Source organism: Hemitrygon akajei, chromosome 7 (assembly GCF_048418815.1).
Source record: "Hemitrygon akajei chromosome 7, sHemAka1.3, whole genome shotgun sequence".
Lineage (NCBI taxonomy): Eukaryota > Metazoa > Chordata > Chondrichthyes > Myliobatiformes > Dasyatidae > Hemitrygon > Hemitrygon akajei.
Window position 1 is genome coordinate 72,154,648 of NC_133130.1, and position 278,816 is coordinate 72,433,463.

The 278,816-nt window shown below is 40.2% G+C and overlaps 2 protein-coding genes and 1 long non-coding RNA gene across 6 annotated transcripts; 2 read left to right on the forward strand and 1 right to left on the reverse strand.

The window, feature by feature from the left end:
- Positions 1 to 18,642: 18,642 nt before the first annotated feature.
- wdpcp (WD repeat containing planar cell polarity effector) lies at positions 18,643 to 198,433 on the reverse strand. 4 transcript variants are annotated; one of them, XM_073051199.1, is made up of 19 exons: positions 198,338 to 198,433; positions 139,968 to 140,051; positions 138,505 to 138,549; positions 137,926 to 137,976; positions 136,375 to 136,445; positions 136,058 to 136,117; positions 133,355 to 133,469; positions 131,603 to 131,736; positions 130,432 to 130,455; positions 126,276 to 126,467; positions 111,630 to 112,239; positions 109,430 to 109,618; positions 103,048 to 103,171; positions 98,169 to 98,232; positions 88,165 to 88,267; positions 43,594 to 43,762; positions 22,088 to 22,188; positions 21,584 to 21,621; positions 18,643 to 20,697 (listed from the first exon to the last, which is right to left on the reverse strand). In XM_073051199.1, the coding sequence occupies exons 2-19, from the start codon at positions 140,026 to 140,028 to the stop codon at positions 20,647 to 20,649; spliced, it is 2,202 nt and encodes a 733-aa protein (XP_072907300.1). In that variant the 5' UTR covers positions 140,029 to 140,051; positions 198,338 to 198,433; the 3' UTR covers positions 18,643 to 20,646. The 4 variants fall into 4 exon arrangements, with proteins under 4 accessions (XP_072907300.1, XP_072907301.1, XP_072907302.1 ...); XM_073051200.1 differs by lacking the exon at positions 198,338 to 198,433 and adding an exon at positions 159,231 to 159,285; XM_073051201.1 differs by lacking the exon at positions 130,432 to 130,455.
- A 346-nt stretch (positions 198,434 to 198,779) lies between these two features.
- mdh1ab (malate dehydrogenase 1Ab, NAD (soluble)) lies at positions 198,780 to 235,582 on the forward strand. The gene is made up of 9 exons (XM_073051204.1): positions 198,780 to 198,890; positions 206,071 to 206,169; positions 207,071 to 207,167; positions 211,203 to 211,378; positions 212,733 to 212,855; positions 214,737 to 214,913; positions 224,361 to 224,474; positions 234,816 to 234,905; positions 235,282 to 235,582. The coding sequence occupies exons 1-9, from the start codon at positions 198,888 to 198,890 to the stop codon at positions 235,405 to 235,407; spliced, it is 1,005 nt and encodes a 334-aa protein (XP_072907305.1). The 5' UTR covers positions 198,780 to 198,887; the 3' UTR covers positions 235,408 to 235,582.
- A 27,966-nt stretch (positions 235,583 to 263,548) lies between these two features.
- LOC140730562 (uncharacterized) lies at positions 263,549 to 266,206 on the forward strand. The gene is made up of 2 exons (XR_012099632.1): positions 263,549 to 264,767; positions 265,147 to 266,206. It is a non-coding gene; the product is annotated as an uncharacterized lncRNA (long non-coding RNA).
- The last annotated feature ends 12,610 nt before the right edge of the window (positions 266,207 to 278,816 follow it).

Consider the following 278,816-nt stretch of genomic DNA (forward strand, 5'->3'; position numbering starts at 1 on the left):
CTCCACTCTTTAAGAAGGAAGGAGGGAGGGAAAAGACAGGAAGTTACAGGGCGATTCAATACATGGAGGCAGATGATAAAATGGGCCGAAGTCATCATGATTTCACTGAGGCAAAATCTTGCCTGACAAGTCTGTTGGAATTGGTGGAGCAGACACAATGGGCCAAGGGCCTAATTCTGCTCCTGTGTCTTATGGAAGAAGTATAATGCATTAGGATGGACAAATCCCCAGGATCTGTCTGAGTACATCCTTGTATTTCATGGGAGACTGGAAGGGAAACTGTGGGGGTCCTTGTGGAAATAGTTGCTTCATTGTTAGTCACTGGTCAAGTTCCTAAAGACTGGAAAATGACTAATAGCATTCCATTGTTTAAAAAGCATAGTAAGGACAAGCTGGGGAACTACAGTCCAGTCAGGCTTACATCAGTAGTAAGGAAGTTTTCTGGAGGGAGTTCTGAGGGACAGGACCTACCAGCATTTGAACAGGTAGTCTGGTTAGGAGGAGTCAGCTTGGCATCCTGCATGCGAAGTCATGCTTGACAACTCTCTTAAAGGTTTGTTTTTGAGGATGTAGATGAGGCTAGGCCAGTGGATATTGTCTATTTGGCTTTTTAGTAAGGACTTCAGTAAGTCCTGTACAGTAGACAGGTCTGGAAGGTTGGGTCCCATGGAATTCAGGCAGAGCTGGTTAGATTTGGCTCGGGTAGGAAGCAGAAGCACTGAGAGGAAGGGAGATAAAGCAGCAGTCAATCTAAGTCATGTATATTTGCAAGAAGGAACACAGTGCCTGGGATCACACTGTACAAATAGAACCCCGATGATCCCAGCCAGCCACCCACACTAATCACCACCATCCACAAGCCCTTCACCCCAGGGGAAAAGCAGTGCATTCTATCTGAACTGCCCTCACTTAGTTATGTGTGGCGATGCAGAAATTTGGCATATGTTAGAAGAAATGATCAAAATTCACCAAATGTACCCCAAAGGTATACACCCATTGGTTAAAGCTAAATGTCCAAAAATGCGTAGGACAGTATGACTCCAGAGGTGCAGGATGGAACATGGGAATGCCAGCAATGAGGAAAGAGAACAGAACTTTAGGGAAGAAGTGAGGCAATGACTTGGAGAGGGAGAGATTAACTGGGAAATGATTATCAGTTGTTCAGAAGGCCAATAAACCTGCCACGGACTATGCAGGTGAAAATACTGGGCTGATGAGGAATCCTCAGGGCTGGGCAACCCAGGGAGGGATGATTCAGTCTTCAAGGAAGGGCTGAGCTCAACCCACCAGGAGATTTCAGATTTGGATAATGGTGGGATGGTTTCATGGGCCAGGGAAATAGAGGGGTTGTAAGGTAACTGTAGCTGCTGTGAAGATGCAGCGCTCTTGTTTTGTTCATCACTGACCAGGGCACTTAGCGAGGGCCTGCCATGCTAGACTTGGAAGGGCAGAGGCAATGATATGTGACAGCTGTGGTCTCCCAGGCCACGGTTGGAGACGGTGTTCCAATAGAGGAAGGAGACAGAGTCACCCATCAAGTCTGGTAGAGGCTATAACAGAACCCAAGTGCCCTGTCTGTCCAATTTGACTGCTGACCAGATTATAGAAGTAGTAAGGACAACCTTGAGGTCAGGTGGTAACGGCACTGGTGACCCATGGATGTACACAACAGCATTGTTAGGGGGCCTGCAACGCAATATGTTAGTGGACACAGGGACATCGATATCGATAACTGACCTTCCCTTGCCAATGACTGGAGAGGCTATTTGTATTACAGGCGTAAGGGGAGGAACAGACACTCGAAATCGGTGGAGTGCAGTTTCTTGGTAACGAGGGTACTATCCTCAGTGTAGGCATACTGAGGGCCGTGGAGAAATAACATGGACAGGCCAGGGGCAGTAGACACTTACAACCTAGCCAGCATAGCTGCAGCTGCTCCAATCATCAGGGACTGGAGCCAGAATGGATCTATTGGTTAGCAGTTCCCAGAGGTGTGGGCAAGACACAAGCGAGATTGTGGTTGGGTGAAAATGAACTCAGTTTTAATGTGAGGGGATCTGCATAAACTCCTAAAGCAGTATCTCATAAAAGCAAATGCATAGACAGCTGTCCAGAGTATACAGAAGCAACTAAACCATCAGGCAATACTCGGAGACATTGCCGGGCACTAACTCGTATATATGATCAGTAAAGAAACCAGATGGATTGTATCAGTTAGCAATAAACTACACAGCCCTCAATAAGACCACACTGAGATGGCATCCCACTGTGGCCAGCCCTGCCACATCCTGAATGGCCTGTCTCCAGAACATAAAGTTTTCTCAGTCCTGGACCTTGCTAATGAGTGTCGGGGCTCCTATTAGCACTTGAGTCCCAAAGCCAATTTGCCCTCACTTTGCGTGGGCATCAGTACACGTGGACCAGGCTCCCCCAGGGGTTCCACAATAGCCCAGCTTTTTTTCATAAGGTCATGGCACAGACTGGGATAACTCAATTTAATACCGTACTGCTCAACCATCTTCAAATATGTAGATGATCTACTAATGGCCTCAGAGGATGAAGCAGGTCACGGCGGGGGGCGGGGGGGGGGGGGGTGATAGCCAGTGATTTAGAAATAGTGTGCGACGAGGAATATAAAATCAGCCCATACGAGGCTCAGATAGGGAAACGAATTGTCCAATACCTAAGATACACTATTTTGCAGGGAGGAAGGATATGTCAAATGACAGACATTCTGCAATTAGCTCCATGCCCCGTCCAATCAATGTGAGGAAGGTAATGGGTCTATTCAATTACGTAATTGGTAATTTCATATCCAGCTCCGATACAGGCCTTAACCACAGGAGGGAAGCTCCCTCTGGAGGAAGTAAAATGGAGGCCAGATGAGGAAAAGACTTACGGATATCAAGAAAGCCTTGGTCTCTGCACCTGTGTTAGTTGCCCAGTACAGCTCTCCCCTTTCACTTTTACTGCAGCAGTGAGGGAAGGTGTTACAACAAGTCCATGTGGAGACGAGAAGGCCAGTGGCATGTTACTCAACAAAGCAGGCAGCTGTTGTAGCAGGACTTTCCTGCCTTTGACTGTGCAGCTTGGACAGCAAACCTGACGGGACACTCCTACTTCACCCTCCCTGTGCCATTGGACATGGAGACTGAGAGCGTTGGCCAACAACAGGAGGGCAGCTAGGGAGGCAGATCTCATCCCCTCAAAGTTAAGTAAGGGACACTAGAATGAACCCCACGGGCACCAGCCTGACAGAGGGGGAGGCACATGAATGTCAAATGGATGTAGAGCAGGAGGAAGGTATTGGTATGACAGAAACGTGTCTGGAAGTGGAAGCAGAGGAAGTTTTTATAGATTGGTCTTGGAGGTAGATGGATGGGAAGCCACAGACTGGATGGGCCATGGTGAAGGAAGCTGGTGAGAAGTTAGCTGCAGGAGCTGTACCAGGAGGTTGCTCAGCCCCAGTAGTGGAACTGGTGGCTCTACAGTAAAAGCAGATGAGTAAATATTTATATCCAGTGTAGGTATGCATTTGGGGTAGTGCAGGATTATCTGATGGCATGGGCACAATGTGGATTCGTAACCTCACCGGGGCAGATATTCAGCACAGGCACATAATACAAGAACCTCTGGAAGCAGCGAGACTGCCAGCAGAGGCCGTTGTGATTAAAGTAACGACTCACCAGAAAGGGGAGAACTGGTTGGTGGTGCAGTGGCATCCACACCGGACTTCGAGGCGATTGGTCGCAGGTTCGAATCCGGCTGGCTCCTTGCATGCTTTCCATCTGCACTGGGTTGAGCGTTAAGCTAGCAACTTGGACTTGTAAAAGAAAACAGACAGATGCTAAGGAAACAGCAAGGTTACCACCTGATGTACCATCAGGCATGGAGAGGAACAAGAAAGGGGCAAGTAAGGAGCAGATAGGGAATGAGTGGGCAGACATCAGGGCATAAAAGGCAGCAGAAGAACATGCAGCGACTGAAATTGCAAGAGTGCAGGAAGAAACTACTGGAGCCAGTTCAGTAAAATTGTATGAGGAGGCAGTGGAGAATCAGAGATTGAGAGAGTGCGCAAAGGAAAGACCAGCTGGAAGCTGGACTCGTGGGGAGGCAGGTGTCTCAGTAGCCCTATCACATATTAGGCATACAACTGAAGGTATATCATGGGGAGGAGGCCAGGAATGGGAAAAGATGTTGAGAAATTCTGCCACCGTTGCATTATTTGTGCCCAGCATAACCCTGGTAAGGGCATGAAGGTGCAGTTGGCAAACCAGCCATGGCTGAGGACCTCCTGGGAAAACATCCAGATGAACTTGATGGGGCTCCTGCCAAAAAGCGGGGGGGAAAGCTACTGGCTGGTGACCATGGATCACTTCACCCAGTAGGTAGAGGCCTTCCCAATGTGGGATTGTACTACCAACACAGAAGCTCAGATTTTAGCTCAGGAAATCCACTGCAGCCCAGGTGGACTCGGATCAAAGAGCACATTTCACAGCTAAATTGATGAAGGAAATGTGCAAGCTGTTAGGGATTTGATAATGGTTCCGCCTACCTGATCATCCTCAGAGTTCAGGAATGGAAGAAAAGATGAATCAGACAATCAAAACTGCCTTGGGTGAAGCTATAACAGAGACAGGAAAGACATGGGGTAATGTATTGCCAGGAATCCTGATGAGATTGTAAGCAATTCCAAACTGCTCGCTGGTTTAAGCCCCTATTGTCCAAGCAATGTGACTCCCTTTGGGTTGAGGTGAACCTGGAACTTGCAGGGATAAAATGACCCACTGTGTAAAGGTCCTCTGTAACTAGCAAAGTGTTGAGGGACTGAGCAAAACAACAACAATGTATTGCTGATCAGAGAGCCAGAGGGGGAGAAGATGGTCCTCCCACAGCCGGGAGACCAAGTCCTGGTAAGAGAGCTGCCTGAAAAGGCAGGGTTTGCTCCCAGGTGGACAGAACCATAGATTGTGCTTCTGACAAATGATACTTTTGTTTGTGTACAGTCCCAGCAAGGCAGCCAGTGGAAACACTGGACTCAGGTTAAACTATGTGACACACCACCTTGTTGCTTTCACAGTCAAAGCAAGGGATTAAATCCACCCATGAACAATGTCATTACAGAGAATCTAAGAAACTGACCACACCTGATGGAAGTAGGCCTGCAGATGAAAGAGAATGGAAATGCAAATACAGAAGGCAGACACTCTCTCTCTCTATCAGTGACTATAAAGATACTGGGGAAAACAAACGGGAAGGGATCCAAGTTGAGGCATAGATGTCAAGTTCCACAACCTTAATGGCAAGGCAGACTGAGAGAGAGTGAATAAATTGAACACAGCATCTGTCAGGCAGCAACCCAAAATGAATGGGGAGTGAATACATAAGCTGGGCCCTTTCACTGTCCAAACCGCTGATTGAAAGGATGGTCCGGGAAGGGGTGCCACCAGGGTGAGGTTCTTGCAGCCTGGAAACTCCAAGCCCTCCTGTCGATTGATCAAACAGACTAGTTGTCAAGATCGTTCTGATAATCTTCTGTCATGGCATGGAATGTGAACTGTTCCCTGTGAACCCAAAACAAAGTCAACTTGCTGTGACCCTGCCCACAGAGTAACTACTGACAGCCAGTACTGATAGTTTTAGCTATCAGAGATTGAAGGGGCAAAGAAGATGCGATCAGATTTCTGCAGGTCTGATTGCTGTCTCTTTATAATCTTGTACATAGCCAATTAGGGATGTTAGATGGAGTAGATGTAGGTACATATAGGTAAGTAATTGAGGAAGGGATCTGAAGGGAATGGGAATTGTATCCTCAAATTTGGCCTTCCTGAGATTTCTGTCCAGGGGCCAAGATATGTTAGGCAGTATTCTGGAATTCTATGACTATAACAGATATTAATTCAAACAAGAACCAGGCTTTGTTATTGTAAATGTAATTGAGTTCAGGAAGCTTGCAAATAGTCTTCAGTTGTTTTGCAAATTGCAAGAAATAAATTGGGCACAGGGTAGCGTAGCAGTTAGCGTGTCACCATTGTAGTTCGGGGCGTTACAGACTTGGAGTTCAATTCCAGTGCAGTTTGGTAAGATGACCTCCCCATGGAATGTGTGGGTTTCCTCCCGGTGCTCCGATTTCTTCCCACGGTCCAAAGATATATCCGTAGGTTAATTGGTCATTTAGATGGTCCTGCAATTAGGTTAGGGTTAATCCTGTTTGTTGGAGGTTGCTGGGGCAGTATTGCCTGAAGGGCCAAAGGGTCTACTCCACACTTGATTGCTAAAATAAAAATTAATAAAACAAATTGAAGGTAAAAGCACAGGCTGCTCCACTGACAGAGATTACATATGCAAGAGCCAAACATCAGGTCAGAGTTGAAAGTAAATTTATTATCAAATTACATGTGTGTCATCATATAGAAACCTGTGATTCATTTGCTTAAGGGAATACTCAATGAATCTATAATAGAATAATAACCATAATAGCATCAGTGAAAGACAGCACCTACTTGTGCATTCAACCAATTTGCAGAAGACAACAAACTGCAAGTACAGAAAGAAAGGGGTGGCATTACTTGTCAAGGAAAATGTCACACAATGCTTAGTCAGGAGAGACTGAAGAACTCGTCTAGTGAGGTGTTGTGGGTGGAACTGAGAAATAAGAAAGGTATAACCACATTAATGAAGCTATATTGCAGACTACCCACAGTCCAAGGGGTTTAGAAGAACACATTTGCAGAGAGATCCTAGACTGTTGCAAGAACCATTTTAACTTTCCAAATATTGACCAAGACTCCAATACTGTAAAAGGACGAGCTGGGATAGAATTTGTCATATATGTTCAGGAAAGTTTCCTTAATCAGTATGTAGAAGTCCCAATGAGAGAGTGTACGATACTTGATCTGCAGTTAGGAATTGAGGCAGGGCAGGTGACAGAAGTTTGTGTAGAGGAACACTGTGCATTTAGTAATCACAATGTCATTCATTTCAAAGTAAATATGCAAAAATGTTCAAGAAATGTACATGGCTAAGTGGGAGGTCTTTAATAGTGAAATTTTGAGAGTACAAAGCTTGTATGTGCTGTCAGAAAAAAGGTAAAGATAACAGGTGTAGGGAGCCTTGGTTTTCAAGAGATATTCAAGCCCTGGTTAACAACAAAAGGAGGTGCATAGCAGGTATAGTCAGGTAGGAAAAAGTTAGGTGTTTATGGATACAAGAAATTCAAGAGAACTCTTAAATAAATCAGGAGGGTTAAAAGGCATGTGGCTGCTCGAGCAGACAAGATGAAGGAGAATCCTAAGGGATTGCACAGGTATGTTAAGAGAAAAAGGATTGCAAGGGACAAGCTTGGTTCTGTTGGAAGATCAGAATGGTAATCCACGCATGGAGCCAAAAAAGATAGGAGAGATTTTAACGAATTTTTTTTTTGCATCTATATTAACTCAGGAGATGGACAGAGTCTAAAGAAGTGAGGCAAAGTGGCATCAACTTCATCGACCTTATACAGATTGCAGAGGAGGAGGTGTTTGCTGTCCTGAGGCAAATCAGGCTGGATAAATCCCCAGGGCCTGACAAGGTGTTCCCCTCAGACCCTGCAGGAGGCACGTGCAGAAGTTGCTGGGGCCCAGCAGATATTTAAATCATCCTTAGCAATGGGTGAGGTACCAGAGGATTGGAGGATAGCCGATGTTGTTCCACTGTTCAAGAAAAGTTCTAAACATAAACCAGGAAGCTATAGGCCTGACAGCAGTAGTGGGAAAGTTATTGGCAGATATCCCGAGGGACTGAATATGCAAGTATTTGGACAGACGTAGACTGATTAAGGATAATCAGCATGGCTTTGTGCGTGGTTGGCTATGTCTAACCAATCTTATAGATTTCTTTGAGGAAGCTACCAGGAAAGCTGATGAAGGCAAGGCAATGGATGGTGCCTACATGGACTTTAGCAAGGCATTTGACAAGGTCCCTTCTGGGAGGTTGGTCAAGAAGTTTCAGTTGCTTGGCATTCAAGATGAGGTAGAAAATTGGATTGGGCATTGACTTTGTGGGAGAAGCCAGAGAGTGGTAGGTGGTTGCCTCTCTGACTGGAGGCCTGTGACTAGAGGAGTACTGCAGGGATTGGTGCCGAGTCCTTTGTTGTTTGTCATCTATATCAATGATCTGGATGATAAAGGGGTTAACTGGATCAGCAAATCTGCAGATGATGCCAAGATTGGGGACATTGAGGAAGGAGAATGAGTTGTAGTGGGATCTGGACCAGGTGGAAAAATGACTGATGGAATTTAATGCAGGCAAATGTGAGGTGTTGCCCTTCAGTAGGACCAACTAGGGTAGGCCTTGCACACTGAGAAGTGTGGTAGAACAGAGGGATCTGGGAATACATGCCCATAATTCATTGAAATGTGTGTCACAGGTAGGTAGGGTTGTAAAGAAAACATTTGTCACATTGGGGCCCTTCATAAATTAAAAGTACTGAGTACAGGAAATGGGATGTTATGTTGAAGTTGTGTAAGACATTGGTAAGGCCTAATCTGGAGAATTGTGTGCAGTTTTGGTCACCTACCTACAAGAAAGATGTAAATAAGGTTCAAAGAGTACAGAAAATATTTACAGGAATGTTGCTGGGTCTGGAGGACCAGAGTTATTGAACAGGTTTAGGACTTTATTCCTTGGAACATAGAAGATGGAGAGCAGACTTTATATAGAGGTAAACAATTATGAGAGGTATAGATGAGGTAAATGCAGGTTTTTTGCACTGAAGTTGGGTGGGACTACAACTAGAGGTCATGGGTTAAGGGTGAAAGGCAAAAAGTTTAAGGAGAACATGAGGGGAAGCAACTTCACTCAGAGGATGATGAGAGTGTGGAATGAACTGCCAGTGCGAATGGTACGTGCAAGTTCGATTTCAATGCTTCAGAGAAGTTTGGATAGGTACATTGATGGAAGGGGTATGGATGACTATGGTCCTGGTGAAGGTTGAAAGATGTAGGCAGTTTAAATGGTTTGGCCTGGACTAGATGGGCCGAAGGTCCTGTTTCTGTGTTGTACTTTTCTATGACTCTAAAGAAATAATAATAATAAATAAACATTAAATATCGAGAGTATGAGATGAAGAGACCTTGAAATTGAGTCCCTTGGTTGTGGGAGTGTTTTAGTGATGGGGCAAGTGTGATGGTTGAGGGGTAATAACTGTTACTGAACCTGGTGGAGTAAGTCCTGGAGGTTCCTGTATTACTATCCTGATGGCAGCAGCAAGAAGAGAGCATGACCTGTGTGGTGGGTGTAATGTATGGATCGATTGATTGATTTATTTATTTATTTATTAGAGCAATGACTCCTCTTAGCTATCTCCCATATGCGTGTTTTTATTTTAATTCATGTGTAGTTGTCGAGACCCAACAAATTGATGATAAGTATGAACCTGAATGTCAGAGAATATCACCAACTGTCCTGACAATTACGGGAAGAAAGAGTGAGAGTTAAACAGTACACGGAAGCCAGTCACAGACATAACAAAGTGATATGTGAATACACAGCACAGTAGACAGTGAAGGATGTGCAACTAGCAAAGTTAAAGTGGAAATAATATGGTGATGGCTTCAGTTGGGAAAGTTGATGAACTCAATAGTGCTAATGAAGGCTGGGAGTTGTTTATCGAGAAGGTTGAACTGTATTGTAAAACAAACAATGTGGATGAGCAAAAGAAAGTATGCATGCTTCTTAGCTTAATGGGTGGCAGAACATACAGTCTCTTATGCAACTTAGCAACTACTGAAAAGCCAGCAAGCAAGACATTCAAAATTTTACAAAATCATTTGAGCCATAAACTGCTGGTAATAGCTGAGAGATTTAGAATTTTACAAAAGGAACCAGTCAAAGAATGAAAGCATTACTGAAGACATTGCAGAACTACGCAAACTTTCCCAGTACTATGATTTTAGAGATGGACTTTCTGATGCATCAAGGGACAGACTTGTTTGTGGCACACACAGTCAAAGCACTCAAGAGACTACTGTCAGAAAGAGATCTATCCTTAGCACAGGCATTGACCATTGCAATATTTTTAGAGGATGCAGCAGAACTACAGAAAAAGAAGTTAGGATGTGAAATGCACAAACTGTCCCTGAATGGTGCAAAAAGCCAGAAATGTTATTGACGTAGCAAATCCTCCCATGGTGCAAATGACTATTGGTTCAAAGAAAAAGTTTGCAGACAGTGTCATAGACAAGGTCACAGAGTGAGTGGGTAAAGAAGAAAAAAAGCACAACTGAGTGAAAAGTTTCAAACACAAAACTAAGCAAATGCATAAAGTGACGGAATGTAAAACAGAATCAGACAACACAGAATCAGACAAAAGTGAGCTGTCATGCCCAGAACTACATAGTATTACTGAAGAGATCACAAAATCATATGGATCATAATAGATGTGTCTGGTGTAAAACTGAAAATAGAGTTAGATACAGGGTCAGCTTTGTCTATAATTTCAGAGGCTGACTAGAACAGAATGTTTTCTAAATTATCATTAGATAAGACCTCAGTGATGCTAAAAACAAACAGGCGAAAGTGTCTCTCATAGCAAACTGAAAATAGACACAACAGTTAAAGCTTTGTATTGAAAAGTGGAGGGCCAGCACTTTTTGGATGTGAATGATTGAGAAAAATCCAACTAGACTGGCACTCAATCAAAACTCTCAATGTGGCGTTTACAGGCAATTATAGCCTAAATGATAGCACTAACCAGAGACTGTCACAGCAGCTAAATGCTAATGAGAAGGGCATTGGTAAACTCAAAGGCATGAAGGCCAGAATTGAATGGAATGAAGCAGCTACACCAAGATTCCAGAAAGTGTGCCCAGTGCCTTACACTCTACATCCTAAGGTGGACGCTGAACTATAGAGCTTGGAGGCATCTGGAATTCTCTCCAAGGTTGAGTGGAGCAATTAGGCCACACCCATTGTCCCAGTGATTTTTTTAAAAAAAGGGAAGGTCAGAGCTGTTCACATAAGTGGGGATTTCAAAGTGGGCATCAACCGGGTGCCCAGGGGCACAGGGGATATTTGTGCAGTATCCCCTGCCACAAATACAAGATGTTTTTGTATCTTTGACAGGCAGGGAGAGGTTTTCAAAGATTGACTTGTCACAAGCCAATCTGCAAATGGAGATTGAGGAGTCAAGCAGGAAGTTTCTCACAATCAACACTCACAAGTGACTGTTCCAGTATAATCTTCTCATTTTTGTTGTTGCATCAGCTCCAGCAATTTGGCAAAGAGCAATGGACCAAGTGCTCCAAGATATCCCAGGAACACAATGTTGTTGACATCATCACGACGGGCAAGAATGTTGAAGAGCACCTCCAGAACCTTGGTAAAGTGCTTAACAGGCTGAGTGAGTATGGTCTGCATGCAGAGAGAAATGAGAGATTTTCAAGAATGAAATCTCATTGTGGACACATCATTGACAAACATGGCTTATGCAAATCACAAGAAGTTTGAAGCAGTGCTACAGGCACCCAAACCGGAAAATGTGTCACAACTCAGGTTGTACTTGGACTTTGTAAACTACTATTACTACTGGTTTCTCCCAAACATTGCTACAGTGCTGCATCCATTGAACACACTGTTGCAGACAGGAGCAAAGTGGGAATGGTCAGAAAGATGTGAAAGAGCATTCAAGAAAACAAAGAGTCTAAAATAACATCAGATGAACTACTTGCCTATTATGACCCATCACTACCCATCAGACTGGCACGCAATGTGTTCCCTTATGGCATTGGAGCATTTTGTCACACACTATGGAAGATGGATCTGAACATCTGATTGTGTTTGTTTCAAGATCACTGATGAGCGCAGAACACAATTATGCACATATTGAGAGGCCCTTAGTCCAGTATGGAGAATAAAGAAGTTCCACCACTATCTCTACGGACAAAAGTTTACGTTTGTGACAGATCACAAGCCCCTTGTGTCCATTTTCAATCCCAGGAAGGGAATTCCAGTGATTACTGCTACCCAGTTACAACATTAGGCACTATTTCTAGGAGCCCACTGTTAGGACAAGGGTACCAAACAACACAGCAACGCTGATGGCTTGTCATGTCTTCCACTGTTGGCAACTGAAGAAGAAAAGGCTTCATACTGTGACCCAGTAGAAGTGTTCCACAACACAGTGGTGGACCAGTTGCCAATAACAAATTCAGAAATACAAAGGGAAACAAGGAATGACCTGACATTGTCAAAAATGTATGAAATCACCTTGTAAGGATGACCAGCTCATGGTAATCCTATGTTTCCAGAGTTTGCAGTGAGATGAGGTGAACTGTTGGTATGTCAAAGAACGCTGGTGTGTTGATCTCGTGTTGTGGTTCCCTCTAAACAGCGCACCAGAGTGTTAGAGAATCTGCATGAAGGACACTTGGGTACCGTCAAGATGAAGAGTCTCATCCAGAGCTATGTGCAATGACCGGGAATAGATGAACAGATTGAAGACTTGACCAAAAACAGTTCAGGATACTAAAAAGTTCAAAATGCGCTCCCACAGGCACTGTCACACCCGTGGGAGGGGCTGTCATCACCATGGCAAAGAGTCCATATTGACTTTGCTGGGCCATTCATGGACTCCATGTTTCTGATTACTGTGGATGCTTATTTGAAGTGGCCAGAGGTTATACCAATGAAGTCAACCACCTCAGTCACCCTGTCTCTGCCCAGAGGGCTATTTTTGCCAGAAACAGCTTACCAGAACAAATTGTAAGTGACAATGGACCACAGTACATGTCAGAAGAATTCCCACTGTTTATGAAGAAAAATGGCATCAGACATTTCAAGTCAGCTCCTCACCACCTTGTAAAAAATGGGTTAGCTGAAAGGTTTATCCAAACCTTCAAGAAGTCCATTAAAGTGATGGAAAAGGAAGACAATTTCCTTTTTGTCTATCAGAACTCTGTTCATGCAATGACAAATCAAACACCTGCAAAGCTGTTCATGAACAGGAATCTGAGATCCTGCGTAGATCTCCTGAAACCAGACCTATGAAAGGAAATGCGGAATAAACAGTTCAACTAGTTGCCAATTGAAGCAGCAGGAAGTCCTAGTGCATGATTATTGAGAAGACAAGTGGACACCCAGTAGTTTAGCTACACGATCTGGACCACTGATGTACACAGTGCATGTTGGCGATCAGACATGGAGACGTCATGTGGACCAGATACTGGATGCTCAACTGAAGAACACACCAGAGTCAACTACATCCAACAAGATGGACACATTACAATCACTGGACTCAGTGATAATGTCACTAATGGCAAAGTGACCCCAGTAACTGAGAACATTGTCTTAGGCAGGGCATCTACCTGATGCCACTCTGCAGATCCAGAGGCGCTATCCCAAAAGAAACAGAGCAACACCCAAAAGACTGAATCTTTAGAACAGTAAAGTAAATTATGGACTTTTATTGTGAAAGCATGTTTATTTGAATGTGTGTGAAAGGGAAATTTAATGTTTTGTACACACAGTTTTATATTACATTAATTTAAAGGGGGAAGAAGTGTAATATATGGACCTATTTATTTTAGAGCATAATCTTAGGGTTATGTTTGATCTGCTAACTATGTATGCACATTGTTCTCACTCTCACTCTCTCCTCCTCCTCCCCCCACCCCCATGTGAATGCACTCGTTAAAGCCATCTCCCATATACATCTTTTTATTTTCAAAGAAATATAGACACAACAGTAGGGGTCCCTGATCATGGACACTCGAATAGGAGGTTTTACCTGTGATAGACTGGGCCGTATCCACTACTTTTTGTAGTGTAGTGTAGGTATAGTGGTTACTTGATAACAAATCAAAACCACTGAGACTAAGCCAGGGTAATTGACACTGTATAACACATTTCCAAATAATTAATTTCTAAATTGGAAAAGTTATGTCCAATCCTCTATTACAAAACCAGTAAAAATAATTGGAATCAGGTTTATTATCACCAGCATGTGACGTGAAATTTGTTAACTTAGCAGCAACAGTTCAATGCAATGCATAATCTAGCAGAGGAAAATATTAATAATAATAAACAAGTAAATCAATTACAGTATATGTATATTGAATAGATTTAAAAAAGTGCAAAAACAGAAATACTGTATATTTTTAAACAAAGTGAGGTAGTATCTAAAGATTCAATGTCCATTTAGGAATCAGATGGCAGAGGGGAAGAAGCTGTTCCTGAATCGCTGAGTGTGTGCCTTCAGGTTTCTGTACCTCCCACCTGATAACAGTGAGAACAATCTTGTAGTGTAACTATACTCATTTGCTTCTATATCCCAACCCACATGACATATTGCCATAATAAATACACCAATAAATATAATGCAGGCAGAAAATAGATGCGTGGGTCCTCAAGACCAAAAAAAAGATACATGGCTCTTACAGTAGGATTTTCCATTCAAGGACACTGGTCTTTCCATACCAGGCTGTGATGGAGCCTGTTGGAGCCTGTCAATATACTCTCCAATGCACATCTATAGAAGTTTGTCAAACTCCTACTGAAGCAGAGATGCAGCTGTGCTTTCTTTGTATTTGCACTTATGTTCTGGGTATGTCAGGAGCAACAAAATTATAGCACCAAGGAATTTGAAGTTGCTAACCCTCTCCACCTCTGATTCTCTGACTCATGTACCTCCAGTTTCTTCCTCCTGAAGTCAATAATCAGCTCCTTGGTCTTGCTGACATTGAGTAAGAGATTGTTGTTGTGGCACCATTCAGCCAGATTTTTAGTCTCCCTCAAATATGCTGATTCATCATACCTTTGATTCAGCTAATGACAGTGGCGTTGTCAGCAAACTTGAATATGGCATTGGAGCTGTGCTTAGCCACAGTCATATGTGTAGCGAGTTGAGCTAAGCACACAGCCTTGTGATGCACCTGTGCTAATGGAGATTGTGGAGGAGATGTTGTTGCCAATCTGAACTGACTGGGGTCTGCAAGTGAGGAACTTGAGGATCCAGTTGCACAAGGAGGTATTGAGGCCAAGGTCTTGAAGATTATTGATCAGTTTTGAGGGGATGATGACATTGAATGTTGAGCTATAGTTGATAAAGAGTATCCTGATATATGTATCTTTGTTGTCCAGATATTCCAGGGTTGAGTAAAGAGCCAATCTACTGCAGACCTGTTGTGCTGGTTGGCAAATTAGAGTGGATCTATGTTGCTTCTCAGGCAGGAGTTGTTATGTTTCATCACCAACCCCTCATAACACTTCATCACAGTGGGTTTGTGTTAATTGGTCTGCAGCAAACCAGGCAACATTGCTAAGTTATTTGTACCATTCTGATTTAAGTACAACCTGGTAGACCAGATGGATGCTGTCAATTACCTTGGTCACAGGTATAGGCAATCCATGGTTTTTGAGTACCATACTTGTGTACTCAGAGACAGCCCTGATAACATTAATTTTGGATGTCTGGCACTCTGTTGTTAAAAGGTTTTAGAATATTTGAGTTAATTAGTTTATCCCAAAGGTGTTTGGACTTTCAGAGGTTTCTTATCAATTACAATGTGTTTCCACTATGTATCTCAAAGGAACTATTTGTCAACCCATGTATTGAAGTAAACAATCTCAGTATAACGATTGAAATTGTACTGAATCACAATTTGATCTTAAGGGTATAAAACTGTGATGTACCTTTAGGTTTGTGAGCCTCTATGGAGAGTGTCTCCAGAACGATGCCTGCTTGTTGTACTGAATAAAGAGTTCTATATCACCAGCTTTCTCACCAGCTCCAGTGTCTCTCCGATGACTTCAATCCCAGTCATGCACCTCTGTTATTCATTATTTATATAAAGAATTTGTGTAGGAATGCACAAGGTTTGATCAATAAATTTGTTGATGACTTAAGATTAAGTGATGTTGATGGTGAAGAAATTATCATAGGATCTTGATAAGACAAGAAAGTTGGCTGAGGAGTGGCAAAGGGATTTCAATAAAGAGCAGTGTGTGTGGATGCATTTTAGAAAGGCAAGCCAATGTAGAATTTAACGAAGCAATGGTAGGCACCGGGGATGTAATGGAGCAGATGGATTTGGGAGTACAGGTGCATATTTCATTAAAGGCAGGGTGGTGGAAAAAAATGTTAAGCACACCACTCTTCATCAGTCAGAGCAATGACTACAAGAGATGGGACATTATTTTCCAGTTGTATAAGTTGTTGGTGAGTACTATGGATAGTTTTGGTCACCCTGTTAAAGGAAAGATGTGGTTAAACTGGCAAGAGTGCAGCAAAGATTTATGAGGATATTGCCATCATCAGCGGGCTTGAGTTACAGACAGAGGTTAGCCAGGCAAGGTCTTTATACCTTGGAATACAGGAGAATGAGGGGTGCCTTTATAGAAAAGTTTAATATTAGGAGAGGCACAGATAGGTGAATGGTAAATCTTTCCCTCGGGTAGAGGGAGAGCAAAACCAGGGTGAGAAGGGAAATACTTAAAAATGACTTGAGGAGTAACTGCACACAGAGGGTGGTGAGTATATGGAAAGAGCTTCCAGAGGAAGTGGTTGAGGCAGGTACAATGGGAAAAATTTAAAAAGCACTTGGATAGGTACATGGAGGGGTGGGGTTTAGAGAGTTATGGGTCGACTGCGGGAGATAGAGACTTAACTGGGTGGGCATGGAATCATTGGGCCGAAGGGCCTCTGTTCATGTTGTACTGCTCTGTTACTCTATAAATGGGATAGCCACAGAGTTCAGGGATTAGATGGTGAGAAATCGGTTCAGTGTCCAGAAACATTTTCTGAAGCAACATATAGATGGTGCTCCTGAAAAAAGGGCTGTTAGGAAGTGAGAATGGGCATGTAGTTGATGTTTTGGGAAGAGTAATTTAGGATCAGTGACCATAATTCCATTAGTGTCAATATAATTATAGAGCAAGATAGAACTAATCTTAAAACGAAGATTGTAAATTGGAGTAAGGATAATTTTGATGGCATCGGATAGAACTTGCAAGGGTTGATTGGGAGAGGCTGCTTAAAAGTAAAGCAACATCTGGCAAGTGGGAAGCTATCAAAATTGAGATGGGGAGAGCTCAGGGTCAGCATGTTTCTGTTAGAGTGAAAGGTGAGGACAGCAAGATTAGGGAACAGAAAACAAACTGCTGGGGGGGAGGGTAATTGTCAATGTTTTGAGTCAAGATCTTGCACCAGGACTGAGCAGACTTGGAAACCTTGGTTGATGAGAGATATTAAGGGTTTGATTAAGAAAAAGGAGACATAAAGGGCCATAAGATATCCCAGGCAGATAAGATGAGGGTCAAATCCTAAAAGGTTCCTTAAGTACATTAAGAACAGAGAGGTAATTAGGAGAGATGAGTTCCCCTTGAGGATCATTGTGGTGATCTGTATGTGGAATTATAGGAAATGGGTGAGGTCTAAAATGAATACTTCTCATCTTGTGCATCTTAGAAAAGGACATGGAAGCCAGTGAGTTCCGGAGAGAACAGTGATATTCTGGAGCATCTCAACACTGCAAAGGATGAGATATTGGATGTCTGTAACAATATTGAGAATGACTTGGTACATTTTTGGAAGTTAAACAGGACAGATGTGCATAGTGACTGGCAAGACCCCCCAAGCAGTTTTGATGAACAGAGAGATCTTGGGGTATAAGTACAATATTCCTTAAAAATGACAACAGAAGTAAACAGAATCTATGGAGGGGAATAAACAGTTCACATTTCAGACCAAGACCCTTCATCAGGATTGTTTATTCCTCTCCATAGATGCTGCCTGACCTGCTGAGTTCCTCCAGCATTTTGCATCTATTGCTCTTGATTTCCAGCATCTGTAGAAGCTCTTGTGTTTACAAATAGACAGAGCAGTGAGGAAGGCATATGGAATGATTTATTTCATCATCTGAGGCATGGAGTATGAGTTGGGATGTCGCATTATAGTTGCACTAAATGTTGGTTAAGCCACACACTGTGTGCAGTTCTGGTCATCACACTATAGGAAGTGTGTGGTTAAGATAGAGAGTACACAGAAATTTCTTTAGGATGTTACCTGTATGAGAGGGCATGATTTATCAGGAGATATTAGATGGACTTCGGAGTAAAGGAGGCTGAAAGGTAATGTGGTAGACATATATAAATTTGAGAGGCATAGATTGGATAGCTGGTGTCTGAAACTATAGGGCACAGATTTAAGGTGAAAGGGGGGAAGTTTAAAGGAGATGTGAGGAGTAAAGGTTTCACAGTGAGAAAATGGTATATGAAATAAGCTGCCAGAAGAGGTGGTGGAGGCAAGAACAGTAACACATTTAAGAGGCATCTTGACATGTACTTTAATGAGTAAAGTACAGAGAGTAGGAGAATTAATACAGGTAAGTAGGATTAGTGTAGTTAGGCATGATAGTTGGCATAGGCCTGATGGGCCAAAGCCAAAGGGTTTGTTTCTCAGTTGTATTATTCTATTACTCTAAGTTTCCTGTGAGCTCACATGGCCCCAAGATGAAAGCCACTAAAAAAAGTTGAGACCCTGTTCAGTGTAGGAATCTGATATCAAAACCTGGTCATATTTTAATGGATGGAAAATGAACACACTGTTTTGAGAAGGAACCTGCTGATAATGAGCAGCAGTAAGGAAGAGAAACTGGTTGAAACAGGTTGTTTAATCACATTTATTTTGCAATATTACTTGCAAACTGTTGTAGTGCACTGGGTGCAGTATATTCAGATCTGCCATTAGATTTTACAGAATTATTTTATCACTCCATTGCATTGAGATAAATTAAAAATATCAGTGTAACAGCATCAAACATTTGATAACATCACACACAGATTTATTAATAGACAAGTATTTCCAAAATAGCCAATTTCAAAAGTAAGGATATCTGGATTTTAACAATGAATGATGTATAAATATTTTTAGTTGTGTAGAAATTTTTAATAGGGGCTCGATGAACATAAGAAATGAAGCAATCTTGATCATGTAAATTTTTACCATCAATTTATGCATTCTAAACGCTAATCCTCTTAACGTACAAAGCAAAGAAAAATACCATGCGTGAAGGATTATACACCACTGATTGATGCTAGATTAATCCCTCATGCAGGCCATCATCAGCTTCAACAGAAGCCATGAGTGAAATGGACAAAAGTAGTTCTCGGAGATAAAATCATGCGTTGTATATAAAGTCAATATAATGACCACAAACTTTCTTGACTATCCCAAAAATGTAATGAGAAAAGGGATAATTTTCAAAATGACCTTAGTTTAAATGAAAGATCATAAGACCACTGGTATTTCCATGTCTGTACTCAATTCCAAATAACTGTATAAAATATTTAAAATAATGTCTTTGGGTTGTCAAGCAATTTGAAATTAATCATATTATAAAAATGGGTTGAGTTATACAATTAAACAAGAACAGAATAATATATGTTAAATAAAATACTTTGCCTTTCATTTTATATGGCCACATAGTAAATGCATTGTCATAATAACTTTTAATATTAGTTTAACCTTTGATGTTGGGAGTTGCTACTAGAGTTGCTTCCTCAGAGCTCCAGTTTACTGGTTCAATGCTGACCACTGGTATTGTTGGTGTAGAATTCATAAGTTCTCACTGTCACTGTGTTACTCCAATTTCCTCCTATATCCTATTTAAATTTGCCACTGTAAATTGCCCCTAGTATGTGTCAGTGAGTCTGGAATCTGGGGGGGAGGAGGGGGGGGGGGGTGGAATCTGATGGAAATAAGAGAAGCACAAAATAGGGTTAGTGCAAATGGGTGCTTCGCACAGATCCAGAGGGCCAACACACCTTTGCATCCTGTACAATTCTCTTGCTCTACAAACCTTACCTTATAAATTCTAATCCTCTATGGATTTGCTTCCAGTCTATGAACCCTCATCGAGTTATCTGACATTCCCCCTTCCCTTTTACCCCACCATTGGGGATCGACAATCTTGGTAATATTCCTTGCCAGTTATGCAAGGATAAAGGAACAAGGAAATGTTGTGTAGGATGTGTAAAGTGAGGCATCGGGGAGAGGAAGGAGGGAAATGTTAAGGGGGAATTTTCCCTCCAGGGCCTGACACAGTGGTAGTGGGCTGAAACTGTTAGGAAGGTTTTTATGGGTAAAGTAAGATAGTGGGACAAATCCATTTGTGAGAAATATGGAGTACTGTAATGCAAACTGTAGAGGGAATGTGGGGAGGTGAGAAAGTAATGCAATGTGGGAAAAGGGGTATTATGAGAGATGTGTGAGGGAGTTAGGTAAAAGAAGAGCTGTGTAGCCAAGACGGGTATGGACACAGGATAAAGTCAAGAGGTGGAGCATGATAAATAATTATTTTGTTCTCCTTTGCACTTGTGCACAGGAAATTACATTAGCCAATCTTGAATCTTCAATAATGTAAAGGTGGAAAGAGAGGGTATGGTGAGGGACAAGAGAAATGAAGGGTATTTCTGCTATTTTGGGAGCTGTAATGGAACATTATATTTTGAGAGATTGAAGTTTCTTGTTTCATTCTTTGGGACTATAGAAATATATTCTTCATTTGTCTGTTCCTTGATAAATGTTATAATGCAAATACATTTGTAATTAGACCAACATAATTAAAGCATCCATCTTCATCCAATTATTGGTAATTCTTTCATATCATTTTACACCAAACCGAAGTGTACCACTTTCAGAGTGCTGTTCTTTCCAAGTTCCTGTCGAAAAAGATCAAGTTTTCATCAACATTAGGTATAAATTGGTTTGTGTCGTGCAAAAATAATACCTATATTCCTCTTTTGCATATAATCTAATAAAGACAGTTGTAAGGTTTCAAATGTCTTTAATTATCTTGGAGATTTTTACTGTATAACAGCTATTAGCATTTACATACTGGCCTTGCACTAGTTTCAACGTTCTTGTACTTCGAAGGTTGCCCGTCTAAGTTTAGATGAATGTTGAGAGCACTTTTTCCCATAGACGCTGCCTAGCCTGTTGAGTTCCTCCAGCATTTTGTGTATGTTGTTGAGAGCACCAGCAGTTTTCTATATTTGCTGGGGCCACTTTCAAACAACTTGGGGAATTTTTAACCAACCATTTGAAAACTCTGGTTCTGCACCAGCATGTGGGCTTTTGAGACAGAATCAGATCAAGAATGAACTCCCACTTCGTGTCAATTAGCACCCATAGCAGCTTACCGTCAAAGGGAATGTGGCAGAATTTAAATACGATGATACTTAAACATTAATTTGTGACAGAGTGGCACCATGTGTTGTCCCATTATAGAAATTGCTTTAGGGTCACAAGTTGACTGGTGTCAGAAAATGTCTGGTCAAATTTTGAGAGTGAAGCAAAGTAATGAGCAAAAGGTCATTATGGTGTTTTATTCCACTGAAAAATAAAACTGGTACAAGATTCTGGTGTCCAGATTGTGATTTTCCCCTACCTTCCTAATAACACCACCACCTGCCCACCAATTACCACCTCCACTTGGTTACCCTAGCTGAGACCCACCTCTAACCAAGCAGTGAGCTCTGTTGTGCAACTTTTTGTAGCTTAATGTTAAATTATTTCATTGCATTTGCAGATATTTAAACATCTCACCTGCGCTTCTCCTCCTCCTCCACCTCCAGAAGTGTTACCTTAAAAAATACGTAATATATTATTTTCCTTATCCAATGCCATTTTAGATAGTTGATGCATAATGAATGACATTCATGAAGTTTACAACATGCAAATATTTAAAGTGTGCATTATTTTGAATAAAAGGCAAACTAATATTAACAGTTACATTAGCAATGAAAATGGATGAAAAAGTATATAATGTTGCTGTTACTTTTAATTATGATCAGTAAGATTACATTATAAAATGTCAGAGAGCTAAAAGCTCTGAGGACATTTTTAAAAGATTAAATCCTAACTAAATTTTGAGGTTTTAAATATATTCCTACTACCTGTGTGCATTTATTAGAGTTTATTTACCAAGTAGCAAGTTTTCCAAATACTATTTTGCTTCTTTCAAACATCTACCTTAAAATCTTCAGGCATGTGCCATAATTGTTTACAAATCTTTTATTGCACATTTTTATACCAGTTGATGTCTTTTACCTGCCTGGATCCAGGCTGACGGGTCACCTATCAAGCCTGAACCATAGGTATTGAACTCAAGTTCACTCTCTGTATCGCCCCTCAAGTTATGGCATGAAGGCCTGATCAGGAGAAAACAATAAGTTAGCACTTAAATTGATATTATTTGTTTACATCAGCTCTCTGATGCATCACCATTTCAAATAACTGGAAGTACTATTTCTGCAATATATCCAACCTCGTATTTATTTTTGGACAGGTTCCTCATTGATTAGTGCCACAATTCTGTGTTCTGCCATGTGTAATCCTATGCAGGAGTACATTGGGGAATTGGCAGTGAAGAGTAAGCTAATGAGGTCGAGACTTATGCATTCCCACTCAATGGTTATTAATTGTGGAACTACTATTATCTTCCTAAATCTAGATCAATTTATTTTTTCTATTTCAGCGTATCTGGTAGTGTTGCTGACATTTATTCCCTATCTGAGAGATCATAATAGATTGAGTTCAAGAACCGCGAGATAGTGGTGCAGCTTTATGAAACCCTGATTGGATCACTCTTGGACCATTGTGTTCAGTTCCAGTCACCCCATTATAGGGAGCATGTGGAAGCTTTATAGAGGGCGCAAAGGAGCTTTACCAGGATGTTGCCTGGATTAGAAAGCATGTCTTATGAGGATAGGTTGAGTGAACTAGGACTTTTCTGATTGATATGAAGAAGAATGGGATGTGACTAGTTAGAGGTGTATAAGATGATGAGCATATATCAAGTAGATAGTCAGAGATTTTTTTTCTCAGGTTGGAAATGGCTAAGATGAGGGGGCATAATTTTAAGGTGATTGGAGGAAAGTATAGTGGGGATGTCAGTGGTAAGTTTTTTTTTACACAAGAAAAAATGAAGGGTAATGTAGGAGGGAAGGGTTAGATTAATTTTAGAGTCAGCACAACAGTGTGGGTGGAAGGCCCTGTAGTGTGCTATTATATTCTATGTGCCAGCTTGGGTGGGGAGTTCACCTCAGCAGTGTTAAGGGAATATCATCATCCCCCTCAGACTGATGTATCTATCACCCTTGTCCTTTTGTGTGTTACTATTCAGAAGTCTGCAAAGTACTATCAAAGAGTTGCTGCAGTGCATTTTGTAGCTGGTAAACAATGCAGCAATGATGTCTTCCAGAATACTGGAGAATATGGTAATAATATTGTAACATGAGACTTTCGTGTTCTGGGTTCTCAGTATCTGGCATCTGTGAGGGACAAATAGTACGAGACATTGAGCAGCCTTAGCCCGACTATTGCTCAGGTTGTGTTGTATTTGAATACAAACCTGTGGCACTATGAATGGAACTGAATATTATGCCAGCATGAAGGAAAATCTCCATCTGAGTTAGCATGAATGGGTGTTCATTGATGAAACAGCTCAGAAAAGGAACTGTATATCTGACAGCCTGTGAAGAATTTCATCCCTTCTGGCTTCAGTTTCAGGAGGTTTCCCTATTTCAATGATCTCCATCATTGGTAATATTGGTCTGCCTATTCTAAGTTGAAATATAATAGTATTGGAGCCAGCTCAGATTTGTTTGATTACTGGCATAGGGGAATTGCCTAATGGGGAAAGGTAATGGAAGTTTTAATTGAGAATAATGAGAGGTTGAAACATGGGATTCTAGAGTTGTGGGGGTGGGGTGGAAATGATGCAAAGTTGTTTCCCCTCATGGGATTGAGGGAGGAGGCATAGCTTCAAAAACAGAGTTATCCATTAGAGAGCGATAATAGGCATTTTCTCTTTGATGGCAATGAGTGTTTGGAATTCTTACGCCATCTGTACCGTTAACTATATCCAGACTGAGGCAGAAGGTTTTTGGTCTGTCGAAGAGTCTGGACAGCAGGCTGGCAAGCAGAACTGAGAGCAAGACCACATAAGCTTCAATCGTATGGAATCGCTGATGTTGAACAGCTTGTTGCTGCTCCACTTACTTACCCTGCCTTGAAGTTGAGGGTAGTCCCCCCACCTTACCTCTTAGTACGTCTGTACCAAAACTGTAATAATGTCGGCAGTCACTTATTTTATGGTGAGGTGCAACCGAAGCCACTACCACCCCACCAGTCTCCACATCCTCTTACCCTATCCTCCTGCCACCTTACCAGGGATAGGGTTCCTCTTGTCCTCACCTACCACTCCACCAGCTTCTGCATCCAGCACATAATTCTCCGAAACTTCTACCACCTCCAACGGGATTCCACCACCAAGCACATCTTTCCCTCCGCCGGCCCCCCCCCCCCCCCCACTTTCTACTTCCCTCGGGGATCACTCTCTACGCGACTCCCTTGTCCATTCGTCCCTCCCTGCTGATCTCCCTCCTGGCTGTTATCCTTGCAAGGGCTACACCTGCCCCTACACCTCCTCCCTCACTACCATTCAAGGCCCTAAACAGTCCTTCCAGATGAGGTGACACTTCACCTGTGAGTAGACCCAACATAGATTGAGAGATTGCTTCACTGAGCAGCTACACTCTGTCCACCAGATCTCCCAGTAGCCACCCATTTTAATACCACTTCCCATTCCCATTCCAATATGTCCATCCATGGCCTCCTCCACTGTTGTGATGAGGCCACACTTAGGTTGGAGGAACAACACCTTGTATTCCATTTGGATAGCCTCCGACCTGATGGCATGAACATCGATTTCTCAAACTTCCGGTAATGCCCTCCCAACCCCCTCCTTCAACATTTCCCCATCCCCTTTTCCCTTTTTCACCTTATCTTCTTGCCCACCCATCACCCCCTCTGATGCTCCCCTCCCCTTTTCTTTCTTCCATGGCCTTCTGTCTCTTTCACCAATCAACTTCCCAGCTCTTTACTTCATCCTTCCCCCATTCACCTATTACCTTGTGTTTCTCTCTCCCCTCCTCCCACCTTTTAAATCTACTCCCTAGCTTTTTTCACCAGTCCTGCTGAAGGGTTTCAGCCAGAAACGTCGACTGTACTTTTTTCCATAGATGCTGCCCGGCCTGCTGAGTTCCGCCAGCATTTTGTGTGTGTTGTACTAATGAGTGTGTTATTGCTGAGAGCATTGTGCTTTTTTGTCACTTTCCTTGACTCATTTGGATCAGCCCTGCTTTTTTTGTAGTAGAATATCTGGGCAGTAATATCAATATTGTTGCTGTGCTGGAACAGTTTGATAGAGGCAGGGTAGTTCTGGAACACTACTATTCAGCTCTATGGTCTTGCTTTATTTGGTATCCATTGGCTTTACTATACTTGGCTGATTTGTGACAACATTAGAGTGAATTGTACTATATGAAGACTGGTGGGTTAGGGTGTAGGCCAAGAAGGAATATCCACTTGACCTATGATCCCTCTAAGCCAGTGGTTCCCAACGTGGGACGTATGCCCCACAGGGGAGTAATTTGATTTTTAAGGGGGGCAATTCGAGAATGAGTTATTAACAGTGAATTTTTTCTAGTAAGTCTGTGTGAGTATGAGTGTGTGTGCGAGTTAATACATATGTGTACATACAGTATGCATACATAAAAATACTTGTGTGTATGTACATGTGTAATTGCGTATGTACTGTATATATAGTGTATCACCATCATTACAACCATCAAATGGCTTTCATAATTAAATTAATGAATTGACTGATGTAGGAAGGAACGAATGAACAAGTCCAAACGCGTAAGGAACTCGTACGAGGTCGCGCCAATGCTGCTTTTTGCAGTAGCTTTCGGTTCTTGGTGGTGTGAAGGTGTGTACATTGCGTCATCTCTTTTAAACAGTGTATCTGTCTTTGTATGCTGTAGAAACGAATCGGCATTGTTTTATTTATTTATTATTATTATTTTAATATCACTTAATGTTCTTTTTTTTTTACAATTTCTTAGTAATTTCTTCCTCAGAACTTTAACAGTCCTTTGGTTCTTTTATTTTTCTCTTTCATGAATGCCATGTTCTTTGGAAGCTTGTTTAAACCAAGTTAATGGTCTTTTAGGCTTCCTCCAGGTGAATAGGAGTTCACTTTTTGAATAATAAGAATTATATATCACCACAGGGGGCATCAGGATTTTAGAGGTGAGTAGGTGGGGCATGGCCAAAAAAAGGTTGGGAACCACTGGTCTTAGCTGTGCGCGTATGTGCACACACACGTTTTTCAACCACCGCACAAAGGAAATTAATGTGTGCACAAAAGGTTAGTCACTTAAAATAATGTAGTAATTAATAATTATACTTATTGAAAATAATCTTTTAGCTAAATATTTCTGTTAACTAGTTAGTCAGCTTTTCAAATACCACAATGCACATCACTAATTTATGTCACCTCACCTTTCCTGTTCCTGTTTGTACAGCTGCATCACGGCGGCAGCCATCTTTGGCGGATAGTGTTCATATCGTAAAGTTTGCAAAGATCTGTTTCAGATCCTGTAGATAGCTTACTAAGTTTTTATTGAAAAAAATATTGATTCACTATGTCGAATTCAAAAGAAGCAAAGGGTGTGAAGCACAAAAGAAATGCAAGTTTGTTTAAAGTTGAATGGTTTAACAAAATAGAAACTGCTACACTGAAAGCTCATGAGGTCATGAACGTTCAGCTACGAGAAATATTTATGTATGATTCAGAAACTGGAGTTATCTGTTTGTATTGTTGTGATGTGAAAGTTGCTGGAGAATTTGCTTGTGGAAAGAAATGGGATGATATTTGGAAATTTGACTTCTGGAAGTGTCATTTGGCAAGTAAAACGCATTTGGACCGTGTACAAAAGCTTAGGCAACAGAACTAGTCATTACCTGTTACAGGAGTGCTACGCATATTACAGTTGAGTGAAGATGAGCAAGGGTGAAAACGATCAAACCCAGAGGAGATCAAAGTCTAAAATGTCTAAAATATGATTTTCTAGCTGAAAATACTGTATCAGTTAGACAGTCTCATGATTTCAAATTTTCCATGTAAGAAAAAAATTAAATCAATTGGATGGAAGTTCTATTAGTCCAGATAGAGTTTACAAAGAATGGGTAAATGCCAAAGACAGGAGAGAGAGAAAAAATAACTACAGTAAATGACAAATACGAGGGATGATTGGTAAGTTTGTGGCCTAGGGTAGTAGGAGTCAATTTCAGAAAACCTAGCACATTTATTTTTCAACATAGTCCCCTCCTACATTGACACACGTAGTCCAGCGATCGTGGAGCATACGGATCCCTTCTTTGTAGCAGTCGGCGTCTTGGACCTCCAGAAGTGGTCCACAGCAGGGGTGATTGATAAGTTTGTGGCCTAAGGTAGAAGGAGATGAGTTAACTTCTACCTTTCTGCATAATCACTCAGAGTTGAACTATACGTGCATGTAACGAGAGCTGTATAACTCATTTCCTTTGACCTCAGGCCACAAACTTATCAATCACCCCTGCTGTGGACCACTTCTGGAGGTCCAAGATGCTGACTTCTACAAAGAACTGATCTGTATGCTGCACGACTGCTGGACTAAGTGTGTAAATGTAGGAGGGGACTATGTTGAAAAATAAATGTGTTAGGTTTTTAAAAATTGACTCCTTCTACCTTAGGCCACAAATTTATCAATCACTCCTCGTATGTATGTTATTTTGTTGTTATTCTGTGCAGTTTTATGTTTTATGTATTTTGTAAACCTACATAATCTGTGCCATGTGTGCATTCAGTGCGCATATACTTTTGTCACAGGAAAAAAATTTGCACAATGTAAGATTTTTGCGCACACTGACTACTAAAAATTAGAGGGAACATTGCACTTGACACTTGTGACTGAAAACTGCTTTTGCTTCAGGCTTTTTGTCAGGATAGTTAATATGCAAGCGGATGAAATGTTTTCTGGATGTTGGCAACAGAGTTATTACAATCAGATCAGCCGTGATCTTATTAAATGATAGAGGGTGAGGGGACAGTTGCCTCCCAGTGTGTGTGTTTTCCTATGTCCTTGCCTGGGTGTTGTCACTGAGAACGAGGATGTCATGGAGCCTTTGTCCATTAGTTGTTTCAGCAGTGGGATATGGCTGTACAATCAAGCTTTAAGCTGACCTTTGGGTTTGAGAATTGTTTTAAGATTGCTGCTTCCACTGCTTAGCATGTAGGTTCTCCAATTTGGCAGCTTGTTTTTACATACTTGAGTCTAGATTGGTTCACTAGCTTGGTATTAATGGATCTACAGGTTTTGGGTAGAGTGGTGGAGGAGTTCATTTAGATTTTTCTATATGGTATTTCATGCTTCACACTTCTTGCTATACATTGTCTAGTAGCCACATCCTTCAGTATGTGATCATTTCAGATGGTTATGGTCGAACTGTTCCTGGAGATGTGCACTGATTTGCTAGCTTCCAACCTGTCAACCCTACCCCCATTCCCCCTCAAGAACATTCCATGTCCACAATATTTCTTCCAAGTGGTGTTCAGCTTTGACTAGTAGTGATTCAGCAGTGCTGGAAATCAGGAGGTTACCACATCCATTTTTGTTATGTTACAAATGAAGGACAGGGACTAATGTTGAGGACTCATTGCCAATACACCATCCCATGACATTAACTCTTTGCTGACGACTTCAATAAAAACGAATATAGGACATATCCAAATATTTGAACACCAGCTGAAAATGTGATTTTTGTAATATATTTGTTCTCATGAGGTGCCTCTGAAATTTTCATTTGGGCATTTCAGAGGGCAATCACATAGCATAAGCTCAAGCCATGTTTGGCCAGACAAGGAAAGGACATGAGCAAATCAGTTTGGTGAAATCTGTTGTTCATTTTCAATTTTAAATTTGTTTAATTAACAATTTAAATGCCTCAGCTGCAGTGACGGGATAGGAATTAATGCCTCTACACTATTATGATATCCTGGTCCTATAAGCCTAATGCAAAGATGCAGCAATTTACAAATTAACCCATAAAGCTTCTGTAGATTTGATATACAGTATCAATGACACAATTCAATCTCACTGCAAACACAGCAGTAGCCTTAATAACATTAATTGCATGTTCCTGCCAACAGTTTAACCTGTGGCCCTTTTTCACATTTCCTTGTTAATATTTGTTGATGTCCATAGTATTTGTAACTACAATAGACAACTGGAGTTTGAATGATACCAAGCTTTGTTTGAACTGGCTGCCTGCTGACACATGATAAAGATCTGGTCAAAACCCTGACAATTTTTTTGTTATCTTCAGTCTTCCCATGCATTACAGCTTAGGGCGTGCTGCTGCAATTTCTGCTCTTTGATTGTGAAGTGATTGTCCTCTTCATCAGCTTTCCCTCAGCCAAATAAAGCTTCAATTTTACTGCTATTCCATCACCATAAGCTTTATTGGCTGGATAGAAAAGACAATGACACTTCATCTGAGACTAGATTAGGCTGAGAAACAAAAATGAAAGGATTGTTTTCTTCTCAGTCTGTTTATCTTTGGTGTAGCATCTTGATCAGCTGCATTACTAATTCAGCAGTGGGCAGCATTCTGATTTTTGGCAGCCAAACTGTTCGGACTTTTAAACTGTTCAAACCAGCTTAATCCTGTCCATCCTCTCTTTAAAGTATTCTTTTAAGTTGAATGATTTTGGAAGAAAGAAAGTACAAAGGAGAAGCAGCCAGTTTAAAGGAAGTCTGTCAGGACTTTCAGTGAAATGGAAGATTGTGAAGAAAGTTGGGGACAGTTCCTCATGGGCAAGTTTTTAAAAGAGAATGGGGTCTGTTGGGACATTCTGAGGAGCAGGACATTGCTTTGGTTATTAGTAACTTAGCAAGGGCCAATAAAAGAAGTTAGGTTTAAGCAGAGTGAGCCACCATTAGAGTGGGAGACTTTGGCATAATAGGCAGAGGCTAAGGGTGCTGAGTTGTTTAGAATGATTTATTTGATTGTAGAACTTAGACAGGAGAAGTTAGAGCCAAAGATATAACAAGCTCAGCAAGAAAAGGCTAAGTAAGTGACCAAGGTGAATGCATAAGTCAAAGGTTTCAGAGAAGAGGAACAGGCAAGTACAGGTAGATCCTCAGTCCTTGATTCAGTGTAAGTTAATGTGGTGGAATGATACTCCTGTAAACTGTGGGATTTCAGGGTATCTAATAGCATCCCTGATGACTGCATCAATGGGAAGTACACCCAACTTCAGCTCCTGACTGACCAGGGAAAGGAACTGCAAACGGAGCTGGTTGTACTCAAGATCATCGGGAGGCTGAAACCTCATAGATAAAACTTTTACTGAGATGGTCAGAGTTCAGGCTTCAGAAATCAGATGGATGACTACCAGGGTAAGTAAGGGGAGTAAGCAGTCAGTGCAGAGTACCCCTGTGGCTATTCCCCTCAGCAACAAGCAAATCCCTTTGGATACTGCTGGGGGGATGACCTAGCAGGGCAAAACAGCAGCAGTCAGACCAGTGGCATTGTGGCTGTCTCTGAGGCTCAGCAGTGAAGGGTAAAGTCTGCCAGAGTGTTATTGATAGGAGACATGATAGTAGGGAATGGACAGGAGATTCTGTAGCTGTGAAAGAGACACCGAGATGGTGTGTTGCCTCCCAACTGCTAAGGTTCAGGATGTCTCAGAGTGGCTGCAAATTATTCTCAAGAGGGAGGGTGAGCTGCCAGAGGTTATAGTGCACATTGGCAATAATGACACAAGTAGAAAGGGGAAAGAGGTCCTGCACAATGAGTATAAGGAGTTAGGGAAGAGGCTGAAGTACTCCAAGATCATAACCTCTGGATTACTCCTGGTGCCACATGCTAGTCAGGGTAGGTATTAGATGACAGTACTGATGAACGAGTGGCTAAGGAACTAGGGCAGGGGCCAAAGTTTCAGATCCTTGGATCATTGGAACCTCTTTTGGGGCAGGGGTAACTTCTATAAGAGGGGCGGTTGCTCCTAAACTGGAAGGAAATCAATATTTTGGCTGGAGGTTTACTTAATGCCACTCAAGAAGGTTTGAGCTAATTTGGCAGGGGGATGGGAACCAGAGCAGCAGGCAGACAATGAAGGAATGGAGAGGAAGGTAATTTTTTTTCAGCACTACAGTCAAATAGGCAATAGAGGCCTCATTCAGGTCATGGAGAGAGATTTAAAGAAAAAGCTTTCGTAGGATTTTGGTTTCTTCAGCAGCACAGTTGCGATTACGCAGCCAAGTTTTTGGAGAGGCCATTGTGTGAGTGGACCAGGGTTGAAGTGGGGAGGCTTTGTCTCATCAGGCTTTGATGAGAACAGGCTTGGGCAAGGTAAGTATCTGATGAGTTTCTACTTCTTTCTTCTCCTTCTACGAAATACTAAAGGGGGAGGTTGAGCAGCCAAAAGTCTTGGTGTATATTGGCACCAATTACATAGGTAGGAAAAGTGAGAAGGTCCTGAAGAGAGAATTTAGAGAGCTAGGTAGAAGCTGAAAAGCAGGACCACGTACCAGGTGAGGGTAAGAACGGGATGATTTGGCAGATTAATGTGTGGCTGAGGAACTGGTTCAGGGGGCAGGGTTTCAGATTTCTGGATCATTGAGACCTCTTCTGGGGAAAGTATCTATACAAAAGGGAAGGGTTGCACCCGAACCGGAAGTGGACTGATACCCTTGCGGGTAGGTTTCCTAGAGCTATCGGGGAAGATCTAAACTAATTTGGCAGGAGGATGGGAACCAGAGTGAAAGGGCTGTTGGTTTACAAGCAGAGGCAGTGTGTAGTAAAGCTGTTAGGAAGGCCAGGCAGATGATAGGGCAAAATTACAGTCAATGGAACACAGCAGGCCAGGCAGCGATTGAAAAGGGTGACAAATATAGGATTGAAGACATTATATTTGCATTGATGCAATATACGGAATAAGGTGGATGATCTTGTAGAACAGAGATTGACAGGTGTGATATTGTAGGCGTCATTGAGTTGTGGCTGAAAGAGATTTATAGTGGGAGCTTGACACGCAAGGATACATATTGTAACAAAATAAATGGCAGTTAAGCAGTGGCCCTGTTGATAAAAAATGAAATCAGATCCAAAGAATGAGGTGACATAGGACCAGAAGTTGTAGAATCTTTGTGGGTGGAGTAAGAAACTGCAAGACTTGTATACAAGCCTCCCAACAGTTCCCAGGATGTGAGGTACAAATTACAATGGAAGATAGAAAAGGCATGTGAAAAGGGCAACGTTACGATAGTCATGGGGTATTTCAATATGCTGGTGGAGCAGGAAAATCACCAAGAGAGAGAATTTTGGGAATGCCTACGCTTTTTAGAGCAGCTTGTCATTGAGCCAACAAGGAGATCAGCTTTTCTGAATTGGGGTTGTATAATGAACTTGGATTTGGTAAGGGAGTTTGAGCCCACTAGGAGAAAGGCAACTTTGGACTGAGTGTAGTGTAATGAATCAAAATATTAGGGAGCTCAAGGGAATCCTTAGGAGGCAGTGATCATAATATTATAGAATTCACCCTGCAATTTGAGAGGGAGATGATAAAGTCAGATGCAATCAATATTACAGTGGAGTAAAGGGAATTACAGAGGCATGATGAAACGGCTGTAACGAAACCCAATTTTTCTCAGGATCAGTAAAGTATGTCAGTCTGTATGAGCAAGGAGCTGGCCAAAGTTGATTGGGAAGGAACACTAGCAGGGATGATGGCAATGCAGCAAAGGCTGGAGTTTTTGGGAGCAATTTGGAAGGTGCAGGATAGATACATTTCAAATAAGTATTATTCTAAAGGCAGGATGATGCCACCGTGGCTGACAAAGGAAGTAAAAGCCAACATAAAAGCAAAAGTGAGGGCATATAATAGAGCAAACATTACTGAGAAGTTAAAGGATTGGGAAACTTTAAAAAAAAAACAGCCAGAAGTGGAATAGATGAAATATGAAGGTAAGCTAGCCAATAATATCAAAGAGGATACAAAAAGTTTTGTTCAGATATATAGAGTAAAAATGGCAAGGGTAGATATTGGACCACTGGAAAATGACACTGGAGAGGTAGTAATGGAGGACAAATTGAAAAAGCATTTTGCATCAGTCTTCACTGTGGAAGACAAGCAGTATGCTGGAAGTTTGAGAATGACAAGGGACAGAAGTGAGTGCAGTTGTTATTACTAGGAAGAAGGTGCTTGGGAAACTGAAAAGTCTGAAGGTAGATGTGTCACCTGGAACAGATGGACTACACCCCAGAGTTTTGAAAGAAGTAGCTGAAGAGATTATGGAGGCATCAGTAATGGCATTTTTCAAGAATCAATAGACTGTGGCATGGTTCCAGAGGACTGGAATATTGTAAATGTCACTCCACTCTTCAAGAAGGGAAGAAGGCAGAAAGGAAATTATAAGCCAGTTAGCCTGACCTCAGTGGTTAGAAGGATGTTGGAATTGATTGTTAAGGGATACTTGGAGGAATATGATAAAATAGACCAAAGTCAGCATGAAGTTCTTAAGGGAAAATCTTGCCTGACAAATCTGTTGGAATTCTTTAAGGAAAGAACAAGCAGGATATATGAAAGAGAGTCAGTAGATATTACGTACTTAGATTTTTACAAGGCCTTTGACAAAAGTTCAAAGTAGATTTATTATCAAAGTACAAATGTTGCCATACAACTCTGAGATTGATTTTCTTGTGGGCATACTCAATAAATGTATATTCAGTAGTTCGCTGAGCCTGGAGTTTAGGTCACAAGCATTTTGTCACCAGTTGAGGTGACACCATCAGTGCAGATTTGAGTGTTGTTTCTGCTGAGTATTCGCGTATATATTGGTCCAGCTGATTGGTCTGAGTGTTTGGAGCAGTCTCCACATTAGATTTGATATAATAAATTTGTTCTCTCCATGTGGACTGTCGGATCTTTGAATCCTGAGACAAGCATTCTGGTGGTTGTGTTGGGTTTGTGTGCTACCATTATTCCGTGTGGTTGCAGCAGTCTTGCTGTCATTTTGGAAATATTCCTGATGTATGGTAGGGTTAGCGTCTTTCTTGTCTGTTCAGTAGGAGTTAAAAGGTTGTTTCTCTGAAGTTGCATCTGAATGCTATTCAGCCAAGTGGATACATACTGCAGTTGTGCAGACCTCAAGAAGAAAGAAGAAAATCACCTTTTTTCAAGAATTGAATGCAATGGCTATCCCAAAACTCTTCATCTGAAGGTGCCTCATCCAGATTAACATCCTTTTAACTCTTAAAGAGCATTATGGTGGATGTCCCTAGGGCCTGATGGAATATACGCCAGTTTGCTGAGAGTGGCAACAGATGAGATTGCTGGGGCTTTGACCAATATCATCTTATCCTCTTACCCACAGACGAGGTTCCAGAGGTCTGGCCTGTAGCTAATGCTGTTCCATTATTCAAGTAGAGAACCAGGGATAATTCTGGAAGCTATAGACTAGTGAGTCTCATGTCAGTGGTAGGGAAGTTACTGGAGAGAATTTTTAGGGATAGGATTTATGAGCATTTGGAAGACTATGGCTTAATTATGGAGAGCCAGCATGGCTTTGTGCAGGGCAAGTTGTGTCTTACTAATTTGATGAGGTGACGAATGTGATTGATGAAGATAGATGTTGTCTACATGGACTTTATTAATGTTGACGAGATCCCTTGTGTGGTGTTCATCCAAAAGATTAAGATACATGGGATCCATGATGAATTGACCATTTGGATCTAAAACTGGCTTCCCCATTGTAGATAGAGGGTAGTGGTCAAAGGGACTTACTTCAGCTGGAGGACTGTAATTAAGGTGTTCCACAGGGATCTGTACAGGGACCTCTGCTGTTTGTGTTATATATATATATATGTGTGTGTGTATATATATAGTTCTGGTTGCCCCATTATAAGAAGGATGCTGAGGCTTTGGAGAGGGTTTTGAAGAGGTTTACCAGAATGCTACCTGGATCAGAGGGCATGTGCTGTAACAAGAGCTTGAACAAACCTGGGTTGTTGTCTCTGGAGCTGCAGAGGCTGGGGGGGGGGGGGGGGGGTGGGGAGGAGATCATATAGAGGTTTATAAGATTATGAGAGGCATAGTGTAGATAGCCAGTGTCTTTTTTCCAGGGTTCAAATGTCTAAAGCCATAGGGCATTCATTTATGATGCGAGTGTAATTTCAAAGAAGGTGCGAGGGGCAGGTTTTTTGTGTTTTTTTTCAACACAGAATGGAGGGTGGCTGGAATGTGTTGCCTGGGGTGGTTGGAGAGGCACAGATAGATATATTAAGGGCTTTTAAGAGAGTTTAGATAGCACATGAATGAGAGGGAAATGGAACGATAGGGACATTGTACAGGCAGAAGGGATTAGTTTGTTTGGCTATTTGATTACAAATTTAATTGGTTCAGCACAACATTTTGGGCCGAAGGGCCTATTCTGTGTTCTGGACTCAATACTGAAAATCCACAGTATCTTTTAGTGCATTTACCAGAATCAGTTCTGCTGTCAGATTATCCATTTGTAATATTAATTCAGTGTTACTTTTTCCACAGATGTGCCTGATTTGTTGGGCATTTCTGGCAGAGTTGTGGTATCAAGTTTCAACAACACCTCTAACTTGCACTTCACAACTTGAACATGCACTTTTTTTTTCTGTCTCACATCTGCTCACATTAATCTAGTGTTTCATAAACTAGATAGTTTCATAAATTATCTGATAGGAATATTTCCTTTGTTCACCTTGTACCCATGGTTGAGTCAGAAACAGGTTTAATATCACCAGCATACAGTGGAATGCAAAAGTTTGGGCACCCCTGGATAAAATTTCTGTTAATGTGAATAGCTAAGTGAGTAAAAGGTGACCTGATTTCCAAAAGGCATAAAGTTAAAGATGACACATTTGTTTAATATTTTAATATTTTAAGCAAGATTACTGACGAAGGGTCTTGGCCCGAAACGTCAACAGTGCTTCTCCTTATAGATGCTGCCTGCCCTGCTGCATTCCACCAGCATTTTGTGTGTGTTGTTTTACTTTTCTATATCCATCTTTTACAGTTTCAAAATAACAAAAAAGGAAAAGGGCCTGAAGCAAAAGTTTGGGCACCCTGCATGGTCAGTACTTAGTAATACCCCATTTGTCAAGTCGTCACTTTTATTGTCATTTCGACCATGACTGCTGGTACAGTACATAGTAAAAATGAGACAATGTTTTTCAGGAAGTATTTGGCAAGTATCACAGCTTGTATCACTTTCTGTAGCCAGCTAAGAGTCTTTCAATTCTTGTTTGGGGGATTTTCGCCCTTTCTTCCTTGCAAAAGGCTTCTAGTTCTGTGAGATTCTTGGGCTGTCTTGCATGCACTGCTCTTTTGAAGTCTATCCACAGATTTTTGATGATGTTTAGGTTGGGGGACTGTGAGGACCATGGCAAAACCTTCAGCTTGCGCCTTGTGAGGTAGTCCATTGTGGATTTTGAGGTGTGTTTGAGATCATTATCCTGTTGTAGAAGCCATCTTCTTTTCATCTTCAGCTTTTTTACAGATGGTTTGATGTTTGCTTCCAGAATTTGCTGGTACTTAATTGAATTAATTCTTCCCTCTACCAGTTAAATGTTCGCCATGCCACTGGCAGCAACACAAGCCCAAACCATGATCGATCCACCCCCGTTCTTAACAGCTGGAGAGGTGTTCTTTTCATGAAATTATATAACCATAACAGCACGGAAACAGGCCATCTCGGCCCTTCTAGTCCATGCCAAACACTTACTCTCACCTAGTCCCATCGACCTGCACTCAGCCCATAACCCTCCATTCCTTTCCTGTCCATATACCTATCCAATTTTACTTTAAATGACAATATCGAACCTGCCTCTATCACTTCTACTGGAAGCTCGTTCCACACAGCCAACACTCTCTGAGTAAAGAAGTTCCCCCTCGTGTTACCCCTAAACTTTTGCCCCCTAGCTCTCAACTCATGTCCGCTTGTTTGAATCTCCCCTACTCCCAATGGAAAAAGCCTATCCATGTCAACTCTATCTATCCCCCCCATAATTTTAAATACCTCTATCGAGTCCCCCTTCAACCTTCTATACTCCAAAGAATAAACACCTAACTTGTTCAGTCTTTCTCTGTAACTTAGATGCTGAAACCCAGGTAACATTCTAGTAAATATTCTCTGTACACTCTCTATTTAGTTGATATCTTTCCTATAATTTGGTGACCAGAACTGTACACAATACTCCAAATTCAGCCTTACCAATGCCTTGTACAATTTTAACATTACATCCTAACTCCTATACTCAATGCTCTGATTTATAAAGTCCAGCATACCAAAAGCTTTCTTCACCACCCTATCCACATGAGATTCCACCTTCAGGGAACTATGCACCATTATTCCTAGATCACTCTGTTCTACTGCATTCTTCAATGTCCTACCATTTACCATGTCTGTCCTATTTTGATTAGTCCTACCAAAAAGTAGCACCTCCCACTTATCAGCATTAAACTCCATCTGCCATCTTTCAGCCCACTCTTCTAACTGGCCTAAATCTCTCTGCAAGCTTTGAAAACCTACTTCATTATCCACAACGCCACCTATCTTAGTATCATCTGCATACTTACTAATCCAATTTACCACCCCATCATCCAGATCATTAATGTATTTGACAAACAAAATTGGACCCAGTACAGATCCCCGAGGCACACCACTAGTCACCGGCCTCCCATCTGACAAACAGTTATCAACCACTACTCTCTGGCATCTCCCATCCAGCCACTGTTAAATCCATTTTACTACTTTAATATTAATACCTAATGATTGAACCTTCCTAACTAACCTTCCATGTGGAACCTTGTCAAAGGCTTTACTGAAGGCCATATAGACAACATCCACTGCTTTACCCTCGTCAACTTTCCTAGTAACCTCTTCAAAAAATTCAATAAGATTTGTCAAACATGACCTTCCACACACAAATCCATGTTGACTGTTCCTAATCACACCCTGTCTAACCAGGTAATTATATATACCATCTCTAAGAATACTTTCCATTAATTTACCCACCACTGATGTCAAACTTACAGGCCTATAATTGCTAGGTTTACTCTTAGAACCATTTTTAAACAATGTAACAACATGAGCAATATGCCAATCCTCCGGCACCATCCCCATTTCTAATGACATTTGAAATATTTCTGTCAGAGCCCCTGCTATTTCTAAACTAACTTCCCTCAAGGTCCTAGGGAATATCCTGTCAGGATCCGGAGACTTATCCACTTTTATATTCTTTAAAAGCGCCAGGACTTCCTCTTCTTTAATCATCATAGTTTTTATAACTTCCCTACTTGTCTCCCTTACCTTACACAATTCAATATCCTTCTCCTTAGTGAATACCGAAGAAAAGAAATTGTTCAAAATCTCCCCCATCTCTTTCGGCTCCACACATAGCTGTCCACTCTGATTCTCTAAGGGACCAATTTTATCCCTCACTATCCTTCTGCTATTAATATAACTGTAGAAACCCTTTGGATTTATTTTCACCTTACTTGCCAAAGCAATCTCGTATCTTTTAGCTTTTCTAATTTATTTCTTAAGATTCTTTTTACATTCTTTATATTCCTCGAGCACCTCATTTACTCCATACTGCCTATATTTATTGTAGATATCTCTCTTTTTCTGAACCAAGTTTCCAATATTCCTTGAAAATCATGGCCCTCTCAAACTTTTAACCTTTCCTTTCAACCTAACAGGAACATAAAGATTCTGTACCCTCAAAATTTCACCTTTAAATGACCTCCATTTCTCTATTACATCCTTCCCATAAAACAAGTTGTCCCAATCCACTCTTTCTAAATCCTTTTGCATCTCCTCAAAGTTAGCCTTTCTCCAATCAAAAATCTCAACCCTGGGTCCAGTTCTATCCTTCTCCATAATTATATTGAAACTAATGGCATTGCGATCACTGGACACGAAGTGCTCCCCAACACATACCTCCGTCACCTGACCTGTCTCATTCCCTAACAGGAGATCCAACACTGCCCCTTCTCTAGTTGGTACCTCTATGTATTGCTGCAAAAAACTATCCTGCACACATTTTACAAACTCCAAACCATCCAGCCCTTTTACAGTATGGGCTTCCCAGTCTATGTATGAAAAATGAAAATCTCCCACAATTACAACCCTGTGCTTACTACAAATATCTGCTATCTCCTTACAAATTTGCTCCTCCAATTCTTGCTCCCCATTAGGTGGTTTATAATACACCCCTAAAAGTGTTACGACACCTTTCCCATTCCTCAATTCCATCCAAATAGCCTTCCTAGACAAGCCCTCTAATCTATCCTGCCAGAGCACCGCTGTAATATTTTCTCTAACAAGCAATGCAACACCTCCCCCTCTCACCCCTCTGATTCTATCACACCTGAAGCAACGAAATCCAGGAATATTTAGTTGCCAATCACACCCCTCCTGCAACCATGTTTCACTAATAGCTACATCATCATATTTCCAGGTATCAATCCATGCTCTAAGCTCATCCACCTTTCTTACAATGCTCCTAGCATTAAAATAAATACATTTAAGAAATTCTCCACCTCTTACTCTCTGTTTATCACTAACTGTGCAAACAACTTTACTATTTTCTCTTTCTTCCTTCTCCCACACATCTGTTCCTACACTCTGGTTCCCCTCCCCCCTTGTATCTAGTTTAAATCCATTGAAGCCTCTCTAGCAAACCTACCTGCAAGACTATTTGTCCCCCTCCAGTTCAGATGTAAACCGTTTCACTGGAACAGGTCCCACCTTCCCTGGAAAACTGCCCAATTATCTATAAATCTGAAGCCCTCCCTCCTGCACCATGTCTTCAGCCACGTGTTGATCTGCGCTATCTTACTATTTCTAAACCCGCCTGCACGTGGCACTGGTAGCAATCCTGAGATTGCTATCCTGGAGGTCCTGTCCTTTAACTTGGCACCTAACTCCCTAAACTCACCTTTCAGGACCTCCTCCCTCCTGAGAATACTGAGAACTTGATCCGAGATATCGTGGACCCTGGCACCAGGGAGGCAACAGACCATCTGGGATTCTCGATCTCTTTCACAGAACCTCTTATCTGTCCCCCTAACTATCGAGTCCCCTATCACTACTGCTCTCCTCTTTTCCCTCCTTCCCTTCTGAGCTGAGGGTCCAGTCTCGATGCCAGAGATGCAACCACTGCAACTTGTCCCTGGTAGGTTGTCCCCATCAACAGTATCCAAAATAATATACTTATTATTGGTGGGAACAGCCACAGGGGTGCTCTGTTCATGCTGTCTATTCCCCTTCCCTCTCCTGACAGTCACCCAGCTACCCATCTCCTGACTCTTAGGGGTGACTATCTCCCTGTAATTCCTGTCTATTTCTGCCTCCCGAATGATCCGAAGTTCATCCAGCTCCAGTTCTCTAACATGGTTTGTCAGGAACTGCAGCTGGATGCACCTTTTACAGGTGTAGTCATCAGGGACAATTGTGCTCGCCCTGACTTCCCACATACTGCAAGCAGAGCACTCAACTGCCCTAACTGCTGCCTCCATTATCTATTCCTAAGATAATTAGATTAATTAAAAGAGCTTACCCGGCCTTACCTCACTGGGAGCAAGCTCGTCCTCAGCCTCTGCTTGCCAAAGCCTCTCAAGCCAAAGCCTTCCTACTCTGTCTCCCTCTACTCCGTCGCCGCTCCATTAATCTGCTCGCTTTTAAAATTCTTCCACTGCCTCACAGGCCGATTTTCACATGTTTGCGCAGTCGTACCCCGTTCAAACTGCTGAAGAAATGACCACCCCTTCTCAATCTGCTCGCTTTTTAAATTCTCCCGCTGCCTCATGGGCCGACTTTCACACGCTTGCGCAGTCGTGCCCCATTCAAACTGCCGAAGAAATTCTACACCCTTTTTTCTCCAAACATACCTTTGCTCATTGCAAAGGTATTTTAACTTCATCAGTCCACAGGACTTGTTTGCAAAATGCATCAGGCTTGTTTAGATGTTTCTTTGAACTTTTTGAATAGAAGCAGCCTAAATCTTTAAACTCTACACAACAGCACTGTGGGAGCATATTCTGCAGAATAACGTCAGTAGTTCCAGAACCACAACCACTTCTCAAGATCAATTAAGTTTAAGCAGTGGGATCTTGAATGAATTGGGTATGACATTCACATTGATATAAATGTGATCAGAATATGATTTACTTAGCAGCATGATTTTCTATAATGTATCTCTTGATTATATTTGTTACTCAGCATGGTCACATAACTAAAGTGTTCATGGGTCTAAAGCTTCTACTCGCGTATGAAAAATTTGAAAAGGAGCAAAGGTGTGTTTGTGCATTTAAAGAAGCTATGCAAAAAGGGCCTGGAAAGTAGATCTGTATCTTTCCTGTGTTACTATTGGTAATCTTATCTGTAAGAATCTCTCTTTTCATTCTTTTTGTGTGGTGGAAAGGCTCAATAAAAAATATCAAGCAAAGTTGTTTGTATCAGTTAATTATTTCAGTCGATGATAACTTATCATAGGTGGTTCCTTGGGTCAAACAAGGCTACAATATTGAATAAATCCTCTATTCAACCTTCTCTGTTGTAATACTGCACCTCTGTTCCATTAAACCTCCTCCTAGAGTCGAGTTAAAATAATACTTAGTGAGGAATCTGGTTATCAATCATCAACATAAGAGTATATAGATGATAATTGGTTATGTGGACATCTGGAGGCTGAACTCTGTCATCATTGACTTCACTGAAGATATGGTTAGAAGGATTTACTCTAAATATCTATAGACAAAGGTCCTCTTCCAATTTGTTCCTATTATTCTTCCTACAATCAAGATCTTAAACAAAAGCCTGGAAAAGTGATTCACTTTCCACATTTAAGTGAAGGTAGACATTTATAAATGAAATTCACAACTGTCTTCATTATGCCAGCAATACCTGCAGCGAGCTGATTGGTGTTCAATGACAAAGGCTTCAAACTCACTGCCAAGCTATTGGTGAAATTAGTATCAGTGATGACCGCCTTTATGTTTGGATTGAAGACATGTACAATAAGACCTCAAAATCTGGAGAAAAATCATCAATACAGTCTCTGTGAAATGCTCCAAATCCACTGGTAGAATAAATAAACCAATGTCTGCCCTTCCTGGACCAACTTCCCCAGTTCAGAGGGTTGGTCATGTTCGACCAGTTCATATGGAAAACAGATACTTGACTCCAAACTGCTGTTATCTCAGGATTTTTCCAAGAGACAGAGAAAGCAGTCAAGAATGTTCTCAAAGACCCCTTGTAAAATGCAGTATTCCCACTGACAATAAAATGCATAGCCTATGAGAGCTCAAATCAAAGAGTCACTGAACACTTTGCATCTCTATCACAGACGAGTTAAGAGGTGAAGTGAAAACAGTGTAACTTTCCTAACAACTGAGTCACTGAGCCAATCAATAGACAAAGAAGCAGAATTAGGCCCTATGGCCCATCAAGTCTGCTTTGCCATTTCATCATGGCTAATCCATCATCTTCTCAGCCCCATTCACAAATTTTCTGGCACATGCCACTGATGATAAACATGATTCTGATTCTCCTGCCTTCTCCCTATAGCCTTTCACGCCCTGACCAATCAAGAACCTATCAACCTCTGCCTTAAATACACCCAAGGATCTGGCATCCACAGCCGCCTGTGACAATGAATTCCACAGGTTCACCACACTCTGGCTAAAGAAATTCATCTTCATCTCCATTCTAAATGGACATTCCTTTATTCTGAGGCTGTGCCCTCCGGTCCTAAACACCCCCACCACTGGAAGAATCCTCTCCACATCCACTCTCTCTACATCTTTCAACATTCAATAGGTTTCAATGAGATACCCCTCATTCTCATAAATTCCAGTGAATACAGGCCCAGAACCATCAAACTTTCTTCATATGGCAAGCCATTCAATCCTAGAATTATTTTTGTGAACCTTCTTTAACCCTTTTCAATACTCCAAGTGAGGTTTCACCTGTGCCTTATAGAGCCTCAGCATTACATCCTTGCTTTTATATTCTAGTCTTGAACTGAACACTAACATTGCATTTGCCTTCCTCATCACAGTCTCAATCTGCAAATTAAACTTTAGGGAATCCTGCATGAGAACTCCCAAATCCCTTTGCACCAACTGTATTACTTGTGTGGGAGAGTCTGTGGATCTCCTGTAAATATGTTCAGCCCTTCGGAGCTCACAGAAATTTCACTCTCCATTCTTGGGGTCACTGCTTGGGAGACATGAGAAAGATTTCAGGGAAAACTGGGATAGAAAATAAACAGAATGATTAAAGGAAGCTATAGGGGGTGAATTGCTGAATATACTCAAACCTACAGACAGGTTTTTACTCAACAGTGAAAGAAAGGGATATGGTAAACAAGCATTAAACTGGAAATGATGCCAAGATTAGTTCAACCTTGGTCTTGCTCAGTGGTGGAGTATACACTAAAAGCCACATAGCCTGTGGTTATACTTCTCATTTTTATTTATGTGCTATACTCAACAATAAAAGGGTAAAGGGAGGTTTGTGCAGAACAAAAGCACCGTGTTAGATTACCTGTTTCTGGAATAGAAACAGGCAATAAGAACTGCATTCCATATTTAAGGACTGTAAAACTGTTGTCACTCTCACCTGATATAAGGGCTGCTCTGCGCAGCATGCTGTGGTAAATAGCTGCTGTTACTGGCTGAACCATGAGGTGAATTCCCATTCTTTGGTCTTTCTGCTTCCATTGACACCGAAGGAAATTCAGATCCATCTCTTCTCAAAGAGTCACCACCCTGTGCGCATTCCAGAGTTACTGTAAATAATAGGAGAATTGGAAATTAATTCAAAATGAACCTAACAATCTAATATAAGGAACAAATACAAAAAAAAAATCAACACTGAAAGGACTCAGCAGGCTGGGCAGCATCTTTGGACAGAGAAACAGAAATAATAATCAAGCATAAACACAAGAGAGTCTGCAGATGCTGGAAATCCAGAGCAACACACACAAAATGCTAGAGACATTCCACAGGTCAGGTAGCATCTATGGAGAGGAATAAACAGTTGGTGTATTGGGCCAAGACACTTCATCAGCACACTCAAGCGTGAACCCTTTCACAGGGCTGCAATATTTGCAAATGTAGCAACACCTGAAACCTATACACAGGCTGAGGGAGAGGGAGAATTAAAGAACAAACAGGAGTGTCTGAATTTTGGTGGAGGTCAGGATTATTAATGAAGAAGTTGAATCATTAAGAGATCTGTAAGCCAAAGGGTAAAAATGTTGTGGTAATAATCTAAAGGTTGAACTCTATTTTCAGTTCTAAGGCTGCAATGTACCTAACTGAAAAGTGGGAGATGGTATTTATTAGACCTCTGTTGAAGACTGTAGGAAGGCAAGAAAAGATTAGGAGTAGGTTGAAATTCTGGTAGAGTCATGCATGTTAGCTGAGTGGAGGTGTTGGGCAAAGTAATTGTCCAAATGGTATTTGCTCTCTCTAACTTAGAAGAGTCCGTTCATTGAGCATTTAATGCATTAGAGTGACAGCACAACTTCAGTTGTCAAAAGTTTTTGAAGTTAAAGTATTTTGAAATACTTTGGAAGCTCAAAAATACTTCAGAATAATATTTTAATTTACTTTAATTAGTGACATAATGTCAATTTTAACTTGACTAAATTGATTTACTTCAGAATGAGTAATTCACATTTTAAGGTAAAAGTTGACTCCTTTGATAATGCATTGACTGGCCACATCAGTATATATGGGACAGTTTTAAGCAATTATAATCGTATTAAACCACATTTTTCCTTCAGTGATTATAAGAATTTTTATAAAATATTTAAAAATTATTTTTGAGGGAATTCTAATATACAGAAAAAACAGTTATTACAGATTTATATGAATACACAAGTGAAATATTCTTGATGCTAGAAATTAATGCCATATTTCATTGAACATGAATAGTATTATTTCCTTAAATAAAATATTTTAAATTGTAATTATGTAATGTACAATCATGGCAGTGGCTAAAATGCATTCATATTCTAAAGAAAAGTTATGTTTAAAATGCAAGCAAGCTATTCAACCAGAATCAGAATCAAGTTTTTATCACTGACATGTTACATCAATTGTTGTTTGTTGCAGCAGTATAGCATAAGACATTAAAATTACTATAAGTTACAAAAACTAAATAGTGCAAAAGGCAAATAGGGAATGTTCATGGGTTCGTAGACATTCAAAAATCAGATAATGGAGGGAAAGAAACTGTTCCTAAAATGTTCTGTATTCTCATTTAGACCAAAACAGGCATGACATAATACAAATTCCAGTAAGAGTTGCTTAGCCAAAATATCCACGAGAGGGTCAACTTGCTCTGCCTGAAGCAAGTGGCCACAATATAGCAGTAACAGCACCGACAAATTTGACCTCAGAGCTTGTTAATAGGGCAGGGCTTCTGCTCCTGGTTGCCCTCTGGTGACACTCTCTCCCCTTTTGATGAAAATCAAGGTACCTGGATGATGCCAGCATGTCTGAATGAGCAGTTGACACTCAATATCTACCATAATTATATGAAGAATGGTCATTCAGATCAGGACCAGGAAGCTAACTGATATCTATAAAAAGACGCTGTTGTAATTAGTAAGTGACATAAGGAAGAAAATGATAGGAAATTAGTGGTAAGGGAAAAGAATGGGGAAAAAAAAACTGAACTAGAGCCAAGACCAGCCAAAACATTATCAGGAATTTTTAGCAAATTCTAAGGATACACCAGAAATACAGTTTCATAATAGTTATCCATCAACACAAGGGTTAGGAGACATGGGTGTTTCTTACATTAGCCATGTCATTCAAAGAAGGTAGAATACTTAAGAGTTCAGAATGTATCCTATGAAAATATAACAGGACTGGGAATTATTCAAATCCCCTGCACTGATATTTTTCATCTCAGGAAGCACAATATGCCACAGAATAGAATTATAGGATCATAATAGATAGGATCATTAATTTTACAATTAGGTTTCATGCTTACCCATTTTCCTACATAAAGAAGATATACTATTGATGAAATGCAAAATACTTTGGATACTTCAATTCTAAAATTGAAGTAGAAAATACTAGATGTTTGTCATCTTTATGAACAGTTTCAGTATAAAAACACATTACAACAATGACCTCGGTATTTATTTGGTTGTAGCCTATTTTAGGGTAAATTAAGCAGATGAAAGGCTTTACAGAATAGAATTTTTAAAAATTCTCTTGAACTTTTTTTTGTATTGGTAACTCTTATGTAGTTTTCTCATGAAATTAGAATACAAATTGAAAACATAAGTTAAACATAAGAGTCAGGGTCATAGCACTGAAATTAACTCTTCAGACCAACTCATCCGTGCCTATCTACAGAACCCTTTTGCCCACATTAGACCTGTAAACCTCTATTCCATTCCAAGTACCTGTTCGAACACAATTAAAGCACTGTAATTGTATCCTTCTCTGCCACTTCATCTGGCAGCTCTTTCCATGTGACCACTGCCCTCAATGTGGAAAAACCTGGCCCTCAGATCTCATTGAAATTTCTCCCCTCTCCTGAAACCTATGACCTCTATTTTTAGACATTCCTACTCTAGGGAAAATACTTCAACTATCTTCTCTCAATTTTATAAGGCGTTCTTCATTAAGTTACCCTCCATCTCAGGGTGCTGGCGCCTTTATGTGGACCCTCTGTGTGGGTGGTAACTTGGCTGATGTCTAGCAGCCTACTGGGAATGGTGCAGACCAGGAGAATCCAACTCTTTTATTTCGAAAATGTTAATAATGATGTTTCTAAATTTACATGTAAAATACAAATAAATCTATGTAATAATGTGTACCTTTATCAATATTAATACTTCACCATATTTTGAATAGACTATACTTAAATCCAGCAGCAGCTCTCAGAAGAACACATACAAAGTGCTGCAGGAACTCAGCTGGCCAGGCAGCATCTATGGAGAGGAATAAACAGGCGACATTTCAGCTGGACTAGAATGGAAAGGGGAAGAAGCCAGAATAAGGTGGCGAGGAGAGGGGAAGAAGTACAAACTGGCAGGTAATAAGTGAAAGCAGATGGGTGAGAAGATGGGTAGGTAGGAGAGGGGGAACGAAGCTGGGGGGTAATAGGTGGAAGGGGTAAGGGGATGAAGAAGGAATCTGATAGGAGAGGACTGTGAACCATGGAATAAAGGGAAAGAGGAGGAATTCCAGAGTGAGGTGAGGTGAGGTGAAGAGAATGGTTAAGAAGAGAGCCAGAATGGGGATTGAAAAAAGAAAGAAGGATGAGGACAAGAGAAATTATCAGAAGTTAGAGAGATTGATGTTCATGCCATCAGGTTAGAGGCTACCTAGATGCGATATGAGATATTCCTCCTCCAACCTGAAGATGGCCTCTGTGGCAGTAGAGGAGACCATGGACCAACATGTGGGAATGGGAAATTAAACTGAAAGAAGTGCTTAAGGAAGTAGCCCAAGAAATAGTGGATGCATTAGTGATAATTTTTCAAAACTCCTTAGATTCTGGATTAGTTCCTGAGGATTGGAGGGTGGCTAATGTTACCCCACTTTTTAAACAAGGAGGGAGAGAGAAACCGGGGAATTATAGACCGGTTAGTCTGACATCGGTGGTGGGGAAAATGCTAGAGTCGGTTATCAAAGATGTGATAACAGTACATTTGGAAAGAAGTGAAATCATCGGACAAAGTCAGCATGGATTTGTGAAAGGAAAATCATGTCTGACGAATCTTACAGAATTTTTTGAAGATGTAACTAGTAGAGTGGATAGGGGAGAGCCAGTGGATGTGGTATATTTAGATTTTCAAAAGGCTTTTGACAAGGTCCCACACAGGAGATTAGTGTGCAAACTTAAAGCACACGGTATTGGGGGTATGGTATTGATGTGGATAGAGAATTGGTTGGCAGACAGGAAGCAAAGAGTGGGAGTAAACGGGACCTTTTCAGAATGGCAGGCAGTGACTAGTGGGGTACCGCAAGGCTCAGTGCTGGGACCCCAGTTGTTTATAATATATATTAATGATTTAGACAAGGGAATTAAATGCAGCATCTCCAAGTTTGCGGATGACACGAAGCTGGGCGGTGGTGTTAGCTGTGAGGAGGATGCTAAGAGGATGCAGTGTGACTTGGATGGGTTAGGTGAGTGCGCAAATTCATGGCAGATGCAATTTAATGTGGATAAATGTGAGGTTATCCACTTTGGTTGCAAGAACAGGAAAACAGATTATTATCTGAACGGTGGCCAATTAGGAAAAGGGGATGTGCAACGAGACCTGGGTGTCATTGTACACCAGTCATTGAAAGTGGGAATGCAGGTACAGCAGGTGGTGAAAAAGGCAAATGGTATGTTGGCATTCATAGCAAAAGGATTTGAGTACAGGAGCAGGGAGGTTCTACTGCAGTTGTACAAGGCCTTGGTGAGACCGCACTAGAATATCGTGTGCAGTTTTGGTCCCCTAATCTGAGGAAAGACATTCTTGCCATAGAGGGAGTACAGAGAAGGTTCACCAGATTGATTCCTGAGATGGCAGGACTTTCATATGAAGAAAGACTGGATCGACTAGGTTTATACTCACTGGAATTTAGAAGATTGAGGGGGAATTTTATTGAAACGTATAAAATTCTAAAGGGATTGGACAGGCTAGATGCAGGAAGATTGTTTCCGATGTTGGGGAAGTCCAGAACGAGGGGTCACAGTTTAAGGATAAAGGAGAAGCCTTTTATTTTAGGACCGAGATGAGGAAAAACTTCTTCACACAGAGAGTGGTGAATCTGTGGAATTCTCTGCCACAGGAAACAGTTGAGGCTGGTTCATCGGCTATATTTAAGAGGAAGTTAGATAGGGATCAGGGGGTATGGAGAGAAAGCAGGTACAGGGTTCTGAGTTGGATGATCAGCCATGATCATACTGAATGGTGGTGCAGGCTCAAAGGGCCGAATGGCCTACTCCTGCACCTATTTTCTATGTTTCTATGTTAAGTGGCTACTGGGACATACGGCCTTTTGTGGTGGATGAAGCAAAGATATTTGATGAAGCAGTGCCCCGAACTACATCAGGTCTCATCGAAGTAAAGGGGGGCCACACTGGGAGCACTGGATACAGTAAATGGCCCTGACAGACACAAGGATGAAGTATTCCCTCATCTGGAAGGACTATCTGGGGCCCTGAATGGTAGTGAGGGAGGAGTTAGGGATAGATGTAGCACTTGTCCCACTTGTAGGAATAGATGTAGGAGGGTGATCAGTGGGGAGGTATGAGTGGACAAGGGAATCACATACAGAGCTATCCTTGCAGAAAGCAGAGATTTAGGGGTGGGGTGGGAGGGAAAGATGTGCTTAGTGGAAGTTCAAAAAGTCAATTCAGGATACTTGCTGGAGGCATACATTTTATATAAAGCAAGTCAGAGTTTATTTCACTTTGATCTTTGTTGACTATCAACATAACTATTCAAGTACAGTTATGACAGACAGCACTGATGGTATTCTATCAGCCCCACTGCAAACAAAGAAAGCAACTTGACAAGGTAAGCTTGTTCGTCAAATTTGGAGAAAATCCAAAAAAATTCTGAAATAAGTTTCATTTTCATTTTTTAAATCAACTATTTCATTTCTAGATGTTAATTTAGGGGTAAATTATAAATGGGATGGCAGCTCTTAAAAGAGTCAATTATGCTTCAAAGAGTACAATAGGAGACAACTATGCCTAGTTTTCCGAATGATCATGTGTTCTTCATCATAAAAGCTCTGCACTCTTGAGCTTCACAAGCTCCTATCCCTTGGGAAGAGAATGAAAATTAATACTGGGAATCAATTTATCAACTGGTTGTTTGAAAGAGGTTTCTAAATTATGCCATTATTTACAATAACATTACTGCCCAATTATTTTGAAAAATGTCTCATAACAGGCATGTTTTTGAAAGAACTAGAGCAAAGCACATATTAATAAAAAAGCACAATTGACATTTAATAAGGAATGTACTTTTGTTCTATTTAAAGTATATGCAGAAAAGAGAAAACTTATTAAGCTAAAGGAACACAGGGTTTTCATTGAATAATGTAAGCTTCAATACATAAATTCTCTGGTATTGGACAATCAGGATAAATGACTAACTATTGTATATATGATTCTACACTTTCCTACAAAATTGGGAAAAATTATTAGCCTATATTTCAATGGATAAATGATGGAACTTCACACCCATAGAAAATGAGGGTCTAAGGTTTAAACCACTGTCTCTGCTGAGCTCATTTAGTTTACTATTATGTTAGAAGTGCCTCAAGTGAAAACACTGCAGATCTAATGAAAATTAATAAACCAGCCTATTTGACCATTCCTCATTCTTACTGAAAAATCCCTAAGAGCATATGACGGACTGAGAAGAAGGATGATCACTTGAATGAAAGCCCATGTGCCTAGAAATTAGACTTCAGATTGGTAGCAATAAATAAGCAATATAATTGTGACAATGCCCTGTATGATGCATTTGAAATTAGATTCATTTTAAGTGATTGGAGTGGAATTTCAGATGAGTTCAACAAGCAGATGCTACCTTATTGCAAGTTTAGTGCACTGATCAAAGATGATTTAATCTACACAGGGCTACATCCAGTTTAAAGTACTGACATAGGCTGTAAAAATAATTAAACTAAATTAAAGGCACATAAACTCAATTCTGAACCATATTATGCTATGTCCTGAATTACAAGTGATTTAATTGTTCACTAATTATTTATCAATGACTGTAATCATATTTGTAACCTTCAACTCCATTTCTATTTAAATGAGTATAGGTTGGTTTACAATGCCATTTAGCCTTATTCCTGTGGTTTAATGCTTATTACTATTTAACACATTGAACAAATGTTTGGTAAAGTGGCTATAATCCAATTTAAGATCTAGTCATAGAGAAGGAGGGAGGAAAGAAAGAGGCAAGGCCAAGAGAGTAGTCTTAAAGAAATGCAACATCCTACCAACAACTGGGAACTGCAGACTTACTACCAGTCAAAATGAAGAAAGAACATTCAGGTTGATATTGAAAAGCTTGGGGTCATGCACTGGGAGAACATGGAACCCTGCCTAGGTGCTGAAAGAAGCACACCACCATGCACACTATTCATCCACCTATCCTGGCTGCACTATCTGTAGAGTAGTAGCCACCCTGTACACATACATTCCTTTGCTTGTTGGGTGATATCCTACTTTAAACAATATATCTTTGTGTCTCACCATTTTGAAACTGGACCTGCAATTGTATAACTAAAAAATGAGTTAGCTTGCTGAGGAAACATTCTCTAATATATATCACTGAAAACCCTATGTTGGGAAAAACAAAAGACTCACAGCTCTGCTAGTTATCTCCTAAAAGGCAGAACATATCTTCTTAGCCTTATTAGTGGAGGAGATGGAAGCATATATTTCACACATAAAGCAATCCTATAGCCTTTCCCATTTGCTCTAATAAATGAAAATGTTAAATTCTATCCTTAGGATACCTGATAGATATCAAGTCAAAAATAGTTTATTGGAATATTACCATTCACCAATTAATGGCAATAATTTGCAGTGTTTCTGTGATATTAAGGATAACAGATTCAGAAATTATACCAATTAAATCTGATTTGAATAGACATTTAGGCAAATGCAGGCACTTTCTAAATAGCTCATTAGCTACAACTTTGATAGCCATGGTGTACTGACATAATTTCCATGGTTGAAGATTTCAGTTAGAAAAATTACTAACAGTGTAATTCAAATCAAACACCTGAGAAGTTACAGCCATCATTTATGTAGATGTCCACTCTTTGTCCACTTAATATCATAATGCATACATAGATTTCTATATTCTTGCATAATTTAATACACACTCATATCCATGCAAGTTGACATGCTAGCTAATTTTTCAGTGAATCACCACTGCAGTGGGCTCAGCTATATATTTTTTTAAAATGGGAGAAGGTATATCTTTCTCCAAACCAGCATTTATTGTTGCTTTTGAGAAGAAGCTGGTTATAGACAGATGCATTCTTTTTGGTGAGGGCAATCAGTGTTATTAGGAAGAGAATCACAAGATTAAAATCTCAGGACGATAAATAAACTGTGCTACAGTTTCAAGTAAGGACTCTACGTAAATCTGGAGGTATTGCTGAGGAACCTTAAGTTGTTGCAATGCAAGTTGTTGTTGGTATACCTTTAATTGCTGTGCACTAGTGAGGCGGAAGTAATATTTAGGATGAAAAATGGCGGAACCAATCAAAGAACTTTTCAAAGTACACTTATTATCAAAGCAATACACACAAAATGCTGGAGGAACTCAGAAAGCCAAGCAGCATCATTGGAAAAGAATGAACAGTCGATGTTTTGGCCTAGACCCCTCATTAAGACTTTCTCTTGTTTATTATCAAAGTATGTACACTATATACAACCTTGAGATTTGCTCCTTACAGGAGGCCACAAAACAAAGAAACCCAATAGAACCCATTAAAAAAAACCTTCAAACATCAATGAAAATGAGTCCACACACACAAAGACAGTCACAGCTGATCCAGGAGTCCGTTAGATTCAGGCCACTGCCTTAGTTCAGCACAGAAACAAGTAAACCTTACAAGCAATGAGCTAAACACTAGCCAGTACCCATCCTCTGGCACGACAACCTGACCTTTTCAATCTGGCTCGGCACTTAAATCGGCAAACAACAAGGCATTCCTCACTCTTCGAACTGGGCCTTGCTGCTTCGATACACTCTTAGGCCTGAAGCCCACTGCCTCATTTCGGCCTGTATCTGATCATTCCAATCTGGCCTAGTGCTTAAATTGGTCAAACATTGCCTTGTTCCTTGCTCTCGGGCCTAGGCCCCGATGCCTCGACCCTGCCTTGCCTCCTGGAATCCTTTCCCAAGTCCACTCCAACAATGGCTAAACATTGGCTTGTTCCCCTCTCTTGGGCCTGGTCCCTATCACCTTGATTCGCAACATACACACCAGGCCACAACTTCCTATACCCAGACATCCCACCTCTCCTGGAAGTTCCGGGAGTCTTCCACTTATTGATAGTGGCTCCCTGATGCCCACAAATTACAAACATATATACAACATCTCAGAAATCGATTTTTTTGAGAGGGGGGGAGAGAGAGAGGGGGGGGAGAGAGAGAGGGGGGGGAGAGAGAGAGGGGGGGGGAGAGGGGGGGGGGAGAGAGGGGGGGGGAGAGAGGGGGGGAGAGAGGGGGGGGAGAGAGGGGGGGAGAGAGGGGGGGAGAGAGAGAGAGAGGGGGAGAGAGAGAGAGGGGGAGAGAGAGAGGGGGAGAAGAAGAAAAACACAAAAAAACATCCTGATTGGTCTCTCCTTGGGCGAAGTAGACCTATCAGTTTTCTCTGTGGGTGGGCTTTACAGTCGACCTCTCTGTCTCTATCATTGTCCATTAGTTCAGTTTAGTGTCCTGCAGCGCCATGGCAGAGTGTTCCAAAAAAAGAAAATATAAAATGTACTTCACCCCAGAATACAGTAAAGTGTACCCCTGCCTAATAGGGGTTAGAAATAATGACAGTGTTGCTTGCTGCACTGTTTGCAACAGTGACTTATGTCTCAACTAACCTTGAAGGACTGGTACCAAACTACAAAAGTTTGCCAGTTGATGAGTTCTGGGTGAAGCTGTCCAAAATAAAATCCGTGAGCACAGGGCAGTTGAGATTCAAAGAGCTCAGCAGGTTGATGAAGCTGCTTTTGGTGCTGCCAAATTCTAATTGTGATGAAGAAAGGGCATTCAGCATAGTGCGTCACATTAAGACAGAATTCAGAAGTCAGCTGTCTCACAAAACACTTGACAATCTGATGTCTCGCAAAATAAACAAATTCATTGATACAGACTGCTATGAGGTTAAGACTTCTGGCAAAATGCTCAAGTCTGCCAAGCAAGCCACATCACAGTACAAGGGAAGTTATTTGCATTAGCATTGAGACTGCCATCAAAATATTCAACAATGTGTGTGTGTGTGTGTTTTTTAAAATAGTTTCAATATGTGATCAAATAAATTGTTGTGTTCTTTCATAATCAAATGTCCTGTATATATACCCCCTTGGAGGTTGACCGGGGGTATGAGTTTTTGCAGGGTGGGATGTCTGTATACCACAGCCTTCAGTGCACACCGCAAAAATGCCAGGTTATACTGGCAGTTCCAAAGCTTAACACTGAAAGGGAAGTTGTAGGCTATGATTGCATTGATCACGGAGGAGTAGCCGTATACACAAGAGACAACCGAAACATGAGGCTGCTTATGATAGGAGATGAATCGAGACTTAGGGAAGATATCTGAGTGAGAAATGAAAGCTATAATGATAAAGGAATAACAGTGGGTGTATGTTATGGAGCCTCCAAAGCTGCTAGTGATTTTAATAAACAACTCTATCAGAATAATAGAAAAGCAAGTTCTGAGGGTGATGTTATAGTTATATGACATTTATTTCCCAAATATTGATTGAGAGAACCCAGTGACTAATGGATTACAGTAAAGTGAATTAATTGAGTTATTAAATGATTGGCTTTTGACCCAGTACGTAAATGCACCAACAAGAGGGGAGGTTTGTCTAGATTTGATATTCTGTCACAATCAGGACAGAATTTTGATTATAGAAGTTGTTGAGCCTTTAGGAACAGGCGATCATCACATTGTTAGTCTCGAAGTTTCTTGGGACAGTATATCAGTTAAAACCAAAGCCATTAAATTGAATTTCAGAAAGGCAAAATTTGTGCAGATGTGGCAAAGACTTCAGAAGATAAAATGGAAGGAACTGCTTGACCTTGAGTCAATTGAGGAACAATGGTGTTGATTTAAAGAGGTCATACATGCAGTGCAGGAAATGTTTATACCCAAGGACAGGAGAAGCAATGAAAACAACAGATCAACTACATGGATGAATAAAAATAAATAATGCAGAAAAAAACTAGTAATTATGTTATACAAAAATGTGACAGCTACAGTCAAGAAAAAATTTGGATTGCCAAAAGGCAGGATGAGAAGGATATTGCTAAGACTGACCCCATGAGATTTTCTGAACACTTTTAGTAGTACAAGAAAAGTCAAGAAGAAGTTAAGTGAATTAGAAATAATAGTGGGATGATAGATTATGCAGAGAAGGACATAGTGGAGACTAGTAACTCATATTTTGCATAAGTATTTACCTATGAAGATGTTAGCAATATGCCAGCTAGTGTAGAGACAATTAAGTTTGTTTTAAGTGTCTTAGAGATCTTAGAAAGTGATTCCTGCTTCAGCTGAAAAGGCTTAATGTTAACAAATCTCCAGGGCCAGACAACATATATCCAAGGATACTTAAAGAGGTCTGTGATTATATATACAAAGCCCTAACATGTAGTTTCCAAAAGTCTTAATGTGTATCATAGATACGATAATGGTGTGGCGACCCACTTTCTGCACAGGCGAACCGGCTCACAAATAGCCTGCGCCCGGGGGGAGACTTTGGTAATGCACCTCTGACGTCATTTCTGCCCGGAGAGGGCGGGCACTAGGGATTAAATGCCAGCGCGGCGAAGTTTGAATAAACTAGTCTCGAAACGACTTACCGACTGCATGTCGTTACTTCAGCGCTGTGTGTAGCACATCGCTACAATGGAAACATTAATAATGAAAGAGATGGAAAAGCAGATGATAAGAACAGGCATGTTAGCAGAAAACCAGCATGGGTTCAGAAAGGGGAAATATGTTTTACTAATATGCTGGAGTTCTATGAAAAGACAACTAAAATTTGTGATAACAATATCATTTACTTGGACTGATTGCACAATTGGAAAAGAATCACCACAGAAGGATGAAGGCTAAACAAAATACCTGTGACCTAAAAGCCAGATGGAGAGTGGCAAGAATGCAGATGATTCAATAAGTCAATGACAACCTTGAGATTCCTGACAGTATTGCAAATGTACCAATTCCTATGCAAAGGTTCAAGAAGGTACTTCACTATCACTTTCTCGAGGGTAACAATAGATGGGCAATTAAATGCTGGCTCAATCTCTGAAGCCCACATCACTTGAATTAATACATTCAAAAAATAATTCTTCAGTGCTGTCAAAGCTATCTACAGTCCATGAAACCAAGAACCGACATGACTGAGAGCCATGAATGGGAATGAATATGGAGGTAGCACCTCTGACAAGAACACTTCAAAAATTTCTTCAGTCCCAATTCTTGTTGTGATACCCTAAACATTATCCAGATACAGAAACTATTTTTTCAACAACAGATAATTTTTTAAATGTAGCAGAAAAATTCTGCTGCTATTTCCTGTGACGGAAGATTGTTTAGAAATTCAAGGCAAATATATTCAACCTTGTTAAACTTGCTGATTAAGATCTTCAGTTGTTAGGTTATTATTAGATTGTCATTTGCAACACTTTGCTGAAGCTGACATATGGCCCTCCATTGACACAATTTAGTTGTCTGCATTTAGGTGAAAGGTTTGAGGCCAGATCCTATATGGGAATATCACAACACAAACATCACTTTTCCAATTACTGGATGTAGGGGAAGAGTTCTCCCAAAAAGTAAGGAAGCCATTGTAGACAAGTGCCCATAAGAGGTAGATTCTCCCAGATTGCCAAGGAGTCTTCACAAGTATATACTGTAAATACCTTTGATGAAAGCTTGCACTCTGAAGAGGCCTTGATACAGAAAAAAATCCATGGTCACCAAATTACAATAAGGATATTAATAAGGTTGAAAGAGTGCAGAGAAGGTTTACAAGGATGTTGCTAGGACTTGAGAAACTGAGTTACAGAGAAAGGTTGAATAGGTTAGGACTTTATTCCCTGGAGTGTAGGAGAATGAGGGGTGATTTGATAGAGGTGTATAAAATTATGATGGGTATAGATAGAGAGAATGCAAGCAGGCTTTTTCCACTGAGGCCAGGGGAGAAAAAAACCGGAGGTCATGGGTTAAGGGTGAAGAGGGAAAAGTTTAAAGGGAACATTGGGGGGGGGGGGGCTTCTTCACGCAGAGAGTGGTGGGAGTGTGGAATGAGCTGCCAGATGAAGTGGTGAATGCGGGCTCACTTTTGACATTTAAGAAAAACTTGGACAGGTATATGATTGAGAGGGGTTTGGAGGGATATGGCCCAGGTGCAGGTCAGTGGGACTAGGCAGAAAAATGGTTCGACACAGCCAAGAAGGGCCAAAAGGCATGTTTCTGTGCTGTAATGTTCTATAGTTCTATGGCTACCCTATCTGCTTCTGATGAAAGTCTCCTTTAAAAAACCAGTAATCTGAGAGTAATGGCAGAGATCAACATCAGCAACATAGAATAGTTATGAGGCTAGGAAGCCAAGAGTGATTGCAAACTTAAGCTCCAAGAGCAAAGCAACCTAGACCTAGACATGGTATTTAAAGTTACAGTATTAGAGGAGAAGAAATGCAGTTTCAGTATTAGCCCTTTAAGCAGCATAGTTTCAAGGGCAAGTTAGTAAAAGCTGGTTGTTCTATGAGTAAGAAATATTTGCATATTGTTCAAGCTAACAAGGTTGAAAATCTCAGTGCAGATAAATATAGCATGTTCCCATAATATGGGGGATTTCACACCTTGAATAAAACATGTTTGGCAAAGGAAATCCTGTAAGAAATCAAAAGATGTGTAGATCTTCAAAGGCAAAGGACTCAGTTTTCAAGGAACTTTGAGAAATTTCTCATCCACTCTTTTCAAAAGTTTAAGCATTCTTTCAATCAACTATTGAAAATTCACAGATGCAAACTTTTATTACACTATAGCAGTCTAGAAAAACTGAAACTTGCTAATCTTTAGGAAGTATAATTCTCATCTTCACCAGTTTTGATCAGCAATAATTTTCACTGTACAAAGACAAAATTATAAAAAGAACCTAAATGCGTAATCAACTGGAAATGCAAACCTAACAATCTGATTATGCTCAAGTTATATAATCCTGCACTCTCTACAGTTTATTTTTAGTCTGAGGGATTTGAATAATCTTGTTCAAAATATCTACTTTAAAACATCTATCTAATGAAGTCTTCAATGTGAAATATCTGTTTTTATTCCCAAAGATGCAGTCAGCCCTGATGAGTATTTCTTGTGTTATCCATAATTATTTTAGATTTCCACCATCTGCTGTATTTTTATTTACTCTTGCTTGGAGATTTATTGATTCTGTATATTCACAGGATTAATTCAAAAACATGCTAACCTGTATATTGTCAATGTCTTTCAGCATTGTTACAATCCTCATCATGTCTCTCTCCAGTTTCTAATTTGAAAACAAGTGTAAATGAATTGTCTATGACATTTCTCATAAATTAAGATATCTTTGGATCCAAAAACTGTCAGTCTTTTCAGTTATTCATCTGAGAAAACCCTCATCATCACAACTCTTGTAATACAGTTCTTCTCAAATAGAGAAGTCAGAATGAGTAATCAAGGTTAGGGGCAATTTAATTTCAAGTTAATGATAGGAGGATGCTGAACAGAATAGCCATATCTATCTTTAACTTCCAATATAGGTAGTTACTGGATTACATAAGGGTTCTGTTCTTGAGAACCGTACATTCACTGAATTCTCTGCAAGTGAGGAAAGTCCATTTTTTGTAGTAGCCAATATCATAGTGCTTGACATAGACTTACTTTGCAATCTAAAACTACCCACAAATACTGGAAAATATACTAAATCAAGTTATCAATGAAACTGCAAAGCATTTTATTATCTTGAAAAATCATTTATAACTGTATAGAATTTATATGAAGGCAGATTTCTGTAAGTTAGGTCATTTGTAACCCATGGAGCCACTGTATTCTATACTCTGAGGCCTGGGTCTTACTTCATTGCTGATGTTGAGTTATACAACAATATTGCTTTTGGGCTCCAAGATTTTTTCTAAGGTGTTAAATGAACTGAACTTAAAAGTCAGACGAATTTCAGGTTGTATACTCTATTAAATGTACTTTGAAACATTGAATACACTTAAATTATCAGTAAAAACTGGGACAAGGGAAAAGTCATAAAAAAAGACAATGCTGTAACCGTTTTCAGGTGTTTCACTAAACAGCAGACGAAGTCGTTTGTAGTTTAGATTTTACAGGTTCGAGATGTACAACTTACAGTATTTATTAGACAGCAGGTAAAACACTAACCTCTCAAGGTCTCGAATTTGGTTTAAGAAGTCTTGCCAGCTTGATGGGAAATGGGGTTACAATTACTGTAATGGGTAATGATTTGTAACAGTAGTATTCCTTACTTCAGTTACAATGCAAGAAGCTGTTTCCTTCGTATAAGATGGCTAACATGTTAAGAGATCAGTACTGCAGAGAAAAGACAGATTTGTATTTATGTAATGCCATATTCTAACTCAGGGCTTCTTCCAGCATTATTCTTGTGCATTGTCAGTGTTGTAATGCAGAATGTTTTTCACCCAATTTGCAGACAACTTTTATCTAAAAATCAATAATAATCTTAGCAATAGCACACAGCAAGCCAGTGTTGATGTTGTTCTTAAGTAATGATTAAACTATTCAAATTATGAAAATGTGTCTTCTTGAATCCAACCACTGTGCAGACTTAATTCAGTTACCTGCTGCAAAATTCTGCCCTTTTAACTCCACTGCAAAATGAAGATTCATGTCAAAGAGAGCAGAATATACTGTTCTAGTTAAAAATTGTGAGTTTAAAAATGGCAAGTTTTAAACACCAAATGCATTCTGATTTCGCAGCGATATCTGCAGAACTTCTCAACTGAACTCATAACAATATATCAAATGGATACCATTTGTAAGAGATGCTATCACATCAGATTTATCATAGATGATGCTTACCAGGATGATAGAACACAGATCTGCTAATACAGTGCTCATGTGGCTTTAGAAGCACTGTTAAAAGATAGTATAAATGGTAAGTTTCAAATCTTGCAGCAAGTATGTAAAACTCCATCAAATTCAGAAATGATCACTATAACCCATTACAGTTTTAAAGAACTTTTCAATTTATTGCAAAATCCTTTTCTTGAGAACATGAGACTGAGGGAGAGAGAGGAAGAGAACTTTTTGACTAAGTTCAGCAGACTGAGTCCAACCAAACTGGATAAATAATTTGTATATAGCCTGGATAGTTACAACAGCATTAGTAAGACAGCCCTACTTTCAACTAGAAATGACATTTGAAATTCATTGTACAAATGTAAATCATGTCAGCAAAAGTTGCAGCAAAGACAACACTGAAATGAATAATTGAAAGCTGACAGTTTACCTCGGATTTCTGAACAGAAGTTACCAGATCAACTAGAACTTTTTTTTAAGCAACTTGTTCACAGAAATATTTTCTTGTAATTGTGAAATATTTATTCCCACTTGACTGGTAATTAGATTATAATGCTTGCCAAAAGACTCCACTATGACAGTTATTACTGAGGGAGGGCAGCCTCTGAGGCATTTGCTGGAAACAAAAATCTGTCCCATTATCTTAAAGGTTAAAGTTAGAATACAAACATACTGGGCCACCTGTATCCCTCAAGGCTTCCTTGTAGATTGTACTCTTCAAAGATTTGAAAACTAGAATACTTCAAACAGATTTCAGTCAACACAGCAATAAGACACATGTGCAAAGTACTGTACATGTCTGTGCAATGATGAGAAAAGCAAATTATGGCGTCAAATACAGTTACATATATTGTTGGTCAATTTTTTGATTATTTGTACATTTGATGATTTTAAATGATAATTGTTGATGCCTTATAATTTTGGCTGGAATCAAGTGAAGTTTCAGTTGTGGAGTGTTCATGCAATTTTGAAACTTTAGCCTTCCATAAATATTTTCTCCCTTTCTAGGTCTAAACATTGTCACTGCACAATGGTAAGTAACACTCCTGGGTGAGAAAGGTAGTAAGCAGTCTGAGAGAGGTCAGCAAGGCTGCAGAACCTGTGCCCAGAGAACACAGAAGCAATTTGGGACAGTTTGCAGTACTAAGAACATCCAACACTAAGTACCTGCCCCTGCTCTTAGATTCTCCAGATCACCAGAGACAGACTCAACCTCTTTGAGGATCTCTACAACAGCTTGCTTGAGAATATAATAACCCTTATAGTGGAAACAGACCAGATTTTCCTACACCAAAGTAGAAGTGTACAATGTCATAGGGAAATCCTTTCAATGAAAGAACTACAGAAATCATTCATAAAAAAACTCAAAAGCAATTAAATTCTTAAGATTATTAAAAATAGTGAAGAAATGTATATGGTGAGTTTCTTACATGGGATTTGTCATGCTGAATAAGAAAGTGAACATGTAGGAACTGGAAGCCTAATAGAGAATATGCATTTTGGGTTAAGTGTGGCATAGAAAATTTAGCAGGGCAATAAATAGAAGCTCGAGGCAGGGAAACTTAATGTTTACTTGCTTCAAGTACACTTGTCTCACAGGATACAAGGAAAAATAGTAAAGTATGAACTGGAGTTCAAGTTCTGAAAATTAACAGGAATTACCTGGAGGCAATAAAGATAAAAGAGATGATTCATCACAAACAGGACTTAAAAGCATAGCTTGAAAATATGACTGACAGTTCAGTGCTTCTATTTCAGGGTGTTACTAAGGAGAGAATAACAATGTATTCTCTAGTACAGAATTTAGTAACCATCCTTCAGTTCCTGAAATTCTATTGTTGAAAAATACTCTTGAATAGAACAGTTTTTGTTTTGTTATAGGCATTTAATAAGCCAAACAAACCAAAGATGACCATTTAATTAAACAGCCTTAAAGTGCATTGCCTTTATCAGTTAATGAGAGTTTATTGTTGTGTATAAATGCGTTTAGCTATAAACACCCAAGTGATGCAAGTAACATTTTACATCGCGTATAATCATGTGGCTTTAAAAAAGCAATTTAGTAATTAAATTAGAAAGACAGCAACCATTCTCAATTATTTTAGATGATAAAGAGCTTCGAAGAGGTGCTAAGCAAGATGATGACTTCCTCACATGAAAGAAAAAGCAAATCAAACACATTGTGCAAATGAACGTCAGAGCTTTTTGGGATTGCCTGTCCCAGAGTGGCATTAATGAAACCAAGGAACAGGACAACATCCACACCAAGCCAACTTTTGTAACCACAGATGAAGCATGATAAAAGCAGCTTCAGAACAAGTAGGAAACAAAACGTGTGTCACCTTTACCACAAAAGAAAAGAAAACTTGTTGAATAAGCTGGAATAATTCTCATTCATTCAACTGAGATTCTCCTTAGGTAACATGGGTTTAGTCGGCATCAATCTGAAGCAGCTAAATACAGTAATAGTACTATTAAGAAGTTGTTCTGAATATATTTAGGCTATCCTCAAATGTTACTTTTGTAATCAGTGATGTACCATATTTAGGGTAATTTTAACGACTGCTAAGCTTCAGCATTTTGCTAAACGTTGAAATGAAAATTTAAGTTTGTATTCTCAGTGAGTTTACTTTCTTTACATATTACAGGACTCATTCTGTTAGGCCTCATTTTCAGAAGTGATACATTTTGATTTACCGTAGATTCCGGACTACAGAGCGCACCTGATTAAAAGCCGCAGGCTCTAATTTTAGAAATAAAATCAATTTTTTAATTGTAAAGGCCGCACCGGATTTTAGGCCGCACCGCTACTTTTAAATATACATACGTATCGGTAACACAAATTACGTTGCATATACTTTTTTACTGAACAGCACGAACAACATTCCAATATCTCCTAGCGACTGGTAAAAATATATATACTGCAGCCTACCAGGAAAAGTTATTGATCGACTTTAACTTAAAAGCAGCGTTTTCGCTCGGGTCTAATCGGGTCTGACGCGCTTGCGCAATGCGATCGGGTCTAATCGGGTCTGACGCGCTTGTGCATTGCGATCGGGTCTAATCGGGTCTGACGCGCTTGCGCAATGCGATCGGGTCTAATCGGGTCTGACGCGCTTGCGCAATGCGATCGGGTCTAATCGGGTCTGACGCGCTCGGGTCTTGCTTTTCTTCGAGTATTTTCCATGTTGATGAGGGTGAGTACAAATGACTGATTTACAATAATTTAATTGTGAAAGTGCGCTTGATTTATCGTACAATTTCATTGGACCTCTGTGAACTACTCATCAATTTTATTGGTCTACTGTTACGAGGCAAAATGTTTACGAGGCGGCATGAAAAAAAAACCATATATTAGCCGCTCTGGATTATAGGCCGCAGAGTTCAAAGCTGTTCAAAATGTGGGGAAAAAGTAGCGGCTTATAATCCGGAATCTACGGTAATATAACAATTTTCACCAAGTTAGAAGTGAAGTGATTTTTGTTTTGTGGTAAAACAACTTAATTTCTAAAAAGCCTGTGATTTTGTTAAACAAAGATTGTTAGAATTCAATATATGACCATGTTGAAAGTTCTATTCTATTTACCTGTATTTTCCCTAATAATTAGTTACAAAATAGGCACCTTTTGCTGTCCAAGTTGCATGCCATCTTGGACAATGACTCCCATCCACTCCATAATGTACTGGTTAGGCACAGGAGCACATTCAGCCAGAGACTCATTCCACCGAGATGTAACACTGAGTGTCATAGGAAGTCACTCCTATCTGTGGCCATCAAACTTTACAACTCCTCCCTTGGAGTGTCAGACACCCTGTGCCAATAGGCTGGTCCTGGACTTATTTCCACTCGGCATGACTAACTTATTATTTAATTATTTATGGTTTTAAATTGCTATATTTCTTCATTATTCTTGGTTGGTGCGGCTGTAATGAAACCCAATTTCCCTCGGGATCAATAAAGTACGTCTGTCTGTCTTTTCCAGTTGATCCATCCCTTTAACATTTCAGTTCCACAAGATTTTTGTTGTAACTTTGAAATTCTCATCAAGTTCAAGCCATATCTTTGCCCCTACTCCCTACCACTAGTTTTGTAATCTCTCCACACCTTTCTTTTATGCTAGCCCATGCAGAACACAGATTTCAATGTTTAAGAATCATCAGTTCTCATGAAAGATCATTGGCTTCAAATGTTAATTCTGTTCATTTCTTCAGATATGTTGCCTGATCTGTCAGGTATTTTGAGGAAGATTTTTGTCATCAAAAGATGGATCTTTGGACTTCTCTCCCCTGAGGGCTATGGAGGATCTTGCAATACAAACAGAAATCAATGGTTATCTGAATAATAAAAAGAACCCATGGATATGGGATGCAAAAAGGAAAAGGTGTTTGATGTACAAAATCAGCCATGATCTGATTTAAAGTTGGAACAGGATGAGAAAGAGAGTGGCACAGAACGCAAGACAAAGGAGCAGAATTAGGCTATTCGACCCATCAGGTCTGCTGCATCATTACATCATGGATGATTTATTTTTCACTCTCAACCTCAATCTCCTGCCACCTTCCCACAACCTTTGACACCATTACTAATCAAAAACCTATCAAACTCTGTTTTAAATAAACCCAATAATTTAGCCTTCCACAACTACCTTTGACAATGTATTCCACAGATTCACCACCCTCTGTCTATAGAATTTCCTCCTTATATCTGTTCTAAAAGGACGTTCTCCTATTATGAGGCTGTGCCCTCTGGTCCTCGACTTTCCTACTATTAGAAACATCTTCTCCATGTCCACTCCATCTAGGCCTTTCGATATTTGGTAGGTTTTAATAACATGCCTCCTCATTCTCCTAAACTCCAATGAGTACAGGCCCAGAGCCATCAAATGCCCCTCATACATCAAAAGTTTTAATTCCAGGATCAGTTTTGTAAAACTCCTCTGGACCGTTCCCACTACAATACTCCAAATGTGGTCCGACCACGCCTTTTGAAGCTTCAACATTGCACCCTTGCTTTTATATTCTAGACCTTTCAAAATGAATGCTAACATTGCATTTGCTTTCCTTAATACTGACTCAGGTTTTCGGGATTAAAGGATGTGTATTAGGATTCCCAAGCCCCTTTACACCTCTGTTTTCTGAAATTGTTTCCCATTTAAAAAACAGTCTACACTTTTCTTCCTTCAACCAAAGTGTATGGCTATATAACTCCGGACACTGTATTCCATCTGCCACTTCTTTGCCAATTCTCCGAATCTGTCCAAGTCCTTCTGCAAACTCCTTGCTTCTTCAACAATATATACCTCTCTACCTAACTTTTATCATCTGCAATTTTGTTCTCCAGGTCATTAACATATAATGTGAAATGTAGTGGATCCCTGCAGAAGAGCACTAGTTACTGGCAGCTAACTAAAAAAGCCCCCCTTTATTTTCACTCTGTGTCCTGCCAGTCAGCCAATCTTCTGTCCATGCTAGTACATTTCCAGTAATACCATGGGATATCACTTTGCTTAGAAGCTTCATGTGCAGCACTCTGTCAAAAAGCCTTCAGAAAATCCAAAGAAACAACATCCACTTACTCTCTTTTGTCTATCCTGTCTTTTACCTTCTCAAAGAATTCCAAAAGATTTGTCAGGCAAGATTTTCCTTTTAAGAAACCAAGATGACTTTGGCTTATTTTATCATGGGTCTCCAAGTACCCCAAAACCTATTCTTAACAGTGGACTCAGGTAAAAATCCAAATGTTATTACCTTTTTTGGTTCTGTGTTTTAAGTTAGTCCCTAGCTGCTCAAATTCCTTCAGCATAACCTCTTGTTCTTCCTCTGGATCTCACTCCTCTACTGGTCATTGAGATGTCCCAAACTCAGACACCTGGCAGACAATACAAACTTTGGGACCCTCGAACTCCACCAGAAACCTCACTGATGTTTTCCTCTGCCAGGTTATACCACACCCCCCGCCCCAATTGTATCCAAAGTGGTAAACCCATTGCTGAGGGGAACAGCCACAGGATCCACTACACTGGCTGCCCCCTCTTTCCCTCCTGTTACCAGTGTCCTGCATCTTGGGTGTAACTACCTCCCTGTATGCCCTGTCTATCAACCCCTCAGCCTTCCAAATGATCTGGAGTTCATCCACCGCCAGTTCTTCCCTGACTCTTCATAGTGTTTGATGCTTAGATTTCAGGTCATTAACTTTGAGCGTTATTTCCTCAATCAGCCAGCACTTGCTGCAAAGGTGGTCACCAGGAACCACAAAGAGATCCACCAGCTTCCACATCATGCAGCTATAACACATCCCCTGATCCTGCATCTCTGCTTTATGTAATTAGTTGTAATTTGGCATCATTTTCGTTAACAACTACAGTGGATTATGGTTAATTGGGATTCATCGGGATCATTACATTTTTGCCCAATTAAGTGGCTGCACAATTAGCCGGTTTCATGGAAATAGTTTGAAACACATAAAAAAGACCAACTACTGTATTACTGTGAAGTAAATAAGGTATTTAACTAAAATACAGAACAAATAAAAAACTACTACAGTACTATAAAACTGTGTATTAGTTCCTAATAGTTATTAATGGAGGAATTCATTGGTGTTCTTTTGATTGACTGTAAATGAATAAAATTGGTGCAGACTAGTGCCGATAATAGACTGCCATCAGACACAATGCTTTCAACAATTGCATCCTCCAAATCTTCATTTTCACTCTCAGCTGTTTTTGGCATCTCCAAACCTGAATGCTTGAAACCGCAGTGAGTAAATGTGTTCTGAATTGTTTTTCTGCTTAATTCTCACCAACTATCAGTTACAAGAATCACAGCTCTTTAAACACAAACATACTCAACTGACGCTATTTTTAAACAGCTCACTCTAAGCACAACCACACAAGTACAAGCGACTGACACAGGTGAGAAACACCTTGGCAACAGTCTCTTGTCCCAATTAAGTGGCATAGTGTCCCAAATAAACAAAGGGAATCCTGGCTATTTTCTGATTAGTTTTTGTTCATTAAGAGTTGTTCTAAATAAGTGGCTGCCCCGATTAACCAATGGCCCAATTAACTGTAATCCACTGTATGTAAACCTTACCTGTTTGTACCTGCTACTCACATGTGCCTCTGTGCTGAAGCCTCTTATACCAATGACTCTCAAACAAAGCTTCAGACCTCAGACTTCTATACAGGCCCACTCACAAAATGGCCATTCCAAAATGGCCTTTAGGACCTTGGCCTTCACCTCTTCTCACTGAAGCCTCTTGAGCCTAAGGCTACGTCCACACTACACCGGATAAATCTATAACCGAAGCTTTTTCTCTTAATTTTTACCCTTCGTCCACACTAAAACGGTGTTTTCGTCTCCCGAAACCAGAGCTTTTCAGAAATGCTCTCCAAAGTGTGTATTTTTGAAAACGCCGGATTGTCTGGATCAGTGTGGATGGGGTAACCGGTGAAATCTGAAAACACTGTCAGACGGCAGCGCGCTATTTCATTGTTTTCTTGAACGCAACCTAACAATTTCAAAACAGACGGCAATGAAACTGACGCCAGAAGAGTTAGAAATGTACTCACCAAATACTTTGACCCATAACTTACTGAATAAATAAGTATACTCACTTTATTCCGTTTTCTGTCCTTGCTCGTATGAAGGTGGTTTACCTGTTTATGCAAGTACTTCTCTGACAATAGATGTGTAACAGCCTAATGTAACATTGTATGGAAATACAAGATAACACTGATGCAGACATGTTTTACACATTTAACAAGGTGCTTTATTAATGCAACAGAGTTAGTCAGTTTTTCAATGTTCATCGTCAGCCAGGTCATACTGTCCGTGAACTCCCTGTCGGTTGCCTCCGTACGCTCCAGTATTTGTTTTTTTTTTAACTTTTAAGTTCTCCTGTGCGAAAGCCAACAACTGTCCGTCGTTTTAAGTTTTTCTAGTCTGTAACTACACAAGCGCGCACTTTTACTGCGAGATTCGACACCAAACATGTCGCTTGTTTTCGGTAGATGTGTCCTGCACATGCGCAGTAGGAGGAGATTCGCCGATATCTCTGTTACAATGTGGATAGAGATATTTTTAAAAACGCATAGCATGGATGCCTATCGTTTTTATGCAAAACCGGCGTTTTCAAAATTATCCAGTCTAGTGTGGATGTAGCCTGAGTTTTATCCAGTCTAACTCTGTCCACTCCCACAATGACTGCTCCGTTTAAACTTAACTTCATTTTATTGATCCTTTGCCAATTGCCTCATGACCCAATTAATCTCATTCTCAGCGTAAAGTGTCAACAGGCCCTACTTGCTTCTTAAATGTGGCACTACTCCTGGCAAGTAACGGCTCCTACGATCTCAAACTCAGTAGACTTATTCCTATTTCTGTCTCTTTTGTTTTGTTGAACAGATGCTAATTGTTTTACACTAAAAGAAAATAACTTTACTAATAATTGTACTACTAGTTACATTGTATAGGTTGGGAGTGATAAAATGATGTCCACTTGCCCAGATAAGTGCAGCTCCATTTAGCACAAAAATAGCTTGACATAATTCCAGACGAGCAGCACTGATTCTACCCACTGATCATTCCCTATTGAATGGCATTCCCTGCACCACCCGAAATATTCATTCCCATCATCACCATTACACCATAGCTGCAGTGTTCACTGTCTTATATTATTCTGCAGTTCTTTGCATAGGCCACTTCCGTAGCAAATCTGCAAATTTTACCACCAAGAAGGACAAAGGCAGCAGGCTGCATAGGCACACACCACCTTCGCATCAAACATCATCTTGACTTGGGAGAATATTACTTCTCCATTATTACTGGATCAAAATCCTAGAATTTCCTATCTAGTAGTGAATGTAGCAATCTTTACCAGGACTGCATTAGTTTAAGAAAGGGGCTCACTACCTTCTCAAAAGCAATCATGAAGGGGCAGTAAATGCTGGTTCAAGCCACATTCCAAAATATGTATAAATTGAGGGAAAAAGTCCTTTGGTTCTGACTAGCAACAATCACCATCTAGCAATCTTGGAATTGCTATTCCAAATAGCAATTTAAAGATTTTCACTTGATTTCCTCACTGATCAATCTGATAATTGTAAAATGTATGCCATCCACAAGTGCAGTGGGTATTTTACCATTTAGCTGAAAAACCTGCAGCTACACTTGAAAACAATAAACTCTATTACAGGTTATGATTTTTGCTTTGCATAATGAAAATTTGAGAAATCTTTGATACATCACTTAAAAGTTCCACGCTACATAAACAGAAGCAAGTAATAATAAATAATAGGTACGCTTAGCAATAAAATGTATTTCCAATTATAGTAATGATCCCTATACTGACAATGCCAATTCAAACCAATTTACATAAAAATAAATATGAGTGAACCAGAAACCCTGTGACATATCAAAAAAAGCTTTTTCTGGTGGTACAATTCAACCCTTAACAAGGTCTGCCCAAATATTGTAAAATTATTTTCCTGCAGTTCAGATTTCTCACCACTTGTTCCTTGTTTAAGTCAATAAAAGGTTAACACAAAAATAAATGTGAAATGTTGTTTTCCTACCTGAAAATCCATCTTTTTTGTGCCTGGTCTGAAATCAAAACTAGGTCCCAATCTTGACCTGATTCTATTGCACCACCCATTCTCCAGGGATGAGCCTTCCCACTATCATTATGCCGGGAGAGTTGGAATGCAATACTAAAAGTGATTTTATCTTAACAGAATATCTGTGGTCTGAATAGTTGTAGGAAAGCTCAAAATAAATAGGTTCCCCACAACTCTGTAATTCACTGTACTTATCTTTCAAATTTATGAGGTCGTGGTTTCTCTCACATAGTACACGTAATTTAGAATGAGGCTCCTATGTCAAGACTGAGTATATTGTAACAAATTGAATAAAATAGCATTTAGTTTTTGCCAGATTTTGTTCTTGTACATACTAATTTTTGACAAAATTCCTTAGGCAAAACCTAATTGTTTACAACACATGCTGAAAATCTAAAACATTAATTTAATCACAGTTGTTGATCTAAAGGCAGAGGAAAACTTAGAAAGGAAGGAGTGAGAAATAATGACTATATTTGAACAGCATGGTGAGATAATTAAAAAAAACAGAAAGGACATATTAATGCCACTCTACCAAAAGAAAAAGAACATTAAGCAGCAAGGTTGCCCACAGCTGTAAGTGTGCTAAATTATGAAATGCATACTTTTGCTGGATTAAGCATTGAATACAACTACAAAACAGCCTGATCAAGATTTTAGGAACCAAAGCCCGCATATCAAATTTGCATTACTAGTAGATGCAAGGGTTTAATGTGGTCGTGGATAAGAACTAAATATTGGGTGCTAAACACAAGAGATTTTGTAGATGCTAGAAATCTTGAGGAACACACACAAAAATGCTGGAGGAACTTAGCAAATCAGGTAGGGGAATAAACAGTTGACATTTTGGGCCAAGACACTTCATCAGAATCAGTCCCCTCTACATATACAGTATTTATTTGTGTCCATAGGTGCTGCCTGACTTACTGAGTTCCTCTAGTATTTTGTGTGTGCTGGCTGATAAACAATTTATTGTTATATAGAAAACCTCTTCATTGTGGCCATTATCTTAAAACTTTTAAAAACATTTCCACCGCCCACAACACTTTCCCTCTCTATGTCCTCCAAAATTATGCTGTCACAATTCTTGCAGGCAAAATGCAGTATAAATCACTGTCATCTTAAACATGCAAATGACACTGCATTAGAACAACATAAATACAGTCAGGGGTAATTATTTTAAACATCTAACTAATCGTACAATTCATTTTCATCCTTCCCTTCAATGTAGTATATTATGTAACCCCAACTCAAGTGGAATATATTATACAGGAAGGAATCTCCTGTAGGAAGAAGTCCAAAATAGAGTATCTCTGAAAGATTTCTAAGATGCTGAGCTCTACCTCGTCTTGATTTCTTTCTTTGCCACTGTCTCAATACAAAAATATCCAACAATTTTTTTCAGACTCTTTCTTAAAAAAAATTTTTCTTTATTTTTACAATTAATTTCAATTTCTTTCCTGTAGGAAATCAGAGGTGGTCCTGGAGTCAAAATGAATGGGCTGAAAATGTTTGCTCAAAAAGTAGGTTTTACAGAGAGCTTTAAAGGAGAGAAAGACAGTGAGATAGAGAGGTTTAGGGAGTCTTTAAGGCAAGGATTTTGAAGGCAAGGCTTCCAATGATGGACCAAAACTAAAGGGAGTTGGGGTGGGGGAAAGTGGGGGAGAAACCTCAAATCTGGTAGAATTGGAGAGATTATTAAGATGGTAGTGGAGGCTATGGAGGGGCATACTGTTGTGTGGATAAAATTATTTAAAAATAAGGATGTGATACAGTATTTCTGTATCAGAAATGAATGAATACTAGTGAGCACAGGATGAACAGAACTTGGCAAGAGGTGGAATGGTGAAACTAAAGAAAATGTTTACTAGACAGATCAACTAGAAACTGAAAAAAATCAAAGCAAGTTAAAAAGGAAGGTGGGATTTAAAATTTGTTGTAGTTTGATAAATACCATACTTGTCATTAGATTAAAGAATTAATTGGTGATCAGGAGTTGGGGGATGGGTTTAGAGGGCAGGATTTTGATACTTGGCACAGAAACATCTTAATATTATAAACAACATTCAAAGATCTAGTGCAGGCTTATTACTCCCATTCAAAAAAGACCACAATACAAAATGATGAAAGGCTTGGAGAAATTTGGTTCTTAAACTGCAATTGGAACAATTCCGAACATGGGTTTTTGTCCTAACTGAAAAAATGTAATCCACTGCAGCAACAAGAGCATTTGCAGAATAAGTACACTTCTAATTCATATGCTTAAAACAGATAGCAGCATCAACACACTGTTTGCAAGGCAGAAGTGTTAGTTATTATGGCCATTTTGTCCTGACCTGCAAAGTACAATTTTAGAATAAACTTGTATGCAAAATTTTGTGACAGTAATTTGCATGGAATTTACACTGAACCATGTTCTTTAAAAGTTTACAGGAAGAGATAGTAGGAAATCCTGAGATGAAGTGACAAAATCTCACTCTTTTGTCCTAATTCTGTTATCGGCAACAATGTTGGGAAAAGGCAAAAAAAAATCGTGAATTACTATTTTCTCTCTGAATTCTCTTTCCACAGGCATTAGCAAAATTAATGATGTCAGATTTAACAAAACTCTTCATAGCCAAATAAGTACTTTTAAGTGTCACAGGTGTAGTACAGAAACACAACATTCACTCTGGCCAGAGCAAGCACACACAATGTAAATACGTCCATAAATAATCCCTGATCAACACCAAAAGAATTCACTGCCATTTTTCCAAAGGAGCTGTGAAAACTTATTTACATGAAAAGATTTGGTTTAACTTTATCTAAGAGGCAAAAGAAATGTACCATTTTCCCCACAATTATTTTTTTCCCTTGTAAATGCCTGCAAGGAAACAAATCTAGAAGTAATATTTAGTAACATATAATTTGTTTTATAATAAATGTACTTTGAACATAGAAAATTCTGAATTCCTTTATACTTTTGATATCTGCCTAAATTTCGAACTGTTTCCTAATGCAGAGGTATGAGCACTATCAGGTGAACCACATCTTTAAGTTTTCACCATTACAACTGTGGAGCATATATCTGTGAAGCACCCAATATACATTATATCATAAAAGAACATCAAAATGCTGAATTCATCATGAGCCTGAGGTTAGTACAGAGCATTACATCTGATGTAGCTGAATTACTACTGTGAAGGGAAGAAGAAAGATGGTTCCAAAGAAACCAGAAGAATGGAACAAGAAGCAGGACTGAAGGAGGAATTCTGAAGTCAGATGTGGGAAACTAGGGCAATCGTTGCTTTGCTGCTGCTTACGTGTGGGGGGGAGAGGCTGGGGGGGGTTCTTTGGGGTTCTAACATTTAACTGTTATTCATTCTTTGGGGCACTCTGCTTTCGTGGATGGTTGCGAAGAAAAGGTATTTCAGGATGTATATTGTATACATTTCTCTGGCATTGAATGTAACTTTGAAACCTTTGAAATGGATAACAGTCACAGTTGAGATATAAAAGTGGAAGAAATGGAAAAGTCTGAGTTAGACCATGTAAAAGTGAGAATTTGTGATATTGTCAGGTTCAGTATGAATGCATGAATGAAGGAAGTTACACCAAAGCAATCAAGGTTCCAGAAAAAACAGTTGAGGTGTAAAATCTAAGGGGGGTATGAAATAAGGACAAGGACTCTTTCTACAAGGCTATGTAATGTTTGGCCCCATGATTCTTGTTTGGCTTGCTAAGTACTTTTTTTTAAACTTCAGATTTCCAGCATCTGTTTTTATTTTGCTTTTTAATTCAAAAAGATGTGTCACCTTGTGAAAGAATCCATGTAATGGTTATTTACACTATTCAGGCAATCAACTTTTTAATGATGATTCAGAATTGCTGGCAAATGTTGTGATGCTAGGAACAACTCAGTCCTTCTTTGTTTAGATTTTTGCAAGAAAGAAATTTACAAAAGACTCTTAAAACTGAACTCCATCTTTATCTGAGCTGGTTTATTTCCTGATTATTTCTAATCAGTCACTATAAGTATCTCTAACTGAAGGCAATGTTGGAGGAGGAAGACCCACTAAGGTATGACAGACCTTAGGATATCACTCAGAGCCATCTTTGTGTTTGTGATCAAATGTATCTAGTCATGTCCAAACAAGCTAACTTACTGAGATTCCCTTAGGACACTGCCAGAGAACTATGCACACACCACATTGCCAAATATTCACAACAGGGACTGTTCAAGGAATCTCAGGGCATTCACTGTCTTGACTGATAGAAGACCCATCTAGTAGCTAACCAGTATCCAGTAACAACATTATTAAAAATCTGCAACATGTTCATCACAGCTTTATGAACTCAGACAACATGACTACAAGAATCATCTTTGGTCTTCATTGGCTTTCTCTTAAGGTAGAGAAAGACTTGCTTCCACTCCACTTCTGTCATCCCTGAAGTGATTGATGAACCAGCTGTTAGACCTACAGACTGAATCTCTGAATCCCCCCTCCACAAAATTCCTGGAGGCTACCAGAAATTGAAGGTAAGTAGCTATATATACAAAATATGACTACAGAGCAATTCCGAGGCTAGGTATCATGCAATGAATTACTTTTCTCCTAACTTCCTATAGTCAGTCCACCATTTACAAGATTCTAATCAGGAGTGTAATGGAATACTTTCCACTTATCTGGATGTGTGGATACAGAATTGGCTTGATGGTAGGAAGCAAAAGGAGATGGTGCTAAGTTGTTTCTCAGGTTAGAGGGCATGGCTAGTGGTATGCCACAGGGTCAGTTCTTGTTTTATATCTACAGTATAATAACAATTTGGATAAGAATGTACAAGGCATGGTGAGTAAGTTTGCATGTGAAACTATCATAGAGAGTGAACAAGTAACTCAAGAACTACAGTGATCTTAGGATTGCTACCCATGCCATGTGCTAGTGAAGTGAAAACTAGGAAGATTATACAGCTTAATACGTGGCTAAGGAGTTGGTGAAGGAGGGAGAGCGCAATATTTTTGGATCATTGGGCTCTCTTCCAGGGAAAGTGGGACCTGTACAGAAGGAACACACACAAAATGCTGGAGGAACTCAGCAGGCCAGGCAGCCTCTATGAAAAAGAGTTTTGGGCCAAAATTCTTCGGCAGAATAAAAAAAAGTAAAGTTAAAAGGTGTGGGGGATGGGAGAGAGAAACACAAGGTGATAGGTGAAACCTGAAGGGTGAGGGGTGAAGTATGGAGCTGGGAAGTTAATTGGTGAAAGAGACAGAAGACCATAGAAGAAGAAAAAGGAGGAGGAGCACCAGAGGGAGGTGATGGGCAGGTAAAGAGATACGGTGAGAGAGGAAAAAGGGGATGGGAAATGGGGGGGGGGGGGGCATTACTGGAAGCTTGAGAAATCGATGTTCATGTCAATGGGTTGGAGGCTACCGAAATGTTCCACCAACCCAAGTGTGGTTTCATCATGATAGTGGAGGAGGCCCTGGATGGACATATTGGAATGGGAAGTGGAATTAAAATGGCTAGCCACTGGGAGATCCCTGTACAGAAGGGACGGTTTGTATTGGAACTGGAGGGGGACTGATATCCTATCTGGAAGGTTTGTTAATGCTCTGCAGTAGGGTTTAAACTAGAGTTTCAGGGGAATGGGAACAAGAATGCCAGAACAGTTAGTGGAAAGTTTGTGGAGGCAGATGGTGGTAAGACCTCAAAGTCAGGAATCAAAAGGTTGAGGATGGTGTGACTAGTGTCCTGAGCTGTCTATATTTCAATGCAAGAAGCATAGTCGGAAAGGTGGATAATAACGCTGAAGATGAGGTAGCCGGTTCACAATAAGAGGCAATGTGTAGTGAGGAGAGGCTGTTGATGGGGCAAAATTGCATTCAACAGGACGAGTTGCAACATAAAAGGTGGACAAAATCAAAAAGGGTGAATACGGGACTGAAGGTGTTCCATCTGAATGCACACAGTATACCGAATAAGGTAGATGGACTTGCAGCACAGTTGCAGATTGGTAGGTATGATGTAGGCAGCACTGAATCATGGCTGAAAGAAGATTAAAGCTGGGAACTTAATGGCCAAGGATATAAATGGTATTGAAAGGATAGGCAGGAAGGCAGAGGGGGCGGCGTTACTCTGTTGGTAAAAAAAAAAGAAATCAAATCATTAGGAAGTGACATAGGGTCAGGTGTTGAACCATTATGGATTGAGCTAAGGATTTGCATGTGTAAAAAGACCCTGATAGGAGTTGTATATAGACCCACAAACAGTAGTTAGGATGTGGCCTATCAATTACAACAGGAGATAGAAAATGCATGCCAAAAGGGCAATGTTACAATAGTCATGCAGGACTTCAATATGCAGATAAATTGGGAAAGTTATGTTGGTGCTGGATTACAAGAGGGCGGATTTCAAGAGTGCCTACGAGATGGTGTTTTAGAGTAGCTTGTGATTGAGCCCACTAGAGGATCAGCTACTCTGCATTGGGTGTTGTGCAATGAACCAGAATTGAATAGAGAGCTTAAGGTAAAAGAACCCTAGGGAAAGTGATCATAATATGATCAAATTCACCCTGAAATTTGAGAAGGAAAAGCTAAAGTCAGACGTATCAGTATTAGAGTGGAGTAAAGGGAATTACAGAGGCATGAGAAAGGAGTTGGCTAGAATTGATTGGAAAAGAACACTGGCAGGGATGACTTCAGAGCAGCAATAGCTGGACTTGCTGAAAGCAATTTGGAAGACACGGGATATATACATCCCAAAGAGGAAGAAGTATTCTAAAGGAAAATGACACAACCGAGGCTCACAAGAGAAGTCAAAGCCAACATAAAAACCAAAGAGAGGGCACATAATAGAGGAAAAATTAGTGGGAAGTTAGAGGATTGGTAAGACCATAAGACATAAGAATAGAATTAGGCCATTCAGCCCATTGAGTCTGCTCCACCATTCCATCATGGCTGATCCCAGATTCCACTCAACTCTATACACTTGCCTTCTCACCATATCCTTTGATGCCCTGACCAATCAGGAAATGATTGACTTCCTCCTTAAATATACACATGGACTTGGTCTCCACCGCAGCCTGTGTCAGAACATTCCACAGATTTACTACTCTCTGGCTAAAAAAATTTCTCCTTACCTCTGTTCTTAAGGGTCATCCCTCAATTTTGAGGCTGTGCCCTCTAGTTCTGGATACACCAACCATAGGCAACATCCTCCCCACATCCACGCCATATAATCATTTCAACATTCGGTACATTTCAATGAGATCCCCACACATTCTTCTAAATTCCAAAGCTGCCAAACGCTCATCATATGTTAACCCCTTCATTTCCTCTGGACTCTCTCCAATGACAACACATCCTTTCTGAGATATGGGACCCAAAACTTTTGATTATACACCAAGTGTGGCCTGAATAGTGTCTTATAAAGGCTCAGCATTATCTCCTTGTTTTTATATATTATTCTCCTTGAAATAAATGCCAACACTGCATTTGCCTTCTTTACCACAGACTCAATCTGTAAATTAATCCTCTTGGAGTTTTGCACAAGGACTCCCAGGTCCCTTTGCACCTCTGATATTTGAACCTTCTCCCCATTTAGATAATAGTTTGCTCTATTGTTCCTTTTACCAAAATGTATTATTATATGTTTCCCAACACTGTATTCCATCTGCCACTTTTTTGCCCATTCTTCCAATTTGTCTTAAGTCCTGCTGCAATTGCATTGCTTCCTCAGCACTACTTATCCCTTCACCTGTCTTTGCATCATCCACAAACTTTGCCACAAATCCATCAATTCCACTATCTAAATCATTGACAAACAATGTGAAAAGCAATGGTCCCAATACTGACACCCGAGGAACACCACTAATCACCGGCAGCCAACCAGAAAAGACATCTTTTATTCCCACTCACTGCCTCCTGCCTGTCAGCCATTCTGCTATCCATGCCAGTATCTTTCCTGTAATGCCATTATCTTGTTAAGCAGCCTCATGTGTGGCACACTAACAAATGCTTTCTGAAAATCTAAATAAATGATATCCACTGCCTCTCCTTTGTCCACCCTGGTTGTTACTTCCTCAAAGAACTCTCAACAGATTTGTCAGGAAAGATTTCCCTTTACAGAAACCATGCTGACTTTGACTTATTTTATCATTCATTTTCAAGTACCTCGAAACCTCATCCTTACGAATAGACTCCAACACTTTCCCAGTCACTGAGGTTATACTAACTGGCCTATAATTTTCTTTCTTTTGCCTTCCTCACTTCTTAAAGAGTGGAGTGACATTTGCAATCTTCCAGTCCTCTGAGAACATGCCAGAGTCAAGTGATTCTTGAAAGATCATGACCAATGCATCCGTTATCTCTTCAGCAATCTCTTTCAGAACTCTGGGATGTAATCCATCTAGTCCAGATGACTGATCCACCTTAAGACCTTTGAGTTTGCCTAGCACTTTTTCCTTTGTACTAGCAATGGCACTCACACCTACTCCCTGACACTCACGGACCTCTGGCACATTGCTCGTATCTTCCACAGTGAAGACTGATGCACGAGGACTACAAACCAACAGAAGGCAACTAAAAACGTCATTTGGTAAAGATGGAATATGAAAGTATGCTAGCCAATAATATTAAAGAGAATACCAGAAGTTTCTTTAGACACATAAAGTGTAAAAGAAAGGTGAGAGTGGATAGCAGACCACTGGAAAACAATACTGGAGAGGTAGTAATGGGGCCAATGAATTAGCAGATGAACTGAATTAAGTATTTTGCATCAGTCTTTACTGTGCATGACACTAGTAGTATGGTGGAAGTTCCAGGTGTCATGAAGTGTGTGAAGTTACTATCACCAGGGAGAAGTTTCTTGGGAAACTGAAAGGTCTGAAGGTGGCTATGTCACCCAGACCAGATGGTGTACACCCCAGAGTTCTGAAAGAGGTGGCTGAAGAGACTGTGGAGGCATTAATAATGATCTTTCAAGAATCATTAGGTTCTGAAATGGTTCCAGAAGACTGAAAAATTGCAAATGTCACTCCACTCTTTAAGAAGGGAGAGAGGCAGAAGGAAGAAAACTATAGGGAAGTTAGTCTGACATCAGTGGTTGGGAAGATGTTGGAGTCAATTATTAGGATACTTGGAGGCATATGATAAAATAGACTGTAGTCAGCATGGTTTGCTCAAGGGAAAGTCTTGCCTGATAGAACTGTTGGAATTCTTTGAAGAACTAACAAGCAGGATAGACAAAGGAGAATCAGTGGATATTGTGTACTTGACTTTTCAGAAGGCCTTTGACAAGGTGCCATACATGAGGAAAGATTCTAGCATGGATAATGCAGTGGCCAATTGGCAGGAGGCAAAGAGTGGGAACAAAGGGAGCCTTTTCTGGTTGGCTGCTGGTGACTAATGGTGTTCCACAGAGGTCTGTGTTAGGACCGATCTTTTCAATAGGTTTCAATTGGTACATTTAATGTCAGAGAAATGTATACAATATACATCCTGAAATTCTTTTTCTTTGCAAGCACCCATGAAAACAGAGGAGTGCCCCAAAGAATGTATGACAGTTAGATGTCAGTTTTATGTTATATGTCAATGATTTGGATGATGGAATTGATGGCTTTGTTGCAAAGTTTGCAGATGATATGAAGATAGGTGGAGGGGCAGATCATTTTGAGGAAGTAGAGAGGATACAGAATACAGGATACAGAGGATACACAGATTAGGAAAATGGGCAAAGAAATGGCAGATGGAATACAGTGTTGGAAAGTGTATGGTCATGCATTTTGGTAGAAGAATTGAAAGGATTGACTATTTTCTAAGTGGAGAGAAAATACAAAAATCTGAGGCACAAAGGGACTCAGGAGGTCTTGTGCAGGATTCCCTCAAGGATAATTTGCAGAATGAGTCTGTGGTGAGGAAGGTAAATGCAATGTTAACATTCATTTTAAGAGGACTAGAATATAACAGCAAGGATGTAATGCTGAGACTTTATAAAGCACTGGTGAGGCCTCACTTGGGGTATTGTGAACAGTTTTGGGCCCCTTATCTTAGAAAAGATGTGCTGAAACTGGAGAGAATTCAAAGGAGGTTCACAAAATTATTCAAGTATTGAAGAGTGTTTGATGGCTCTGGGCCTGTGTTCACTGGAATTCAAAAGATGAGAAATGTCCTCATTGAAACCCATCGAATGGTGCTACAACCAGAGGACACAGCCTCAGAATATCCTTTTGGAACATAAATGAAGAGGAATTTCTTTAGTCAGAGAGTGATGGATCTGTGGAATTCTTTGTCACAGGCAGCTGTGGAAGCCAAGTCTTAATGTATATTTAAGGCAGAGGTTGATAGATTCTTGATTAGTCAGGGCATGAAGGGATACGGGGAGAAGGTAGGAGATTGTGGCTGAGAAGAAAGTTGGATCAGCCATAATGAAATGGTGAAGCAGAGTTGGTGGACCAAATGGCCTAATTCTGCTCCTATATATAATGGTCTTAGGATCATCATCAGCCGCATAAGTGAGAAAAAGATTGGCAAAAAGAGTTTAATTCATATAAGGTGTTGCATTTTGGGAAGACTTCTATATTGAATTGTGGTGTCCTAGGGAGTATTACAAAATACAGGAACCAAGGAGTACCAATACATCGTTTCCTGAAAGTGGCATCATAGGTAGGCATCAAGTCAAATCAAGTCAAGTCAAGTCAACTTTTATTGTCATTTCGACCATAACTGCTGGTACAGTGCATAGTAAAAATTAGACAACGTTTTTCAGGACCATGGTGTTACATGACACAGTACAAAAAACTAGACTGAACTAAGTAATAAAAAAAACAGAAAGCTACACTAGACTACAGACCTACACTGGACTGCATAAAGTGCACAAAAACAGTGCAGGCATTACAATAAATAATAAACAGGATAGTAGGGCAAGGTGTCAGTCCAGGCTTCGGGTATTGAGGAGTCTGATAGCTTGGGGGAAGAAACTGTTACGTAGTCTGGTCGTGAGAGACCGAATGCTTCGGAGCCTTTTCCCAGATGGCAGGAGGGAGAAGAGTTTGTATGAGGGGTGCGTGGGGTCCTTCATAATGCTGTTTCCTTTGCGGATGCAGCGTGTAGTGTAAATGTCCGTAATGGCAGGAAGGGAGACCCCGATGATCTTCTCAGCTGACCTCACTATCCGCTGCAGGGTCTTGCGATCCGAGATGGTGCAATTTCTGAATCAGGCAGTGATGCAGTTGCTCAGGATGCTCTCAATACAACCCCTGTAGAATGTGATGAGGATGGGGGGTGGGAGATGGACTTTCCTCAGCCTTCACAAAAAGTAGAGACGCTGCTGGGCTTTCTTTGCTATGGAGCTGGTGTTGAGGGACCAGGTGAGATTCTCCGTCAGGTGAACACCAAGGAATTTGGTGCTGTTTACGATCTCTACCAAGGAGCCGTCGATGTTCAGTGGGGAGTGGTTGCTCCGTGCCCTCCTGAAGTCAACAACCATCTCTTTTGTTTTGTTCACATTAAGAGACAGGTTGTTGGCTCTGCACCAGTCCTTTAGCCGCTGCACCTCCTCTCTGTAAGCTGACTTGTCGTTCTTGCTGATGAGACCCACCACAGTCGTGTCATCGGCGAACTTGATGATATGGTTTAAGCTGTGTGTTGCAGCACAGTCGTGGGTCAGCAGAGTGAACAGCAGTGGACTGAGCACACAGCCCTGGAGAGTCCCCGTGCTCAGTGTGATGGTGTTGGAGATGCTGCTCCCGATCTGGACTGACTGAGTCTCCCAGTCAGGAAGTCTAGGATCCAGTTGCAGAGGGAGGTGTGCAGGCCCAGTAGGCTCAGCTTTCCAATCAGTTTCTGAGGGATGATTGTGTTGAATGCTGAACTTTTTGTCCGGGTGGGTTAGGGCCAGGTGGAGGGTGGTGGCAATGGCGTCATCTGTTGAGCGGTTGGGACGGTACGCAAACTGCAGGGGGTCCAGTGAGGGGGACAGCAGGGTCTTGATACATCTCATGACGAGCCTCTCGAAACACTTCATGATGATGGATGTAAGTACAACGGGACGGTAATCATTTAGGCAGGACACTGAAGACTTCTTTGGCACGGGGACGATGGTGGCGGCCTTGAAGCACGTTGGAATGGTGGCGCTGCTCAGGGAGATGTTGAAGATGTCAGTGAGAACACTTGCCAGCTGGTCTGCACATCCTCTGAGCACTCTACCAGGGATGTTGTCTGGTCCAGCAGCCTTCCATGGGTTGACCCTACACAGGGTTCTTCTCACGTCGGCCACGGAGAGACACAGCACCTGGTCATTTGTAGGAGGGGTGGACTTCCTCACCGCCACGTCATTTTCCACCTCAAACCGGGCGTAGAAGTTATTCAGTGCATTTGGGAGGGAGGCATCACCTGCACAGTCAGGTGATGTCTTGTAATTGGTGATGTCCTGGATGCCCTTCCACATGCGCTGCATGTCGCCGCTGTCCTGGAAGTGACTGTGGATTAGCTGGGCATGTGCACGCTTTGCCCCTCTGATGGCTCGGGACAGTTTGGTCCTTGCTGTTGTTAGAGCTGCCTAGTCGCCTGCTCTGAAGGCGGAGTCGCGGGACCTCAGCAGCGCATGCACCTCTGTGGTCATCCATGGTTTCAGGTTGGCACGTATAGTGATGGTCTTGGACAGAGTAACATCATCAATGCATTTGCTGATGTAGCTGGTCACTGATGCTGTGTACTCTTCTAAGCTGGTAGAGTCGCCGTCGGTTGCAGCCTCCCTGAACATGTGCCAGTCAGTGTACTCAAAGCAGTCTTGAAGAGCAGAGATGGCTCCTGTTGGCCATGTTTTCACCTGCTTCTGAACATGCTGGTGAAGAAAGCCTTTGGCACATTGACTTTCATCAGAGGGAATGGAGTATAGAAGTTGGAATGTTATGCTGCAGTTTTAAAAGATGTTGGTGAGGCTGCCCTTGTGCTCAGTTTTGGTCAACCTGCTATAGGAAAGATGCCATTAAACTGGAAGTTTACGAGGATGTTGCCAGCACTTGAAGGACTGGGTAATAGGGAGAGGCTCTTCAGGCTAGGACTTTTTTCTTTGGAGTATAGGAGACTGAGGGGGCATAGATAGGATAAATGCACAGTCTTTTTTCCCAGGATTGAGGAATCAAGAACTAGATGGTGAGGTTTAAGAAGATTTAACTGGAATCTGAGAGTCAAATTTTTACAATGGAGAGGGTTTCACATATGGAATGATCTGTCAGCAGAAGTACCGTAGATTCCGGATTTTAAGCCGCTACTTTTTTCCCACATTTTGAACAGCTTTGAACTTTGCGGCCAATAATCCGAAGCGGCTAATGCATGATTTTTTTCATGCCGCCTCGTAAACATTTTGCCTCATAACAGTAGACCAATAAAATTGATGAGTAGTTCACAGAGGTCCAATGAAATTCTACGATAAATCAAGCGCACTTTCACAATTAAATTATTGTAAATCAGTCATTTGTACTCACCCTCATCAACATGGAAAACACTCGAAGCATTGTGCTGCCTACTTAGTTTAAACTATATTTGTTTTCTGTACTACATCGCGGGATGCTATGACGTCACACCCGGTTTCGCGGTGTCTTGTGGGAAAATGCCGGTTTGCGATAAACGGAAAGGAGGGGGGGAGCGCATTACGCGAGCGGCTTTGGATCTGAGCGAACTTTGCTTTTAAGTTAAAGGTGATCAATAACTTTTCCTGGTAGGCTGCAATATATATATATTTTTACCAGTCGTTAGGAGATATTGGAATGTTGTTCAGTAAAGAAGTATACGCAACGTATATTTAAAAGTAGCCGCGTACGGGCACGATTCGAAAAAAAGCATTTGCAATAGGTATTTGTTTTTGTTACCATATGGATTTAATTAAAAGTTAAAAAAATCCTCACGTGTAATATCTTTCTGTGTAAATATCTCATATTACAACGTGGGACACCTGCGGCCGAAAATCCGGTGCGGCCTAAAATCCGATGCGGCCTTTACAATTAAAACATTGATTTTATTTCTAAAATTAGAGCCAGCGGCTTTTAATCAGGTGCGCTCTGTAGTCCGGAATCTACGGTAGTTGAGGCAGTCACAGTAACAACATTTAGAAGACATTTGAATAGGAACACAGATAGGAAAGATTAAGGTATATGGGTTGAATGTGGGCAAATGGGACTAGTTTACATGGGCATCTTGTTGATATGTATGAGTTGGGCCAAACGGTCTGCTTCTATGCTGTATGACTCTACAACTCTATGAGTACAGCTTCAATAATACTCAAGAAGCTTGAATCCATGCTTGATGTGCACTCCTTCTGTCACCATTCACTCATCCTTCACACAATGACAGCAGTTTGTTTCATTTACAGGATGCTCTGTAGCAATTCACTGAAATCCAATGGACAGGTCACTCCAAACCCATGAACTCTACCCAAAGGACAAGGGGATCAAAAGCTTAGCAACATTACCAACTGTCAATTACCTTCCATGCCACACACCATCCTGACTTGGAAATATTTTGCCTTTTTTGATGCTGAGTCAAAATCCTGGAACTCCTCCCTCTCTAATAGTACGCAGTACAAGTGTCCCCTGCTTTACGAATGTTCGCTTTACGCCATTTTGCTGTTACAAAAGACGTACATTAGTACCTGTTTTCACATTACAAAGAGGATTTTCGCTTTTACGATAATTTTTCCCATATAAATTAATGGTTCTTCGCTTTACGCCATTTTGGCTTAAGAAAGGTTTCATAGGAACATTCTATCTTTGTAAGGGGGGGGTGGGGCTCCCGTATATCCACACCTCAAAGACTTCAATGAGAAAGGCAACTCACTGCTACCTTCCTGAAGGCAATCCCTGAGAAGCCCACATCCCTTCAATGAATTTTAGAAAAAGACTGTGGAGTATTGGTGGAGTATTTAGTGTGTAATTTTATTATTGTTTAACTAACATTCTCCAGCACCAATTTTTTTCCAAAGTTTTTTTTTAATCTCTTCTTTCTTGGGTAATCTCCTTAAACCTATATGGACCAATCCTTTCACTTACTGTTGAAATGCTACTGCCAGTTAGTTATTAGAGTATTACTGCAGGTACTGCCCAGCACACAAACACCCAACTTATCTACAGTCTGTCCTTACGAACTATCATTTGGAAGATCAATGGGAGGGATTTGCCTGCTGCTTCAGGGCTGCAAACAGCACCTGCTGTGTGAAAACTCGATTCATGGCCATGTTTCAGACTTGGAACCTGTTCGGACATACTCATGAACATTCATTTAACTAAACCTTACGACTTTGCAGGCCAAATGCGCTCCTCAGAATTTATTTTCCTGTCTACTATTGCATTAGAAGCAAATATGGTTACATTACACTCGATCCTTTCCCAAGTTAGCAATATCAACTGTAAATAGCTGAAGACCAAGCACTGAGCAGGACAAATTCTACAAGCTACAATTTGTCATCTTGAAAATGATTGTCTAACCTTTACATGCCCAATAATCAATAATCAATAATCTATCTAAATTGATATATTTCCCTTAACCTTGTGAGTCTTTGCTTGTGAAAATGTTTCTAGTCATGTCATTTACTAATTATCATAAATCTGTATTCTGGCAATCAGTCCTTTAGCTATTGGAAACAATTTTTATATATTCAATCTAAATTGTTCACAAATTTAAATATTTTCAATTCTCCCTGCAACCTTTTCTACTCCAAGAGAAATATTTGTAATGGAGTGCTTTGAGAAGATGGTTATAGAGTGAATCAACTTCTACCTGTAGGGAGTCTCTGTATGTCCTCCTGTGGAATGTGTGGGTTTTCTCTGGGTCCTCTAGTTTCCTCCCACAGTCCGGGTAGGTTAATTGGTCATTGTAAATTGTACCCTGATTGAGTTAGGGTTAAATCAGGGTTGTTGGGGATTGCTGGGCAGTGTGGCTCGAATGGCTGTATCTTTGAATAAAATAATCTGCTCCAATTTGTATAATCCCACAACAAGCCAACAGCAGATGCATTTCTTTGGTTCTAGACCATTTGGACAAAAGGAACGTACCATCCAAACCCATTGTCATACTTCAAGACCTGCAAATGGCACTGAACGGTGGAGCTTAGTTATGATGGCGTGAAACAGTGACTCCTTTGCTTGCCTCTTCAGAAACAGCTCCACTTCCATCTTTAATATCTCTATTTTTCCCTTTTGGGGTTCCTTTGAACACCCTGACCTGGAGTTCCATGTTGACTTCAGTTCTTTGAGGGAATGGGACCTGCTCTTTTTATGACTGGCTGTTACTCAACAAGCCAAGGATGCAGCTTATGAGCTTAGCTTGCTTTCGGAGGTCCAAGATCTCGTGGCTCTGGAGACGAGCAGATCGAAGGTTGGTGTCCTAGCAGAAGATCAGCGTGTAGTGTGAGTCGGAAGATCTCTGGCTATGTGCCCAGAGACCTGAGATCTTTGGGCACAGTGCTCAGAAAAAGCGATGCAACAGACTTAATATCGTAAATCAGTGAGCTGTTTGTTATGTCTCCCCTCTCACTGTGATACCAGAGAGAGAGCCTGTGTTATGTTGAATACTGGGTGAACGAGTAGTCTTTGGGGTACTGCAAGTCTGTGTCTTTGCTGTTGCTTTGCTGTACATTTGAGTGTTCGGTGGGGGGGGGGGTGCTGACTTTTTTTTTGCTGGTGGGGGGATTGTTGCAATGCTGCTGCATATGCGAGGGAGGGAGGGGAGCTGGGGGGTTTTGGGGTGCAAACATTTAACTGTCATTCATTCTTTGGGGGCACTCTGTTTTTGTGGATGGTTGCAAAGAAAAAGCATTTCAAGATGTATATTGTATATATTTCTCTGACATTAAATGTACCCTTGAATTGGATATTCGACTTCCTCTCAGCAGATCTCACTCAGTGAGGATTCTAAAAATATCTCCTCACCAATGACTACCAGCACAAGTGCACCTCCAAAGATCATATGCTTTGCCCCCTGCTCTACTCTTTATACACACAATTGCACATCTAAGCACAGCTCCAATGCTATCTTCAAAATTGCTGATGATTGGATGAATCAGCTTACTGCAGTGAGGTAGATCACCTGGTTAGTGTTAAAATATCGGATGACCTGTCCTGAGCCCAGCACATAGATACAATTGTAAGGAAAGCATGTCTATATCTTTACTTTCTAAGGAGGTTAAGGTATGCACTGTTGAAAGTATCCTGACTGCATCATGGTCCAGTACAGCAATTCAAATGTACAGGAATGCAAGAAGCTGCAGAGAGTAGTGGACTCTACCCAATACAATAAAGACACATACTCCAACCCCCACTGTAGTTATATACTATAACTACAGGAGGCATTACCTCAAGAAAGCAACATTTATTGTCAATCATCCCCACCATATGAGTCATGCCACATTCACTGATACCATTGTATCTGTTAGATTGCATGGGGATTGTGAGTGAACAGCCCTTTTCAAGTCCAGCCACAAATTCTCAATTGGATTGAGATCTGGACTCTGACTTGGCCACTCCAGGACACTAACTTTGTTGTTTTTAAGCCATTCCTGTCTAGTTTTGGCTTTATGCTTGGGGTCATTGTTTTGCTCAATTTCTACAACCAGCCTGCTGAATATTCACAATTACCTTCAACTCTCAATTCATGTTTGCTTGTTTCATGATCAGCATCTGTTAAGCGGCATATGTTCACACCAACACTGATAAATGGATTCTTACAATGCACAATCAAGATCAGTTTTTGCTTTACACAGTGTTTTTCTGTTTTCTATCTGTGATTCACTTGGGAATCTTCCCATGTGCCCTGTAAAATTTTCCATGTGACATCATGTTAGTGGTTGAAAAAATTTGGATTTTGGAGGATTTGCGGAATTTGGAATTTCTGATACAAGAGGTGATGATACATTGTATTATTGGACTTTTGAAGACATTCAGTAGCTTGTAAGTAACATAACTCAAACATATAGCATATAAACAGACCATTCAGCCCACCAATGCCCATGCTGACCAGTGGTCACCCATCTGAATTAATTAACATGGCTTATTGCCTTCAATGTCTTGGCAGACAAATTTCAAATGCTGTCAGTGACTTTGTTCCACTAGTCTCTCAAAGCATTTCATTTAAGGTACTCACTGCTTTCTATATCTCTTATAGGGATCTCCCCCCACCCCTCAGATCCCTATGAAAACTCTTACCTTTGATCTAAAACCTCTGTTCTCTACCTTTATTCACTTCTGATAAGGGAAAAGATTCTAGTAGTCTACCTTAACTATACCCTTCATAATTTTATATCTCTCAATGAAGTCCTCTTTTAATCTTCTCTACTCCAGGAAAAATAGAGCTAGACTCTTTAGTCACTCCAAGCAACATCTGTACCTTCTGCATTATCACATCCTATAGTGCGGTGAATGGAACTATATATGGTACTCCAGCTGGGCTCTGAAGTCTTCCATTGTTAATTTGCTGATATCTATTGCGTAATATTGAATATTAATAATATAATTGTGAAGCTCTGAGGCACATCACCGAACTCAATTTGCTCAATTCAAATGAAGTTCCACAAAGGTGTGTGTAGATTCTTTTAGAGCATAACACATACATATTTTACAATGACTACAAAATGCAATATTAATTCTGATTAATCCTTTGAAAGAATCTTCAAATCAAGCTGCAAATAAGAGATATTTTAAATAAAATTGATATAAAAAAGATCAGATATTTTCCTTTCAAACAGAATTTTAAAAATTCTTACCAACTTCACTTGTCATAGATTCCACATCAATCTCATTAGCTTTCTTCTTAGCCACTTCAGCCAGGGCCATTTCACTCTTATCCAAAGCAACATAGTAAATGTCCTTTAAGATATGAAAACAAAATCGGTTAATCTCAATCACTTAAAATTAAAGCAATAAGCTTCTTAAACAAACAAAACAGATTAAAATCACACTTTTCTAAACTATTACAAATTTAGGAAAGAGTGCTCATCAAACAGAATTATTCTCCCATTGTTAATATAGTTTAGTGGATCCAAAAATACATATGGCATAAATTTAATCTCCAGACAACAGAATTTTAAAACATTTTCTCTATGTCCATTTGATTAGGCCTTTCAATATTCAATAGGTTTCAATGAATCCCCCTTCATCTTTCTAAACTCCAATGAATACAGACAAAGAACAATCAAATGCTCCTCATACCTTCCTTGCCTTCCCAGGATCATTCATATAAACCTCTTCTAGAACCTCTCCAAAACCAGCACATCCTTCCTTGGATATGGAATCCAAAATGGCTAACAATATTCCAAATGTAGTCTGACCAATGTCTTACAAAGCCTCAACATTACATCCTTGCTTTTATATTCTAGTCCTCCTGAAATCAATGCTAACATTACATTAGCTTTCACTACTACAGACTTAGCCTACAAGTTAACCTTTAGGGAATGCTGCAATGGGACTCCCATGTCCCTTTGCATCTCTGATTTCTGAATTTGCACCGTTTCAAAAATTTATGGCCATACATTTCAGTAAAAGGCTTTATTCCTTCTATCAAACTGCAAGACCATGCACCTCCCAAAACTGTTTTAATCTATCACTTCCGTGCCCGCTCTCCTAATCTGTCCAAGTTCTTTTGTAGACTTCCTACTTCTTCAACATGACCTGTCCCTCCAACTTTCTTTGTATCACCACAAACTTAGCCATAAAGCCATCAACTCTGTTATCCAGATTATTAACATATAATGTGAGATGTAGTGGTCCCAACACTGACCCATGTGATGCAGCACTAGTCACTGGCAGCCAACCAGAAACGGCTCCCCTTTTTCTCCCCACTCTTTGCTGTCTGCCAGTCAGCCAAACCCCTATCCATGCTAAGATCTTTTTTGTAATACCATGGGCTCTTACCTTGTTTAACAGCCTCATGTGTACCACCTTCTGAACAATGTGTTCCAAGTAAACAATATGCACTGACTTGCCTTTGTCTATCCTGCCTGTTATTTCAAAGTTCAAAGTAAATTTATTATCAAAGTACATATATGTCACCATATACAACCCTGAAATTCATTTTCCTGTGCACATACTCAATAAATTTTCCAGGGTACCACCAAGGAGGCAACTTGAGTGAACAGCTCCAATGTTCTGATAATAATCGAAACAGAATCAATGAAAGACTGCTCTACTTGGATGTTCAACCAGAGTGCAGAAGATAACAAACTGTGCAAATAAAAATCTAAATAAATAATTATAATGAATAAATAAACAGTAAGTATCGAGAACATGAGATGAGGAGCTCTTGAAAGTGAGTCAATTGATTGTGGGAACATATCAATGATGGAGCAAGTGAAATTGAGTGAAGTTATCCCCTTTGGTTCAAGAACCTGGTGGCTTAAGGGTAGTAACTGTTCCTGAACATGGTGGTGTGAGTCCTGAGGCTCTTGTATCTTCTTCCTGATGGCAGCATGTCCAGGTTGGAGGAAGGCCCTGATGATGGATGCTGCTTTCCTGCAATAGCATTTCATGTAGATGTGCTCAATAGTGAGGAAGACTTCACCCATGATGGACTGGGCCATAAGCCACCAACTTTTTTAAGATTTTCTGTTCAAATGCATTGGTGTTTCCATACCAGGCTGTGATGCAGCCAGGCCAGTCAATATACTCTCCACTACAATCTATAGAAGTTGGTCAACATTTTAGATGTCATGCCAAATCTCCGCAAACTCCCAAGGAAGTAGAGGCACTGCCTGGCTTTCTACATAATTGTACTTACTTGCTGTACTCAGAACAGGTCTTCTGAAACCAAGGAATTTAAAGTTGCTCATCCTCTCCACCTCTGATCCTCCAGTGAGGACTAGCTCAGGGGCCTCTGGCTTCCTTCTCCTGCAGTTAATAATCAGCTCCTTGGTCTTGCTGACATTGAGTAAGAGGTTGTTGTAATGGCAACACTCAGCCAGATTTTCAATCTCCCTCCTATATGAAGATTCATCACCACCTTTGATTCAGGATATGAAAGTTGTGTCATCAGCAAACTTGAATATGGCATTGGAGCTATGCTTAACCACATAATCATAAGAGTAAAGTGAGCAGAGCGGGGACCAAGCACACAGCCTTCAGATGCACCAGTGCTGTTGGACATCATGGAAGAAATGTTGTTACCAATCTGAATTGACTGGGATCTGCAAGTGAGGAAATCCAGGACCCAATTACCCAAAGAGGTATAAAGGGCAAGGTCTTGAAGCATATTGGTTAATTTTGAGGGAATGAGGGTATTGAATGCTGAGCTATAGTCAATAAAGAGCATCCTGATGTAACCACCTTTGCTGTCCAGATGTTCCAGGGTTGTGTGAAAAGCCAATGAGATGGCATCTACTGTGGACCTGTTGCTCAGGTAGGCAAATTGAAGCGTATCTATAGTAATTCGTTTTTCAGACAGGAGTTGATATGCTTCATCATCAACCTCTCAAATCACTTCATCACCGTGGATGTAAGTGGGTGATAATCATTGAGGCAGGTCACCACGCACTTCTTGGGCATCGATATACTTGAAGCAGGTGGGTATCATATGGCTGAAGTGAGAGATTATAGATCTCAGTGAACTCTCCAGCCAGTTAATCAGCACAGATCTTTAGTACTTGGCCAGATACCCAGTCTGAGCCAGATGATTTTCATGGGTTCACCCTCCTGAAGGCTGCTCATACTTAAGCCTCAGAGACTGAAGTCATAGGATCATCAGGGGATGTAGGAGTTTGTGATGGTTCCTCCATGTTTTGATGGTCAAAGTGAACATTTAAGGCATTGAACTCAAGGGACTGGAAGTGAAGCCCTGCCATCACCTATGTTGCTTAATATAACTTTATGAGGTGATAGTATTCAAGCTCTGCCTTAACTATCAAGCATCCTTTGTTGATTCAAGTTTAGTCCGGAATTGCCACTTCGCCTGTGAGATGGCTTTCTGGAGATTGTATCTGGACCTCTCATAATTTTCTTGGTCACCTGACTTGAATGCCTCTGATCTGGCTCTCAGCAGATTGCAGATCTCATGGTTCATCCAAGGCTTCTGATTGGAGAAGACCATGACTGATACTTCCTCAAAGAATTCCAATAGATTTGTCAGGCAAGATTTTCCCATAAGAAAATCATACTGACTTCAGTCTACTTTTATCACATCCCTCCAAGTACTCTGAAATATCATCCTTAATAATGGACTGCAAAATCTTACCAACCACTGAAGTCAGGCTAACTAGTCTAGAATTTCCTGTCCTTTGCCTTCCTCCCTTTTTAAAGAGTGGAGTGACATTTGCAATTATCCAGTTCTTCAAATCCATTCCAAAATCTAGTGATTCTTGGAAGATCACTACTAATTCCTCCACAGTCTCTTTAGCTACCACTTTTGGAATCCTGGGCTATAGTCAACCTGGTCCAGGTGACAGCCACCCTCAGACCTTTAAGTTTCCCAAGCACACTGGCCTCAGTAATAGTGACTACACTCACTGACTCAAATTTCTGGCACGTTGCTGATGTCTTCCACAATACAGACTGATATAATATACTTCTTCAGCTCGTCCACCATTTCTTTACTGTCTCTCCAACATCATTTTCCAACAGTCTAATATCCACTCTTCTCTCTTTTACTTATACTTTGGTGCTAATTTGTGAACCCTGTAGAATTTTCTCTATTTCTGCACAAATATGACCTAAAATGTGATCAAATCTTCACACAAGTCATCAAACTAGATAAAGAGAATCCAAATAAATAACTAACACAAAAACATTATACTTGTTCATTTGTTTATTGAGAAAAATGATCCAATATTACACGTGAAACCCTCTTATGCTGGGTGTCTCTGGAAAACTGGCTCGTTAGCCCCTCGCTAATAGCCACCAGATTCTGCAGTGATAAACAATACCCTTCACTGGCTTCGTTCATCTAGGGTGTATATAACTTTGGTCCTGTTAAATCCATGAGGTTGGGATGTCTTGCCCACCCAAACCCCAGTTTGTATGAATGCTGTGTAATTTACTGCTCTTGTCATGAAATAACAGATTGTTCACTGCATACCATTAAAAAGTATATTTAAGAATGCTAAGTTAAGCAAACAGTTCTTAAATGAAAGAAAGAAAAAAAAGGGCTCATTAATCTTAAACAGTCAAATGTGCACTTAAGTTGGAGCTCATCTTGAACTTGTTTGTCACTCACGCACAGGATGCTCTGTCTGCGTGAAAACACACACCACATTCCCAATGTCGCTCGAAATTCATCTCGAACAAAAGGGTCTCCCACTGGAGTATTGGTTCTTCCTTCTTGAAACCATTCATCTGCGCAAAGCACCCTGTGCAACAGGGATGGCATCCTCAGCCATCTTTTACCTCCTATCCTCTTCCAGCTCCTGTCAAGAGACCTCTCTGCCTGTGTCCTCTAGAAGCTCCTCCCAAGTCTACCATCCTTATTGGTTGACTACACATTCCTAAGTTGAATAACTAAGTTTCTTATCTCAGCTCAAACCCAAACAAGCTGAGAGCAGTACAGACTGGTCTTACAGAAAACTATAATGAAATACCTATAGCACAGCGGTGAAAATCTTAACCAGGGTGTTATACATGTATCTGTTGGAAAAAGTATGGGAACCTTTGCTTTCAGTAACTAATGTGACCCCCTTGTACAGCATATAACTTCAACCAAACATCTCTGGTAACTGTTGATCAGTCCTGCACATCGGCTTGGAGGAATTTTTAAAACCGCTTCAACTCTGGGATGCTGGTGGGCTTCCTTGCATGAACTGCTTTCTTCAGGTCCTTCCAAACACATCTACAGGATTAAGGTCAGGACTTTGACCTGGCCATTTCAAAACACAAATGTTCTTTTTTAACCATTTTGTTGTTAATTTATTCTTATCTTTCAGATAATTGTCTTGCTGCATTATCCAACTTCTATTATGCTTCAGGCAATAGACTGCTACCCTAATATTTTCCAGTAAAATGTCTTGATACAATTTTAAATTCATTGTTCCCTCAATGATTGCAAACTGTCCAGGCCCTAAGGTAGCAAAACAGCCTCAAACCATGATGCTCTTTCCACCATGCTTCACAGTCAGGATGAAGTTTTGGTGTTGGTGTGCAGTGCCCTTTTCCCTCCAAACAAAGCAATGTGCATTTCTGCTAAAAAGTTCAATCTTAGTCTTATTTGTCCACAGAACATTGTCCCAGAAGTGTTGTGGAACATCCAAGGTAGTCTTGTGCAAAATTGAGATGTGCAGCAATGTTGTTTTTGGATAACAGTGGTTTCCTCCATGGTGTCCTTCCATGAACACCATTCTTGTTCAGTGTATTGCCTATAGTGGACACATGAGCAGAGACTTTAGCAAGTTCTAGAGATTTCTGCAAGTCTTTTGCTGTTACCCTTGGTTCTTTTTCACCTCCTTCAGGATTGCATGTTGTGCAATTGGTGTGATCTTTACAGGGTGCCCACTCCTAGAGAGAGTAGCAATAGTACTGAATTTCCTCCATTTGTAGACAATTTCTCTTACTGTGGACTGATGAATACTCAGGTCTTTACAAATACTTTTGTAGCCTTTTTCAGCTTCACGCATCTCTACAATTCTTCTTCTAAAGTCCTCTGAAAATTGTTTTGATCAAGACATGGTGCACAAAAACAGATCTTTCTTGAGAAGAGCAGGCTCTGTCAGTAACCTGACTTTGTGTGTCTTTTTTAAAGAGCAGGGCACCTCTACAACCCACACCTCCAATCTCACCTCATTGATTGGAACACCTGACTCCAAATAGCTTTTGTAGAAGGTATTAACACAGAGGTTCACATACTTATTCCAACAAATACATGTAAAATTTGATCATTTTTCTCAATAAATAAATGAACAAGTATAATTTTTTGTGTTATTTATTTAATTGGACTCACATTATCAAGTTTTAGGACTTATGTAAAGATCTGGTCACATTTTAGGTCATTTATGCACAAATAGTGAAAATTCAATGGGATTCACAAACTTTCGAGCATCACTGTATATCTGAAAAAGATTTTGGTATCCTCTTTTATATTATTGGCTAGCTTAACTTCATATTCCATCTTTTCTCCCCTTATGACTTTTTGTTGCCATCTGTTGCTTTTTAACAACTTTCCAATTATCTATCTTCCCACTAAATTGTATGGCCTCTTGCTTTTATAAACACAAGGGATGCTGCACATGCTGTAAATCCAGAGTGACAAACACAAATCACTGGAAGAACTCAGTAAATCAGGCAACATCCACTGAGAGGAATAAAGAGTCGACTTTTCAGGCCGAGATCCTTCATCAAGACTGGAAATGAAGTGGGAAGAAGCCAGAATAAGGTGGTGGGGCAGAGGGCAAGGAGTACTAGCTGGAAGGTGATAGGTGATGCCAGGTGAGGGGGAATGAAGTGAGAAGCTGGGAGATGATAGATGTAAAAGGTAAAGGGCTGAAGAAGGAGGAATCTGATAGGAGAGGAGAATGTACCAAAGGATAAAGAGGAGGAGGAGAGCACCAGAGGGAGGTTTAGGCAAGTGAGGAGAAGGGGTAAAAAGTGAGCCAGAATAGGGAATGGAAAAGGAGAGAAGGAGGAAGATGGAGAAATTACTGGAAGTTAGAGAAATAGATATTAATGCCGTCATATTAGAGTCTTTCCAATATGGAGTACAAGGAGTTGATCTTCCAGCCTGAGGCCATGTACAGACATGTACAGACATGTCAGAATGGGAATGGGGATTGAAATTAAAATGGTTGGCCACTGGGAAATCCTCCCTGTTGCAGATGTAGCAAAGGTGCTCGACAAAATGGTCCTTTAATCTATGCTGGGTATCATTGACGTACAGGTGGCCACACTGGGAACAATGGATACAGTAGATGCCCCCCGACAATCTTGCAGCTGAAGTGGTGCCTTACCTGGAAGGACTGTTGGGGCCCTGAATGGTGGAGAGAGAGGAGGTGAATGGGCAGGTGTAGTACTTGTTCCACTTGTAGGGGTAAGCACCAGGAGCGAGAATAGTGGGGAGGGAAGGAAGGACAAGGAAATCATGGAGAGAGTGACCCCTGCGGAAAGTGGAGAATGCTGGGGAGTTAATAATATGTTTAGTGGTAGGATCCCACTGAAGATAGTGGATGTTAAAGAGAATGATTTGCTGGATGTGGGTGCTCATGGAATGATAGGCAAATACAAGAGGAACTCTATCGCTGCTAAGACAGGGAAAGATGGGGTGAGGGTGGACGTTCAGGAAATGGAAGAGATGCAGATGAGGGCAGCATCAATGGTAGAGGAAGGGAAACACTGTTCTTTGAAGAAAAAGGACATTTCTGATGTTCTGATGAGAGGCATTGATTTGTGTGGATAGTCAAGAGGCTTTTTCCCAGGGCTGAAATGGCTGCCACAAAAGGGCACAGGTTTAAGGTGCTGGGGAGTAGGTACAGAGGAGATGTCAGGGGTAAGTTTTTTTAAATGCAGAGAGTAGTGAGTGCGTGGAACGGGCTGCCGGCAACAGGGCCTTTTAAGAGACTTTTGGCTAGGTACATGGAGCTTAGAAAAGTAGAGGGTTATGGGTAACTGTAGTAATTTCTAAGGTAGAGACATGTTCGGCACAACTTTGTGGGCCAAAAAGCCTGTATTGTGCTGTAGGTTTTCTATGCTTCTATGTTTCTATGAAATAAAAGCCTCATCCTGGGAACAGAAACAGTGGAGACAGAGAAATTGAGAGAAGGCAATGGCATTTTTACAAGTGACAGGTTGGGAAGAGGCATAGTCAAGATAGCTGTGAAAATCAGTAGGTTTATAAAATATATAACAATATATGTCTGTGCAGAGATGGAGACAGAGATATTGAGAAAGGAGAGAAAGGTGTCAGAAATAGACCAAGTGAATTTGAGGGCAGGGTGAAATTGCAGGCAAAGTTGATGCAATTGATGAGCTCAGCATTGGTACATGAAGCAGTACAAAGGTAGTCATTAATGTAGCACAGAACCAGTTGGGGAGCGTTACCAGTGAATGGTTGGAACATGGACTGTTCCACCTAGCCAACGAAAATGAAGGTGTAGCTGGGGTCCATGGCTTCACCTTGAGTTTGGAGAAAATGGGAGGAGCAAAAGAAAAATTGTCAAATGTGAGGACCAGTTCCATCAGACTGAGGAGAATGGTGGTGGAAGGGATGTGGTTAGGTCCGTTGTTTAGAAAGAAAGAGAGCTTTAAGGCTTTCTTGAAGGGGGATAAAAGTATATAGGGACTGAACATGTGTAGTGAAAATTAGGCAATCAGAGTAGGGAAAATTGTTGAAGAGATCGACAACATGTGAATTGGTTGTAAGCGGGAAGGAGCTTCTTACTTCATACCCCCTCTCCCACACACCTACCTTCCCCCTCAACTAGCTTCACCTATCACCTTCCATGTTTGTATTCCTTCCTCTCTCCCTACCTCCTTACCTCTTCCTTTCCAAGGGCCTCGGAAGAAAAATGCCAACTTTGAAAACTTTTCCATAGATGCTGCCTGACCTGCTGAGTGCCTCCAGCATTCTACGTGAGTTACTTCAGTTTTTATGTCATCTTTTAACTTCTCTTCCTCACCATGGTTGCCTCACCTCCCTTTAGAATGCTTCTTCTTATAGTCACTGCTGCTCTGCTGTTATCCCTGCTCGTGTCCTCTTTCTCTCAACTTTAGCCAACTCCTCTCTCATAGTTCTGTAGCTCCTTCTACTCCATTGTAATACTGATACATATGACTTTAGTTTCTCCCTCTTAAATTGCAGGGTGAAGTCTATCATATTATGATCCCTGTCTCCTTAGGGTTCCTTTACTTTAAGCTCCCTAATCAAATCTGTTTCATTACAAACACCCATTTCAGAATTTCCCCTTCCCTAGTGGACTTAACCATAAGCTGCTTTAAAAACCCATCACATAGGCATTCAACAAATTCCTTCTCTTGGGATTCAGCACCAACCTGATTTTCCCAATCTACCTGCATACTGAAATCCCCTATGACCATCATAACACTGTGCTTTTTACATGCCTGCATCTTCTGAATTACTCACACAAACTCCAACCATCGCTTCTATTTGCATAGTCTCACTCCCCTGACAAACACACTCTTCTTTTTATGCTTTTATTTACCCCCGAAGTTTTGGCTTGGAAGAAGCATGCTGTGAGATCTGTAAGTACCATTAGCTTTGTCTATCCAAACTCACTGTGGCATTCTGGTGCTGGAACTTTGGAAAGAAGGACCAGACTTGCAACATACAGTATGTTAAATTTTACTTTTATCATTCATTAAACATGAGACAAACTAATGGTTAAAAGTCAGTCTTTGAATTTACACTTCAGCTATTTTGTTTGAAAAATAATAGCAGAAACTTTTAATTTGCAAGAGTGACATATTGAAAATTTTAGTTTCGTAAACATGTACCAGCTCTGCATTTCAAGTAAAACAGTTATACCTCTTCAGAGGATGTATAAGAACTATCAAGTACCTTAGACCAAAAGGTGTCAACTAAATCAGTCATAAAACAAGGTAAAAATCCCATTGTTTAAAGTATTATCTGCAAATACAAAATAGGCCTAAGGTTGGGTTTAAGAAAAGGTCAAGAATAGTTCTTTCGCGTCATTTTGGTCAATTTCCTAAGGACAGTGTGTGCCATCAGTACATCTGCCTGTTGCTTGTTTGAAGTTGTGTTTGATACTGTTCTTATTTTGAATGTACAAATACAAACAAAAGTACAGATCCATACCTGACATAGAAAAGTAAGAGAATTACTCACCATGAACAGGTCTCGTGAACCAATATCTACTGCCAATAGAAAAGCCTTCTCAAACCTCTGGTACCTGTCAAAGTACAGTAAACTGTTAAAAAAGATTCCTGTGAAAAATGTAATCAATACTCACCATGATACAATTGACTAGAGAACAGTTTCACATTTCATGAAAAGTATATTGTGTCCATTATGTTATACATATGCAATAATATTGTACTTTAGTATTAATAAAAAGGGAGTGACCCACTAAACATATGCTAAATTTTAAATTTTTGTGCAAAAATCATGGGAATATATATTTAATAGGAGGTCAAGACAGCATCACTTTTACATCTAAAATTCTTAAATTTGGTGGGCACACAGATAGTGGTACAGTTTGAACAGAATAAAGAAATTAATGCATTTTGCTCAGATATTTATAATGAAAATGGGGAATACTTATCAACTCTTTATGAAATGGGACATCAAAATAAATTACTTGAGAATTTCTGTTTTATGTGATAAAATTCAAAATTACCCCAAGAGTCGAAACCAAACATAGCTTTCAGGTAAATCAAAAGAAGAGGACAAAATTTAAGTTCAGTATCTAGACATTAGGGATCAAAAGCTCTAGAAAATACATCCTGGTACAAGTTATATTAATAACACTGCCCAACAAGTTCATTCAGGCACTTTAATTCATTCTGCGTGCTATAGTTCCTGGGGAGATGTTGGATTGGGTAGCTGGAGGGAGACTTCAAAAGAAGCAAGTGACGGCAATCAGAACATTCTGCGTGCCAGAGTTCCCGAGGAGAGGTTGTATTGTTCATAATTAGGCACTTGACAGCTCCATAGCAAAGAAAGCCCAGCAGCATCTCTACTTTTTGCGAAGGCTGAGGAAAGTCCATCTCCCACCCCCCATCCTCATCACATTCTACAGGGGTTGTATTGAGAGCATCCTGAGCAACTGCATCACTGCCTGGTTCGGAAATTGCACCATCTCAGATCGCAAGACCCTGCAGCGGATAGTGAGGTCAGCTGAGAAGATCATCGGGGTCTCCTTTCCTGCCATAATTTACACTACACACTGCATCCGCAAAGGAAACAGCATTATGAAGGACCCATGCACCCCTCATACAATCTCTTCTCCCTCTTGCTGTCTGGGAAAAGGCTCCGAAGCATTTGGGCTGTCACAACCAGACTACGTAACAGTTTCTTCCCCCAAGCTATCAGACTCCTCAATACCCGAAGCCTGGACTGACACCTTGCCCTACTGTCCTGTTTATTATTTATTGTAATGCCTGCACTGTTTTTGTGCACTTTATGCAGTCCAGTGTAGGTCTGTAGTCTAGTGTAGCTTTCTCTGTGTTTTTTATAATTATTATTATGTAGTTCAGTCTAGTTTTTGTACTGTGTCATGTAACACCATGGTCCTGAAAAACGTTGTCTCATTTTTACTATGCACTGTACCAGCAGTTATGGTCGAAATGACAATAAAAGTTGACTTGACTTGACTAAAAAGAAGTTAAGTTTAAACAGAGCGACCATTGTGGGAGTGGGCCAGTGTTAGAGTGGGTAGCTCAGGCTCTAGATCATATAGTCTTCAGTGAGGAGGCTGTAGGTAGATTTTTTCATTAAGGTTTTCTTCTTTTCTTATTACACAGTTAGAGCAGTGGGGAGGCAGGCAGGATAGTGGAATGCTCCTTTTGCTGGATGTGAGAAAGCAGGGAGATTTCCAGTGTCCCTGATGACTATACCTGCACGTAGTGCATCCAGCTTCAGCTTCCTTCAGACTGTGTTAAGGAATTGGAGCTGGAGCAGGATGGGAAAGGGTTGGTCGACAGGACATACAGGGTGGTAGTTCCACCCAAGGTGTAGGACACAGATAACTGGGTGATTGTTAGGAGGGGGAAAGGGGATAGGCAGACACTGCAGAGTACCACCATGGCCACTCCCCTCAACAACAGATTTGGATACTGTGAGATGGATGACGTAGCAGAAGAAAGCCACAGCGGTCAGGCCTCTAGCTCTGGCTCAGAAGAGGAGGGTTGAGAAGACAAGTGTAGTAGCGATAGGGGATTCCGTATTTAGAGGAGCAGACAGGAGATTCTATGGACTTGAAAGAGATACCCAGATTTATGTTGCCTCCCAGGTGCCAGGGTCAGGAATGCCTCAAATCAGCAGCCCTTCTGAAGGCAGCGACACGAACCAACGACCTCTCTGAGGGCAGAGCCATGAACCAGCAGCCTCTACGAGGGCAGCGACACGAACCAGTAGCCCTTCCAAGGGCAGCAACACAAACCAGTGGACCTTCCAACGGCAGCGACACAAACCAGCAGCCCTTCCGAGGGCAGCAACACGACCCAGCAGACCCTCCGAGGGCAGCGACATGAGCCAGCAGCCCTTCCGAGGGCAGTAACACGAACCAGTGGACCATCTGACAGCAGCGACATGAACCAGCAGCCCCTCCGAGGGCAGCAACACAAACTGGTGGCCCCTTTGAGGGCAGCAACACAAACCAGTGGCCCTTCTGAGAGAACAACTTGAACCAGTGGCCTCTCCAAGAACCGCTTGCTCTCCTCCACGTTTGCCTTGATGTTTCAATTTTCGTCAACACTTTAATCAGTAAGAAGCAGAGTCGATCAAAGCCCCTCATCTCATCTCTGAGCTTCTCCTTGTGGTAGCTCATGCTCACATTTTTCCCCTGGAGTTTTTCTTGGGGCAGTGGAGTGATAGCTCACTTAATTGAACTACAGACTGTAAGTCACAGGCTCCAACAATTTCAAAAACAAAATTAAGATAAAAAGAATAAGTAGAAGATATTAAAAAACTGAAATGATTGACTATCTGGAAAATGTCACCTGAAGAATCGTTGGTAGGGTGCCATGTTGACTGGAAGATTAGGTAGAAAGCTGAAAAGCAGGACCTCCAGAGAGTATTCTCTGGATAGCTGCCTGTGCCACACGCCAGTGAGGGTAACAATAGGATGACTTAGCAGATGAATGTGTGGCTGAGGAATTGGTGCAAGGGGCAGGATTTCAGATTTCTGGATCTCTTCCAGAGAAGGCATAACCTGTATAAAAAAGACAGGTTACACCTAAACTCAAGGGGAACCAATAATCTTGTGGGCAGGTTTGCCAAAGCTGTTTGAGAGCATTTAAACTACCTTGGCGGGGGATGGCAACCACAGTGATAGGGCTGAGGATGGGGCAGTTGGTATACAAAAGATGCAGAATTACTTAGAGATATAGCACAGCAACAGGCCCTTATGGCCCAAGGAGCTTGCACCGCCCAATTACACACATGTGACCAATTAACCTACTAACCCTTATACCTTTAGAGTGTGGGAGGATCTGGAGGAAACGCCTATGGTCACGGAATGAACATATAATGTCCTTAAACAGAGCAGTGGGAATCGAACCCAGGTTACTAGCTATGCTTCTGTGCCATTCCAAAGACCTAATGCCAGAAGTGGGATTCGACTCCACGTGGATGTAATGTCCATTGGATCTTACATCCAGTGCCCTAACCACTTGTGTATCCTGGAGGTACATAGGATATCACCCACATAGAGAAACAACAGCAAGAACATGAAACCCCAAATCCCCCAGCCTGCCAATCAGCAACAAGAAAGAATGGGGAAGAACATGAAAAAAAACATGGACTGAAAAAGGCCATATGAACTACAGTTAGTTTGCACTACAGTCCCAACAATAAATCTCAGAATTTCGATAATGTCTCTGAAAGTATCATGATCTGAGGGAATAGAGAAAGTTGTTTTTCTCTGCTTTTTTGTCAAGCTTCTTCAATGCTCCTAGGGTTACTTTTTTTCTAGTCATAGGGCACTACAGCACAGAAGCAGGCCCATCTAGTCATGCCATATGTGAAAGGCTTTAATGATGTAACCACAGAAAACTGAGTGCTTGATTAGTCAGTATTCATGTATCTGTTACAATTAAATTTCTGTGAACAATGACTCATCAGTATGTTAATAGTGGAGGATTCTCTGATGGCAGTGCAACTGAATATCAAGAAAAAGTGACTGGACTCTCTCTGAAAGATGGTCATTGCCTGATACTTAAATGCTGTGAACACTGTCACTTGTTACAAAGAGCAAGCACATAAAGTATTTATTTTTGACAAATTACACAGCATTTTTTAAAGCCATTCTTACTCTTAAGGAATAGACTATCTTTTAGTATTTGCAGTGGGATGTTTTGAGCAGCTAATATGCTGGTTAATCAGCACTTTACAGTAAGCTACTACCACATGCTATTTCACACATTGCTTTATCCTCAAGCTATAAATTATGGTGGTGTGAAAGGATGACTGACACCTGAAAGTGCCAAGTTAAAATCCTGAAATGATATAAAATGATTTGGGGAAAGAATCAATTGGAAAACCCTGAAAAAAAAACTAAACAAATAATGTGATTGAATTTCTCACTATTAATTTTAGATTTACTAAATTCATAAGTATAAAAATTACACCATAGAATGAACAAATAGTAAATACATTGTGTGTGTTGAACTTCTGATATTTAAAAACATCAGTACAAACTGAAACTCACTTTGTAACTGCTAAAGGGAAAGGCAAAGGCCAGGCTGCTATCTAGTTGGGAATCTGTGGACTGAAAGGCCAAGTAAACAATAAAATTCCCACATATGGTTGAAAGTAGTTGAGGTGAATCATATAAAACAATGTACAAGGAAGCAGGAAATAGAAAATTATGCTGAAAGGGTTAAATAATGTAGGGTCTTGTGGAGTACAAAGACCAGCATAGACCAGGTAAAACAATCTATTTCTACACAAACATGAAGGATACATTAAATTTTCTATAAACTGTACAATATTTGTGAAAATAAAAATAAAGCACACTTAGTAAGGATATGCCATCATCACTCACCTGAGTAAATGATGAAAGAAGCGTCTTGCATATTGGCTGATTGGATCCCTGTATTCTAACACAGTTGTGTCAGATAAAGGTCTTGTGGGGGCATAAAATGTTCCAAGAGCTGCCTCAAGTTGTGCTGCAAAATTAACACCTCATCTTAAAAGGAACGTAGCAAGAAGTCAAATTGTTGCATTGATTTTGGGCTTAAAACCCACATACACAAGATAAAAGCTCAATTAAATATTATTAAAGTATATTGATAAATTCAACAAATTCTACAGATGTATGATGTATCATAGCTTGTTATGGAAACACCAATATCCTTGAATAGAAAAGCCTACAAAAGGTAGTGGATTATGGCCCAGTCCATCACGGATAAAGTCTTCCCCACCATTGAGCACACCTGCAGAAAGCACTGTTGCAGGAAAGCAGCATCTATTATCAGGGACCCCCACCACCTAGGTCATGCTCTCTCCTCACTGCTGTCATCTAGAAGAGAGCATAGGAGCCTCAGGACTTATACCACCAAGTTGAGGAACAGCTGTTACCCCTAAACCATCAGGCTCTTGTACCAAAGGGGATAACTTCACTCAAATACACTTGCCCCATCATTGAAATGTTCCCACAACCAATGGACTCACTCTCAAGGACCCTTCATCTCATGTTCTCCATATATTATTACCTAAATATTCATTATTATTTCTTTCTTTTTGTATTTGCTTGCCAATAATATGAAAACTGGCAGAAGGACATGTTCTGATAAGGACATTTTGATTCTGCATTCAGGGTTCCGTGGAATTGGCACAGAAGATTTGAGGCCAGCATAGATCAGCTATGACAGCAGTTCCCAAACATTTTTAGGTTACCATCCCCTTAGTTCTCAGAACACATCTCCTCCCTTTCTGGCCATTACATAAAAACTATGAAAAATTTTGATTTATGATGCATAGTGAAAGAAAATGAAAACTGCAGATTCAAAGCAGTGACAAATAATTGCAAAAATATTCAAATCTATTTAAATATACAAATAAAATAATTTATTTAATTATAGTAGAAACAATTTTCATCAACAATTTTAGATCATACATTTATTGTCCAACTATTCACTGCTTTGTTGTTTTTTCATCTTTCAATGAGATGGATGGGCTTGGTGTTGTGATATTAGCTTCTCAACATCAGGCTGAATGTCTCAGATCCCATGTTCAGTAATTTGCAGCCTATTTCATTGAAAGAAGTTGGGCGACTGCACTGAAACCTTGCTCCACTAAAAATGATGCTGTAAAGGCAATAAAGAACATCTTGATCTTTTTCCATAGTGCAGGATAGTGCTCAGAAATTTGTTTCTGCAACCAAAAGTCCTGATACAATTTTTTGAACCTCTGCACCAGAGGTAATTTTGTAGTGGGATCTATTCTTCCTCTACCTTCCCTGCTAATTTCTCATCACAAGTGTTCAGAAATAGATTTATTAACCAATCTGTAATTTGGATCAAGAGAATATCCTGAAATCTCTGATGTCTTTATGCAGCCCGCCCAGGTGGGCACAGAATAACTGAAGATCATCATCCAGTATTCTTTCTTTCTCTTCCATCTCAAAGAAGCTTGGAAATTGGAAAAGGTTGTGACAACCAATGCTGTACTTAAATAACTTGGACAGAGATATGGTAACAAATGATTTGATTTAGGTAAGATTCACATAATTTCCTTGCAAATGAAGACTGATTTCAGTAAATTTTGTGAATAATTCTGAAAGATCAGCAATGTCATGTCTAATATTCTTGAGCTGATTACTGAATTAAGTCTTCCAAGTCTTCAAAGATTTTTTTTCAGTTTACAAGAATTCATAAATGCATCCCAGGCAGCTTCTTTTGAGAGCCACCTGGTGTCTGTGTGCAACAACAAACTTTCAAACTGTTCATCTTTCTCAATACAAAGCTCTAACCATAGTCGAGAATGGAGAGCATAGGACTTGATTTTATTTACTGCTGTGATAACAGTACTTAATGATTTGTGCAGCCGATCACTTAGGTATTTTGTGACAAGATATTGTCTGTGAATTACACTATGAATAGTAAATAAAGCTTTTTTCAAGAACGTAATATAACCCATGGTGGTGTCCAGTCATTAATGATGCTCCATCTGTTGCACAAGCAACAATGTTGATGAGTGGAGTATCCTTCTCTTTGAAAAATTGCTCAACAATCCAAAATATTGACTTCCTCTTCATATCCGTTTCTAGTCTCTTTGCAAATAACGACTCTTGAACTATGTTTTCACCTTTTATGAAGTGAACATAACAAAGAAGCAAAGATTTGTTGGCTGACAAAATTCACTCTTCCAACTGCAGAGCAAATTCTGTTGCACAATGTGTCTTCCACATTCTCAGACATTGATTCAATTCATCTTTAAACAGAGTTGTCGCTGAGTAGAATGGCTTTAATTATTTGCTCTGGTGACATGCAAAACTGTACTCAGAAACTCCCTTCTGCCTGCTGAATCAGTTCTTCTCCAATTGTCCAGAGTTTTCTAGATTTAGCAATGAGCAATGAAATATTGTATGAAGGACATAAACCATCACTGTTTTGTTGTGAAGTTCTAGCAAACATGTTTTGAAATATTTTCTGCTTCTGAAAATTTTTGCGAAGTGGCTGAAAATAAGCCAAGTTCTTGTTTGCTTAATCAGTGTATTCTCTTCAAATGTTGAAGGAGCTTGGACTGTTCTATCGCCACATTTGAAAAAACTTGCTCACATAACAATGGCCATTCAATGAGAACTTGATTGGTTTTCTACCTCAACAGCATTGTTCTTCCCTATGTGTTAAATTCTCTAATCCATCAACTTCTGCAAACAATGAACAAGCCTCCAAAGTGTTTTGAGGGACAGGACTCCAAATATTCATTACTTTCTGAGTAATAACATATTTCATGATCTCACTCCAAACCCATTATTTAAGTTAATGACCACAGTATAAAATACATTTCTTTATCCAGTGAAATCTTGACATCCTTTCCCCCTTGCATCACCAGCATCTACCCTGTTGAGCACACTTAAGAATTTTGTATGCCTTTAAAAGATCACTTGTCATTCATCTATACCATAGAGAACTGAAGTCTATCCCAGTGTTTTCCAACCTTTTTTAACCCAACACCCCTACTAAATACTTGCCAATGCCCTTCTTAGACACAATATATTTTTTGACACCCCCAACATGTCTACAATATGCTAACAGGAGGAAAATGATTCTGCTTTAAATTTTTATTTGTCTTTAAGCATAGTTTATACAGTATTTATGTATAAATACTGTGTAATACTGTATAAATGTACAACGCTTTAGATATCAATGTGATCCTTGACACAAAGTACACTGCAGATGCTGGGGTCAAAGCAACATGTACAACAAACTGGAAGAACTCAGCAGGTCGGGCAGCATCCATGGAAATGAACAGTCAACGTTTCCGGCCGAGACGTGACTTGGGTCCTGACAAAGGGTCTCGGCCCAAAACGTTGACCGCTCGTTTCCACGGATGCTACCTGACCTGCTGAGTTCCTCCAGCTTGTTGCACGTGTTGATGTGATCCTTGAGCTTGATGGTTTTTAGTAACAGTTGAAATATCTGGTTCAAGTTGTGACAGCAAAAGCCTTAAGTCCCCAAACGTAATAATGTCTAAGCAGTTTCTGTTTTTTGTGAGTATGCAGTTCGCTGCACTGAAGCCTTGTTCAACAAGATAGGAGGATGGAAATGCAATGAAGAACAGTTTGGCTCTCTTCCAACAACCAGGAAACTTTGTAATGACATTGTAGCCACATACCACAAAGGCTGACATTTTTGAAAAACATTTTTGCTTCTTCATTATTCTGAATTTCGGTAATTTCTGCTTGCAAGCTCTCTTCCTGTTTTTCCACCTTGCAAGGAAATGGGTTGATTACTCAATCCGGAATTTCCAGATTGTTCAAATTCTTGAATCAATTCTGAAAATCCTTCTCCAATGACTGCAGTGTAAGCAGTATCTTTGCAAATCACTGTCTGTGAAAAAGAGTGCCAAACTTTCCACGCAGGGAAACTGTGAGAACATTCTTCTCCCAATGTTTCACTTACGTATTTCCAATTTTCCAACATAAGTGGACACTGTACTTTTTTCCTGGATTATATTGAAATTCTCACCTGGCAGTTTTATATTTAGAATGTTCATTTTGTCATACAGATCGGCTAGGTGTGCCACATCTCCAAGTAGAAGTTCAATCTTGTTTCCCAAGCTCTTATCAACTTTGAGCAAAAATTGAACCAGTGCCAAAAAGATCAAAGAAACATTTTAAGCAGCCACCTTTTGACAGCCAACAAACTTCAGTGTGAAGAAGCAAGCATTCAAACTCTTCATCGTTATCTTGGCATAGCTGGCAAAATATTGTGCTATTTAATGGACGAGCTTTAATTTTGTTGATAGCAGATATTACAAGAGTCATGCTTGAAAAAAAGTCTTTGGCTGAGGTTTTTGGCTGTGAGATGTTGATGATGAGTTACACAATGGGTTGCAAACAGACAGAATTCCTTTTTAATAAATGACACTAAACCAGCATGACAACCTGTCATAAACGGTACTCCATTTGTTGCACAACAAATCATGTTCCTTATCAGAATATTTTTATCCCTTATAGACATTTTGAGCTCATCATAGATTGATTCTCCATTGATAATTGTTTTTAACCAAAGGGAATCACTTCATGAACTTTTCCATTTTTGATAAACTGTACATATGCTATTAGCAATGCCTCACTGTCTCACACAGTTGACTCATCCAGTTATATCCCAAATTCTGTTTTTTGTAGCTCTGTGCATATTTGATACTCAATGCCTTCACTCATTTTGTCAATATGACGAGCTACAGAGTCATTACTGAGAGGAATTGATTTTAAAATACTGGTATCAATTTTGAGAACAATGGTGAGCACTTCTAATTCAGCATTAATCTTTCACCAATTGTATGAGATTTTCCACACTTTGGTATCACTTTGGAAATGTTATAAGAAGCAATGAAACCACTGTCAACGTTATTTTTAGCTTTCTTGGCAAATGACTTGAGTGTGCAACACTTTTCAAACGCTTCTTTCATCTTCTGGAATGAAGAAATACCAGAGGGTGTCTTTTACGGAAGTGTTCCTGCAATCATGATGGTTTCATGGCTTTGGTATAGAGCTGGAATGTTAGTCAGGATAGAACTGGTGTTTGGCAAGCTACTTTTATACTATTCTAGTTAGCACGATTGACCAATCACGTAAAGTCTTATAATCCCCACAGATGGTTCTTGACCGCACATATGAAGCCGAGGTCACATTGAACACATCTAGAGGAATCCTCAGAGTTGACAGGATTGGCTCCATTTCTCCATTTGGTTCCTGCCAGCACTGCATTGCTGTGCGTGCGACCTGTTTTCAATAGATCTGTAGAGGAAGTTGAGAAGGTGTACTTGATTTATCAACTGTTAAATTGCATGAACTTGTTCCGTGCTACAAGTCAAGGGGAACTGTTGGCATGCTGGTAGCTAATTTATGCATCCTTAGTAACGTCTGTTCGATTGGTAAGGTTGGATGAGATTGCCGAGTTTCAGATGCATTGTGATAATGAGTGCCCACTGCCTGCAGAGTTATGGTCCTTTCTATGCTCCAGTACCTCATCCTTTTTTTTGGAAGTGCCTGCTCTACTAATGGTCAATCAAGTCTTATGCCTCAGGTTAGGGTGCTGCTTACCATTCTCCCCCCCCCCCCCCAACAATTTCTATTTCCCCAAACACCCACTTAGGACACATAACTGCCCCATTGCTATCTTCCAAAGCAGTACTCAATCAACAAATTCACATTCAAAAGGCAAGTTTTGTAAAAAAAAAATTATCTGAGGAGCCAAAAGCTGAGCTACCTTTCAGTGCAACACCTCTCCTCATTACTAATCCTCTTTCTCTTGTGCTCCCTTCAATCACACATCCCAGTCACTTTCCAGCCTTCCAACAGGGTCTATCTTCAGATCATACACTATAATAAATACACTGCTAATTGCACTGCCACATAATTGAGAATACCTCTGCTGTAGTTGTGCAATATCAAGACTTGAGTCAGCTCTTGATCTGGAAATGTTTCAGTTTTTAAAATATTATTTTTGTGTTCAAATCCCTCCATGGTTTCATTCCTCCCTGTTTTATGATTCTGTGAAAAGTGGTAGGAATATTGCCATTTCTCAGGTCAAGTCACTTAGATTTATAGAATGAAAGTCTCCAGACAGTACTATGAGGACTAGGTAATCTCTATCAAAACAGAGACAAATCTTATTTTATGCAAAGAGAAACCAAACAACAGAATTAATAGCAGCATTTTCCAATGATTAAATTATCATCTCGTGCATTCTTACATTCTCTTTCTGATGTTAGTTTCTGTTTAAGGAGATGATCCACAATAGCAATGAGACAATTGTAGCACTGTAGGCCCGCAGTGTTCCAATTCATGCCAAGCAAAACGTTAATAGCTTCCTCAATTTGTTCATAACGAATATATTGGCAAATAAGTTCAGTGGGACCCAGCTGTGGTTTCGATAAGACACCTGTCACAGGAAGGAAATTCACCACTCAGTAATTTCAATACATAATGTTAAATTGAAGAAAACTGTTAAGTTAAATACTACTGGATCTGGTCAAATGTTAGCCAGTCTCTTAACAATGAGATCACTAACAGTGTAAATTATTTAGAAGTCTAGTGATGCTGAAAATTCATTTGATCTTAGTAACAAAGGGTAACTAATCAGCACATTGGTAACCTTGCAACTGTACAGAAGAACAATATTCACTGGTGCATGATTCTCAGTTAGATATGACATAACAATGCAAAAAGTCTGCAGAAAAGTTCTGTAGTTACGTTATCTAAAACATTTAAAACAATTGCGTACTGGTAACCTCAAGTGTGAGAGTTGCTGATTGTGGATGTCATTCCTGGTGTTCACCTTTTGTGGGTGGTGAGCTTCCAAATGACTGACTGACAAGGGGAGAATGAAGTGACAGACAACTCATTGCCTAATTGATTTAAGAACAGTGCCCAGGGAAGCAGTCCAATTAAAATTACAAGCAGGCAATTAGCAGCTAAACTGTAAATCCTCATGTGAAGCCTGCTGGCAATAAAAGTAAAATGAATCATGCTTGCAAAATGAAGTAAAATCTGCACATTTCTTGGAAACAGGCATGAGCCAAAACACTGGGGAGGGCAGAGAAAACTATGCAGACATCTAGAGGAAGCAGTATGCCTCACAGGTAACCAGGTGATTTATCAGTTTTCTAATGTGCAGCATCTAGAAACATGCAACTATAATTAAGTGTGTGTTTGAACACCATTCAGCTGTAAACTGCAGCCTTCGGCAAAGCAAAGTCAGAGCAACCTGATTAAAAAAGTTAATTTTTTCAAAATGAATTTAAAAGTAATGAAAGATGGCAATACAACTCTTGTACATCCGAATAATTGGATGGAGTAAATTGGACCTGTTCATGTTTTGTTCAGAAGTTCAAACCGTATAGGCATTGCAAAAGTGTAGTTTAAGTTTCTTGGGATTCAATTGTACTGTGATATCCTGTTGTTCGTAAAGATTGTTTTTCGTTTCTGTGTATTATGTATTTAATTAATTGTGAAACTATTAAAATATTTTAAACATTGTACACAGGATGGACACTCAATTGAGATATATTTTCTCCTTTCCACACCTGACGAGTTTTGCCCTTTGGCAATCATTTTGCAGAAATCATATTTACATTGAGATCTGAAATTTGCAGTTAGCCTGCCAAATCACCATATACTGTGAATTTAACTATCAAATTTGTGAAACATTCCTTTTGACATTGACTTGTTTGCATCTTAAATGTCAATGCTCTAGCACAATAGAGTGTTCATTGTCCTCAAATATTCTACTGATTTTTATGTACCAGGAGCATCACATTACCTAAACTGCCTATCCCTTTATCCATCCATCCAACTTCACCTGAAATTTTAATACAATTCTTGACTGAACAACCAAACCCGGAGGTGAATTCCACTTCTTTGCAATTGTTCTCTGGAAGAGGCAGCATGATCATTATGGTTTCCTCAGTTGCAGGATTATGTATATTTTTTCTAAACTTTTGCAGGACATTTGGATAATATAATAATGGGTTTTTTTCAAGTTTGAAAATTTATAACTATGTAAATACCTTTAAATCATCAAGATTTCCATTATTTCTTTTTCACACATTTTCCACATAGCATGGACTGAAAATGAACAGTAACCTTGACATGCATACTGAGTAACTGTTATTTTACACTTTACCTTACTGTACTGCTTAACATTTGTTCATACAGATCCTGATATTAATTCAAATCAATACCAACTTCTTTACACAAATTGTAAATACTAAATATTGTGGTCAATTATACTTTGTATTGTAAATTTAGAAATGCCAACAGAATGGAAGATAAATTATGAATCACAGATGTGATTATTAATCAAATTAGTAAACTAAATAAGTTAAGCCATTTATAATATTGCTTTCCTTTAGGATATATTACAAATGCATTATTAAGTTGCAAGTGCTCACCTAATTTCAAATAAAGGACTCCAACAGGCCCTTTGTCAAATCTTAGAAAGAGGAGATCGTGCACAATCAGGTTATCAATGTTTGGAGGAATAACTTGAGGAACTGTCCACTGAATTTGGACCATTCTGCTTGTTACAGCAAAGTACTGGCTGAATTGAAGTTTGTTCACAGGTTTTATGTCCTCTGCTAATAACTGCATCTTTATTGGTGACAATGCCATGTCATAACACTGAATTTCACCTTGATAGCTCCCCACTATAATTACAGCACCATCAGGATGCCATTCTATCATTGAAGGCACAAAATCAGCATGAGCCAGCAGAGTCACTCTGCGATATGCATCATATAAAATCACTGAAGAATCCTCACAGCCGAGGACAAGCTTGTCTTCTGTAATATTTCTGCTGCAGCAAGTAGCTTTGGATCTCAGTGGGATGCTAATGACTGCCACACGTTGTAATTTATTCCGAGCACATTCATAAATGCAGCTGTCTGCCATTGGCTCTTTGTCTGGATTGACGGAGCATTCTACTGTATGGACCTGATTTGGTTGATTAATACTAAAACCAGCATCCAGTGGATCACCTTCTGTGCGTGTAAAGCTTAAAACCTGAAACGAAAATGAAACAGAGTATAAATTAAATAAAGCAAATAATTAATATCACAGTTGAATAGTTGCTATGCTATTCCCACATTCAAATTCATGGAAAAACTAAATAGTTCAAGTTTATAAAGCAAAGCACAATATTTTAAGATGTTTGAAATATCAATACACAATTTATCCTGATATTGTCAAAATAATGGTGGATCAGCTTCCCATTGGCTACATAATCCTCATAGCAGTTTAGCCACATTATTTATTTTCATTTATTTAGAGACACAGCACAGTAATAGGCCCTTGCAGCCCAATGAGCTCACACTACTCAACTACACTCATGGGCTGGCAACGTAGTAATCTATCCATGTTTGGATTGTGGAAACCCACATGGTCACAGGGAAAATGTACAACCTCCTTACAGACAGCAAAGGAATTGAACCCTGACCACTGAGTCTCTGCTGCTGTAATTGTGTTACACTAACCATATGCTACCGTGCCATCCACAAACATTATTAAAGGTAATCTCATACAATGCAATGTGAATCCTGCTGCTGATAAGGTATCCGTTGCCAGAAGGGAAAGAAACTGATCAGAATTCTACTTATTCAGAAGCTGTAATCGAAAAACATAAGCAGAATGAGTGGTGGGATGTTGGTGGTGGAATAGTCGCCAAAAACCAACACGACAAAGATTCCTTCAAATGAGATAATCTTGGCAAATGATGGAAAAATGAAAATGGCTTTTTGACATCCAGAGTAATTTTCCAGACAGCGTGAAAGCTGGTAGTGCTAAACACAAAGGCCATTCCTTCCATCTATCAAATAGTTATATTTTGTACATTCATTCAAAATACTTATATTTTGTTCATTTATTGAATTAATATTCCTTGGCTGCTGTGTTGGAAATAGAAATGATGCCTCTGAGTCTCCAGCTCAGGAACTTAACCACTATGGTACTACATGTTTAAAATCAGGGCTAGAAATTTCTAAATGCCTCTAAAAGACTCACTCCACTCATCCAGGATTGCACAGAGCAAAAGAAAAACAATGAATGAAGACCTCAACTCACCATAGCTCACAGAGTCTGTCCTTACCTCTGGAAATCAGCTCTTTGGCCCATATTTGGATTAAGTTTATGAGAAGGTCTGAAACCTAGGGTCCTGGAGATAACCAAGCTTTACATAAATGGTGAATGCTACTTTATGGAAATTTCAAAAAAGTCCTTTTAGCACTTTGCTGATGATAGAGAATAAATGTATTAATTGGTTGTTAACTAACTGATAAGTAAGGAAGGTGATAAATGAAACAAGATAAGGGAGGGATATTAGGTAGATGGACCAAGGGGAGGGGGAGAAACTGTATAACAAGGGGAGCAGGGTGAGGAGGTGGGTCAGAAAGAAGAGGATGGAGGAGAAACTGGGTGGATTGGAAGGAGAGAAAAAGGAACACATGGGGCATGGCTGACCTAAAAATGGAAAACGTAATGTTCATACCATCAGGCTATAAATTGCAGGATGTAGATGAACTGGAAAGTTGGATGGACTGGTGGCAAATGGTGCTTAATCCAGACAGGTGTGAGGTAATGCAGTTGGGGAAGTCAAATTCTGGAGAACATATGGCAGGGCATGACTTCCGGTTAAGATGGCACTGAACTGCAGTCTCCATTAAGGTCATAGCTCAGATTTAGTTGTTTTTTTTCTTAAAATATGTAGGCATGGTTTTAGGGATAGAGAGGGGAGTTAGAGGTCAGGTTTGGGTTTAGGAACAGGGATGTGGAGGAGCTAGAGGGCAGGGTAGAATCTAAACTTCTGCACTGCACTCCTGGCTCGAAGGCATGCCATGTGGATGTGTGATAAAGGACGACAACTGTTGTCAGTCTGACAAGCACTGTTGATCAGAGATAGTGTCACGGCTGCAGAAGAGGTGGACGCCATGGAGGGATTGTCTACTGAGTCTCTGTGGGTGGAGGGTATGAACAGGAAGGAGTCAATAACATTACTGGGTGTTTTTAATAGGCTGCCCAATAGTAACAGGGATATTGAGGAGCAGATAGGTAAACAGATCCTGGAAAGGTGTAATAATAAGAGTTGTTGTGATGGGAGATTTTGATTTCCCAAATATCGAATGGCATCTCCCTAGAGCAAAGGGTTTAGATGGGGTGGAGTTTGTTAGGTGTGTGCAGGGAGGTTTCTTGACACAATATGTAGATAAGCCAACAAGAGGAGAGGCTGTACTTGATTTGGTATTGGGAAATGAACCTGGTCAGGTATCAGATCTCTCAGTGGGAGAGCATTTTGGAGATAGTGATCATAATTCTATCTCCTTTACAATAGCATTGGAGAGAGCTAGGAACAGACAAGTTAGAAAAGCGTTTAATTGGAGGAAGGGGAATTATGAGGCTATCAGGCAGGAAATTGGAAGCTTAAACTGGAAACAGATGTTCTCAGGGAAAGGTACGGAAGAAACGTGGCAAATGCTCAGGGGATATTTGTGTGGAGTTCTACGTAGGTATGTTCCACTGAGACAGGGAAGTTATGGTAGGGTACAGGAACCGTGGTGTACAAAGGCTGTAATAAATCTAGTCAAGAAGAAAAGCTTACGAAAGGTTCAGAGAGCTAGGTAATGTTAGAGATCGCAAAGATTATAAGGCTAACAGGAAGCAGCTTAAGAAGGAAATTAGGAGAGCCAGAAGGGGCCATGAGAAGGCCTTGGCGGGCAGGATTAAGGAAAATCCCAAGGCATCTACAAGTATGTGAAGAGCAAGAGGATAAGACATGAAAGAATAGGACCTATCAAGTGTGACAGTGGGAAAGTGTGTATGGAACTGGAGGTAATAGCAGAGGTACAGCAGAGGGAGGAGATTGCTGAGCCTCTGGCAATGATCTTTGTATCATCAATAGGGATGGGAGAGGTTCCAGAGGATTGGAGGGTTGCGGATGTTGTTCCTTTATTCAAGAAAGGGAGTAGAGATAGCCCAGGAAATTATAGACCAGTGAGTCTTACAACAGTGGTTGGTAAGTTGTTGGAGAAGTTCCTGAGAGGCAGGATTTACAAACATTTGGAGAGGTATAATATGATTAGGAATAGTCAGCATGGCTTTGTCAAGGGCAGATCGTGCCTTACGAGTCTGATTGAATTTTTTGAGGATATGACTAAAGACATTGATGAAGAAAGCGCAGTAGATCTAGTGTATATGGATTTCAGCAAGGCATTTGATAATGCAAGGCTTATTGAGAAAGTAAGGAGGCCTGGGAACCAAGGGGACATTGCTTTGTGGATCCAGAACTGGCTTGCCCACAGAAGGCAAAGAGTGGTTGTAAAGTGGTCATATTCTACATGGAGGTTGTTGATCAGTGGGGTGCCTCAGGGATCTGTTCTGGGAGCCTGACTCTTAGTGATTTTTATAAATGACCTGGATGAGGAAGTGGGGGGATGAGTTAGTAAGTTTGCTGATGACACAAAGATTGTGGGTGTCATGGATAGTGTAATGTCAAAGGTTACAGCAGGACATTGATAGGATGCAAAACTGGGCTGAGAAGTGGCAGATGGAGTTCCACCCAAATAAGTGCGAGGTAGTTCATTTTGGTAGGTCAAATATGACGGCAGAATATAGTATTAATGGTAAGACTCTTGGCAGTGTGGAGGATCAGAAGGATCTTGGGGTCCAAGTCCATTGGACGCTCAAAGCAGCTGTGCAGGTTTACTCTGTGGTTAAGAAGGCATATGGTGTATTGGCCCTTCATCAATCGTGGAATTGAATTTAGGAGCCGAGAGGTAACGTTGCAGTTATATAGGACCCTCGTCAGACCCCACTTGGAGTACTGTGCTCAGTTCTGGTCGCCTCACTACAAGAAGGATGTGAAAGCCATAGAAAGGATGCAGAGGAGATTTACAAGGATGTTGCCTGGATTGGGGAGCATGTCTTATGAGGATAAGTTGAGTGAACTTGGCCTTTTCTCCTTGGAGTCACGGAGGATGAGAGGTGACCTGATAGAGGTGTATAAGATGATGAGAGGCATTGATCGTGTGGATAGTCAGAGGCTTTTTCCCAGGGCTGAAATGGTTGCCATAAGAAGACATAGGTTTATGGTGCTGGGGAGTAGGTACAGAGGAGATGTCAGGAGTTAGTTTTTTTAAGAGAGTGGTGAGTGCGTGGAATGGGCTGCCAGCAATGGTAGTGGAAGCAGATATGATAGGGTCTTTTAAGAGACTTTTGGATAGGTACATGGAGCTTAGAAAAATAGATAGCTATAGGTAAGCCTAATAATTTCTAAGGTAGGGATATGTTCGGCACAACTGTGGGCCGAAGGGCCTGTATTGTGCTGTAGGTTTTCTATGTTTCTATGTAAGTGCTGTGAGTGAGAACCAATGAGGATGAGGGCTGATCCAAGTTGGCGAGTTCCCCTATGTCACTGGATTCTGGGATAAGATGTCATTGTGAGCAGTGGAGCACAATAACCCCCCTTTGTTGGGGAGTCAGCAATTCGAGGTTCCATCATGAGCAAGTCCACAGTTCAAGGCCTGGACTTCAGGGTACCATAGTGGCTAGTCCTGGAGTCAATACCAAAGATTGAAGCCTGAAGTTCGATCAGAAGTCTGGAAGTCAAAAGCCAATGGCCAAAGCCCTGGGCTTATGTGTCTGAGGTCCACTGGGGAAGTTGGAAGCCATTACAATGAGTCTGCTAGAGGCACAGAGGCCTGTCCTGGGGTTGCAGGACTCTCTGTGTGGATGTGTGGCAGGGAAGGAGGAAAGGGCTTTGTTTTGCTGTTACTGTTTTGCTGTTTGTGAGTTCTGTATTGTTCTGCCGAGTGTTGTAAGCATGCTATGTTGGCACTGGAATGTGTGGCAATACTTGGCTATCCTTAGATGGTGCTGGTTGTTAATACAAATGACACATTTCACTGTATGCTTTGATGAGCCTGTGATAAATAAATGAATTTGAATCTGATCTTAGGAGCATTAGTGGACAGGGGGGCACTGAGGTGCAAGTCCATGGCTGGCTTAAAGTCATGACACAAGTGTCTGTATTTACTTGGGAGATAGATACAGAGTCTATAGAAGTGAAGCAAGACAACACCAACCTCCCTATAGATCAGTGGTTCCCAACCTTTTTTTGGCCATGCCCCACCTAATCACCTCTAAAATCCTGATGCCCCCTGTGGTGATATATAATTCTTATTATTCAAAAAGTGAACTCCTATTCACCTGGAGGAAGCCTAAAAGACCATTAACTTGGTTTAAACAAGCTTCCAAAGAACATGGCATTCATGAAAGAGAAAAATAAAAGAACCAAAGGACTGTTAAAGTTCTGAGGAAGAAATTACTAAGAAATTGTAAAAAAAAAGAACATTAAGTGATATTAAAATAATAATAATAATAAATAAATAAAACAATGCCGATTCGTTTCTACAGCATACAAAGACAGATACACCGTTTAAAAGAGATGACGCAATGTACACACCTTCACACCACCAAGAACCGAAAGCTACTGCAAAAAGCAGCATTGGCGCGACCTCGTACGAGTATCTTACGCGTTTGGACTTGTTCATTCGTTCCTTCCTACATCAGTCAATTCATTAATTTAATTATGAAAGCCATTTGATGGTTGTAATGATGGTGATACACTATATATACAGTACATACGCAATTACACATGTACATACACACAAGTATTTTTATGTATGCATACTGTATATACACATATGTATTTACTCGCACACACACTCATACTCACTAGAAAAAATTCACTGTTAATAACTCATTCTTGAATTGCCCCCCTTAAAAATCAAATTACCCCCCTGTGGGGCATACGTCCCACGTTGGGAACCACTGCTATAGACCCTATACAGATTACAGAGGAGGAGGAGTTTACTACCCTGAGGCAAATCAGGATGGATAATTCCCCAGGGCCAATGGGAGGCAAGTGCAGAAATTGCCAGGGCCCTAGCAGAGATATTTAAAACATCCTTAGAAACAGGAGAGGTATTCTATTCATAAACAAAAACCAGGAAATTATAGGCCAGTGAGTCTGACATCAGTTGTGATTAAGTTATTGGAAGGTATTCTAAGGGACTAGATATATATGTATTTGGTTAGACATGCACTGACTAAGGATAGTAAGCATGGCTTTGTGCATGGTAAATCATATCTAACCAATTTTAGTGTTTTTCAGGGAAGTTACCGGGAAAGAGGATGAAGGCAAGGGAGTAGATGTATCTACCTGGACTTTAGTAAGGCATTTGACAAGGTCCTGCACAGGAGGCTGGTCAAGGATGTTCAGTCACTTGGTATTCAGGATGAGGTAGTAAACTGGATTAGATATTAGCTTTGTGGGAGAAGCCAGAGAGCAATAATAGAGGGTTGCCTCTCTGAATGAAGCCAGTGATCCATGGCATGCTGCAGCGATTCGTGTTGGGTCCTTTGTTGTTTGGCATGTACATCAATGATCACGATGATAATGTGATTAACTGCATCAGCAAATTTGCAGATGATGCCAAGACTGGAGGTGTAACACATACAAAATGCTGGAGGAACTCACAAGGCCAGGCAACATCTATGGAAAAAAGCACAGTTGACGTTTTGGGTCGAGACCCTTTGGCAGGACTGTACTTTCTTTCCACTGATGTTGCCTGGCTTGCTGAGTTCCTCCAGCATTTTGTGTGTGTTGCTCGAATTTCCAACATCTGTAGATTTTCTCTTGTTTGGGGGTGTAGTGGATAGTCAAGAAAGCTATCATGGCTGCTTCAGCTGGAAAAATGGCAGATGGAACTTAATGCAGACAAGTGCGAGGTTTTGCACTCCAGTAGGATCAACGAGGGTAGGTCTTACACAGTGAATAGCAGAACACTGCAGAATGTGGTAGAACAAAGGGATCTGGAAATTCAGGTACATAATTTGTTAAAAGGAAGAAAACGTTTGGCACATTGGCCTTCATAGATCAATGTATTGAGTACAGAAGATGGGATATTATGTTGAAGTTGTATAAAACATTGGTGAGGCCTAATTTTAATTATTGTGTGCAGTTTTGGTCACCTACCTACAGTAAAGATATAAACAAAGTTGCAAGACTACAGAGAAAATTTACAAGGATGTTGCCGGGTCTGGAGGACCTGAGTTACAAGGCAAGACTGAATAGGTTAGGACTGTATTCTTTAGAATGTAGAAGATTGAGAGGAGATTTGACAAAGCCATACAAAATTATGAAGGGAAAATGAGAGTAAATACAAGCAAGCTTTTTCCACTGAGGCTGGGTGGGAGTACAATCAGATGTCATGGCTTAGGGATGAAAGATGAAAAGTTCACGGGGAACATGAGGGAAAACTTTTCCGCTAAGGGTCATAAGAGTGTGGAATGAGCTGCCAGCATAAGTGGTCCACGCAAGCTCAATTGTAACTCTTAAGAGAAGTTTGGATAGGTACATGGATCGTGGTGATATAGAGGGCTATGGCCCAGGTACAGGCCATTAGGCGTAGGCAATTTAAATGGTTTCAGCATGGACTAGATGGACCGAAGGACCTCTTTCTGTGCTGTACTTCTCTATAACTCTAAGTGAATAGGACAGTGAAGGCAGCATTTTGTACCCTACTGGGACGTTGAATCAAAGATTTGGGACATCATACAGCAGCTGAACAAAACATTGAGTCAGAACAGATTTGGAATATTATATACAGCTCTGGTCACCAAACTAAAATGAGGGTATGATAGCCATAGGGAGAATGGAGAAGAGATTCACCCAGATATTGACTAGAATTAATGATCATAGTAACAAGGGGAGATTGATTAGTCTGTATTTCTATTCTTGGAAGACTGGGAGTGGCCTTACAGAGATTCATAAAAAAATTATGTGAGTTATAGATAGAATAGAGTCATTTGCCCTGGGCAGAGGAGTCTAGAACTAAAGAACACGGGTTTAAGCAGGGGGGGAGAAATTTAAAGAAGATCTGAATAATACATTTTTCACACAGAGGGTGCTGGTTACCTGGCATAAGCTTGTCAGAGGAGGTTAATGTTGGAAAGGCATTTGGACTAGTGTTGCTCATTACAAGTTCAAATTAGTATGTGAATATCTTTCCCAATCTTGTGAGTAATCTTCAGACGACTGTGAGGAGGACAGAGCTTTGTTGATCAGGTAGTTCATGTTGAAAAAGCATTTGGACAAGAGCACAGAGTGATACAGGTCTAACACAGGTAAATAGAATTAGTGCATATTGGCACCTCATTTGGCATGGATGCAGTGGGCCAAAGGACCCTGTTTCTGTGCTGTAAAATTCTATTATTTTATCAACATATGAATCTCTACTAAACTGCTGCCATTACATTAGGCACCTCCATGCTGACCTTTTGACACTGAAGTCCCCAGATTTTGTGACTTTGCTATTTGGAGTGCTTCTGCCAAGTGGGCTTGGACAGATAGTAGCACTGATTCATCAGTTAAGGGTCAACAGTGGTAATCTTTGACCTGATGCCATCAAGCTTCATAGGATTAGCAGGCACTACTGAGGACATGCTGGGTTATTCCCTCCCTCCTGTAAGGCACTGTGCTAATCCATCTAGTGAGCCTGTCCTTCTAGTGAGATGGAAAGTGTTCATAAATTGTAAAGGGGGAGACGGCTGTGTTATCTGCCGGGTATGATTCTGTTTGGATGACTATTTCAAATTGTTGCTTGAGTAGTATGTCAGACAGTTTTTCTCAGATGATTGTGAGGAGGACCTTGCCTTGCTCATCTGGTAGTTAAACCTTTATATAATCATACAGGCTGCATTAGGAACCTAGGTTGATGCAAGTGGAGCCATCCATTTCTATATAATCATTATGATATAACTGGCAAACACGAGGAAATCTGCAGATGCTGGAAATTCAAACAACACACACAAAATGCTGGTAGAACACAGCAGGCCAGGCAGCATCTATAAGGAGAAGCACTATCGATGTTTCGGGCCGAGACCCTTCGTCAGGTCTCCACTGTCAACGTTTCAGGCCGAGACCCTTCGTCAGGTCTCACTGTCGACGTTTCGGGCCGAGACCCTTCGTCAGGTCAGACCTCGGCCCAAAACGTCAACAGTGCTTCTCCTTATAGATGCTGCCTGGTCTGCTGTGTTCTACCAGCATTTTGTGTGTGTTGATATAACTGAGTGGTTTTCTAGGCTATTTCAGAGTGAACACCTTTAATGACTCACATGTATGCTGGACCAGGTAAGGATGATAAATTTATTGTACTAATAAGCATGAATGAACCAGGTGGGTTGAACAACAATCCTATAATTTTGAACAAGACAGTGTTCCTCTGGGGCCAAGGTGCAAATAAACATACACGCACATTCAAAATACTGAGTGAGAAAAAAAGAACAGAAACAAGAAAACACATTTTCAGTCTAAGACCCTGAGCGACAAGTTCTGCAAATTGATGGTTTATGGCAGTCCAGCCTATAAGTCCATTGATCCAACACTGGAGGGCAGCACTAACAGGAGAGGCCAGCCCCAACCGAGCACAGACACCATGCTACACTGCCTCCAGCATCTCCTCACCTGGACTGCAGCAGCAAACAAGCCCACGGCTTGAGACCTAGTCCTCGCTACAACAGAAGCAACACTGCTGCTTCACCTCCTGTCTATCCACCAAACAAGGGAAAAAGGCCTATGACAATCAATGCTCAGCAAGGTGTTGCAATCGTAAAGACAAATTTGTCCAAGACAAATTGACTAGTTGTAAATCTGGACTATTAACTTAATTGAAACTCCACAGCTGCTATGGTGGAATGTAAATCAGATCTCTGGATCATTAAACCAGATTTAGACAACTGATTCTGTCATTTAAGATGCATCATCATATGTACTCCACTATCTATAAGCTCCTTTCTGCTGATGCCATTGCAAAGATAACAGAAGAAATGACACAAAACATCCAAGGATTAGCAAGAACTGAAACAGAGCATTTCAAAGAATGCTACGCAAATACAGATGCTTGAAATCACTTGTGGAAAACTAAATGGCAGAAGTATCCTGTGTTCTTAAGATAATTTTCTTGGTCAGCATGCTAGGAAACCAACAAAGATAATGAACAATTTTAGATCTCGCATTGAACAATGATAAAGGATTAATTAATGATGTTATTGTTAAGGTGCCATTAGGAACACTATTCATAATATAATTTTGTGCGAAGACTAATAGTGATCAAGTTCAATCTGAAAACAGGTTTCAAATTTTAATGTAGCAAACAGTGAAAGCATAAACACATCTTGACTGGTAAATTTTAAGCAGTTTTGACAGTAACTAAGCAATAGCTAATTCTTTTTAAATTAGTACATAGCTTGCAAGTCATCTCTTTCCCTTTAAGACAAAAAAAACTCATCAGAATCAGTCCAGCTATGCAAACAATGGAAAAAGCAGTACAAAGCTTTTCCATTGACCTAATGATGTTGCCAAAAGCATTAAATGGGATTGCTAAAACTTCAGAGTTCGGCAAAGGTGGCCTGAGTATGAAAAGGAAAAAGAAATACATGGAGTTGTCTAGTGAGAAACCTAGAAACAGACCACAAGAGCTTCCTTAGGTTTGTCAAAGGAAAATATTTGGAAAAGTAATGTGGATTTGCTACAGGCTAAGCCAAAAACTCAGAAACACAAGTGATCCTGCAGATGCTGGAAATCCGGAATAATGCATACAAAACGTTGGATGCCTTGAGTTTGGAGAAAGTGGGAGGAGCTCAAAGACAAATTATTGAGTGTGGGGACCAGTTTCACCAGACAACTGTGGAGGGGAACTGTTTAGGTTTGTTGTCGAGAAAGGAATGGAGAGCTTTAAGGCCTTCTTAATGGGGAAGTAGAAGTGCAGAGGGACTGGACATTCATAATGAAAATTCTGTGGTCAGGGCCAAGGAATGGAAAGTTGTTGGAGAGACTGACAGCATGTGAAGGGCTGCGGATGTAGGTGGGAAGGGACTGAACCAGGTGGGATAAAGTGGAGTCACAATTTGCAAACACGGGTTCAGTGGGGCAGGAGCAAGCAGAAGCAATGGCCCTTCCCAGACAGTCAGGTTCAAGGATCTTGGGGTAGGAAGTAGAAACGAGCAGTGTGGGATAAGGGAGTTATGAGGTTGGTGGCAGTGGATGGGAGATCTCTGAGGTTGGTAATGGTGAGGGGGACAATGGCCTCATAGTCCTGAGCGAGGTCCTTTTTAAGGGCTAAGTAAGAGGAGATACAGTATCTGAGAGTTGCTGCCTGGCCTCAGCAAGGTAGAGGTTAGTCTGCCAGACTACAGCAGCGTTCTGTTTGTCTGCAGGCTTGATGGTGATGTTGGGATTGGTGCAGAGAGACAGGAGGTAAGTGCATTAAGAGGGAGTAAGGTTTGAATAGAAGAGAGAAGTGCTGAAGTCAAGATGGTTGATGTTTCATTGGCAATTAGAGATGAAAAGATCCAGATTAACTCAAATTTTGTGTCACTTCAAAGAAGAACAAAGAAAACCTCTCAGAAATAATGAAGGATTACACTTCTGAAACAAAGAGTACGAAGAAATTATCACTAGTTCACAAGATACTATTAAAAATGTAAATGATGAGAACAAGGATAAATATTCAGGAACTGATTATATGAATTCAAATGTTTTTGAAGGGGGTGATTATAAATCTGTAGATTGCATTGCTTTTCAAAATTCCATAGATTTCAAGAATAGTTCCTATAGATAGGAAGGTAGTAAATTTAGCCCCATTATTTAAGAAAGGAGCAAGTGCATAAACAAGGATAGCTGGATATCATGAGAGGGAAAGTGCTATAAATTATTATTAATTATCAAAGGAAACCATGTTTGGCATATCTGTTGGAATTTTTTTGAGGTTGTAAGTGAGTGGAATAGATTAAAAACACACAATTCATGTGGCATATTGGTGTTTTCAGGAGGCCTGTGATAGGGCGCCACAAGTTTATTGAGGTAAAGTATCAGCAATTCAGAAGAGATGAGGATAAATTTGTTCATCCAGAAGGACAAATCTTTGAATTTCCCTGTTGATAGTGCTGTGAAGGATTAACCATTGTACTAAAGACATATATAAACAGAACTCTTAACATTGAGGGAATCAAAGGATGTGGGTTAGTACAGGAAAATTGGTGCGAGTGAAAGATTAGTCACAATCATTTCAGAGCATATGACAGAGCACACATAAAGTGCAAACGGCCCATTCCTGCTTCTGCATATGTTTAAGCTGAACAGATGTTAATTATTTTGCATCCAAAATAAAACTGAAGTTTCTGATACCTTAAATGTCCATCTCAATGGACCATCTTGATACTTCCTCCTCCAATGTTTTGCTTAAGCTATTTTTAAGTGCCTACATACAGCAAAGCTTTCATTTTCAGCTGGGAAATTTAAAGATACATAAACAATCTCCCTGATTTTCCAGCCTATTGAGTTGTACATTAGATAATCATTAGTGCTTGCTATTCCACCCTATCTCAATATAAATGTTATACCCATGGTATCTGCTTCCATCACTAGCTCAAGAAGCACATTCCACAACTCCCTATCTAAAACCTCTTGCACTTGAACTTTGGTTATGCCTCCTCAGTTTAGAAACTCAAAGTACAGAAGTAATCGATTTAACATTAAAAAAAATTCACAGAATAATGGCAACAGGATCCTAGAATGCACAGGAGACCAAATTTCTTTACATTTGTAAGATGCTGATCCTTCTCAACCCAATAATTTGCTTCTCTGGTTGGAATGACAAAAGTGGGAACTTAGTGCAAACTAAACAACAAATGTCTTGAAGTGTGTAAACTTTTGTCAACTTCCCTTGTTCCCATCAGATGGGAGTAATTCTAATATCCTCTCTGTACCTAGTAAATCATGTAGTGGAGTGCTTTGGACTTCTACAGTAATTGAACAGCAATCACAGTGGATTGCCTGTGATATTACATTATTCCCAATCAGGTAAAATATATTAGAAACTAGTGAATAAACCAAGCACATTGACAAGACACACAAGGTCAGACTTGATTGAGGTTTTTATAACGTGCTTAGATAAGCATATGGATATGCAGAGAATAGAGGGATATTGACTTGTGTAAGCAGAGACTAGTTAAGTTAGGTGTTTAGTTACTAGTTTAATTAGTTCTGCACAACATTGTGGGTGAAGGACCTGTTCCTGTGCTGCACAGTTCGATGTATGAATCAAAACAAATGCAGCTGAAGGCATAAAAGTGTGCATACTCTAAAATGCTGGAAAAAAACAATTAAAATTATAGAATTCTAGGAATAAGTGGGTTTGTATCTGAAGTACATTAGTTCAAAAAAAAAGGCAAATATGATTATTTTCCTGTACTGATACAAAACATTAATTTGTTTAAATCAAGAAAAGTATCTCAAAAGCAACAATATTTATCAAATTGTTTAGGCACTTCAATTTTATGCATGCTTTGCATGGCAATTGCAGGAAGATCCATGAAAACTACATACCAGAGCAAGTAATTATTTCAAATGATAGTTTCCAAGTAGAAAATTGGCTTAACTTACAGTTTGAAAAAGCAAGAAAGGAATAAATATGCTTGAAAGATATAAGTCTATGGATTCCCAAACAAAATTAAGAAATGATTTATTTCAGGGTGTATTAATCAAAATAGCTCATTTGATTTTATACAGTAGTACACATTAAATATTGCCTTAATTAGGAATGTACGGAGGAGCTTTTTGGAATTTCAACATAGAATAATCTTGAAATAATAATAATTATACTCTATGCCATATTTAATCTTCAGGGTCCCAAATATAATATCAAAGAATCAAAAATGTACAGGCATGATTTGGGTATGAAAACAGATTTTTACTCCTTTGAGTTCTAATTGGTATCCACTTATTTGATGGTTCCTGCCTTTGCAACAATCCCTCAGTTACAGGGATGTCAGTCTGTCATCAAACTAGGGATTAAAGTTGAAAGAAATACTTAGAAGCTTTTAAAATATTTTCCATATAAAGTTCCATAAAACAACACTTTGCATCAGAGATTTTTTAAAATTGCATGTATGTATTCACTGTAATTACATTAGGTGAAAATCCTTACCTCTAGTTTGCCATTTATGCAGCTTAACAATACCACATTAGCTCGGTCACTTTCATTGGCTATTGGAAACCAGGGCCAACCATCTCCATTAGCCATTTGCCACCAGCAGATCACCATATCTTGCACACAGTTAATGGCCAAATGACGTTCAACCCTGCAACCTTTAGGCCCTGGTAAATCAATGTAAGAAATCTACAAACAGATGAAAATTAACATAAAAATTCAAATTTCCTGTATTTGTGTTAAATATTCCACAAAACAATTTAGTTTTTATTTTATTTCAGTTTGATTAATTTTATTTGAATCATAGAAGTCAGGGCACGGAAATGGCCTTCAGGTCCACAAACACCATACCAATCAGTAGGCACCCACCAGTATTAATTCCTCCTTCCATCTGGTGATTCAAATGCTTATCAATACACCTCTTTTAGCAACTTTGCTTCCATCACTGCTCCCAATAGGACATTCCAGATAATGTTTGCAAAAGGTCCCGCTGAAATCTTATCTAAATCTCTTTGCCCCTTACCCTAAATCTATGCCCAAGTTTTACTAACCTTTGATGAGAAAGATACTCACAATCTGTGTCACCTATTCTAGAAAAATATGACTTTTAATATATAAAATCCATTTGAAATCCACCAAGACAGCATTATTAAGGAGAAAAATAAAAGCAGCTTTACTAATCTTGGGAAATAATATGCGTTAGAATATAGTGACATTATAATTTAAAATTATAATTTTTGCTTCCTCTTTTATTCCCTACCCTTCTCCCTACACTAAAAAAACGTTGAGAACACTATTAAAATACAAACAGTGAATCATCTGTATGTCACATGAAAAACTGTCCTGTAACCTACCTAAGGAATTAATAGAGTTTGATAGCAAGAAAAAAAATACCATTTTGCCATTTCTGGTCAGTAATAATCAAATCATTTTCTGAGGATTAACCATACAGCTAAGCCCACTGGACCAGGCACTCATAAAGGGCAGGGGTTCCCCTTATCAGGGAAATGCTTCTGGAGCTAGTTTCACTATAGGATAGATTGCTTTTATATTCCTGTCTTGGAAGCAACAAAGGATTCCAGTAATGCGATAATGCCAGAGTGCACACGGTGTTCAGAACCTGTGCATTTATGTGTTGTATTTACCAAATAATCGTGCTCATCCAAATTTGATCTCACCACTTGTCTCAGGCCATTATAACAGGGTTAATGCTGAAAATCCTTTGCTGCATTTATGCAGTCAGAGGTCCTCTCTATTCACAGTCAGATTATTGCTTTCTGTCGCCTTGAACACACATCAGAAAAATTGTAGACAAACTTTTGATGCTGTCCACCTACCCAGAATTTTCAAAGCTTTCAACTCATCACACCGTGTTAGTTATCTAAACCAATTCACTGTTCTATTCCTACACAGATTTTATCCCAATTGCTTGAATTTTCTTGGTACAAAAATGTTCATAAGCTTTCCAACTAACGGACAGAAGAAGGATTAGCATGATTACATCTCCACATACCACCAATTATTCAAGACCAATAATACAGTGACATTTGGCATTAAGAAAAATTAATTATTAAAAGTGTAGGGAATTATAATCAAAAAACTTGACAAAATCTCAAAAAACTTGACATTTACTAAAATACTATTTAGTTTTTATTATTTAAATTCACGAAGCAGATTATTAAAACTGATTAATTCAATACACAATTATCGAACAAATACAAGTAATTTCTATAACTTCGAATACAATATAGTATTAATAGCAGACCAATTAACCAATCTAAATTATTTTTGTCTGAACACGGTCCAAATTAAACACATGCTCAAATATATATAACAGATAGTCCTTTATATAACTTTCTTTCTGAACTTTAGTGTGATTTCCCATGAGGTGCACTGTGATTGAAGTTCAAGATACAGAGCAGAGACGGATTATTGGGCTACAGTGCAAACTGAAAATTAGACAACCTCAATTAAAACATACAAGTACCAAAACCCATTAATTCTTAACACAGTACATTAATAAATAAAACACATGTCCATATCCACTTCCTCCAGTGCTCCCACCAGCCATTCCCTTGCCTGAGTGGTGGGAAGACTGAACTAAAACTGGTGTACTGCAAGATGGTCTTGGACTGTGGGTACACCTGGGCCAGCAGCGTAGCAGTTTCCTCAGGCATAAAATTAAAACACATTCTGAAGATTGTGTGACCATGGCTAATTCAGCTTTTTTCTCTCCAAACCTGACCTAGCATGAACAGTCAGAGCCCATTGGGCTTGTGTTGGGTTGGGTAGCAGGGTCAACATGAAGACTGCCAGTTTAACAAATGGAGCTTTTCTTACATAAGATAGTAGCAGCTGCACTATAATGATTTTCTGAGAATTAACCTTTTATCTGTTAAAAGTAAATAGGTGTTTCTTTCCCTACATCAAACTCAGAAATTAACAGGCCTGTATTGCACAGAACTCACTGCTGACACACTTTCCCCACACCTGCAACTCTCAACACAATTACAAACTAAGAATGCATTTAATACCACAACAATCCTTACTACTGGGGAAAGATGGTCAGGGTTCTGCTGCTGATTCCAGCTGGAATAACTTAGGAGCTCTGATCACATCATCCTTCCCATCCAATCCAATTTATTTCCTGTATTATGTCTTAATTTCTTAAAAAACACGGTTAACCATGCCTTCAGTTGGATTTGCCTCCACAGATTTTGCTGCCAGTTTTCTCCTTTCAGATGCTCTTTAAAATCTACCTTTGCTAAAACCTTCAGTAGATTGTTTACAAAATCGTTCAATTGGTGTTCCAGCAGAAGCAGTTTATGGAGGATTTGTTTCTGTATTTTCATTGGAAAGGGCATTCTCTTGTACTCTACAGAAAGATAGTAAAATCCATGTGTAGTGCAGTTAAAATTAATAAAACAACATTGAAGCTCTGCTAGTAATATTATAAGCGCAACATTCAAATTTACATGGTCCAATAAAATTACAACATGAACTTCACTAAACAAGGTATGCAGATACAAGTTGTTTGAGATACAGCTGCCTCTCCTCACTGACCATGTTTCCTGTATGAACACAAAGTGTAAAGATCTGTGATCTTTATAGCAAGAATGAGCAAGTGTTTGGCAACTAACTGTAATTTCCCTCATTTCCTCTCTCAAAAGGGAGAAACTTTTGCACAGTACTGTACCTTTCCTCCCAAAGTTCGAGAATACCAACTTAAGTTTTCAATTCATATTGTTACATGAAGAAATTCTCTAATATTACTAAATTATTCATTGTGAGATGTCTTGAGTAGCTGTTACAACAATATCAATGCTGTTAGAATACTTTTTCTGCAAATAATATTAAGGAATCATCTAGGTTTCCCAGTGATCTGTATGATTGAATTTTCAGTGATCCCAGTGATCTGCATGATTGAATTTTCAGTGATCCCAGTGATCTGTATGATTGAATTTTCAGTGATCCCAGTGATCTGCATGATTGAATTTTCAGTGATCCCAGTGATCTGCATGATTGAGTTTTTGGTTAATGTTAGCTAGCTTTAGGCAGTATGGACAGACCATCCTGACTACCATAAAAGAGGTTCCGGATTCAGTCTTGATTATGTTGTGTTAATGACATCAGACAGCAAGAAGTATAGTACAGTTACCCATTGCTGTAATGGTAGGAAAGAAAATCTATTCAGACTTACAGGTCCCATATGCAGCTTTTCCTGTGTTTTTCAAGCATAATAACACTACCACATGAATATTAGCACAGCTTGTTGATGAGCAATGTCAAGAATCAAACATAATGCGGCAATCTGCCAGTATATCAGGAATTCCACTAGATACAAGGTCAACAACCTTTGAATAAAGTGTAAATATACTGACTGAAGCATAAACATTACTTAGGCCATACAATATGCAATCATTCTCATTTATTATACCTTCCTGTCTGAAGTAGTCACAGAGAAATTTCCATATTTCCAATTTCTTTGCATATTGCAAGAGAATCTGAAGCTAAAGATAAAGGTAGTCAGGATGGTCTGTCCATACTGCCTAAAGCTAGCTAACATTAACCAAAAACTCAATCATACAGATTTTATCACAGTCTCAGAATTAAAGGATTTTTTTTTTAAAAACTAAGAAATCTAAGATCACACCTGCATATTCCAAAAGAAACCTGGCTTAAAAGAGCAGAGAAGCAATGTTAATATTTTAAGGCACAGATTCTCCAATCATGTAAAAGCACAATAGAGTCTATCAATTGTGGAAGATAAGGACACCACTCCAACTGTCCTTAACTGGCTGTATATCTCCCTTTACAAGGAAATGCCATGTCTGAATTAGAGTGCTTCAGCTTGTTTGATGTGGACTGCAGATCATTTTGCAAGATCTGTAAAGTGTTCATTCTTTTAAACTGGGAATTCCCACAATGGGGTATGGAAAACAGGGAATAGTGAAAACTGATTAGTGGTAATAGTCTCAATTTGAGCAATGGTAAGAATATTTAATGAAACTTTACCTTGCTCTGACCAGGTAGCTCATGACAGCACAAACTGAGTAGATATCCTTACATGAGCCCTGTCACTATGATGTCAAAGGCCACACTCAGAGTTTGGACATCTAGGTACACTCCAAGCCCGTTCTTGGATACGATGTCAATCCAGGATGACCCCATTCCCACAGGTTACTCAGCGATACTCTGGTGAACCCAGCCACTTCACCAAACCTAGGGTATTCTACTTACATGGTAAAAATTGGCTCAGAACATTCTATCTACCTTCCCCTCCACTCTGAGACATTCCTCCCATTACCATATCAATTCAGAGCACTCTTATCTAAAATTCTATCCACTCCAGGATATATGTACCACACCGGAACATTAAATCTATTTTATCCACCCTTTGTGACAGCATCAAATGTTGACTGACTGAACACTTAGATTAATGGTTGAAACAGAAGGAATTCCTTACCTGGAACAGTTCCTAATCTTTAAAATTGCCATGATCAAAGCACTAGGATTGGCAGGCCTAATCATCATCAACCATAATTTTCAAATGTCACATCCATCTTCAGTTTGGTGGATATATTTAGAGATGGAGCCGCGCAAATAAACCCATGGTTAGAAAACCAATTCCTTGACTGGTCAATACAAAATTTGTACTGCATACTTCCTCTAGGTTCAGTTGGGGGAAGTAATTCATTTGACATTACAATGCTCTGAGAAGGTTAACAACCCTGTTAGTTTTCTAGTGGTATTTCTATTTCATAAGCAGTAAACAAATGAATTCATTTCATACTGATAAAATTTACTAGAATAGTTGCATGTACCTTAAGATCAGAAGTAGAAAACTTTTCCATTTTTTTGTTGACATCAGGTGAACTTTGTTTCTTTGTGAACTGGACAAAGCAAAGTTTACTGGTTTCCAGAAATGTTATGATCATAAAACTGTCCGCAAGCACAGCTAGACAAAGCCAAAATAGTACAAAGTTAAACATGAGATTCACTCATTTTCGACAATTTTGTTGTTCCAATCTGACCCATGTAACTTTACCAGCCCAAAGAGGGATTAAAAATAAATTATTGGTAATTGTCCTTTCTTTGATGGTATCATTGAATCAGCAGCTTATTTTATACTCCAACCTTCTCTTTTGACTAAGAATATCCATTATTCTCAGAGTGAAGAAAATCTTTCTACGTGTCTACCCCTTATTTTGGGATTGTGATATGTGTTTCTGGACTTGTTACTGAGAGGGTCATCCTCTCTATATCCATCCCACTTAGTCCCCAATACTTGTGTATGTGTCAATGAGATCACATCTCATTCTAATCTCCACAGAGAATAGAAGGCTAACCCTAACCATTTTCATCTCAAAATACATGACAGACTAGAACATAGAGATGACTAGACTAGCCTAGGAATCACTCTGGTGAACCTTCACTGCACTCACTCAATAATAAGTATAGCTGTCCCTGGTTTAGAAACAGCCAATTTATGGAACACCCCCACATACAAAGGAGCTCTCGTAATATTATTAAACTCTAAAGTCTTATGTATGTACGTATGTTTGTTCCTATGTGCAGAACTATTTTGTCTTGCTCTCTACTTTTTTTTCTAATAAATCATGTACATTTGGTGCCATTCGTTAACACTACTGTGGATGTATGGTTACTATATTGAGTGATTTTTGTACATTTTCCCAGTTAAGTACAAAATCAATTTTATGGATGCCTAAATAACTGTAAATCTTTTCTATAGTCTTTGCAGCTTAATGTTATCTTTCCTATAACTGAATATAATATTCAAAATGCAACCTCTCCAACATCTTGTAGAAGTGCAACATGATGTACAAACTTCTATATTCAATTAACTGATGATGGCCAGTATGCAAAATCTCTAGTCATAAATCTGTCTAGTTGTGAATTGACTTCCATGAAACCATGCTCTTGTGCTCCTAGGTGCCCCAGTTCTACAATATTTTCCAGGGCTACACCATCCACTGTGGCAGTCTTATCCTGATTTGTCTTCCCAAAATGCAACACCTTGTACTTAGAAATAAAATTTTCAGTTTAATTCTCAGCCCATTTACTCAGCTGATCAAGATTCCTCTGTAATTTCCGATAAGCATCTTTAGTGTCTACAGCTCAACCTATTTTAGTATCATCTGCGTGCTTATTAACCATGTTTTGTAGATTCTCTTCCAAATCATTTATATGGTTAACAAGTACCAATGGGCCAAACACTCACCTCTGGGAAACACCACTGGTCAAGGCCTCCAGTCTGAAAACAGCAATCCAATAACACCTCTCCTTCCTATCATCAAGCCAACTGTATATCAAGTTAGCTAACTCTTCCTGGATCCCGTGCAAAATAACTTTCCATTGCAGTCCACCATGTGGAAAATAGTACAGTCGACGTTTCGGGCCAAGACCCTTTGGCAGGATTCGGCCCGAAATGTCAACATGCCAATAATAATCGGTTTTGCAGATCTCTGGTGGGAATAATTAGTAAACCTATTATCACCACTTCACTTTTCATCTGTCATATTCAAATATTTGATTTGCATGCTATTTACAATTACCGTCATTGATGGTGTCAGAGATGAGTTTCCCCACTAAGGTTTTGTCGATCAGAATTTTCTCTAGATGTGGGCCGCAAAGACTTAAAGAAACCAGAACACCTGAACCAAAGAAAAGCTGGAAGAATTAAGACATGATGTTAAGGGCAATCTTTGAAACCATTATTCCAAACTGCAATTTTTATACTAAACATTAAATACAAGTTAAAAAAAAATTGGATTAGCTGTTTGAAACTCCAAAAATCCATATTAAATGTTATGTAATAAAACGGAAGAGGTCCCAAAAATTGGACTTTGAATCGCAAAAAGATATCTAATTGAAGGAACCCATTCAAGCCATTCTCCCTCTACCAGCTCTTTCCTCTTCTTGGCAATTTGCTTCCCGTCAAACTAACCAGAGTTTCATCTTCTGGGAGGGTCCATTTCGAGGTTAAAAATTAAATCGATGCTGAATTGAATTGGACTATAGATTTTCAACAGTGCTTCTTTTGTCTTTGTGATGTTATTACACACAATGAGAATTGCCAGCATTTTCATTATTTCCCTACTCTTGAACTCCCATTCATTACAGATACTGACAAATACATTGAATATGCCCACAGTGTTCTGGCTTCTGGATCACTGCCAAGTTGGCCAGACATACTCTGGTAGGGTCAGCATTGAGAAACACAATTCTAGCATTATCCCCAACTCCAATTAGCAAGTTATTTTGAGCATGGTTCCTATTGGATGCAGAGGGTCACCAAAATTATGGTGATATTTGTAATACTGCTCATCTATTATTAAGGAAATTTACTTAAAATGCAAATATCTTTCTCTTTCCAGGATTTAGCTGATTTTTTTTCACTCTTTGACTCGGGACAGTTTTCAGTATTTGATCAAGAAATAGTGGCTATTATTTGTTCTTTCTTTATCTCCAAAATTGATCTTTTTTTACCTTATCAGTTATTGATTTTAACAGACTGATCTCAACAAACAGATTCCAAGAATCGTAGGACTTATATATTAAGAGATAGGATTGGTTAGGCCCATATTCACTGCATTTAATAAGAACATAATAACATCAGACAATATGAGTAATAGGCCACTTGGCCCCTCAGGCCTGCCCTGTCACACAATATGACAATTCTCCCAAATGCCATCTTCTCTAATATTCCAGTCCCCCCCCCCCCACCATTCCCTGATCTTTCAAAAAATATCTTTAAATACACCCAACAACCTAGCCTTTGTAATGCTCTGGGATAAAGAATCCCAGAAATTCAGTTCTGAATTTCTCAGTTTTAAATGTCCACCCCAAATCTTGTAACCATGTCTCCCATTTGAGATTCTCCCACTAGTGGAAATATACCAACATCAACACTGCCATGCTGTGCCTCCATTCCATCCAAAGGATCTTGCATGTTTCAATAAGATCATTCCTTAAAGTTCTAAATTTCAAAGTATATTGATCTTATGGAAGGGATCTCAAAGAAACCTACAAGATTCTAACAGATCTGGACACGGGTCACAGTGTAAGATTACAGGGTAAGACTTTCTAGATTGAGATTCCTTCTGTCCAGAGTGGTGAACCTATGGAATTCTCTACCACAGAAAGCACTAAAAACAAAATGGCACATCTTTGTTAGGAAAACTCAGTGTGATCGTTGACAACTGTTAAATTCCCTTGCATGTATAAATGATCACAATGTCCCAAAACTCCCATTAACAATTCATGGCTGGATTGTAGACTCATGAAATACATCATGGGAGAAGCATTTTGGTTGTCCAACATTTTCACCTTAAACTTTCAATGACAAAATGCATCAGGTGCAAGGAGGTCAAAGGAGTGCTTCCCATTAAAGATGAAAGATTAAAGACTAGCTTGATCTGTCATCTACAAATTGAAACATCGAAAGATACAGTGAAATGAATTGTTTTACATCAACAACCAACACAGTCTGAGGATTGTGCTGGGGGCAGACCGTAAGTGTCACCATGGTTCCGACACCAACATAACATGTCCAGAACTCTCTAATCCTAATTGTACACCTTTGGAATGTGGGAGAAAACCACAGCACCCAAAGAAAATCCACATGGTCACGTAGAACTTATAAACTCCTTACAGACAGTGGCGGGAATTGAACCCTGATTGGTGATCGCTGGTGCTGTAAAGTGAGTGTACTAATCGCTACACTACCATGCTGCCCTATAGTTTTCCATGAAAGGATTATCAGCTTATTTTTTTTTTGAAAGAAATATTTCAGAAAGTCTTTACTTGTTTCGTGCAATCAAGTGTTGTGTTTCTGTTTCAAAAGATATTTTAAATTGCAGAAACATTTAGACTTTCACAGTTCTAGCTCAATTCAAAGATGTAGCTAAGTTGATCATCAACTATTTTTCTTATTTTTGGTGGCACAACACACCAAAAGAGCTTCAATTTGATATCCTGCAACAAGCAAGTCCTCACTATGCAGGATTGGGATGCTGTTCCCTCACCAAAGTCCCTACTCAAGGATTCTGACAGAAGCCTATTTCTTTATTCCTCTCAGTTCACTCCACCCTTCATCCCATTACAAGCTTAATGTAAGCACAGAGCCACCATTTGGATAAAACCTGATAGATCACCTGGTAATTACCTGATTACCAGATTTGAACTGATGTAAAACCAAACCCAGGAAGACTCGGATAAATTAAAACTGAAACGCAAAATCATTGTTGAGCACATACCTGACAAAAGCTCTTGTTCTTCCATTTGCTCAGCACACAACGAGTGCACTGCAGCAGTTCCTGAAGGACAACAAAAATACAGATGGTCATGTCAGAAGCATATGTTATCACCAATGGTCAGAGTGTTTCTAATATCATATCAGAAAAGATAAGCATGCTTTAAACACAAAGATGGAACTGTGTCAGTGCATACTGCTGCATTGGAGGCTGGTTATTATACACTTTGCCAAGGCTAAATCTCTACAAAAAATTAAAGCTGATGAAAGATAAACAAAGGTGTATAATTGTTTACTGTCAATTTTGTGACTAGAAGGTACCTCAAACTCCTTGAGAGTATCTCGTAGCTTATCAGGTCGTTTATTCTTGGGTGTCCATAAGTATTCATGAGCTAACAAACAAAATTTGAATTGTTAAAGTTACAATGATTAGAATTATATCATCATAACAATTACCATTGTCATTCCATTGTTAAAAGCACCAATAATTTATCTGACCCTGTCAACATTATCCAGAATTTAAAAACAGATGTTATAAGATAAAAACAAATCAATAAAATGGTAACCAGAGGACAAATTCAAGATAAATAGCGGAAGTAAAATCAGCATTTATGTGGTGTCTCTCTCTTAGTTCCACATTATGGATTGGACTATCGCGTTTATGGGATGTGGAGTTCTCAGAATTATGGTTTTTATATCCTGTGTTTTTTGTCCATTTCTTTCCATTTTGTTGTGCAAGTGGAGGGGGCTTGGGAGTCAAAGTTCCTGTTTCATTTTGTGCGGGGGGGGGGGGCAAATCGATGTTTTTGTTCTGTTTTGTGCGGTGGAAGGGAGGTTTGTGGGTTGATAATCTGGAGCCGTTCTTTCTTGTGTGGGGAGGGTGGGTTTGATGTTTCTCTCTGAATGACTCTCATGCTGTTTTTTTTGTTTCAGGGCTATCTGGAGAAGACAAATCTCAAGAGTTGTATATGGATACATGCTTTGATAGTAAATGAACCTTCGAACCTATGAAATTAAAAACTGCAAACCTTTGGGGAAAATGCAGGAGAATGGGTTAATTTGAGATCTTTTCAAAAATCCTTCACTATGTTAAAAGGCTTCCTGTGATGCATGATTCTATGAATCAATGTTAAACCAATTTGGAAGCTTCAGATTTAGCAAAACATTATACATATAGAACATTATGTTTAGATATAATATAGCATACAAACACGCAGGATTCAGATGCATGGGCTACCATTTCATCAGCAAGGAGATCAATATAAAATTGGGAAAACATGAGATCAGCTTAGGCATTTTTGCCTGTTCCTAATGTTATCTCTTATAAAATAATAAATAGATCTGTTGGCCTGTTCTAAATATTACTGCTGCATTTCAGATTCCAATTAATGTTCCAGAGTCATATTTCTACCACTCTCTAGACAGAGATGTTTCTCCAGATTATCTCATTATGAATAAGATTTGGTGAGGATGTGCCTTACATTTTGCGTGAATGAAAATACTCGCAGGGAAAAAGTTCCCTTTACAAATGAATTACTAAAATAGAAACAATGTCTAACTGTAGTGTCCTTGTTTTTTAATACACACTTGGATGTGAAGAACATTTAGAAAAGCAACCTTAATAACCACATGGCTTATATATTTATTGTGGTACCCAAGGGACATAATAGTAGGCAATATCCCATTACCAAAGAAGACTGGAGTGCTAGCATTTATTAGCACTTTGATTTATTCCACATAGCTAGCCTTTCCTTTAAAAAAACTGTAATATCCAAATTAAAGAAAGACAATCCCATTTGCGCAAAATGGGGAAATAACATTTGCTTCATTTAATAAGAGCCTATTACATTGTTATGCTAACACATGGCTTACCCTCAGTCATTCGTTGTTTCTCTTCTAGGTAACAGCAGTCTATAGATGGAACTACAAGAATTTTAAATGAAAGAAAAATTAAAAATTTATGCCTATTGTAAAAACTAACAAATATTTTTACTGGAAAGTTACAAGATGATTACGATATTGCTACAAATTTTAAAATGGAAAAACATTAAACATAAATGTAGATTAGGAGCAGAATCCACGAACCATTACTAATGCAATGACAGTATTAAATGTACTGAAAGTGGGGTAAATCCAGCTTTGGAAAAGGCAGCAACATAAAGAGCATTGAACTGATAGTTCAATTGAGAACCACTAACTTTGCACTGTCACCACAGTTAAATTTCTACCTAAAGATGCTCACACAATCCTTATACAATTTGGGCTAAAAGAAATGATTCATCTGAGAATATATATAAAAATTCAATGACAAAAAGGCTCGCTACTTCATATATTATCAGTAGGATTTTGATGCCCCCTGCTGGAAAGTTTGATGCAGCAATATGGGGCTTCAATTCTTAGAGTTACTGTCAGATAGTTATTAATTGGCATTTCAGTAAAAATTAAACTTACCAGATTCTTTTCGATCATGGTATTGAAAGGTGCCAATATCTACATCTGCCATAGGATTTGGAAAAGGAAACAAGTAAATTTAAAAAAAAATCAAATTGACATTCTTAAATATAAAACCATGCTGATATTAAAAAGTTATGCATTCAAGAAAACTTAATTGTAAAAATTGCACATATTTTCCAGCAATGGTTCATTTCACAAGTACAATGTATTCATGGTGACTTTGTCAACACTATAAAATTGGTTTTATATTTTGGTCAATGTAGGCAGCGTCATGTCACTTGACAAGGCCGTCTTTAAACACTTAGTATAAAACCAGAGTTTATATTGACCCCTGGTTACAACATCATCTAGCTGATTGCAATTATTTTACCTACAGTAACCTGAGTAGATAAAGCACTCCTTAACCACACACATGCTTTGTCTTTTTTGTTTTCTCAAAAAGAATTACATAATTTCTTATTTAGTCCCACCTGATACGCAATTTTGTGGTGCAAGTAAATAACAGAATAAAGTTGAACAAAGAGCAAAAGCTGCTTGCAGGTGAGGCAATGAGATTGATTCCCGATTTGTTGATTATTAATAGCCAAAATGTTAAAAGTGCAATGTATTTAACATCAGTGCCCTAAGTACAGGGCTGGCAGGAACTGGAGTCTGCCATTGTTTTTATTCCTGATTTCTATCCTCAACAAAGTTGAGTGGTGGCCAAGTTTGGCTTACTGGTACCACTAATGATTACCCTATGAGCATTCAATGACTGCATCTTAAGAAAAATCACTATGTGAGATCAGTACACCAGAAAGAGAGATATATTACCTATCAGGAGTCAATGCCTCAGTGGAGAGAAAAAAAATGGGAAAATGGGCAAAATAATTTACACTCAATACTTCAAAAGTACTTCACTAACAAAAAAACTGTTGAAGGAACTTAGTGGGTCAAGCAGCATCCGTGGATGCGAACAGTGGGTGACATTTTGGGTTGAGATCCCGTATAAAGATTCACTTTGACTATTGCTTTACTTCCACGGATGCTGCTTGATCTGCTGGGTCCCTCCAGCAGTTTGCTTATCGTTTCAGATTCCAGTATCTACAGTTTATTGTGCTTCCGTTCTTCACTAGCCTTTTGAGATGTCAAGATTGTGCAGGATACTATTTATATGTGTTTTTAAGTTAAAATGTTCTAAATGATACACAACTGCAAAAATTGATATTTTTAATATTAAAAATAACAAAATGCAGATGTAACTTGTATTGTAATATATTTTACATCTGTATTTCATTATATTAATATCTTAAATCTTTATCTAAAAGTAAATTGAATTTCCACAATAGATAACATAAATCAACTAAAAGACTATTAAAATATACAGCACAAAATAAAACATATTGGAAACTAGAGTTATTTCTAAAACAATAACATTGTCGAAATCAAACACTATTAGGATTTGGCAATAGCTCAATTACCCTTGACTTGTAAGGTATTCTTCATAGACCACAGGTGTAGCTCAGTTAGACAGAAAGACATCTGATGGCAGATGGACGGCAGATCTGTTAAAGCAAGAAGCAACCCAATGTGTGAAAATTAATTAGCCTCCATTAAGCAAAAACTGAGAATCTCTGGAAGGGGAATTGTAAATGGTCCCTCATTAACCATATTTTAAGATGAAAATGTCAATAATCTGGGGACCAGTACACATTAGCACATTTGATATTTTTCCATTAACTAACAAAAAGCAGGATGAGAACAGCAGTTTTTTTTTCTCCCAAAGGATTTTCTTATTATGTGGCTGGGTCAACTTTAAGCTCCAGAAGGAAGCACTATTTGAGAAACCCATTAACTAATGTCTCAAATTCCATGCACTTTCTTTTTTGTAATACTGAGTATTTTGGAAGAGAGAGCAAATTTGTAGATTCCACCATTTAGCATTCCGTGTAAGCCAACAACTAATCACATGAAAATGTTCTTTAATTTTGATTCCAACATGCTAAACCTACTGTTTTTTTTTCACTGATGGAGGAGTATAGAGAAAACAGTAGAAAATGGTCCATGGATTGTTCAAACAATCCTGCAGTAATTGGCTATATCACATTTAAACATAAACACCACCATGGACCATTGGGGATGAATAAATTGCTTCAGTGTTGTATATTCCATGTAACTATATGTTCACCATAAACAACAAAGAACTCCATTTCTTCAAGTAGTATTAGTTGATATATTATATCAATATTATAAATTTTACAATATTATATAATTCATATTTCATTCATTAATAGAATAATCACTTCCTAAATAATTGCACTCACAAAATAATTTGTATGAGAAGTCATTTGGTAAAACCAATTCATAGCAAGAACTGTATTTTTATTTACAGAGCGAGTTAAAATATCATAAATAATACATCAATTTTATGAGTCTTCTGTAAATTAGGAAACTGATATAATCTTCAAATGTTCAAAGATAAAAAATTACATATAATTTGCAAGAACAATCATAAATAACATGCATAAAATCACAAAGAAATGAAAACATTTTTTCCTTCTAGAAACTTACTAACCTAGTCATCACCAACTTCTCTTTTTCGCTCTTCTGGTGTCCATTTTATTACTAAATCCAGTGATTCCACTTGAGCAGTAATGGACTTCTATCATTTAAGTAATCATTTCTCAAATGTATGTCGTGGTGTATAAGTGATAAAGTATATGAAAAGCTGAACCATACTGTATATGATAATCCAATCAGAACGCCTTAAAACTAATACAATTACTGGACTATGATCACAAATGGGTGCACTGGCTAATTTTTCTGCTCCCTAGTGGATGGTTACTCAGAAGTACGTCTCCACTTCTGACTTAAGATGACCTAACAGAGCAATCTTATAACTAAACGTGCAACTTTCATGCTGCCTGATCTACTGAGTCCCTCCAGCATTTTGTGTGTGTTGCTCTGACTTTCCAGCATCTACAGAATCCCGTGTTTAAACTTTACATGCATTATTTTTGCTCCTATACATTTTATTCTTAATGAGATAACAAATAAAATACACGTTTAAAAACTTTGTTTTCCTCAAAATGATTCCCATACATGATACAAGTGACTGCTTGAGGTACAGTTTTTGCACAATTGAAAAACATCCATTTGAAAAAGATAGCTAATGAGTTAGCTAATTAACCTAACGTTAGCTAATGAAGTAATAAAATGGATTTGATTATTATCTCACACAGCACCATTAATATAGTATAATATTCTTGAAAATGTCAGTAAATCTTAAAGAAAATTAGAAGCATTTTTAAATAACAATGTAAGAAATAGGATCACCAGTATGCCATACAACTCCATGAGTCTGCTCAACCATTCAATAAGATCAACTAATTTGATCCTGGCCTCGACTCCACTTGCCTGCCTGGTCACATAAACCTCATTTCCCCTCAGGTCTAATAACCTACCTACCTCTGCCTGAAGCGAACTTAATTATACACCTCTCTAGGTAGAGAATACCAAAGACTCTCAATCCTTTGAAAACAGATATACCTCTTTATCTCAGCCTGAAACGGATGTGTCTTTATAGCAAATCTATGGCTCCCATTTTTAGATTCTCCACCAAAGGAACAATTCTCTCAGCACCTATCCTTTTTCTTTCTAAATTCTAGATAATGTAGGTCCAAACTGTTTATCTGTTTCTTCTTAGTTAACTCCTTCTTATCTGGACTCAATCTAGTGAAGCCCTAAACAGTTGTTGACAAGCTGAAAGAATAATTTAAACATTAAAGATTATCTTTATTTCTCACATGTACAGCAAAACATACAGTGAAATGAAATAGAAAAATATTAATTATCACTGGCATATGTCATGAAATTTGTTCACAGCAGCAGCAGTACAACGCATAATAAATATAGAAAAAATAAGTGAATTAAAGTATTTATTTATTTATTCATTTACAGGATATGGGGGCGTCGCCAGCTAAGCCAGCATTTATTGCTCATCCCTAGTTGCCCTTGAGAAGGTGGTGATGAGCTGCCTTCTTGAACTCCTGTAGTCATTGAGGTGTAGGTATACCCACAGTGCTGTTAGGGAGGGAATTCCATGATCTTGACTCAGCAACAATGAAGGAATGGTGATATGTTTCCAAGTCAGGATGGTGAGTGACTTGGAGGGGGATTTCCAAATTGTGATGTTCCCAGGTATCTGCTGCTCTCATTCCTCTATGGTAGTGGTCATGGGTCTGGAAGGTGCTGCCTTAGGAACTTTGGTGTGTTGTTGCAGTATATCTTGTAGATAGTACACACTGCTGCAACTATTCGTCGATGGTGGAGGGATTGGATGCTTGTGGAAGCGTTGCTAATCAAGTGGACTGCCTTGTACTGGATGGCGTCAAGCTTCTTGAGTGTTGATAGAGCTGCACTCATCTAGGTGAGTGGTGAGTATTCCATTACACTCCTGACCTGAGGCTTGTAGATAGTAGAGACCCAATTATACGCTGGGGATATGAGTTCGAATCCCACATGGCAGCTGGTAAATTTGAATTCAATAAAAATATCTGAAGACCATGAAACCATGTCAATTGTCGTAAAAAGCCATCTGGTTCACTAATGCCTTTTTGAGGGAAGAATCCTGCCATCCTTACCTGGTCTGGCCTATATGTGACTACAGACTTAACAGCAATGTGGTTGACTCTAAAATGCCTTCTGAAATGGCCTAGCAAGCCATTCAGTTGTATCCAACTGCCAAAAAAAAAGTATGTGCATGTTAAATAGTTAAATTAAAAATAGTAGAGCAAATGCAGAAATAATAATTTTTTTAAAATGAGGTAATGTTCATGGGTTCCATGTCCATTTAGATAATGGATGGCAGAGGGGAAGAATCTGTTCCTGAATCACTGAATGTGTGCCTTCAGACTTCAGTACCTCCTTCCTGACGTTAACAATGAGAAGAGTGCATGTCATAGGTGATCAGGGTCTATAACCATGAACGCTGCCTTCTTAAGGCACCACTCCTTGCAGATGTCTTGGATACTACGGAGGCTAATACCCATGATGAAGCAGACTAATCCTGTGCAGTAGCCCCCACATAACAGATGGTGATGCAGTCTGTCAGAATGCTCCCCACAGTACATCTAGATGTTTTCGAGTGTTTTAGATGACAAACCAAATCTCCTCAAACTCCTAATGAAATATAACCACTGCCTTGCCATCTTTATAGCTGTGTCGATATGTTGGGACCAGGTTAGATCCTCAGGAACTTGAAATCAGTCACTTGCTCCACTTCTGATCCCTCTATGAGGATTGTTTTGTGTTCCCTCGTCTTACCCTTCCCAAAGTCCACAATCAGGTTTTTGCTGTGATATGAGTGCAAAGTTGTTGTTGCAACATCACTCAACTAACTGATATATCTTGTTCCTATATATCACCTCTATCTCAGATTCTGCTAACAAAAGTTCTATATCAGCAAATTTAAAGATGGTATTTGAGCTATGCTTAGCCACATAGTCATGGGTCTAAAGAGGACAGAGCAGTAGGATAAGCACACATCCCTGAGTGTGCCAGTGTTGATTGTCAGTGAAGAGAAGATGTTATTACCAATCTGCACAGATTGTGGTCTTCCAGTTAGAAGTCAAGGATTTAATTGCAGAGGGAGATACAAGAAGCCCAGGCTCTGTAGCTTTTCCATCAGTATTGTAGGAATGAAGGTGTTAAATGCTGAGCTATAATATAGTCAATGAACAGTATCCTGACATAGGCGTTTGCATTGTCCACATGACCTAAGGCCGCATGGAGAGCCATTAAAATAGTGTAATTTGTATCAAATCAAATCAGAAATGATTGTGTTGGGCAGTCCACAAGTATCACCATGCTTCTGGCACCAATATAGCAATCCTATGACTTACTAGTAGGTCTTTTGGTTGTGGGAAGAAACCAGAGCATATGGAGGAAATCCATTTGTTTACAGGGAGAATGTACAAACTCATTACACACAGCAGCAGGAATTGAACCCCAACGTTACAGATGGCAGCTGTAAAGCATTGTGCTAACCTCTATGCTACTCTGCATGCTCTATAAATTCTGACTAGAATGAGAGATTTTATGGCATTGAAGGAATTCCTTTACATGCCATGCATACAGATTTTAAAAGCAAATTTAAATTGTGAATACAGTGTTGACACTGTCCAGCATACATGCGATAGACTTATGCATAGAAGATTGCTGACAGTGTAGAAAAGATATTAATCACTGATGCAAAAGACATTTGATATTGTTGCTCCATATTAAAGTGTATTTATCAATAAGAAACCACATGAGCCTTACTTGGAATAAAGTGTCCTTTAAAGGTCTGTATGACCTTAGATTAAAAGGATGGGCCTTGCTTGAACCTCCATCTGGGAGTCTACCATTGATGAGACCTGTGGAATCTCTCATGGAGATGTCCCTCAAAATGTAGGTTTGCCCTTTAAGGTTGGGGATGCTCGTAGGAATGGGGTAGGAAGTACTGATGAGGTGAATAATTAAATAATTTTCTTGGTTGTCTATTTTGGAAGGCATGATATCTTACTGCCTATCAGAGAAGTGGAGTGGCGTTTCATTTGTTAAACCCCACATTCTCAACAAGTAATGAAAATCTGAACCACTACTTGAAGGTTGCCATAGAGAACCACCACTTTAAGAACTTTCACTCTGACAGGAAATCACAAACTAATATACTTCTCCCATAATTTTTGAAATTATATAGAGTTAAAAACCAGAGTGAAGGTCTGATATTTGAAATGCTTATGCACATGACTCCATGGGTGCAAGTAAAATTTTTCCCCATGCTCAGGGATAAGAGTGATGAGTTGTCCTTTATGTAGCACTATATTAACTTGAACTTCTAAATTTGAATTAATAGAATGCTACATGGTCACGTTAACTATATTTACAAAAAGTAACTGTTATTTGTACCTCTAAGTTCTTAAAATTGTAGACACCATCCCAAGTGTACCAATTTCTGTTCAAGTAGACTTAAAGAATAATAGTCTCATTACTTAAAAAGATTAGTCAGAATTAAAAATGCTCAAAATAGAGTAAGAAAGGCTCTATGGGAGCAAGTCAGATAATAATACTGACAGAAAATAATGAACTACTCATAAGATGTTTGTTATAAACAGGTTCACAGAAGCCTGACACATGTTTGGCCTCACCATCAGCCTAGACAAAACAGAGGCCTTATTTTAGCGTGCTCATGGATCCACTGCTGTGCTGCCTTCCATCACCAAAGGCACAACACTGAAGGTAGTAAAGGAATTTAAATATATTGCAGCGTCATCTCCAGTGATAGTTCCTGGGATAAAGAAATCAACGCTAGGATTTGCAAGGCTAGTCAGAGTCTGGGCCCCTTGTGATCATGCATGCTTAGCCAGCACAATATCCAGATGTCCACTAAGACCAACTTGTATAACCTGCTGTGTGGTTGTGAAACATGAACCGTACACAAAATTCAACTCAAACTGCTGAAGCCCTTCCATGTGTGCAGCCTGAGATCCATTATGAGTATTCTCCTGAATAACTGTATCACAAACCTGGAAGTCCTCAATAGCACAAAGACTACTATTGAAACCATCATCCTGAAAGCACAACTTCATTGGACCAGAGATGTGAGACACATGGAGGACTCCAGACTCCCTAAGCAGCTGCTCTATGGCCAGTTATCATGGGGATGTAGAAACCATGGTAGATGCTGTAAGAGATATAAAGACTGTGTGAAAGCCAGCGTTGCCTATAGTGGGCTTGCTGCCTGCTATCTGGAACAGAGGGCATGAGACAGAACTGTGTTGGGCACCTTGGTTAAATTTGCTCACAGCAATTTAGAAGATAGGTGTTACATGGTCCTGGAGACTGCCCAACAGAAGAGGAAAGCAACAACAAAAGCCATGCCTACGGAATCAGGACAACTCCCTTATCCCCACTGTGTACGTCTATGCCATTCAAGAACTGGCCTCTACAGTCACCTCCAAATACACATCAGACAAGCTGCACAAACAGACAAACAAACACAATTGTTATTGCCAAAATTGACCTTCAACCAACGCAGGAACCTCAGTCAAGGTTCAGCCAGGTCTGGATTTTCCCTACACTAGTTCCAAATAGGAAGTCGTTCCACTACGGTCCTAGTTTGACATCCTCATTCAGACAGAAATACTTCGATGTCAAGTTATTTTTTAAATCAGCAAACGAAGGTCCAGGATGATACCCCTTTGTAATACTTAATACCAGATCAGTTATCCCTGCATCCTTTACAAATTAACGTTTCGGAGGTTTTAATTCACATTTAAATCCTGCTTTCTTCCTGATACAATTAATTGTTTCATGTTTAATAATGATTGACAGGGATGATGTTATCAGATTTAACTGCAATAACTTTTCCTGGTTTTAATGAGATGGGGAGGTTAGTGAGAAGTTGAAACATATTCGATTGTGTTGCAAAAGTCCATTATTTTGAACACATTTTTACTCCATTTCCACCCCCCCCACCCCATCAACTGTGAAGAAGGTACCATTACTGCCTCTGACAACAATATACGATCAGCTGACAAGACTAATCTGTGAACAGTCAAGTTCTACTAGTTGCTCTAGCATTCAGAGACAGAACTCTTTGTTACAATACCAGATATCCCACCTCTCCCGGAAGTTCCAGGAGTCTCCCACATATTGATAGTGGCTCCCTGACACCTGCAAATTATATACAATATCCCAGAAATCGATTTTTTGAGAGCAAGAGAGAGCTCGCAAGAGTGAGACACACAGAGACTGAGAGAATGAGTGACAGACGTAGTGAGAGAGTGACAGAGAGAGCATCCTAACTGGTCTCTCTTTGTGCTAAGTAGACCTATCAGTTTTCTTTGTGGACGGGCTTTACAGTCGATCTCTCTCTCTCTTTCATTGTCCATCAGTTCAGTTTATTATCCTGCAGTGCCATGGCAGAGTGTTCCAAAAAAAGAAAATATAAAACGTACTTCACTCCAGACTACACTAAAGTGTACCCCTGCCTAATAGGGGTAAAAAGGGTCATGAGGTGAATCCAGAGCAGATTTTGACTTTGGCAGAGAGATTTCCAAATGTGATCAAGGCAGATGCAAGAGAACAGCTCCACTTGGAAGTCCTGGATTATATCTCAACTAACCTTGAAGGACTGGTACCGAACTACAAAAGTTTGCCAGTTGATGAGTTCTGGGGGAAGCTGTTCAAAGTAAAATCTGTGAGCACAGGGCAGTTGAGATTCAGAGCTCTGCCAGTTGATGAAGCTGCTTTTGGTGCTGCCAAATTCTAATTGTGATGAAGAAAGGGCATTCAGCATAGTGCGTCACATTAAGACAGAATTCAGAAGTCAGCTGTCTCACAAAACAATTGTGAATCTGATGTCTTGCAAAATTAACAAATTCATTGACACAGACTGCAATGATGTTGAGACTTTCGGCAAAATGCTCAAATCTGCCAAGCAAGCCACGTCACAGTACAAGGAAAGTTTGCAAAAGAAATTGAAAAGCTACTTGCATTCACATTTTTATATATATATATATATCTCTGTGTGTGTGCGTGTGTGTGTGTGTGTGTGTGTGTGTATATATATATGTATATGTATATGTGTGTGTGTATATATATATATATATAAAAATAAAAAAAATAGTTTCAATATGTGATCAAATAAATTGTTGTGTCCTTTCATAATCAAATGCCCTGTATACATACACCCTTGGAGATTGACCGGGTGGGGGGAGGGGGTATAGGGTTGCGGGAGGCGGGAGTGGTGGGGATACCTCCCTGAAATGAGTTTTTGCAGAGTGGGATGTCTGCAATACAGATTGCACAATGATGTTAAACCAACAGAAGTAATATCTGAGGGAAATATTACTGCTACTTAAAAGTTTTGCTGAATGGAAAACAGGACAATATGTTATAGTTTAAATTTATTTTCTCTAAAATCACTATGATTTTTCTCATACAGTTATGTTCTAAAGTCATCAATTTTTGTCTCATCATAGCACCTTATAATAATTTGCACGTGTGACATTCAGCAAGAAGAAAGGTCACAACACTCATCAGTGTGGTCATCAAATTCTTGACATTCAAATCAATTTCTCCATGTTCATGGTTATATTATAAGAATTTGGTTTGAAAGCTATAGTGTCATTGCAATCATTCTGCACAAACAGAAAGTACAGATAAAACAAGCTTTTCAGGCTTATGTTCTACACAGAAACATAGAAAACCTATAGCACAATACAGATCCTTCAGCCCACAATGCAGTGCCAAATATGTACTTACTTTAGAAATTACCTAGAATTACCCAAAGCCTTCTATTTTTCTAAGCTCCATGTACCTATCCAAGAGTCTCTTAAAAGACCCTAACGTATCCACCTCTACCACCATCGCCGGCAGCCCATTCCACGCACTCACCACTCTGTGTGTAAAAAAGCTTACCCCTGATATGACCTCTGTACCTAATTCCAAGCACCTTAAAACTGTGTCCTCGTGTTAGCCATTTCAGCCCTGGGAAAAAGCCTCTGACTATCCACACGATCAATGCCTCTCATCATCTTATACACCTCTATCAGGTCACCTCTCATCCTCCGTAACTCCAAGGAGAAAAGGCCGAGTTCACTCAACCTAATCTCATAAGATGTGCTCTCCAATCTAGGCAACATCCTTGTAAATCTCCTCTGCATCCTTCTATAGTTTCCACATCCTTCCTGTAGTGAGGTGACCAGAACTGAGCACTGTACTCCAAGTGAGATCTGAGCAGGGTCCTATAAAGCTGTAATATTACCTCTCGGATCTTAAACTCAAACCCACGGTTGATGAAGGCCAATACACCATATGTCTTCTTAACCACAGAGTCAACCTGTGCAGCAGCTTTGAGTGTCCTATGGACTCGGACCCGAAGATCCCTCTGATCCTCCACACTGCCAAGAGTCTTACCATTAATACTATATTCTGCCATCATATTTGACCTACCAAAATGAACCACCTCACACTTATCCGGGTTGAACTCCATCTGCCACTTCTCAGCCCAGTTTTGCATCCTAGCGATGTCCTGCTGTAACCTTTGACAGCCCTTCACACTATCCACAACACCCCCAACCTTGGTGTCACCAGCAAATTTACTAACCCATCCCTCCACTTCCTCATCCAGATCATTTATAAAAATCATCAAGAGAAGGGATTCCAGAACAGATAGATCCCTGAGGCACATCACTGGTCACCAACCTCCATGCAGAATTTGACCCGTCTACAACCACTCTTTGCCTTCTATGGGCAAGCCAATTCTAGATCCACAAAGTAAGGTCCCCTTGGATCCCATGCCTCCTTACTTTCTCAATAAGCCTTGCATAGGGTACCTTATCAAATGCCTTGCTGAAATCCATATACACTACATCTACTGCTCTACCTTCATCAATGTGTTTAGTCACATCCTCAAAAAATTCAATCAGGTTCGTAAGGCACGACCTCCCCTTGACAAAGCCATTCTGACTATTCCTAGTTTTATTATGCCTCTCCAAATGTTCATAAATCCTGCCTCTCAGGATCTTCTCCATCAACTTACCAACCACTGAGGTAAGACTCACTGGTCTATAATTTCCTGGGCTATCTCTACTCCCTTTCTTGAATAAGGGAACAACATTGGCAACAGTCCAATCCTCTGGAACCTCTCCCGTCCCCATTGATGATGCAAAGATCATTGCCAGAGGCTCAGCAATCTCCTCCCTCACCTCCCACAGTAGCCTGGGGTACATCTCGTCTGGTCCCAGAGACTTATCCAACTTGATACTTTCCAAAAGCTCCTGTGCATCCTCTTTCTTAATGTCTATATGCTCAAGCTTTTCAATTCACTGTAAGTCATCCCTACAATCACCAAGATCCTTTTCCATAGTGAATACTGAAGCAAAGTATTTATTAAGTACCTCTGCTATCTCCTTTGGTTCCATACACTTTTCACTGTCACACTTGATTGGTCCTGTTCTTCACGTCTCATCCTCTTGCTCTTCACATGCCTGTAGAATACCTTGGGGTTTTCTTTAATCCTGCTCGTCAAGGCCTTCTCATGACCCCTTGTGATTCTCCTAATTTCATTAAGTTCCTTCATGCCAGCCTTATAATCTTCTAGATCTCTCTCATTACCTGGCTTTTTGAACCTTTTGTAAGCTTTTCTTCTTGACTAGATTTTCAACAGCCTTTTTTGACCATGGTTTCTGTAACTCCACCATCCTTTCCGTCTCACTGGAACGTACCTATGCAGAACACTACACAAATATCCTGTGAACATTTGCCACATTTCTGCTGTACATTTCCCTGAGAACATCTGTTCCCAATTTATGCTTCCAAGTTCCTGCCTGATAGCTTCATATTTCCCCTTACTCCAATTAAATGCTTTCCTAACTTGTCTGTTCCTATTCCTCTCCAATGCTATGGTAAAGGAAATAGAATTGTGATCACTATCTCCAAATTGCTCTCCCACTGAGAGACCTAACATCTGACACCCAGTACAGAACACCTGCCTCACAGACATACTTCCTGTTTCTATTCCTCACAGATAACTTACCTTGCCTCGATCCGTTATTGCTGAAGCCAGAATGAGCCAAAGCCCCACTACTCTGCCTCAGATCACTCCATCGATGAACACTTCTTTGATGACTGCTCTGCTAAGCTGTGTCTCCCTTTTATGCCTGAACCTTCCCTGCTATCTAACTCACGATTGGTGCTCCAGTTATAGCCGCTGATAGGCCACGGACAATGGACAAACGCTCCTGAAGCTCCCTTTTTAAATAATTGCTGCCGACCTGCAAGAAATCCCTCTTGGTAAAGCTCTGTTGTTGGTGCTGATAGGCTACATAAACCAGAGTTGTATCCATTTCATTATTGTGCAGGTAGTAGATTGTTGCGACACTATTGTTAGGTTTAATAATCAGAGTTAGATAAAAGATTTTAATGAGTGTATTGTTCCATTAATTTTCCTGTTAGTAGCATTATTTTCATTTATATTCTCACCTGATGTCCAGGTTCAATATGATTAGTCGAGATAATATAAATATCCAGCAGGAAATACTAATTTCTTCTGCTGCATGGCAGTAATTAACTCTAAAACATACCCGTATTTTTATCATGTCATGACTTCCACCCTATTGCCTAGCCATCTATCAAAAATCTCTACATTAGGCAATATTATGTTATTAGCCAAAATTTCCCAAATGTGTATTTTGAGGTATTACAAATGAATGATAATTATGGAGTTTCAATGAAGACATAAGTAAACAGTTACAAGATTTGTAAAAGGACCAGAACTGTTTTCATTGTACTGAATAATTATGTTAAAATATGCCAAAACAAAGTGTAAGTAAATAACTATGTAACAAGAAAGAGAACATTAACTATTTACAAAGAAAAAGCATAAAAACATAAATTGCAGAAGAATTTGGCTATGATACAAAAATTGAATAAAATCACCTCCAGTCACTTTTATGGAACTATTGTAAAATGTTATCAGACTCCTGAAAATTTAGATAGGAGTCCTGAAGTCTGACAATTATCCATTGAAGGGATATGCAATTAGTTTATTGTACACCTGAAACAACCTCTGTTCTTTTCGGAGAGAATGAATCCCCATCAAACTTTCTGACAAGCTGTCAACCACATGCAAGAAACTCCACACCCAACTTATTACTGCACTCTGCTTATTATCTTTCTCGGCATTCCATTTTGAAGTCATGTGCAAACTTGTGTATAAAATAAACCCTATACTAGTGTTTTTAATGCAGAAAAAATACTGCTGAGATAGTGTATCCCAAGGAGTGGGTTATATGGGCACAGCAGCTGTACTCAAATAACTAAGGCCTTGGGTGCGCATGACTAGTCCCTGCACATTTTTGTAACCAACATATGTGCTGGTTTGTAATCAAGCATATTCCTGTTGGAAGCATGACTGGGGGTTGAATACTCTTGAGATTGTTATTACATTGGGTAAATAGAGGGCTGAGAACTTCAATGGCAAAATTATTAGTGTGGTGGAAGCAGCAGGATGCTGAAGGATGAAGGTTAAGATTATAATTTATCAAGCAGGGTCCTGAGTCCAGCACAGCACTGGGACTCCCCAGAGTACCCAATCTTAGGTGACCCAGGACAGCAGGATCTAAATTTTCCTCTAAAACTCTAAAAGAGAGGCAACAGTCATACACACAAAAAGGTGCCATTCAACAAAGCAAAATGACCTACAACTGGTTGTTAATGCATTTCACTCCAGATAAATACATAATGCTGGGAAAGGAATCCTACAGAAAATGCATATTTCAGCAAATTATACGTCATCCATCAAAATTTGAGACAGCTCTCTCCAGTTAAATCAAATGTCTTTCCCATTCAAAAAGGTGGTAAACTTACGGTACTTATGTTATTTGTATGACATTCAAGCAAAGACACATTATATAATACTAAAAAACAGAAGGATGAAACTTCAGCAAAAGAGCATGAACTACAGGGTATTAAACCTTCCATTGTCATGTCTACTTTCAAAACAGTGAATTTGGAGTGGTGTATAATGAAAAGTACAATGTCTCTATAGTGCTTGTGTTCCAAAATGAATTTCTACACCTCTGTCTTTTAACACTACATTGTTTTTACTTGATTATCTGCTCTGCATGAGTAATCAAAGATAATGTTTAAGTTCGTTGTTGCTCCTATCCGCGCCTTGTGGTACAACGAGCGGCAAAACCATTTCTTTAGCATTTTTCTCTGTTTTTTTTTTACGAGGCCGAGTTGCTAGCTCGATACTCAACCCAGCACTGATAGAAAGCATGCAAAGTTTGGTACAGATGCCACTACACCACCGGCTGGCTATATCTCAATTAAAATACCATTATTATGGATCAAAATTGAGAAAGGAGCCCTGGAATGACCAAAAACCAACAATTATCATCATCTTTTATTTAATTTGGTCAGGTTCCTGCGTAATTTCATATAGATTTACAGTAGTGATCTGGTATCACATGTGAAATCAATGTCTGGAATTACTCCAATATAACAGGATGAAGCCAGTGGACATGAAATGAGAAAGAACATCAACGGTTACAATTCTATTATCATGAGCAGCATTTTTCAGTCTCACCTGAAGTACACTGTGTAGATTTGGAATTCATTGATTTGGTTATAATCAGATCATCAACAATCTTACTGAATGACGGAGTAATACCAAGTTGAATAGCCATGACAGATAAGAAGATTGGTCAGGAGTGAAGGAGGTCTATTGGGTTAAATTGCATTTAAAAAAAATTAAATAGTTTGAAATAGTAAGGCAGATAAATTTTGGGCCTGGATAACTACATGGAACTGGGATATTACAGCCATTATGAAAGTAGATTCAGTAGATCGCAGTAAGGTAGCTGCTCTGCTACTTATGAAACCCTGAGCCTGAATTAGGCCGTCTGCAATTATTTTAGCACCGGGTTCTCCACGAATATTCGGTGTGCTAAACAGGTTTAGAGGCAGCGCCCATCTGTCCGCACTCCAGGCCAGTAGTAATGGCACTTCCCGCCAGCTGTCCAAGGCTATCCGGTGATCCCTGGCGCGAGGGTGTCACTGCGTTTAGGTGGCTGATGACCTTGCGTGGGTTCAGGTTCAACAGTGAGCATGACAGGGAGTGAGGAAAGGTGCAGCTGACTCATATCGTTTCCTCGCGCCCTGGTGGTTGGGGACCACTGAATTACACTGTGTAGTGCGGGGCAGAAAGAAGGGAACTAAAACCCCGCAATCCAGAAACAATCTCTCAATAGTATTTGTGTACTTTTCATTTTTTTCGGGATCTACTGGGAAAGTCTCAAAGATCGACGGGTTGGCGACCACTACTTTAGGGGGTGATGGAGGCAGAGGAGAAGGAAGAGGGGACTTGTACTTTTGATTAAGGTGAATGTCAGAGCAGTGATTAAAGAAGAATTACTGAAGGAGCATCAAGTGAGGCTTTATGGGTAGAGGAGAGAAATAAGAAGGGGATGATCACATTGTGGGATTGTACCTTAGGTCACCATATAGTGAATGGGAATTAAGAGATCAAATATGCAGGGAGATTGTGCAGAGTTGTAATAATAATAGGTTTTTATTTTCATAGAGATTGGGACCACCATATTGTTAAGGGCTTAGATGGGATGGAATTTGCTGTGCATTCAGGAAAGTTTTCTTGAACAATGTACAGTGGGCTTTACTAGGGGAAAGGGCTAAGCCTGGCCTACTCTTGGATTATAGAATAAGTGGAGAGTGTCAGCAACTTTAAATTCCTTGGTGTTATTATTTTGGAGGAGCTGTCCTGTGTCCAGCACATAAGTGCAATTACAAAGAAAGCATGAGAGTGCCTCTGCTTCCTTAGGAATTAGTGGAAGTGCGGCATGACATCTAAAACTTTGACAAACTTCTATAGATATGTAGTGGAGAGTATATTGTCTGGCTACATCACAGCTTGGTATGGAAACACCAATGCCCTTGAATGGAAAATCCTACAAAAAGTAGTGGATACGGCCAAGTCCATTACAGGTAAAACCCCCCCCCCCCCCCACCACTGAGCACATCTACATGAAACGCTGTCGCAGGAAAGTAGTATTTATTATCAAGTACCCCACCACCCACAACATGCTCTCTTCTCACTGCTGCCATTGGGGAAGAAGGTACAGGAGCCTCAGGACTCACACAACCAGGTTCAAGAAGATTTTCTATCATCAACCAACAGGTTCTTGAACCAAACTTTACTCAACTTCACTTGCCCCATCATTGAAATCTTCCCACAACCAATGGACTCAGTTTCAAGAACATTTCATCTCATGTTCTTAATATTTATCGCTTATTTATTCTTTTTTTTTTGTATTTGCACAGTTTGTTGTCTTCTGCATTCTGGTCAAATGCCCAAGTTGTGTGTGTGTTGCTTTGGATTTCCAGCATCTGTAGATTTTCTTGTGCTTGTGTATCATTGATTCTGTTATGGTTATTATTGTATAGATTTATTGAGTATGTCCACAAGAAAATAAACCTCAGTGATATATATGGATATATATGTACTTTGATAATAAACTTACTTTGAATTTTGACCAAGGTAACAGTGGGGAGTACTTTGGGACAAGTAATCATAGTTCTAATCGCTTTAAAATAGTTACGGAAAGGAATAGAACTGATCCACAGGCTCAAGTTCTAAATTGGGGCAAGGTGAATTTTGATAGTACGAGGCAGGAGCTTACAAAGGTTGAATGGAGTAGGTTGCTTGCAGGCAAATGGAGCACAGGCAAAACAGAGATTTTTAAAAGGTGTGATTGTGAGAGCAAATGAGTGTCTGGTGGAGTATAAGGGATGCAGAAGTAGGAAATCGGTGCCAAATCACACTGTGACTCTATGAAGCAGGTCTGAGGGGATGAGTGGACAACTCCTGTCCCTAATTCCTATGTTTGTATGTTAATCCTAAAAAGGATTTAGAAAGTGGGATCCTAAAACATTACTAAGCAATTATCATGGTGGTAAGTAGAGCTGGCAAACAAAACATCTGGGACAGAGTCCAGGAAATGGATGTCTCCTTCATGGAAAGTGGAAGGCATCTTTTTTTTCCCCACCAGATGTCTAGATTAATAATGCTCAGGAAAGTAAAACATCCATCTGGAATATAAGAGAGCCAAACCTGGGGTGACCAGTAGCTTAGAAGCAATTTGGAATGACTTACAAGCAAAAATGCAGAAAAAATTTTTTTGTTACAGGACTGAAGCTTGGATATGATGAAGGCAAAATTAGACAGATACCCCCTGTATTACAAGGAACTAAAATAGTTGTTTTTTAAAAAATCACTTTTGGCTCTGGAATTTCCAGGGCATACAGGGGTGAAGGATTTTTACCCGGAATGAAAAGCACAGACTATCATCATTCCTAATTTTTATCCCTTTTCATTTAGCTCAAACAGTGCTGAAAAGCCTTGGCTCAAATAAATTGTGGCAAAAGAAATAAAATAAAATTACATTGACTTTGAACTGTGGATATTACTACATGGAGACTTCTATAAAGCACTCATTAAAAATGAAACTCAAATTGATTCAAGGGCTAACAAATTGGCTCACACAAGCTTAAAGTGACAATTAGATAAAAATTGATTAAAACCAGGAGCACAGCAATTCTGTGCAACACAAAAGGCAGGATCTCATTTCAATCACCACCCACTTCAATTTGACTTCACATTCTGACATGTCCATGGCCTCCTCAACTGCCACAATGAGACCAAACTCAGGTTGGAGGAACAACACCTCATTCTGTCTGAATAGCCTCCAACCTGAAGACATGAACATTACTCACCCCTCCCCTTCTCTCTTTTTCTATTCTCCATTCTGGCTACCCTTTTATGCCTTTTCATCTCCTCACCTGCCCATCACCTGGTTCCCCTCCTTCCATGGTCCACTGTCCTCCCCTATTATTTATTTTTCTTTAGCCTTTTATCTCTTCTATCTATCACCTGTTAGCTTGTACTCCTTCCCACTCCTTCAACTTCTTATTCTGGCTTCTGCCCCCTTCCTTTCCAGACTTGATGAAGGGTCTTGACCCAAATGCAGACTGACTGTTTACATCATTGATGCTGCCTCACTTGCTAAGTTTCTCTAGCAGTTTGTATGTACTGCTCAAGATTTCCAGCATCTGCAGAATCTTCTGAACAATTTATTGCCCATCAGGAAATTGTTTTTCACTGAGATTATTTTATTTCCCCCAGAATCTTTTTCCTAGCATAAAAGTACCCAAATGATCTTTTTAGTGAGGAAAAGTGTCAAAAACCTGCAGCAGGCTGAAAAATGGCAGAGAGAATTTAATGTAGACTAGCATGAGGTGTTGCAGTTTGGGAGGAACTACTAGGGTAGGTCATACACAGTGAGTGACAGGACACTGAAGAGTGCAGTAGAACAGAGGGACCTGGGAATACAGATGTATAATTCATTGAAAGTGCCGTCACAGGTACACGTTTGTAGATAGGGTCATAAAGAAAGCTTTTGGCACATTACCTTCATAAATCAATGCATTGAGTACAGAAGCTGGAATGTTGAAATTCTCTAAGACATTGTGAGGACTAATTTGGAGTAATATGTTTAGTTTCTGTCACCTACCTACAGGAAAGATGTACACAAGATTGAAAGAGTGCAGATATTAATGGGGCTTGAGGACCTGAGTTATAACGAAAGGTTAAATAGGTTAGGACTTTATTCCATAGAGTGCAAAAGACTGAGGGAGATTTGATAGATTTATACAATGTTATGAGGGGAATAGATAGGGTAAATACAAGCAGGCTTTTTCCACTGGGGTTGGCTGAGACTACAACTAGAGGTCATGGATTAAGGGTGAAAGGTGAAATACTTAAAGGGAACATGAGAGGGAACTTTTTCATTCAGAGGGTGCTGAAAGTGTGGAATGAGCTGCTAGTGCAACTGGTGGATGCAGGGTCAATTTCAACATTTAAGATAAATTTGGATAGATACATGGATGGGAGGGTTGTGGAAGGGTATGTATTGGCAGAAATTAGATAGGCCAAACGGCCTGTTTCTGTGCTGTAGTGTTTTGACTCTGTGATTCTATGACATCAATACACTAAGATAATGCTTATGAAATGAGAGGAATCTGAATAGGCTGGTGAATACATCCTTACAGTGGAAATGTTGCTTTCTGGATAGGTCCACAAAGATTTTCTACAACAATACCTAGCTGTTTGACCCACTGACTTCCTCCATCAGATTGTTTGTTGCTCCAGATTCCAGAATTTGCTATGTTTTACATCTCCGTACAAAATTCATTTGAGTTAAACAAGCAGTTTTCAACCCCACTGATCTGAAAACTGATAATTCTGATTATTCAGTAAACAAATAGGTTTTTCTAGCCATTTCCCTCCCTGAAACTGTGCAATTTAGAAAGCAACACTCAAAATATTTATTTATCCATGCTAAGATCTTACATTTCTACAACTTAAAATATAGCTTTCCTCTTGTTCAAAATGTGACCATATGAGGACCAAAGTCATAGTCACTCTCAATATCCAAGCTTCAGGTTTATTCCAGGACGCTGACCATGTCACACCTCACCATTTGCTGTTCACTGATGGATTAAGGAGGTCACTGAAGCTCCATACACAAGAGAAAATCTATCTGCTTTTCCTTCAGTTCATGACCAGAGCACAGTCATTGCAGGTTTCCTCAAAAAGCATGCAGGTAACGTACCTACATATACCTCTCCAAACCTATAGATATCTCATTTGCAACCTCTGCCAGAAATGCTCATCCACAAAGGAACATCTTTACATCTTTGCAGAATTAGATTAATGCCGCATGTACCACTAAAAGTAAAGCATATCCTTGCCCATAGAGATTTTGCAAAGCATCACTAAGAAGATGCTCTAAATATGTGGAAGACGGTCTTGTGGTTGCATGAGATTAAAGTGGAACCATTTGGCCTCACCACCAAGTGGTACATGTGGTGTAAATCTAATACTGAGTATCAGCCAGGAGATACCATCCCTACTGTAAAGTATGGTGGAGGTAGCATTATGCTCTGGGGATGTTTTTCCACAGCAGGGACTGGAAACCTGCTCAGTACTGATGGTAAGATGAATGCTGCTAAATACAGATGCTGGATATAAACCTGCTGGCCTCTGCCAGAAAGCTTAACCTGGTCAGCAAGACAACAACCCAAAGCATACTGCCAGATCAACCATGGATTACCTTCAAATGAAGAATATTGATGCCCTTCAGTGGCCTAGTAAGAGTCCTAACCTTCACCCAATCGAACATCACTGGCAGGACCTCAAGGCTGTTGTTGACTGCAGCTCCCCAACAAACCAAGTCATAGAAAACTGCAACACAGAAACAGGCTCTTCAGCCCATCAGATCCATACAGAACCATTTAAACAACCTAGTCCTGTTGACATGCACCAAGACCATAGTCCTCCAAGCTTCTCATATCTCAAATTCTCTTAAACGTTGAAATCAAAATCACATCCACTACTTGTACAGGCAGCTCGTTCCACACTATCACCACTCTCTGAGTGAAGAACTTACCCCTCATGTTCCCCTTAAACATTTCACCTTTCACATTTAACCCAAGACCTCTAGTGAAAACTCACCCACCCTCAGTGGAAAAAGCCTGCTTGCATTCACCCTTTCTATTATCCCTTATAATTTTGTATACCTCTATCAAATTTCCCCTCAATCTTCTAACCTATTCATTCTTAATCTTTCTTTGTTACTCAGGTTCACCAGAACAGACAATGTCCTTGTAAATTTTCTCTGTACTCTATCAATCTTATTTACTTCATTCCTATAGGTAGGTGACCAAAACTGCACACAATTGCCAAATTAGGCCTCAACGACATCTTATACAATTTCAACATAACATCCCAACTCTTGTACTTTGATCTATGAAGGCCAATGGGCCAAAAGTTTTCTTTATGACCCTATCCACCTGTGGAACCACTTTCCCAGATATCTTTGTTCTACCGCACTCCTCAATGCCCTACTGCTCACCTGATTGGTTTCTCCCTCCCCCCCCCCCCCCCCCCACGAAAATGAAACACATCACACTTCTCTGCATTAAATTCCATCTGCCATTTTTCCAGCTGGTCTAATTCCCACTGCAAGCTTTGATAGTCTTCCTCGCTGTCCGCTACACCCCCAATCTTGGTGACATCCACAAATTTGCTGCTCCAGTTAACCACGTTATCATCAAGATCATTGGTATAAATGACAAACAATAATGGACCCAGCACTGATCCCTGCGGCATTCCACTCATCAGAGACCTCCAGTTAGAGAGGCAACCATCTACTACCACTCTCTGGCCTCTCCTGCAAAGCCAACATCTAATCCAATTTGCTATCTATCTCATCTTGAATGGTAAGCAACTAAACTTTCTTGAAACCTCCCATATGGGACTTTGTCAAATATCTTGCTGAAATCTATGTAGACATCATCCACTGCCTTGCCTTCAACAACTTTCCTGGTAACTCCCTTGAAAACCTCTATACCTAGACATTGGCTAGACATGACCAACCACACACAAGGCCATGCTGGCTATATCTAATCAATCCCTGTCTATCCAAATATTCATATATACAGTCTCTTAGAATACCTTCCAATATCTTTACCACTACGATGTCAAGCTCACCGGCCTATAATTTCCAGGTGTATTCTTAGAGCCTCTCTTAAACAGTGGATCAACATGAGCCAATCTTCTGGTACCTCACCTGGCTCTCAGGAAGTTTTAAATATCGCTGTTAGGGCCCCTGCAATTTTTGCACTAGTCTCCCACAGGGAGGAATGGGCAAACCTTGCTCCATCACATGATGAAAAGTTAATAGAGACTTATCCAAAAAGACTGCTGGCCTTAAAGCCATGAGAGATGGTTCGACTAAGTACTGAGAAAAGGGGGATGAATACCTTTGAATGGCTAACATTTCAGTTTTTGAATTTTAGTTTTTCATGCTTTACAATTTTCCCTGTTTAGTGTGTTAAAAAAAAGGACCATGTGTTTCACAAATAAAAAATCTCAGTTAAACTGATCGAAATCCCTGATTGTAATACACATTTATGTGAAAGGGTTGGGGGCTGAATACGTTTACAAGACACCATGTGTCTTATGCTACAACACCATTCCATGACTCTTAGAACTAAAGTTCTTGTTCATAATGTAAATTTCACAGCAGGGTTAGGCAAACTGCTGATTAACAGCAGTAAAAGATACAGTAATTCAATTTCCAGCTTCTAGGCTCTTATGCTCATTAGATTTTAACAACACTTTTGACTTGGTTCTCTCTAAAAGAACAGAAAGCTTGACTCCAGAAAACAGGACTTCAGCAATACAAAATATAAAATAATGTAATTTAAGTAAAAGACTATAGATAAATTAACTACTAATTGAGAAGTAGTGGTAATGAACTGCATGTAGAGGGGAATAACAGAGACAGGACCAGGGTTGGGGGCTTCTGCTCTCACGATGAGGCTTTTCATTCCAGGACGAAGGAGATGTCTTCCTTTTTTAAACAAAGGGGCTTCCCTTCTTCCACCATCAATGCTGCTCTCAAACGCATCTCTCCTATTTCCCGCACATCTGCCCTCACCCCATCCGCCCACCACCCTACTCGGGATAGGGTTCCCCTTGTCCTCACCTACCACCCCACCACCCTCCGGATCCAACATATAATTCTCCGTAACTTCCACCACCTCCAATGGGATCTCACTACCAAGCACATCTTTCCCTCCCCCCCTTTCTGCTTTCCGCAGGGATTGCTCCCTATGCAACTCCCTTGTCCACTCGTTCCCCCCCCATCCCTTCCCACCAATCTCCTTCCTGGCACTTATCCTTGTAAGCGGAACAAGTGCTACACCTGCACTTACACTTCCTCCCTCACCACCATTCAGGGCACCATCCAGGTGAGGCGACACTTCATCTGTGAGTCGGCTGGTGTGGTATACTGCGTCCGGTGCTCCCGGTGTGGCCTTTTATATATTGGTGAGACCCAACGCAGACTGGGAGACCGTTTCGCTGAACACCTACGCTCGGTCCGCCAGAGAAAGCAGGATCTGCCAGTGGCCACCCATTTTAATTCCACATCCCATTCCCATTCTGATATGTCTATCCATGGCCTCCTCTACTGTCAAAATGAATCCAAACTCAGGTTGGAGGAACAACACCTTATATACTGGCTGGGTAGCCTCCAACCTGATGGCATGAACATTGACTTCTCTAACTTCCGTTAATGCCCCTCCTCCCCTTCTTACCCCATCCCTGACATATTAAGTTGTTTGCCTGTTCTCCATCTCCCTCTGGTGCTTTCCCCTCTCCTTTCTTTCTCCCGAGGCCTCCCGTCCCATGATCCTTTCCCTTCTCCAGCCCTGTATCACTTTCGCCAATCACCTTTCCAGCTCTTAGCTTCATCCCACCCCCTCCGATCTTCTCCTATCATTTTGCATTTCCCCCTCCCCCCACTACTTTCAAATCTCTTACTATCTTTCAGTTAGTCCTGACGAAGGGTCTTTCAGTTAGTCCTGACGAAGGGTCTCGGCCCGAAACGTCAACAGTGCTTCTCCTTATAGATGCTGCCTGGCCTGCTGTGTTCCACCAGTATTTTGTGTGTGTTGTTTGAATTTCCAGCATCTGCAGATTTCCTCGTGTTTGTTGGGGGCTCAGTACAGGGTTAAAAAGAAAGTGAAATCATCAGGATATTTGGAACGTGTCTGAAAAACTAAGGACTCCAGCATTGTCAATTATCTCCAAAGTTGCCAGCTGCTTTCTATTTTTAAATCTGTGATCTTAAATCATTTATACTGTGACTTATGTTACTCAACAAATTGTTTAGAGTAGTATCACAAGTATGACAGAGTAACCAAGTTTGTATTCAGTAACTTCAATTTTCAAGCAATGTTCATTTGACACCAACCCTGCCAATTTGAGCAGAAATGGATTCATCAATTACTTTGTATTAGCACAAAAGATAAACCTGGTGAACAATAGGAAGAACTACAGGACATTCATCTTCCAGTTTTGCACTCACACATAGTTTGCACAGCCACATACCTTGCACCACCATTCCATAATCCACAAGCAGACACGGATGTATAGCATTCTTTCTTTTCACCGAACCCCAAGCTATCCACACACATGCAAACAGCCAAAATGTACACCTTCTCAGTATTCTCACATCGTTTCCTCAAGGTAAGTGAGCTGATGGACATTGCTGCCAATCTATTCCCAATATATGATACTTTTTTTTATAAAGAAGAAAACACTAATGCATGTGTTGTATCTGTGCAGATAACATGCCTTCCATGGTTTACTGGGAATATGTTTAAACTGGAAGGTATGAGTGAGAGTGATGTCATAAGTACAATATGTGAGGGATTGCTGGGTGATGCAAATAGTGGGTAGGAGTCAAGATTGATTAAGGTTAGTGTTAAGTGGGTATTGCAAATGAATACCAGGTAACAATATATGAGAATATTAACTTTGTTGCTGATAAAAGGTATGTGTTCATATGTTTGTGGATACGAACGCAAAGTCAGTGAATTTTCCACATTATTTTGTATTATCTTAGGACACAGGAGAAAAACAAATGGTCCATTGAGTGTACACCAACTCTTAAAGCAATTACATTAATCCCATTATTTCTATTTCCCACATCATAGCCTCATTAGTGTATTCCTACTTCTCTACACTATATCTGCCAAGGCATCCAGAGCTACATCTGTAAAACTAATTGTCTATACTCTGTTTACGCTAACAAGGCTGGCTACATTGTTCACATAGCTATGAGAGCAGGACAAAGAGATACTCAGGGAAGCTGTTTATTGCCTTCATTTCATCTCCAAATGGTATCACAAGTTGAGCTATGTTCAGTAAAGTTTCCTTAATCAGTACATAGAAGACCCAACGATATGCTATTAGAGAATGAGACAGGGCAGGTGGCAGAAATTAGTGCAGGGGAACATTTTGCTCTAGTGCTCATAATGCCAATAGTTTCAATATAATTATGGAAAAGGATAGGTCTGGTCTTTGAGCTGAGATTCTAAATTGGAGAAAAAGCCTATTTTGATGGTATCAGAAAAGATCTGGCAAGAGTGGATTGGGACAGGTTGTTTTAAATCAAAGAAATACTTGGTAAGTGGGAGGCCTTCAAAAGTGAAATTTTGAGAGTACAACATTTATATGTTCCTGTCAGAATAAAAGGCAAGGATAACAGGTTTATGGAACCTTGGGTTTTGAGAGATATTGAAGCACTGGTTAAGAAAAAGGAGGTGCATAGCAGCTATAGGCAGGCAGGACCAAATGAGGTAATTGAGTATAAGAAATGCAAGAGATCACTTAAGAAGGAAATCAGGAGGGCTAAAAGAAATAGGAGGTTGCTCTAGCAGACAAAGTGAAGGAGAATCCCGAGGACTTCCGCAAATACTGTATATTAAGAGCAAAAGGTTAACAAGGGACAAAATTGGTCCTCTGGAAGATCAGAGTGGTAATCTATGCATAGAGCCGAAAGAGACAAAGGAGATCTTAAATGGATTTTTTTTGCATCTGTATTTACTTGGAAGATGGACAGAGTCTATGGATGTGATGAAATGCAGCAGCAAGGTCACAGACACTATACAGATTACAGAGGAAGAGGTGTTGTTGTACTGATGCAAATTAGGGTGGATAAATCCCCAGGGCCTGACAAGGTGTTTCCTTGGACTCTATGGGACTCTAGTGCAGAAATCGCAAAGATAGCTAAAACATCCTTTGCTACGATTGAGGTGTCGGAGGATTGGAGGATAGCTAATGTTGTTCCATTGTTTAAAAAAGGCTCTAAGAATAAACCAGGAAATTACAGGCTGGTGAGCCTGAGATCAGAAGTGTGGAAGTTATTGGAAGGTATGTTAAAGGACTGGATATATAAGCACTTGGATAGACAGGGACTAATTAGGGACAGTCAATATGGTTTTGTGTATGATAAGCTGTGTCTAACAAATGTTATATAGTTTTTCGAGGAGGTTACCAGGAAAGTTGATGAAGGTAAGGTAGTGGATGTTGCCTGCTTGGACTTCAGCAAGGCCTTTGACAAGTTCCCACATGGGAGGTGTGATCACTTAGCATTCAAGATGAAGTAGTAAACTGGATTAGGTATTGGCTTCACAGAAGAAGCCAGAGAGTTGTTGTAGATGGTAGCTTCTCTGACAAGAGGCCAATGACTAATGGTGCACCACAGAGATCAATCTGTGCTGGGTCCATTGTTGTTGGTCATCTATGTCAATGAACTGTATAATAATGTTTTTAGCTGGACAGTATTTTTGATTTTCAAATATCCCAGCTAATTTGTGCATATATATTTCATTACTAACAAATAAATTAAAAAGCCAGTTAATCTATTTCTGACCGAAGAGATGAAGATCTTGGCAACAGAAAAATCAGTTATTAACTACCCAGTACACGAGAAAGCTTAGCTATATGCTTTCATAAGACATGCCCCCCAATCCAGGCAACATCCTTGTAAATCTCCTCTGCACCCTTCCTATGGCTTCCACATCCTTCCTGTAGTGAGGCGACCAAAACTGAGCACTGTACTCCAAGTGGGGTCTGACCAGGGTTCTATACAGCTGCAACATTACCTCTCGGCTCCTAAATTCAATTCCACGATTGATGAAGGCCAATATACCGTACACCTTCTTAACCACTGAGTCAACCTGCGCAGCTGCTTTGAGTGTCCTATGGACTCGGACCCCAAGATCCTTCTGATCCTCCACACTGCCAAGAGTCTTACCATTAATACTATATTCTGCCATCATATTTGACCTACCAAAATGAACCACTTCACACTTACCTGGGTTGAACACCGTCTGCCACTTCTTAGCCCAGTTTTGCATCCTATCAATGTCCCGCTGTAACCTCTGACAGCCCTCCACACTATCCACAACACCTACAACCTTTGTGTCATCAGCAAACCTACTAACCCATCCCTCCACTTCCTCATCCAGGTCATTTATAAAAATCACGAAGAGAAGGGATCCCAGAACAGATCCCTGAGGCACTCCACTGGTGACTGACTGCCATGCAGAATATGATCCGTCTACAACCACTCTTTGCCTTCTGTGGGCAAGCCAGTTCTCAATCCACAAAGCAATGCCCCCTTGGATCCCAGGCCTCCTTACTTTCTCAATAAGCCTTGCATGGGGTACTTTATCAAATGCCCTGCTGAAATCCAGATACACTACATCTACTACTCTTCCCTCATCAATATGTTTAGTCACATCCTCAAAAAATTCAATCAGGCTTGTAAGGCACGACCTACCCCTGACAAAGCCATGCTGACTATTCCTAATCATATTATGCCTCTCCAAATGTTCATAAATCCTGCCTCTCAGGATCTTCTCCATCAACTTACCAACCACTGAGGTAAGACTAGAATTTCTATAATTATTCTATTCTATTATTAAAAATTTCTATGGTCTATAAATTCCTGGTCTATCTCTACTCCCTTTCTTGAATAAAGGAACAACATTTGCAACCCTCCAATCCTCTGGAACCTCTCTTGTCTCTATTGATGATGCAAAGATCATCAACAGAGGCTCAGCAATCTCCTAACTTGCCTCCCACAGTAGCCTGGGATACATCTCATCCAGGCCTGGCGACTTATCCAATTGATGTTTTCCAAAAGCTCCAGCACATCCTCTTTCTTAATATCTACATGCTCAAGCTTTTCAATCTGCTGCAAGTCTTCACTATTATCACCAAGAGCCTTTTCCATAGTGAATACTGAAGCCAAGTATTCATTAAGTACCTCTGCTATTTCCTCCGGTTCCATACACACTGTCACATTTGATAGGTCCTATTCTTTAATGTCTTATCCTCCTGCTCTTCATATACTTGTAGAATGCCTTGAGGTTTTCCTTAATCCTGCCCTCCAAGGTCTTCTCAAGGCCCCTTCTGGCTCTCCTAATTTCCTTCTTAAGCTCCTTCCTGCTAGCCTTATAATCTTCTAGATCTTTAACATTACCTAGCTCTCTGAACATTTTATAAGCTTTTCTTTCTTCTTGACCAGATTTATTACAGCCTTTGTAAACCATGGTTCCTGCATCCTACCATAACTTCCCTGTCTCATTGGAACATACCTATGCAGAACTTCACACAAATACTCCCTGAACATTTGCCATATTTCTTCCGTACTTTTCCTTGAGAATATCTGTTTCTAATTTAAGCTTCCAATTTCCTGCCTGATAGCCTCATAATTCCCCTTACTGCAATTAAACGCTTTTCTAACTATCTCTCTATTCCTATCTTTCTCCAATGCTATGGTAGAGGAGATAGAATTATGATCACTATTTCCAAAATGCTCTCCCACTGAGAGATCTGACACCTGACCAGGTTCATTTCCCAATACCAAATCAAGTACAGCCTCTTCCTCTTATAGGTTTAACTACATATTGTGTCAAGAAACCTTCCTGAACACACCTAACGAATTCCACCCCATCTAAACCCCTTGCTCTAGGGAGATGCCAATCTATATTTGGGAAATTAAAATCTCCCACCACGACAACTCTATTATTATTACACCTTTCCAGAATCTGTTTCCCTATCTGCTCCTCGATATCCCTGTTACTATTGGGCGGCCTATAAAAACACCCAGTAAAGTTATTGACCCCTTCCTGTTCCTAATCTCCACCCACAGAGACTCAGTAGACAATCCCTCCATGACTTCCACCCTTTCTGCAGCCGTGACACTATCTCTGATCAACAGTGCCACGCCCCCACCTCTTTTGCCTCCCTCCCTGTCCTTCCTGAAACATCTAAAACCCAGCACTTGAAGTAACCATTCCTGTCCCTGAGCCATCCAAATCTCTGTAATGGCCACCACATCATTTACCCAAGTGCTGGTCCACACTCTAAGCTCATCCGCTTTGTTCACAACACTCTTTGCATTAAAATAGATACATCTCAAACCTTCGATCTGAGTGCATCCCTTCTTTATCACCTGCCTATCCTCCCTCACACTCTGTCTCCTATCTTTCTCTATTTGAGAGCCAGATACCTCTTCCCCAGTCTCTTCAGTTTGGCACCTGAGAACATATCTATCACATACAATCTTTGATTTCTGTCCACACAAGCAGTCCTCGCATGACCTTTATCCTCCTCCATCTCACCGTCTGCTCCAACGCTCTGGTTCTCCTCCCCTTGCAAATCTAGTTTAAACCCCCTGGAGCAGCACTAGCTAACCTACCTACAAGGATGTTAGTCCCCTTCCAGTTCAGATGCAAACCATCCCATCAGAACAGATCCCACCTTCCCTGGAACAAAGCCCAATTGTCCAGAAACATGAAGCCCTCCCTCCTGCACCATCTCCTTAGCTATGTATTTAGCTGCATTATCTTCCTATTTCTAGCCTCACTAGCTCATAGCATGGGGAGCAATCCTGAGATTGCAACCCTGGAGGTCCTGTCCTTCAACTTTAAACCTAACTCTCTAAACTCTCTTTGCAGGACCTCCTCCTTTTTCCTATCCACGTCATTGGTCCCTACATGGACCACGACATCTGGCTGCTCATCCCCTGTCCAGAGAATACTGAGAACCTGATCCAAGATATCGCGGACCCTGGCACCAGGGAGGCAACAGACTCTTGACTAGACTATACTTTGTTAGTCTCTCATTATTGCCACTCATTTTTCTGAACTTTGTTGGCTAGAACTGTCTTCACAATTATAGCAATGATTGAAATAAAAATCTGATGCCACAACTAAGACAAACATAGATGGGAGAATAAATAGGGCCTTGTCAGCAATGCTGCATTATCAGAACAAATTTCATAAAAAAATGAAGATCATACCAGCAATTTTGTTTTAGGTGTACAATGCCTTTCTGTATCAAATAACAAATTGTTTCATAAAATATATTTACATTTTCTGTAAGTACAAACTTCCATCCTTGATGAAACAATACCTGAACTATCAGAAATACCCTCATAGGATAAAAAAGGCATGTTAACTAACATATGAAAATGATATACAGACAACCAATAAAATATTAAAAATTACAGCACAAGGTACAAAAATCAACCTCAGGAATTCAGGAGTTGTATTTGTAGTGGAACATCAAAATATTAAAAGTAATCTGTGCAAATCAACGTATAGCTTCTGATAATGCAGCTAAGTACGTAGCTAAGGAGATGGTGCAGGAGGGAGGGCTTCATGTTTCTGGACAATTGGGCTTTGTTCCAGGGAAGGTGGGACCTGTTCCGATGGGACGGTTTGCACCTGAACTGGAAGAGGACTAACATCCTTGTGGGTAGGTTAGCTGGTGCTGCTCCAGGGGGTTATAGCTTCTGACAACAAGAAATGTGTGTAGAAATGTTTTTTTTTTATGTTGCACAATGTCAGAAATGGCAGAAGAAAGGAAACGGTAGGTGGAAGACAATCTCATGTTGATGGACCAAGATCTCGCAGAGTCTTGGCACTACAAAACATCATGAGCAATAATGAGTTCAGTTTCTTTGCAGGATTGGGCCACATTGTCTATGTCCTTCAGAAAGATCTTCAGTTGCAGGCAATTAATCTTGAAGAGGTAATAATGGTGAGAGCGATCTGATAGTGACCAGAATTAATGTAGGTCATACAAATTAAGGTTTACAGCTTTCTAATTTGAAATACCAAAAAAGAGAAATAAAACAGAACAAGTAATTTTTAAAAGAATAAATAATACATCAAATAAGATACTTCACAATGGGAGCAATGTTTCACACATAGAAAACCAAACCAAGGGAACCTTAAGTCTGAGATTTAATAAATAAGAGAAGGAATAATTTTCAATAAATAGATGGTGAAATAGTGGAAGGAAGACAAGGCTGGTTATTGACCCCAGGAAACAAAAAGCATGATAAAGACCAGTTTTATCATTAAGGTCAAGATTGAGTGCCAATAGCTTTGCAGTTTTGGAGGCATATAACAAGAGCTTAAAGCACATATGATGCAAATACTAAACAAAGGAGAGAAGAGATTACGTTTTAGTGAGGAGGGCAGTAAAGATCTAAGGAAATGGAACATGAGAAAAGCCAGTTTATGGTTTTGAATGAGTTTAAGGTTGATACAGTTTTCATTTTGGGAAGGCTATTCTTGTTGTATTCCTGCAATTTCCATTAAATTTAGCAGCTATCTTAAAAAAACAAGTTGCACAACTCAAAGCTATCAGAGATTTTTTTAAAAATAAATTCATATTGAGATTCTATTTCCAACTTTAAGTCCTGTTTCAATTGATTTAACTTCCATACGCTCAGAAAGTCGAACAGTGCTAGCCTGAGAAAACAGATGAGCTTTTACGTGTCTTCTTGAGAAAACAGACTTATTCACATTCAAAGATTCAACATTCACCTGAGATGAATATGTCACTATCATCACAGATTGTTGAAGACTGGATACCAAAGAGGACAATCTGGGTATTGCCAAACTGGAAACCATGGCTGAACTAGGAAATAAACCCTCTACTGAAGTCTAGGACTGTGGTCTTCAAATTAGGTGACCATGACCTTTACAAGAAATCCAGACATGACCTCCATAAAGCTATCAGATATGCCAAGAGACAACAGCAGTCCAAATTTGAGTCCCAAACTAGCAGTCAATTGTAGTAGGGTTTATGTAGAATAACAAGCTACAAAACAAAGTTAGACAGCACCATCAACAACAATGCATCCCTTCCCAATGAGCTTAACATATTTTCGATGTACATTTTGACAGAAAGGGGTTGGAATTTCACCATTGCAGCTTCTAACACTCTGCATTAAGGAGTTGGAGCTGGAACTGGATGAACTCTGGATCATTTGGGTGATAGATAGGACATATAGAGAGCACAGGACACTGGAGACTGGGTGACAGTCAGGAAGGGAGATCAGGTTAAACAGGCAGTGCACAGTAACCCCGTGGCCATCCCCCTCCACAATAGATACACCACTCTGGACACTGTTGGTGGGGTTATGGATGACCCAGCACAGGAAAGTCACAGCAGTCAGGTCTTTGGCACCGAGTCTGGCTCTGTGGCTCAATTTTTCAGGGAAGTTACCAAGAAAGTTGATGAAGGCAAGGCAGTGGATGTTGTTTACATGGACTTTAGTAAGGTCCCACATGTGAGGTTGATCAAGTAAGTTCAGTGGCTTTGCATTCAAGATAAAGTAGTAAATTAGATTAGACATTGGCTTTGTGGGAGAAGCCAGAAAACGGTAGTAGATGGTTAACTCTCCGACTGGAGGACTAGTAGAGTGCTGCAGGGATTGGTGCTGGGCCCTTCGTTGTTTGTCATCTGTATCAATGATCTGAATGACAATGCGGTTAACTAGATCAGAAAATTTGCAGATGATTTGGGAGTGTAGTGCACTGTGAGGAAGAATATCAGGGCTTGCAGCTAGATCTGGACCAGTTGGTAAAATGAGCTGAAAAATGGCAGATGAAATTTAATGCAGACAAGATTGCACTTCATTAAGGCCAAACCAAGTAAGTCTTTCACAGTGAATATTAGGGCACTGCAGGGTGGCAGTAGAACAGAAGAATTTGGAAAACAGGTCAATAATTCATTGAATACGTACACAACGCTGGAAGAACTCAGCAGGTCAGGACAGCATCCGTGAGAAAAGAGTAGCCAACGTTTCAGGCCGAGACCCTTCATCAGGTCGGCCCGAAACGTTGGCTACTCTTTTCTCACAGATGCTGCCTGACCTGCTGAGTTCTTCCAGCATTGTGTACGTATTCTTTGATCCACAGCATCTGCAGTTGTATTTTTGTGCAATAATTCATTGAAAATGGTGGCACAGGTAGATTGGGTCATAAAGAAAGCTTTTGGCACATTGGTCTTCATAAATCAAAGTATTAAGTACAGGAGATAGGATGTTATGTTGAAGTTGTCCAAGACATTGGTGAGGCATAATTTGGAGTATTATGTGCAGTTTTGGTCACTGACCTACAGGAAGGATGTAAATAAAGTTAAAAGGGTCCAGAGAAAATTTACAAAGATGTTGCCAGGACTAGAGGACCTGAGTTATAAAGAAAGATTGAATTGGTTATGACTTTATTCCTTGGAATGAAGAAAATTGATGGGAGATTTGAGAGGTATACAAAATTATGAGGGGTATAGACAGGGTAAATGCAAGCAGGCCTTTTCCACTGAGGTTGGGTGGGACTACAAACTAAAGTCATGGGTTAATGGTGAAAAGTGGAAAGGGGAATATGAGGTGGAACTTCTTCGCTCAGAGGGTGGTGTGAGTGTGGAACAAGCTGCCAGTGAAGTGGTGCATACAAGCTCGATTTCAACATAAAAGAGTAATTTGCATAGGTATAGATGGCAGGGGTATGGAGAGCTATGGTCTGGGTGCAGTTTGAATGGAATAGCAGTTTGTGGTTCAGCATGGACTAGATGACTGAAGGGCCAGCTTCTGTGCTGTACTTTTATATGACTCCAATGCATCTGAACCCATAATCATTGTTGTGGATATAAATCAGTCTTCTGGGGAGTGAACCTAAGGAAAGCATCTGGCCTGGATGGTGTCCCTAGTTATGTCATTAGATCTTGCACAGATCAGCTGGTAGGGTACTTATAGATAATTTTAACCTCTCCCTGCTTCGACTGAAGGTTGCCTTGAAGATCACTATTATCCTGATACCCAAGAAAAACAAGATAATGTGCCTTAATGACTACCACCCAGTGGTCTGACATCCACCATCATGAAGTGCTTCGAGAGGTTGGTCAGGGCATGCATTAACTCCAGCCCATGGCAACTTCAACTCACTGCAATTCATCTACTGCCAAAACAGACCTACAATGGATGCATTTTCCCTGGTTCTATACTCATCTCTGGAGCACATGGACAGCAAAGGCATCTATGTCAGACTCTTGTTTATTGACTACAGCTCTGCCTTCAATAACATAATTCCAAGCACACTCATCTCCAAACTCCTAAACCTGGGACTCAACACTTCCCTTTACAACTGGATTTTTGACTTTCTGACCAATAGACCACACTAGGTAAGGATAGGTAGCAACACCTTCATTGCAAATATTCTCAACATTAGTGCCCCACAAGACTGAACCTACTTGACCCCATTCTTCTCCCTATACATTCACAACTACATGGCCAGATCCTGCTCTAATTCTACCTATGCCTGCAGATTACACCACTGTAGTGAGCTTATCTCAAATAATGATGAATTGGTGTTCAGAAGGAGCTAGAAAGTCTAATGACTTGGCGTCATGACAACAACCTTTCCCTAAGTGACAGCAAAAGAGCTAGTCATTGACTTCAAGAAAGTGGGGGGGGGGGGGGGGGGTAGTGCACATGATCCTGTCTACATCAACAATTCTGAGGAGAAGAGGATTGAAAAATTCAGGTTCCCAGAAGTGAACATTATAATTGCCTGTCCTGGTCCAACTATGTTGAAGCCATGGCCAAGAAAGCTCACTAGCACTTCTACTTCCTCAGGAGGCTAAATAAATCTGGTGTCCTTCATCAGTATTTATCAACACACCAATAGAAAACATCCTATCCAGCTGCATCACAGCTTAGTAACTGCTCTGCTTATGACCACAAGAAATTGAAGAGAATTGTGGATACAACTCAGAAACTAGGTTCCACTCCATATACTCTGTCTACACTTGCTGCCCCAGGAGAGCCAGGAGCATAATCAAAGGTCCCACCCACCCTGGACATTCTTTCTTCTCCCCCCTCCCATCAAGCAGAAGATTCAAAAGCCTCAAGCAAGTATCACCAAACTCATGGACAGTTTCTATCCTGCTGTTGCAAGACTATAGAACATTTTCTGGTACAATAAGATGGACAATCTACCTTGTTGTGACCTTGCACCTTACCATGTACCTGCACTACACTTTCTCTGTTTTATAATACTTTTTTCTGCATTCTGTTATCATTATACCTGGTACTACCTCATTACAGTGTTGTAATGAATTGATTTGTATGGACAATATGCAAGAGACAATAATAAACCAACTTACATGAAAATGCTGATCGACTGTTTAATTACATTAAGGTGAAAATTGGATCCATCCCCTAAAATAAGCTTTACTGACTGCTTCCCTGCTAACAGTGAAATGGCTACTCAATGTAAACTGGCAAGAATTTCAGCAACATCTCACATTTCTTTGGATTGTAGAAATCAAGAAAACTAACCATCACATGCAATGGTCAGACACAACAAAACTACTTTTAAAATAATTTATTAAGCATTCGGCACAAGCAATAGTTTAGTACTACACAGTAAATGAAATAACATAATTTCAGGTATACTGTGCTTCCAGCAGTGATGCATGAAGTCAAGCTGGAACATTGTCAAAGGAGTCTTTATTAGAGGCAGAGAGTAATTGGACCAAATCACTTAATTGTCAATCGCCATCTCAAAGTCAAATATTGCCATATTGTTGATACTGTTATATATTTATGCCTGTGCTTGTTACAAAGCACTGGAAAACTCACTTTTTATGAGGAAACAATGACTGAACTCTCAGAAGCAGATTCATCGTTAGAGAGAAAAAAAACTTTGTTTTTAGATGTATGTTAATTAAAATACCAAAATGACATGAAGTGGCTCGTAATAATGTGAAAAAGAAAGGTGTGACGCTCCATACAGCACAAAAATTAACCCCAGGAGAAGTTGTATTTGTAGTGAAAGATCTAAATTTAATAAGGACTTCTAAAGTTGTTATGGATACACTATTTGAAAGACAACCGGTGACAAGCAGAAAAAAAAGACAGGATTACAAACATCCAGATCAATGAATTTAAGTGAACATTATTCACAAAAATGGCAAGCATCATGTGTACAGTATGTCAATCACTGACAACATTAGTGAAGTCCAACACTCAAGTGTACAACTGATACTCCAGGCAAAAGCAATACTCTGCAAAAACAGTCAAAACAAGCTGGACGGGAAAAGTTAAGCTTAATAGGATACAGGCTCCACATAACAAAGGTCAGGCCGGGTGTGAAAAGTTGAAAAGTTCACGCTGAATGATAGACGGGACCCTGAGGGCCAAAAGAGAAATGCAAGAACAAGGTGAAAAAGATGAAGTTTCAACAACAAGAGTTAAAAGAAAAAATATTTAAGTGTCAAATTTCCAGCTAAGACAGTTAAAAATCAACTTGAGAATTTCTTCTAAGTGTTGAAGTCATATGGAAACTACAAGGGTAATGCAAGTTATACAAAGCAATGTCTTCCAATAAAACAAAACATAGTTGTTGTAGTGTCAGTTAACATTATTTAAACCCTTCCCTCTTAAGGCGAGTTCTTGATGTTATTAGAAGCTCTGCTGATTAATCATTTCAGTAGCATGCATTTGTTGAAATGTTGAAGAAAAGCTTCATGTTTATAAATGTAACCTGATTGCTGCTGAAAGTACAGCAAATTAAGCAAATACTCATTTGTACTGCTTCACAGATTTGAGCTATCATTGGCAAGTCAACTTATTTCATCAGGTTTTCAATGAACACATTTGAGGGCACATAAAGGTCAAATATATATTTCATCAACTGCAGGTTCATTTCTTGCATTTATTTTTCCTATTGCTACAATTAGAATAGAATTGCATAATCTCATAGAGTTGTTATTACAAGTTAACCATTTCTATTTTACACTTTCATGTCACCAGCCCACATCTAGAAAGCTCTTTGTCCTTCAAAAACCCAAATTCCCATATACTCTTCCAGTAATAATACTATTTCAAAGGATTATTAAAAAAGCAAGGATATTGAGTACAACTTTAATATAACAAAAAGTTCCATGCAAAAGCAATGGCCCAAATATCTGATGCTCTCTAATTCCACTTGATCTGGATAACATTTGATTTAATAAATAATCAAAAATGCTCTAAATACTCAACAGGTCAAGCAACAACTTTGGATAGGGAAAAAAACCTAATATTTCAGGTCAAAGATCATTCTTTATTCTCTCTCCATAGATGTTGCCTGACTGCAAATGTTTACTGTTTTAGTTCACTTTGAATCTAATTTTTTTTTATTTGTGCAACTACGAACTATTTCACTTTGGACTATTCCATAAATTGTGCTACTGGAAGTATATAAACAAATTGATGTTTAGCATGACAAAAAACATGCTATTGACTATCCCAATCGATTTATTTTCCTGTGACTTCAAGTCAAAAATTAAGAGATCAACCTCATTAGCGGTGGACCAATCGATTGGGGGGGGGGGGCGAGAAAAAGAGAGAGAGACATGCAGAGGAATTTGCAGTGGGTTGGGAAAGATCCAATGGTCCATGTGGGTACCAATGACATAGGTAGAATGAGGAAAGAGGTTCTGCTGAGGGAACCTGAGCAGCTAGGGACTAAATTAAAAAGCAGAACTGAAAAGATGGTGGAGATTACCTGAGCCACGTGCAAATAGCATAGGGTCAAGAAGATTAGAGAGTTAAATGCATTGCTCAAGAATTGGTGTTTGAGACTTGGGTTTGAATTCAAGGGAAACTGGTACCAGTATTGGGGAAGGAGGGAGTGTACCAATGGGACGGGCTCCACCTAAACCATGATGTGACCTGGATCCTGGCGAATCACATAACTAGGGCTGTGGATAGGTCTTTAAACTAAATAGTAGGGATGATTGGAGAAGTATGGATAAAGTAAAAAAAAAACATGTGGATAAAGATAAAGAAAAGGCAAAAGATTAAAAAGGAGAAAAATAAGAGTGGAGTAAAGAACAGTCAAGTACAAAAGAGAAAAAGATTACAAGATTTTAAAAGCACAATGAGCGTAAGAGCACTTGATCTGAATGCCTGTAGTATTTGAAATAAGGTCAGTAAACCTGTGGCAGAAATCAGTACAAATCTGTGGCCAATATAGAAATGTGGTTGCAGGGTGGAGAGGATTGGGAATGAAATATATAAGGATATCAGGTAATATGGAAGGATGGGCAGGAAGGTAAAGGAGGTGAAGTAGTGCTCTTAAGGATGAGATCAGGGCGATGGTGTGAGACGATATAAGATCTAGGGAACACAATGTTGAATCCATCTGGATTGAGATTTGGAATAGTAAAAGGATTTAAAAAAAAAATCACTGGTGAGAGTTGTCCATTGGCCACCGAATAATAACATTACAGTGGCACAGGCAATAAGCATAAAATATCTGCGGCATGTAAGAATGGAACAGCAGTTATCGTGGAGGACTTTAACTTTTACATAGATTGGGTGAATCAAATTGGTCGAGGTAGTCTTGAGGAGGACTTCATAGAATGCATCTGGATGGCTTTCTTGAACAGTATGTTACTGAATGTACAAGGGAACATGCTATCTTACATCTGGTCCTGTGCAATGAGACAGGTAAAATTAGTGATCTTGTAGTTAAGGGATCCTGTTGAACAGAGTGATCGCAGTATGATTGAGTTTCTCATACAAATGGAGGGTGTAATAGTTCAATTTAAAACCAGTGTATTTGCCTAAACAATGGAGATTACAATGGGATGAGGGAGGAGTTGGCCAGTGTAGACTGAAAACATAGGCTACATGGTGGAACAGTTTCGGAACAGTGGAAGACTTTCAAAGAGATTTTTCACAGTGATCAACAAAAGTATATTCCAGTTAAAAGCAAGGACAGTAAGGGTGGGGAGAGCCAGCCTCGGATAACTAAGGAAATAAAAGAAGGCACCAAACTAAAAGCTCTGGCGTACAAAGTCACCAAGAGTAGTGGGAAACTAGAAAATTGGGAAGACTTTTAAAAAAAACAAAGAACCACAAATGAGAAATAAAGAAAGGGAAGATAGATTATGAAAATATGCAGCATGAAATATAAAAACAGATAGTAAAAGATTTTATAATTATATAGTGGAAAAGGATGCTAAAGTGAAAGTAGGTCCCTTGGAGGATGAGAGGGGGAATTGATATTGGGTAATGAGAAAATGGCAGAGGATTTGAATGACTATTTTGTATCAGTCTTCACCATGGAAGACACATCTACCATGCCAAACAGAGATGTTATGGATGCGATGGGAGGTGAGGACCTCAATACAATAGCTATCATTAAAGAAGAAATAGCGAGGCATCTGGAAAGAAATGGATCCATCAGGCAGATGTAGCATGGATTCAGCAAAGGCAGGTCCTGTTTGACAAATTTACTGGAGTCCTTTGAGGATATAATGAGCGCAGTGGATAGAGGGGAACAGACGGATGTTATTTACTTGGATTTCCAGAAGGTGTTTGATAAGGTGCTGCATTAAAGACTTATCCATAAGGATACATGAAGTTGGAGGTGATGTATTAGCATTGATAGAGGATTGGTTAATTAATTGAAAGCAGAGAGTTGGGATCAATGTGTGTTACTCTGGTTGGCAATCAGTGGTGAGTGGTATGCCACAGGGGTCAGTGCCAGGCCCACAAATGTTCACAATATACATTAATGGTCTGGAAGAGGGGACTGAGTATAGTGTATATAAGTTTGCTGATGATATTAAATTGAACGGAAAAGTAAATTGTGCAGATAATATGGAGAGTCTGCAGAGAGATGTAGATAGGTTAAGTGAGTGGGCAAGGGTCTGGCAGATGGAGTACAATGTTGGTGAATGTGAGGTCATCTGCTTTGGAAGGAAAAATTAAAGAACAGATTATTCTTTCAATGGTAAAAAACTACAGCATGCTACTGTGCAGAGGGACTTGGGAGTGCTTGTGCATGAGTCACAAAAGGTTGGTTTGCAGGTGCAGCAGGCTATCAAGAAAGCAACTGGAACATTGGCCTTCATTGCTAGAGGGATTGAACTTAAGAGCAGGGAGGTTATGCTACAACTGTACAGGGTACTGGTGGGACCACACCTGGAGTACTGCGTGCAGTTCTGGTCTCCTTACTTGAGGAGGGATATACTGGCTTTGGAGACGGTGCAGAGGAGGTTCATCAGGTTGATTCCAGAGATGAGGGGGTTAGACTATGAGAGACTGTCACCTGGGACTGTACTCACTAGAATTCAGAAGAATGAGAGGAGATCTTATAGAAACATATAAAATTATGAAAGGGACAGATAAGATAGAGGCAAGAAAGTTGTTTCCACTGATAGGTCAGACTAGAACTAAGTGACATAGCTCAAGATTCGGGGAAGTAGATTTAGGATGGAGATGAGGAGGAATTGCTTTTCCCAGAGGGTGGTAAATCTGTGAAATTCTCTGCTCAGTGAAGCAGTAGAGGCTACCTAGGTAATTATATTTAAGACAAGGATAGATAGTTTTTTGCATAACAAGGGAATTAAGGGTTATGGGAAAAAAGCAGGTAGGTAGAGATGAGTCCATGGCCAGATTAGCCATGATTTTATTGAATGGAGGAGCAGGCTCGATGGGCCAGATGGCCTACTCCTTATGCTACGTTCTTATTCAATCTGTTTCTTACTCAGCAGCTGTTGTCTGACCCATTATGTGTTTCCAGCGATATCTGGCTAATTTCAGATATCCAGCATTCATGGTTCAGTTTGCTTTTAGGTACGGTATGAATCAATAATCTGAAAACTAGCAATTCAAGAATCAACAATTTTTCTGTTTCATTGTGGACCAAAAAAAAATCCTACAGCACTTAGAGTATTGTGATATATCTATAATGTACTTGTGCTTTCAGTATCTTGACCACTTTTTACTTAATTAAATGCTCTCATTATAAAAGTGTTCTCATTATGAATAAATCAAGCCCTCAACTTCTAAAATCCTGGATTTAGCCTTGATTCTATTATTCAGAGTTGTAGCTTAGTTAGCTGAAAGCAAAAACTACAGTATGCAATGGGGCAAGTCTTGCAGATTAGGTTCCCTGCCTGTACTTAAGCTGGATCAAATATTGGGGTTGACATCTCAGAAGCCTTATGGACTCAAGTCCAGCACCAATACTTGGGCAGAGGCTTGGCCTTCAGCAGTGTAGTAAAGATGTTCCTGATAGCCAACAATCTGAGGATGGGACTTTTGTCAATTCTCAGAATTCAAACTTTCACATGTCTGACATTGAAACATTTAAAAACCTATTGTAATTGAAGTAAATAATTTCAGTTGGTAAGATGGACAGAGAATCAAAATCAGGTTTAAGATCGCTGGCATATGTCATGAAATCTGTTGTCTTTATGGCAGCAGTACAATGCAATACATAATAATAGAGAAAACACTGTACATTCCACTAAGTATATAAAACAAATAGTAAAATTCAATAAGTAGTGCAAAAATAAAAATAAAAAAAGTAGTGAGGTAGTGTTTATGGGCTCAATATCCATTCAGAAATTGGATGGATACCCTATACCAGATGGTGATGCAAACAGTTATAATGCTTTCCACGGTACATCTGTAGAAATTTACAAGTGTCTTTAGTGACATACCAAATCTCCTCAAACTCCTAATGAAATATAGTTACTATCATGCTTTGTAGCTGCTTTGATATGTTGGGCCCAGGATAAATTCTTAAAGATATTGACACCCAGGACTTGAAATATAGCAGACTGAATTTAACATATAAGTTGTTTCGAGAAGTCCTAATAAAGGTAGGCCATACACAGTACAGTGCTCAGGGAAAGATGAAACAGTCTATAAATGCAAAGATTCTTGAAGGGAGCAACACAGTTAAAGTTGTGAAGAAGACATATAGACCAGATCTTTGTAAATAGGATTATTCCTGAAGGGTTCTTTATGGTCAGGATAGATTTACGTAGATCTATTTTAATGTTTTGGACAAAACACAGTTTACATTGCATTTTGTTTTCTAAATCTTTCACATACATTCCCCACAGAAATCAGTGAGGTATCAGATCCTGTACTAAATCTGACATTATACAGCAATCAACTGAAAATCTACAATTTACAATGCCTAGAAGACTGGCTTCACTGTGCAGTCAGTGCTGAAATGAGTTGAAAAATGTTCTAGCAAAACTAGAACTTCAATTATTTAGCATGCACATGGAATAATTTGGGCCTTCCTTCAGTTTCAATGGCTGAACCAGGAATCAAACAAACTCAGCAGAACGTTCATAGCAATTTGAGTTGAATTAATGCTTCCAATGTTCTCCAAGTCTCAGTTCTTTTTAGAAAGACAATGACAATAGAAGATGAAGGATAAATTTCAAAACTATTGTTCAGCTGCATTTACTTTGAGACTGCTTTATTACAAAATCAAATTCAGAGCCTCTAACCCCAATTTCTTTTCCTCTCTGACATCATTCTTTTTGTTTTAAAGAGGGAAAGAAATTGAACAAGATACGCAAATCAGAAATAACAAAACAGTATTGATTACAGACTCATTACAGCTTTATGTTCAGACTTACTGGTTGTTATTTGTTCTTTCCAGATGAAATATCCCAAATAAATATCTATGTTTATTTAAAGTATCATTGCAAATCATACCAATTTGAGTAAAGCTTCAAGTGTACTTAACAGTAATGTCATGTTTCACAAATATTAAAAATCATACAGATAGCCACATTGAAACATGCACAGGTAATTTCAAACACACTCTGTGTGTGGGGTGTAGAGAGAGCGGTGAGGGGGCAGTGAGGGAAAGGGCAGGTGGAGAGAGAGGGGTTGTGCGTGGGGCGAGGGGAGGTTGGAGAGTGTGGTGTCTGGCAGAGAATGGGGTGTGTGGCAGAGGGGGTGTATCAGGGAAGGTGTTTTGGAGAGGGAAGGGTGATAAGGGAGAGAGGGGAGCTGAAAGAGGGTGCAGCGCTGAGAGAGGGGGGGGGGGGGCTTCCAAGAACCCAGAAACCACATCCTGAACAATAGACTCCATCATCTTCCCAACCACTGAGATCAGACTTTCTGGCCTGTAATTTCCTTCTTTCTGTCTCTCTCCCTTCTTCAAGAGTAGAGTGACATTTGCAATTTTCCTGTCCTCTAGAACCATGCCAGAATTCATTGATTCTTGAAAGATCATTCCTCATGGCTCCATAATCTCTTCACCATCTAGTCCAGGTGACTCATCTGCATTCAGACTTTCAGTTTCTCAAGCACTTTCTCCCTGGTAATGGCAACTTCACTTGCTTCTACTCCTTGACACTCAAACCTTCAGCATACCACGAGTGTCTTCCACAGTGGAGACTGATGCAAAATACTTTAGGTTTCCTAAGCAGAATTAAAAAGGAGTCCATTTCAGCATATGTGTCTGAATTGAAGAGATTGTCTGCACATTGTCAGTTTGGTAATTGGCTTAATGATGCACTGAGAGATTGTTTAGACTATGGAATCTTACAAGAAAGCATTCAAAAACGGTGCCTAACTGAAGTACACCTTCCATTTAAAAGAGTAGTTGGAAGAGTAGGTGGAACAGCTTTAGATAAACCAGGAGCAGCTACAAAGAAGGATGGATTAGCTTTTTCCAGGAAGAAACTGCAGCCAAAATGGCCAAAATGAAAGTACTGAAGGCTTCAAGTGCTGTGCGTGCTAAAGTGCTCCAGCAAGACAGTTCTTTGGAGCGAGTTCTTCTGTTGATATGGTGCAGAGAAAATCCAACATACTCGATATCAATGTGGATATATTTGTTCCTCAAATGTCTATAAGCCACAAATTTGGACCCCCAAGGGGTGTTCAAGACATCCACTCTCAGCCTATACTAAGAAGGCACTCTGAATCTATACTATATCCAATAGCACAAGATGCTTCTGAGGACATTAATTTATAGTATGGTGACACTTGTGTTTCAAATGATAAAAGTCTAAATACTATGCCAGAGGCCATTAGGACATGAATGGAAATAGCAAGTTTACTGATGCAACATAAACATTGCACCTCTATCTGAAAGAGAGATTCAAATCTTTGATGGCAATACATTGCAGTATCATTCATTTATGAGGGCTTTCAAGAATAGTATTGAAGGCCAATGATTATGGGGAGTCTCTGTTTTCTTGAACAATTCACCCTAGAGTGCTCGTCAAAAGTTGTCAGCCAGACAATCTAGACCAAGGATATCTAAAGGCCAAAGCTTTACTGCAGGAACATTTTGGTGATGAGCAGAAAATTGCAGTGGCCTACATGGAAAAGGCTCTTCCTTGGCCAAATAGCATCTCTGAAGATATGAAGCTTTTGCAAGACTAAAGTCTTTTTCTTAGAGGTTGTTGCAATGCCATGGAAGTAGTAAAGGACATGCCTGCTAATATGACAATTACCCCATAAGCTTGGGGATAAATGGAGAGCGGTGGTCTGTAAATTGCAAGGCGCAACCGTAAGATGACTTTCACTCACTGACATTGTTGATTTTATTGTAAGGCAAGTAAAAATTACTATGTACCTAGTGTTTGTGAATATATATGGTGCTACATTATTGGCAGTAACCACAAATGTGAACAAAACGAACCAACAAATTTATTCTAAAGCTAAAGGAAGTGGCTTTGCCACCACTGTGGCAACCATGAAAAGTAAAGCTAAAACTGATCCAGAACTAATGAAAGGGAAATGGTCTCATCACTCAAAAGAGTTTATCTTTTCTGACAGGGTAAACATACTTTGGATTTGTGCGCTCAGCTGAAGAAGGTGGTTCATAAAGAAAAGATTGCCTTCCTAAATAAAAATAGTATCTGCTTTGGTTGTTTATATAAAGGACACGTTAGTAAGGATTGCAGGAAGCACCTTACATGCAAGGTATGCAATGGCAAGCATCCCAGCATACTTCATATTCACTCTGATGAAAAGGGTGCAGATTCAAAACAAGCAGTGAAAGAATCAAACACAGCAACGAGTAATACCCTGGTATCTAATGGCTTTAAGGGGCTTGGCAATCATGATTGTAAACTTTCTATAATTCCAGTTCAGGTGAAGTCTAAGAAGGCTAACAAGGCAGTGATTACTTATGCTTTTCTAGATCATGGAAGTATAGCAGTGTTCTGTACAGTGAGCCTCATGAACCTATCAGTAAAATGGACACACATTCTCTTATGCACTATGGGTCAACAGAACGTTGTGAGCAGCTATGTCGTTTCAAGATTGGAAGTGACTGGCTTAGGTAGTATAAACTACTATGAACTGCCTAACATCTTTAAGCAGGAAAATATGCCTCTCCACAGTTCAGCCATGAGATGGTGCACAAGGTTTTGCATTGCCTCTACGCTGATGACTGTCTGGTGTCAGTGTCCTCTGAAGCACCTCTCTATCATGACCTTGTACTAAAGTGCTAAAGGCGGTTTTCGAATCACGAAGTGGATAAGTCATAGACTTAGTGTGCTATCTGCAATGCTAAAAGAACAAAGAGCAAAAGACATGAATGATTTGGATTTGGATCAAGCTATTCTTCATGACAGAGTTAGGTTTACAATGGTGTGTTCAGTCGAATTCATTCAAGTTTAAGATCACAATCCAACACAGACTGCTTACCATCAGGGGGATCCTCTCCACAATTAGTTCCATTTATAACCCTTTAAGAATCTTGAGTCCTGTGATGTTATCTGCTAAGAAGATCCTACAAGACCTATGCAAGTAAGGGCTTGGTTGGGATGAAGCTATAACCAACATCAGTCGTTTGTGACTGGACAAGTTGGCTGGGTAAATTTTTCCAGCTGGAAAACTTCAAGGTAGCTAGATGCTTGAAACCCTCTGATTTTGGTGTAGTTACTGTTACACAGTTACACCATTTTATAGAAGCAAATGAAGATAGCCACGGGTAGTGACCCAACTATTGTTGCATGGCACTTGCTCAGTGCTGTTATTCTGGGAAAATCTAGGGTCGCTCTATTGAAGTTGGTTTCTATCTCTTGTATGGAGCTCTTTGCTGCTATGATGGCAAGCTGTATGGACACATTGAGGAAGAAGGAACTGCATATGCAGCTTTAGGATTTCATTTTTTGGACTGTCAGTACTTTTGTGTTGAAGTACATTAAGAATGAAACTTCCAGGTTCAGAATCTTTGTCAGAAATTCTTAAGGTCTCACAGGTATCTCAATGGAGGTATGTGAATATTTCAAGCAATCCAGCACATGTGGCCTCTAGAGGACTGAGGGTGAAGGCCTTTCTGAGAGAGAGGGAGAGAGAGAGACTTGGGCACCAGGATCTCAATATCTTCTTCAGACTGAATGTGAATGGCCTATAAATCCCAATTGTTCTGAAGAACTTCTCCTAGATAATCCAGAAGTCAAGAAGATCGTTAAAATGAATGTCATGCTGATTGAAGAGGAGTTGGACGCAGTGAACATAAGAAATTATGCATCATTTCTTGTCTTGGAGTAGTTTGATGAAGACAGTAGCCTGGATTCTGAGGTTTAAGAACTTGCTCTTATTTGTTGATTGGAGGAAGGTGCAATTGAATATTGTTTCTCAGTCTGTCTTGTATGAAGAACAAATGTACAAGAGGGAGGGGGAGGGAGAGGGAGAGGGGGTGTTGGTGGACAGATAGTAGGGTGGCTATGCCTGAAGAGTCTAAACATCCTGTTATACTGGCGAAGGATCTTCATATGAAGGGCATGAAGATTATGGGGTGGGAGGGGGATGACAGGAGATTGCAGCTGAATGGAAAAATGCATCAGCCATAATGTCATAGCAGAGCAGGCTCGTTGAGCCAAATAGCCTATTTGTGCTCCTAATTATGGTCTTAATATCAGATCTCATTCTGAGGTATGTATGTCAAGAATGGGACATGGTGGCTGTAATCACATTATCCAGATTGCACCAAAAATATTGGATTCCTGATGCTAGTACAGCTGCAAGAACAATCCTGTCTAAGTGTGTTTGTCGATGGTTGGACACAGTTCCAGGATGTCAGCACACAGCAGATCTCCCTCTGGATGGGTCCTCTCCAGATGAACCTCTGTTCACACGTGTAGGAGTGGACTACTTTGGACCTTTACAGGTGAAAAGCAGGAGTACAGTGAAGAGGTATGGAGTCATATTTACCTATCTAACTATACAAACTATTCATATTGAAATGGCATCTTCTTTAGACACAGATTCTGTTGTTAATGTACGTTTGTACTTCACTTTATAGCAACATAAAGGCAAGTTCGTGATTTGCGCTCTGATAATGGAACAAACTTTGTTGGAAGTGAGCATGAATTGAGAGAAGCCATTGACAAGTAGAATCATTCACAAAACAATGATGTACAGTACTTCTCCAGAATGAAATTAAGCAGATTTTTAACCCCTTGGCTGGTTCACATCATGGAGGCGCCAAGGGAGAGATTGATCAGGTTGATAAGGAGGTTCTCAATTCTACCATGAAGGTGTAGAATCTTAACAAAGGTGGTTTCCACAAAGTTCTTTCTGAAGTGGAAGCCATTATCGATGGTTGGCCAATTACTAAAGAATCATTCAATCCCAATGATTTGGAAGCATTAACACCTAATCATCTGTTGCCTCTGAAGACCTCACCATCCTTACCACCAGGAAAATTCTGAAAAGAGGACGTCTATGCTCATGGTAGATAAAGCAATTCCAATACATGTCAAACTTGTTTTGGAAACGGTTTGTCAGGGAATATTTACCCTTGCCACAGAAATGTCATAAATGGTCAAATATAAAATGCAATTTCCTCCCAGGTGATATTGTGCTTGTAGTTGATAGCACAGCGCCTTGAAACTCATGGTTCATGGGAATAATCATTCAAGTTTTTTTTCCAGACAGAAGAGGATTTGTACAAAAGGTAGGCATCAAGACCGAAACCAGCTGTTTATAACCAAGATTTATCTTCTGCAGAGGTTTGAGGAGCTACAGCTCTGGAAGCTTTATCATTCTGTTTTGTCAGAGAACTGGTGGTAAAGATCACTCTGTAATGGGCTAAATGCTGATAACCTTTGTTTATTTATTTTGCATGACCTGTCTGGAAGAAGAAGAAAGAGGACAATTGTGTGAATGTTAAGATTTCATGTCTTCTATGTTTTGGTAGTATGTAGTCATAATTATTATAGTAAGGCGTTGGGATGTAGGAGCCATGCATCTGCATTGTATTCTCTGTTGTATATTTATTATGTTTATTTGTAGTTGCAAATCACATGGTTTGAGCTCTGGGAAAAAGTGAAGGGTTTATTTAAGGCTACATCCATACTAGACCGGATAATTTTGAAAACGCCGGTTTTGCGTAAAAATGATAGGCGTCCACACTATGCGTTTTTGAAAATATCTCTATCCACACTGAAATAGAGATTTCGGCAAATCTCCTCCTCCTGTGCATGCGCAGGACATGTCTACTGAAAACAAGCGACATGTTTGGTGTCGAATCTCGCTGTAAAAGTGCACGTTTGTGCAGTTACAGACTAGAAAAACTTACAATGACGGACAGCTGTTGGCTCTCGCGCAGGAGAACTTAAAACTAAAAAAAAACCAAATACTGGAGCGTACGGCGGCAACCGACAGGGAGTTCATGGACAGATTGACCCAGTTGACGACGAACATTGAAAAACTGACTAACTCTGTTGCATTAATAAAGCACCTTGTTAAATGTATAAAACATGTCTGCATCAGTTCTATCTTGTATTTCCATACAATGTTACATTAGGCTGTCACACATCTATTGTCAGAGAAGTACTTGCATAAATAGGTAAACCACCTTCATACGAGCAAGGACAGAAAACAGGGCAAAGTGAGTACAGTATACTTATTTATTCAGTAAGTTATGGGTCAAAGTATTTGGTGAGTACATTTCTAACTCTTTTGGCTTCAGTCTCTTTGCCATCTGTTTTGAAATTGTTAGGTTGCATTCAAGAAAACAATGAAATAGCATGCAGCCGTCTGCCAGCGTTTTCAAAAGTCTCCGGTTACCCCATCCACACTGATCTGCCTGAGCAGCGTTTTCAAAAATACCCACCCTGTAAAGCGTTTCTGAAAAGCTCCGGTTTTGGGGGATGAAAACACCATTTTAGTGTGGACGGAGGGTAAAAACGAAGAGAAAAAGCTTCGGTTACGGATTTATCTGGCGTAGTGTGGATGTAGCCTAAGTATTCATGCTTTGTTCTGGGCATTTTAAAGCTGGGTGTCATATCTTTTCTTTACCGTTTATTTACATTTGAAATCACTTCACTCAATTTACTTTGCTTAAGTCCACTTAAGTACACTTAATATCAGTAGTTTTCGTTTCATAAGGTTCATCACTTCAAGATTTTATGTTTTGCTAATTGTTAATAAAGGACTGAATACAATTCTTCGACTTTTTGAATATTATTATTAGATTGATCAGAGGGCACGCCATTCGTCTCTAGCAATGGCATTGGTTTGTTCAAGTAGCTGCTACAACTGTTGTGCCAGGGGCTCACATAAACCAGACCAAAGCAGGTTTAAAGGTGAAACTTGCAATAAATGCAACCAAGTGTATCACATACAAAGAACACATCAGGCAGACAAAATTGCACAGAAAAGAGCACCAAAGGTTTAAAAAGAAGAGGAATTTTCAATGGTCTTTATTAAATCAAAGCAAGAAGCTGAGAGTGAAGGAGTAGAGGAATCATTGATATAGATGACAAATAACAATGGACCCAGCACTGATCCCTGTGGCGCACCACTAGTCACAGGCCTCCACTCAGAGAAGCAATCCTCCACTACCACTCTCTGGCTTATCCCATTGAGCCAACACCTAATCCAATTTACTACCTCACCTTGTATACCTAGCGACTGAATCTTCCTAACCTCCCATGCGGGACCTTGTCAAAGGCCTTACTGAAGTCCACGTAGACAACATCCACTGCCTTCCCTTCATCTACTTTCCAGGTAACCTCCTCAAAAAACTCTTAATAGATTTGTTAAGCATGACAAAGCCTTTGACTCTCCCTAATAAGTCCCTGTCCATCCAAATACTTGTCGATCCTATCTTGTAGTACTCTTTCCAATAAATTACCTACCACCGACGCCAAACTTACTGGCCTATAATTTTCCAGATTACTTTTAGAGCCTTTTTTAAATAATGGAACAACATGAGCTATCCTCCAATCCTCCGGCACCTCACCTGTAGACACCGACATTTTAAATATATCTGCCAAGGCCCCTGCAATTTCAACACTAGTCTCCTTCAAGGTCCGAGGGAATACCCTGTCAGGTCCTGGGGATTTATCTACTCTGATTTGCCTTAAGACAGCAAGCAAGCAAGTAGTAGGTTCCATGACCTTACTACCTACCTACCTATAAAAGGAGAAATTTTGAGAATGCAGCGTTTGTATGTTCCTGCCAGGATTAAAGGCAAAGTGAATAAGAATAAGGAATCTTGGTTCTGAAGGGATATTGGATCTCTGATAAAAAGAGAGATGTATGGCATGTATAGGAAACAGGGAGCAAATAAGGTGCTTGAGGAGTATAAAAAGTGCAAAAAAATACTTAAGAAAGAAATCAGGAGGGCTAAAAGAAGACAGGAGGTTGCTTTGGCAGTCAAGGTGAAGGATAATCCAAAGAGCTTCTACAGGTATATTAAGAGCAAAAGGATAGTAAGGGATAAAATCGGTCCTCTTGAAGATCAGAGTGGTCGGCTATGTATGGAATCAAAAGAAATGGGGGAGATCTTAACTGGTTTTTTTGTGTCTGTATTTACTAAGGAAAGTGGCATGGAGTCGATGGAAATAAGGCAGACAGGTAGTGAGGTCATGGAACCTGTACAGATTGAAGAGGAGGAGGTGCTTGCTGTCTTGAGGCAAATCAGAGTAAATAAATCCCCAGAACCTGACAGGGTATTCCCTCGGACCTTGAAGGAGACTAGTGTTGAAATTGCAGGGGCCCTGGTAGATATATTTAAAATGTCAGTGTCAACAGGTGAGGTGCCGGAGGATTGGAGATAGCTCATGTTGTTCCATTGTTTAAAAAAAGCTCTTATGGCAATCCGAGAAAATATAGGCCAGTAAGTTTGATGTCGGTAGTAGGTAAATTATTGGAAGGAGTACTAAGAGATAGGATCTACAAGTATTTGGATAGATAGGGACTTATTAGGGAGAGTCAACATGGCTTTGTGCGTGATGGGTCATGCTTAACAAATCTATTAGAGTTTCTCAAGGAGGTTACCAGGAAAGTGGATGAAGGGAAGGGAGTGGATGTTGTCTACATGGACTTCAGTAAGGCTTTTGACAAGTTCCCGTATGGGAGGTTAATGAGGAAGATTCAGTCGCTAGGTATACAAGGTGAGGTTGTAAATTGGATTGGATATTGGCTCAATGGGATAAGCCAGAGAGTGGTAGTGGAGGATTGCTTCTCTGAGTGGAGGCCTGTGACTAGTGGTGTGCCACAGGGATCAGTGCTGGGTCCATTGTTATTTGTCATCTATATCAATGATCTGGATGATAATGTGGTAAATTGGATCAGCAAATTTGCTGATGATACAAAGACTGGAGGTGTAGTGGACAGTGAGGAAGACTTCCAAAGCTTGCAGAGGGATCTGGACCAGCTGGAAAAATGGGCTGAAAAATGGCAGATGGAGTTTAATACAGACAAGCATGAGGTATTGCACTTTGGAAGGAAAAGCCAAGGTAGAACATGCAAAGTAAATGGTAGGGCACTGATGAGTGCAGAAGAACAGAGGGATCTGGGAATACAGCTACAAAATTCCCTAAAAGTGGCGTCACAGGTAGATAGGGTCGTAAAGAGAGCTTTTGGTACATAAGCTTTTATAAATCAAAGTACTGAGTATATGAGTTGGAATGTTATGGTGAGGTTGTATAAGACATTGGTGAGGCTGAATTTGGAATATTGTGTGCAGTTTTGGTCACCGAATTACAGGAAGGATATTAATAAGATTGAAAGAGTGCAGAGAAGGTTTGCAAGGATGTTGCTGGGACTTGAGAAACTGAGTTACAGAGAACGGTTGAATAGGTTAGGACTTTATTCCCCGGAGCGTAGAAGAATGAGGGGAGACTTGATAAAGGTATATAAAATTATGATGGGCATAGATATAGTGAATGCAAGCAGACTTTTTCCACTGAGGCTACAGAAGAAAAAAACCCAGAGGACATGGGTTAAGAGTGAAGGGGGAAAAGTTTAAAGGAAACATTAGGGGGGGGCTTCTTCACATAGAGAGTGATGGGAGTGTGAAATGAGCTGCCAGATGAAGTGGTAAATGCGGGCTCACTTTTAACATTTACGAAAAACCTGGACAGGTACATTGATGAGAGGTGTATGGTGGGATATGGTCCAGGTGCAAGTCAGTGGGACTAGGCAGAAAAATAGTTCAGCATAGCCAAGAAGGGCCAAAAGGCCTGTTTCTGTGCTGTAATGTTCTATGGTTCTAAAAGAGAAAAAGACAAACAGTCAAGTTGCAGTTTCAAAAAGAGCATTAATCTGCACGCTGTTGATGAAATAGCTGATAATGATGAGAGTGACACAGGACTGGGTAGACTTGAGATTTACAATGTGAAAACTAATAACAGGCGAGCAATATGGCTTACACCAGAAGTGGATTTCAAATTAATTAAATGGAATTCCACACTGACTCCATTGTTTGTTATTCCACAAAGTAAGTTAGAACGGCATTTCAAAGATACCGTACTCAAGCCTGCAGCTATCCAACCAAGAACTTGTACTGGAGAAAAGATAACTCCTGTAGGAATGACATTCGTAACAATGAAATACAACAAATAACAAGCCTCATTGGGCTTGTATGCAATAAAAACAGGACGGCCAGCATTGTGGGAATGTGACTGGCTGAGACAACTACAACTTGACTGGAGATCCATTCCCCATTTGCATGGTACATCCCAGGTAATAAAGCCAACTGAAAGCGAATTATGAAAGGTACTGTAGGATATCATAGGAATATTCAAGAATGGCATCGGAAAACCCAAATATATCAAGGTAAGATAGTGCTAAATGAAAATGCTGCACCAAGTTTTGCAAAGACTGTCCAGTTCTTTATACCATCCATAATAAAGTGGCTAGTGAACTAGATTGCATGGAGGCTGAAGGAATTCTTTCCAAGGTTGAGTGGATAATGCCAGTGGTCCCAGTAGACAAGCAGAATTGGTCTGTCTGGATCTACGGTGATTTTAAGGTTACAATCAACCCAGTACTGAAAGTAGATCAATACCCTCTGCCCATGATAGAGGAGATCTTTACAAACTTTTCTGGAGGAAAACACTTCAGCAAAGTGGACTTAGCTGAGGCCTACCTACAGATGGAGATGGAAGAAAAGTCCAAAGTGATTTTCACCATTATCGCTATGACAGGCTTATTTTTGGAGCAGCATCTGCCCCTACACTCTTACAGAAAGTTATGGACCAGGTGCTATAAGGCTGCCCAGGCACTGAGTGTTACGTGGATGACATCATTGTTACCAGCAAGGATGACAATGAACATCTCCAAAATCTCAAACCAGTGTCAAAAAGACTAGAAGATTATGTCATTACTACAGTTCGGAATACCCAGGCACTGAGTATTACGTGGATGACATCATTGTTACCAGCAACGATGACAATGATCATCTCCAAAATCTCAAACCCATGTTAAAAAGGCTACAGATCAGAACAAAATGGCAATGGACAAAGCAGTGGAGGTGGCTTTCAAAAAGGTAAAGGAAATGGTGATGACAGACACTGTACTCACACATTATGATCCACATCATCCAGTGAAGCTTCCCTGTGATGCCTCATCTCATGGTATAGGTGCAGTCATGTAAGATGTTGTGAGTGATGCAAATCAAAAGTCTCCCTATTACAGCAGAGATGGTCCAAAGAGAAACCAGAAAAGACTCCACACTGAATCGAGTCTATATGGCCACCCAAAGTGGCTGGAATGTGCAGCAGAAACTCTAGTTCCCCCATTTTTACCATTGCTGAGATGAACTTGCCCTTGACAGAGGTCGCCTTATGTGGGAATTGAGTTGTTGTACCATTTAAGCTGAGAAATGAAGTGTTAAAGGAGCTACAAACCAGTCATCTAGGCATGGTTGAAATGAGAGTGCTGACTTGAAGCTTTGCCTGGTGGCCTGGGATAGAGCAGTTTGCCATGCACTGCTCAGGAGGCTAACACATGCAGAAACTGCCAAGACCAACACGTCTCCATCCCTGGAAATGGTCTGTATTAACTTGGCAAGGGATTCATGTGGATTTTGGCAGATCATATACGAGTACAAATTTCTTGGTAATAGTGGATGCAGCTACAAAGTGGCCAGAAGTATTTCCAATAGCCTCCACTCCAACCTCACACACTGTTGACGCGTTGAGAAACCTCTTTGCAAGGACTGGTGTTCCAGAACACTTAGTCAGTGACAATGGCGTAACAGTTTATGGCTGAACAGTTTCAGTCATTACTAAAAATAATAGAATAAAACATACCATACCACCTAGCTGCAGATGGCTAGGTGGGATGGTTTGTCCAGAGTCTGAAGAACACTCTTTTAGCAATGTCAACAGAACATACTACACTGACACTGAATCAGAAAATTGCCAATTTTCTCCTTGCATATTGTCATGCAGCACACTCCACAACCAGCAACTTACTAGCTATGCTGTTCTTGGGTTGTCTCTTGCATTCACACTTGGATCTCCTCAAACCCAATCTCAGAAGGAGTATACAGGACAAATAGTTGAGACAAATTGAAGGCTTCTCGAGGTGATCAAAAGTGGATATTTGGAAAGATTAAGAACAGAACTGGGCCTCTCTCCTACATAGTGGAGATTATGTCCATTATCATCTGGAGACAACACCTCACTCAGTTGAGGACAGCAGAGTGAAAAGCTAAAGAAAGGTGTCCACAGCTGTCAGAATCACTTCCCGCAGTCTCAATGTCAACTCCTACAATCACCACTGAGGAGGCCCCAGAACCTGAGATTGTTTCACAGCCACCAGTCTCACCTGCCAAGCAGAGTGATCCTCCTTGTCAGGAAAGACATTATCCCACAAGGGTAACCTCCACAGCGATGAAATCTTTAGACCTAAATGGGACAATTTAAATTTTACTATGGTCTGGAGATCTGTATAGTAGCTGTATTATGTAGTATATTGTGTTTAAGTTGAGGTGCATTTATTAGAGTTGGAGTTTATAGCTAAGCAGGGAGGAGGGTTGTGTATTTAATATTTCAGTAGTATTTGAGTAATATTGTAACTATATTATTTGATTAAACATTCTTCTTTGTTTAAATAATTCATTGCAGGTTATATGTGAAAATAAGTGAATTGCATGTCATGCTGTTACCACATGACAAATGTATGTCCCACTAAAGACTAAACTAAGGCTCACATCTCGAGGGCTCTCTTTTTTTTCCTTGTCATTAGATTTATGTTTTGGAGTTACAAAACATAGCATACTCCACCTCACTTCATGAAGACTATGTCCAGCTCTCTTGTTTTGTGAACTCTACGGGTAAAGGTTGCCTTGAGACTACACCATTAAACTTTGTGTTGCTTTCCAGTAAGTACACTGTATTGTCAATGTTTAAGATCTGGCCCACTACAATGGTGTTATCTGCAAACTCCTAAATAGATTTAGAATTTGGCCACCCAATTGTGATTGTTTTGGGAATATGGCCACAGACTGAAGACATAGCCTTGTGGGGAACAAGTGTTGAGGGTTATTGCAGAGGAGATGGGGTTGTCTTTTCTTTGCTGATTATGGACTAGATTATGGTGAGGAATTCAAAGATCCAGTTGCAGAAGGGGTTCTAGAATCCTTCCTCAAGAATTTTGGAGGTGTGGTTGCTTGGGATTATGGTATCTAAGGCAGAGTTATGGTCAATAAAAGGACTGCAGAATGCAAGTATTTGTCCAGTGTAAATAGCAGAGACAAATTACACACCTGCACTGACTGCTGAAGAATATCTGCTTATACATCACATTGCACTCAAAAGGGTGGCAACAGGGGGCAAAGATATTTTACAGTGTATTGTGCAATTTCCCAAACACATGAAAAGTGTGCAATATCTGCTTTTCATCAACAAAAGCAAAGATAACAGAAGCTGGGAATTCAAAATAACTCGGTGCAGCAGATATTCAGCAGGTCAGGCAGCATCTATGGAGCTAAATAGTTTTAAATCAGAAAAGATCATAAATTCTAATTAGAGATCGACAATCTGAAATATTCATTGCTTCTCTCATCACAGACGTGGTCTCAAAAATACAGTCATGGAGAGAGCAGGACTTATTGTATATTTGCAGCATTTTCTGTTAATAAGCATGGTTTCCAGGATCTGCAGACATTTCTTTTAACTTAACAGTTGCTGGTACACAACTTGTAATTATTGGGAGCAAAAGGAAAATGAAGGATCTAGTAACGTGAAACATAAGGCAAACCAAACTTCTGCTGTCAAATTGACAGGTGAGCTTGGTAACCCAGTACCAGCCCAGAATTTGGAAATATCAACCTGTCACAGCAGTTGAAATGCTTTCATCTCATCTTTACAGTTCTGTGCTTTGGTTGAGCTTGCAGCACTACCTTGTGCACACAGGGGGAAAATACACAAGTTTTCACATCTTCACTTCTTTTCATTTATTTGCGGACTGGTTGCAGCAATGCATTTATTGCCAAGATGAAGGGTCTCAGTCCGAATCTCAATTCTGTTCCTTTCCATAAATGCTGCCTGACCTGCTGAGTTCCACCAGCATTTTGTGTGTGTTGCTCTAGATCTCCAAAATCTACAGAATTTTACCATTCATTGTCAGTCCTCAATGACCCTAAGTGAGGAGGCAATCACCAATCAACCACTTTGGCAGAGATGGAGTCACCTATAGATCCAAATAGGAGAGCAGATCTCCTCCTTCTCATGGTGGGCTGGACAATGATCCAATACTTCCATAACTATTGCAGCAGAGGCCAACAATTTTTTTATGTAAGTGTTTACTTACTTAAATTTTCTTTGGGTATGATCAATTATCTAGAACTCTTAGTTCTTAACACTAGGCTACCATACTCCTGTATACCATACCTGAACATTGAACCCAGTGGAAAGAAATAATTTCACAACATTTTATTTTTATTGTAACTGTATGCACAGATACCAACAAAATTTACATTAACATTTTGTCAAAAAGCAGATATTGTATCTGTTTCCAACCATTTTATTTCTCAAGAGAAGAAATTCTATCTGCAGCTGTTTTGTAACATGGATGTAATGACCCTCTAATTCAGCTAATAAAAAATACATGGGTGGATTATATTTTCAAGACAACACAATACTGAATGGCTGTTGGCAACATTCTTCTATAACACATGTTCAAATATCCAAATCATGCTGAGAAATTAAAATATTCATGTTGCAATTCATCCTCAGTTCCATCTACTAAATGTTGCAATGATGTATCAAATTTTTGCTACATGCTATGGTACAAAGTATGAACAATTATATTTTATTGGTCTAAGTCTAAGAGGTACAAACTCTTAAATCAAAGTAATATGCTCAGTTTTTATCATTCTGCAAGGTGCTAGTTAAATCTCCAAAAACAAAAAAGATTAAACTATGAAAGCACAATTATACAATACATATTCTTTCTTCCAAATGTAATTTGACTATTTATGATTTTTATAAAATATAATTACTAATGCCTGATGTAGAAGACTTACTTTTGTGTGTGTTCAGGAATGAACTTCACAAGCTAAAGAAAATTATATAGCGTAGGTTGGGATATTTCAGATGTTTCAAATTAGGTAAGTTACTTAAGCAATTTGAAAACCAACATGATTCCAAGCTCTGTCAAGATGAAGGAATAAATTACAGTACCTGGTGGGATGGAGGAATAGATTTAAGGATATTCCCAAAGCTTCCTTGAGAAAATATAATGTTCCCAATGGTCCCTGGCCATTCAAGAAAGGCATTAGGAATTTCTGGTTCCGTTTAGCAGGATCATCCAGATGAAACCCAGCATAAATATAGAAACAAGGCACTAACTCCCAAAATACTCATTCACCCTCCCTCACTGTCACTCCTAACAGTCTGTAGGTCCCACACTAGACTCACTGGCTATTTCGGTACCCAGAGAAATGGAGTGAAAACAATTTGTCCTCAAAGCCGAGGGACTGTGGAAGAAGAGGATGAAAACCTACAGAGAGTAAAATGACAGAACAATGTAAAAAAATTGCTTCCACGTATAGTAGCTTTCAGCAAATGATCACTGTATCCAGGCATAAAACTTGCATATTTTCTGTACTGCATCAGTTTTATAAATATGGAGTATTTGAAAATATTAGCATTTGAAAATTATTATGGGGACTTTAAACTCTCTCTCCCAGAGCACCACAGGCCTAAACCTGATTTGTATAGACTGGGAACAGGAATGATTCTCATTTTTCTGCACATGATGACAATACACAGAAAAAAATAAGACTTGAATCTTATAAAGATGAAAAATCTTCTATAATTGTTAAAATTGTGATGGTTTACACTTCAGAATTTCCAAAAGATTCATTCAAAATTCTGTGATCTTGGCAAAACTAAGCATGATCAAACTTGAGACAGGAAATTAAAACTGATTAAAAACAATTTCAACAAGTAGCTAAACATCCAGCTGCAGCAGACTTCAGGATGTCTTTTCAGGGTAGAGTTAAATTTCTAAGCAGACCTGAAATACCTTGTGGAAAGTATTGGCAAATACTGTACTGCATGCAAGCTAAATTATCAATTTTGTTCATTGAATGTCTCATTCAAAATAAAAAGATGCTGTCAATAGGTTTTCTATTTTTGCACTTGACCAGACGGATATTAAGACACAACAGAAAATTTAGAATGATCTTGATACTCATCACTGACACATGTATTGAAAGCATGGTAACCAACTAAGAAATGGTTGAAATCAGCGATGCTCAATAAGCCAAATAATCTACAGTGCTTCCATTTTATACTTCATGATTATTTGCTCATCTTAAATGCATCATCTATTATTTTCCACAGAACTACCAAATAGAAAGTTCCTCATTGTCACTGTCTAGTTACAATAGTTCCTCCATTATTTTCTTTCTTTAATTAATAATGAACAGGTTTTAATTGCGTACGTAGGTTTTAATTGTGACCTCTAATTTTAGTGTCACTCACAACCAGAAATATCTTCTCTATAGCTACTATAGCATCACGTTAAAGACTCTCATCACATCCCTTTATCCTTTACTTTCTTAGTTTCAACAATACTTTGTAACTTGACTCTTTACACCAATACAATAGACATTGGCAGCCTTCTGAAACGATGTTCCATACAGTCCTTAGAACTATGGCTTTAAAATCAGTATACATAATCCACACTTTCGTAAAACAAGTACTTTCGTTTGCTAAACATTATATAAATCCACGAGCTTTTGCTTAGAAAATTTACAACTCTACAACCACAGCAATTAAAAGGTAATCAACGTGTGTGTTTACTCGTGTTTCTAGAGGTAACTTCGCCTCAATCATTAGAAAGTCCGAATAAATCTTCCTTCGTTTGCCAGGAAGATTAACTTCATTTACCACCTCACTAGTACTGCTTATGTCGCGCCTGACAAGCATGTTCGTCTTGTTTAAACAGCAAGCCTGCCTTACCTGCCGCTTGCGTCTAAAGTGGTCCTCTGCACTCAGTCGTCGCGTCTTGGCAACCAGGGCGACCGCCCATTGGATGACAAGGATCGCGCATCGTTTTCCGGAGGTAACTGCGGACGATTGCTTCCGATCGTCAGGAAGTGCATCGCCCCATGCTGAATAAAAAGGCTGATTTTTCAATCCCTCCGCAATAAGAATAAACAAGTACGTCCTTGAAAACCAAGAGAACAGTTAAGCAGACAAAAATAGCACAATGAGCACAACTTACTAAGATTTCAAAGCTAAACATCGGAGTATACATAATTTATAATTTACAGGTTTGACACTCTGCAACAGGAAATAGCGAAGCAGAGTGGGGCGACGTGGGTACGTGCTGCATTTTGGGAGTTGGAGTTTATAGTATGCTAACAATCGCGAGCACTTTCCAAAATAAAACTACAAATCCCAGAGTTTGGGGGGGGGGAAAACGTGGCCACGTGGCACAAGCACAAGCACGTGACGCCTGCTCTCTTTGGCGCATTCGAGCAGAGGTGACCTAGAGTGGCGGTGCAAAATGGTTCGTACCTTTAACATCACTTTAGGATGCAGGGCTTAAAAGATACGTAAATTCAATGAAGTTGTATGCTGGTTTTGGATTTTAGTCGTTCTTGTTAAACCTTTTAAGCTTTTATTTGTCGTTTTTGTAGATAACATTATCTACTGTGTTGGCTCACGGCTTACTCGCCCACGAACTCAGCAATCTAATTGTGACTCTTGAATCATTATGCGCATTTGGAAACATATCATTCCAGCTTCGGTGTATGGCTGCTTTGTAAACGGGGCACAAAATTAGATCTGCTTCGTTAATGTGATTATTTTTGTTGTTGGCGTGTCTGTCATGTTGAAATAATATTGCAAAGTGCGTAGGTTTATTCCATGCAATGGGGTCGTTAATCATTTTCTTGAGTTGGTGTAAAGTTTAAAGCAAGCTAAATAAACTTTTGTACACCTGGTCATTTGCACTTTAGAGTTAAAATGGGTATTACGTAGAGGAAAGTGCCATACCCACGAGAGATTCGGCAGATGCTGGAAATATAGGTCAGCACAAGGTATTGAATGTACTCAACAGGTCAGGCTGCATTTATGGAAGGGGGTAGAGTTTCGGGTTGAGTTCTCCATAAATATTGTCTGACCTGTGGAGTTCCTCCAGCACTTTGCGTGTGGAGAAAGTGTATGATTGTTTTATTTTGCGAGTAGTGTAAAGGTTCCCCTGACGGGTTGGATGTGCATGATTAGAACCGGAACTGTGACCTTGAAAATGTGCCCATGACGAAATCTCGTATTGAATGACTGCAGTAGTTTTGTATTTTATTGAAATAAATCTGAGGGGGGGGGGGGGGGAGGTGTTGATGGTAGAGTTTGTGGAGTTTTATTTCCTCAACGGAGAGAACGGATGTTGGGCATCATCGTCATTATCTGATGTGTTGTATTGATGTAGGCGATCATGGTCTTTCATTTATCCATGACCATAATAGGTCATGACAATTTTTTTTCTACAGAAGTTGCTGCCTTCTGAGCAACGTCTTCGCAAGACCGGTAACCCCAACAATTATCAATACGCCAGAGGTGGTCGGCCTCGCGTCAGTGGTTGCATAATCAGAAACTGTGATATGCACCGGCTGCTCCTATAAGCCATCTGCTCCCATCGCTTCACGTGGCCCTGACTGGGGGAAGGGGAGGGGTGTCTAGGTGCTACACCTTGCCCAAGAGTGACCTACACCTCCTTTGAATCAGGTTTATTATCACTTGCATGTGATGTGAAATTTGTTAATTTAGCAGCAGCAGTTCAATGCAATACATAATTAGCAGAGAGAAAACAAGTAAATCAATTACATATATTAAATAGATTTTTTTAAATGTGCAAAAACAGAAATGCTATATATTAAAAGAAGTGAGGTAGCATCCAAAGCCTCAATGTCCATTTAAGAATCAGATGGCAGAGGGGAAGAGGCTGTTCCTGAATGGCTGAGTGTGTGCCTTCAGGCTTCTGTACCTCCTGCCTGATGGTAACAGTGAGAAAAGGGCATGCCCTGGGTGCTGAAGGTCTTTAATAATGGACACTGCCTTTTTGAGACACTGCTTCCTAAAGATGTCCTGGGTACTTTGTAGGCTAGTACCCAAGATGGAGCTGACTAGATTACAACCATCTGCAGCTTTTGGTCTTGTGCAGTAGCCCCCCAGCAGACAGTGATGTAGCCTGTCAGAATGCTCTCCATGGTACATCAGTAGAAGTTCTTGAGTGTATTTGTTGACATGCCAAATCTCTTCAAACTTCTAATAAAATATAGCCCGTCTTGCCTTCTTTATAACTACATCGATATGTTGGGACCAGGTTAGATCCTCAGAGATCTTGACACTGAGGAACTTAAAACTGCTCACTCTCTCCACTTCTGATCCCTCTACCAGGATTGGTATGTGTTCCTTTGTCTTACCCTTCCTGAAGTCCACAATCAGCTCTTTCATCTTACTGACGTTGAGTGCCAGGTTGTTGCTGTGGCAGCACTCCACTAGTTGGCATATCTCACTCCTGTACACCCTCCCATCACCACCTGACATTCTACCAACAGTGTCAGCAAATTTATAGGTGGTATTTGGGTTATGCCTAGCCACACAGTCATGTGTATACAGAGAGTAGAGCAGTGGGCTAAACACACACCCCTGAGGTGCACCGGCATTGATCGTCGATGAGGAGATGTTATCACTAATCCGCACAGATTGTGGCCTTCTGGTTAGTAAGTTAAGGATCCAATTGCAGAGGGAGGTACAGAGGCCCAGGTTCTGCAACTTTTCAATCAGGATTGTGGGAATGATGATATTAAATGCTGAGCTATAGTCGATGAACAGCATCCTGATGTGGGTGTTTGTGTTGTTTAGGTGGTCTAAAGCTGTGTGGAGAGCCATTGAGATTGTGTCTGCCATTGACCTATTATGGCGATAGGCAAATTGCAATGGGTCCAGTCATAGACGTATCTCCACCCTGCCACCCAAGATTAGTAATCACTCACTTGAGACTCTCACACAAGCCTGCAGTTGCTGGAATACAAAAGTTCTGGAAGAACAGCAGGTTAAGCTTGGGAGGAAAATAGGTAATTGTCATTTCAGATTGTAATGCAGCCCAGACAAAGGGTCTGGATTTAAAACATTAACTGTGCACTTCACTCCAGAGGTGTGGCCTGACCCACTGAGTTTCTCCAGCACTTTGTGCGCTCCATTTAAGACTAGGATTTTTTTTCTTAATGTGTGCATTGCAGAGGATTTGACATCCTGATAGTCCTTGTGTGCACACGGTTGAGAGGTTTTTGTTTTATCCTGGGGATTTGAGCTTGGAGGGTCTGGTGGTAAAATGGAGAAAAAACAAAGGTCAAATCACCCATCATCTTGTTGAGTGGCCGAGTAAGTTTAGGGGGTGGAGGAAGTTACTGCATGTAACTTAGTGACTTCTTGTACAATTAGTACTTTCATTTGGGTCAGTGTCCTTCAGCATTTAAGAGTTTGATTCAGTTGCTTGATTTTGGAATCAATATTCTTAAGTTTCCTTTTTGTTTTGTAAACTCCATGCAAATTATTGATACTTGCAGGTAGTATCAAGCTAAAACTGTACTGAGATGAAAGTGGCAGCTTGGAAAGTGCTAGGAATTATTTTGAACGAGATGAGCATGAAGTTGAAGTGCTCGTAATTTTGCTGTTTTAAACAATGTAACAATGATCGATATCAACAGAATTAAGTATCTACTCAAATGAAGTTGTGTTTGTTAGAGGAAATTGTAATCAATAATAATTCCACCTTGTGAGCTCCATCTGCTTCTGTGAAAAGAGGAGAGCAGCAATGCCTGAAGGCTAGGCCAATCCGGTGGAACTGCACCGACACTATTGAGGGGGAAACTTGTCCTTGAAATGTAACTTAAAAATATGCAACAGCAATCATATTTTTCTGTTACAATAATTTCTGAGAGAAGTTGCTGGGACATGCTGGGCTGCAGAACAAGGTAACAGTTAAGGAAACAGATATCAATCCCATTTATTTTTACAGACAACTGGAGTAGGGCAGATGTTTATTCATTCATACAATTAGCAATTTTAGGACCAATTGAAAAATTATTCTTCATGTAACATTCACCCAAAGTAGGTGTGCAGATTGATGCCAGTCAGAAAACTTGGAATATCTTCAATTTGGTTTCTTAATGCATACACAGCTGAAAATAGAAAAGTGAGGGGTGGCCATTAATAATGAATGGGATGGCCTTCCTTATTTATGGATATTTCCAAGTATGCAGAACTATTTCATTCCAGTGATTTGTGTTTATTTTGACAACAGAACTTGAACAAATGGAACCTTGGAATCTCAAACAAAAGTCTGCAGATATTTAAACCAATTTTTGAAATGTGATTTTGTATACTTTCTATTGGGAAAAGCCTAACTTGTGAATCATAATATCCTAAATTTTAAATGTTAATTGTTATTTTGAACATAACATCAAATTATTTGCTATACATGTAGGAACTAAAATACTTCTACTCATGAGCACTACAGCATTCCTTTCCAAGTTTCATAGTATCATAACTTGAAAGTGTATTACTCTGTTGAAATCCTGGAATTTTTTACATAACGTCATTCACTAAAAGATATGCAGAAGCTTAACAAAGTTGTACATCTCAATAGCATCAACGGCAGATGTGAATACACAATAAGTACTGGCCTTGCTAGTGAATTCTGCACTGGAATCATTAATAAGACCATAAGACAAAACAGATTTAGGTCACTTGGCCCATTGTCTGCTCTGTCATTCCGTCATTGCTGAATATTATCTCTCTCAACCCCATTCTCCTGTTTTCTCTCTGTAATCTTTGAGGCCCTGCCTAATTCAGAACCTAGCAATTTCTGCTTTAAAAATACTGTGACTTGGCCTTCGCAGATTCATTACCCTATGGATAAAGAAATTCACCCTCATCCCAACATTTTCCCAACCTCTGATATCAGGCTAACTGGCTGATAATTTCCTTTCTTCCTCCTCCCTTAAAGAGTGGAGTGACATTTGCAATTTTCCAGTCCTCTGGAACCATTCCAAAATCTAGTGAGATTTGAAGGATAATTACTAATGCCTCCACAATCTCTTCATCAACCTGGCATGTATACCATCTGGTACAGGTGTCATCTACTTTCAGATCTTCCAGCTTCCCAAGCACCTTCTCCTCAGTAATAGGAACTGCATTTCACTTCTGCTCCCAACACCCTCGAATTTCTGGCATACTGCAAGTGTCTTCCACAGTGAAGTTAAAGTCTGTCCCGAGCCTTATTGGCTCATCAGGCTGGTGCTTATGCCGGTTTCCATGGCGTGAAGTGACTGAGAGTAGGAGACCACCTCCTCTCCCCACCCCCCACCCCCCCGGATACGACGCCAGTCTATCGCGAGGTTAACCCCAGCATTTTGCCGGTACCCATTTTCAGCTGGGTGGACAGGAGCAATGTGTGGTTAAGTGCTTTGCTCAAGGACGCAACACACTCTTCAAATTCATGACCTTCAGAATGCGAGTCCAACACCTTAACCACTTGGCCGCACGCCACACTTCTGCAGTGAAAATGGTGCAAAATACTTGTGTTTGTCCTCCATTTCTTTGTGTCCCTTTACTACTCTATTATCATTTTCCAGTGGACATCTATTTACATTCTCCTCTCTTTTACTCTTTATATTTCTGGAAAAATCTTCTGGTATCTTATATTGTTGGTTCGCTTACCTTCATATTTCATCTTTTCTCTCCTTATGGCTTTTTTTTTAAGTTACCTTCTTGGCATTTTAAAACTTCCCAATCCTTTAACTTCCTACTGATTTTTTTTTTTTGCTATATTGTATGCCCTCTCTTCTGCTTTTGTGTTCTCTTGACCACCATGGTTGCCTTATCCTCCCTTTAGAAGACTTCAAATTCCTTTAATTGCACTGTGATACTGATACATCTCACTCGATCCCCTTTTCAAACTGCAGGATGAATTCCCATCATATTATTATCAGTGCCTCCTTAAGGTTGTTTTACCTTGAGCTCCTGAATCAAATCTGGTTCATTACACAACACCCAGTCCAGAGGAGCTGATTCCCTAGTGGGCTCAACTACAAATGCTATAGAAAAGCCATCTCATGGGCATTCTACAAATTCCCTCTTTTGGGATCCAGTGCCAATCTGATTTTCCCAGTCTACATACATATTGAAATCGCTCATGACTATCATAACATTGCCTTTTTTTATCTCGCATTGCAATTTATATCTTGCATCCTAGCTACTATTCAAAGGCTTGTATATAATTCCCATCAGAATCTTTATACCTTTGCAGTTTCTTAACTCTACCCTCAAGTGGCATTCGTATACAAGTTTCAGGGGTTCCAGGGTATCAGCTGCTGAGAGTATCAATTAATTTCTTCACAAGGCATGAAATTGATGGTGTAATGGCTTTTTCCTGTGGAAAACAATACTGTAGCATCAAATTTGGCGTGGGACTTGCTTGTCAGAAAGAGGAATCTTAAACTAACCTTTTGTTTGAAATATTGCTTGATTTTGCAGTTGTAAACGTGTTGCTGATGTGTAGTTTTGAAATTATCAGTCATTTTCTCTGTAGAAGTATTTGTTAGTGCAAATTAATTTCACAAGTGTCACTGATTAATTAGCTTTAGAGTAGATTTCGCACTACAGAGCGCACCTGATTAAAAGCCGCTGGCTCTAATTTTAGAAAGAAAATCAATTTTGTACTTGTACAAGCCGCACCGGATTTTAGGCCGCAGGTGTCCCACGTTGTAATATGAGATATTTACACAGAAAGATATTACACGTGAGGATTTTTTAACTTTTAATTAAATCCATATGGTAACATAAACAAATACATATTGCAAATGCTTTTTTTCGAACCGTGCCTGTAACACGGCTACTTTTAAATATACATACGTATCGGTAACACACAAATTACGTTGCGTATACATTCCAATATCTCCTAACGACTGGTAAAAAAATATATACTGCAGCCTACCAGGAAAAGTTATTGGTCGCCTTTAACTTAAAAGCAGCGTTTCGCGCTCGCCTAATGCCCCCACCTTCCCGTTTATCGCAAACCGGTATTTCCCACAAGACGCGGCGAAACCGGATGTGACGTCATAGTATCCCGGGATGTAGTACTTCTAACTTTAACTAGAAAATACTAACAAATGAATTACTAAGCGAAAATATTATAAACTAAATAACTGCCATAAAGGCAGCACAATGCTTTTCTTCGAGTGTTTTCCATGTTGATGAGGGTGAGTACAAATGACTGATTTACAATAATTTAATTGTGAAAGTGCGCTTGATTTATCGTACAATTTCATTGGACCTCTGTGAACTACTCATCAATTTTATTGGTCTACTGTTACGAGGCAAAATGTTTACGAGGCGGCATGAAAAAAAACCATGTATTAGCCGCTCTGTATTAAAGGCCGCAGAGTTCAAAGCTGTTCAAAATGTGGGAAAAAAGTAGCGGCTTAAAATCCGGAATCTACGGTACATTTTTAAAATATATGTTTTAGCTGTGGGTTTAGTTATATTTTCTATTTCACATTCATTTGATACCTTTAAATGTTGTAGAAAAATGCAGTCCTTTAAACCATGCTAGAACCTACAGATCGAACTTTGAAAGTATGTTTTAATTCACTCTTTTTATTCTCACCCAATTTCTCTTGCAGGCAGAACCAATTAAAGTGCTTGTGACTGGAGCTGCTGGTCAGATAGCCTATTCCCTGATCTTTAACATTGCCAAGGGTGATGTTTTTGGAAAAGACCAGGTAACATTTACTCTTTCAAAGCAATTGCTTGAATATCTAATCCTTTTTAACTCCATAAAGCAACATTGTTTATTACGGAGACTATAGGAAAAGAGTTTGCTTTCTGTCATGCTTTCTCTCTTGGTCATTCTGGTACAGGTGGCCCCCGTTTTTCTAATGTTCGCTTTATGACAGCTCGCTGTAACAAAAGACCTACATTAGTACCTGTTTTCGCTAACCAAAGAGGATTTTCGCTTTTACGAGAAAAAGACGCCTGCTTTATATGTGTGCTTACCCTGAGAAAGACTACCATGACCGTGAAGCCTTGTGCGTGCAGTTGCGTGTGCATGTGTGTTTGTGCTTACGCATGTATGCGCGTATGTGTGTACGTGCCGATTTTTTTTTTCCTCCAAATCGATTTTGGCTCGCTGGCTTCCCAACTGTGATAGTGAAACTACACCGTACATACAATATTTCTACTTGATATGGGCTGTATATTTATCATATCATTCCTGCTTTTACTATATATTAGTGTAATTTTAGGTTTTATGTGTTATTTGGTATGATTTGGTAGGTTTTTTTTGGGTCTGGGAATGCTCAAAAATTTTTCACATATAAATTAATGGTAATTGCTTCTTCGCTTTACGACATTTTGGCTTACAAACGATTTCATAGGAACGGTGTAACTTTGGATAGTGGGGGAAACCTTTACTTCATTTTAAATTCAAATAAGAATGCCTGATAGAAGGAAGCAATAGAATTATTAATACGTTTGGTTATTTATCCCTAACTGAAACTTCCTGGTGAAATTTTGTCTCCATCTGAAATAGATTGCTGAAGTTACATTGAATTAAGTAGAATCAAAGTATAATATCATATATAATGCAGAACTGATTTTTTTGTGTGTGTGTTACTTCCAAAGCCTCTTATTCTGGTGCTACTTGACATTACACCAATGATGTCAGTGCTTGATGGCGTGGTGATGGAAATCCAAGACTGTTCCCTTCCGCTTGTGAAAGGTCAGTAGACTAAATGAGTGTTTAGCATCTCCTTAAATTTGACGGATCACTAAAGTAATTTATTTTCTGTTCGAAGGCACTTAGTGAATTATAATAACAGAAAATTTTATTTTTGCTTTCTGTGTTGTGTGGGGTGGGTTACAGTTATCAATCAATAATTTGTTAAACTGGGCATTGGACTACAAAATTTGAATTTGATCATCTGATTCCATAATTTTGTAAGTATTGAGCTACTTATTAGAAATTTTCTTGTGCACCGATTATATACCATGCTAATAGGTCATTAATAATGAGTCTGGCTGTGATCTGAACTGTTCTGTATCCATTGCATGTTAATGTTTCACAAGTGATTGGTTAAGAACCTGCAATTCAGATGGGCTGAGCGTTGGAAAGATCTTAGTCATCCTTTCAAGCTCTTCAGTAAACATTCAAATTCTTTTTGGAGAGTTAACTAAATCTTTTTGAATTGAATGTTTCTATCCCACTTTTAGCCAGTGTCTCGGATTATGCAGCTGTATTGAGCAAAAGACAATCTTTGCTCCTTTGTTTCATTTGCTGCTTTTGGTTCTTCAGTGTGCTCATAACTGCTGTTTCTCCTCATTTTCTTCAATTCATGATTTTGGAAGCTTCAGCTTTTTGTGGGCTAAGTAGGGGAAAACCCAGTTATGTCTATTGTCATGGCTTAAGTATGTCATTCTGCACTGATTCCAGCAAAGACTTTTTGCACCTTTTCTAATGCATTTCTCTACTTCCTAACTGGGCACAATATTCTAAATGTGGATGAACCTTGAAAGCTTAAGTGTTTAATTCCAAATTTTTAATTATGTCCCTTCATGAAGTCCAGTATACTGTATGATGTTTTCTACTACTTCAGACAGTGCTGTCATTATAGATTAGTTTGTCCTTGTGACACAAAAAATTAGTCTTCCGCAAATTTTAAATTTGTGCCCTTTGTGTCAATGTCATGAAGCTAGTTATGGAACCTATGACAATTAAAGAGGTGGAAGTACTGGCGCTTTTAAGAAATTTAAAAGTGGATAAATCTCCGGGTCCTGACCGGATATTCCCCAGGACCTTGAGGGAAGTTTGTGTAGAGATAGCAGGAGCTCTGACGGAGATCTTTCAGATGTCATTAGAAACAGGGATTGTGCCGGAGGATTGGCGTATTGCTCATGTGGTTCCATTGTTTAAAAAGGGTTCTAGAAGTAAGCCTGGCAATTATAGACCTGTCAGTTTGACATCAGTGGTGGGTAAATTAATGGAAAGTATTCTTAGAGATAGTATTTATAATTATCTGGATAGACAGGATCTGATTAGGAGTAGCCAGCATGGATTTGTGCGTGGAAGGTCATGTTTGACAAACCTTATTGAATTTTTTGAAGAAGTTACGAGGAATGTTGACGAGGGTAAGGCAGTGGATGTAGTCTATATGGACTTCAGCAAGGCCTTTGACAAAGTTCCACATGGAAGGTTAGTTAAGAAGGTTCAGTCGTTAGGTATTAATGCTGGAGTAATAAAATGGATTCAACAGTGGCTAGATGGGAGATGCCAGAGAGTAGTGGTGGATAATTGTTTATCGGGATGGAGGCCGGTGACTAGCGGGGTGCCTCAGGGATCTGTTTTGGGCCCAATGTTGTTTGTAATATACATAAATGATCTGGATGATGGGGTGGTAAATTGGATTAGTAAGTATGCTGATGATACTAAGGTAGGAGGTGTTGTGGATAATGAGGTGGGTTTTCAAAGCTTGCAGGGAGATTTATGCCGGTTAGAAGAATGGGCTGAACGTTGGCAGATGGAGTTTAATGCTGAGAAGTGTGAGGTTCTACATTTTGGCAGGAATAATCCAAATAGAACATACAGGGTAAATGGTAGGGCATTGAGGAATGCAGTGGAACAGAGAGATCTAGGAATAACAGTGCATAGTTCCCTGAAGGTGGAGTCTCATGTAGATAGGGTGGTGAAGAAGGCTTTTGGAACGCTGGCCTTTATAAATCAGAGCATTGAGTACAGAAGTTGGGATGTAATGTTAAAATTGTACAAGGCATTGGTAAGGCCAAATTTGGAATATTGTGTACAGTTCTGGTCACCGAATTATAGGAAAGATATCAATAAATTAGAGAGAGTGCAGAGACGACTAGGATGTTACCTGGGTTTCAGCACTTAAGTTACAGAGAAAGGTTGAACAAGTTAGGTCTCTATTCATTGGAGCGTAGAAGGTTGAGGGGGGATTTGATCGAGGTATTTAAAATGTTGAGAGGGATAGATAGAGTTGACGTGAATAGGCTGTTTCCATTGAGAGTAGGGGAGATTCAAACGAGAGGACATGATTTGAGAGTTAGGGGGCAAAAGTTTAAGGGAAACACGAGGGGGTATTTCTTTACTCAGAGAGTGATAGCTGTGTGGAATGAGCTTCCTGTAGAAGTAGTAGAGGCCAGTTCAGTTGTGTCATTTAAGGTAAAATTGGATAGGTATATGGATAGGAAAGGAGTGGAGGGTTATGGGCTGAGTGCGGGTAGGTGGGACTAGGTGAGATTAAGAGTTCGGCACGGACTAGGAGGGCCGGAATGGCCTGTTTCCGTGCTGTGATTGTTATATGGTTATATGGTTATATAGTGTTGATACCTGAAGCCCATCAAAACCAGCTGCTGAACATGATTTACCTGATTCTGTATGATTGTAAATTGGCATGTTTATTGTTCTTATCAACACTATTCATTACAATACTGTGGAGTATTTTCTGAATTGTGGACAAAATCAGGTTATGGACATGTGTAATAACAAACCCCTTTGCAATCTGTGGTAGATGTAAACTTGTCCAATATTAATTGATCTTGATTATCTTTTATAGAAGGTTTTCTTATTGCTGAGTTTAAACAAGTTTTGTTGAAGTTGTTGGATTCTTCCTTGAATCTTTTGAATTTAAAAAAAAGTATATTTGTAGTTCTGTAGTTTATAGGCATTAACGATCTACAGTTCCATTCTGATATGTTCTTTCTTTGATCTGATCTTCAGTATATAGGTGTAAATCAGATCAAAGGAAGAACTTTATTTGTAATTATGTTTCCTTAAGGTTGTTGTAGCTGGGGATGGTAGTGGGGTTTGGCAACCAAGTCCGGTTCCTGGCCTTCAGGTATGGCTTAGCTACTAAGCCCAGCGGAACTGTTTCTACTGCCAGGCGAAGAGGCAAAGGCAGGTTCCAGCGCCTTAAAACCAGTCACTTTGGGCAGATGGGGCTCATCAGCAGTGATAGGAGAAGGAAAACTGATTTCAAACCTCTGCTGCCTTGTGGCTATACGCACTCATGGGGGAGGCTTTGGGAGTTAACTCCAGGGAAAAATCCAGAGCTGGAGTAACTAAGGCAGTCCCACATTGAGTTTAATGCTGACTGGCAGTTCCTGCAACGACACTGGTGCCAAACTTTATCAGTCTCTGCAGTTCTTTTTGAACCATCAGCTGTGTTGATGGGGGCCTGATACATGGGCAAGAACTTGCCCTCCATGTCGTACTGCCCTGGCTTGCGTATCATGTAGACAGCTGGGAAGCAACATTCATGGTCAACCCTGATCAACGGAGGGCCTCATTTGTAATTATCCTGGAAGTCCTTGTCCTTCCCCTTAAGGGATTAAATAAACTGTACCTGAATCATCACCTCTTTAAAGGCTATATATTTTTTCAGTTTTTTTCTGAGAGTCCTTTTTTCCAGTTTATCTTACTCATTTATATAAAAAAAAACTTCAGCTGCTCTTCTGTTCAACAATTCCATAGTAAAAGCACTGTTAACTATTTCCATGGGGCAAAATAAACTGTTGGAACCTACATATCACGGACTGTGACAGACTTGCCCAAGAATGCATTTGGAAGAGTTCTGTCCCAACCCTCTGTTATCCCTAGACCACATACCGGTACTCCTCCATGAAATATCTGAAGCTAAGCTGCTCACAATGCTTTTCTGTTTATTAGCAAGTTGATTTTAAAACGGAAGTTTGGCCATTGTAATTGGATTCCTTTTAATTTAAGCCTTTTTCCTTGTAGAGGTTATTTCAACTGACAAGGAGGAGGAGGCTTTTCAGTCAATTGATGTCGCAATTTTAGTGGGCTCAATGCCAAGGCGGGAGGGAATGGAAAGGAAAGACTTGTTGAAAGCTAATGTGAAGATCTTCAAATCCCAGGGTGCTGCTTTGGACAGGCTTGCCAAGAAGAGTGTCAAGGTAACACACTTTCAGCTTAATAGCTTTATAGAGCTTGTAGTTCTGTGTGAAAGATCCTGATTGATATCAAGGACAAAGTCTCTAAAAAGTTGTGGCCATGGATAGATGATTGACTTTTAACCAAGGCTGGCAACAAATGGAACTTTACAAACTAAGAAAGGATTATGAGGCTTGTAGCTTGAGCCATGCACTATCTGCCTGTGGCATCAATGAGTTGGATGGCAATTAGTATAAAATAGCCCATGTTTGTAAATACTACCGAAATAACAATAAGGAAAAATAACTTAAATTTGAAAGTGTGAAAGCAAAGTAGTGCTGAAAGCACTTGACAGGTCGATAAGCAGCTGTGCAATGAGTTAATGCTTTTGCTCTATAGTGTTTAGTAAAACTATTGTTTAAAAATATAGTAAAACTTGGTGGCAGCACAGTATCGTAGTGGTTAGTGCAGTGCTTGCAGCACAGTGTAATGCTTTACAGTGCCAGTAGTTCGATTCCCACCTCTGTCTATAAATAGTTCTCCCCGTGACCATGTGGGTTTCACTCACACTCTAACGACGTATGGGTAGGGTAAGTGAGTTATGGGTATGCTATGTTGGCACTAGAGGCGTGACAACAGTGTGCTGCCCAACACAATCCTCGCTAACTTGATGGAAACAATGCATTTCACTGAATGTTTTGATGTTCAAGCGACAAGTAAAGCTGATCTTTAATCTTTAGTAAAATGAAATCCACTATCTTCTTACTTTATTATCTGCTGCCTGGGTGTTAAGGGATTGGATCATCAGGTAATTGGCCCAGATGGCATGTTTGATGTGGAGTGGAGAAGCCATTGAAACATTCAATGGAATTGCAAGGAAATGACTACTGACAATATTCAGACAATCTGTTGAAATAAATTAGGGCTCACCAGGAATTAAACCATGTTTGTTTTAGGCCCCTGAGCGACCAAAGTAAGTGCAGGGGTCATTGATTCCTGAGAAATATATATCAATCTATAATAAATATAAATCGCATTATGGATAGCGCTGGAAAATTAAGAGGCAGGTGATCACTATGCTTTTGGCGAATGGCAGAGCAGGTTTGAGTGGCCATATTATCTACTCCTGCTCCTCCTGTTTTGTATTTTCTTATGGTATTTTTATGGAATAAGTTGGTGAGTAGTGTGCATGGTATATTGGTGCTGCATCTAATCTTTTAAAAATCCGTAAGCTACAGTTTTATAGTGAACATAGCACTTAAATATTTTATTATCTTTATTGCACCTGACACTACCAAAGTTTTGCTTATGGATAGCGATTCTTACTTTCCCCCCACTTTGTATTACCATTTAAAATAAAGAAATTATTTATTTCAGGTTCTTGTTGTGGGAAACCCAGCCAATACCAATTGTTTGATAGCGCTGAAGTCTGCACCGTCAATTCCAAAAGAGAATTTCTTCTGCCTGACTCGCTTGGATCATAATAGAGCAAGAGCTCAGGTATTCAGCTTTAATTTTGAAACACAGGCGTTTGGGGACCTAAACGGGGGGACGTGTTAGGAATTTGCCATAAATCCTGCTTTTTGCGATAATGGCAAAAACATTTTATTGGGTAGTCGTTGTGCATAAGTGCTCAGCTGGAAGTTACGGATGAATGCAGAGTTGTCTTACATTGAATGAAGACAAAATAGTTTTGTTTCTACATAGCACACTTGCAGTTGTTAATGCATAGTTTTTCATGGAGATGACAAAACAAATTGAAGGTAAAGCAGTATGAATTTTCAGACTGTATGAATTTTAGTAAGGCATTTGGCAAGGTTCCCCATGGAAGGCTCATCCAAAAAGTTAGGAGACACAGGATTCATGGAAATCTGGCTGCATTGGTTCGGAATTGCCTTGCCTGTAGAAGGAAGAGGATGGTAGCAGATGGAATGTATTCTACCTGGTGTTCAGTAGTTAGTGGTGTTTCACAGGCATCTGTTCTGGGAACCCCTGCTCTTAGTAATTCTATAAATGAGTTGAATGAGGAAGTGCAAGGATGGGTTAGTAAGTTTACAGATGATTTAAACAAAAAAGTTGGTGTGTGAATAGTGTGGAAGGTTGTCAGAGATTACAATTGGAATACAGACAGGATGCAGAACTGGGTGGAAAATTTGCAGATGGATTTCAGTTCGGAAGACTGAGGTGATACACCTTGGAAGATTGAATTTGAAAATGGAGTACAAGGTTAATGACAGCATTTTTAGCAGTGTGGAGGAACAGAGGGCTCTGTTGGGGTCCACCTCCACAGATCCCTCAAAGATGATGCTCAAGTTGATAGGGTGGTTGAGATGGCATGTGGTGTGTCAGCCTTCATCAGATTGGATCACATTTGGAGTGTTGAGTTAATTCCTGGTTGTCGAAATCTGAAAGCTTCAGAGGGGACCCAGAGGAGATTCACTTGGATGCTGCCTGGATAAGAGAACGTGCTTTATGAGAAAAGGTTGAGGGAGCTGGGGTTCTTCCTCTTTGGGGTGAAGAAGGATAACTGACTTGATAGAGGTATATAAGGTTATGAAAAGCATAAGTAGAGTGTGCAGCCAGTCCCTTTTTCCAGGGCAGCAATGGCCAATACCAGAAGTCAGCTGTTGAAGATTAGTGGAGAAATGTTGAGGAGGCTCTGGAGGAATGAGGGGAGATCTCATTGAAACCTTTCAAATATTAAAAGGCCACAGTTGGAGTGGGTTTGGAGAGTATGTTTCCTATAGTGGGGAAGTCTAGGACCAGAGGCCACAACCTCAGAATACAAGGACACCCCTTTAGAACAGAAATGAGGAATTTCTATAACCGGAGAGTAATGGTTGTGTGGAATCCATTGTCACAGACACTGTAGGGGCCAGGTCATTTAATATATTTAAAGTGAAGTTTGATAAGTGTCTTGATTAGTAAGGATGTCAAAAATTACAGGGAAAAGGCAGGAGAATGCGGTTGGGAGAAACATTAAATGAGGGGAGAAGACTTGGTGGGCTGATGGGCTTAATTCTTCTCCTATATCGTATGGAGATGTAAGACTTGAGTAGTTTGAACTCTGCCGGAATGGTTTAAAGGCTGATACCCTAAGGGCGCTTAAAAGACTCTTAGATAGGCACATGGATGTAGGAAAAATTTAGAGTTATGTTCTGTGTAGGATGGAAGAGTTTGATCGTGGAGTAGGTTAATAAAGGTCGGCACATCACCATGGGTCAAAGGGCCTGTACTGTATTGTGTTTTATGCAAACGTAATTAATCTAAATAAATATGTTATACATTGCCAGTCCTTCAAAGTTAGAATGTTTTGTTCTTTATTTCTATAAATCTGGTTTCTTGTTAATGACTTGTATTACAATTTAAGTTTTCTTTTAGCTTGCGTCTAGATTGAATGTACCTTCTAATGATGTAAAGAATGTTATCATCTGGGGCAATCACTCTTCCACTCAATATCCAGATGTACATCATGCCACTGTGAAAATTCAAGAAAAGGAAATGAGTGTCATTGATGCCATCAAGGATGATAATTGGCTGAAGAATGAGTTTATTACCGTAAGTAACAGCCTAATTGTGAATTTTTGCATTTGGAAATGAATAAATTAACATTAATTCCTTTGTATTGTTTATTTTAAATATTTTACTTGAAGATTTTCTTTCAAAACTGATGCTATATAATTTAAATGAGTTCTTTTTCTATTTTTTACATTGATATTAGATTGTGAAACATTTAACTGTAATCCCAAGGTACCTTCCCTTAGTGAACGTTGCAGTATTTGGGGGGAAAATATCAGTATTCTCTGTGCAAACAAAGACTGTAGTAGGAAAGAAGTATTTTATCTTGCAGAAATTTATGATAAGAGTGAATCAGATGAAGATGTGATAGATTTCAGATAGGTTGTTTTCTTAGTCTATCATTTGAAGTCTGACTTAATTTCCATTGAGTGTACAATCATTTATTTTATAAAACCTTAAACCATTGATATTGTCTATTTAGTAAGTTCATCTTTGGTCTTAGATTCAGTTGAGTGAAGTCGCAAATTGTCTTGTAACATGCATATAAACGTGTTTATTTTTAACTTTGTGCTGAATATAATGGCTGTTATTTTTGAAAGGCCACTCTGCCATTGAGGGCTTTTCTGTTCACTTTAACACTTATCTGGGTACGTTGGGCCTTTCAATTGCAGCATTGTTGGTGCTTTGTGTATTGTGGTTTTTTAAAATTAGAAATAAGACTTAATTTGGGCTGTATGATTTCCTCAGATGTTTCTATTTTAAGTCAACGTTTATCTTTTACACAGTAGCATATAGTTTTTTTTTTTACAAACCCCATTTCCAGAAAAGTTGGGATATTTTCCAAAATGCAATATAAACAAAAATCTGTGATATGTTAATTCACGTGAACCTTTATTTAACTGACAAAAGTACAAAGAAAATAGTTTTACTGACCAACTTAATTGTATTTTGTAAATATATACTAATTTAGAATTTGATGGCTGCAACACACTCAACAAAAGTTGGGACAGAGTTAAAATAAGATTGAAAAGTGCACAGAATATTCAAGTTCCACCGGTTTGGAAGACTCCACATTAAGCAGGCTAATTGGTAGCAGGTGAGGTATCATGACTGGGTATAAAAGTAGCGTCCATCAAAGGCTCAGTCTTTGCAAGCAAGGATGGGTCGTGGCTCACCCCTTTGTGCCAAAATTCGTGAGAGAATTGTTAGTCAGTTAAAAAGGAACATTTCCCAACGCAAGATTGCAGAGAATTTAGGTCTTTCAACATCTACAGTACATAATATTGTGAAAAGATTCAGAGAATTCAGAGACATCTCAGTGCGTAAAGGGCAAGGTCTGAAACCACTGTTGAATGTATTGGAGTATAAAAGTATAAACTTTAACTATGAAGTCAGTTATTTGCATATATTGGAGCATAAAAGTATAAACTTTAACTATGAAGTCAGTTATTTGCTATGCATGTACTCAATTTAGTAGAATGAAATCTTAGGAATGTAGAGGTAGCTAAAGAGCTAAAGAAATGTAGATTAGAACATTGCTCAGTTCTGAGTTTCCTATTTGCTATGCATGTACCCAATTTGGTAGGAGACTGCAGTCTTAAGATGACAATGGTGTGTTAATGAGAGGTAGCTAAAGAACTAAAGAAATGTAGATTAGAACATTGCTCAGTTCTGAGTTTATTATTTGCTATAAAAGCTGCTGTGTCCGAGGATCAGTGGGCAATCAGCGACTAGCTCAATGACTGTCTCAGCTTTGATTTGCAAATTAAAGTTTAACCCTTCTTGAAGAATCTTCTGTGTCTCCTGGTCATTTGTAAGGCACGAAAAACCACGACAAATGCGCGTGATCTTCGAGCCCTCAGGCGGCACTGCCTAAGAAACCGTCATGCTACTGTGACAATTATAGCCACCTGGGCTCGGGAGTACTTCGGAAAACCATTGTCACTTAACACAGTCCGTCGCTGCATCCAGAAATGCAACTTGAAACCGTATTACGCAAGGAGGATGCCATACATCAACTCTATGCAGAAATGCCGGTGAGTTCTTTGGGCCCGAGCTCATCTCAGATGGACCGAAAGACTGTGGAACCGTGTGCTGTGGTCAGATGAGTCCACGTTTCAGCTAGTTTTTGGAAAAAACGGGCGTCGAGTTCTCCATGCCAAAGATGAAAACGACCATCCTGATTGTTATCAGTGAAAGGTGCAAAAGCCAGCATCTGTGATGGTATGGGGGTACATCAGTGCCCACAGCATGGGTGAGTTGCATGTATGTGAAGGTACCATTGACTCTGAGGCGTATATTAGGATTTTAGAGAGACATATGTTGCCATCAAGGCGACGTCTCTTCCCGGGACATCCATGCTTATTTCAGCAGGACGATGCCAGACCACATTCTGCACGGGCTACAACAGCGTGGCTTTGTAGACACAGAGTGTGTGTGCTTGACTGGCCTGCTGCCAGTCCAGATCTATCTCCTATTGAAAATATATGGCGCGTCATGAAGGGGAGAATCAGACAACGGAAACCATGGACTGTTGAGCAGCTGAAGTCTTATATCAAGCAAGAATGGACAAAATTTTCAATTGCAAATCTACTACAATTAGTATCCTCCGTTCCAAAATGATTAAAAAGTGTTATTAAAAGGAAAGGTAATGTAACACAATGGTAAACATGCCTCTGTCCCAACCTTTGTTGAGTGTGTTGCAGCCATCGAATTCTAAATTTGTGTATATTTACAAAATACAATTAAGTTAAACTATTGAAAATCTTTTCTTTGTACTTTTGTCAGTTAAATAAAGGTTCACATGAATTAACATATCACAGAATTTTGTTTTTATTGCATTTTGGAAAATATCCCAACTTTTCTGGAAACGGGGTTTGTATAATCAAAGTTAAGTATGGTGGATACTGGTTAACTGAACATATCAGGATCAGTCCTTTTGGTCCATTATATGACTATTCATGGAAATAGTTTTAAAAAAAAGTATAAAAAGACAAACTACTATTTAACTGAGTAACAAATTAATTAAATGAAATACTGAATAAATTAGAATACTGACAATTTTACTAATGGTTCTTTGTAATGATGATGACAGCAAACCTGTGTGGGAGAGATTTTAATAAAAATCCTGTGGCAGTTCCACTCTCTGTCTCAGAATTTTGGATCCAGTGGGACAAGTAGATGTCACAACTGGGGTCTTGGTTGTAGTGAATAACCATGACTACTGTGCCTCGTCATACCTTTCACTCTCCACGTAGCGCTGCAGAACTGCCTTCCTGGCCATTGGATTTCACTGTAAATATTATTGGCCCAGTCCACCAGAGCTGACTTCACATGCTAGGAAAGGCATGTTCCTATATCACTGGGGTACGAGACCAGCTGGCTGCCCTCACCTGGTTTAGCCCGCCTATTGTTGTGGTGTACTGGGATGCGACCACTGTCGAATGCAAACAGCTACAGGTGAAAACTTGAGTGTCCAGAGAGGACAAAGGGTAACATTCAAGGTGATTGTCAACAGCTTCGAATTTTTCGTAGTCCCTAACGTGTTTAAGTAGTGAAATCATTTCGTTTTTTTTTGTAATTTATTTTTTTATTGAAGTTCATCATCAAACAAATATTTCCATAAGATGTATTTGAGACATTGTACATATATGTCATATAATCATATATATCACAAATCTCCACAAAGTATTTATCTGAGGTATACACTTATAGAAAAGAGTGGAAAGAAAAAACAAGCAAAAGGAAAAAAACTATGTACAAGTCGGGAGCGTTTTTTTTTACAATATATTCATTGATTTATGAGAATAAAATCAGGCCTATGAGGCATTATGTAGTTAAACCATTTTTCCCAGTATGAATCAAATTGTTCCAGCTTATGATTCACAGATGCTGTTATCTTCTCCATTTTGTAAATGTCCATTGTAATTTCCATCCATGTATTAAAGTTGGGCTCTCCTGTGATAACCATTTCCTAGTAAGAGTCTTTTTACCAGCCACCCACAGTATATTCATTAAATATTTATCTCTTTTCAACCATTCTTGAGGTATATATCCAAAGTATATGGTCTTACTCTCTAAGGGTATTTCACATTTAAAGATGTCTTGTAGGGCATTGTGTATCCCCCTCCAATAGTTTTTGACAACAGGGCAGTCCCAAAAAATATGATAATGATTTGCATTTTGATTTCTACAGTTTCTCCAGCAAACAGGGAGGTTACTATCATAATGGGATTTCTGAGAGGGTGTAATAAAATATCTTATCAAGTTTTTCCATCCAAACTCCCTCCATTTCTGTGAACTGGTATACTTCCATTGGTACATCCATATTATTGTCCATTCTTCCTCAGATATAATTATCCCTCCTTCCTTCTCCAATTTTGTTTTAATGTATGAAGTCGAATGTGTTTTAAGATTTGACAACCCCTTATACATGCTTGAAATTATTCTACTATTCTCTGAATTATATGCTTTTCTAAATAGCTCTATCAAGCAGGTACTTGGTTATGTTTTTAAGCATTTTATTAACATATTGTTGCATCTGTAAATACTGATAGAAATCTTGTTTTTCTATTAAGTGTTTCTCTTTAAGCATTTCAAAACTGAACAGTGTTCCTTCTTTCATTATGTTGTAAAGAACTGTTATTCCTTTAGCTGTCCAGTCCTTAAATCTAGCATCCAATTTATTTGGTGTAAAATCTGAGTCATATGTACACCATTTAAGAATTGCAATATCTCCCTCTAGATTATATTCTTTTATAGTAGTTTTCCATATTTTAAGAGTCAATTTCACCCATGGGTTATCAATAGTATTTATGTACCTTTGCAGGTTGTTATCAGCCAAAATTGCTTGTATGGGGATGGGAAGTACCCGGTCCTCAATGTTTTTCCATTGAGCGTCATATGATGGGTTGCACAAACGTATCACAGCTCTCAACTGTGCTGCAAAATAATAATCTCTAAGAGAAGGTAGGCCCCATCCCCCCTTTTCCTTTGCTAATTGCAAAGTTTTGAGACGAACTCTAGGCCTTTTACCCTGCCAAATATATCTTGATAATATCTTGTTCCATTCATTGAATTGATTTTGATTAATCTCTATTGGTAAGGTCTGAAAGAGATATAACAGTCTGGGCAGTATATTCATTTTAATAGACTCAATCCTTGAACTGAAACTGAAAAAAGGAATCAGGTTCTATCTTGCCATATCTTCCTTAATTTTTTATATAAAGGCTGATAATTACATTCTGATAATTTTGCCGAATCTTTTGGCATAATGATGCCCAAATATTTGAAAGACTCTGTGTGCCATGCCCAGGGATATCGACTTTCAATTTCTCTTGGTGGACTATAGTAATATGAAAGTAATTGGGTTTTATCTATGTTGATCTTGTATCCTGATAATTGACCATATTGTTCAAAGGATTGCATCAATTTATGTAAAGAGTATGTTGGTTGCCCTAGATAGATCAAAATGTCATCCGCATAACAAGCCAATTTATGCTCTGTCCCTTTAATAGTAATTCCCCTGATATCTTCATTTTGTCTGATGTATTGAGCTAATGGTTCCAGATATAACGCGAAGAGTAGCGGTGACCATGCACAACCCTGTCTCGTGCCCCTTTCTAGGGTAAGACTATTTGATAAATATCCATTGATTTTAATCCTAGCAGTAGGATTGTCATATTGTGTTTGTACAGTTTTAATAAGTGTCTTGGAAACCAAATCTATGTAAAACTCTGTAAAGAAAATTCCAATTAACCGAATCAAATGCCTTTTTAGCGTTCACGCTTATCACTATTGCTTCGATTTTATTTTTTTGTGTATGATCCATAATGTGAAGTGTCCTTCATGTATTGTCTTGAGTCTGGCGTTGTCGTATAAAACCTGTCTGATTGTTATGTATCAGTATGGGTAAAAACTCCTCTAATCGTTTGGCCATGATGGAGGTAAATAATCTATAATTTACATTAAGAACGGATATTGGTCTAAATGACCCGCATTCCATTTTATCCTTGCCTTCTTTCGGTATAGCTGAGATTATCGCTTCCTTCCAACTGCGTGGCATTTGTTCCTTTTTTAGAGCCCAGTTCAGTGTGGGGAGTAAAACAGGAAATAAATTCTTTATACCACTCTGCCATATACCCATCTGATCCTGGTGACTTGCTTAATTTAAGCCTACTAATTGCAGCTTTTAATTTAACTTCAGTTATGTCAGCAGTCATCGTTCTATTTTGTTCTTCACTTAAAGTGGGTAACTCTAGAGAATTCAAGGAGGTGTCAATTTGGGTTATGCTTCCCCCTGGAACTTTGGAATAAAGAGTTTTGTAAAAAACTTCAAAAGCTTCTTGAATTTCACTTAGCTTATTTTTTATCATTTTTGTTCTTGGGTCCCTAATTCTATGAATTGTATTTTCTGCTATTTTTTTTCAGTTTCCACGCCAGTATTTTCATAGATTTTGATCCACTTTCATAATGTTTCTGTTTCAGAAACATTAAATTTTTCCTGATTTCTTGTGTAGCCAAACTATTAATTTCATTCCTAATTCTTTTAATTTCCCCCTAATGTATCCTGTGCCAAATTCAATTTGTGTTTTTTCTCTAGTTCCTTCAGCCTATTTTGTAATTCCTCTAATGTTTTATTCCTTATTTTTTTCTTATATGAGGATATCGCTATAATATTCCCTCTTAAGACAGCCTTCAGAGTATTGCATAAAATGGGAGGTGAAATCTCTCCATTATCATTAAATTCTAAGTAGAGACCATTTTCTTTTTAAATTTGTTCCTTAAAGTACAGATCATTGAGTAGACTTGAATTTAGTTTCCAAATAGTATTCTTTGGTTGTAGGTCAGAATCAACAGATAAATATACAAGTGCATGGTCACTTACATCTATTGTCCCAATTCCACAGGTGTTTATTTTGTCTTTGTCTTTTCCAGATGTTATGAAATAGTCTATTCTTGTATATACAGAATGGGGAGCAGAATAATGAGTGGTAATCCCTTCTGTCGGGGACAAGGTCCCTCCATATATCAATTAAACCAACATCCTCAAAAAGTGTATTACCCTTATCATAATATCAGTAACTTTCTGAAAGAAACCAATATCACTTCCCGGGGGTGCGTATATATTAAATAGAGTAACTGAATTTCTGTCTATATTCCCCTTACCAGAATATATCTGCCCTCTTTATCTCCCATTTTGAATACTTTTTCAAAATTTAGCTTTCCTGAGATAAGAATAGCAACTCCTCTCCTATGTCCTGATTTATATGAGGAGAAAAACAAATTAGTGAAGCCCATTCTCTTTAATTTTTTATGCTCCTTATCACTTAAATGAGTTTCCAGTAAATATACTACATGGGCTTGTTTTTTCATTTTGGATAAAATTCTATTACGTTTGATTGGATTTAATAGCCCATTGACATTAAAAGAAATGAATTTTACCTTGTCCTTGGCCATCTGTAATTATCTGTAAATGTATCTTTGAAATTAGCAGAATAAAACTTAATCGATCTACTCCCTGAACAAATAAGAACCAAGAAACGCAAATAATAACAAAAATGGCAACTAACGCGTGATTCCAAGGCTGAGGTCTCTAGTAGATGACCCTGCGTTGAGCTAGAGGAAATGTCCAGCTGTGGGGGATAACCCCTCCTACTTGTGAGTTGAGGGCCCCCACTGGAGTATTCATAAGTCAGTGAACAAATCCATTACACAGAAAAGATTTCGTTGTGTACTTTTTTACACACACACACACACACACATTTTCTAATTTTGGTGGGGGAAAAGGAGTAAGTGAGCGAATAAAGAATAACAACTAAGTAATATAAAATCCACATTATAATAAGTATTTCTCAAGATAGGTATATCACTGTCTACTTTTGCTTCCATTTAGCTTCTCAACATTTTTGAAGTTAGCCAAACCTTATGGCTCTTCTGAAGGGGGTGAGGACTGTGTTTGGAAAACTCCCAGTCTCTTTCTGATATACTACTCTCGGCCTCCTCCCGTCTCCTACCTTCTCGATTCTCGCACTATTTCCCAAGCCGAGCGGGATAATTCCTCTGCCAGGCTTTCCCTCGGTTTGATCACACTGACGGACAACCCTCTGGCCCTCATGTCTATAGTCGCCTCTTCCATCGTCTGGTACAACTGCGTCCCATCTTCATAAAACACTCGAAGTTTAGCAGGGTACGGAGTTTGAAATCTAATCCTTTTTCGCTTTAGTACTCACTTTACTTCAGAGTATTCTTTATATTTCTGCAGGACTGCGGGGGGGGGTAATCTTGGTCGAAGTATATTAATTTATTGCCTAAACACACTCTTCTTACCCCAGGTCCTTCATAGAACCTTTACCTTGGTACTGTACCGAAGGAATTTAATTATTATTGAGCATGGCTTATCCTGGGTAGGTTTCAGGACTAACGCGCGATGCGTTCTCTCGATTTCCAGCTCCATAGTCGAGGGAAGCTCCAGCGCGTCCCACAGCAACTTTCCGACAAACTCCGTCATAGACAAGCCCTCTGCTCCTTCGGGAACGTTGTATATTCTGATATTTTTCCACTGTGATCTTCCCTCCAGGTCAAGCAGTTTAACTTGGTGATTTAATATTTTTATCTTCTTACTCAGTATTCGTTCAATGTTTTGAACGCGATCTTCCACCGCTATTTTTTGATGTTGGCGAGCTCTGACTTAATATCATGTAGCTGCTGCTTTATATCTTTCTGGAACTCCCTTATCTCTTTCAGAATTTCGATCATATTCGCCGCTTCGCCTGAACGAGGCTCAGCGTCCGCCTCGCTAGCAAGCGGTCGTGTAGGAGAGCCACTCGCTGCACTCCTCTCGGCTGCAGGCTCCGCAGTGTCGCTTTTTTAATTTCCATTCTTTTTCCCCATTCTTGCCCCTCTTCAGTTCAAAAATTTTTCAAAAAATACTATATTTGATGGGATAACAGGGCTTAATATGCGTTTTTCCGGAGGAGCTACTGACTTAAACTGCTATTCTCGACGATGACGTCACCGGAAAACATGAAATCATTTCAATTTCGTTTCTGACTGTTTCTGGCATTTCCAAGTCTGAATGCTTGAAACTGCAGTGAGCAAAATAGTTCGGAATTGTCCTACTGCCAACTATCAGTGACAAAAATCAATGCTTTTTATGCAACTAATGCTATTTTTAAAACTGCTGTAAGCATAGGGTAGCGTCTAATGGCCAGAAGGCGTGCATGTGACTGATGCTAGTTAGAAAATGTTTGACAATAGTCTCCTGCCCCAGTTGAGCGGCATATTGTCCCAAATAAATGGCTGCCCCAATTAACTGGAATCCACTGTATATCAATAGAGGCAGGGGAACCATAACCCACAAAAGCCAGATGTACTTAGGAGTGAAAGTAGAAATTGTCAAAGATGGGCTTTTCCCACTTGCAATGCAAATGACCTAATGTTGATGAACTTGGATTGATTCTAAAATTGGTTTGTTTCTACCAACAGATCATACAGCAGCGTGGTGCTGCAGTGATTAAGGCAAGGAAGCTTTCCAGTGCAATGTCAGCTGCTAAGGCCATCTCTGATCATATGAGGGATATCTGGTTTGGCACTCCTGAGGTATGTTTGCCACCTATCTGTAATAGGCAAACTGTTGTTTTATTTTTCCCTGAAACATACGTCATTCACGTGAAAAGTTTTAGACAATAGACAATAGGTGCAGAAGTAGACCATTCGGCCCTTCGAGCCAGCACCGCCATTTTGAGATCATGGCTGATCAATTCCTTATCAATACCCGGTTCCTGCCTTGACCCCATATCCCTTGATTCCCCTATCCATAAGATACCTATCTAGCTCCTTGAAAGCATCCAGAAAATTGGCCTCCACTACCTTCAGAGGCAGTGCATTCCAGACCCCCACAACTCTCAGGGAGAAGAAGTTTTATTTCATTGCCACATGCCAGCCAGCCTTTGTTAGGATTTTGAAGAGATTTGGTATGTAAATCTTTTGAATTTCTAAAGATAGGCCATGGAGAGCATTCCGATAGGTTGCATCACATCTGGATATGGAGGCTCCAGTGCACAGGATTGCAGGAGGCTGAGGCTGCAGAGGGTTTTGATTCAGCCAGCTCTATCATGAGCACAACCTTCCTCCATTCAGGATCCAAGAGGGTGGCATTCATCACTAAAGACCCTTAATATCTGGGACATGTCTTCTTGTTACTTCCATCAGGGAGGAGGTACAGGAACCAGAAGACCTACACTCTAGAAGTGATTCAGCTTCTTTCCCTCTGCCATGAGATGTCTGAATGATCCTTTAACACTACTTAATAACTTATTGGCACTATTCTGTAATTTATAGTCCTTTTATGTCTTTGCACCATACTATTGCCACAAAACAACAGGTTTCACAACATAGAAGTCAGTGACAATGAATCTGATTCTCAGAAAAGTGAGGTAATGCATTTTGGGAGATCAGTAGCGGTAGGATAGGTATAAGGAATGTTCCTGAATAGAGGGATGTTCACAGTTCCCTGAGACAGTCCTAACACAAGTATATGGAGTGCTGAAAGAGGACTATTGCATGCTTTCCCCAAATGGTTGTAGAATAAGATAGTCAAGTTGGAGGTTAGCTTGTACTTTGAGGGTTGTGTGCAGCTCTGGTTACCATACTGCAGAAAGGATGTGGTTTTCATGGAGAGCATGGAGGAGATTTACCAGTATGTTGCCTGGATTGAAGGATTTTGGTTATGTAGAGAGATTAGATGGGCTAGAGGTGACCTGACAGAAGTGTACAAAACAGGGCAGAACAAGGTATTACTTGAAGGTGAGAAGGAGTTTTAAAGAGGATTTGAGGGAAAAGTTTTTTTTTAGGATTTATCTGAAACTTGTTGCTAGAGGTATCAACAACAATTTTGAATGTTACAGTGAAAATGAAGATTTGGAGAACTCAGTCGGCAAAAGCATTGTATGAAGACAGTGCATTCTGTGCTGAATTTTGTTCATTTACAGTCAGTGAAAGAACACGGAATATACATTGGATGAAATCCTGTGATAACTATTACAAACTAATAGTTTTATAGAACTGTAGTATTAATCTAATTTTTTGTTTCATTTAAATACATAACTGGTTACTCATTAAGCAATGGTTCTCTTTTTTTTACACCTTTTTGGCTATTTCTAGAAAAATTTGGCTAATTAGGTAGCCACTTTATTAGGCTAAAATGTACTGGTCTTTGTTGCAATTAAATGACATCCACCATTTTTAAATAGGCACTTGAATAGGCGAGGGCTAATGAGGGCAGATGGGAACAGTGTGGATGGGTAAAAAGTCAGTTTGGGTGGGGTGCACTCAAGGGCTTGTACCTCTACTATACTACTCTGACTAGGATCTTTTTGCAAAAGTACTTTGGTGAGTTGCTGAATTAGTTGTTTAATGAAGGAGACTAAAAGGGAAGCAATGTTTTTAACTCATAGGGATGGACAGCACTGAGGTAATAGTTTCACTTCCCTTACTGTGAGTGGTATTGCAGAAGAATAACTCTCAGTGCAAGCCTTCTGAAAATAACTTTCCTCCATGTGCTTAATTTACATAATTTCACCAAATTTTCGACTTCCAAAAAAAATCCCTTTTAATTTTGCAAGAATAATTTGGGACAGCAATTATCATCCAGGAAATTTTGATTCTAAACATTTGCTGATTATTTTCTTCACCATTTTCTGGTCTGGTCTCCTTAGCACACACACACACATTCTGTTGGAAGGTTAAATCGCCTCCTAATGGGTGGGTGTGTGGGGGAAATTGGGATTGATGTAAATGGATGTTGACAGTTAACATGGATTTGGTGAGACACAGGGTCTTTTCCACACTATACAAGCTATTTTATTTCTACTCTGCTGGAGTAGTTAAAACAATGCATAACTTCAGTGAGGGTACACAGCTGATGGACAACAACTTTTGTATTCTGGGTTAACAGCTGGTTGTTCACAGTGGTTTGGTGATATCCATTTCAAGGTCATTAAGGTTGTAAGCTGATAAAAGTTGAACTGGGATAACATGACTTCTTGTCCAGAACTTTTATCACTGATGTGGATTCTGAATGGAATGTTGGTGGCTTGCAACATGTTCTCTTAATACAAATTGTAATATCTTGTTGCATGCTTTAAACAACTTGTTAATCATGATTAGTAGATCAAATAATTCCCATGAAGAGCAGCTCTCGAAACAAACATCCTTTAAGCAAAAATAGTTAATAGGAGAAACCTACCAGGTTAGGCAACATTTTTGAATGCTGACACAATAAGACAGAGAAGCAGAATTAGGCCATTCCGTCCATTTAGTCTACTCCACCGTTTCATCATGACTGATTTATTTTTCCCTTAACCCCATTCTCCTCCCTGTGACCTTTTATTAATAAAGAACCTTTCAACCTCTGCTTTAATTGTTCCCAATTACCCGGCTTCTGCAGCTCTCTGTTGTGGTGAATTCCACACAATCACCATCCTCAGTCTGAAGATATTTCTCATCTCATAAAAGGGGCATCTTTTTATTCTGAATCTGTCTTCTCTCATCCTAGGTGCTTCCACTATGGGAAAGAAGCGAGGTTTATGCGGAGCAGCTAGTGTTAGAATGGTCAGGCTTTGGATCAACGGGCTCCTTCTGTGAGATGTGAGACCTAATGGTCTCCCTTATATCTACATCCATCTGGGAGACTGAAAACTTTATAGACGAGTCCTACTGAGGTGGTCACACCCAGAGTGCAGGCTTCAGATAGGAGACGAGTGATCGCCAGGAGAAGTAAGGGGAGTAAGCAGGGTTCCCCTGTGGCCATTCCCCTCAGCAACATTTACCCCTTTGGATACTGCTTGGGAGGGGGGGGGGGCGGGGTGGTGACCTCACACAGCAGCAGCCAGGCCAGTGGTACTGTGTTCAGCTCTGAGTGAAGGGTAAACTTGATAGTTAGGAGAATGTACAACAGGTTCTGTGGACACGAAAGAGAAGCCAGGATGGTGTGTTGCCTCCAGGTGCTAGGGTCCAGGATGTTTCAGAGCGGTTGCAAATTATTCTCACGAGGGAGAGTGAGCAACCAGAGGTTGTGGTGCACATTGATGACAATGACAAAGGTAGAGGGGGGAAGAGGTCCTGCGCAGTGAGTATAGGGAGTTAGAGAGGAGGTAAAGAGCAGGACCTCTAAGGTAATAATCTCTGCACTACTCCCAGTATCCCATGCTAGTCGGGTCAGGAATAGGATGATCATACAGATGAATGAGTAGCTGAGGAAGCAGTGCAGGGGGCAGGGTTTCAGATTTCTGGATCATTGGGATCTCTTCTGGAAAAGGTGTGACCGGTTCAAAAAAGATGGGTTACACCTGTCCCTGAGGGGGACTATTAACTTTGTGGGCAGGTTTATTTGAGTTGTGAAGGTTTTAAACCATCATACCATGGTGGGGTTTTATGCCATAGATCCCAACCATTAACCAAGGGCTTTGTAAACCCTGGGTTGGGAATTGCTGGTTTAAACTAAGTTGGCAGGGGGTGGGGAACTGGAGTGATAGGGCAAAACAGTGCTTAGTGAAACTGAGGAAGGATGAGCAGATGATAGGGTAAAATTGCAGTCAGTAGGATGAGTTGAAGTGTAAAATGGGGGCAAAATCAAAATGGGTGATGAACACAAGACTGAAGGTGTTGAATGCACGCAGTATACAGAGTAAGGAAGATGATCTTGTAACATAGAGATCAGCAGGTATGATTTGGGGATCAGAGTCATGACTGAAAGAAAATCATAGTTGGGAGCTTAACATCTAAGGATACATATTGTATTGAAAGTACAAGCAGGTAGGCAGAGGCGGTGGGGTAGCTCTGATTTAAAAAAAAAAAAGAAATCAATTCCTTAGAAAGAGGTGACATGAGATCAGAAGGTGTAGAATCCTTGTGGGAAGAGTTTTATAAAAGAAACAAGGGTAAAAGGATGTTGTTGGGAGTTATGTATAGGCCTCCACGGAGTAGCCAGGATGTGGGATATAAATTTCAATGTGAAATAGAAAAGGCATATAGTAAGGCAATGTTACGATAGTATTGGGGGATTTCAGTATGCAGGTAGACTGCGAAAATCAGATTGGTGCTGGATCTTAAGAGGTGAAATTTGTAGAATGGCTATGAGATGGCTTTTTAGTGCAGCTTATGGTTGAGCCCACTAACGGAAAGGCAATTCTGGATTGAGTGTTGTGTAATGAACCAGATTTGATTAGGGAGCTTAAGGTAAAGGAACGTTTGGGAGGCAGTGATCTTAATATGATAGAATTTACCTTGTACTTCGAGAGGAAAAAGCTAAAGTCAGATATTACACTGGAGTAAAGGGAATTAGAGGCATGAGGGAGAAGCTGGCAAAAGTTGATTGGAAGGGGACACTAGCAGGGATGATGGCAGAACAGCACTGGCTGGAGTTTCGGGGGCAATTCGGATGACACAGGATAGATTCATCTCAAAGATGAACTATTCTCAAAGGAGGGTAGGATAACTTGCTGATAAGGGAAGTCAACGAGAGCATAATAATATAGCAAAATTAATGGGATGATTGGGAATTTTTAAAAAACAAACAGAAGGCAACTTTAAAAAAAACCGTAAGGAGACAATTGATGAAATATGAAGGCAATCTAGCCAATAATTTCAAGGACGATACCAAAAGGTTTTTCAGGTATATATAAAGAGTAAAGGGGAGTTGAGAGTGGATATTGGACCACTGGAAAATGACTGTGGAGAGGCAGTAATGGGGACAAGGAAGAGGTGGATGAACTTAAGTATTTTGCATTAATCTTAACTTTGGAAGATACTTGCAATATGGCAGTAATTTGAGAGTGTCAGGGCAAAAGTGAGTATAGTTGCTATTACTAAGGAAAAGGTGCTTGGGAAGGTGAAACATCTGAAGGTAGATGAATCACCTTTACCAGATGGACTGCGTCCCAGAGCTCTGAAAGTGGTAGCTGAATTGGATTGTGGAGGCATTGGTAATGGTCTTTCAAGAATCACTAGATTCTGGAATGGTTCTGGAGGACTGGAAAATTGCAAATATTACTCCACTCTTTAAGAAAGGAAAGAGGCAGAAAAAAGATTATAGGCCAGTTAGCCTGATTTCAATGGTTGGAAAGATGTTGGAGTCTTTCGTGGTACTTGGAGGCACATGATATAGTAGGCCAGAGTTAGCATGAATTCCTTAGAGGCAAGTGTTGCCTGAGAGATACAGTTGATGGTTTTCTGGCCAAGTTTGCAGATGATGCAAAGATAGGTGGGAGGGGAAGATAGTGTCAAGTGTGGAGTCTGGGGAGGACTTGGACAATTTGGGAGAATGAGCAGACAAGTGGCAAGTGGAATTTAGTGTTGGCTATGGTCATGCACTTTGGTATAAGGATTAAAGGCATAGACTATTTTCTAAATGGAGAGAGAATTTTAAAATGAGAGGCGCAAAGGGACTTGAGAGTTCTTGTGCAGGATTCCCTAAAGCTGGGGTTCTCAACCTGGGGTCCATGGACCCCTTGCTTTATGGTATTAGTCCATGGCATTAAAAAGTTGGGAACCCCTGCCCTAAAGGTTAAATTGCAGGCTGAGTTGGTGGTAAGAAAGACAAATGCAATGTTAGCATTAATTTTGAGAGGACTAGAATATAAAAGCAAGGAAGTTATGCTGAGCAACACACACAAAATGTTGGAGGAACTCAGCAGGCCAAGCAACATCTACGGAAAAGAGTATTGTCAACATTTTGGGCAGAGATCCTGTGGCAGGACTGGCGAAGGGTTTCAGCCTGAAACATTGACAACCCTCTTTTCCATAGATGCTGCCTGACCTGCTGAGTTCCTCCGGCATTTTGTGTGTGTTGCTTGGATTTCCAGCATCTGCAGATTTTCTCTCGTTTGTGATTGGATGTTATGATGAGGCATTGGTCAGACCACACGGAGTATTGTGTGCAGTTTTGGGCCCCTTATCTATGAAAAGATGTGCTGGCAGTGTAAAGGGTCCAGAGGAGGTTCACATGGATGATTCCAGGAATGAAAGGGTTATCATACCAGGCTCTGGGTCTGCACTTGCTGGAGTTCAGAAGGGTGACGGGGGATCTTATTGAAATGTTGAAAGGCCTAAGAAAGTAGATGTGGAAAGGATGTTTCCCATGGTGGGAGAGTCTAGGACAAGAGGGTATAGCCTCAGGATAGAGGGGTGCCCTCTCACAACAGAGATGCAGAGAAATTTCTTTAGCCAAAGGGTGGTGAATTTGTGGAATTTGTTGCCGTATGCGGCTGTGGAGGCCAGGTTGTTGGGTGTATTGAAGGCAGAGATTGATAGGTTCTTGATTGGATATGGCAGCAAAGGTTGCGGGGAGATGGCCGGGAACTGAGGTTGAAGAGGAAAGAAAGGATCAGCCATGATTGAATGGCGGAGCAGACTTGATGGGCCAGATGGCCTAATTCTGCTGCTATGTCTTGTGGTCTGAAAGGGTTAATGTATGATGGCTCTGGCTTGTATTCACTGAAGTTTAGAAGAATGACCTATTGAGAAAGGCCTGTCAGAATGGATGTGGAGAGGATGTTTCCTTTAGTGGGTGAGTCTAGAGCTAGAGAGCACAGCCTCAGAATAGAGGGATGTCCACTTAGAACTGATTTGAGGAAGAATTTTTTAGCCAGAGGGTGGTGAGTCTATGGAATTCATTGCCACAGATGGCTGTACAAGCCAAGTCATTGGGTATATTTAAGGCAGATGTTGATAGGTTCTTGATTAATCAGGGCATCAAAAGTTATGAGGAGAAGACAGAAGAATAGGGTTGAGAGAGATAATAAATCAGCCATGATAGAATGGTAGACTCAATGGGCCAAATTCTGCTCCAATACCTTATATCCTCTCCATATCCACTCTATTCAGGCCTTTCATTATCCCCCTTCCTCCATCCACATCGCTTCACCTGTCACCTTCTGACTTGTCCTCCTTTCCCTATCCCCACCTTCTTATTCTGGCATCTTCCACTTTTTCCAGGCCTGATGAAAGATCTTTGCCTGAAACTTTGACTATTTATTCATTTCCATAGATGCTGCCTGATTTGTTGAGTTATTCTAACATTTCTGTTCCACTAGCATTGCTTTTAATATTCAGTAAATTTCAGAGATTTCCCCCTTTCTCCATCTTTCTAAACTCCAGTGAATTCATTTCCAGAACCATCAAATTCTCCCTATAAGAGTGACTACAATAATCTCTGCCCCCTAAATCTCTTGAGTTTCTGGCATGCTGTTATGTTTCCACAGTGAAGACTGACAAGCTTTTATTCGGTCTGTCTGCCATTTCTTTGCTCCCTATGAACAATTCTCCAGCATTATTTTCCAGCAGTAAGATGTCCACTCTTCCTTTTCTTTATTCTTTATATATCCTCCTATTATTGGCTAGTTTACTTTCACATTTCATCCTCTAGCTCCTTGCCAATTCTCCTGATATTTCATGTCCTCTCTTTTGCTTTTATGCGGCTGTTGACTCCCTCTTGTCAGCCACAGTGATCTCATCATCCCTTTAGATTGGTGCTTATTCTTTGGATGAAATGATCCTGCTTTGCTAATTACTTCCAGAAACTCTTGGCCATTGCTATTCCACTGTCATCCCTTCCAATTAACATTGGTCGCCTCCTCTCTCATGTTTCTGTAGTAATACTAGTACATCCCCTCCCACAAGCATTGTCACACATTCCTACACCCACACAGCATCCAACAATGTTCGATGGAACCACAAAACAAGAACAGCAAAACAAGCCCCACTCGCCCCTGCCCCCAGCCCTCGCACCCCCCCCCCCCCCCAATAGACAGGCCTACGATCCCAGTACTGGCTGCCTCTAGTCCTTAGCCCCGGGCTCTCAGCCATCAGCACTCAGTTCCTGGCCCAGACTTGGATGCATCAGGCTGCTGACCTCTGGACTGATTTCCCAACTTCACCCTTCCATCTTTGGTCATCTACCTTTGACCTTTGGCTTAGTCCTCCGGACTTTGCTGACCTCTGGGTATCGAACACAAGACTGGTCACTGGTTTGACCTTTGGGTCTTGGCTTCCAGACTTGCATGGAGCTACGACCCCAGTGACCAGCCCTCATGACCCTCGCCCATATTGACCTCCACTCCGGGACTTGTTTATCTGGAGATCGCTAGTCTCCACAGCACCTGATGACTCAACTTCAGGGATCACTACTTGGATCTTCCTACTTGCAGTCACACCCTCTTGTCCCTGACCATAAACTGGATTTGAAACAGTTAATCTAATAGGTTTCAAAGGTATATTTAATGTCAGAGAAATGTATACAATATACATCCTTGCTTTTTCTTTGCAACCATCCATGAAAACAAAGGAGTTCCCCCGAAGAATGAAGACAGATAAATGTTAGAACCCCAACTCCCCTCCCTCCTGTGTGTAAGTGGCAGCAAGCAACAATCCCCCTCCCCCCACTGGTAAAAATAAAAGCATCAACACCTGCCACCGAGCACTCAAATGTGCAGCAAAGACACAGACTTGCAGTACTCCAAAGACTGCGCGTTCACCTGGTATTTGAGATACCACTGTGTGTGTGTGTCTCTCTCTCTCCCCCTCCCCCTCCCCTTAATAAGGGAGAAAGTAATGTCTGTTTCACAGTGAGAGGAGAGACATAACAAATAACTCATTGGTTTAAGATGTTAAAAATCCGTTGCATTGCTTTATCTGAGCTCTGTGCCCAAAGATCTCGGGTCTCTGGGCACACAGCCTTGGGTCTTCCATCTCCCACAACACACTAATCTCCTGCCTGGATACCGACCTCTGATTCTCTCTCCCTCCCCCCGCCTCCCCATCTCCAGAGCCACAAAATCAAGGATCTCCGAAGGTGTGCAAAGTTCTTAGGCTGTGCCCTTGGTGTGCTGAATAATGGCTGGTTGTGAAACCCTGAGAGCAGGTCCCATTCCCACAAAGAACAGTAGTCAGTGTGTAACTCCAGGTCATGATCTTCAAAAGAACCCTGAAAAGGAAAAATAGAGATATTAAAGATGGAAATAGGAGTGATTGCCTTCTGAAATATCTGGGTAACTCTTCTCGCTAATGTCTCGCCATGTTTGAAGCCTGAGTTCCTCAAGCAACCAACACTTGTTGGTCATCATTTTGAGTTGAGACCCTGCCTTATATATTTTACTCCAGATTACAGACACTCCTCTTAAATAACCCTTTACAATTCTTTCATGGTGTCCATTCAGGATATATGTCAGAGATTGAATTTTATTACACAGTTGCTAAATTAGTTATAACCGGTGGTTGTAGTGGGGATAAGCTCCCACTACACGATCTATTAAATGATTGTAATGGTGTGCATTTCAAATAACCTCTAACAACCAAGTCCAGCTCCTAGCCTCCTAGCCTTCATGTGTGGCTTAGCTACTAAGGCCAGCAGAACTATTTCTACTGACAGGAGAGAGGACAAAAGTGAGTTAACTGGCACCAGTTGTTTCAGGCAGATGGGGTTTGTCAGCTGTGGTTGGCAGCTCATCAGAGGAAAACTCTGATCTCAAACCTCAGCTGCCTTGCGGCTATACCCACTCACAGAGGAGGCTTCAGGAGTAAACCCTGAAGGGAAAAAAACTGCAGCTTGAGTCCCTAAGGCAGTCCTAGTTGAGGTCATTGCTGACTGGCAACTCCAGCGACGCAGCTGGTGCCAAACTGCTGTTTATGTGAATTCATCAGCTGCGTGGAGAGGGGAAGCTTGCTACATGAGCAACAGCTTGCTCTCTGTATCATACTGCCCTGACTTGTGTGTTATGCAGACAGCTGGGACGCATTATCCAAGGTCAACCCGACCCATGAAGGGCCTCAATTTAGTTTAACACTTGATTTGCATTTTCCCACCAAACATTTTTTAATGCCTTCAAAACAAAACTGATATGAGTGAAAATAAAAATGCTTTCTCTTTTTTTCCCCCCCCTTCAGGGTGAATGGGTGTCAATGGGTGTGATTTCTGATGGAAATACATATGGTATCCCTGAAGACCTGGTCTATTCTTTCCCAGTAAAAATCAAGGTAAACACACGATTGTTTTTCTTTCTTGAACTAGCACAAGTAAGGTAATAACAGACAAGTTCATACTCAAAAATGAGCTTTATTAGTCACATGTAAATTGAAATCATAATGAAATGCATCAAGGACGTGCTTGGGGCAAATGTTGTCTTGCTTCTGGCATCACCATAGCATGACCACAATATTTTTCAAGTATGAAAAGATACCAAAGCACCCGGAGGAAACTTGTGCAGACATGGAGAGAGCTTACAGACAGTGAAGGAAATTGAAGTGTGAAGTGTTATCCTAACTGCTACACACTGTGCCGCCCTTACAAGTATGATGTATTAAATATAGGTTATTCATTTTGATATTCACGAATTGCTTGTGTTTATTCCAGAATAAAACTTGGTCTATTGTCAACTGTTTGCCAATCAACGACTTCGCCTGCGAAAAGATGAAAGCCACTGCTGATGAACTTGTATCAGAGAGAGATACAGCCATCGAGTTCCTAAAAAGTGCTTAAAATCATTGCTCATCAAAATATTCTGCAGTTAAAGTAATATGTCAAGTTATTGGGTCTGTTGAATCAATAAAAAACATTTAATCGTGATTATCATCTATACTGTAACAGTTAAACTCCTATTACTGGTATGTATAAGGAAGTTTTTCCATATATTAAAATCTAAACTTCCAAACAACTTTTTGCTTTTTTTTATTCCTTGAGCAATTTGTCAGCCTTTTTCTCACTGTTGATTTTTCTCAAAATTTTTAAGGCTTGGATGGGTACTAAGCAATACTTGATACAAATATTTTATAGTTGGGTCAGAAGATTGGACAGCATATTAAAAGAAAAACGATGACAAAGAATTAGTTTAAAAAAATAGAGTACATAATAAAGGTAAAATAGTTTCTCAGGTATTTCAGAAAGAAAAGTTACTGAAGTGTGTATCGGTGCAAAAATAGTCTGGGAGAATTAATAATGGACTGTGGCTAATAAATTGCATGTGTTATTGCTTAAGTGATTTTAGAATGGGAAGAGTTAGTGCTCAAAGTGATGTGTGTTTCTGGTAGTGTAATTACTAAAAATGAGCATTTCAATTCAGCAAGTAAGTAGGAAGTCAAATGGTATATGGCTGCCTTTGCAAAATGATGTTAAACGGTCATTGTAGTGATGCCAGGTATGATGTTTTTTAAAGTTAGCCCATCCCAAAGGTGATGAGACTAGTGTTGGATTATCAAACACTACATTTGTACATTGCTATTAAGTTTTTCAAAATCAAACATTTCATTATCCTTTTAATCAAAATAGCTTGACTTGGAAGCATCAATTATGTTGTTGCTGAACTAATTGAAGAGAGGTTTTGAGACAAAATAACTCCAGAATAAAACTAGAACGTTAGAAAATCTCAAGTGATGGATTTATTTCCATTGAGCAATAGTGAAGATGTTTGATTTCTAGGTTAAATATTTTGTTCAATTCTTTCAAGATAAATAGTGTCTTTTAAGAGACCTCATGGATAGGTACATGGAGCTTACAAAAACAGAGGGCTATGGGTGACCCTAGGTAACTTATAAAGTACAGTACATGTTCGGCACAGCATTGTGGGCTGAAAGGCATGCATTGTGCTGTAGGTTTTCTGTTTCTAGTTCTAGCTAAGGGATTTTCTCTAGGAATCTCAAGATTCTTAGTATCTATTAATACCAATGACTCGTGTCTGAGTTCTCATTTATAATAGTGTACTAATAACAGCATGCTGCAGAGGGAGAGAGAAATTTTAATGTTTCAAGTTGTTGATCCTTCAGGTTACTGATCTGTAAAGGTTACTATTTCTTTCCTTGCATGTGCTCCTGACTTGTGTACACCCAATGTACACCCAACATTCCCGATGCTAAAATTTGCATTTTGATTGGTGTTTCCCATTCAATGGCAATCAGTCACATCTGTCACACAAGAATCATAGTTTTATTCTTTGACAGGTGATTATATGTAATCAAAAAAACTCATCTGCAATTTTTTCTCTGAACAATATCCAAATAAAATGCATATATTAAGAATACTAACCCAAAAGATGATGGGTACAACTGGGCAACTCTGGCAAAGGCTGATGACAGTGGTCTCCGTTAGACTATCATCTACTTGAACAAGGAGTGATAGTACCATTTACAGATGGGAGAAGCTATGCTTTCATAATCATTCTTACAGTATATTAAGTTGTCTGTTTTGAGTACAGCTGTTACCTAGGTTGCAAGTTCCCAGTTTTTCAACCCATACTTAAAACTGAGCATTTAGAGGACTGGCAGGGTGGATTTGCCAGCTGATGTATGGCTGCAGGTATCTTCTGCCATGTAAAAACTTAGCTTGCAGCAATGTCTGAATGGCTGAATTAAACCCCAATTTAATTCAGTCTTAAATTGACTAGTGCACATTGTCCTTGGTTTTATCCTTTATTTAAATATGTGGCCAAGTTGTTGTCTTTATGACTTGCAAACTGGGTTATGATCATTTCTCAGAAACAGAACCCCTCCTGTAACCTGGATAACACCTATAAATTGATGATTGCCAAACCTCATCAAGTTGCAGTCTGCATTCAGCCCCTTAGCTGACATGAAATAGACTTTTTATGGTGCATGGTCATAATGAGATAGATTGTGAGGTCAAAATCCATTATTCTTGTACTAGTCTTTTAATGATGGGATAGAAACGGCCATTGAACCTGGTGGTAAATGATTTCAGAATATTGTATTTTTTATCTCCTGGGAGGGAGAGAAGAGAGAATACCCACTATGGACTGAGTCTGTGATCATGCTGGTTGCAAGAAATGAAGACAGTCCATGGAAGAGAGGCTGGTGACTGTGATGTGCTGAGCTGTGCCACAACTCTGCAGTTTCCTGTGGTCTTGGACAGAGCAATTGCCATACTGTTATGCTTTCTATTGGTTGATCAATTAAAAATTGGTGAGGATCAGAGGAGGCATGCTAAATTTCTTTAGCTATTTGAAGAAGTAGAGGCACTGGTGAGATTTCTTGGCCAAGGCTTCAGCATGACTGAATCAGGACTGGCTATCATTGATGTTCATTCCTAGGATCTTGAAACTCTAATTCCTTTTTACCTCAGTACCATTGGTACAAACAGGACCATATGCACAGCCCACCCTTCCTGAAGTTGATGAGCAGCTTTTCCGCTAACATTCAGAAAAAGGTTGACATGACACTATGCCACTACTCTAGTTCCTTCCTGTACTTTGACTAATTATTTGAAATATGACCCACTATAGAGATATCATCTGCAAACCTAAGAGTTAGAGCAGAATCTGGCCGTGTAGCATGTAGCAGAATCTTGCATATAAGAATGGTGTCAAGAAAACAACCTCTCTCTCAATGTCGCAATAACAAAGGAGCTGGTTGTGGATTACAGGAGGAACGGAGATGGGCTAACCCCTATAAGTTCCTCAGCATCCACATCACTGAGGACCTCACATGGTTTGTACACACCAGCTGTGTGGTGAAAAAGGCACAACAGAGCTTCTTTCACCTCAGATGGTTGAGGAAGTTTGGTATGAGCCCCCAAATCCTAAGAACTTTCTACAGGGGCACAATTGAAAGCATCCTGACTGGCTGCATCACTGCCTGGTATTGGAAATGTACCTCCCTTACTCACAGGACTCTGCAGAGAGCGGTGCAACAGCCCAGCACATCTGTAGTTGTGAACTTATGATTCAGGACATTTACAAGGACTGGTGTGTATAAAGGGCCCATAGGATCATGGGGACCTGAGTCACTCCAACCACACAATCTATTCCTGCTGCTACCATCCAGGAAACAGTACCACAGCATAAAAGTCAGGACTAACAGGATCCAGGATGGCTTCTTCCACCAGGCCATCAGACTGATTAACTCACACTGATTTGAGTGTACTCTGTATTACATTGATTTCTATTTATTATAAATTACTATGATTGCACATTTGGATGGAGACATAACGTATAGATTTTTACTCATGTATGTGGAGGATCTAAGAAATAACGTCAATTCAGTTCAATAGAGTCGGGGCTGAGGACACATCCTTGTGGGGAGCTAATGTTGAGAATAATCCTGGTGGAGTTATTGCTGCCCATTCTTACCAATTGCTTTTACTGGTCAGGAAATCAAGGATCCAGTTGTAAAGGGAGGTATTGAGTCTCAGTTTTAAAAGTTAATTTGGAATTATAGTACTGAAGGCAGAGCTGTAGTCTATAAACAATAGTCTAACATGAATGTTTTTACTGTCCAGATGCTCCAAAGATGGGTTTAGAGCTTGGGAGATGGTATCTGCCATAGACCTGTTTCAGTGAATTGCAGTGGGTTGAGGTTGTCTGGAAGGCTGAGGTTAATGTGTGCCTCTCGATACACTTCAGAATCAGAATCTGATTTAATATCACTGGCATATGTAATGAAACTTGTTGATTTGCACCATCAGTACATTGCAATACATAATTTTTCAAACAAATTATAATAAATGTGTACTACATAAAAGATCAGTAAGTAGTGCAAAAAGATACTGTATAAAGAAAAAAGGTAGTGTTCATGGGTTCAATGTTTATATGTCTATTCAGAAATATGATGGCAGAAGGGAAGAAACTTAAGTGAAATGTTGAATATGTGTCTTCAGGTTCCTGTACCTCCACCTTAATGGTAATAATGAAGAAAGCATATCCTGGATGACGGGAGTCCTTAATGATGGCTACTGCCTTCCTGAGGCATTGCTTTTTGAAGGTGGCCAGTGCTGGGGAGACTAGTGCCCATGATGATGCTGGCAGAGTTTAAAACTTTCTGCAGCTTTTTATGATCTTCTGTGGTGGTCCCTGCATACCACATGGAGATGCAACCAGTTATAATGCTCTCCAAGGTATATCTAGAAATTTGCTAGAGTCTTTGGTGACATACCAAGTCTCTTCAAACTGCTAAAGGAATGTAGCCACTGTCATGCCTTCTTTGTAATTGTTGGATCCAGGATAGATCTGAAGAGATGTTGACACCCAGGAACTTGAAACTGCTCATCCTTTCCACTGCTGATCCCTTAATGAGGACTGGTGAGTGTTCCATCAACTTCCCCTTCCTGAAGTCCACAATCAGTTCCTTGGTCTTTTTGATATTGAGTGCAAGGTGGTGGTGGTGACACCACTCAACCAGCTGACATATCTCACTCAAGTAAGCCTCCTCATCACTATCTGAAATTCTGCCAACAATAGTTGTGTCATCAGCAAGATTATAGATGGTGCTTGAGCTATGCCTAGTCAGTCATGTGTAGGAGAGAGCAGAGCAATAGGCTAAGCATGAATCCTTGAGGTGCACCAGTGTTGACTGTCAGGAGGAGATGTTATTTCCAATCCACACAGACTGTGGTCTCTCGGTGAGGAAGTCAAGGATCTAGTTGCAGAGGGAGGTAAAGAGGCCCAGGTTTTGGAGGTTGTTGATTAGAACTGAGAGTATGATTGTGTTGAATGCTGAGCTGTAATCAATAAGCAGCAGTCTGATGTAGGTATTGCTATTGTCCAAGTGATCCAAGGCTGAGTGGAGAACCGGTGAGACTGCATCTGTTTTAGACCTATTGTGGCAATAGGCAAATTGCAGTGGGTCCAGGTCCTTGCTTAGGCAGGAGTTTGGCTAATACCAATCTCTTAAGTAATTTCATCACAGTAAATATGCAACTGGGAAATAGTTGTTGAAGCTCACTCAGTTCTCCTTTGGCACTGGTATAATTGTTGCCCTTTTGAAGCAGGTGGGACCCTCTGACTGCAGCAGTGAGAGATTGAAGATGTCCTTGAACACTCCTGACAGTTGGTGGCACAGGCTTTCAATGCCCAGCCAGGTACACCATCAGGGCCCATCACCTTGTGAAGGTTCACCTTCTTGAAAGACATTCTAATGTCTGCCTCAGAGACAGATCAGAGGGTCACCATATGCTACAGGAATTTGCACAGGTGTAGTTTTATTCTCTTTTTACAAAGCATGCATAAAAGGCATTAAACTTATTTGGGAGCAAAGTGTCACAGCCAGTCATCATGTTTAGTTTCATCTTGTAGAAAGTAATGGCCTGCAAACCCTGCTAGAGCTGGTGTGCATCTGATTCCATTTCTAACTTCAATTGGAATTGTTTTCTTGCCCTTAAAATAGTCTTCCATAGGTTGTACCTGGACTTCTTATTTAGTTCTGGATTTCTGGTCTTGAATGCCAGTCTAGCCCTCAGAAGACTATGAATCTCCTGGTTCATCCACAGCTTTTGGTTTAAGTATGTTTAGTGTATTCTTGAAGGCCCACACTCATCCACACAGGTCTTGATGAACTTGGTGACAACAGTGGTGTATTCATTCAGATTTGAAGATAAGTCCCTTAGTATTGTCGAGTCCATTGAGTCAAAGCAGTTAGTTAAGTGCTCCTCTGCCTCTCTTGACTATACCTTCTTGGTCCTCATACTGGTTCTGGGGTCTTTAGTCTCTGCCTATACACTGTGAGTAGAAGTACAGCCCGGTGGTGAGACTTCCCAAAGTGTGGCCATGGGATGGCACAGTAGTGGTATGGTGGTATAACCATGGTCAAATGTGTTGGCTTCTCTCATCCCACAGGTGATATGCAGTTGCTGGATATCAGTGCCACCAGACCGTAGTCATTAAGGTGTGTAACCTTGTTTTTCTTGGATATGAAGATGATAGTGGTCTTCTTAAAGGAAATAGGAACCTCAGATTGAAGCAGGGAAAGGTTAAAACTGTCTGGAAATACCCCTGCCAAATGATCTACACAGAACCTTAAGAACATGGCCGCCGACATTGGGGGGGGGGGTGGGGGGAGATGTTTTTCGTGGATTAACTTTCTGAAAGACTGCTTTGATGTCTACAGTGGTGACGGTGGGTTCAGGTACACTGGAGGTTGTTGGGCTGGGTAGTGACATTCCAATCACCTTCTGTTCAAAACATGTTTTGTATGCATTAAGGTCATAGGAAGGAATGCATTGTCATTGACAATGCTGCCCAATTTCATTTTGTAGCCAGTTATAGCATGTTCAACCGACGACTGGTCTGGGCTTTGATTCTGGACTGGTATTGTCTCTTGGCATCCTTAATAGTTTCACAAAAGTCGTATCTATACTTCTTGTAACAGTCAGAATCAACTGATTTGAATGTCACAGTTGTTCACTTTAAGTAGGGAGTGGATCTCCATGGTTTCCAGTTTGAGGCACCCAAATTGTCCTCATTGGTACATTTGCTAATAAAGTCGATGACAGTGGTGACAATAGGCTAGCTACTCAGTCTTTGAACACGTACCAGCCCACTAACTTAAAGCAGTTGTGTAGTAGGTCATCTGATTCCTCAGACCAGCACGGTACAACTTTCTGTACTGGATCCTCACATTTCAGTTTCTGTTTGTTTGCAGAGAGAAGCAGCACCGCCCACTGGTCTGATTTACCAAGGTGTGAATGGGGGCAGGTGGGGATGGTGGCTCAGTGGGCATTTTTAATGGTTGTGTGGCAATGGTCAAAGCTGTTAGGCTCCTGGTGGAACAGGAGACATGCACATGGTATTGTAATAACACAGAAGCTGGTATGATTTACATGTTCACATTTACTATCCCTCCCACACCTGATTCCATCTGCCCATCATCATCTCTCTAACTTTTTATTTTATTTAGAGATACAGCACGGTAATAAGCTCCCCTTCTGGCCCAATGAGAAAGCACCACCCAACTACACCCCCGTGACCTGGTTCCTCCTTTCACCTTCCATCTCCGACTGAGTGAGTGGTAGTATGAAAGCTAAAGTGTACAACTCAAAACATGTATTTACATTTTTGAATAGACCTTAAATTATATCTTCAGAATTGCCTTTAATCCTGAATTGTCAAATTGATCAGCAAATTCTCCCAGCACTGCAACTGAAATTTGGAGTTCAGAAGCATGAGGATTTAATCTGTATTATAATTTCAAAAAAGAACAATTGACTTATCCTCTGTGTCCTGACCAATAATTGTCTCTCAACTAAAATCACCAAAATCAAATAATCTGGTATTGGCATGTTATTTCCAGATATTGCTGTACATAAACTGCCAAATATATTTCCTACATAACAAAGATAGTGGCAGCAATTCCAGACGCATCAACACATCCAGTACTCTCTGTGTGGAGTTTGCAATGTTCTCCCTGTGACTACATGGATTTTCTCCTATTTCTGAAATTGCCAGTTGGTTGGTTAATTTGCCTATACATTTCTGTATTTTATGAATGGATTACTAAGTTTTTTATTTCTTTTCAGTTCACTATTGCCACAGAACAACAAATCTCATGTAACAGAAGTCAGTGATAATATTTATTGCCTGTTATGCTGCTGGTGTTTCGGGCAGCACTGAAGGTCCTCCATCTCTGGCAGTGTTCAGAGCTTCTTCCAGGTTTTCACGACCAGCAGTCATACAAGTGTTGGGTAGAGACTCAGAAATACTGTCAGTCACACATACAGAAGGGTGTATGCTTTTTCCTTAACTATTTTACCAGTCAGGGATTTTGGCCCTTAGTTGAACCCTCAAACCTGGAGGATCAGTGGACCATTAATAGTCTGGCCTCTACCCTTTGACCTGTTTGACATGGGTGACCCTACCAGGAGCCAAAGCATATGGCCCTGACTCCAGCCAGCAAGCCTCCAAACTGTGACAAGGTTGTGGTCCTCTTGGAGATCAGTGAGAATACATCTGGTTCTAAATCTGAAGTGTGAAGGTAAATGGTGGAAAGTAGGTGGGGTGGGAAGTTAATAGGAGTGTGGGGAGAATAAAATGGGTAGATTTAGATTCATAGAGTCATAGAAAAATACAGCACAGATACAAGAGCTAAAGCCCATCTAGTCTGTGCCAAACCATTTAGTGTATAGAACAGAAGATCTGATGATCAGCACAGACCTGGTTAGCCAAAGAGACTGCATCCATGTGTTAGGATAACATTTAATAGACAATAGTTGCAGAAGTAGACCATTCAGCCCTTTGAGCCTGCACTGCCATTCTGAGATCATGGCTGATCATCTACTATCAATACCCGGTTCCTGCCTTGTCCCCATATCCCTTTATTCCCCTATCCATAAGATACCTATCTAGCTCCTTCTTGAAAGCATCCAGAGAATTGGCCTCCACTGCCTTCTGAGGCAGTGCATTCCACACCCCCACAACTCTCTGGGAGAAGAAGTTTTTCCTTAACTCTGTCCTAAATGACCTACCCCTTATTCTAAAACCATGCCCTCTGGTACTGGACTCTCCCAGCATCTGGAACATATTTCCTGCCTCTATCTTGTCCAATCCCTTAATAATCTTATATGTTGCAATCAGATCCCCTCTCAATCTCCTTAATTCCAGCGTGTACAAGCCCAGTCTCTCTAACCTCTCTGCGTAAGACAGTCCTGACATCCCAGGAATTAACCTCGTGAATCTACGCTGCACTTCCTCTACAGCCAGGATGTCCTTCCTTAACCCTGGAGACCAAAATTGTACACAATACTCCAGGTGTGGTCTCACCAGGGCCCTGTACAAATGCAAAAGGATTTCCTTGCTCTTGTACTCAATTCCCTTTGTAATAAAGGCCAACATTCCTTTAGCCTTCGTCACTGCCTGCTGCACTTGTTCATTCACCTTCAGTGACTGATGAACAAGGACTCCTAGATCTCTTTGTATTTCTCCCTTACCTAACTCTACACCGTTCAGATAATAATCTGCCTTCTTGTTCTTACTCCCAAAGTGGATAACCTCACATTTAAGAAATGCTTTGGGGCATCCAAAGATTGTGAATGGCTCCATATAAATGCAAGTTATCTACATACGTTTCTAATTTGATTTTAAATACATTGGGGGGAAAGTGATGCAATGACCACTAGGTGGTGCTTATGTGCTGTCTTAAAAACAGAATTTCACTTCTACCAATGACTCGCAATAGTGATCAATCAGATCAAATATCATTAGCAAAAAGTAATGTACCACATTAAAAAGGTGAAAACAGTTCTATAGTAAGTTTGTCTCAGGAAGAAAGAAGCCAAAAATGTCAAATTACAACAAGAAGCCTACATAACAAAGAAAGTTGCGGCAATTCTAGACCCATCAACACGTCCAGTACTCTCTGTGTGGAGTTTGCAATGTTCTTTGATTCGTAGTTGGGAAGTGAACCTTTGTGAGGTGTTTCTTGGAGGTCAGTATGTTCCTGAGATCTGTACTCATGCTCAGCAGTCCAGGTTTTTCAGGATACATCAGATTACAGGTGACCTCCTGCTCTTCTACTGCACTCACTTAGCTTTATAAATTAACTTGTAAAGGCATTACTTCTACAAAATATTTTATACTTAACAACCTTGTGTTAAATATATTTACTGAAGTACCCTCCATTGCTTCATTAGGCAGAGAATTCCACAGATCCACCACTCTTTGGGAAAAGCAGTTCCTCCTCATCTCCATCCTAAATTTACTCCCCCAAGTCTTGAAGCTTTGTCCCCTAGTTCTAGTCCAGGGGTGGGCAAACTTTTTGACTTGTGGGCCACAAAGGGTTCTAAAATTTGACAGGGGGGCCGGACCAGGAGCAGATGGACGGAGTGTTTTGGTAATACACCTCATAAGAGAAAATAAAATATCATGGGATATGTAGAAAACATGTGCTTTAATTTCAATTGAAAATGAACAAATGCATTACAACAAAATATCTGTCTTTGAAGTCCCATGGTATTTAGCTATTTATTGAAATGACTTTTAAAACACTGAAAATTAAATGAATAAAATACAGCTTTTTTTAATAGTATCAGTTATTATTTTAAAGCACTGAAAATTCTGTTACCCTTCAAGATATTATCATCATCACTCTCCTCCTGACTGTCTTTATTTCAAAAACGGTAGGAGATGCAGGTCTACTTGTCCTGCTCCTTCTTATTCAATTGTCCCCTGTGCCAAAACTTAACAACGACCAGTGTCACTGACAGAACAGTGACAGTGCGCCAGTATGCAGAGCGCGTTATTTGATCTGGAGCGCATTTTTTATTTTGAGAACGTATGTGCACCTGCGCACTACTCATGTCCATCACTTAACAGAAATGACATGTAACATGTAAGGCTTATTGAAAAAAATATTTTCAAATGCATTTTTTTACATAACACAACGAAGAAACTTATTTTTAATTTCAGTGGGAACAGTGTTGTTGGTCTCCCTTTTTAGCCAGCGCATCAAAGTCTGGATTTAGTTTTGTTGTGGCGATTCTCAGGATGGATCTGAGGTGTTAACAAGGTTTATTAATATAATTTCATCAAGTTCTGCGGGCCGGATTAAAAAGCTTAACGGGCCGCATATGGCCCGCGGGCCGTAGTTTGCCCATGCCTGTTCTAGTCTCACCTACCAGTGGAAACAATTTTCCTGCCTCTATCTTATCTATCCCTTTCATAATTTATATTCATGTCATTATCTACTGATATATAGTAACACAATGGGAAAATGAATGTTGAGAAATCTTTACCATGTAAAGGTCCAGCTTCAATTCTTTCTGAAGTGCAGGTTTGCTTCATAGCAATTAAATTTCTTTACCTATATCTGGAAAACAGATAGTTTGTCAGATGCAGCACTTCAGCATCTCCAAAGAGATACGGTTGTAGCTTAAGCTGCCATTCATCTGTTTTGCACTTCCAGACCCTTCTGCTTAGTATCACATTGACCTACAGGGTCATTCAGGTTTGAAATGTTCTATCTTCCAGGGACAGATTCATATTGCCATATGTTTTTTTGGCAACAAAGATTTGCTGTACAATTACTCACTGTTACTTTGGATGCTGTGGATTCTGTTTTTCAAGTACTGATGTATTCTGGCATAACTCCGCCATGGACAGTCCCAAGCCCGGCTACGGAAGGAGGAGGGTTGGGCATCAGGCTAGCAACCTTAGCCCATAAAAACCCACTACTACAGGAACGCCAACAAAAGCTCCAAAGACCACATCTCCTTGAAGAGTAAGAATACACCAAGAAGATAGGCTACACCTGAGGACAACTTGAAACACTGGCCCAAGACAGAGGACACTGGTGAGGTACTGTCAGTAGCCTATGCCCAGAAGGAGTGATAGGCTTAAAAATATACTCTGGCATGGAATTCACTGAGTTCTATTATCTATTTACCTTGATGTCACATTACGCCAAATAAATCCAATTTATTTCCTCAAAAATAGAGACTTTTAATGTTGAAAATAATAAATTTGCACACCAAGGAGGATCAAAAGTTGCTCAGGACAGCAGATTGAATAAGCAGCATACAGATGAAGTCAGAAGTTTACATACACCTTAGCCAAATACATTTAAATTCAGTTTTTCACAATTCCTGACATTTAATCCTATAAAACATCCCCTGTCTTAGGTCAGTTAGGATCACTACTTTAAGAATGTGAAATGTCAGAATAATAGTAGAGAGAATTATTTATTTCAGCTTTTATTTCTTTCATCACATTTCCAGTGGGTTAGAAGTTTACATACACTTTGTTAGTATTTGGTAGCATTGCCTTTAAATTGTTTAACTTGGGTCAAACATTTTGGGTAGCCTTCCACAAGCTTCTCACCTTAAGTTGCTGGAATTTTGTTCCATTCCTCCAAACAGAACTGGTGTAACTGAGTAAGGTTTGTAGGCCTCCTTGCTCGCACACACTTTTTCAGTTCTGCCCACAAATTTTCTATCAGATTGAGGTCAGGGCTTTGTGATGGCCACTCCAATACCTTGAATTTGTTGTCCTTAAGCAATTTTGCCACAACTTTGGAGGTTTACTTGGGGTCATTGTCCATTTGGAAGACCCATGTGCGACCGAGCTTTAACTTCCTGACTGATGTCTTGAGATGTTGCTTCAATATATCCACATAATTTTCCTTCCTCATGATGCCATCTATTTTGTGAAGTGCACCAGTCGCTCCTGCAGCAAAACACCCCCACAACATGATGCTGCCACCCCCATGCTTCACGGTTGGGATGGTGTTCTTTGGCTTGGAAGCCTCACCCTTTTTCCTCCAAACATAACGATGGTCATTATGGCCAAACAGATCAATTTTTGTTTCATCAGACCAGAGGACATTTCTCCAAGAAGTAAGATCTTTGTCCCCATGTGCACTTGCAAACTGTAGTCTGGCTTTTTTATGGCGGTTTTGGAGCAGTGGCTTCTTCCTTGCTGAGCAGCCTTTCAGGTTATGTTGATATAGGACTCGTTTTACTGTGGATATAGATACTTGTCTACCTGTTTCCTCCAGCATCTTCACAAGGTCCTTTGCTGGTGTTCTGGGATTGATTTGCACTTTCACGCCAAAGTACAAAGATAGAATGCGTTTCCTTCCTGAGCGGTATGACGGCTGCGTGGTCCCATGGTGTTTATACTTGCATTCTATTGTTTGTACAGATGAACATGGTACCTTCAGGCATTTGGAAATTGCTCTCAAGGATGAACCAGACTTGTGGAGGTCCACAATTTTTTTCTGAGGTCTTGGCTAATTTCTTTTGATTTTGTTTGTAAACTTCTGACCCACTGGAATTGTGATATAGTCAATTAAAAGTGAAATAATCTGCCTGTAAACAATTGTTGGAAAAATTACTCGTGTCATGTACAAAGTAGACGTCCTCAACGTCTTGCCAAAACTATAGTTTGCTAATATGAAATCTGTGGAGTGGTTAAACAATGAGTTTTAATGACTTCAACCTAAGTGTATGTAAACTTCTGACTTCAACTGTATAAAGAAATAAAAACAGAGAACTCTGGAGATATTCGGTTATGTGTTGTCAATAAAAGGAGAACCTTAATGTTTCAGACAAAAGTGAAATACCGATAAAACAAGTTTGTTTTGAGTTGTAGGGAAGGGGGCAGAATAGAGAAAATAGACAGTCAATGCTTCAGGCTGAGATCCTTTGTGAATCCTGATAAAGGGTCTCGGCCTGAAACGTTGACTATTTATTGCCCTCCATAGATGCTGCATACCCTGCTGAGTTCTTCCAGTATTTTGTGTGTGTTGATCAATATTTCCAGCATCTGCAGAATCTCAGACATGAGAAAATCTGCAGATACTAGCAATCAAAAGCAACAACACACAAAATGCTGGAGGAACCCAGCCAGTCAGGCAACATACATGGAAAAGAATGAACAGTTGACGTTTTGGGCTGAGACCGTTTGTCAGAACTATCTGCAGAATCTCTTGTATCTGTGGTTAAAAATAGAGGATGTACTTGAAGGGGTGGAGATCAAGAAATTCCAGATGACACAAAGGTATTGGTGACATCTGAGAGGGCAGTGAAGGCATGTTAATTACAACTGCTCTATATGGATGAAGTATAAATAGAGAGGTAAGTGAACAATGCTGTGTCATACTGAACACAGCCATTGCTGGAAATCCCTATATACTCATAACTGTGCGGCCAGTTTCTGCTCGAACTCCATCTACTAGTTTGCAGGTGACACCACTGTAGTGGACCAGATCTCAAACAATGTCGAGGTGGAGTACAGTATAAGAAGGAGATAGAGAGCCTAGTAACATGCTGTCAACCTCTCCTTCAATGTCAGCAAAATAAAAGAGCTGGTTATTGGCTTCATGAAGCAGGCCAAATTACTCATACCCATGCATCAGCCATGCCGAGGTGGAAGTGGCTTCAAATTCTGATGGGTAACTATCAATGTAACACGCTGTAAGGTTTCACTGCTAATGGAATGGCCTCTCTGTAGCAGCAATGTTTGGGTTATGACTAGAGATAACGGGGCTTTGAGATGTGGGGGCTATCCAATGAGTGGGATGTTGTTCTTTCTTGTGTGTCTGGGAGCCGGGAATTTGTGGTCTGTTGCCGGGGAGAGATGAAGAGAGAAAACGCGAATGGAAAGAGTTGGTAGACCGCCGGATGGAGTGGACTTGGAGCAAGGGTCTGAAGGTCAGCGACAATCAGAGGAGGTTGATGGTAGACGAACGGCCTTATCAGTGAACTCCAACATTGCGCATTAGACTGTTTCATGAAAATATTTAAGAATGATAAAGCTCAATTGTTTAATTGCATATTGTGTACTGTTTGTTATTTCATGGTACTGATTTGTAACAGGACACATCGCGCAGCATCCATCCAAACGAGATTTGTTAAATTTGGCTGGGCCGGGGGGCGGTGGGGGGGCTATCATCCCCTATGTTACGCCACTAGCCGAAGTGAAAGTTACATCAGCAACGTGCCCTGGTCCAGCCATCAAAACACCACAGCCAAGAGAGTACACCAGCACCACTAATTCCTCAGAAGGTTAAGGAAATTTAAAATGTCCCTAATGATTCTCACCAATTTTTATTATGTATCACAACATAGTATGGCAATTGCTTTGCCCTAGACTGCAAAGATTGCAGAGAGTTGTGAAGATAATCCAGACTATCATGACAACAAGCCTCCCCTCCATGGACTCTGGCTACACTTTCTGCTGCTTTGGGAAAGCAGTCAACTGTTACGCCTGCAGGGGCAGGCACCTCCCTGTTTCCACCCAGAAAACAGGAGACACCTGCCACTTGCTTCCAACTCATCACCTGCAGCCTACTTAAACCCAGCTTTCATCCACAGTCCATTGTTTACCCATCAGACCAGCCAGCCTCAAGCAGTTGCTCCTAGCCTTCAGTAGCAGCCAGTTTTGCCACAACTGTTCAGGATGGTTGGAATTGATTTGGCAGGGGAGTGGGAACCAGAGTGATAGGGCTGAGAATGGGGTAGTTGCCTTATAAACAGAGGAAGGCTGTAGTAAGACTGTTAGCAAGGCAAGTCTGATGAAAGGACAAAATTGCAGTCAACAGAATGAGGTGCAATGTAAAAGGGGGGCAAAATCAAAAGGGATAATGAATACAAGACTAAAAGTGTCGTATTTGGATGCACGTGATAGATGGAATAAGGTAGGTGAACTTGTAGCACAGTTACAGATTGGCATGTATCACATTGTGAGCATCACTGAATCGTGGCTGAGAAAAGATTATAGCTGGAAGCTTAATGTCCAAGGATGCACATTGTATTGAAAGGACAGGCAGGTAGGCTGAGGGGGTGGGGTGGCTCTGTTGGTAAAAAAAAATTAAATCGAATGATTAGAAAGAGTTGACACAGGATCAGAAGGTATAGAATTGTGGGTAAAATTCAGAAACTGCAAAGGGAAAAAGACCCTGAAGGGCGTTTTATACAGACTGTCAAACAGTAGTAAAGATGTGGTCTGTGCCAGTGCCACCAACTGAAACATCACAGGAGAAAATGGTACATCGGGAACGATGGATCGGCTGGGGGGCTTCGTACTTAACAAATCACTCACGCACTCCCTCACTCTCTCTCTCTCTCTCTCTCTCTCTCTTATTGGTGGGGGAGAGTTTGTTGCCAATTCTCAAGTTGGAGAACTCGGCATAAAGACGACACAGCAGATTTTCTCAATGCAAATCAGCGAGTTGTTTTGTTATGTCTCCCCTCTCATTGTGAAAGGGTGACACCCCTCTGTCCCTTTACTGGGGAGAGGGACAGAGCCTGTGGTATGTCGAATTGTAGGGAGAACAATTAGTTTTTGTTGCACTGCAGATCATGGTCTTTCTTGGGGGCTTTGCTATTGCTTGCTTAGTGGATTTCTCAGCTCCATTGCTTCTGATCCAGTGATGGCACCTGCTAGATCACTGTTTCTGAGCAATGTTTCTTTTACCTCAACGATTTCCCTTCACTATGATTGTCAAAGCTCTCAAACTCTAATTCTCATAGTCTTAACTTCATTGTGGGGAAAAAAGGTAGAATTCCCTTCATTTTCATTATTGGTCGCATCAGCTCCCACATTCAGTGGAACAACCATCATAACTTCTGCAACCTTCAATGTTCCGCCAGCAGAAATATCCTTCTCTCACCTTCCCTTTTAGCATAATAAGGAGACTATTCCCTCTGCAACACACTGATCAACTCTATTTCCACCAACACTCACTCCCTCACAAAACAATCATTCACTTCCACACAAGTGAAGGAGGTACAACAACTGCACTTTTACCAATTCATCGGAGGAGACCAAAATTGTTATGGTGCCAATAAATACCGTACAAATAGAGAAATGTATGATGTCAGATCATACGAAAGCATAGATATATTAGGGGCTTAGTCATATGCTACACCCTGACATAAACCTGTTTGGCTGGTTACCGGTATTCCAAAATCTTTGAATTCATCTAAGCAGTTCAGCAATGATTAATAAATAAATACCATTGTCTTTTGAGCATCACTAATTTATGTCATTGGTTCAGTCTTTAAATCACTGCTCATGAGACACTCCTTTGCTCATTACAATGGTTCATCTGCAACAGAATATGTTTGTTATTTTAACCTTTCCAATTCTGATGAAACATTATTTCACCACAAATTCTGCCTGACCTGCTGAACATTTCCAGAATATTCTGTTTTCAATTAAAAAGGGAACTTCCAATAATTATTTTGCATGGGAATGTATGACCAGAAGCTATTCATAATAGAAAAACTTAATGAGTAGATATTATGAAGTTATCATTATTAATTCACCCAATGAGTATCTCCAATATTTTCCTTTTTTTCCATTTCTGGTTTCCATTATGTGCAGTTGTTTGGTTTGCCTTTTGGTAACCACCTTTTAAAACTTGTTTTCAAAAATAACTTTATTGATAAAGCAAACATGAGTTGTTGCTTGTTATGTTTTGTAAAAGCAAAACATTAAAATAATTCAAAGGAAAACAAAGGATTCCGAAATGCAAGTGTTAGTTTGTTTTTTACTTTAAACGAGGCACGCATATAACATGTGGTAGTGTGATGACATGTGTAATTCATGTATTTTACATATAACCCATAATGAATTATATAAACAATTGAAGCCCCCTCACCGGCATTATGTGAAAACTTGGCTGATTGCCAGCTCCGCTAACAGCCAGGGGACTCATATATATAACATAACATATAACAATCACAGCACGGAAACAGGACATCTCGGCCCTCCTAGTCCGTGCCGAACTCTTAATCTCACCTAGTCCCACCTACCCGCACTCAGCCCATAACCCTCCACTCCTTTCCTGTCCATATACCTATCCAATTTTACCTTAAATGACACAACTGAACTGGCCTCTACTACTTCTACAGGAAGCTCATTCCACACAGCTATCACTCTCTGAGTAAAGAAATACCCCCTCGTGTTTCCCTTAAACTTTTGCCCCCTAACTCTCAAATCATGTCCTCTCGTTTGAATCTCCCCCACTCTCAATGGAAACAGCCTATTCACGTCAACTCTGTCTATCCCTCTCAAAATTTTAAATACCTCGATCAAATCCCCCCTCAACCTTCTCAGCTCCAATGAATAGAGACCTAACTTGTTCAACCTTTCTCTGTAACTTAAGTGCTGAAACCCAGGTAACATCCCAGTAAATCGTCTCTGCACTCTCTCTAATTTATTGATATCTTTCCTATAATTCGGTGACCAGAACTGTACACAATATTCCAAATTTGGCCTTACCAATGCCTTGTACAATTTTAACATTACATCCCAACTTCTGTACTCAATGCTCTGATTTATAAAGGCCAGCATTCCAAAAGCCTTCTTCACCACCCTATCTATATGAGACTCCACCTTCAGGGAACTATGCACTGTTATTCCTAGATCTCTCTGTTCCACTGCATTCCTCTATGCTCTACCATTTACCCCTGTATGTTCTATTTGGATTATTCCTGCCAAAATGTAGAACCTCACACTTCTCAGCATTAAACTCCATCTGCCAATGTTCAGCCCTTTCTTCCAACTGGCATAAATCTCCCTGCAAGCTTTGAAAACCCACCTCATTATCCACAACACCTCCTACCTTAGTATCATCGGCATACTTACTAATCCAATTTACCACCCCATCATCCAGATCATTTATGTATATTACAAACAACATTGGGCCCAAAACAGATCCCTGAGGCACCCCGCTAGTCACCGGCCTCCATCCCGATAAACAATTATCCACCACTACTCTCTGGCATCTCCCATCTAGCCACTGTTGAATCTATTTTATTACTCCAGCATTAATACCTAATGACTGAACCTTCTTAACTAACCTTCCATGTGGAACTTTGTCAAAGGCCTTGCTGAAGTCTATATAGACTACATGCACTGCCTTACCCTCATCAACATTCCTCGTAACTTCTTCAAAAAATTCAATAAGGTTTGTCAAACATGACCTTCCACGCACAAATCCATGCTGGCTACTCCTAATCAGATCCTGTCTATCCAGATAATTATAAATACTATCTCTAAGAATACTTTCCATTAATTTACCCACCACTGATGTCAAACTGACAGGTCTATAATTGCTAGGCTTACTTCTAGAACCCTTTTTAAACAATGGAACCACATGAGCAATACGCCAATCCTCCGGCACAATCCCCGTTTCTAATGACATCTGAAAGATCTCTGTCAGAGCTCCTGCTATCTCTACACAAACTTCCCTCAAGGTCCTGGGGAATATCCTGTCAGGACCCGGAGATTTATCCACTTTTAAATTTCTTAAAAGCGCAAGTACTTCCACCTCTTTAATTGTCATAGGTTCCATAACTTCCTTACTTGTTTCCCACACCTTACACAATTCAATATCCTTCTCCTTAGTGAATACCGAAGAGAAGAAATTGTTCAAAATCTCTCCCTTCTCCCTTGGCTCCACACATAGCTGACCACCCTGATTCTCTAAGGGACCAATTTTATCCCTCACTATCCTCTTGCTTTTCATATAACTGTAGAAACCTTTCGGATTTACTTCCACCTTATTTGCCAAACCAAACTCGTATCTTCTTTTAGCTTTTCTAATCTCTTTCTTAAGATTCCTTTTACATTCTTTACCATGACTCAGTGGTGAGAAGGCCACCCTTCATAAACAGTTGGCATCTAGGATCGTTATTATTCAAGGTCAGGAACACATTGATGCTCTGATTAAAGAAATCACGACTTGAGTAAAAGCTATGTAAATACTGCCTTTACACAATTGTCAGTCGGCAAGAAATAACAAAATTATAAAGAAAGTATATTTACAAATTTTAGTTTTATCAAACAGTTAGTAGCAACAACAAGAAAAAAATAAAAGGATCCATTACAGGTAACATAATGTATACATAAAGTTGTAGCTCACATTAAAGTTGTCTTTAACACACGCATTAGACACACAGTCTGTGTGAAAGCACACACCACATTCTGAATGTCACTCAAAATCCATCTTGAACAAATGGGCACCCTTGGGTGTTTGGGCCCTTCCTCCTTGGAGTCAATCATCTGCACAAAGTATTTTGTGCAGCTTTGTGCACGAAAAGTTGCGATGCAGCTTCCCCCAGCATCCTTGGTCATCTTCCCTCCGGTCCTCTACGCAGTCCCCGCCAAAAAGACCACCAACCCCACCTGTGTCTGTCACAAATCTCTCTCTACCCTGTTTTCTCTGGGACTTTCTCCCAATTTCACCACCCTGAAAGGCAGAGACAACATTCCTAAGTTGAACATTATAGCCCCTTAACTTTAGCTGAAAACCCAAACATGCTAAAGCAGAACACATTGCTTTTACAGAACTGCTAAAATGTAATACCTACAGCATAGCTGTCAAAATCTTAACCAGGGCATTACACAACAAAGAATGCTTAATCAAACAATATATTTACAAGATTACTCAAATGTTACTGAAATATTAAATACACAACACTTCTCCCTGTTTAGCCATAAACTCCAACTCAATATAGAATGCACCTAATATATAACTAATATATAGACATCCACGGCATAGTAAATTTTAGATTGTCACATTCAAGCCTGAAGATTTAATCTCAGTGGAGGATTTCTTACTCTTGTGGGATAATGTCTTTCCTGACAAGGGGGATCACTCTGCTTGGCAGGTGAGACTTGTGGCTGTGAAACAATCTCAGGTTCGGGGGCCTCCTCTGGTTGTAGGAGTTGACTCTGGGACTGCAAGAAGTGGTTCTGACAGCAGTAGCCAGCTTTCTTCTCTGACAATTGACTCTGCTCTGTGCCCATGAACGGTCTGCAAAATCCACATAAATCCTCTGACAGGACAATGAGGGCCCTTCCCAGGGTGGAGAGGCATTGCTCTTGGCACCATCTGGGTGTGTTGGCATCCTGTACAGTGCATAGCAAACTGCTCGAGCTTCTGATCTATCCCAGGCCACCAGACAAAGCTTCAGGCAAATGCTTTCATTTTAACCATGCCTAGATAACTGGCATGTTGCTCCTCCAACACTTTAGCTCTCAGCTTAGATGGTACAACAACTCTCGATCCCCACATAAGGCAACCTCTGTCAAGGGCAAGTTCATCTTGGTGCTGGTAAAGGTAGGGGAGTTCGAGTTTCTACTGCACATTCCAGACATGTTGTGTGGCCATGTAAACCTGACACAGTGTGGGGTCTTTTCTGTTTTCCCTTTGGATCATCTCTGATGTAACAGGGAAACTTTTGATTTTTTAAGGAGATTTTGTCAAGAGAAGTGTCTTGTTTTGTAAATTTTTCTGGTATTTTCTTATCCAAGAGCAAATGGGATAATCTGTCAGCAATTCCATAAATAGTCATCCTCTTCAATTCAATCTTGTAGTTGTCTCCTCATTGGTATTCGTGCTGCTGCTGTTAGTGCGACACCCTTCTGTGGATTGAAAATGGACATAGTGGTTGATGATCAGTAATGAGGGTAAACTCTCTCCCATACAAGTACTGGTTGAAACATCTTACAACCCTGGAGATTGTCTATTGTCAGTTCATTTGAAGCTTTTGCTGCTGCTTGTGTGTGGGAGGGGAGAAGGGGTGCTTTGGGTCTCTAACGTTTTCTGTCATTCATTCTTTGGGTTTTTTTTCTCTCTGTTTCATGGATGTCTGCAAAGAGGTTGTATACTGTATACATTCTCTGATATTAAGTTGAACCATTGAACTATTGATCTAAACAAACTATCAGTGTATCATTAAGCCCATCACTGAACTGACAATACTAGACAATTTCTTCAATCCAGCTACATACACTGAAATACACTCTCTTTCCTTTTGATTCCATTTATGAAACCTAAAGTGTTCTGCAATCAGCAGTGGTTTTGGTTGTAAATGTTCCTGCATTACTTTCACAATATCAGCAAAGCTCATTTCTGCTGATTTGGTTGGAGCCGTCAAACTTCGAAGCAAATTGTATGCCTTTAAGCCTAATGCACTCAGCAAAATTGGTACTTGTTTCTCATTGACTAATATAGAGAAGTCTGCTTGATGAATACTGCTTGCAAAACAACATATGGGAATATTTCCAATGATAGGAGATTACCTTGACATTCAAAGTTTTTACCATCATTCAATGTTTTATTAACAACAAAACTGAAACTGTCATTGACTAGAAGCTTAACGGGAGATATAGCATGATCTTGTAACTACGTGAGCAAGAGAAAAACAAGAAGCTCTGCAACAGCTCCTTATTCTCCAAAGACTTATCACTATATATGTAGAACTTGTGACAAGGCAAGATTAAAGTGCAGACAAATAAAATAAAGACAAATATAGTGTACAGTAAACTCAGGCAAGAAAAGTCTTTGAAGAGCATAGCTCCTCTTTGCACAGCATAGAACCAGAGCAATTTGTATACCAAGACAAGGTAAGGATGCAAGTGAAAGATTCTAGGGTGACATTTACTATTGGATAGTTATTTTACAAATGGAATATAGAACATGGAACAGTACAGCACAGGAACAGGCCCATTGGCCCACAGTATTGTGCTGAACCAGTTAAAAAGTAAATTTTAAAATACCCAACATCTAATCCCTTCTACCTACACTATGTCCATATCCCTCCATCTTCCTCATATCCATGCGCTTATCTAACCATTTCTTAAGAGGCTCCACTACCATATCAGGCAACACATTCCAGGCATTCACCACTCTCTGAGTTAAAAAAAATCACCCCTCACGTCCCTTTTGAACCTTCCCCTTCTCATCTTCAATGTCCCTTTGGTATTGGACATTTCTACCCTGCGAAAAGGATGCTCCCTGTTTACTCTATCTATGCCTCTCATAATCCTCTATCAGATCTCCCCTCAGCCTCCACTACTCCAGAGAAAACAACCTGAATTTGTCCGGATTCTCAGTGTAGCATATGTCCTCTAAACCAGACAGCGTCCTCGTAAACCTCTTCTGCATCCTCTCCAAAACTTCAACATCCTTCCTATAGTGGAGTGACCAGAACTGTATGCAATACTCCAGATGTGGCCTAACCAGAGTTCTATAAAGTTGCAATATAACTTCTTGACCTTTGATCTCAGTGCCTCAAGTAATAAAAACAAGCATTCCATATGCCTTCTTAAAGCACCCTATTGACCTGTGTAGCCACTTTCAAACAGCTATGAACTTGGACCCCAAGATCTCTCTGCTCAGCAACACTGTTAAGGGTCTTGCCCTCAACAGTGTACTGTTTCCTTGCATTTACTCTACCAAGGTGCAACACCTCACATTAATCTGGGTTAAACTCCATCTGCCATTTCTCTGCCCATATCTGCAACTTATCTATATCATGTTGTATTTTTTGCTAGTCTTCTACACTATCCACAATTCCAGCAATCCTGGTGTCATCTGCAAACTTACATTTTCATCCAGGTCATTTAAATACATCACAAACAGCAGAGGTCTCAGCACAGATCCTTGCAGAACACTACTAATTACAGACCACCCCCTCAAATAAGTCCGTTTGATCACTACCCTCTGTCAACTATGCTCAAGCCAAACTGCCAATTCACTGTTGACTCCATGCATCCTAATTTTTTGGATTAGCCTCCCAAGAGGAACCTTGTCCAGTGCTTTACTAAAATCCATGTAGGTATTATTGACTTTTAGAGTGTAGATTCTATTGTCTATTAGCACATGTACTACCATTGGTGATTAATGATGCTAAATAAAGAATTCAAAGATTCAAAATACAAATGTATATTTATTATCTAAGCATGTATAAATGAATCACCATGAGATTTGTTTGCTTACAAAGCAAGAAACTTGAAGAATACAATTTAAAAAAAATTAAAGACCATAACCTCTGTGCTGATAAAGGAAAACACACACACACACACACACACACACACACACACACACACACACACACACACACACACACACACACACACACACACACACACACACACACACACACACACACACACACACACACACACATTCATCATGCAAATGATAGGAGCAAACGACAGCATTTTGAACCAGAATGAGTCCTTAGATTTGCTCCCTGGAGCAGCCGGATTAGTCCCAAACCTCAATCTCAGTTCGTCACATTAGCAGGATAAAAATGCTGTGAAACTTGCAGAGATGACAACTGTTGGAGCAGTTCACAGATTTGGTGCCACAGAGAGATGTATGAACATTGCAGGAGAGTGTGCAAAATCAGCTTGACCCTCACCTCCAGTCCCAACACTTGGGCTTTCCAGTCTATTGGGACCAGTGTTTAAATTGTCCAAGCACTAGGTAGTGCCTCACTCTGGGACCCAGATATCGGCACAGTGAAGCACCTGAGCTGCACAGCCCAAAGCTGTTCTCGATCTCACCAGAATGGCTCACTGTTTGGAGTGATCCAACCTCGCACCCGGATTTGGTGGACGGGCATCAAAACTTTTCCATATCTACTCCTCTCCAAATTGTTCACTCCAACAATGAATTAGAACATCTGCAATGTTATCAATAGATCAATATCTGTATCCAATTAGTCTTTTCTTTGTTCAAATTTCAGAACAGTTTGATGACAAGGGCCATACTTTTCTTCTTGTGCACAATTAAATAAAGTGATTGAGGAACAAGTTCAAGTTTTCAGAGTCCAGTTAATCAGCGGTTACATGGAGATGCCACCAAGATAACTGACCCTCGACTTTGTTTTATAGGAGGAAGGAACTGAGCCCCAGTAGGTGATCAGTCGTAAATCCTCGACAGCTCATATTTGAGTCTGCTGCTGGAATGTAAATTTCCTCCTGTTTGGAGTAGTCAGGGTATGTCACCAACATAGGAAAGCTGTAGCAGTAAAATAAGAGTGCCTCAGTTCAGGTTGGATCCCAGGAAGTGTGTGGGAAGGAGAGTGTGGGTAAGTGATGGAATTCCTTAGTGTAGGTGATTCCATGATTGTGTGTGTGTGAACGTCAGTGTGAGAGTCCTCTGTCCTGGATCCCCTAGGGGGACTCTGGGAGTGTGAATGTTTGTACATAATGGACCAGAATCCATTAAGTATGTTATGAAGCGGGTGGAATGAACTAAAGGAGCTGATACGGGATTCTCTCCTGATGGTACTTTCAATGCAGGTCATCTGGAGTGCTTGCAGAAGGTGTTGGTAGAAAAAGAAAACATGTCAGAAAACTGTAGAGTGGCCTGTATTTATTCACTGGAAGAGTGAACTGCAGAAACAGTTAAATAAATCTCGTAGAAAGAGCAGAGGAAGTGAAAAAACATTAGAGCAGAAAACTGCACTGAAAGAACAGGCGAAGAATAACATATCTGAAAATTTGCTGATTCAGTTCACCACATTATCACCCAGATTGTTGATACAGGTGACAAACAACAAAGGACCCAGCACCAATCATTGTGGCACACCACTAGTCACAAGCCTCCAGTCAGAGAGGCAACCATCAACTATCACTCTCTGGCCTCTTCCACAAAGCTAATGTTGAATCCAATTTACTACCTCCTCCTGAATGCACAGTGACTGAACGTTCTTGACTAATATCCCATGTGGGACCTTGTCAAAGGCCTTGCTAAAGCCAATGTAGACAATGCCTATTTTTCCTTCCTCAATTTACCTGGTAACCCCCTTAAAACACTATGAGATTGGTTAGACATTACCTACCATGCACAAAGCAGTATTGCATATCCCTAATCAGTCCCTGGCTATCCAAATATTTATATATCTGGTCCCTTAAAATACTTTCCAATAATTTACCCACTAACATAATCCAACATATTTCCCATCTTATTTTTAGTCCTCCTGCACTTCACCTGTGGCTAAGTACCTCTGCTAGGGTCCTACAATTTCTGCACCGGCTCCCCACAAGGTCGGAAGGCCCATCTTGTCAGGCCCTGAGGATTTACCCATCCTCATTGCCTCAAGACAGCAAGCACACCCTCCTCTGTAATTTGTATATGGTTGCTGATGTTTTGCCTCACTTCTGTAGACTGTCTCCATCTCCCGAGTAAATACAGATGCAAAAAAAAAACATTTAAAATCTCCACCGTCTCTTACAACTCCATGCATAGATGACTGACCACATTAATCTTCAAGAAGACCAGGATATGGTTTGGGTGCAGGTTGATTGGACTGGGCAGAATAATAATTCAGCACGGACTGGATGGACTGAAGGGCCTGTATCTGTGATGTAGAGTTCTATGACTCAAGTTTTCTATGCTAATAGTGTTGACCTTAGTGTTTTAAATAAACAACTGCTACCAGAGGCTGAAGATGTTGATTTAAATGTACTGTTACGTTCCCAGTAACCGGGTGACTTACCAGCAAAGATAGAGAGGTCCGCTGAAGTCTGATGATACTATTTTCAAATGTTTTTATTTATAAAGGGGCACAAACGTATGATTAATGCAAAACATTCAGATCATATACATCATCAAAACTCAATCTAAAGCACAGGTATAGTAATAATCAATCAGAAATAAGCTCTATCGTTGTCTAGGGGAATACTGAGTCCAATGGAATATAAAAGTCACTCATAAATTTTCAGGCTTTTCCGTTTGGGAACCGCTGGCATTTCACGTGTTGGAGAGAGAGAGTGGTGAGAAAGAAGGAACACTTGCCCGTCGTCTTTGCGAAGAAAATCCCTGTTGCTAGTTAAAATGTTTTTCCTTTGGTTTCAGCCACAGACTCCCGATCCGGAATCTAACGCACGTGGCTTCCTTCAAAATGGCTTCCCGCTCTGATGGGAAGCGCTATCGTGTCTTCTTTGTGTGTCTCCTTGGTGCGTCTGAGGCCCCGCCTTGGCAGCCCACCTTTTATCTGGACTGGCAGGGTTGTAGATGTCAATCAGGGTGGGGGTGAGGCAATCTTTCCCCCATCACCCAGCCCACGTTGCCCTGAGGGTTTACACGTAGTCCAGTCCCTTATTCCACAAAGGTGTCTCCCAAGACAATGGCTATGTCCATGGCTTTTGTCTGGCTGAGAGGCCAGCCCATATTCCAAACTGTAAGGCTGCTCTCTCTCTCTCTCTCGCGATTCTCACAAAGGAGGGGGCTGGGGTCATAACAGTACCTTGAACCAATAGTGGAAGCTCTAAGAAAATATTTTCCTTGGCTCAAGTTACACAGTCGTACAAAAGACAGACAATGATATTTGTACCATATAGCCTACTGTATAATAGGGGACTAGTTTATGTTGTAGTAACACATTATTGAGCATGCACTATTAGGCGCATATTGATCTGTATACATGGTTCAGTTTGAGTTCCGTAAGTAAAAGTCTCTGTTAACTTAGCTCCAGCCTCTAGCGTTTTTATTTATAGCTTTTTGTTGTGTAACCCGGCCACATACACAACAAATTGGCAACGAGGTTAATAAACCTGCATCGTATCGAATGCTATGTTTTAATTGAAAACGGCACTCAGAAGAGGCAGAGTGATGCCGCAAGTCTGAAAAGAAGCGGGAGTTCAGCCAGAGTCGGGAGACCGAAAGACACAGTCGGAGCCATAGCCCGTCCGGGCAAGACCAGCCGGCGCTGAACCCCAGGGCTGAGGGTCTGCCTGCCTCAGAAGGGAAATGAAAAAAAAGGAGTGCCACACGCATCTAGCCAGAGTACGCATGCGACGCTAGCAAAAAAATGTCACGTGAGTCAAAAAGAAAACAAGGGACCGGGGCTTAATTTACATGACAATGATAAATTAACATAATTTACATATTACATATAATTTACATTTACATTAACATAACCAAGGATGGCATTAATTGGAATGATTACATCATTTGATAGTAGCATTGAAGACTGGGCAATTTATATTGAAAGAATAGAGTTACATTGTGATGCTAACGATACTAATGAAGAAAAGAAAGCCAGCGCCGTACTACATCCACACTAGACCAGATAATTTTGAAAACACCAGTTTCGCATAAAAATGATAGGCGTCCACACTATGCGTTTTTAAAAACTTCTCTGTCCACATTGAAACGGAGATTTCGGCGAATCTCCTCCTACTGCGCATGCGCAGGACACATCTACAGAAAACAAGTGACATGCTTGGTGTTGAATCTCACCGTGAAAGACAGTGCATGGTTGTTCAGTTACAGAATAGAAAAACTTCAAAGACAGACAGCTGTTGGCTCTTGCGCAGGAGGACCTAAAGGTAAAAAAAAACAAATACTGGAGCGTATGGAGGCAACCGACAGGGAGTTCATGGACAGTATGACCCAGCTGACAACGAACATTGAAAAACTGACGAACTCTGTTGCATTAATAAAGCCCCTTGTTAAATGTATAAAACATCAGTATTATCTTGTACTTCCATACAATGTTACATTAGGCTGTTACACATCTATTGTCAGAGAAATACTTGTATAAATAGGGAAACCACCTTCATATGAGCAAGGACAGAAAACAGAGCAAAGTGAGTATACTTATTTATTCAGTAAGTTATGGGTCAAAGTATTTGGTGAGTACATTTCTAACTCTTCTGGATTCAATCTCATTGCAATCTGTTCTGAAATTGTTAGGTTGCATTCAAGAAAACAATGAAATGGCACGCTGCCGTCACAATCTGTTCCGGCAAGTCATTACAGCGTTTTCAGATTTCTCCGGTTACTACGTCCACACTGATTTGCCCAGGCGGCGTTTTCAAAATTACACACCCTGGAAAGCGTTTCTGAAAATCTCCGGTTTTGGGGGACAAAAATGCCGTTTTAGTGTGGACGAAGGGTAAAAACGAAGAGAAAATGCTTTGGTTACGGATTTATCTGGTGTAGTGTGGATGTAGCCTTAGTGTAATGGACACGAAAACATATGGCCTGCTACGGAACTTGTTAACCCCTGAAAAGCCAGCTGACAAAATGTTCAAGCAAATAGTAGACACTCTCCAACAGCATTTAAACCCCAAACCACTGGTCATCACTGAAAGATTTAAATTCCATAAATGGAATCAGAGCAAATGAAAGCATTTCTGAATATTGTGCTGAATTGCACAAATTATCAGAACATTGTCAATTTGGAGCTGGTCTATCAGACGCATTGAGGGACAGGTTAGTGTGTGGCATTGTTGGGGTTAATTCGGGACTGCCATTACAGGTCAGGAGTGGCTCACGTAACACACATAATGTTAGGAGGCTGGAATGCGAGGGAGGGGGAGCGAAACTGGGGACCCCGCTACACCGAAACTACTTGTGTCACGTGATTCAGTAAACAAAAGAAACAGGTAACTCGTGAGCATATGGCTGCGGGCCAATAAGATGGACACAAGTGCCCGATATTACCTAATATGTAGCGGGGTTGTGCTGGGGGGAAAAGGGGTATAAATAAGAGCAGATTGTAAGGGGAAAACAGAACGCCTTCTCCAGCGACTCCGTGGATTCGCTGTGCCAGTTACGAATTCTGCAATAAAGCCACGTTTTGTAATATTCCGGTGTAAGTTGTCTCTCTTCCTAAACGAACACAGGGCAGAATTTCAAGCCCAACATTTGGTGACCCCGACGTGGGGAGGGAGAGACAACACAGTCTGGCGGGTCCGACGGCAGACAACTTGCGGCCGCAAGCTCGACTAAGGTCAGGAAGTGCCTGTTATATCGAAGACTTCCACTAGATAGTTAAATCACTGAGTTAGATCTTGTCTGCTGACGGATCCTCACCAACCCCAAATTACCCTGGGAGAGATCATTCCCGGTGCAGAATCGTGACTGGTAAGTACTAACTCTTATCTGTTTTTAGGAAGATTCTCCGCCCGTGGAAAAGTCTTCTGAGTGAGGGTACCCGCCGCCCACGATGGGCATAAAAGTCTCAGGAGTGAGGAGAATTAAGTCGCGGGACACCGTAGTACACAGGGATACTGACGGCGCCTACCTTAGACTGGTTGTTAAGAGGAGAAATCTCCCACGCGAAGGTCAGGTTTTGAAAGGCGACCGTCCCACATTTGATCCTCTCTGTGTACTAGGGAGCCATGGAGCACTTCCAATTTCGAGTTACCAAAACTCAGACATTTGTGTGTTGAGTAACAGAGTATATGAGAGTTTTTAGAAATATGGTAAAATTGATAACTGTGCGAGTTCAATAATCTAACAGTGAGCAGCCGCAGGGGTCGGACACCATCAAGGTAGGAGTGGAAGTGTTCCTCCGAGGCCCAGGGAAGCTCACCTGGAACGGAAAACGGTGGCATGGTCCATACCCTGTCGCCGAGGTCTCCAACAGGGCATTAAAAGGTAAGAAGGGAGGGGGACAATAACTGGCATCATTTTCTACTGGCTAAATAAGACCTCTGGCAAGTGGGGAGCGTTTCTGGGACAGTCGGCTCTAGGACTGTCTATTTCAATTGCTATCTTTATCACGTGTGGTTGTTGTTGCATACCCTGTATTAGGACCCTAGTCATCCGGACTATAGATCGAGCCTTGACTGGAAAGAATGGACCTCCACCGGCGTACCAGGCACCCTTGTTCCCGGTGGAAGGGGAGGACACGGCCCTCCCGGAAAGCGGACGCGCTATGGGAGGACACGGACTGAAATGGACCATGGCAAGGGGGGGATTGTGAATTTGTTATTGAATAAGTTTTCTGAAATGTTGCATGCTACTTGTAAAAATTGCGGATGTTTAGGGAACCCCTACCCATATTTTGTGACCCTAGGTCGGACAAATCAGGATAAGCAAATAGGGAGGACACGCCAAAGAGTGCCGGGGGACGCTCACCTCCCTGCCTGATCCCGGCAGCCGCGGAAAAGATTGTAAGGGATGTGGGGATGTGGCCTCTGGGAGGCCAAGGGAGGGAGTGTTGGGGTTAATTCGGGACTGCCATTACAGGTCAGGAGTGGCTCACGTAACACACATAATGTTAGGAGGCTGGAATGCGAGGGAGGGGGAGCGAAACTGGGGACCCCGCTACACCGAAACTACTAGTGTCACGTGATTCAGTAAACAAAAGAAACAGGTAACTCGTGAGCATATGGCTGCGGGCCAATAAGATGGACACAAGTGCCCGATATTACCTAATATGTAGCGGGGTTGTGCTGGGGGGAAAAGGGGTATAAATAAGAGCAGATTGTAAGGGGAAAACAGAACGCCTTCTCCAGCGACTCCGTGGATTCGCTGTGCCAGTTACGAATTCTGCAATAAAGCCACGTTTTGTAATATTCCGGTGTAAGTTGTCTCTCTTCCTAAACGAACACAGGGCAGAATTTCAAGCCCAACAGGCATGTACTGTGAAACCACAAAGAAGAAGCTCCTGTGTGAAAAAGACCTTACATTCGAGAAAGCATTAAACATCTCAATATCATTAGAAACAGCCTTCACAGATAGAACAAAAATCCCTGGAATACGCAATGGATAAAATGTCACTGCGCAGAAATGAAGGAAAGAAGTGTTACCGTTGTGGGAACAGGTCATTTGACCCTGATGCTGTTGGTTTAAAGATAAAGAATGCTGAAACTGTGGCAAACAGGGCCACACTGGCAGAGTATGCAAAGCCAGTGAACAGTAGGAAAAGGACAAAATACAGAGAAGCAAGAAAGCCCAGAAAGGAAAATACAACAATGTGCACAAAATGGAAGAAAGCAGTTCTGATGAAAATGACTCAAATGAAAGTGAATTGTCTTGTCTGCCACTTCACAGTGTGAAAGAGACAGATGATCGAACAGTAATATGGATCACTCCACAAGTGGCAGGTGTGAGACTAAAAATGGAGTTGGACACAGGCTCAGCCTTAACAGTGATCTCTGTACATGACTACCATCGACTGTTTTCTCACATACCTCTGAAACAGACTAAGCTACTGCTAAAGACTTACACAGAGGCAAAATTAAAGTGACAGTGACCCATGGAGGTAAAACACAGCAACTGAACCTCTATGTACTGAAAAATGGAAGACCACCGTTGCTGGGACATGAATGGCTCAGGAAAATCCAGTTGGATTGGCACACCATCAAGGCACTAGTTGTGTCAGCAAAGGAGGGCAGCAAGGCTACATCTGAGAGACTGTCACAAACACTTGCTGACTCTGAGGAAGTGTTCAGGAAAGGAATAGGAACACTTCAGGGCATGAAAGCAAAGATCGAAATTGAGGAAAATGCTTTTGTCCAAAATTTCACAAAGCCAGGCTAGTGCCATATGGAATCCGTCCTACAGTACAGGCAGAGCTGAAACATCTGGAGCAGACTGGGGTCCTGTCAAAGGTGGATTGGAGTGAATGGGCCATTGTTCCAGTGATGAAGAAAACCTCCAGCACAAAACCAGGAAAACCAAGCAAGGTGCACATATGTGGAGAATTTAAAGTGACTGTTAATCCAGTTCTCCGCACTGTACAGTATCCTTTACCTTGTATTGAGGATATTTTTGCTTTCCTGTCAGGAGGGGAACATTTCACAAAAATTGACTTGACCCAGGCTTACCTTCAAATGGAAATCAAGGAAGCATCCAATAAATACCTGACAATAAATACACACAAAGCACTTTATCAGTACAACAGGTTGGTGTTTGGGATAGCATCAGCGCCTGCAATCTGGCAAAGGGCAATGGACCAGGTCCTGTAGGGGATTCCAGGGACTCAGTGTTACCTGGATGACATCATTGTCACCGGCAAAGATGATGACGATCATCTTTCTAACCTTGAACAAGTGCTCACCTGGTTACGAGAATATGGGCTCAGAGCTAATCGACAGAAATGTGAGTTTTTCAAAAAGGAAATCTCATACTGTGGGCATGTGATCAACAAGGATGGTTTACACGTCTCAAGACAAGATAGAAGCGGTGCTTAAGGCACCACCACCTGAAAATGTGTCTCAGCTGAGAGGATAGCTTGGTCTAGTGAACTACTACCACAAGTTCTTGCCTAACCTATCCAAAGTCCAACACTCACTAAATGCACTATTACAGACAGGGACACAATGGAAATGGACTGAGAGCTGTGATAAGCGTTTCAAGAAACTAAAAGACTCATAACTTCAGACTCACGCAATTTGACCCCTCCTTACCTATCCGACTAGCTTGTGATGCCTCGCCCCATGGGATAGGAGCTGTGTTATCGCACAAGTTTCCAGATGGCTCAGAAAGACTAATAGTCTTTGCCTCAAGAATGCTAACTTCAGCTGAATGCAACTACGCACAGATTGACAGAGAGGCTCTGAGCTCCGTGTGGGGAGTCAAGAAATTAAGTCACTACTTGTATGACCAGAAGTTTACTCTGTTGACTGACCATCAGCCTCTCACGTCAATCTTCAACCCAAGGAAAGGCGTTCCAGTGATGACAGCACAAAGGCTGCACTGATGGTCTCTTTTCTCAGGAGATCACATTTACAACATCAAACTCAAAGGGACCAAGCAACACGGCAATGCAGATGGTTTGTCATGTTTACCACTGCCCACTTCTGAGGTAACTATGCAAATGGATTCAGCAGAGATCTTTCGCACAACAATAGTTGAACAATTACCAGTAACAAACAGCCTCATTGAAAGGGAAACACGCAATGACCCTACGTTGTCAAAAGTGTATGACATCACAGTAAAGGGGTGGCCAGTGCGGGGTAACACACTGTTTCCAGCCTTCTCAGCGAGGAAGGAGCAGTTGTCAATATGTCGGAGAACACTAATGTGTGGCTCACGAGTTGTGATTCCTCCCAAGTTACGCACCAGAGTGCTGGAGGAACTGCACGAGGGGCACCTGGGTACCGTAAAGATGAAAGGTCTTGCCCGTGCTGATGTGTGGTGGCCAGGAATTGATAAACAAATTGAGAACGTGACCAAGAACTGCTCTGGATGTCAAAAGATCCAGAACACACCACCACAAGCCCCTCTCAATCTATTTGAGTGGCCCTCATCACCATGGCAGCTGGTGCCCATCGACATTGCTGGACCATTCATGGACTCTATCTTTTTAATCACCATTGATGCACATTCCAAATGGCCAGAGGTCATCAAAATGAAGACAACCACATCGGAAAAGACAATGGATGTCAATTTGTCTCTGAAGAATTCCAAAGTTTTGTGAAGAACAATGGAATCAAGCACTTTACATCGGCTCCTTACCATCCATCCACAAATGACTCGGCAGAAAGTTTTGTACAGGCATTCAAGAAAGCCCTCAAGGCAAGGGACAGCGAAAATCGACCACAACACAAGATAGTTTCCTCGCCCTTCGTACTGCATAACATGCAACCACTAACTAGACTCCAGCGATGATGCTCCTGAACAGGAACCTGAGGTCCTGCATAGATCTTCTCAAACCAAATGTATGGCATGATGTAGAGAACAGACAGTTCAAACACTTGAATGCTAAGTCAACACGGAGCTTCAGAGTGGGACAGTCAGTTCTTGCATGGGATTACCGGACTGAAAAGTGGCAGCCGGGTTTAATTTCCACCATAGACGGGCCACTGATGTATAGAGTACGGGTGGGAGAGAATGTATGGAGACGTCATGTGGATCAAATCCTGGATGCTCAGGTGAAAACCTCAACAACACCTTGCCCTGACTCCCTGGATGTAGAAGCAAACACTCCTGATGTGACCACATCAGCCTCGTCCACAGATAAGGCTGTCATCAGTGCTAAGGACCCACCTGATGTACCTGTGGAGATTAATTCCCCAAAGCAAGTGTTGCAGGGCAGACATTACCCGGAGAGGCAGAGAAGGGCCCCCCAGAGACTTCAGTTATAATAATTATTATTATTACTACGTCATTTTGTTATAATTTCATATTATTATGTTACTAATTAAACAGTTGGTGGGCTTTGTACATTAAGGGTCCACATACAGTATTTGTTTAGCGTAGTACCCCTGTTAAACAAAACAGTTGATACATTTTTAAAATAAAAGGGGTGGAGTGTACCATATAGCCTACTGTATAATATGGGACTATTTTATGTCGTCGTACCACGTTATTGGGCATGCGCTATTAGGCGCATATCAATCTGTATATATATGTTCAGTTCGGGTTCCGTAAATCAAAGCCTCTGTTAACTTAGCTCCAGCTTCTGGCGTTTTTATTTATAGTTTCTTGTTGTGTAACCCGGCCACATACGTGACAATGTTCACGAATACACAGAATGTGTACATATTGTACTTCAAAAGCATTCCAGATTAACCCCAGAGGTGGGAACATCTGTCTTAATAGATGTTATTGTAAATGAGTTTCGACCTACGTTACAGAGAATGTATACTCTTACTTGTGTAGCATGTGAAGAGTTAAGTAAAATAGTGGGTCTTTTCCAATAGTGCCAGAGGTAGTTTCAATGCCAAAGGATTATTACAAACAAAATGCTGGAGGAACACAACACGTCAGGCAGCATCCACAGACATGAAGAAACAGTCGACATTTCAGGACAAGATCCTTCATGAAGACTGAAAAGGAAGGAGAAAGGTGCGAGAACGAGAATAAGAAGGTGTGGGCACAGAAGGAGTACAAACCAGAAGGTGATAGATGAAGCCAGGAGGGTGGGGGAGGGAGAATGAAGTAAACAACTGGGAGGTCGACTGTTTATACAGTTCTGTGGATGCTGCCTGACCTACAGAGTTCCTCTAGCATTTTGTGTGTGTTTTTCTGGTTTTTCCAACACCTGCAGAATCTCTTGTGTTTGCCAAAGAATTATACTGTTACTGGAAATAAGGACAAAATACTTGTATGAGTACTGGAGTACTGGAGGCTGCCCTGGCTGCTCCATTGGGTAATATTGTGCGTATTACTTAATATTGTGACAGCTGTCCTATACAATTTGAATGTTATTTTAACCTATAGTTCTATTTTCTATTTACCAAAAATGACAATGACTTAAGTTTTGGTTAATCATTACCAGATTAACCTCTGCTTACAATTTCACTGTAAACTTAGTTTTAACATTATCTGCTTTATATGAACTTTACTCATGTCACCCAGTTGTAACTGGTATTATATTTGTTTTGACAGTGTAGTTACATTTAGATAATGCTGTTCTAAAGGTTTGCAGTTCTTTGATCACATCAACAATCATGAGAAACGAGTACAAATTTTTGGAGTCCAGTTAATCGTCAACAATATATATTCAAAGCACAAATCAGAATTGTTGCTGATATTTCAACAACATTTGAATAATTTTGTGTGTGTGTATATATATAGTATTCCTGTTTGCTTAAATAATTACAGGTTATATGTATAAATACGTTAATTACCTACATCATCATGCCACCACATGATACGTGCACGCCTCATTTATAGAAAAGATAAAGTTAAACACATATTTTCAGACTCCAGTGTCTTTCTTTTGAATTAATTTAATGTTCTGAAGTTACAAAACATACATTGGTGACTAGGTATTTTAAAAATGAACCTGTGACGGCTACTGACCTGTTGAAGCAGCATTTTAGAGTTAAAAAATAGCACGATGAGGAACAGAAGAGTTCAAAGCAGCACAGGACATGTTTTTCAGAAGTGAAGATAGGGTCAAGCTTTTTTTTTAAAAAAGGCCATAAACGTAAGAATTCAGGGTTCATAAAAAGTGAGTACTGGGTGATAATAATCATTAAAAAAATTGCAAGCGGCTGGCTACATCTGAAAGATTGATTGAGTTAGATTTCACAACGGGTAATTGGCTCATGTATACTGAACAGTGAATCAGTATTTTGAATCAGTATTTTGAAGCAAATAAAATAGCTAGTGAGAAATGAGTGCCAATTTTGCCAAGTGGATTGTATTTGAAGGCATATAGTTTGCATTGAAGTTTCACTGCTCCAGCCAAACCATCGGAAATGAGTTTTTCTGATATTGTCAGTGTAATGCAGGACCAAAGCCATTGTTGATTGCAGAACACTTTAGGTTTCATAAGCAATATCAAAAGGAAGGGGAGTCCATTTCCGTGCATGTGACTGAATTGAAGAGGTGATCTGAGCCTTGTCAGTTCAGTAATGAGTTTACTAATACACTACAAGATCATTTAGTTTGTGGAATCTTACAAGAAAGCATTAAAAATCAGCTGCTAAATGAAACATAGCGTACACTTAAAAGAGCAGTGGAAGTCACGGTTTCAATGGAAACTGCATTCAGAGATGCAATTGATTTGCAGTCAGAAATGAAACTGCAGCCTCTAAAAGAAGCCATCCTGGGTGAACAAGTTGTGTTTTTGTTGTGACAGTGGCCCACATACACCAACCAAATGCAGATTTAAAGGAAAATTTGCAGAAAATGCAACAAAGTAGGTCATATACAAAGACCATGTTGAGCAGACAAAAATAAATGGACTGCAGTTTATCAATACAATAGTCTTATTTTTGGAGTGGCATCTGCCCCTGCACTCCAGCAGAAAGCTGTGGACCAGGTGCCACAAGGCTGCCCAGGCACTCAGTGTTACCTGGATGACATCATCATTAAAAGTAAGGATGACAAAGGACATCTCCAAAATCTCAAGACAGTGTTAAAAAGAAGATTATGGGCTCAGAGCACAACATGACAAGTGTGAATTCTTTAAATCAAGCATCACTTTTTTTTCAGGTTAAGATGGTGCTACCGAACTGGTTGTTCAAAAGGCGAGAAATTCGACTAAAAACATTACTAATAATATCTTTTGTTATCACCGCAAATAATGAAGAGGTGAACGATGGCAAGGCGAGTTTGGAAGACGAGCTGTGCTGGGGAGTTGCAGAATTGATGCAGGTGGAGTGAGCCATTCAGAGAGGAGAAGTCGGGGCAGAGGAGTTCTGATGCCTGTACAACAGGTCTGGGTGCAGGGTTGGATTGCTCTGGGCACTGAGCTGACTTGAAGAGTTTGAAGGCAGCTTTGGGCTGGGCAGCGAAATCTGGGCCTGGACCACGTGACTGGGCAATGTGGTCTAGGCCCCGAGCCCTTCTCAGCAGTGGTTCCCAGGTCCTAATGAGAGGTACGATTCACTGTTTAGACAATTTAAATGTCAGCCCATATTGGAGGCAATAGCCGATTCCGCTCGTTGTCTGTAATGTTCACTCCTTTCTACATGGCGCCAGAGTCTTTTGCTACAGTAGTTCCTGGGTCCTTACGTGAGGTACAATCTGATGTTTGGACAATTTAAATGCTGGCCCAGGAGGACTGGAAAGACAGGGTGTCAGCATTGGAGGCAAGAGCTAACTTTGCACGCTTTCTGCAATGGTTCCTCCTCTCTCCACGGCTCTGAAGACTGCCCCGGCTGCTCTGCTCTGTTCCTGCAAATATGATGGACTGATACTAAGGCTTTTGGGCCTACTCTGGCCTGCTCCAGAGTTTGGATCTGAGGACTCAATTTGGTTTGGAATGTTGTTGCTCGCTTTAACTGTTTGTACGATTTGTGTCTCCACCCCCTCTTCTCCTGTGCAATGGGTGTTGGTCTTTTATTTTTTTATTGGGTTCATCCAGTTTTCTTGCTTTGTGGCTGCCTGTAAGCAAACAAATCCCAAGGTTGTCTAATTTACATATTCTTTGATAATAAATGTACTTTGAAACTAATTGTCATACATGAATAATACATAAGGATTGCACAAGTGTGCTGGGAAAATTCAAGCAGTGGCAGATGTCCTAAAGCCAAAGGACATTCACAGTTGCAGTCCTTTTTAGGATTTGTCTATTACTATAACAGGTTCCTGCCAAACCTGGCTACTGTGCTCTACCCCTTGCACTCATTACTACAGATCAGGAAGAAATGGCAATGGATAAAGCAGTGTGAGGTGGCTTTCAAAAAGGAAAAGGAAATTGTGATGTCAGACACTGTATTGCACATTATGATCCACATTGCCCAACAAAGCTTGCCTGTGATTGTTCACCTTATGTTACAGGTGCTGGCATGTCACATGTTGATGCACCATCAATAACTCACGCTGAGACTTAGGAAGCGAGATATCGGCTTTTATTGACTGGAAGAATAAACAGCACTACATCCTGGGGAAAATGAGGGAGAGCAGCAGCCCACAGTCGCCTTTATACAGGGGTCTGTGGGAGGAGCCACAGGAGCAGTCAGCAGGGTCAGTGGGAGGAGCCACAGGAGCAGTCAGACAGGTATATCTAGTTCACCACACATGTCATGAAGTGAATGCCTTTGTATGCCTTTGTGTACCTTTGTACGAAGTGTACCTTTGTATCCCATTCCCTTACCGCTGAAGAGAAAAATTATTTGACAGAGAATGCGAATATTGACACAGAGGCCTTGAGTCTGGCTTGGGGCACAAAACCTTTCAACCAGTACTTGTATGGGAGACTTTGCCCTCATTACTGATCATCAACCACTAGTGTCCATTTTCAGTCCACAGAAGGGGTTTCCACTAAACAACAGCAGCATGAATGCAGAGATGGGCTCAGTTTCTTGTAGGACACAGTTACAAGTTTTAATTCAAGCTGATGACTAATCAAGGAAATGCTGATGAATTGTCCCCTTTACCCTTGGAAAGGAAGTACCCGAATAATTTACTAAAAAAGACACTCCTCTTGACATATTCCTAATGTAAATGAAAATCTCCCTGTTATGGCAGAAATGATCCAAAAAGAAACCTGAAAAGACCCTAGACTGTCTCACATGGCCACCCAAAATGGTTGGAATGTGCAAAAGAGATCCCATTTCCCCAATTTATAACAATGCCAGAATGAACTTGCCCTTGACAAGGGTTGCTTTATGTGGGGATTGAAAGTTGTACCATCCAAGCTGAGAGCTAAAGTGTTGGAGGAGCTACATTTAGGCAAGGTTAAGATGAAAGTGTTTGCTCGAAGCTTTGTCTGGTGGCCTGAGATAGGTCAGCAGATTGAGTAGCTTGCCAATCACTGTATGGGATAGATAGATAGATAGATAGATAGATAGATAGATAGATAGATAGATAGATAGATAGATAGATAGATAGATAGATACTTTATTCATCCCCATGGGGAAATACAACATTTTTTCCAATGTCCCATACACTTGTTTTAGCAAAACTAATTACATAAATTACTCAGTAAAAATATGATATGCATCTAAATCACTCTCTCAAAAAGCATTAATAATAGCTTTTAAAAAGTTCTTAAGTAGTTTACTTAGATACATTAAATACAATCAACCCCGGCACTTTAATATATCTTACTCCTGGCGGTTGAATTGTAAAGCCTAATGGCATTGGGGAGTATTGACCTCTTCATCCTGTCTGAGGAGCATTGCATCGATAGCAACCTGTCGCTGAAACTGCTTCTCTGTCTCTGGATGGTGCTATGTAGAGGATGTTCAGGGTTTTCCATAATTGACCGTAGCCTACTCAGCGCCCTTCGCTCAGCTACCGATGTTATACTCTCCAGCACTTTGCCCACGACAGAGCCCGCCTTCCTTACCAGCTTATTAAGATGTGAGGCGTCCCTTTTCTTAATGCTGCCTCCCTAACACGCCGCCACTAAGAAGAGGGCGCTCTCCACAACTGACCTATAGAACATCTTCAGCATCTCACTACAGACATTGAATGACGCCAACCTTCTAAGGAAGTACAGTCGACTCTGTGCCTTCCTGCACAAGGCATCTGTGTTGGCAGTCCAGTCTAGCTTCTCGTCTAACTGTACTCCCAGATACTTGTAGGTCTTAACCTGCTCCACACATTCTCCATTAATGATCACTGGCTCCATATAAGGCCTAGGTCTCCTAAAGTCCACCACCATCTCCTTGGTCTTGGTGATATTGAGACGCAGGTAGTTTGAGTTGCACCATATCACAAAGTCCTGTATCAGTTTCCTATACTCCTCCTCCTGTCCATTCCTGACACACCCCACAAGAGCAACAAGAGCAGCATCTCTCCATCCCTGGGCATGGCCTACATTGCCCTGGTAGAGGATTTTTGTGGGTTTCACTGGACCATTCCTGGACACAAATTTCTTGGCAGTAGAGGATGCAGCTTCGAAGTGGCCGGAAGTGTTCCCAATAGTTCCCCCTACAGCCTCGCATACTGTTGATGTATTGAGAAGCCTCTTCGCAGAGACTGGTGTTCCAGAACACTTAGTCAGTGGCAATGGACCTTTGTTGGTGGGGAAACAGTTTCAATCATTCATAAAAATGTTTGTCCAGCGTCTAAAGAAATTACTATAGCAATGCCAGTAGAACACACTACAATAACACTGAACCAGAAGCTTGCCAATTTCCTATTTGCATATCGTAATGCACAACCAACAAGTCACCAGTTATGCTGTTCCTGGATCATCCCTTGTGTTCACATTTGGATCTTCTCAAACCCAATCTCAGAAGGAGGATGCAGGACAGACAAACAGCTGAGACAAATTGAAGGTTCCTCAAACAAGGAGGCTCAATATTTCTCTACTGGATGAGCATTCCTGACAAGGGACTGCAGAAGTGAACAAAAGTGGGTACTTGGAAAGATTAAGGACAGGACTGGAGCACTCCTACACAGTGGAGATTGCAACTGGTATCGTCAGGAGACGATGCATCTGAGGAGAGCAGAGTGAATTGTTAGAGAATAAAGGTGGCTTCCACTGACAGAACCACTTCCTGCAGTCTCAGAGGCAACTCCAACAACCACTTGGAGGTTCCAAGCAGTGTGATCCCCCATGTCAGAAAAAGCATTATCCCACAAGAGTAAGAAATCTTCCTCAATGATTTAATCTTTAAACTTGAAAGGGGCCATTCAAAATTTGCTATGCTGTGGATGTCTGAATATAATAGTTGTATAGTATAGTATACGAGGTGTATAGTTAAGATGCGTTCTCTATTGAGTTGAGTTTATAGCTAAACCAAAAGGAGTGTTGTTATTTGATAATTCAATAAGGTTTGAGCAATAGACAATAGACAATAGACAATAGGTGCAGAAGTAGACCATTCGGCCCTTCGAGCCTGCACTGCCATTTTGAGATCATGGCTGATCATCTACTATCAATACCCGGTTCCTGCCTTGTTCCCATATCCCTTGATTCCCCTATCCATAAGATACCTATCTAGCTCCTTCTTGAAAGCATCCAGAGAATTGGCCTCCACTACCTTCCAAGGCAGTGCATTCCAGACCCCCACAACTCTCTGGGAGAAGAAGTTTTTCCTTAACTCTGTCCTAAATGACCTATCCCTTATTCTCAAACCATGCCCTGTGGTACTGGACTCTCCCAGCATCTGGAACATATTTCCTGCCTCTATCTTGTCCAATCCCCTAATAATCTTATATGTTTCAATCAGATCTCCTCTCAATCTCCTTAATTCCAACGTGTACAAGCCCAGTCTCTCTAACCTCTCTGCGTAAGACAGTCCAGACATCCCAGGAATTAACCTCGTGAATCTACGCTGCACTTCCTCTACAGCCAGGATGTCCTTCCCTAACCCTGGAGACCAAAACTGTACACAATACTCCAGGTGTGGTCTCACCAGGGCTCTGTACAAATGCAAGAGGATTTCCTTGCTCTTGTACTCAATTCCCTTTGTAATAAAGGCCAACATTCCATTAGCCTTCTTCACTGCCTGCTGCACTTGCTCATTCACCTTCAGTGACTGATGAACAAGGACTCCTAGATCTCTTTGTATTTCTCCCTTACCTAACTCTACACCGTTCAGATAATGATCTGCCTTCCTGTTCTTACTCCCAAAGTGGATAACCTCACACTTATTCACATTAAACGTCATCTGCCAAGTATCTGCCCACTCACCCAGCCTATCCAAGTCACCCTGAATTCTCCTAACATCCTCATCACATGTCACACTGCCACCCAACTTAGTATCATCAGCAAATTTGCTGATGTTATTCTCAATGCCTTCATCTAAATCATTGACGTAAATTGTAAACAGCTGTGGTCCCAATACCGAGCCCTGTGGCACCCCACTAGTCACCACCTGCCATTCCGAGAAACACCCATTCACCGCTACCCTTTGCTTTCTATCTGCCAACCAGTTTTCTATCAATGTCAATGTCTTCCCCCTGATGCCCTGAGCTTTGATTTTACCCACCAATCTCCTATGTGGGACCTTATCAAATGCCTTCTGAAAATCAAGGTACACTACATCCACTGGATCTCCCCCGTCTAACTTCCTGGTTACATCCTCGAAAAACTCCAACAGATTAGTCAAGCATGATTTACTCTTGGTAAATCCATGCTGGCTCGGCCCAATCCTATCACTGCTATCTAGATATGCCACTATTTCATCCTTAATAATGGACTCTAGCATCTTCCCCACCACCGATGTCAGGCTGACAGGTCGATAGTTCTCTCTTTTCTCCCTCCCTCCTTTCTTAAAAAGTGGGATAACATTAGCCATTCTCCAATCCTCAGGAACTGATCCTGAATCTAAGGAACATTGGAAAATGACTACCAATGCATCCGCAATTTCCAGGGCCACCTCCTTTAGTACCCTAGGATGCAGACCATCTGGACCTGGGGATTTGTCAGCCTTCAGTCCCATCAGTCTACTCATCACCGTTTCCTTCCTAATGTCAATCTGTTTCATTTCCTCTGTTACCCTATGTCCTTGGCCCATCCATACATCTGGGAGATTGCTTGTGTCTTCCTTAGTGAAAACAGATCTAAAGTACTCATTAAATTCTTCTGCCATTTCTCTGTTTCCCATAACAATTTCACCCAATTCATTCTTCAAGGGCCCAACATTGTTCTTAACTATCTTCTTTCTCTTCACATACCTAAAAAAGCTTTTGCTATCTTCCTTTATATTCCTGGCTAGCTTGCGTTCGTACCTCATTTTTTCTCCCCGTATTGTCTTTTTAGTTAAGTTCTGTTGTTCCTTAAAAACTTCCCAATCATCTGTCCTCCCACTCACCTTAGCTCTGTCATATTTCCTTTTTTTTAATGCTATGCAATCTCTGACTTCCTTTGTCAACCACTGA

What these genes read in the sequence shown, in the direction of transcription:
- wdpcp (XM_073051199.1), bottom strand. Translation starts at nt 140,028, where the DNA reads ATGTCTTTCTGTCTAACTGAGCTACACCTGTGGTCTATGAAGAATACC. An exon ending in CTCTGACACCATCAATGACG is followed by an intron (nt 131,737 to 133,354) that starts GTAATTGTAAAT and finishes GGCTTTGTCTAG; the next exon opens with CTGTGCTTGCGGACAGTTTT. An exon ending in TTCTTTCATCATTTACTCAG is followed by an intron (nt 98,233 to 103,047) that starts GTGAGTGATGAT and finishes GTACTTTGACAG; the next exon opens with GTACCAGAGGTTTGAGAAGG.
- mdh1ab (XM_073051204.1), top strand. An exon ending in ATAATAGAGCAAGAGCTCAG is followed by an intron (nt 212,856 to 214,736) that starts GTATTCAGCTTT and finishes GTTTTCTTTTAG; the next exon opens with CTTGCGTCTAGATTGAATGT. An exon ending in TGAAGAATGAGTTTATTACC is followed by an intron (nt 214,914 to 224,360) that starts GTAAGTAACAGC and finishes TTCTACCAACAG; the next exon opens with ATCATACAGCAGCGTGGTGC.